At 36.1% G+C, this 288358-nt stretch overlaps 1 protein-coding gene across 5 annotated transcripts; it reads right to left on the bottom strand.

Annotated features, from left to right (window-relative positions):
- Window positions 1-146173: 146173 nt before the first annotated feature.
- On the bottom strand, window positions 146174-263567 carry ZBBX (zinc finger B-box domain containing). 5 transcript variants are annotated; one of them, XM_073232132.1, is made up of 20 exons: window positions 263527-263567; window positions 257894-258010; window positions 253398-253511; window positions 250964-251054; window positions 244327-244375; window positions 243321-243430; window positions 237486-237581; window positions 210371-210526; window positions 205312-205486; window positions 198819-198939; window positions 182004-182113; window positions 181529-181629; window positions 180294-180376; window positions 178513-178652; window positions 173352-173656; window positions 169788-169941; window positions 168912-169028; window positions 160253-160510; window positions 150575-150713; window positions 146177-148793 (listed from the first exon to the last, which is right to left on the bottom strand). In XM_073232132.1, the coding sequence occupies exons 2-20, from the start codon at window positions 257968-257970 to the stop codon at window positions 148667-148669; spliced, it is 2523 nt and encodes an 840-aa protein (XP_073088233.1). In that variant the 5' UTR covers window positions 257971-258010; window positions 263527-263567; the 3' UTR covers window positions 146177-148666. The 5 variants fall into 5 exon arrangements, with proteins under 5 accessions (XP_073088234.1, XP_073088233.1, XP_017512633.3 ...); XM_017657144.3 differs by having other exon boundaries at window positions 146181-148793; window positions 173352-173659; XM_073232131.1 differs by lacking the exon at window positions 263527-263567 and adding an exon at window positions 258488-258545 and having other exon boundaries at window positions 146181-148793; window positions 173352-173659.
- Window positions 263568-288358: the final 24791 nt, after the last annotated feature.

Genomic DNA, 288358 nt, shown 5'->3' with positions numbered 1-288358 from the left:
ATATGGCCCCAAATCCCTGAAGTTTTGAAGGGGTAATTTATGGCCAACTGAAGCAAATGTCATAGAGAGGTCAAAAAAACTTGCTCCTATCATACAGTCTTCACTTATTGCACTGGGGACACTGTGGGCACCTCATCCTGGGAGGTTGCCTGGCTGTGAAGCCTGACAAGAGAGGAGGCAGCATACCTTCTGGCTGCAGGTCGGCTGGAATGTATAAGGAATACTTTTTCTTTTGCAAACAGAACCAAAATAGGTCTTTGCTGAATCAAGCCTCTTCATTTCCTTTCTGTGGAGGTGAACATCCCCAAGCTGAGTGAGGGAAGTCCTCAGAACAGAGGTATCCACAGCAGCCATTAAAGGAAATGCCAAGTAGAGAAATGTGGACTTTTCACTGAGCTTGTATCTCAAGTCAGTGTTCACCAGGAAATAATCCCAAACCTTGTAATGAGCAAATTAATCTCTTTATACCAAATTCCACAGGAATTATTCCTGCATATATTTATGAGAATGAGTACCTCACCCCCGTCCAAAGGCACTGGTGAATGCAATCACAATAATAAGCTGGGGTTGGTCATCAGTTTTACTGCTTTAACTGTTTACAGTTAAGTGTTTAAAAAGACTTTTTGTATATACAGATAAAATTATGTCCACCCACATTGGTGAGGGTGGATCTTCTTTACTCAGTCTACCTAGTCCTCCTAGTGCAAAAAGACAATACAAGAAAATAAAGATAGGCATATTGGAGGAAAAATGTTTATGTTCACAAGAAACGTGATTCTCTATAGAAAATCTGAGAGAATAAGAATAATAAATAAAACTTCCTGCAACTAACAGAGAAGTATAGCAAGGTCCCAGAACACAAGGAGAATATTTAAAAAATCGATTGTTTTCTTATAAGCCAGACATGAAAAATTGTCATTTGAACTGTAATAAGCAATGCTATTTACAACAGCATCCCACCCACCCAGCAAATCAAATGCTTAGGTATAAACATAAAGAAAAATTCAGTATTTGTATGTGACAAATTACAAAAATTTGAGGAAGATTTTTTAAGTATTTAAATAAAGAGATAATCCATGTTCTAGGATTACAAACGTCAGCATTGTTGCATATTGTTATAGTTCTTACCAAATTGATCTACAGATTCAATGAAATCCTGATCAAAATTAACTCAAACTGGGGAGGTGGAGCCAGGATGGTGGCGTGAGTAGAGCAGCGGAAATCTCTCCCAAAACCACATATGTATATGAAAATATAACAAAGACAACTCTTCCTAGAATAAAGACTAGAGGACACAGGACAACATCCAGACCACATCAACACCTGCGAGAACCCAGTGCTTCGCAAAGGGGGTAAGATACAAACCCCGGTCCAGCGGGTCCCGAGCGCCCCTCTCCCCAGCTCCTGGTGGGAGGAGAGAAGTCTGAGCAGGAGGAAGAGGGAGACCAGGACTGCTGAACTCCCAGACCCAGCCATCAGGACCAGAGCGCAGACACAGTGCATATGCGGGGCCCTGGACACTAGGGAAACAGGGCAGCAAGAACAGTGAGTGGGTACTGGAGGCCAGTGCTGGAGGACAGAAGAAAAGTGAGCGGCCATCTTTTTTTTTTTTTGTAGTTGCTTTGTTTTGGGGAGCGTTTTTGGAAGGCTTAAAGGGATAGGGACGACAATACTAGGGAAACAGGGCAGCAAGTCCGGTGAGCCGGTGCCCGAGGCTGGCGCCGGAGAATAAAGAAAAATGAGCGACCATTTTTGTTTGTTTGTTTATGGTCATTGTTTTGTTTTGGCGGGTGCTTTTTGGAAGTTTTAAAGGGGCAGGGTGGGACACTTAGTCCAGAGGTAGGGAATCCGGAGATCTCTGGGTACTCTAATCCCCTGGGCTGCAGGGAGCACGGAGGCCCTTTTGGAGATAAATAGCCTCCCAGCCGCTCCCCCTCCAATGCAACTCCACCACTTTGGAGTAGCAGCCCGAGCCAGGACACACCCACAGCAACAGCGGAGATAAACTCCATAGCAGCTGGGCAGGAAGCAGAAGCCCTGTCTGCGTGCAGCTACCCAGCACAAGCCATTAGAGGTCACTATTCACCCAGGAGAAGAAGGCCACAAACCAACAAGAAGGGAAGTTCTTCCAGCTGTCACTAGTCCCAGCTCTGCAAACTATTCCTATCACCATGAAAAGACAAAATTACAGGCAAACCAAGATCACAGAGACACCAGAGAAGGAGACAGACCTAACCAGTCTTCCTGACAAAGAATTCAAAATAAAAATCATAAACATGCTGACAGAGATGTAGAGAAATACACAAGAGAAATGGGATGAATTCCGGAAGGAGATCACAGATGCCAGAAAGGAGATCACAGAAATGAAACAAACTCTGGAAGGATTTATAAGCAGAATGGATAAGATGCAAGAGGCCATTGATGGAATTGAAACCAGAGAACAAGAACGCATAGAAGCTGACATAGGGAGAGATAAAAGGATCTCCAGGAATGAAACAATATCAAGAGAACTGTGTGACTGATCCAAAAGGAACAACATCTACATTATAAGGGGACCAAAAGAAGAAGAGAGAGGAAAAAGGACGGAAAGTATCTTGGAAGAAATAGTTGCTGAAAACTTCCCCAAACTGGGGGAGGAAATAATCAAACAGACCATGGAAATACACAGAACCCCCAACAGAAAGGATCCAAGGAGGAAAACACCAAGACACATAATAAGTAAAATGGCAAAGATCAAGGACAAGGAAAGAGTTTTAAAGACAGCTAGAGAGAAAAAGGTCACCTATAAAGGAAAACCCATCAGGCTAACATCAGAATTCTCGAAAGAAACCCTACAGTCCAGAAGAGAATGGCATGATATATTTAATGCAATGAAACAGAAGGGCCTTAAATCAAGGATACTGTATCCAGCATGACTATCATTTAAATATGATAGCAGGATTAGACAGTTCCCAGACAAGCAAAAGCTGAGGGAATTTGCTTCTCACAAACCACTTCTACAGGGCATCTTACAGGGACTGCTCTAGATGGGAGCATCCTAGAATGAGCACAGAACAAAACACCCAACATATAAAGAATGGAGGAGGAGGAATATGAAGGGAGAGAAGAAAAGAATCTTCAGACAGTGTATATAACCGCTCAATAAGCGAGCTAAGTTAGGAGGTAAGATACTAAAGAGGCTAAACTTGAACCTTTGGTAATCACAAATTTAAAGCCTGCAATGGCAATAAATACATATCTTTCAATAGTCACCCTAAATATAAATGGACTGAATGCACCAATAAAAAGACACCGAGTAATAGAATGGATAAAAAAGCAAGACCCATCTATATGCTGCTTACAAGAAACTCACCTCAAACCCAAAGACATGCACAGACTAAAAGTCAAGGGATGGAAAAACATATTTCAGGCAAACAACAGAGAGAAGAAAGCAGGGGTTGCAGTACGAATATAACACAAAATAGACTTCAAAACAAAGAAAGTAACAAGAGATAAAGAAGGACACTACATAATGATAAAGGGCTCAGTCCAACAAGAGGACATAACAATTCTAAACATATATGCACCCAACACAGGAGCACCAGCATATGTGAAACAAATACTAACAGAACTAAAGGGGGAAATAGACTGCAGTGCATTCATTTTGGGAGACTTCAACACACCACTCACCCCAAAGGATAGATCCACTGGAAAGAAAATAAGTAAGGACACAGAAGCACTGAACAACACAGTAGAGCAGACGGACCTAATAGATGTCTATAGAACTCTACATCCAAAAGCAATAGGATATACATTCTTCTCAAGAGCACATGGAACATACTCCAGAATAGACCACATAGTAGGCCGCAAAAAGAGCCTCAGCAAAATTCAAAATATTGAAATTATACCAACCAATTTTTCAGATCACAAAGGCAAAGGCATAAAAGTAGATATCAATTCTACAAAGAAAACAAAAAGGCTCACAAACACATGGAGGCTTAACAACATGCTCCTAAATAATCAATGGATCAACGAACAAATTAAAATAGAGATCAAGGAATATACAGAAAAAAATGACAACAACAACACAAAGCCCCAACTTCTGGGGGATGCAGTGAAAGCAGTCCTAAGAGGAAAGTATATAGCAATCCAGGCACACTTGAAGAAGGAAGAACAATCCCAAATGAATAGTCTAACATCACAATTATTGAAATTGGAAAAAGAAGAACAAATGAGGCCTAAAGTCAGCAGAAGGAGGGACATAATAAAGATCAGAGAAGAAATAAACAAAATTGAGAAGAATAAAACAATAACAAAAATCAACGAAACCAAGAGCTGGTTCTTTGAGAAAATAAACAAAATAGATAAGCCTCTAGCCAAACTTATTAAGAGAAAAAGAGAATCAACACAAATCAACAGAGTCAGAAATGAAAATGGAAAAATCATGACAGACTCCACAGAAATACAAAGAATTATTAAAGACTACTATGAAAACCTATATGCCAACAAGCTGGAAAACCTAGAAGAAATGGACAACTTCCTAGAAAAATACAACCTTCCAAGACTAACCAAGGAAGAAACACAAAAGTTAAACAAACCAATTATGAGAAAAGAAATTGAAACGGTAATCAAAAAATTACCCAAGAACAAAGAACCCTGGCCTGACGATTTACCTCAGAATTTTATCAGCCACACAGAGAAGACATAATACCCATTCTCCTTAAAGTTTTCCAAAAAATAAAAGAGGAGGGAATACTCCCAGACTCATTCTATGAAGCCAACATCACCCTAATACCAAAACCAGGCAAAGACCCCACCAAAAAAGAAAATTATAGACCAATATCCCCGATAAATGCAGATGCAAAAATACTTAATAAAATATTAGCAAACCGAATTCAAAAGTATATCAAAAGGATCATACACCATGACCAAGTAAGATCCATCCCAGGGATGCAAGGATGGTACAACATTCGAAAATCCATCAACATCATCCACCACATCAACAAAAAGAAAGACAAAAAACACATGATCATCTCCATAGATGCTGAAAAAGCATTTGACAAAATTCAACATCCATTCATGATAAAAACTCTCAGCAAAATGGGTATAGAGGGCAAGTACCTCAACATAATAAAGGCCTTATTTGAAAAACCCACAGCCAACATCATACTGAACAGCGAGAAGCTGAAAGCTTTTCCTCTGACATCGGGAACAAGACAGGGATGACCGCTCTCTCCACTGTTATTTAACATAGTACTGGAGGTCCTAGCCACAGCAATCAGACAAAATAAAGAAATACAAGGAATCCAGATTGGTAAGGAAGAAGTTAAACTGTCACTATTTGCAGATGACATGATATTGTACATAAAAGACCCTAAAGACTCCACCCCAAAACTACTAGAACTGACATCAGAATACAGCAAAGTTCCAGGATACAAAATTAACACACAGAAATCTGTAGCTTTCCTATACACTAACAATGAACCAATAGAAAGAGAAATCAGGAAAACAATTCCATTCACAATTGCATCAAAAAGAATAAAATACCTAAGAATAAATCTAACCAAAGAAGTGAATGACCTATACTCTGAAAACTACAAGTCACTCTTAAGACAAATTAAAGGGGACACTAATAAATGGAAACCCATCCCATGCTTGTGGCTAGGAAGAATCAATATCATCAAAATGGCCATCCTGCCCAAAGCAATATACAGATTTGTTGTAATCCCTATCAAATTACCAGCAACATTCTTCAATGAACTGGAACAAATAATTGAAAAATTCATATGGAAACACCAAAGACCCCGAATAGCAAAAGCAATCCTGAGAAAGAAGAATAAAGTAGGGGGGATCTCACTCCCCAACTTCAAGCTCTACTATAAAGCCATAGTAATCCAGACAATTTGGTACTGGCACAAGAACAGAGCCACAGACCAGTGGAACAGACTAGAGACTCCAGACATTAACCCAAACATATATGGTCAATTAATATTTGATAAAGGAGCCATGCACTTACAATGGGGAAATGACAGTCTCTTCAACAGATGGTGCTGGCAAAACTGGTCAGCTACATATAGGAGAATGAAACTGGACCATTGTCTAACCCCATATACAAAAGTAAATTCAAAATGGATCAAAGACCTGAATGTAAGTCATGAAACCATAAAACTCTCAGAAAAAAACATAGGCAAAAACCTCCTAGACATAAACATGAGTGACCTCTTCTTGAACATATCTCCCTGGACAAGGAAAACAACAGCAAAAATGAACAAGTGGGTCACCCACCTCAACAAACAAAAATCAAATAATCCAATTAAAAAATGGGCAGAAGAACTGAACAGTTATCCAAAAAAGAAATACAGATGGCCAACAGACACATGAAAAGATGTTCCGCATCGCTAATTATCAGAGAAATGCAAATTAAAACTACAATGAGGTATCACCTCACACCAGTAAGGATAGCTGCATCCAAAAGACAAACAACAACAAATGTTGGCGAGGCTGTGGAGAAAGGGGAACCCTCCTACACTGCTGGTGGGAATGTAAATTAGTTCAACCATTGTGGAAAGCAGTATGGAGGTTCATCAAAATGCTCAAAACAGACTTACCATTTGACCCAGGAATTCCACTCCTAGGAATTTACCCTAAGAACACAGTAATCAAGTTTGAGAAAGACAGATGCACCCCTATGTTTATCGCAGCACTATTTACAATAGCCAAGAATTGGAAGCAACCTAAATGTCCATCGGTAGATGAATGGATAAAGAAGATGTGGTACATATACACAATGGAATACTACTCAGCCATAAGAAGAGGGCAAATCCTACCATTTGCAACAACATGGATGGAGCTGGAGGGTATTATGCTCAGTGAAATAAGCCAAGCAGAGAAAGAGAAATACCAAATGATTTCACTCATCTGTGGAGTATAAGAACAAAGGAAAAACTGAAGGAACAAAACAGCAGTGGAATCACAGAACCCAAGAATGGACTATCAGGTACCAAAGGGAAAGGGACTGGGGAAGATAGGTGGGTAAGGAGGGATAAGAGGGGGGAACAAGAAGGGGAGTATTAAGATTAGCATGCATGGGGGTGTGGGAGAAAGGGGAGGGCTGTACAACACAGAGAAGACAAGTAGTGATTCTACAGCATTTTGCTATGCTGGTGGACAGTGACTGTAAAGGGGTTTATAGGGGGGACCTGGTATAGAGGAGAACCTAGTAAACATAATATTCTTCATGTAAGTGTAGATTAAGATAACAAAAGAAAAAAAAGAAAGAAAGAAAGAAAGAAAAGGGGAATTACTCCCTGATAGGATAAAACTAACTGTAAATCAATGATTAATGCATACTTTAAATATCCTTAATTTTGATCACTTAAAGGGTGTCAGATGATCGGCTATGGATGTACACTTTTCTGATAATATTCCCTTCTCTTTAAAAAAAAAAGCAGTTCCTGTGTGGTGACCTCCAATGAGTTCTACACAATGGTTTAAACGGCATATTAAAGTGTGGGCAAAGGGTCTGTTTTTGTTTATACAGAGGATCAAAGCCTAATTTGGCTACCCAGAAAATGAACTAAGATACAATATGAAGAAAAACTTTCAACATCAGCACTCTCTGGAAGAGACATACCAGAAGATGATCATCAAAAATCCTCAACAAAGATCCAGGCAATGCTGCAGTTGTAGCTGTATTCATCCCACCGGTTCCTGGACTTGCCATTGGAATGAAGAAGGAGATATCTAAGCTGGCTTGTGCATACAGTAAAACAACAAATTTGACCTGATCTATACTGTTGGAACTCAACCAAGAATTAGGAGAAGTGCAAGTTGTAGTGCTCCAAAATCTTACAACTACAGACTATCTACTGTTAAAAGAACATATGGGATGTGAACAGTTCCCAGGAATGGGTTTTTTTAATTTGTCTGATTTCTCTCAGACTGTTCAAGTACAGTTGGACAATATCCATTATATCATAGACAAATTTTCACAAATGCCTAGGGTGCCTAACTGGTTTTCTTGACTTCACTGGAGATGGCTGGTAAGTATAGATCTGCTTTGGTTATGTAACTGTATTCCTATTATGTTAATGTGTGTGCACAATTTAATTATTAGTTTAAAACCTATACATGCTGAAGATACTCTACAAGAAGATTTGTCAAAGAAATAATCAATCTTCCCATGTTTTCTTCCATCTGCTACCTCTATAGCTTTTCTTCTTCCTTCCTAATTACAACCCTTAAATAGAATTCGTGCCTCATATCGAATTCACTGAGTATCATAACTCCTCCAAGTGGTAAAGATACCTCAAGACAAATGCTGGACATAGAAGCCACAGGGCATAAATCTACAAAGAAGTAAAAAGCTAACCTTTTCAAACAATATGGCTTCTTTCTCACTTACCAACTTTACATTTCTCTGTATGGCCCCGGAAGATGACTGGTTAGCCAGAGACGGGTAAGATTCCTCAAGGGAGGAACAACCTAAGACAGGCACAGTTGCAGGGGGGCCATCAGGTGAGAAATTGGGGATCAACAGAGATGAGGCTTAGAACCTCACCCCCCTGTTTTGAGAGGAATCTTCTGCATCCGTGGATGTATTATTGCCCTTGCCTAGGTTGGATTAACACATAGTCTACAGGCACACACCTGATCATCTACATTTGTTCCCTTACAACACTAAACTATGTTTTCTACCTTCATCTTGCATCTACCTACCACTTCAGCATTTTATTAAAAATAATAATAATAATATTAATAAAGGGAGAAATGTGGGATTCACATATAAATCAAGTATAAAAATCAAACAAATATTCATATTTGACCTGATTGTTTATAGTTCATAATGAGTGATCAAAACCAAAAGTTTTTGTTATGACTGCCCTTGTACTGTTCACCATGTAAGAACTTCTTCACTATGCAAGAATTTGGTCACCATGTAAGAACTTGTTCATTATGCTTCAGAAGATTGGAGACTGACGAGAATTAGGCTGGGGGTGGATTAATGATTGTGCATTGAGCATTGACTCCCCTATACAGAATTTTATTGTTGTTAAAAACCATTTGATCAATAAATATGAGAGATGCCCTCTCAAGAAAAAAAAATTATGTCAAGCTATTTGTAAAATATCAGCAAGCTGACACTAAAGTTTATATGGAAAAGCAAAAGACCTAGAATAGCCAACATAATATTAAGAAGGAGAACAAAGTTGGAGGATTCATACTATACGCAATTTCAAGTCTTACTATAAAGCTGCGATAATCACAAGAGAATGATACTGGCAAAAGAATACACATACATCAATGAAAAAGAATGGTAAAACCAGAAATTTTCACATGAATATAGTCACTAATTGTTGACAAGGAAACAAAGATATATTCAATAGGTAAAAGAACTTTTTTAAACAAATGGTGCTGGTTATTAAAAAATGAACTTAGAGATCTTATACCTTTCATAGAAATTGTTAACAATGGATCATATATCTATGTGTAGAACATGTAACAATGAAACATGTAGAATAAGTATATAAGAAAATCTGGGTGACCTGTGGTTTTGATGATGTATCAAAATGATCCATGAAGTAAAATATTGATAAATTAAATTTGATTAGGCTGAAAAGTTCTCCTCTGTGGCAGACATTGCTATGAATGAAACTCCACAAAGTGAAAGAAACTATTTGTAAAATAGATGTATAATAAAGAACTCTTAAAATCCACAATTAAAAAAAGCAACCCAGTATAAGACTGAGCAAAAGATCTAAACAGCATCCTACAAAGAAAGTATATGGATGTCAGATAAGCATATTTAAAGATGCTCAACCTCATGTGTCATTAGGGAATTTCAAATTAAAAATTAGATACCCTACAAACCTATTAGAATGGTTAAAATAAGAAAACAAAACATATACCACAACAATACCAACTGCTGCTGAGAGGCAGAGAAACAGTAACTCTCTCATTCGCTATTGTTGGGAATGCAAAATGGTATAGCCAGTTGGAAGGTATTTTAGCATTTTCTTACAAAGCTAAGCGTAGTCTTTTCATACAGTCATATAGTCACACTACTAGACACTTACCCAACTGATTTGAAAACTGATGTCCACATCATAGTCTAATTGTGAAAGCTTATAGCATTTTTACTCAGAATTGCCCAAAACTGGAAGCAACCAAGATGTCCTTCAACAGATGACTAGATACACATGATTCTGTGATAATGAACACATAACACTATGCATTTGTCAAAAGCCATAGAACTTTACAGTGTGAAGAGTGAACTGTAATCTATAAAAAAAAGTGTAAATTCATTTTTGGAGATTAGGAGAATCACATTAGTAATTCTATCAGTTCAGCAAGGAATCAACAGTCTAACTCCTGTTGCTGCTTCATAATGAACAGAACGCTAGAACAGCAAAAAGATTTTTATAGTTTCACATGACTGGATATTTCAAAGCTAGATTGTTCTTTGGGTATTCCTCTTGGACACTTTGAATACCATCCTTTTCCGGAAGGAAATTTGTTTGTTACAACTAACTGGTATTTTGAATCCCATGATGCCAGAATTCTCAAACTAAAAATTGGAAATTCAAATCTATGCACTGGTACCAACTTTCATTGTAATCCCATAGTGCAGAAAATTTGTTGAAATTGCCTTATAAGGACAATACATTAGGAATCTGAGTGTGATTTTTTCTTTCATTTATTTTATTTTTCAAAGAAATTATGCATTTTATTTTAATAACATCTAAGCACATACATACAAATAATTTCTTAATGTGGTTACAGAAAAAAATTAATTTGAACATGCATTCCTTTCTATCAGCTTAGAGAAGTAAATTATTGGCTCAAATTAATATGTAGATTACTTAGAGCAGAATTTAGTGTATATTTGAGTTATCCACAATGGGCTATACTTCATATTAAATTAAAAAATCAGCTCAGCTAATGGAACTGATGAACTTTAAATCAGTCTATATTTTAAATCACTACCTATCACATTAGATTCAAAATACACCCTCAGAATGAATGATCATAGTGGATGCCCCACTGCTAACATTTGGATAGTGGTTTTGGTTTGGTTTTGTTCTGATATACAGTTTCAAAGTACCTTCCACAAGATTCCCAACCTGTCCTGACTGTCATTTTGAGGCAAGCAATACGTTCATCTAAAAGGACCTCCCTGAAGAAAGTCACCATTTATTACAGCCCTCATTCTCTTCCACCACCAAAACTGGGTTTCAAAAATGCCACGGCGACTTTTTTTTAAATCCGTAATTAATCAGCTCATTTATCTTGACTGATCCCTACTTAACTGTATTTTCTCATGTGGAAAGCAAAATTCACATCTACTCGGGTCCACATGAAGGCAATCAGAGCATCTGGACGTCTGTGGCCCAGGAAGTACACGTTTCAGTTCCAGCCCTCAAAGATGCAGAGGTAAGCCTCTGGAGAGGGTGTTCCAGTACTCGATAGATACTTTAAGGTGCACTGGTGCCCACAGGCAGTAGGGCAAAGTCAGTAAATCATGAAATGAAAAAAGAAAAAAGAAGAAGAACTCTCCTGCTTTTATTTTAAGTGATTTCAGTAAAATTTCAGTATTAAATAATTTTTAAAAATTTCAAAACAAAAACCTAGGGAACATAAACATGTACCAATGCTTACCTAAATAATCATATCTAGATATCAAATGAATTTCACAGGTAAGAAATATAACCAGACAAAACTATGGGGAAGAAACCAGAACAGTGATGGCTAGAGATGGGGAGTGGGATGAGGAGTTGGCTAAAAGGCCATTTGGGGGAAACTGTTCTACATGCCTGTGAAAGAGGATACATGGCTCTACGTATTGGTCAAAACCTATAGACTCACACTCAACACATTGTAAATTTTAGTGTATATAAATGAAAAAGCATAAATATTGACATGAGGTTTCTCAAAAGTAGAAAATTTAACCCATTCTTTGTTCATATCAGATACTACAAGTATGTCAAATAGTTAATTCTATTTTGTTGTGCTTTGTCCATATTTTCACACATGGCCTTAAGATACAACACCTTAATTTAGATAGAAAAGCCTAAATATGAATGGGAGTCAGATTAAAAAAAAAGAAAAATACCCTCTGTAATCAATCTGTTCATGCACCTATATTAAATCTTCCGAATGTAGTGCAAGACATTATAATAAATAAGCAATCTAATATTTATTGTTTCTCTTTGTAAAATGCCGAAAGTTAGTTCACCTTCAGAATAAAATATGATTACATTTTATGTATAAAAACAAAACCATTTCAGAACTCTCCTATATCTGGTCGGAGTGTAAAATGGCACACCATGTTGGGAAATACTTGGATAGTTTTTTATAGTTTAACAAATTCCTATTACATGACCTAGCAACTTCAGTCATAAAATTTACCCAAGAGACAAAAATAATATGTCCACACTAAGACTTGTGTACTAATATTCATAGCATCTTTATTTATGATATAGAATAGTCCAAATATCCAGATAGGTAAATAAATAAGCAAATTGTGGACTGCTCACAGAGTAGTATATTACCAACAATAAAAAGAAAAAAATTACTGATATGTACTTCTAAATGATGAACTTAAAACCATTCAGCTGAATGAGAGAATCCACATGCAAAATAATTCATTCTGCATGATTCTACTTACATGCAAGCCTAGGAAATGCAGACTAACCTAGTGACAGAAAGCAGACAAGTGGATGTCTAGAGACTGGGAGTGGGAAGATTGGCCTTAAAGCAGCAGATGTATTTGGTGGGAGGTAATGGAAATGTTCTAAATATTGCTTTCAGTGGTGGTTACAAAAACTCCTTAACTGCATATTTAAAATGGGATCATCTTAGTGTATACTAAACTATACTTCAATAAGGTTAACTTAAATTAGATATTGCAACTAGATCTTGGTTTCTAAGTGCCTTTTGCCAATAAAGGAATCTGGGCTCATGAAGAACTGGTTAATTTCAGGTCCTGGAAAATCTTGTAGTATCAGAAAATAAGAAAGTTTTAAAAGAAAGAAAAAAGGGCAGGAAGAGGCATAAAAACTAATGTGAAAGAACTCAATACAATGGTCAAAGTATGAACTCAAGCAACAATAAATATGATATTGAATATAACCCAAAAAATATATTTAAGAATAAGCCCACAGTGATATACGTAAGTAATAGGCAAATAAATGGAAGATAAATGATAACCTTCTCTACAGAAGAATATCAATTCCATTTAGTAATATAGAAGGAATGGGGAAATTTTAAATATTCATTAGAATATCATGGTAGTAATTGTCATGGACAATAAACACTGATAAATGTTAAACTGATCAGGCAAGAATGTAAGCAGGAAAAAGCTATGTAGTCCCAAAGTATAAATATGTTTAGTTATTCCAAAGGAAAAAAAATGTAAGGTTATGGCATAGAATTCTGGTAGGCACCTCCTTAGCCAAAGGATGAAGTATAGCATCATGAGTATGAAGACAGGCATATATGCCTTCTGACATAATGCGCTAAGGCACCTCGCCTCTGTGATACCATTCTTAATAACTTAGAACCTCAACCTGAACATGAGAAAACACCAAACAATCCCAAATAGAGGAACAGTCTACAAAAATAACTGACCATTTCTTTTCAAAAGTGTCAAGGTCATGAGAGGCAGAAAAACTGAGGAACTGCCATAGGGTGTGGAAAAGACTATGAGGCATGAACTTGATGCAATGTGGGACCCTAAAGTGGACCCTGGAACAGAGGAGGGACATGAGTGGAAAGACTGGTGAAATCTAAGTCAGTTATATACCGAAGTCAATAAAATTGTGCCAAGGCTAATTTCCTAGTTTAGATAAATCATCTGTGGTTATAAGATGTTACATAAGGGCAAACTGGGTGAAAGTATGTGAAAACTCTATAATTTTTGCAACTCCTCTGAATAACAAAATATTTTCTCAAAATATTTGCCACTAAAAACCTTCAAATATTATTGGTGATATTTCATATTTCCAAAATATTTAGAAAATTAGATACTTAACAGTTTGGTGAACTGACTTTGCATCTTTGAGTTAAATTAATCAATTAAAATTACAGATTGAGTTCTTACTTTGTGCTAAGCACAGAGTTAGTTTCCCATGGAAAGGAAATAAAGCCTGTTAATTAAAAGGAGATTCTACTACTGTCCATTCACTTAAAAGTTATCTAACATCTACTATAAAAAAAATACTATTTGAAAATGTGCAGAGAAAAGCTCATTTAAAATATCAGCAAGTACAATAGTATCTGACATCCCTTGAAGGTCAAACATAGCTACAAAATTTTTTTTCTTAAAATTTTTTTCTGTTGCTGTTAGAAAACTGACTTTAAATTTTATGTAAAATTATGTTATTAAAAACTAATATTTTACTCCAAACAGTGCCTGGCTGTATACATGGTGAAATAATATATAATCATTATTCTCACCAACTATACACTTGAGCCTTTTTACTTGCTAGGATTTAATTTTAAGAAACAACTTGACATTGTACCTACTTTTGTCAGAAAACATCAAATCAACAGCAAAAATAATTACAACTGCAGAAAAAGAAAAAAAAGTAGGACAAAGCTTGTGTATTATTAGCTTTTCTTTAATCAATAAACTTAAAAGAGCACAGAAACTGGATTGGTTGTTTTGAGTGGTTTTTTGTTTTAATTTTTTATTTTGTGTATTTCTTGTATGAATACATAGGTGGGTTTAATTCTCAACCCAATCTGAGAGTCTCTGTGTTTCAATAAGGATTTCAGACCATTTGTATTTAGTATAGCAATTAATGTTTCCTCCAAGTAATAAAATATTTTACACTTTCTTTGTTGCACCTCTTTTTTCCATTTTCCTTATTTTTATAACTGCTCCTTGAGTGTCAAGATCCTTGCCGAGGAAGCATGAATACAAAGAAAAAAGGAGAAAATGAAGAACAATTTCACATCTATGCATCAAATATTGTGAAACTTTGAAAAATAAGAAGCTTACATTGAACAGCTTGGAATTTTACCACTTGATTTGTCCAAACTGAAAGCTTTCTCTTTCAGTGTTCTATTACATTATATATACTATTAATAAGAGAAGTAGAAACTAATGTTACATATCCTAGGAAAGATTGAACACCTTTGTATCTTGAGCAGAGCAAAAAATTTTTAAAAACGCAGCTAAATTGTTGTGTAATGATGTCATCCATTTAAATTACTCTGAAGTTTCTTGTACAACACTGAAGTAAATGAACAAGGGAGTTACTCTCCACTTTCCTGCCCTGGGCAGTAACTTGGAACCACTGATTGTCTCCACCCAGCCATTTCCTGCTTTAGTGCATATGTGTTGCTGATGACATCACAAAATCTTCCCTATTTTAAGAACCCCTTTTTTTAATTTCAAAGATTATCATTCTCCAAAACTGTAAAAATGTTTTGTTTTATCAGTCAAATTTGAGTGAAAAAAATACCCAGTACTCTGCAAAGATAAAGCCCCTGTATCAACATCTACCTTTTCTGCTCTGGTGAGGACAGTTTCTTACTTTATTGTTTCTCTATTTCATTCTCTGGTAACAAAGACTGCCATCATTCCTAACAGAAATTTATCCACTGCTCAGAAAAAAAATCAACTTTATTGAAAGTAGGGAATATACAACTCATCTTTTTAAAGTTTTGTCTAGAAAAATCTTAATATGAAGTTCTTCACCACACAAACCTGTGTCATTAAACTTTGATCACTTATGTTATTGTAAAGATGGATGAGACTATGCACAAATCAATTTGACAAAGAGGAATTGATTCTTTGCCTCCTTTTTTTAGTAGATCTTTTATAAGATTTTAATTCCAAAGTAAATGATTGAATCAAGTCTCCTCTGAAATCACTATAAACTGAAAAATTGTGAGTTTTTTGGCCATATTGCTTCATTGTGTTAGTTGTTGGAGGCAGACAATTATGGGAACTTACCAAGGCTCAAAAAAGTTTCTGACTAGCTAATGTGTAGGGTGACAAAGGTATGCCCATTTGTCCCCAAGTAGAAATCTATACAACTTATAAATGTGAAGAAATTTTGTTTCTGCTCAGAAAAAAAATAAAATTGAAATATGGACTTAGTCATTTACTTTTGATATAGTTAAGCCGTATCAGCAAAAGAAGCCTTTCCAAATGTGATGTCACTGGCTTACAAAGAAAATTGTTCACATGAATTCACAACTAAGAATTGAAGTATGATGTTTCTTAATGTAAGTCTTCATCTAGTGATTCAGCTGCATGAAATTTAGGAGCTACATATTTCCCCATGTGTGTAATGTTTTGCATTAGTACTTGCTGTGATCAAAACACAAACTTAAAATTTACATGATTTCCAAGATGTTAAATAAGAGATTGGTCGATAATTTTTTACTCTCACTTTCTTTATCCCAGGTGTTTCAACTTTCACTGATGCCTGAGGAAAGTGAGTTCCCTGGTCTCATCCATGAATTCATTTTCAGTGATACCATAGGCAAAATATTGCAAATCCTGATTTATTTATATTGAAATGGCAAAGTAGTTAATAGAAGAAATGATGGACTATAGAAACCCAGAGGTGCTCAAATACACAAACTTGAATTTGCTTACTTACACAATTTTTTTAAAAATCTATGTTTTCTCTTTTGATTTAGATGTGCCACATCAGTGAAACCATATTCCCACCATTTCTCTTCACTTGTTAATTCTTTCAGTTGGTATGCCTCTCTTACCCCCCACTCTCCCCGCTGTCTCACCATGCCATCAAAGTCCACATCCAAATGATATTTGTAAGTCTGTATATTTGTTACCACATGATTAAAGAAATAAAGAATGATTAAAGAATGATTTGCCGTATTTGCTTTTTGTTTGACACATGCAGTTTCTAGTAATGATACCCTAAAGTTCTTTGATTTTCTTTCAATTGTGTGAACAGCACATTGTATTTCTTTGAAATACATTAGAATCGAAAGGTTACTTAAAGCTAAATAAATAAAAAAAGAATGCTTTGAGACATACATTTATTTTTATTTTATCTAAAAGACACCAATTAGTGCTAAACTGGGCTACCCATTTTTTTCATTGTCTTATACTTCTTATTCTGTTATTTTGTGCAAACAATGCCTACATTTTGGGGCATATCATATGAACACTTATATACTAATATTTATGCAGTTCAACTATTCTTCTCATAATTTTACTGACCCAGAATCTCAAATACTTTTGATGCTAAATAAAAGCATCTTTATTATTGTCATTTACTTTTGAATAGAATTAAAATTTAGGCTTTGGCTTACTTTCACAGTTTGAATTTCATTTTATTCAACAACTTGCTATTGTATTTTGCTTGAAAATGAGAGAAAAATTTAATCCTTTGTAAGTATTACTTTTGTACTATACATGAAAGAAAATATATTTTTATTTTTATGAAAACTTTATCTTTTAATTTTACATTTACCATGACAGATTTGTCACTGTTTAAAAAATATATAATTTTAATCTAACCAATTATCTTATCCCCCTTAGATAAAGTTGACTTGCAGTTGTGGAATAAACTTTTCAAAATAATTTCACTTATATTATCTCATTTGATATTGACAGTAGGTCTACAAGTGGACCAATCCTTTGCCGGACAACTTTTCCAGCTGCCTCCCTCAATTTCCCAATTTTACAATTGATGGCACAGATTCAGTGAGAATAAAGAACTTTCTGCAGATATGCAGCCACGAAATGAGGAGTTAAGGTTGATGTTTATCCCTCTGGGATCAAATGCTCCTTCCCTCATACCTCTCCTTTTATTGTGTGAAAGAAGAGAAGAAATGGGATTTATTATTCATTAATTGTCCCAGCATATTAAATATCTCTCCAGAGTGAATAATTTAATAACTTTTGATAATTACTTAAAAAATCTATCAATATGACAAGCGAAGGAACTAGAGGAGTCATCAAATACCTTTTACAATTTTATAGAAATCCCCAAGTATTTCATACATGAAATGAAATCAAAACAACTTACTTTCCTTTTACTATCCCTGATGATAAAAACTATTTTGCATTTGTATTATCAAAATTACATCAAAGTCTTTATTTCCCCAGACTACATACGAGTCATTTGGAATAATGTTTCAGCTGGAAACACATTATTATCTTGACGATTTATTTGATTTAAAGCATGCTATTGATTTTTAAACTGCACAGAATCATTGAGGACCAACCCAGAAGACCATTCTAAAAAACATCAGGCGGTATTCAAATTTTGCATTTTAATAATACTTTGCATCAATATATAGCTCATTAACAGAGTTATTTTGTTCAATTGTTGGAAAAGAATTGCTGGTTTGTTTTATTGATTTGCTTAGGTTTGGAGGTGAAATAGACAGTCAAAAGACCTATTTTTGTTACTTACTCTCAAAAAGGCCAAGCAAAGACTTGCAAACTTTCTGTAAAAGTTTTTCTGTAAAGGGTCAATAGTAAATATTTGGGGCTTTGAGAGTGTAAAGGGAATATGGAAGATATCATGCAAATACTTATATAACCATTTAAATGTGATCATTTACAAATGTAAACACCATTCTATATAAGAGCCCCCAGGGAGTTGGATTTGGTCTCAGTCATAGTTTTCAGGCCCCTGATTTAGCAAATTCATTAAACCTTTGATCCCCAGTTTTTTAATATGTAAATTAAAAGGCTGATAACGGTCCTTGGACAGGAAGATGGGAATTTGAAAGGAGCATGAGATTCAGGTTTGAATCCAGCCCCCATAACCTCCTTGCTGCTGAATCCTGTGGTGGTATCCAGTCCTTGTCTGATCTCTAGGCATCCTTTAGTTCCACTGATGAGCTTTTTATCCCTCAAAAGAACTCTTCTTGGCTTCTAAGGCATCATCTTCTCCCAGTGTGATTTCTTCCTACATTTCTAAAAACTCTTTTTGTAAATCCCCCAATTTGCCTCTGTTGCTCCAGGAGGAGAGGGTTCCCCACTCCAGCCAAGTTCACTATGAATTCGAAGAGACCAAATAATGACACCTGAACGTTGGGGTTAAAAAGACGCTCATACCAAGTTTATTCTCACAGCAGTGCTAGACTCCTGACTGCCTGTCTCATTCTGTGGCCCTGGCTCCCGTCTCTGCCCCAGGCACTGTCTCCACCCGTGGCTCCATCTCTGCTCCCTCCTGCTCCTCAGCACTGGACTCCGTGGATCCTCTCTGCCCCTCCTAGCACTGGGCGGAATTCTGTGGGTGAGTCTCTCTGGTGACTTGCAGACACCCGACCAATTATATATAAGTGCTTGTGTGTTTTCTCTCCATCCCTCCCCTCCAGCCGATATTTCCATGACTGGCAGTTGGCTCAGGGCAGAGCTCTGTGGGCTGTAAACAGTTGACTGCCAGTGTGCAATCAAGCAGGCTAAGTATGTATACAATGGGCAATATTAGAATCAGGTGAGAATCCTGGCGGTAAATTTTCCGTTTTCCCTACAACCCGTCTTCCACTATCCTGTAAGTAGTGGTATTTCCCCATTACTTCCATCCCACGTCCCCTGTGTATATTTCATTCTTCCTTGGAGAGCTCATCTAATCCACATGGCATCAGTTATCATCTTGATGTCTGCTGGTGAACCCAAGTTCTGATCTTCAGTCCAGATGCTTCTAGCATCAGACCAAATAGTCCCACAAAAACATCAAGTTCTATCTAGGATTAAATGTTTTTTTATATTCTTGCCTCCCACAATATTTCTCTCTGCTTTATTAAATTAGAAACTTTACTCTTTTATTCCACCATCCCTTAATACTTAAACTCCCTCACTCCTGATAATCCAGTTGATCACCATATCTGGGGATTCTACTTCCTAAATATCACTCTGTCCATCTTGAGGGTCCTAGAACCAGGACACACCTCATCCAGCTTGGATTTTAGCTTAAACATTTTGGGTTTCCAGATTCCTTAGACTTCCCTACAAATTCAACACTGTGATTAAAAGATATCATTAATATCTTCTTCTAGCACCTATGTATTTCTCAGGGGGAGCATTTTGTTTACTTGTTTCTTTTTCACATGATTTCATATGCCAAATTGCCTGAAACAGAATCTCAACATTTATTTCCTAATCATTGAAAAATAGATTTCATTTGTTGCATATGAATTATTGACATAGATCTCCTTTTTCTCATTACCTATGTATGTATGTATGTATGTATGTATGTATTTGGTAGAGTCTTCAAGGAGCCTCAGCCCCAGGGCTCTCCATTCAATCAGTCCTTAAGAAAATTCACAGTCCCTGGCACTGCAACTTTCTCCCACTGTTGCCTTCTGTTCTCAGGCTGCCATTACAGTTCAGCTTCAATCAGCCTGCAGAACTCAGACACAGGAACTCAAGTACACATTCTAAGGTCCTCCAAGAAATCTCTAGTCCTATACTGACAGCAGTTAGGAATGGGTGTGAATCAGATGTTCAGAAGAAAATCTTTTTCTGTCTGAGCTCCACCTCATTTGGGTCTGGATATAAGAAACATAGCCCATCCCATTCCCCAGAGCACCCTCTACTCCTAAAAATTCCCTTCAAAGAAATCTCTGGTCTATGAACTCTAATGCAGGCTGCATATGGGGTTATTGGGATTAGGGGTGCACATTATTATCTTTCACTAAATTATCTTTTACTAAATCTCATGGGGATCCTTGACCTTCAGGATATTGTGTCTCCCTTTTAAAGGAGATGGTAAGAGTATCTTCATTTTCCATAGGGAAGTTACATCTTGGAGGCAGGAGCTTAATGTTACAGTTGAGAAACTGATGATCAGAGAGTTAAATGATTTGCACAAAATCACAAAGCAAGTAAGTGGCAGGATTGCTACTGAAGTCCAGTTCTATCTGATTCCAGGTTATGTTATTCTACCTTCCAAGGAAGCCACCATTAGAAGGACAGACAAAGCACGACTGCCCAGTAACTGATGTCACCTAGCTTAATAGGGATGAAAGCATAAAGCGAAATGTTGATTAAAAGGTTTGCTTCTTTGACAGTAAGTATATATAAAAAGTTTAGAGAAAGCAAGAAATACACCATTTGGAGACTGTGAAAATAGAGATCTGAAGATGCAAGGAACACACTTAAGCTCAAAAGGACATGGCCTATTTGAAGACAGTTATTTGAGTCAATTTGAAGACATAATTTTATTTTAATACTGATTACCTCAGGCAAGTTCATTTCAAGTCACATACTCACATTCTGCTATAAGCGATTATAGAGTGGAAAGAATTAATCTAATTTTAGGGGATTTCTCCAACTTCTTAGAGGCCAGATTCTCTGAAGTTGGGCAAAAGAGCCCAGTTAGTTAAGGGAGGGATGAAGTTCCAAATCTGGGATCAGGGCTTGGAACCATGGGGCAGAATCTGGGCTTTAGCTATGGTAACAGTAGGAGGGGAGCCAGCCAGGACGTTAGCTGAGAACAATCATGGCTGTTGAAAAGTCGCTGCAGGACTATTGGGAAGCAAATGGATCAGGGCGTTTTCCCCAACTGTGACTGAGTGGCAGCATTTGTGACATGTAAGTACTTGGTTATTCCAATGGCTGGCATAGATCACAATATATGATATAAAGTGAGTTATTCTAGAGTCTAGATTAAGTCTATTTTACTGTCACCCTACATCTAGCCATATTTGACCTCTCCCCTGAGTATCCAGTATGTGATGGGCACAACTTTAAGCACTATCTTAATAAAATTCTCCATTTGATACATCTTTACTCATCTTCAATGTCAAATCAAATTGTATCTGTTTAGTGAAACTCTTTTAGGAACTCTCAGGAAAAGTTTATTTTTCTGTGTGCCTCTAGCAAGTTATCAAAATCCTTTAATTCTACTTACCATATTGTACATACTTAATCATTCCTGTCTTCTCCTAATATCCCAGCTGTGGACAGGGCATTTGTTGTCTTCATTTTCTGAACCACCTAAATGGCTGTCTTACAAAAGATAGCTGCAAAATAGCAGAGAATCCCTTCCTCAACAATAAATATTTGTTGAACAAATTAATAGTGAGTTAATACATTAATTAAGTACACAAATATAAGTTAGTTATCTGGTTACAAAGAGCAAACCACTCCACTGCCAATTAAATATAAAGTCAAAAACACAGGGGATGAATAATCACAAGAACCCAGAAACAATTACTCTAAATGCCACAATTTTATAATTTTAAAATATAACCAATTAAAGCAGTGCCATATATTAAAGATTTCTAGTCAATTAGGTAACTTGGGTATTCAACTGTGCTGTTTAATTACCTGTGTCCTTAACTGTTAGCAATTATCTATCTCCTTTGTATGAAGAATATGGCTGTAAGTCAGTAAAGTATCACTCCTGTGCAAGGAGAGTGAGAAGTGAGTGACAATGATAAAACTGCTTACTTTTAGACGTACAAAGTGGCATTCTGCAGCACCTAGAGCAGACTGAAAAATAAGTAATCTTAAGCAAAAAGGTTCTTGAACTAGTGACTTCTATGAATTAACACCAAAAAGCATAGGCTGACATATACTTTGGCAGGTGGACAGTGCAAGAAGCTGAAATATTCAGCAAAATATAGTTTATTTGTATGACTTCTGCTACAACCAAATAGCTCTTCTCCCAAGTTTTCTACAATTTTAGCAATCAAACAGGCATACAAGTGTTCTGATTACTCCAGCTGACTAACCCAGCTGCATTTAAACCATGAGATTTGTTCATATTAACAAATTTTCTCAGTTAATCCTTCAATTTTGAATTATTTGCTTTTCTTCAGTCATCTACCAATATATGCCCCTTCCTTAATAGCTCAAAATGTGCAGTTGATCGAACAAAGTTTTAAAAAATAACCTTTTTTGTTGGAAATTATAAGTTTTATACTACCAGTCCTTTCTTCCTTGTCATCCTCCTGTATCCTAAATCTTTTAGTTCTTGGACTTGTAATCGAGAGAGTTGGGATATTAAATGTGTCCACTTCATGACAATGTATGAGTGAAGAAATAAATATTCTTTCTGAAAGCTAGTTATTTCCTGATGGTAGGCCAGAACTATGAAATTCTCTGGTACAATTAAGCTCTCCCCCCCTCACACTTGACCAATGATTCATTCATTCATCAAGCTTTTGTTGAGCAATTAAAAATTTAAGATCTAGTCCCTTCCAGAAAGAGAACAGCATGATATTGCAAGAGAAGGCATAAAGTAGCAGAAAACTCTGAACATGTGCTGTAAAAAAATGAGTTTTAGAATTATTTGGCTTCTCCACAGATGTTTATTGCATCCTTGAAAAGTGAGAAGTCACATCATCTTTATAGGGAACATCATGAGGGTTAATGACGATAATTTTTATAAAACATTTGGATTGGCAGAGACTGCAACTTACTAGAACAGCCATTTCCTTCTGGGCTGGTGACATTTCCCAGCCTTCTGTGGAGTGAAATGGGGCCAAATGTGTATGTTTTGGCCAGTGATGCTAATCAGAAATATTATATGTGATTTATGGAAAAAAGCCTTTTCCACACACTCTTCTTTTCCTTCTTACTTCCCACTGGCTTAAATGTAACCATGCTGGGTATAGCTCAAGCATCCATGATCTTGGATCATGAGGTGGTTCATGAAATACAGTAGAGCAGCAATATAAAATGAATCTAGTTTTCTGCATTCATGATTTTCTACAACCTACTTCTAGAGTCCTGATATGTGCAAGTAATAAAAACATATCTTTATTTAGCATGCTCTTACTTATTTGATCTTTGTTCCTATACATTCAGCACAACCTATACAATTTACAACTCCTATAATCTCAGGGTGATTTAAAAAAAACAGAAATTGAAGGCAAGGAGACCAGATAAGAGACTCTTACACTTGTTAGGACAAAATATCCTAAATACACACATCAGAACAATGCAATGGGATTGCAGCCTACATGCTAAATGAAAAAATATTGCAGAGGTAGAATAGATAGAGAAGGCATTGATCTTTAAAGAGGACAACAACAATACATGACTGAGACTAGCAGAGTGGCAGAGAATAATATTCTTCAGAACAGGGAGTTAACAATAACAAAGCTGTTGTGGAAGAAAATAGTACATTTGATTTTAGACACTTTGAATTTAGTGTGCTGGCATAGTACTTTGAAGAAAATGTGAAACAATTATCACAGTCTTATATTTCTGCATAGTGTAAACTTAGATTGTAGTCCATTTATTATAATTATTCATTAATTCATTCAAAAGCTTTTCTTAAGCACCTACTGTATGCCAGACACCATCTGGGGCCTTTGGGATACAGCAGGATGTCTGTCCTAAAGAAGGCTCATTCTAATAAAAAGAACATTTAACTCTCTTCTAGGACATGAAGAAGATAACCTCACTTTACAGAACACTTCATTATTCTGGTAGCACAGTAATTGCATTGATACCTTAGCATTATACAAAATCTTAGCCAAAACTTTACTTTTTACTGTAACTTCATTTTTATTGTATAACTAACTACCCTGAAGTAGCTAGTTGCTTAACCTTGAAATTTTCAAAATGAGTCATAGAAACAAGGTGCTGGACAGGAACTAAAGGAAAACAGTCTTACACATCCCATTGATTCTAAGCAATAATTTTCCTGAGTAAAATCTGGAGCAGCACTTTGAAATGGTAGGCATTAATAAAGCCCATTTCTTCCCCTTGCTAGCAATTTGGAGAGTGTACCTGTATTATTGCAAGCATAAATTCAGCTACAGAACCATGTAAACAGCTCTATTAATATTTATTACCTTCTTTCTTTGTTTCATGAGGTTCCAGCAAAGGTTCCTATTTTGGTGATGGGAAAAAATACTTAAAAGCATATAATTTTGATATTTCTGAAAAGTACATGATTATTCTTCAGCAAAAATGCACATGTTTATGTTGGTTTTATTGCTTCATATTGGTTTTATTAATCACCTTCAAAATTTTTCATATTCTTCAACTATTCTATCTGTACAGAATTTTTCAAACTAAGAATCAGTAATACTTCATTGCTGCAATTGTGTAACAAAAATATTAGACTATAGTTTAGAACTAGTTTCTGACGAGATAAATGGTTTTGAACCAAGTCATAAACTTCAGATGACTGAGCAGCTCAGTTCACTAAAATATTTATGTCTGGCTTTAAACATTCCATAAAAATACCAACTTTGGTTCCCTGAACTCTTCAAACATTTTAAAGGTTTACATACTAGTTGCTTTAGGAGACTTTCAGTTAACGTTTATATAACTACCTAAATTGCTTATTTTACACACAAACCATAGATCACTTGTAATGATATAACACTGTTAGTGCCCTACTAAGTGGCCTGTTGTGAATTTAAATAATTAGGGAGAAAGCTTTAGTTCAAACATTAAGATCAATAGACTATATTCACTGATTCAGGTTGGCTGCCAATCTCATCATTTTTAGAAGGACGTCAAATGTGCTTAAGGATGAATATTTATTTCAATATTAATATGTGTCCTTTAGAGGACAAACGCATGTTCTTCAAAGTGCTTCATCATTTTTCAACCCTGTAACATTCTGTGAGGCAACACTTAAAGATAGCCAACAGTCACACAGAAAATTGAGAACTTCATCTCTACAAATCATTCACCACTCAATATTTTACATTACTTACAGAAATAAGGGTGTGTGATCTATTATTTTGTACTTAAAATATGTTTTCTTGAATACATTATTCATGTTACAATGTTCAGTGATGCCTACCTGATCTTTCCATTCAGCAGTTAAGGCTGTAAAACAAATGTATAAAGTATTCATAGGTAATATTAATTTTTTAAAAAAACTTCAAGACAACAGGATTGCAAGTTATAAATTATTAATTTATACATATATTGGTTTAAGATTGATTGGATTTTTAATGATTAACTGAATATGAGTTAATTATTATTAACTTGTGATAGACCAGATTCTATGTGTTATGAAGCCTAGAAACATCTCAGCACCCTCAGTCAGGCCTAGGTCCATGGAAGTTACCAGAGAAGGTATGAGGCAAAGAACTGGGCATTTACTTCAAGTCCCACCTCTGTCATTTGGTAGCTGATGACCTTGAGCAATCTTTCTGATTAGGAGTATCAGTTTCCTTTGAAAATATATTCCTGCCCACATCACAGGAAAAATACATGACTCAAATATGATCGTTCATATCAGAGCACTTTACATTTCAAACACACAAGAAAATAATGCAAGCTGTCAATACTAGAGCTGTGTCAGTACCACACTTTTGTGGCTACCGGGGATCATCAAATGCCTTATATTCCAGAAAGGACAGTCAAGCTCTTCTCATTGTTCTGCGAACTTAATTTCTTCAACCATGACATCTGACCCTATTTATCTTCTGTCCACACACTGCTGGTCTGTCTGTATAGTAACTTGTCAGGAAAATGATAAGTTCATTGACTTAGATGGCTTCGATGATTCTACCGCAAAATTTCAGTTCTGAGAACTTGGGTGGTAATCCCTAATCTGTTCCCTAAAATATATTCTTTAGCATCCTATCAAAGAAATGACAAATATACTTAAAAACTGAGGTGGGATTTACAATGCAGCCATGATTTGCCATCACCAGTTGTTTTTTCCTACCCTCCTATTCTACTGCTGATAGAAGCTCCTTTTCTTTTGCCAGCATTCTTTGAAAAAGGTCTGTGCTTGAGTCAATCCTGAAGGAAAAGTTAAAACATTTATAAATTCTGAAGACATTCATTATTCCTCTCACTACTTCTGTTTAAAAGAAAAGAAATTTCAAGGAAATTGACCAACAGTATTAAATGGCATTTGGTTAATGTTATATTTATTAGGAATGTGGCTTTAACCAATTTTCTTTTTCCTCATTTCTATGGTTGAGAAAATATTAGAATTTGAGGTCCCACTCAAACTTTAAGATCTAAAACTTTTCAAGATATCCCTGTCAAGCTTGTCTGAAAGATTGGTTCATCAGTTAATTACATAAAAGAAAAATTAGAATTAATCCATTAAGAAATTATATCAATTACACATTGATATTAATAATCAAATAATCTTTTCAGTTATATTTTATTGCTCCTTAACAGTGTGTTTCCTTTAACATGTAATATTTTTTTTCTGCCTCAGTTTTTTTCTTAATCAACTCTTTTCCTGAATTTTTAAATTAATTCCAGTGCCTCCATAAGTATATTTTTCTCAGGCCTTTATTCAAAATGGCAATAACCATTGACAAATCAACAAAAATTCATAGTATATAAATCATTTTTCCTTATTAGCACTAAAATAATTTGGGAATGCCGACAGATGATGAAAGGCTGATTTGCAAATTATCAAGGACATTTCTTCCTAAACATATGACCATATAAGAATGTAAGCATTTTGTATTTACTACATATCCATTTCAAGAGAGCTCCAAAACCCATTCATTCTTTTCATAACATAGTCACAGGATACTTAGTAGTCTTATAGGACTGTTCTACACAGGGACTAAATGGGATATGATACAACTGTGACCTTTGCCATTTGAGAATGTTCAATGTAACTGGAGAGACTATACAGACACACTCACTCATGTCAGCTACAAGAACTGTGACTTTTTGTCTACTACTTCCTTACATGGTGTCTGACACAAAGTAAATACTCAGTAAGGATCTTGAATGAGTAAATAAGCAAACAATATAACCAAAAGACTGGGGTTAGTTGCATGTGTCCTAGAAAGAAAAAAAAAGGGAGATAGTTATGTGAGTTGGAGCCAAAAAACACCACATGAAGAAGATGAAATACACTATATATTGCAAAATACACTGCAAGTGGAAATTATTTCAGAATATTGGGAAATGGTGAAGTGCTTCTATCATGGTTTCTGTCAGCCAGTGAAGTTTTCACCTGTCTCTTACCCAAGAAAATTCTGAATATTCTTCTTTCTGACACCAATTGTCCCTACTTTTTATCCCCTGAACTTTCCAGTGTCACTCTCTGGAATTCACAGCCAAATCCCGATGTCAGCTTCTCTGGATATTCCTTTCACATTCTTGCTTTTAACCTAATTGACTCTACCCTGAAGATACTCTTACCCAGAAACCCTCTCAGGTATTTCTCAGTTTTCTCCCCTTGTCACTCATAGCACTGAGCTAAGAGATAGGATAAAATCATCCTTGCTCCTCATTGCTACTTCCAGATCTTCTAGGATTAAAGAAAAAGAAGGCTCAATCCAATGTCGTTATGTCATATTTCTATAGCCTCTTCTTATTGCAATCACCTACAGACACCCTGGTTACCTTTATGAAGATTTTTAGCCTTGATATCACAGTCACTTTATCTGACATAGCTCTCACACTATTTTAGTGATTCTAATATTCATATAGATTATATATGCAATGTGCTGTGTACTCAGCTCAATGATTTCATTTCTTCTAATAAAATGGATCTTCGCTTTTTTCAAAGCTGCTCACTCCCATTTATCATACCCTAAACTTTGTCATTAAGAACAAAAAAATTAAAAATTAAACAACCATATGATCAAACAATTCCAATTCCGGGAATTTATCCAAAGGAAATGAACACACTCACTTGAAATGCTATCCATCCCCCGATGTTCATAGCAGCATTACATACAATAGCCAAGACGTGGAAGCAACCTAAGTATCCACTGATGGATGAACAGTTAAAGAAAATGTGCTATATATATGCAAAGGAATACCATTCCACCATAAAAAAAATGAGGAAGCATAGCTACTGTGACAACATGGATGGACACTGAAAGGCTTTAGGCTAACTGAAATTAGTCAGAGAAAGACAAATGCTGTATGATCTCACTTATATGTGGAATCTAAAAGGAAAATGAACTCATAAAAGAGATCAGATTTGTGGTTACCTGAAGCAGAAGGTGGGATTAGGGGGAATAAAAGAAAGATGGTCAAAAGGTACAAACTTCCAGTTGTGAGATAAATAAGTACCAGGGAAATAATGCACAGCATGATGACTACAGCGAACACTGTAGTAGGATCTCAGGAAAGTTACTGAGAGAGTAAATTCCAAGTGTTCTCATCACAAGAAGGAATTTTTATTTTCTTAAGATGTCTAAATGAGAAGACAGATGCTTGCTGAACCTACTCTGGCAATCATCTCATAATACATGTAAGTTAACCCCTCATGCTGTATACCTTGAACTATACAGTGATGTATGTCGACTATTTCTCAATAAAACTAGAAAATGGTCACGAAAGAACACATTTTATATTATTTCATCTACTGAATGTTCAAATAAGTGAAATAGATCATAGGGTTTAGGAATCCAATAAAAGAAATAGTAACTATAAAAGTCAAAATAGTGTTACTGTTATGGGTGGGAATTGGGGATAGAGACTGAAAGGTTGCATGAGAAACACTTCTGACATGCAGATTAATTTTTAGTTTCTGAACTGATAATGGTGACAAGGGTGTTTGTCTTGTAATAACATTTTGTTTTGTGAACTCATATATGTTTTATCCCTCACCTCAAATATTACTTATGAAAAAGAAGTTGAGTAGCCATTGGAATACTTTATTAAAGGAAGTTTATAATATACTGTAGGGACCAAGAATAGCGGCCTATTTAAAAGACTGTTAGCAATGTCTACGACATGATGAAAGATCCTTGTTTTCTTGGACTTTATTCTTTTCAAAGCATTATGGCGATGAAAGTGCTATTCTCCCTTAAGAATAGAATACTTCAAGGAAATGATTTGTGTTCTGTGCCTAAACTCCTTACACTGACCCACACCTGCCCCACAACTATTTTTATAAACACTATGCCTATATGATAAATATAGATCAGTTTCCTTAAAATGACCTGCATGACCTTTTGGTATAATACAAGTGCTTAAATTCATACGAAAGTCTGTCAGAGCCAAGCAGGAAAATTACCTGTGTTGCTAAATACTCCTTCCTGAAGCAGGAAGTGTAATTGGCACATAGGCTCTGAAACGTATATTTATTCCTGCAGAGACCATATGTTCACCAATAGCTAAACATTTTAAGAAAATATTGCAGATATTATTTAACAGGCCCTTTCCTTGAGCCAAACTCCTGAGTATGGCTTCTTAAAAGTGAGTAGTTTTATATGTATTTAAAACCAGTATCATCAGAGAATAAAACATAGTGCTCAGAAAATCTCAGTGATTATTATCTCAATTACCTTCTGAAGTTGTGAAAAATAACGTTGTTTTAGGTAATCCATGTGACAATCGCCACAGGATATCTAAGTCCTTAATTTTCACTTCTGTCATAGCAGAACATTAATAATATGTGATAAATAACAATTTTTAAATTTCTGGACTCTAGTGTAAGTCCAGTATAGATTAAACTTATTCTCTCCTCATTCACAACGAAAGCACTTCAAACCCTCCATGCAGCAAAATGACAGATAATTTCTGCAAGTACTCCATCCTTAAAGAGGGGGGATTTAACTCCTTACTTTAAGTGTGGGCTATGTGAGTGACTTTCTTCCAAAAAGTATGAAAAGAGAGGGGAAAAAAGAGTCACTTTGCAGTAGAGAAACTGGCAAGTGGCACCCCAGCCAGGTGATCAAGGTCAACATCAAGGGTCATGTTGACAGTATTCACATCAAGGGTCATGTTGACAGTGTAGTGAGAATGGCACTTGACCTCTGTGGGCTTACTTCCAAAAACATATACTCTAGCCTGAGAAAAGCATTAGAAAATTCCCAATTGAGTGATATATTCTACAAAATTCCTGACTAGTGGTATTCAAATCTACTAATGAAGAACATCTGAGAAACTGTCCCACTAAGGCGAGCCCAAACAGACATGATTCATACATGTAATGTGGTGTCTAGGATCTTCAAATAGAAAAGAGGTATTAGGGAGAAACTGAGGAAATCTGAATAAAGTTTAGAATTCAATTAATAATGATGTATTAGTATTTGCCCATTAATTGTGACAAATACACTATATTAATATAAAATGCTAATAATAGAGGAAACTGAGTTTAGGGTTTCCTAGTTTGTGAGGGCAACAATCTTGTTTCTTTCAGTCCATAGCAAGTGGTAAGACTTACATAGAACATAATGTGAATTTTTCCTCTCAAAATGTACCAGGCCCAGCTGCACCATCATCACCCAGGAGCCAATTAGAAATGTGAACATTCAGGCCCTCCTAGACCTTCTAATCAGCATGTGCAGTTTAGAAAGGTGCCCTGGTCATCCCAGTGCACTTTAAAGCTTGAGAAACACTGGGTTCTACCATTATTTCAAGGTGTTTAACAACAACAAGATAGAGAAAAAATATAAGAGTTTAAGTGAGAAAATATTTTAGGATTTTTCTTAATTAGAAGAGAGGACACATAAGCATATTTGTTGGTAAAAGGAAAAAACAAGCAGGGAGGGAAAGACATAAAAGAAATAAAGATGGGGCATAAAATACTGCCTGTAAAAACCATCGCAGCTATTGTTACCATGTTTATTCAACATTCCTGGCTGTTTCCCTTGGGGCTTTGCCTTTTTAAGTAGAAGTGGGGATTCTGAAGGAAAAAGGGATCCACCAAATCCTTTGGTCTCAGTCAGCTGAGGTCCTCTGTAAATACTCTTTAATTTTGACTTCCATTTCACGCTCCTGAAAATGAGGCCATGGAATAAGTGTCTCTGTAAGGAATTAAAAGTTCAATAAAAAATGTTTTCTAACTTTGAAGGCACCTAGTTAGCATTAAGCAGAGGAGCATAAAAACGGCAGCTATTCCATGTGAAGTATCCACAGAGAATCTAGTTTACTACCTGACTTTCCCAGCTAATTGTAATCTTCTGTGAATCTCCAGAGAGATGCACAGACCTGTCCTAATCTGCTAATTAGGAGGCCAGCTAAGTGCACTAGGTTTTTTGGAGTGCTCTCCCTGAGGAAGTGTTTAGCACTGTTTCCCTTGGAATGGTCCGCAAATACATTTTAATGAATAAGATATTATTCATAAAGCTCCTATGGAGACCTGATAAGAACTAAGATAGTTTAAGAACAAATACATTTTTATTGATATCCATTGGCTTGATGTAAGAAAGGAGCAAGAATCTGTACAATGGGAACTAGGGAATCAAATTCGTCCACTTAGTTCTGTGACAGTGCCTTTCTTATTTTCTTCTCAGATATTCAGTGTTTTTATCCATAAAATGGGGAGATTGAACAAAATATGAATTAGCAAACAGGGAACCCTGAGATCATATGCATATGACATAGGTTTTTTTTTAATTGTAGTATTTTATTTTTGAGTAGAGACTTAAAATAGGTAAATTTAACTCAAACATTGAGATTATCGGATTTTCTTGACACATTGAAAAATATAGTACTATCGGCTTGAGTTTTCCACATGAAAATAATCAGCTGAAATTGATTAGCACCATCGAAGGGCTGTGATGATGCCCTGTTCAGATCCCCTCTCCAGAGCCAAAATAACCCTCCCTACACACCACGTCCATTTACCTTGCACCCAGACTCTACTGGGAACATCAACTGCTGACAGCTCTTGTCTGTGACCAGATGTAGGCGACTGTCTTAACTCAGCACTGTACCCCTCTGAGTAAAGGTCCTTAGCAACTGACAGGCCTGGCTCCTTTCCTACAATTGAGGACGACTCTGAAGAGCAATCCCAACTCTGAAGCTCCAAATGGAATCAAATAAAACTTTTACTCAACCCTGCCTTCCTCATTTTCTTATATATGCATCTACTGAGAGCACATCCCAGTAAGCCTAAGTCATTCTCTTCCCCAGAGTCTGCTCCTAGGAACCCAAAGTAAAGCAGGGGTCTCCAATTTGCCCAAATTGATAAAGTTCCATTTCTATTTATCAACACTTTTCCCCATAGTGAAGAAATTGATCTGTATTCATATTTCTGTCAAAATGGAGAAATTAAAGCCGCAGGATTCTATATTCATCATTCTTCACTCATACCTCCCTAGAAACTTAAATTTATGGTCAGGACTGGATGTTTTCTAAGATCTTTCCAGAGCCAATATTCTGTGGCAAAAGGTCCCATGAAAATTCTCTTGCAAGTAAAAGCAATTTTAGTACAAAGAAGTGCCTATAGCTGTGGAATTCTAAGATGCAGAAAGAAGCAATTGCCTACTCCAGCTAAAAGCAACCGAGGATGAGAAGCAGCATCTAGAACCATAAAGAATAAGCACAGGGAGTATTCTACATGGCAATTGTTTCAGGACTAATAATCTCACATGGCTGGCACACACATTTCCCTTTCTTTTAAACTATATAATGATCAGTAAAAAAGAACAGACAACCTAGGAGTATATTCCAAGAAAAGAGACCCTTGCTATATCCATAAACATGTCTGTAGCCCATGAGCACATACCAATATTTTTACAAATAGCTTTCAAATAGGAGTGTTGATCATGTTGACAACAGCCCATGTCAAGAGGTAATTTTAGCCTTATTTATGGATGAAAAAATCAAAAGTTGGGAGAAGTCAAATCTTTTGTACAGTTGGAAAAGAGCAGAGCAGAGGCTGTGTGTTCAGATTCCAAGCTTAGACTATTTGACTCCTTCTCAGTCATTGAAAATATTGTCAGGGAGATGTTACTGTTTATCAGACTCTCTCTGGAGTTGTGAGAATTGCTCAGACTCGATGGCAATATCTAAATGGTCAATTCTTCATCACAGAAAATCTTATCCTTTGTGCTTGCATTTCTCTTCTACATGTCTAGTCTAATACATAGGGAGGTTTGGTTGGCCATAGAAGATTTGCTTTGTAAGCTCCACAGTACTGTTCAAATATAAGGCATTATAATCACCACTGTTTTTCTAATATGCTCAAAATAAATAATAGCCAGCTCCAAAAATAATTTATTCTAGGAGTGAATTCATTGCCCATCTATAATTATTTGGAAATTTTCCATTTGAATATATATGTATATATTATGTGTATATACACACATATGTACATATCTGAATGCCCAAATCAGCTTAGATAGTGCTACCCCCCCAAATACATTTATCACAGTTTTTCATTCAGAGTACTGGAAAACATAAAATGATTCAAATGCTTAATATAAAGAGAATCAGTTTGGTAAATTATGTCACACCCACAAAAAAGGATTCTCATGGAGCCCTTAAAATTATATATATGAAGAAACTTCATAATATGAACAAAGAGAAAATGATAGGAAAAAAGCAAGCTGTGATTTGTACATACTATGTGGTTTCAACTTGTTTAAAGAACTGTTCATAAAAAGCTGGAAAGAAATATACTAACCTCTTACAACCTCAGTATCCTTACCTTTATAGGATTAGAATAGCTTATTTCATAGGGCTGCTGAGAGAACCAGGTGAGCTGGGGGGGGGGCAATAGAGCGCTGTGGATGTATCTTCAGAGTCCTAACAGGAAACAGATGGTACTCTCAAATTGGGTAATTGAAGATAATTTGATAACAGAACTGTACACCAAAGTGTAACAAGGGCATAAGAAAACACAGAGGAATGTGGACTAATACGGGACTAGTAAAAATCAGAGTTCAAGCATCTCTCCTGGATATGAGGGGCAGTTTCCAAATCCAAGAAGCAGAGACATCTGTCAAGGTGACGATACGGCTGTGACGGTCTGTTAAGGATAGCAGCTAGCCGACAGCAACCTGACAGAAAGGAGGGCAGGATGTAAGTACCCCAACGTCTCTCTCCTCCTTCCCTCATGTAGCCATGTAGCTCTGCCTCCCAGGGTAGAGAGTAGGATGGAGAGAGGATGAAGGGGGCCTGTGGAAATGAATGCTGGTTATTCTCACAGTTCATCTTTTTTGCCCTTTTGCATCCACTTTTATCTTTCAACCTTTGAAAATGAGTGTCCCCAACAGAGGTATCATACAAAGGTGTCACCAACTACTTTTTCCATGTGAAATTTGTTGTTTGAGATTCCAGGTGAAGGATATGTTCCTCTGAAAGTTCATAAATGTTTATACGGAAAGAAAGCCCATGGACAGAAAAACTAATTTCATACCTGAAATGATAGGAGGCACTGAGTCAACATGCCTTCAGTTCTCCTTAAAAAAATGAAAAGGCTTGGGAAAAAAGTCATCAGGGGGTCTGAGGGAAGGGGAGAAGCACCAGCCTGCCCCTCCCAGCATGACTGGCTAGCATGGGGGGCTCAGCCCCATGACCTAAGGCCCTGGGTCCCACCACGCAGCCCCATCTGCTCAGCACTCTCAGTTTGTGGGGCCCGGCAACCACTCACCACTATCTCATCAGCCCCAGTGATGAGATTCATTACCTTCTGTGGGTTTCCAAACACCATGCTCAGATGACAATATATAATCCTTTTATTAAACTCTCCTCAAATTACCCAATTTGAGTTTAACATCTGATATATTTTCTAGTAGTAACTAATAGAATAATTGGAACCAGCAGTGGCCTCAGGAAAGATAATGTTAAAATGAAACTCTGGGATTGAGTTGCTCATATATTTGAGAAATGCAGGGATAATATCTTTGGCAGAAGGAAATGAATAATGGGTAATCCATGGCAGGTGGTAATATTGTAATACCGTCATTCAAAGTACCACTGCTGGTGGTTTGGTAGCTTGGTCTGCTCAGCTGCCAAGACAAAACAGTACAGGCTGAATGTTAACGTTTAAACAACAGAAGTTGGTCTGCTCACAATTCTGGAAACTGCGAGTCCAAGACCGAGGTGCCAGCAGGGTCCGTTTCTGGTGAGAGCTCTCTTCCTGGCTGTTACGTAGTCACCTTCTCTCTGTGGGTTCATATGGCTTTTCCCTGGTGCGTGCATGTGTTGCTGGAGTGCTGGACTGTTTTCTTCTTCTTACAAGGGCATCAGCCTTATTGGGTTAGGGTTTTTTAACTCTTTTAACTTTATCACCTCCTCACACGCCCTATCTCCAAATATAGTCACATTAGGGGTTTGGACTTCACTGTATCAATTTTGGGGTGACACTAATTCTTAGATAATAGAAAAAGAAAGTATATGTAGGCCTCTGCCCCTTTTCCTAGCACAGAGCTAAAACCTTTGTCATTTCCTAAGTGACAATAGTACTAGGAGCATCTTTTGTTCTATTGAGGCAACTCTGGGTGGGCTCCTGGTTGGCTCCTGGATGGGGCAGGTCACCCAAAGGTGCAAGCCATGATGAGAAGATTGGAGTAGTCAGTTCCATACCTCATCCTCTAGAAAGGGCAGAGGGGATTGAAATGGAGTTAATAAGTGAGCGTGTCCATATGAGAAACCTCCATGAAATCCTGGGGTTTGGAAAGCTTCCAGGGGTGCAAACTCACCCAACCCAGGAGGCTGATGTACCCCAACTTCAAAGGACAGGAGTTCCTGAGGTCTGGACCTTCCCAATCTTCATCATATCTATCTCTTCATCTGGCTGTTTTTCTGTATCCTGTATCACATTCTTCAAAAACCTGGTAAATGTAAGAAAGTGTTTTCCTGAGCACTGTGAGCTGTTCTAGAAAACTAAATGAGCCCTAGGAGGGAGTCGTTGGAACCTCTGATCTGTAGCCAGTTGAAGCCCGGGTGATAATCTGGGTCTGCAATGGCACCTGAGGCGTGCTGGGGGTGGGGAAGCAGTCTTGTGGGACTGACCCATTAACTGGGGGGATGTGGCACTATCTCCAGGTAGATAATATCAGAGTTTAATTAAATTGTAAGACACCCAGCTAGTGTAGCAGAGAACTGCTTGTGGGGAAACACTCCACACATTTGGTGATCAGAGCTCAGTGTTTTATATAGTGGTTAAGGAGACTCACAGGGAAGAACTGGGCTTCTCCACACAGAAGGAGGAAAGCCAAGGTTTTTCCCTTTTTATAAACATTCAGCCCATAACACTTAGAATGAAGAGTAAAGGCAAGAAGAGATCAAACAGCTGTGGCATTTATATAATCATTGCAATAATAACAACCAAATATTGATTACAACAGATGGTGGCATCATCTAAATTTTGAAGTCCTAGAGAGTATAAAGGAGTAAATGAGAAGTTGTGTCATGTGACTGTTCAACTGGGAATACAGGTAGACATCTAGAAAGCTTCTTTGGAAATTTGAAGGTCATTTCGTCTTTTATAGCTAGAAGCACTCATGGCTGAGAACTGGGCCCAAGACTTAATAGTTAGAGTTGCAATGCCAATTAAATGCTCAGTCCAGCCTGCTAAGGGCACTGGTAGGGAATGAATGGGAAGCTGGGCATGGATAGAAACATGTGGGCAGTCATAGGCAAAGCTGAAAAATTTGCAATTTTAGTCATCAAGAAGCTCCCTTGCCAGCTGAGGTATAACCAACTACCCTCCCTTTAGGATGGATTCAGCATTTTCTGAAATAAAAATCTTCCAATGTTTGTAATTGGGACAGCTGACTCATTGCCTCCAGATGCATAATGGGAATCAGATTCCTCAATAGCCCAGATACAGAAGTACAAAACCTGACCCAAAAAGACATAGCCTATATTAAGACCTGCAGGAATTCATGAATCTGTATGGACAGTAGTATATAGGGTATGTGTGGGAGTGGATGCTGAGAGTGGTAGACAAAGAAATATTAAATAAAAGTCTAAACTGATACGATTTAACTGACAACAGTGGATTCATCCAAGACTCAGGATTCAATGTGCTCACTGGAATAGTCTACTAGGTTGGCTTATTAAAGCAGACTCACTGGTGGCCTATAGTTAATGAGAGTGAAATTCCAGAACTTTGGTGCATACTGTAGTTTATTTAAAGTGTACACAAACTAGTAACATAAACATCTCCTGATAGCTTTTTAAAAATGCAGAATTTTTGGCCCCAAACTCCATCTATTGAATCAGAATCTGCATACTAACAAGATCTCTGTGTGATTTCTCAGCACCTTCAAATTCAAGAAGCCCTTCAAGTAAAGAAAAGAATCTAAAGGCTCAACCTAAGAAAACTCAGCTAACAATAACCCTGTTAGGAGATGATTTTCCATCATTCTTTTGCATTTCTTCATGTCTTGTGAGCAGACACACTGACTGGCTTTGTTCAGGACTATTTTTTAAAAGGACGTTTGTATGCTGATGCTCTGATTATTGCTATTGTCATGAATTATAAAGCCCTTTGTGTCTGGTACAGGAATCTTAAGTCTTCTGCCATCACCCATGGGCAGGCTAATTTATTAGCTTGCAAGCAGGGTTGAAACCTAAGACCTTTCCCTGTTATAGATAGTTATTTCAGCAAGGATGAGATGCTGATAGAGGCATGATTTTCTAGAGGAAAAATGAGGGCCTTTTAAGTCAATACATGGGATTTGAAGGAAGCCATTGGAATTGTTGGTATGTTGACACAAATCGTATGGTCCACAGACAGTAAGTGGTCTTCCAGGTTACCATAAGTCAAATACAAATAAATGAGTTCAAAGACAACTGATGTTGTTGTAACTCACCTCTTCCAGGCATCAGTATTCCCTCACCAATATAGTGGTCAGTCTCAGGGTCACCCATTTTAACAACTAGTACTGAGATTTGTTATTGGTGGCAGAAGTTTCTGACAGCCTTCAGGAAACATTTACAGAGAAACAGACCTCAATCAAGAGTGAAAGGAGTATATTTGACCATTATTGGTTGATACCAGGTGAATTATTAGAACTTAGGTTGGTTTGCTTGGGAGATGAAGGAGTGAAACAGGTGATCTTTCTGTTAAGAATGTAGGCAACAGCTAGGCTATCTTAGTATTCAACCCCTCTTGCGGTATCTCGTGGTGATCTTCCATCCACTCCAAGAGTTTTGCAATAGATACTGCCTGTTTTAAGGAAGTTCTGGCCTTCAGATTTCCTTGAGACAAACCCCATGGTAAACCATGGATGGGGCACTAAATAGTATTTGAGCTCTTACTGCTCTGGATTGAGTTTAACTGCATGCAAAGATGACCCATGAGAGGAAGAGACACTGAGTTAAAGAAATCTAGATAAATTTGTGCTGTCATTCTCATCACCCTGAAAAATGTCCCTTGCCCTTATATTAAAACCAGACAATAACTTAAGACATGTTCTCATGACAACAGAAAAGACAATGCCTCAGATTTTAAGGTCCACTGCTTTAAAAAAAGTAACCACTGTGCAAATCAAGATCAAAACATCCAAACAAAGCAAAGCCCTAGGAGCCCTAGCCAGAAAGCAGTGTGGCTCTGGCTGCAGAGTCACAGGGTCCCCAAAGTAATAATAACCTTGTTGCCCTGTATAGAGCTGCGATTGGACTGAAAATACTGGCAACTTGTTTTATTGAGCTGCAAGAAGCAACACTGCTGGAAATCAAATGTAAATGTGCTTCCCTTACTGGCAAGAGCCCCTTTCTCTCTCCCCTCTTGTCTCCCAAGCTCAGTTAATTTAAGAAGAAAGGTAATTATGGGGTTGTGGGGCAGGACTGAGAAAGTAACTCTATCATGAGAGAAACCCAGAGGCTCGCCATGCTCGGGAACCTTGGTGAACTTTTACTGGTTGTTTGATCGTGTGTAAGATACCAACCCCTTTTGTCTCACTTTTCCTCACTACAAACTGAAAACACTAATAGAACCTATTATATAGAATCATTGTGTAAATCAAATGTGTACAAAGCTTTTAGCATATTGTCTGGCACACAATCTAGCCTGTTCTCAATCATTATTAGCTACTATTGTCATGTATATAAAATTTATTATGAATATGATATCAAAATGATTTTGTTATTGATAACATATGATAGACAAATTATCCCACCACGTCTGTAGTAAAAATGCTGTCTGTGCTACAAATTATAATCATGTTATGTGTATTATAAAATTTGTATGAATATAAACTCCAAAGAACTAGTGCATTTTATTTACTTAAGTTCACACATGAATATAAATTTGGAATACCTGAGAATTAAAAATTACCACATAGATCAATTTATATTGACATCAAAAGATAACTATGAAGTATTGTTTAGGAGGAGAAAAGCAAGTTTCAAATTTGCAGTGATATGATCATAGTTATGTACATACAGAGAAAGAGATGGTGTATATCTGTATATCTGTACAGAAAGTAGTCTAGAAAAGGTATACTGTAGATTTGAACTATGGCTATCTGTGGGGATGGAATTAAGAAATATTTGTACTCTTTTTATTCTTACAACTATTAAAATACTTTACAATGAGCATGGTTTATAGACAAAAATAGTGTAATGCATTTTTCATGGTAGAAAAGGTAAATTTTTATTTAGTATACATCACTCTGAAAATCAGACTAAGATGATATGTGAACAAGATGTAATATTTCTATGCTTTCTATTATTTTTCATATATTTCTCATATGTAACTCCCCAAATCCTTCTGACTACACATAACAAGCATAATCTGAATTTAACAGATAAAGAAATGACTCAGAAATATTTAGATTTCAATATCACTATTGTGTACAATTTTCAAAGAATCTGAAAGCTTTTTAGTAACATGCACAAGGTCAAGGCAAGCACAAGGATTCCTGTTCCTGAATGTTTGTCCAAGGTACTTTCCATTATTTCACAAGAATCAGCTTACATTTACATGAAGGTGCTGTGAGAAGAAAAGGAGGAAACAGTCATGTCTATATATCACTTACTGTGTTAAGCTTTTGTTAAGTAGAGAGAAGCCATGGATAAAAAGGAGTAAGTGGCTGTGATCCATTCTTTCCCTTTCCTGGTGAGATGCTTCTGCTGGAAATAAAAGAAGGCAGGGCATCAAGTCTAATATTTTGTCCTTTCAATAATTTTCCAGACCTCTAGGTTAATAGCATAATGATATTTACTAAGAGGAAGATCTTTACCCATGGAATGTTCTTTACAGGATGCCCATGCTTGTAGTTAATAAAACTGGAATCTGTAGATTTATGAAGTGTGGCTCCATATGGATAGTATTAAATAAGCTATGGTATAAAATGGAGAGAATTGAAACCCTTCTGCTGTGTGAAGGGATAATCTCTCACTTGGACACTACATGGACTCTTGTCCAGAGAGCACATGACCTTTGTAGGAAGAACAAAAGAAGCTGGCCTCTGTGCCCTGGACTTCTCCTCACTTTGTCTGGGCTTCCGAATTGCCCTTAAGATTAATAACAGGCAACACCTTCAATTTGTGTGACTCAGATTTGAAAATAAAATCTTTCGTGTTAGCTCAAAAAGAGCAAAACAAATATACATATTTGGCAATACATGTCTCCAAATAACAGGTATGATTTAAAAAACAAGGGGAAATACATATTTATATAGAACTTACCATGTGCCAGAAGTTTTCCATGTTACTTCCCCATTCTACCTACCATATGAGAAAACTAGGATGATTCCCATCTTCATATAAAATTAAGGCATAAACAGTTTTTTTAAATACGCAATCTTACTTAGCTATTAAGTCATGGATCTGGCATTCTTGTCTAGACCCAACTTTCCACTACATACTGAGGCCTCTTTAAACCTTTTCCCTGGGATGAATTTAAGAACCAGTTCTCTACATCAGAACCTGATGTGAAGTCCAAAATGTATTAGAAAGCAGTACTTTCTAGAATTTGCAGCCTGTAGTTATTCCCTTCTAGACCTGCATATGTCCAGCAACTAATTTATTGCCTTTGGTTAGATGTCCAGCAGGAATATGAAATGATTCTCCATCTAATAAAAATTACTTTGATAGCACTCAACACCTACTCTTGAAAAAGCAACTTTAAACTGTACTTTAACATTTATTTTACATTAAAAAAATAAATAAAGCCCATGACTTTAATGAAATGGATATGGGTTTTGCCCTTGTAGTAGGTCAAAATTGATAGAAGCCATCTATAAAGCTTTAAAAAGAGTTTGAATGAAATTATTTCATGTTTCTTCATCTAAAAATAAAGTGATCCTTCTGTGCTCCATAGGTAGAAATTTTTCTTCTGTTTTGACATATGATCCAGGGGGATTTATAATGCTTCTATAGAAAAAATTAATTCTAGAGAGGCTAAGATGATGAATAATTACAAGTAACAGAGTTCTTTCTCTTTATGTTATTCCCAGTTACCTCTAATTCTGAATAAATAAATATTTCTGGGACCAGAAGGGCAGTTGAGGAGTAAGAGCAGGTAGCAGGATGTCATGTTTTACAGCTCCAGGATTCATCTGCAAGTGGGCATTGTGCCATAAACAGAAATCCACAGGTGAACAGATGGCATCAGTCCATAAGCAAGGTCATTTGGGCCACATTTTAATAATTACACTTACAATATATGACTCATAGGAGAATAAAGATGGTTCTTTTTTCACTCCATGACTTTCATTACTTTTTCATCATTCACACAACCTATTTGTTTTTAAAGAAAAAAAAAAATGCCTCACAGTCAGCCTATCACAAATGGCAAAAAGTCTAAGATGAAGTGATCAAAATATTAATTTCTGGATAATCTGGTCAAAGGCCTTGGAGAAGAAATACTTCTAAAGTGGTAAACTTTATTATTTTTGTTGCTATTAGTGTTTTTACATAAACTAATAGTGATGTGTCTGTTAATCCATCCAAAAGAAGCTGACTTGAATTTATTGCTTTACTGTAAAAGTGATAAGGGAAGAAGTTGCTGTTTCCACAGCTTCTGCCCCAGTTAAGGGGTACATTCACATGCTGACAATTCTTTTAGAAATAGCAGAGTACTTGACTCAGTTCATTGTCATGGAATGTATGACTTGCCTTCATGAGTTGAGGAAGAAAGTCCCTCTGAGTTTCAAAATTTTGCATTATTAGGTCAGATACACAAGTCCTTGCTCATAATAATCCATTTTCTATAGATTTTTTTCCTTATATAGACCCTTCAATTGTGATATTTGCCCCAAAATGTTTTTCTTGTAATCCATTCTGAGTGTTTATATGCTAACTTATAAAATAATGGAGAAGAGAAATGATACATTGCCCACATTTTTCAGATAGATGTAAAGGAAATGTATGCGTGTGGGTGGCGGGGGGTGTTTGTGTGTGGGTGAGAGAGAGAAAGAATATTGTTCAGTACTTCTTTTTGGTAAAGAAGAGAGAATTTAAGCCATGCTTGAATGATGTTTTCTTTGAGGCAGTACAGTCAATATTTCAACATGCCAGTTTCCTTATTCTCTTTCTTGCTGCCTCAGCCTCTATTTTGACCTGAATATAGTTATCTGGTTGAATGTGGCTCTCAGCAATCAGATAATCAGTGCTTTTCCGAGGACCTATCTTAGACCAGAACGATTTTTGCTGTGGAAAATTGACACATGTGCTCAAATAAAGTTCCCATCTGAGTTGTCTGGTTTGAAGAGAACAAGCTCAGAGACCACAGAAGTGGAGATATAGAAAGAGAATGATGGGAGAGGTATTTTATTATATCAAGTCTAAGTAACACTACTCACTTTTTTACAAAAGAAAAAGCATAAAACCTTCATATTTCTAATATACTAGTCAAAGTAACCTCATCTCTCTCACCTAATATCACTCCATTCTCTCTAAGTAATTTTGTTGAAATTTAGTTAGTCTAAAACTGATATATGTCCTCCATAACCTATTTCCTCTCCAGTTATCTGAAGCCAGTGAAGAACATAACCATTGACTTAGACAGCCAACAGACCTGGAAATCTCCACTCTTTTCTCTGACCCCTCTCTCGCCCTCACATGCAACATCCAATCAAAACTTTGCACTATTAAGTCAGATACACAAGTCAGTGATTTGTGCTCCTGCATGTCTTTTATATTTCTCCTTTTGGCCCCCAGTGAATCAACCATCTTTCAACTTCCATTATTTCTTAGCTGGACAAAAGCAGCTTCTGACCAGATACTTCATTATCTCCCAATCCAACTGCCCCTTAGTTGCCAGCATGCTTTTTCTACATTAATCATATTCTGATACTCTTTATTTAAAGTCATTTAGAAGGATTGGGCTCTCTCTGTCTGAGATGTAAGGTTTGATATGGTGTACATTGTCTACTGGGCTCTTCCTATGCCATAGGCTTGGGAGGAAATACTACTCTTTATTGGCTTAACTTATTAACAAGTAAACTTGTAAAAATAAAGTTGATTCAATATATTTGAATATTATCTCTTCTATCACAGGTCATATGAAACATATTTTTGGACTCTCAAGATTTTTTCTTGCATTTTCAAGATTTTTTTTTTTTGGATGTTCAAGATTCTTTCAAGATTTCCATGCAGGAAGTACCGTGGATGGGACAACACTTGAGGAGGACAGACTGGGCCAAGGGAGAGGCTGAACTGTGAAGCTGTTGCAGTAAAGCCTTGGTGAATCCTACAGTGAGTTTTGAAGCCCTGATTGCCTTCAAAGATTTTCATATTGGAAGTTAGGGGAAAAGTATTTGGCCCCCACATGCACCATCACTGAATATTGACTACCCCTAGGAGAAGCATGATCTGGGTGAACCAGCTTCCTTCCAGTGAGGGCCATTACTAGGAAAGGATTTAGCTTTGAATCATCAGCTGTCAATATTAAAAATGGCTGGAAGCATGAGGACATAAGTCCCTCTTGGTAGAGCATCCCAGGGGCCACTACCTCTTACCAGAACTTTATTTCAGCAGTTATTGTCATTTAAAATTGTTCCTAGCATGACATTTAATGAGATTCAAATTCTAAACTTAAAATGGAGGTAAATGCTAATGATGATCATTCTGAGGCACTGTGCAGCTTGGTCATGATTTCCAACACAAGTATTAAGAAAATCAAAGTGGGCTTGGAAAGAAGATGGTGGTGTGAGAAGTGTGGCAGAAATCTCCCAAAACCACATCTATTTTGAAAATACATAAAATACAACTATTCCTAGAAGAGTGACCAGAAGTAAGAGGGCACCAGCCATTCTACATCTGGGAGAGGTCAACATCTCATGGAAAAGGGTAAAGAAAAAAGCTGCCATCTGATGGGACCCAAGCACTGCCCCCACCCCAGCTCAGGGTGGGGTGAACAGAATCAGAATGAGGAGGGAGTGGAGGCACAGGACTGATAAATACCCAGCCCTAGAAGTCTACCCAGGGAGCACAGACCCACATTGCATGGTACTCTGGAGGTTAGGGGCTGAAAACCAAAGTCAGAGACTAAGACTGCAAGCAGATTCCCACAACCTGCTGCCCTGAGACAAAAGAAAAGCAAGTGCTGTGAAAGAGTTCTCAACAGTCAGAGGCTGCTAAAGGGGCAAGGGTTTAGGAGAAGGAAAAGGTGGGCAAAATTGGCCCAGGACACTCAGCCCAGCAAGTTGGGAATTTTCAGGAGCTCCAGGCACTCCATCCCCCTGATTGGCAATGCAGCCCCAAGGTCCCTCACCACAATAAGCAGCCTGCCACTCCTTCCTCCCTTATGGCACCTGCGGGTAAACCCGCTGTCTGCACCAATCCTGCAGACCAGCTGGAGGCCAGCCTTGCCTATAGCAACTACACAGCTTAGCACACCAACTTCTCCATGCATGCTGTTAACTGGCCCAGACAGCGGAAACAGGCACAGTGCCTGGGAAGCACGAAAGAGCTTTGTCCTCAGAGCAGATTCCCATGCTGCTCTCCTGTAACTCCCGCCATCACCCTAGGCTATCCTGAGGGCCGCCCCACCCATGGAAGTTTAGGATAAACTCAGAGGCTGTTCCCTCTGTGTGGTTAACTGGCACAGGCAGTGGAGACAGGCACTGAGACTGCAAAACAGGAGGGGACTTTGTCCTCCCAGCCGATACCCACACCACTCGCCTGTAAGCACTCCCAATGCTCCAGGACTATGAAAAGGCAGAAGAACATTGTTCAATCCAAAATCCCTCAAACACCAGAAAGAGGGCTTGGTGAGTCTGAAATCACCAATCTTCCTGAAAAAGAATTCAAAATAAAAATCATAAGCATGTTAATGGAGCTACAGAAAAATATTCAAGAGCTAAGGGACAAATTTGGGAAGGAGATAACTGGAATGAAACAAACAGTGGAGAATTTAAAAGCAGATTAGATGTGGTACAGGAGACAGTAAATGGAATAGAAATTAGAGAAGAGAATACAGAGAAGCTGACACAGAGAGAGAAAAAAGGATCCCTAGGAATGAAAGAATATTAAGATACCTGTGTGACCAGTCAGAACAAAACAATACTCGCATTGTAGTGGTACCAAAAGAAGAAGAGAAAAAAGGACAGAAATTGTCTTTGAAGAAATAATTACTGAAAACTTCCCCAATGTGAGGAAAGAAATAGTCTCTCAGGCCAGGAAAGTACACAGATCTTCCAACACAAGGGACCCAAGGAAGATTACATGAAGACATATAATAATTAATATGGCAAAGATCAAGGACAAGGACAGAGTATTAAAAGCAGCCAGAGAGAGGAAAAAGATGACCTACAAAGGAAAACCCATAATGCTATCATCGGACTGCTCAGCAGAATGCAATGAAGCCGAAGGGCCTTGCACCAAGAATACTTCACCCAGCAAGATTATCATTTAAATGTGAAGGAGGGATTAAACAATTCTCAGATAAGCAAAAGTTGAGGCAACTTACCTCCCACTAAAGTTCTCAACAGTATATTTTAAAGGGACTGCTCTAGATGGATGTGTGCCAAAGGCTAGCTGTCACTACAGAAAATAAAACTACAGCAAAGGAAGCAGACCAATCAAATTCTCATCAAATGCTAAACTAAATCATCTACCCACAAAGTAAGTCAAGGGATACCCAAACAGCACAGAATATGACACCTAACATATAAAGAGAGGAGGAGGAAGAAAAAGAAGGATGTGTGGGAGAATCTTCAGATTGTGTTTATAACAGTATAATAAGTGTTAAGGTAGACTGTTAGATAGTAAAGAAGCTACCCTTGAACCTTTGGTAACCATGAATCCAAAACCTACAATGGTAATAAGTCATATCTATTGATAATCACACTAAATGTAAATAGACTGAATATACCAATCAAAAGACACAGAGTTACAGAATGGATAAAAAAGCAAGACCCGTCTATGTAATGCCTACAAGAGACTCATTTCAAAACCAAAGACATACACAGACTAAAAGTGAAGGGATAGAAAAAGATATTGCATGTGAACAATAGGGAGAAAAAAAGCAGGAGTTGCAATACATATATGAGATAAAATAGACTTCAAAACAAAGGAAGTAACAAGAGAAAAAGAAAGACATTATATAATGATAAAGGGGTCAGTTCAACAAGAGGATATAACCATTATAAATATCTATGCACCAACATAGGAGCACACAAATATGCACAACAAATAGTAAAAGAATTAAAAGGTGGAAATAGAATGCAATGCATTCATTTTAGGATATTTTAACACACCACTCACTCCAAAGGACATATCAACCAGACAGAAAATAAGTAAGGACACAGAGGCACTGAACAACACACTAGAACAGATGGACCTAATAGACATCTACAGAACTCTACATCCAAAAGCAACAGGGTACACATACTTCTCAAGTGCACATGGAACAATCTCCAGAATAGACCACATACTAGGTCACAAAAAGAGCCTCAGTAAATTCCAAAAGATTGAAATCCTACAAACCAACTTTTCAGACCACAAAGGCATAAAACTAGAAATAAAATGTACAAAGAAAGCAAAAAGGCTCACAAACACATAGAGGCTTAACAACATGCTCCTAAATAATCAATGGATCAATGACCAAATTAAAATGGAGATCCAGAAATATATGGAAACAAACGACAACAACAACACAAAGCCCCAACTACTGTGGGATACAGCAAAAGCAGTCTTAAGAGGAAAGCATATAGCAATACAGGCATATTTAAAGAAGGAAAAACAATCCCAAATTAATGGTCTAATGTCAAAATTATCAAAATTGGAAAAATAAGAATAAATGAGGCCTAAGGTCACCAGAATGAGGGATATAATAAAGATTAGAGAACAAATAAACAAAATTGAGAAGAATAAAACAATAGCAAAAAGCAATGAAACCAAGAGCTGGTTCTTCGAAAAAATAAACAAAATAGATAAGCCTCTAGCCAAACTTATTAAGAGGAAAAGAGAGTCAACACAAATCAACGGAATCAGAAATGAGAAAGGAAAAATTATGACGGACCCCACAGAAATGCAAAGAATAATTAGAGAGTACTATGAAAACCTATATGCTAGCAAGCTGGGAAACCTAGGAGAAATGGACAACTTCCTAGAAAAATACAACCTTCCAAGACTGTCCCAGAAAGAAACAGAAAATCTAAACAGTCCAATTACCAGCAACGAAATTGAAGTGGTAATCAAAAAACTCCCCAAGAACAAAACCCCACGACCAGATGGATTTACCTCAGAATTTTATCAGACATACAGAGAAGACATAATACCCATTCTCCTTAAAGTTTTCCAAAAAATAGAAGAGGAGGGAATACTCCCAAACTCATTCTATGAAGCCAACATCACCCTAATAGCAAAACCAGGCAAAGACCCCACCAAAAAAAAAACTACAGACCAATATCCCTGATGAATATAGATGCAGAAATACTCAACAAAATATTAGCAAACCGAATTCAAAAATACATCAAAAGGATCATACAGCATGACGAAGTGGGATTCATCCCAAGGATGCAAGGATGGTACAACATTCGAAAATCCATCAACATCATCAAAAAGAAAGACAAAAACCACATGATCATCTCCATAGATGCTGAAAAAGCATTCGACAAAGTTCAACATCCATTCATGATAAAAACTCTCAACAAAATGTGTATAGAGGGCAAGTACCTCAACATAATAAAAGCCATATCTGAGAAACCCACAGCCAACATCATACTTAACAGAGAGAAGCTGAAAGCTTTTCCTCTGTGATCAGGAACAAGACAGGGATGCCCAAACTCCCCACTGTTATTCAACATAGTACTGGAGGTCCTAGCCATGGCAATTAGACAAAACAAAGAAATACAAGCAATCCAGATTGGTAAAGAAGAAGTTAAACTGTCACTATTTGCAGATGACATGATACTCTACGTAAAAAACCCTAAAGACTCCACTCCAAAACTACTAGAGCTAATATCGGAATTCAGCAAAGTTGCACGATACAAAATCAACATACAGAAATCTGTGGCTTTCCTGTGCACTAAGAATAGAAAGAGAAATCAGGAAGACAATTCCATGTACAATAGCATCAAAAAGAATAAAATACCTAGGAATAAACCTAACCTATTCCCTGAAAACTATAAGACACTCTTAAGAGAAATTAAAGAGGTCACTAACAAATGGAAACTCATCGCATGCTCGTGGCTAGGAAGAATTAATATTGTCAAAATGGCCATCCTGCCCAAAGCAATATACAGATTCAATGCAATCCCTATCAAATTACCAACAGCATTCTTCAATGAACTGGAACAAATAGTTCAAAAATTCATATGGAAACACCAAAGACCCCGAATAGCTAAAGCAATCTTGAGAAGGAAGAAGAAAGTGGGGGGAATCTCACTCCCCAACTTCAAGCCACAGTAATCAAGAGAATTTGGTACTGGCACAAGAACAGAGCCACAGACCAACGGAGCAGAATAGAGATTCCAAACATTAACCCAAACATATATGGTCAACTAATATTCGATAAAGGGGCCATGGACATACAATGGGGAAGTGAAAGTCTCTTCAACAGATAGTGCTGGCAAAACTGGACAGCTACATGTAAGAGAATGAAACTGGATCACTGTCTAACCCCATACACAAAAGTAAATTCAAAATGGATCAAAGACCTGAATATAAGTCATGAAACCATAAAACTCTTAAAAAAAAACATAGGCAAAAATTTCTTAGACATAAACTTGAGTGACCTCTTCTTGAACATATCTCCCCAGGCAAGGGAAAGAAAAGCAAAAATGAACAAATGGGTCTATATCAAGCTGAAAAGCTTCTGTACAGCAAAGGACACCATCAATAGAACAAAAAGGTATCCTACAGTATGGGAGAATATTTTCATAAATGACAGATCCGATAAAGGGTTGACATCCAAAATATATAAAGAGCTCACCCACCTCAACAAACAAAAAGCAAATAATTTAATTAAAAAATGGGCAGAGGAGCTGAATAGACGGTTCTCTAAAGAAGAAATTCAGATGGCCAACAGACACATGAAAAGATGCTCCACATCGCTTGTCATCAGAGAAATGCAAATTAAAACCACAATGAGATATCACCTCACATCAGTAAGGATGGCTACCATCCAAAAGACAAACAACAACAAATGTTGGAGAGGTTGTGGAGAAAGGGGAACCCTCCTACACTGCTGGTGTGAATGTAAATTAGTTCAACCATTGTGGATAGAAGTAAGGAGGTTCCTCAAAATGCTCAAAATAGAATACCATTTGATGCAGGAATTCCACTTCTAGGAATTTACCCTAAGAATGCAGCATTCCAGTTTGAAAAAGACAGATGCACCCCTATGTTTATCACTGTACTATTTACAATAGCTAAGATATGGGAGCAACCTAAATGTCCATCAGTAGATGAATGGATAAAGAAGATGTGATACATATATACAATGGAATATTACTCAGCTATAAGAAAAAAACAGATCCAGCATTTGCAACAACATGGATGGAGCTAGAGGGTATTATGCTCAGTAAAATTCCCAGGCGGAGAAAGACAAGTATCAAATGATTTCACTCATATGTGCAGTATAAGAACAAAAGAAAACTGAAGGAACAAAACAGCAGCAGAAGCACAGAACCCAAGAATGGACTAACAGTTACCAAAGGGAAAGGGACTGGGGAGGACAGGTGGGAAGGGAGGGATAAGGGCAGGAAAAAAGAAAGGGGGCATTATGATTAACATGTATAGTATGTGTGGGGGTACGGGGAGGGCTTTGCAACACAGAGAAGACAAATAGTGATTTTATAGCATCTTACTATGTTGATGGACAGTGACTATGAACAGGTATGTGGGGGGGACTTGGTGAAGGGGGGAGCCTAGCAAACATAATGTCCTTCATGTAATTGTAGATTAATGATACCAAAATAAAATAAATAAATAAATAAAATAAGGAAGTACAACCCCAAATGAATAGTCTAAATTCACAATTATTGAAACTGGAAAAAGAAGAACAAATGAGACCCAAAATCAGTAGAAGGAGGGACATAATAAAGATCAGAGAAGAGATAAATAAAATTGAGAAGAATAAAACAATAGAAAGAATCAATGAAATCAAGGGCTGGCTCTTTGAGAAAATGAACAAAATAGATAAACCCCTAGCCAGACTTACAAGAAGAAAAGAGAATCTACACACATAAACAGATTCAGAAATGCAGAAGGAAAAATCACTATGGACACCACTGAAATACAAATAATTATTAGAGAATACTATGAAAAATTATATGCTAACAAACTGGATAACCTAGAAGAAATGGATAGCTTTCTAGAAAAATACAACCTTTCAAGACTGACCCAGTAAGAAACAGAAAATTTGAACAGACCAATTACCATCAATGAAATTGAATCAGTAATCAAAAAACTACCCAAGAACAAAATCCTTGGGCCAGATGGCTTCATCACTGAATTTTATCAGGCATTTAGAGAAGATATAATACCCATTCTCCTTAAAGTTTTCCAAAAAATAGAAGAACAAATACTACCAAACTCATTCAATGAAGCCAACATCACTCTAATACCAAACCCAGGCAAAGACACCTCAAAAAAGAAGAAAATTAAAGACCAATATCCCTGATGAACATAGATGCAGTGGAATATTATTCAGCCATAAGAAGAAAACAAATCCTACCATTTGCAACAACATGGATAGAGCTAGAGGGTATTATGCTCAGTGAAATAAGCCAGATAGAGAAAGACAAGTATCAAATGATTTCACACTTCTGTGGAGTATAACAACAAAGAAAAATCTGAATGAACAAAACAGCAGCAGACTCACAGAACCCAAGAATGGACTAACAGTTACCAAAAGGAAAGGGAGGGATAAGAGGATTAAGGGACATTATGATTAGCACACATAATATACGGGAGGCACAGGGAAGGAAGTATAGCCCAGAGAAGCTTAGTATGCTGATGGGAAGTGACTATAATACTGTATGTGGTAGGGACTTGATAATAGGGGGAATTTAATAACCACAATGTTGCTCATGTGAAATCTGAGCATAAGATTGTGTATCAATGATACCTTAATTTAAGAAAAAAAGAAAGTCAAAGGGAACATTAAAGTAACCATTCATGCCTTCACGTCCAGCTATGTTGACTTCAAGAGGTAGACTGTTAATCAAGTGGATTTCCAGATTTCTCTTTTCCCAGGATTTCTATAAACATCAGATGAGAACTTGGACTTCCAAAGAGCACTTGAAAAACTGAAACATGCTTGTCCTTTGGTCAATCCCATTAAATATCACATATCCCAGTATTGTTGCAGGGGTTTTCTGACATAGTTGATGTTACATTTGAATGCAGAAATAAATAAAAATTTTAAAGTTTATTTTGAATTTATTTTCTGTGCTGACATATTGGTTGAAAATGTTTAAATATGATATATTGATCATTATTATTATGGTAATTAATATATGCCCCATTTAATACAATACAATTGAGATTTAGGTAGAATTACCTACTACCACTCACATACCTTAAGTCAAGCATACCTACAAACAAAGAATAGAGAGAACGGTCTCTAATTGATTGTGTGAAAAATAATGGGAATGAGGGAAGCCTCTCCTCCTGACACACACATTCCTCCACAAAGAGGAAGTGAGCAGTCAGCTGACCTGTACTGTTAAGTCCTGTAGGAGAAAGAGACACTCCTTAGTTTACATTTAAAGACAGCTACTAATGAAAATAAGAGCAATAAAACTGTAGCAAGACAATTTCAGGAAGCAGAATGAATATGTAATTTTTTGAAGTACTGAGATCACAGCTGACATGATGTTCTCAAATTTTAAATAAGGACAAGAAAATACTTCTTTTATTTTTTTATCTTTTCTAAGGATAACAACCCACAGTAAACATAGCAATATATAGCTTATTTCTTGGTTCCTCTCTGGCCTGTCCAGGCAAAGCTCAGTAAAGCTGTTCAAAGATCACTGATGACCTAACTTGCAAATTCAATAAACTTTTCTCTATCCTCATCTTATTTTAGCTTTATACTGAATTCAGCACAGTGAATGTACATGTAAACACACACACACATATTGGCATATGGATATACATGTATTTAGTTGGTGCCTTTATTTCATCATACATGGTAAAAATGACAAAGTAACATAATTAAAATCAATTGTAGTACAATATCTACATAGATTTTTGGAAGAACAAATAGCAATGGAAGTTTTTAATTTAATTGTGAAGCTTGAGTATGTTTTACTTCTGTAATTTAAAACAGTTAAAAAGCAACCTAAACAGATTTCAAGCCCTGGAAAAATCTGATGAACTCATGGTGTTTTCTGAGGGCTGAACTGGTTTATGACTCTATTTAGTTTGAGCTGACCCCCACATCTTTCATGATTGCATCAAACTTTCAGAGAAGCCTGTACCACAGTCAGTAATAGAAAAAGAGAAAGCCACTAGATTTGATGTTATATACTCAGAAGTTCTTATTCACTATATGGATCACTGACCAAAGGCCACAAAATCTCCAAATTGAAGCCATGAATGAGAAGGAAAAGTTCGCTGCTGCCGGGGGCACCTTTGTCCTGATCCACAGCAGCACAGTCCTCTCGGGTTTGATGTGCCTCAGCGATGTTATTTTGGGTTAGTTACTAGGCAACTCTGCCTGTGAGTCACGGGGGAGCTCTCGGCAGCACCATCATCTGTGTCATCTTTCAACAGACTTAACACAATAGCTAAACACCAGTCACCTTTCTCCACAAAGGCCCATGTCAGAAATCAGGAAGCTGGGTCGTGTAGGATGATTTTATATTGTAGGGTTCATAGTTGGCTTTCATGTAACTTCAGAAATAAATATCATTAAGATTATTATGGAAGTAAATGGCTTACTAAAAGTAGTACAGAGGACAAAGAAACAGAAATCCCTAAGATGGAACGGTCAACAAAGGACATCTTTGGAAGATTATTGTATCTTTCAGGTCTCCAGTTACTGTCTGCAGTGTGCTGAAATATCAGCTTGACTCTCCCCTTCCCCGTGTTGAGGACAACACATACGCCATAGACTCAAAGCCTTCTCTCTGTTACTTTTAGCAGTATCCATTAATTCTTTGACTTAACATTTTGTCTATCCTAACATATAAAAGTTACTAGAGATTGTGGATTTGCCGCTGGAGTAGGAACACATGGGTAATGAAGAAAATAAAGGCAGATAGTCAACTGCCCACAGGACTCTGCCTGGCCAATGTGCCACAAGTAAATGACTTTCAATATTTCACTCTGCTCCTCTCTCTAGATCAATTTTCTCTACTCTGGGTACCTACGACCATCTAACAACTCACACTGAAAAGAATCTGCATCCCCTCCCTCTCTTTATCAAGATCAGTTGTACGTGTGTAGGACTGGAGCAGTGCATGGGGTCCCATTCACAGAAAGGCCCCACACCTGGTCAAGGTTTCAGTGTCACCATCTGAAATTGCAAATAATTTATAATAATGTGCCCTATGCTTTCCTTTTTCACTGGGCCCCCCAAATTATTTAGCCAGCCTTGCTTTTCACTCCTTAGTTGAAATCAGTCACCACTCCTGACCATTCTTCCTCCTAAACTAACCTAAAAGCCCAGTTGTTTATCCCACTTTGATGGTTTAAGCCTTTGGCATCCCAACGCAGGAACCTGATAGTGACAAGGATTTTAGAGAGTATCTCCTTGACAGGAGGAGGAGTTAGCCGTGAAGAAGGGGAAGAACATTCCAGGCAGGACATGCAGCAGTTAAGAGTTCTGAGGGGGAACAAGGCTGGCAGCTGGCAGGAGAGAGGCTCAGAAATCCCGGGTGCTCTCTCCTTATTCCCTTTTCTCCCAGTCTCCCACTGAATGTCAGCCAGATCTAGGACTTCTAGTTAGAATTCCTCACTCCTGGCCCCATGTATATCTGGATCTAACATGAAACTTTATTAGCATATTTTTTTAATCTGTGGCACTATCTCTTACAATTTAGAATTTACCCTTGGATTCTCTATACACTCAAGTGTTCTACTGTTAGGCCTGTCCTAACCGCTATAATTGGGGGAGGAAGTCAGATAGAGTTTCATCTTTAAGCACTTTTAAACATATTACCTGTCATCCAACCACAACAAATTATGTGTCTCTATGATTTTGCCCAGGCTGCTCTCCTGATCTGTTAACTCCCTACCCACACAGACCCCCAGGAAGTTTAGCCAACAATTTCCCTCCAACCACTATCTTCTCAGAAAGGCTGAATTTCTAGGTAAGAATTTCACCCCCTTCCTTCTCTACATTCATGCAGCTGGTTTGCATATGTCTGCTGTAGATTCAGCCACATTTGTTGGATGGGTAGAGGAAAGAAACAAGAGTTCTGGCACCCTAAGGAGTTCAGCAAATCAGCAAGTGAAGGCATTTGAAATGGAAATATTACAACCACCAAAGAAAACTCACTTATTTCTCAATTTTCCCAATTTCTTTTCCTCACCAGAAATCGCCAGAGCTCTGCTGAATGGGCTGGCAGCAGTCTGAATTGGGCCAACACCTCTCAGGAGAAAAGCCTGAGTGCCCTCTCTCCAGCCCTGATAGAGAAATTAACCGTAAGTCAGCTACATCAGCCAGCCCAGCTTCCGGCATGCCTCTGTGCTCCCCACATGGACAAGGGAAGATCTCAGTTAGTCCTGCCTTTCCCACTGCAAGCAACATATTGGCATTTATGCTGGTTCACTGATTCTAAGGGGTCAGCAGGAGAGAGCCACAACTCCCTCCAATTACCCAGAATAGCTGAACTCCGCAGACACTGGGAGAGTACTTCACACACGTCTGTGCGAGCAGCCAGCTATAAACCAGTCTCTATGTATGTACAAAAGACTGAAAGACTAAGTCATTTTCAAAGAAAAAGAAAAAAGATGGCACATGAAAAATCTCTCAATCCCTCCTCCTCCCCAAGCAAAATAATTCCAACTAAATTAGCTGTTCTCGAATTAGGAATTCAGTGTACAATTAAAAAAATACCTCAAAATAAAATGCTATAAATGTACTTAATACAATGTATTAGTACTTTTATTTATAATCAAATTGAAATAATAGAGAAAAATAATTTTATATTATTTTTGCATTTTAGTGTTCCCAGCTTAACACAATGAGAAATGTTCAGAATATCCTGAGGAACAATATAAGAAAAGAATCATCACTCTCCTCCATTACCTACTCAATATTTACTCTGAATTATTAAATATATAATGTTAATAAATGTGACAAATTAACATTTAATGCCAGTAATACCACTCCCTGTTTTCTGTTATTTTGATATTTACCTTTTTACTTCTACTGTAGTTTCAAATTTTTTATCTCTTTTGAGTTTATATTGCTGATTCTCATTTCCTAGTTCCAATTTGTCCCCTTTGTCAGACTTCTTTAATTTTTCAACCACGGCATTCTGTAAAGATTAAGAATGTGCAGCCATAAGCTAGCTTTATCTTTCAGACATGAAGAAATATGTTTATAATCACACACACACACACAACCCCAATCATATTTTCCTGTGTCTTTACAGTCACACTCTCTTTGACAATGCAAAGTGCATTAAAATGCAACTGCATTATGCTACACCATGAATGACTTAATGTTAGAAATGTCTTCGAAGGAAAGAGGAATACATTACTCAAGTGCAACTGCTTTTGAAATTCCCTTGACATTGAACATGTACTAGTAACATTTGTGGGAAAATGTATGCACTATATTTAATAGCATCACTTTTTAAGGATAATTAAAATGAACTCCCCTGTGCCATTCCATGCTCAGCACCCAATAGTGTGTGCCTTGTACTATCTTCCACCTTGTCTATGTTGGAGAGTAAAATATCTATATTTTCTAAATTTACCTCAAAGGAGTAACCTAATTATAGTTTAAAATTTTTATGGAAAGCTGAACATTCATACAGATAACGTGAAAAGTTAGGTTTTAAAAAATTAGGTTTAAAATATATATCCTTATGTTCCACTTTATACTTCCATGCAGAAAAATGACTTCAGCATCACTTCTCTGCACTGTCCTTATTACTAGTGGACATTCAAGCCTTCCACAGTGCCCTAAACCCCAAAGCTTATTAATTTTGCCTTTAGTTTACTTAGAAGCAGAATGCTAAACATTCTTCTAACATATAGAGAAATAAGATGATAATACTACTAGAAATCTAACAATAGCAATAGCAATAGTAATAATAACAACATAACAACTAATAATTATATAGCATTTACTATATGCCAGGCATTTATATAAGACCTTTGCATATATTAACTCATTTACCTCTGTAATGGTAAGGATCTAGATAGAGTCTTTATATAGTCTCTATATATTTATAGAGTATACTGTTCAGATTTCAGTCTTTGTGAAACAACTGAGAGTTCACAACAATGTATGGTCTGCTGTGATCTAACTATTTGAAGCAATGCCTACAACAGAGATTTCAAATGGTTCTGCAAATGGTATCTCCTTAGATGCCTCTATCCTTGGCCCAAGCAGTGCTGCTTCCTACTAGACAACCACTAACTCCTCTGGGTACTGCTCTTGCCCACTATACACCACCTGCTTGGCAAGAACTGCTTCTCCGGCGTAGTTACTTCTGCTAAGACTGTGGCCTTGGCGGGCCGCACTGCCGCGGTACTCACATTGCCTGCCACAAGAGAACATTAGCAGGGGTATGTTACAGGGGACGATATGCACCACTGCAATTCAGATGCTGAATGTGTGCCTAATTATATCTGCAAGTGTGTTACTCTGGGCATAGGGCTTATTACTTTTACCAAAGCTTAAGAATGATTGCAGTTATGTGTCAAAGTAGAATTTCCTTCTGCTATTCTGCATTATACTCCTTAGCAGTAATGGAAAGCACTGTTACAATATTTTATAGGGTGTTGATACAAAATAGCTTTTATTGGTGTAAGATTTCTTTCCCCTTCCTACAAATCATATCTCAGGCAGGGCTGAGATGACAGTTACACCGGAGGAACAAACCCCGTGTTTTTCCTCAAAAACTTCACCTTTGGAAATTAAAGAGTTATTTGGCATAATTTGTAAATTTATTTCCTCTCCCTGTAAGATAAGTTCTTTCTCACAAGTCCTTTGGAAATATTTCAATGGAGCTTTCTCATTAGTTCAAAGTATATGACAAGCCATGTCAAAGTATATGACAACAAGAAGCTATGAATTAAGTCTCAGGTAATTTCAGTACATCAGGATAATCATGACTGATTATTAGCTAAATGGGTTTCTTAAAAGCAATAGAATGTATAACTAGAAATTAAGGGTTATTTAACATTTAATCACTACCAATGGCATACATTGTGGTGCTCCCAAAACATGTTTTCTGCCCATCATCATTCCCTTGCTCTCTTGCAGTTAAGCTCAGCCATTTATTTAATTCTGGAAAACAGCTATGAGTGGAAGCCAACGCATAGAAAAATAATGCATAACCTCCCTGAGAAAGCCATTCTTTGCCATGACTGCAGTCATGTATGAAATGGTAGAACTCTCATAAGCCTAAAATCTGATCTGTAGCATCTGATGATGTACCTGGTGTGAATATTCCCAAGATGGCCAATTTTAAGCTGTTAAGGTACAGTTATTGAATGAGGGCTTGGGAAGATATGAGCAGAATTGGTTCTCAACCAATATACACCATGCCTAAAACACCAGTATAAGCTCCAAGAGGAGACACACTTATAATTTAGCAACATCATCCCATAACATTGAAGTAAATAATATTCAGTATAGATTTGGTTAATCTTAGACCTCTACATTGATAACACTGTTTAAGGAATTGAGAAGATATAAAAGTGTAAATCTATTAAGGGGAGAAAGTTTCATAAATACATTAACAATATGTCTCCTACACCCTGTAAAAGTTTTCAGCATGAATTCATAACGTAGCATAAACATTTTACTGAGTGTTTATTATGTGCCAGGATTAATGCTCATTGTTTTTACACGTGTTATCCCATGTCAATGCAAACCCCTTTATCTTATCTCTATTTTGCAGATGAGAAAAAAATGGAGCAAAGAAATACAGGGGGATTTTAATCCAAGCATTCTGATTGCAAGCTCAGCATGCTGCTGAGATCATACCATCTCTATAGTATGAAACAAAACAAAACAGAAACAGAAACAACAGCGTAATAAACAGTGACTAGGACGTAACTGAAGGAAGTAAGGTTTTGTTGGGCTAACGTGTATCCTAACATTCTGAAACAATCGGTGACCACACTCAAGGAAGTGAGACACTGAAAATAGGAAATAAAAAGTTTGGAACTTTTCATTTTTCTCCCTACCTTCAGTGCAATCAATACACATTTAAAAAGTTCTTACATATTATTTTCTCCATGTGAATGAGGGATTGACTCTAAAGAGCCAGTATTTGTTAACAATTATAAATATCTCTAGCATGAAGAATGATTTTTCCAACCACTGTAGTTTGATAGAAACATCCCTTTTTAAAAATCTCAATTTATTCTTCACCCATTATAAACTCACAGATTTATGAAGTCCTGAGTATACTGCTCTGACAAAGGGAGATGGCTTAGCAAATGTCAACATTAGGGACCTTATAAAATGTTTCTCCCATTATTCTAATAATTTGACACTCTACAATAAAAAGTATCTTTAGGATACTTTTATTGTGTAAGTTCTTCAGAATTGATACTATCCTAGAATACCTAAATAAAATAGGTTTTCTTATCCTGGAAATTCATGAATCAATTTCTGGACCCCCAATAGCCCACCAAAGGTCTCTGACTCTTTGTTTATACAGCTTATTGGCAATAACTATTGTTTAACCATATTTAACTGAAAAGACATGCTAAAAGTTTGTTTAAATTTACTTTAACTGATCTCCTTATTTTTAAGTTTAAAAAGCTAATAGAATTGAATTAACAACTGAATTAAATTTTCTAGGAGAATAGTCGATATTATTCTTTCAGGTTATTAGAAACATTTTACACAATGCCTCCCAAGAACATCATTTTACAGTTTGCAGAAGTGCCCTGAATTAGTTTCATTTTCAAATGCAAATAGAAGAAATTTTCTTATTCCCAAAACTCTTTTAACTTCAGCACACCAAATAGCAAATTAGTCTCACCTGTGGGTAAGAAGACTGGATGAGCAGTGGAAAGTTCATTAAATTGTTCTTTTTGAAGTTCTTCAAGGTGACGTTTACATAAGGCTGCCTGAAGATGGTATGACTTGGCATAAGGTTGAAAATACCTTAACAAATGGATATAAAAATCTCTCTTCTGTCTATTCAGAGTTTAAATCATATGTTGCTTTCCTGAGTTCTGTTTCCCAGATTTTTTTCAGACTTAGCATGTCAACCTGCAACACCTCTCAGAAGGTTCCTGTCCTAACCAAATATTTTATTTTTGGAAGGTCACTTACCCTCTGTCTATATATTTCCCTCCACAACTTCTCAGACTGATTAACAACTGGCCTAGAACAAGACTGATATTCAGCTCCTTCATTCTCTTGTCAAATACATCTTATCATCTCCCTGTCTTACACAGGTTTTGCTCCTTAAATAACTTTTAATAAAACTTAATGCCAGCAGAGCAACAATTCTGCTATTATCAAACTGTCCTAGAAAGTTATGCATGAATGAGAACATTATATGCTTTCCAGATGGAAAAGTCTTGAGATAATTGGAAATACTCGGATTTACAAACAGAAGTTCTTGACTTTCAAACTCAGCTTTGTCACCATTTGTTCTCTAAGCTGATGTAATTCATGCATTTCTCTAGGACTTCAATTTCTTGACATGTAAAATAACAAGGTTGAACTGAAGTTCCTTTCATACCTGAAATACTAGCAGATAAAAGAAAATAGTGAAGCAGGAACGGATGATATGTCTAGGAGCAAATGAGACAAGGGACTCTAGCTCATCTGACAACTTGAGAAAGAGCACCAGCTACCAGTCTGCTCCTCACCCTTTGAAAAATCCACCTGCTGGTATAATCCAGTTACTCACGCCAAGCCCAGACGCCTTCACATTTAGTGGAAAAGCCCAACAGAGGCACAAATCATCGTGCTGTACAGGAAAATCTCACACACACCGATCAACCTAGTTCATCATAATCATCAATACAATGGACAAAAAAAACAGATCACTGGACATTTGAAGAAAATCTGTATCATGTTAGTGAAAGACCAAGATGAACAAACACAACTCTTGATACTGAAGGAAACTATTCTAATTTAGGGAGAAAGAGATTTTTCCAAATTTTAGCTTAAAGACCTTACAGAAATTATAAATAGTATTCTACTCACAAAAGCATAAAAGTAAATCACATAAAAGGAGCAATTCATTTAAAAGAGAATTACCCCATCTTTCCCCTAAAATAATTATTTTCTGACTATTTTGAATATATGACAAATTCAATCTATAGTGGGAAATATGTAAATATTCAGTGAGCGATAATTATCATTTAAAAAACATCTTTACAGCCAAAATCACAGATCAATGTTTATATTGATTAAGCCCATTCAGTACCAGACAGAACAAATAAAGGAGAGAGCAAAACAAAAACAATAACAAAATTATGCCGGCAAATATTCTGGTAAAATTTCCTAATTCAAAGTGCAAAAAAGTTTATTTTTAATAATTAACTGACCCTGTTGGATACCCCATTAACAACATTCTAAATGATAAATACAAGCAATTTTGTCACAACAGTTTTATGCCAGGGAAACTCAAGTATACATGAGGACTCAGGTGTGCAAAATAGTCTTAAAATTCCCTGTAACATTAAATTGCTCAAAGATTGTTCTAGAATAATAAACAGGGAATCCAAAAATAAGTATGGCATGAGATACAAGAAGCAGTGGCAATATGACACTGAAGAAATACAGAGAGTTTCATTTCTTTGGAAATTTTTTTCTGATCACAGATTCTAGAGCAATACTTAGGATATCATTTTGAAATAAAAGAACTAACAGCACAAGAAGTCATCTTATATATGTGTCTAATGATTCTACTAGAATTAATAGTATTTGTATGATCATAACATTACAAATGATATATTGGAGTTTTCTGTTTTTTATAATCTGCCTATTGACAAAGGACAGGATAATTAGAGTTACAGAACAGAATGCAATGTCTCCAAGTTTGACCATGTAAAAATAATAATGTAACAAAAAACAGAATGGGAAGCAAGAAATGTAGAAAGGAAAGTAGATGTGCTAATTTCCTTATGTTTCAGAACAGGAGTCAATAAAGACAGGCTTAATTTAATAAGTCAAGAAGACAATTTATTAAAGATCAGGTAAACAACCACAAAAAAATTAAAATGAGAAAGATAATTATCAAAAGTCATGTAAAGGAGTCAGGATTTAATATAAAGATAGTAAATTTCTCAAACCTATGGTGAGGAGTCAAAAGATATATTTAAAGGTGATCAATCTAGGTATACATATATTATCAAATTGGTAATAACCACTAGACAAATCAAATTCAGAAAGTCTTAGTGGTTGCCTATAGGCATTGGGGAAAAGGAATTATGAGTGCAAAATACATAGAGAGATCACATTAATTTACATACATTTATACCACTTCATATATCTTTAACATATCTTATTTCACAGTACTTTTGAATGAATACCTGTGATAGGAGAATAAGTCTAAAATGATATGGATAATTTTAATAGCTTATACTGGTGAATTACTTAGCTTATAAAAATATATTCACATGAATTATCTTACTTATGCCTAACAATTCTTAAGAAAGTGAGACTCTGGTCACCAATTTGTGTGTGTGCATTTTTTCCACAATACCAAGCAAATCTCTAACAGCAGCTGGGCACCCTAAAATTCAACTCAGTTCTGACACTATCTACCCATAGATGACACCAGATTCCTCCATTCTACAAGACTGTCCCCATTTCAGCTTCAAATTACAAGTCCAAGCTGTCACCTGTGCTTCTATCCAACTGGCCATAGATTGGAGGTCCCAAACCCCCTCGTTGAGTTCAATTAATTTACTAGAGTGGCTCAAAGCACTCAAGAAACCAGTTTACTTACTGAATTATTGGTTTGTTACAAAGGTTATCAAAAGATAGGAATCAAAGATCAGATAAAGAGATACCTAGGGCAAGGTACTGAACGAAGGAGCTTCTGTCCTCTGGGAGTTTGGGCCACAGCATGGTGGTACGTAGAATTGTTCCAGATTACCAACCTGAAATCTCTATGAAGGCCTTCCTTTGGGATTTTCCAAAGTCTTCATTACATAGACATGGCTGATTAAATCATAGGCCATCGGTGTTTTAGTTAACCTCCAGCCCTGAAATCAGGGAATTCCAACCTTCTATTAACTAGTTGGTCCCCTGACAACCAGTTCTCACCCTGGGGTGCTTGCCTAGTCACCTTATTAACATAAAAAAATATACCTTTATTGCACTCATCCAGGAAATTCCAAGGGTTTTAGGAACTCTGTGACAGAAACAGGGTCAAAGACTAAATATATATGTATGTCTTTTTATAAATCACAGTATCATGAAAGGATTATATTATTCTTATATACAATTGAAGAAGAAAAAAAATAACGAATGTTGATGACAATGTGGAGAAATTAGAACACTCGCACATTATCAGAAGAAATGTAAAATGATATAACTGCTATGGAAAAAGTACAAAGTTTCCTCAAAGAATTAAAAATAGAAATACCATATAATCCAGCAGTCTCACTTCTAGGTATATATTTGAAGAATTGAAATCAAGATCTCAAAGATACATGTATGTATATACTCTTATGTTCATTACACAATAACCAAGGCATGGAAACAATTTAAGAGTCCATAGACAGATGAATGGATAAAGAAAATGAGGCATATATATGCAGTGGAATATTATTCAGTGTTAAAAAAGAAGGGAAACCTGCTATACACAACAACATGGATAATCTGTAGGACATTATGCTAAGTGAAATAAGTCAGATACAGAAGAATAAATATTGCAAGATTCCACTTACATGAGGTATCTAAAACAGCCAGCTTTAGAGAGCAGAATGGTGGTTACCAAGGGCTGAAAGGAGGAGGAAACAAGGAATTGCCATTCAAAAGATATAGTTTCAGTTACACAAGATGAATAAATTCTACAGATCTGCTATACAGCATTGTGCCTATAGTTGTCAATACAGTATTATATACTTACAAATTTGCTAAGAGGGTAAATCTTGTGTTCTTACCACAAGGGAGAAAAAAATTTAAAACAGAAAGAAAAAAAAAAAGGTTAAGAGAAAGAAACCAGACTTACCCAGAGCCACAGAGCTAGTTAGATGACAATGTTGAAGCATAAACCTAGGTCTCCTGTTGTTGCTTTATTTTTTGCAATTTTAATTTTAATCAAACTAAGCACCATTTAAATGATTGTTTTGTTGTTTTGTTTCAAGTTTACAACACAATTTGTAATGACTCTATCTTGCATTTCCCCAAAACCAGATTCTGAGACAGGACTCAAGTACTGGTAATTTCTTCGGGAGGAGGTTCTAGAAAAGAGAGCTACTGGGGAGCAGTGCTGAGACTGGAAAAAATAATTTAAAAAAAAATAAAAGATACATTGTTAAGCAAGTTACCAATGCAGAAAACCGGAGTAGATTTCTTAGGGAACCCAGTAAAAAAAGCATGAAATACACACTCTAGAATAATTCCACCAATGAGCAAAGGAGCTTGAGAATTTATTTACTAAATGCTCCTAATGAGAGGAGATTAGGTTGGGGACATTTATTACCTGTTATTTCCTGCCACCTCTGCAAACAGGGCAGGTATCAGTGGCTTCAATTTGAAGTTAGGCCTGCAAGCACAGAAATGGTGGTGTGAAGGATATATAGGTGGAAATTTGCTAAAAACTGCCAACTAAATTCTAACAATCCTTGTGAGCAGAATTCCTATCTTGCTCTTTATTTCTACCACCAAGCATGGGACTGACATTGAATAAATATGTTATAATTCAACTGGGTTCAGAAAATCCAAGTATTCTGGACACATCACTGGCTTAGTAGACAGTCTTATTTTACCAAAGTGAGAAGACTTTTGTATAATTCTGCCACTGAATGCAAAGGTTCTTTGTATGGCATCAGTCCTCAAATGCTGTTTACAGACCAAATGCTGATTTAGAAGTAAGTTTTTACCAATCTGTACCAAAATAAGAAAAAAATCAATAATTTCATAATTTTGTGAGATTTACATAATTTGGATTATAGAACTGTGGTTTGAAATTATCTCTGTCCTGTATTTTTAATATTGAGATACCATTTTTCTTGAAATTACAGTGAAAGTAAATGATTTTCTATTTTTCCTATTCTCTATAGGTTCCTTTTATCTTCCTTTTATATCCTTGGGCAAATTTTTTTATGTGAGCATATGTTGTATAAGTCAATTTGTAATTAAAATCATGTACTTTATAATATAAAGAATCTAGAAACTATTGATATATAAATGCTATTCTTTTAAATAAGATTTTGTGGACTCACATTATCCTGTGAGTTTTTTTCCAAACCTAAAATAGCCTTAAAATCACTGATGTGATTTCATAAGGTAAATATGATAGCACACTTAAAAATGATAGATATAAAATTTGTTTACTCATAAAGAAACAGAAAAATGAACATCTGCTTGGCTATTTTAAGATTACATGGTTAAAAATTACTGCTGAGTTTAATTTGTGATTGATTGCTTTTACTTCTATAGTATGTAAATAAAATGTTTCATTTTGAATATGTTATATGAGGACTTATTGATTAGACCATTTACAAAGTAAAATATACGTGCCTCTGAAGAAAAATGATCTTCCTCACACAGCCTTATGTAAACTCTGGTGTATGCAAGATTAAAACGTCCATACTTTCCCAGTTTAACAACCACAAATATGTTTCTGAGATCACATCCTTCTCAGATCCTTAAAACAATAGCTCTTTGGAGCCAAAAAATGTAGTTTTGTCCAATTTCTCAATCTACCAATATGGATAGCTGAATTCCTACAAAGTTCTTTTCTGTATATGGAATGTTGAGTTTGATGTAAATACTTAGGTTGAAAAACTTGGAAAAATTATTAGCAACAATCTGTGATATTTGGGAATCTGATTGGTCTCTCTGAGAGACAAGTAGATCACACTATGAGGCTCTAGCCAAACACACATAGGCAGAAATTGATTAAAGTGAACAAACACACATAAACATAAATAAACATTGAAGGAATAAGAGTTACTATAGGACAATTTATAGCTTGGTATTATGTCTTCAAAAGCGGCTCCAACTTTGCATTTTAAAGGGACATATTTAAAATCTTTCCATTCATGGTTAATATTGTTGATTGACTACTTAACATACATTCCAGGTTTTCTTATTTTTAGAAGCTCTGTTTTGGAACTTACCAGATATGCCTTTATTAAATTTCTGCTGCATCTCTGTAACTTAACTCTCTCACAAGGCAGCAAACAGAGACTTTTATCAGGCAGAGCTGTAACAGTATATGATCACAGGACATCACCTCTGTTCATCTTTCTTAGACACATGGCATTCCTTTTCTTCACTACTAGTATTGTTTATGAACCCACTAGAATATGTCAGAGGCTAAGAAAAAATTCACTAAACTTTTTTTCTAAGCCACTTCCACATATTAATATGAATGTAGTAATCCATGTATGGCACTGTTTGTGTGGGGGAAGGGTGTAGAGATCACCATTGTTATTATTATTTTATCAATTGGCAAAATCACCTAAAAGATTTAATTATCTTCCAATACATAACATACTTTCAAAGATTAAGAATTTAGAACCCATTTAGTTTGAAATAATGGATTTTTAAACCCACAAAAGGCAATTGAACAGATATTTCTTATGAATATTCTAAGAAGAAATTATGCTAGTAGCAATTACTAAAGCTAAAAATGGTTGAGAGGGAGATTAATTACTTATAATATGCCATGAGTGACATGGAACAAAAATAGATGATTCTTCAATCTTTAATGCTCAAATGTTTTATTGGTATATTCTTGAAGAGAAAGGAAATATTATCCTATGGAAGAGTATTTTTAAAAGAATTTTTCAGTATCTCTATATTATTATGGTTTATCTTTCAAGTGCTATACGATTCTATGAGAAGCTTTTATGAAAAACAATGACTTAGTTTTAAGCCGTTAATGTTAAGAAGAAACATAGGACTTACTCCACCAGATATCAGGATTTATGATCAAGCTAAAGTAATATGTATGGCCTCATTGCAAAGACAGATAAATATATTAGTGGAACAGAAAAGAAGGTCTGGGAAGAGAAGCACTCATATATGAATACTTGATTGATGACAAAGACAATTTTTCATTAACTAGGCAATGGCAAAAAATTACGTTTTCGGAGGATAGCGTTTGGTCAGTGGCGTATCTGCATGTAAAAGAAAATATAAAACTAACCTCTACTTTCAAACATGCTCAAAAATTAAATCCAGGTGAGTTGTCATTCTAAATGTTATGTATAAAACATTAAATGTCCCAGAAGGTAGAAGAGAATACTTTCATGAACTTGGTGTATGTATGAAACTCTTTTTTCATTATGACTCATCAAAGGGAAAAAAGATTGATAATTGGATTACACTAAGTCAGAACTTCTCTTCACCTAAAGAAAGAGAAAATTCAGTGTGGAAACAACACATAAGTAAAAAAGTAAAAAAGGTCTTGTATATAGTACATATATTGGAAAAAAGAAAAACTTCTACATGTCAATAGGGCAGATGATCCAATAAATGAGTAGGAGACTTTACAGGTATTTCACAGAAGATACTCAAATGGCCAATAAGTATTAAAAAATGATTGATATCATTACCTATCATAGATATGCAACTTAAAATCACAGCTATATACCATTATATATACACCAAAATTGCTAAAATTTAAAACTGACAGTAATGTACAAGATTTGGGACAGCTAGGACACTGTTATGCTCTGAATTGTTATACAATGCTTGTGAATGGAAAAGGAAAACGAAGGTATCTTCTTAAAACTACTCTACACAATTATTTAGTAATGTTGGCTAAAATTTAACATATACAAAACCTCAGAACCAGAAAGTCCAATCCAAATTAAATACTCAAAATTGTATACATGTGTGTGTGTGTGTTTATGTGTATGTGAGCAAAATCATATACCAATATTCATAGTGTCATTATTTGTAATAGTCAAAAACAGGAAACAACCCAAACGTACTTCAGCTGAAAAATAAAAAAAAATTATAGCATTTTCATATAATGAAATACAATAAAGTGTTGAAAATACACAGTGCTATACACAGGGACATGGCTGAATGCCACAGCCATAATGCTTATCAAGGAAGGCAGACAAAAAAGAACATATACATAAGGTTGCCATTTGTATAGTTACAGAATTAAAACTCGGGATATTTTTTGTTTTGTTTTGTTTATAGAGGATTAGTAAGGTAATTTATTAAATACTGATAATGTTCTTTATTTTGACCTGAATAGTGGTTATATGTACATGATTATATGATAACTTATTAAGCCATATGCTTTCATTTTACATGTTTATGAATGCATGTTATATTTTAACTCATTAAGTTACTGCCTGGAAATAAATATAGCAACATGGATTGTATTAACCCTTCCACCTGAAGCAAACACAAAGAGGTAAAATAAATGAAGCAGCAATTTTCAAGGCACTGCACATCAGGCAATGAGGGACAGTGATCCCTTAAAGACAGAAAACAAGTGAGGGGAGCCCTATACTTGTCCCAGCCTACAAACTAAAGAGAATTTCCAGGAAGAGGAGACACAGGAGATGCTCTGAGTTGAAGAGAAAAACCTGAGAGTATGGGGAAACCAACCTGGCTAGAATTTGCACCTGTAATACTAGAGAAGAAAGAGGTATAGAGAAACAGAATCATGGATATCTGCAGAGGATCCCACTCGAGTATTCAACAGAATATGGATTGGTGCATGTTTTTAAATCAACCTTATAAGTCTGTCATGTTTACAGAATCACCCATAAATATTAATGTCAACAGTACCTGATGCTCATAAAGGGCCAGGAATATTATCAATTCCAACCAGTGAGAATGGAAAAAGTTACAATGTATTAGATATTGTACAGTTTTCAGAAGGGTCTTGCCTCAGTAGTGGGAAATAATTATCTCTACTGTAAATGCTGTTTTGGTCCTGCCTAACAAGTCTTAAAAGTAAGATCCAAAAGAATCAAACTGTTTCTAAGTAACTTAACTACATCCCAGAACAAATACCAAGAAAATTTTTAGGAATTCAATAATGCTCAGTAGTAAATCAGGTTAAATGCAAAAAGCATGGAATTCAAAGGTTACCAGCCATGTGAACAAGCAATAAGGTAACTCATAATGGGGAGGATATATTATCAATTAAGACCATTCAGAACTGACCCAGATGTTAGAATTAGCAGACAAGGTCATTTAAGTAGTCCTAAAGGAATTCCATGTGTTCAAACAGTTAAGGAAAACATGGAAATATGGACTAGACCCATACTGAACTTCAACATATGAAAATTATAATATCTGAGATGAAAAATACACTGAATGGGATGGGATTAAGATTAGTTTAGATGGGAAAGAAAATACTAGTAAACATGAAGACACAGGGACAAAAATTACCAAAAATGAAACAGATAAAAAAAATAATGTTAAAAGAAAGAAAAGAGCACCAATGGCCCATGGGACAACTTCAAACCTCATAGGACATATAATTGGAGTAGCCAAAGAAATCTTAGATACAGAAAAAATCTGTATATAAAGAAATAATGACCATTTTTCCAAATGTGATAAAACTTACAAACCCACAGATACAAAAAGCTCAATGACCCTCTAACATAAGAAATATGAAGAAAACCAAAACAAGGCATAGCACACTGATATTGTTCAAAATCAGAGAAAGGAACTATCATAAAAGCAGCATAAAAATAAGACACGTATATACAGAACAAAGATAAAAATGACAGTGTATTTGTTAGAACCAGTGCAACAAAAAGATAGTGGAGCAATATCTTTAAACTACCAGAGGAAAAAAAATGTCCAATTTAGAATTATATAACTGACAAAAATATCTTCCAGAAAAGAGGGCAGAATCAACACATTCAGACAAGCAAACTTTGGAAGATTTAATCACAGGCAGATGTGCACTATAGGAAATGTTAAAGAAAGTTCTTAGGCCAGACGAAAAATGGTACAAGAGGAAATAGGGACCTTCACAAAGGAATTATAAAAAACAGAAATGGTAAGTAACCAAACTAGTAAATGTCTAAATTTTCTTTTTCTTATTAAAATGTAAAAGTTAAAATAAGCCTTTTCTTTTTGTTTAAAACTCTTTAAAACATCATTGATACCCAGTAGATTTGAAAGCATATACCCATACAAAATTTGCATACAAGTGTTCCTAAAATAACTAAAAATTAGAATCCCCAATTTCCATCAGCTGATGAACAAGAAAAATATAGTATATTCATTCATTGTACTTTGATTCAGCCATAAAAAGAATAAAACACTGATTCATACTAGAATACAGATGAATCTTAAAAAATATTATGCTAAGTAGAAGACAGAAACAGAAAAAACACATATTGTATGGTTATATTTATACAAAATATTCAAAATAGGAAAATCCTTAGAGACAGAATGTAGCCTAGTGGTTGCCAGAGTCTGGGCTTTGGGGAAACAATGAATGGCTGCTAATGAATTTATGGTTTCCATTTAGGGTGATGGAAATGTTCTGAATTAGATAATGTTATTGGTAGCACAACTTGGTGACCATTCTAAAGACCACTGAATTATATATTTTAAAATGGTGAAATTTATGGCATGTAATTTCAATGGGTCAATAATAGCTGCCCCCAAATATATTCAAGTGTCAATCCTTGGTACCTGCCAATGTGTCTCTAATTGGAAGTAGGATCTTTGCAGATGTAATTGAGTTAAGGATTTCAAGATGATCATCTTTGATCTAGTAGGGACCTCAACCAATGACTGGTGTCCATATGTGAAAAAAGAGAGGGAGACATATAATGTAAAAAATTAACTCAAAATTGAGCATAGTCTTAAGTAAAAAATAAAATCATAAACTTATAAAAGAAAATAGAACACACTTGTGAACTTGGGCTAAATACCACAAGCATAATTTATAAAAGAAAATAAATGCTAATTAGTACTAAAACAAAATTTAAAACTCTGCTCCTCAAAGATACTTTTAAGAGACTGAAATGACAAATGACTGACAGAAGAATTATTTTCAAGGTATAGGTTTAAAAAATAACTTTTTTCTACAGTATATCAGGAACTTTAAGAACTCTGTTCTGAGAAAAGACAACCCAATCTTTCAGGAAGACAAAAAAAAAATTGAACAGATACCTCACCAAAGAGGATATGTTGATGCTGAATAAGTACAGGAAAAGATGCTTAAAATCATTAGTTATTAGGGAAATACAAGTTAGAACCATAATAAGATTTCACTACATACCTATTATGTATGCCATTGCATATCGATAATGTTAGAATGACTAACATTAGAAACACTGGCAAGTACATGGAGTAAATGAAACTCATACACTGTTCATAAGAATGTAAATTGACACAGCTGCTTTCAAATACAATTTGGCACTTTTCTTAAAAAGTTAAAGATAGACCTATTCGATGATCCCTCATTTCTCTCCTCGTCATTTCTTTACTCGAGAAAAATGAAATTATATATCCATGTCAAGACTTAACATGAGTGTTTATAGAAACTTTATCAGTAAAAACTCCAAACTGGAAACAAACCAAATGTGCATGTACAGATGATTGGATAAATAATAGTATATCCATGTAATGGACTGCTACTCAATAATAAAAAGGATGAACAATAGTGCATACAACATGAATCTCAAATAATTATGCTGCTTTTGTTTTTAAAAAGGCAAAAAAAGAGTATTATTATATTTATATGCTATTCAAGGAAATGCAAATAATTGTCAATGACAGAAAGCAGGTCACAGCTGGTGCCTGCTGGGGAGAGCGAAAGAGGAGGAATTACAAAGGAGCGCGAGGAAGCTTTTGGTAGTGATCAGTATGTTTACTATACTTACTGTGGCAATGGTTTTACAGTTGTAAACATTAAGTCAAAACAGTAAGTTATATAATTTAAACATGTACAATTTGGTATACAACAATTCTACCTTATTAAGTTATGTCTATAAAATATCTTCATATATATTTTCTAGGGATGATTTGTTTACTGGGACCATATCTTCAGGGACTATCTATTCAGTTGCAAAAGATGAAGTTCTGAGAGGGAGCCAAGATGGCGGCGTGAGTAGAGCAGTGGAAATCTCCTCCCAAAAACACATAGAGCTATGAAAATATAACAAAGAAAAATCTTCCTAAAATAGAGACCACAGGACACAGGACAACATCCAGACCACATCCACACCTGCAAGAACCCAGCGCCTTGTGAAGGGGGTAAGATACAAGCCCCAGCCCGGCGGGACCCGAGCGCCCCTCCCCCCGGCTCCCGGCGGGTGGAGAGAAACCGGAGCAGTTTTTGTTTTTTTTTTTTTGGCGAGCGCTTTTTGGAAGCCTTAGAGGGACGGGCCCCCGTTGCTGGGGAGGCAGGGTGGCGGGACCGGTGAGGAGGTGCCTGGGAACGGCGCCGGAGGACAAAGAATATCCCGCGTTTCTTCCTGCGAGACCTGGGGGCGGGTGCCTGAGACCGGTGCCTGAGGACGGAGGAGGTCGCGCGTTTTTCCCCTTTTTTTTTTTTTCTCTTTTTGGCGAGCGCTTTTTGGAAGCCTTGAAGGGACGGGGACCCCAGTGCTAGGGAGGCACGGTGGCGGGACTGGTGAGTGGGTGGCTGGGACCGGCGCCTGAGGACAAAGAATATCCCCCGTTTTTCCCTGCAGGACCGGTGGGCGGGTGCCTGAGACCGGCACTTGAGGACAGAGGAAATCGCGCGTTTTTCCCCTTTTTTTTTTCTCTTTTCTGCGAGTGCTTTTTGGAAGCCTAAAAGGGACAGGGACCCCGGTGCTAGGGAGGCAGGGCGGCGGGACTGGTGAGCGGGTGCCTGGGACCGGCACCTGAGGACAAAGAATATCCCGCATTTTTCCCTGTGGGACCGGTGGGTGGGTGCCTGAGACCAGCACCTGAGGACAGAAGAAATCGCGCGTTTTTCCCCTTTTTTTTTCTCTCTTTTTGCCGAGTGCTTTTTGGAAGCCTTGAAGGGACAGGGATCCCGGTGCTAGGGAGGCAGGGCGGCGGGACTGGTGAGCGGGTGCGTGGGACCAGTGCCTGAGGACCAAGAATATTGAGCGTTCCTTCCCTGCGGGACCGGTGGGTGGGTGCTTTTTGGAAGCCTTGAAAGGACAGGGACCCTGGTGCTAGGGAGACAGGGCAGCAGGACCAGTGCGCGGGTGCCTGGGACCGGCACCTGAGGAAAAAAAAAAAAAAAATCGCGTGTTTTTTCTTTTTTTTTTTTCCTTTCTGTTCCCTCTCTCATTGTTGCTGTTGTTGTTTTGGTTTGGAGAGTGCTTTTTGGAAATCTTAAAGGGGCAGGACAGGTCACTTAGACCAGAAGCAGGGAATCTGGGGATCTCTGGGCACTCTAACCCCCTGGGCAGCAGGGAGCACAGAGGCCCCATACGGAGATAAATAGTCTCCTGGCTGCTCCCCCTCCAACGGGGCTCCACCATTTTGGAGGAACAGCCCCAGCCAGGCCAAGCCCACAGCAACAGTGGAGATAAACCCCAAAGCAACTGGGCAGGAAGCAGAAGCCCTGTCTGCACACAGCTGCCCAGCACAAGCCACTAGAGGTCGCTATTCTCCCAGGAAAAGGCTACAAACCAACAAGAAGGGAAGCTCTTCCAGCGGTCACTTGTACCAGCTCTGCAGACTATCTCTATCACCATGAAAAGGCAAAACTACAGGCAGACAAAGATCACAGAGACAACACCTGAGAAGGAGACAGACCTAACTAGTCCTCCTGAAAAAGAATTCAAAATAAAAATCATGAACATGCTGACAGAGATGCAGAAAAAAATGCAAGAGCAATGGGATGAGATGCAGAGAAAAATGCAAGAGCAGTGGGATGAGATGCAGAGAAAAATGCAAGAGCAGTGGGATGAAGTCCGGAAGGAGATCACAGATGTCAGGAAAGAGATCACAGAAGTGAAACAATCCCTGGAAGGATTTATAAGCAGAATGGATAAGATGCAAGAGGCCATTGAAGGAATAGAAGCCAGAGAACAGGAACGTATAGAAGCTGACATAGAGAGAGATAAAAGGATCTCCAGGAATGAAACAACACTAAGAGAAATATGTGACCAATACAAAAGGAAAAACATTCGTATTATAGGGATACCAGAAGAGGAAGAAAGAGGAAAAGGGATAGAAAGTGTCTTTGAAGAAATAATTGCTGAAAACTTCCCCAAACTGGGGGAGGAAATAATCGAACAGACCATGGAATTATACAGAACCCCCAACAGAAAGGATCCAAGGAGGACAACACCAAGACACATAATAATTAAAATGGCAAGGATCAAGGACAAGGAAAGAGTTTTAAAGGCAGCTAGAGAGAAAAAGGTCACCTATAAAGGAAAACCAATCAGGCTAACATCAGACTTCTCAACAGAAACCCTACAGGCCAGAAGAGAATGGCATGATATACTTAATGCACTGAAACAGAAGGGCCTTGAACCAAGGATACTGTATCCAGCACGACTATCATTTAAATATGATGGTGGGATCAAACAATTCCCAGACAAGCAAAAGCTGAGGGAATTTGCTTCCCACAAACCACCTCTACAGGGCATCCTACAGGGACTGCTCTAGATGGGAGCACCCCTAAAAAGAGCACAGAACAAAACACACAACATATGAAGAATGGAGGAGGAGGAATAAGAAGGGAGAGAAGAAAAGACTCTCCAGACAGTGTATATAACAGCTCAATAAGCGAGCTAAGTTAGGCAGTAAGATACTAAAGAAGCTAACCTTGAACCTTTGGTAACCACGAATCTAAAGCCTGCAATGGCAATAAGTACATATCTTTCAATAGTCACCCTAAATGTAAATGGACTTAATGCACCAATCAAAAGACATAGAGTAATAGAATGGATAAAAAAGCAAGACCCATCTATATGCTGCTTACAAGAAACTCACCTTAAACCCAAAGATAAGCATAGACTAAAAGTCAAGGGATGGAAAAACATATTTCAGGCAAACAACAGTGAGAAGAAAGCAGGGGTTGCAGTACTAATATCAGACAAAATAGACTTCAAAACAAAGAAAGTAACAAGAGATAAAGAAGGCCACTACATAATGATAAAGGGCTTAGTCCAACAAGAGGATATAACCATTCTAAATATATATGCACCCAATACAGGAGCACCAGCATATGTGAAGCAAATATTAACAGAACTAAAGAGGGAAATAGACTGCAATGCATTCATTGTAGGAGACTTCAACACACCACTCACCACAAAGGATAGATCCACCGGGCAGAAAATAAGTAAAGACACACAGGCACTGAACAACACACTAGAACAGATGGACCTAATAGACATCTATAGAACTTTACATCCAAAAGCAACAGGATATACATTCTTCTCAAGTGCACATGGAACATTCTCCAGAATAGACCACATACTAGCTCACAAAAAGAGCCTCAGTAAATTCCACAATATTGAAATTCTACCAACCAATTTTTCAGACCACAAAGGTATGAAAGTAGAAATAAATTCTACAAAGAAAACAAAAAGGCTCACAAACACATGGAGGCTTAACAACATGCTACTAAATAATCAATGGATCAATGAACAAATCAAAATAGAGATCAAGGAATATATAGAAACAAATGACAACAACAACACTAAGCCCCAACTTCTGTGGGATGCAGCGAAAGCAGTCTTAAGAGGAAAGTATATAGCAATCCAGGCACACTTGAAGAAGGAAGAACAATCCCAAATGAATAGTCTAACATCACAATTATTAAAACTGGAAAAAGAAGAACAAATGAGGCCTAAAGTCAGCAGAAGGAGGGACATAATAAAGATCAGAGAAGAAATAAACAAAATTGAGAAGAATAAAACAATAGCAAAAATCAACGAAACCAAGAGCTGGTTCTTTGAGAAAATAAACAAAATAGATAAGCCTCTAGCCCAACTTATTAAGAGAAAAAGAGAGTCAACACAAATCAACATAATCAGAAATGAGAATGGAAAAATCACGACAGACTCCACAGAAATACAAAGAATTATTAAAGACTACTATGAAAACCTATATGCCAACAAGCTGGAAAACCTAGAAGAAATGGACAACTTCCTAGAAAAATACAACCTCCCAAGACTGACCAAGGAAGAAACACAAAAGTTAAACAAACCAATTACAAGCAAAGAAATTGAAACAGTAATCAAAAAACTACCCAAGAACAAAACCCCGGGGCCGGACGGATTTACCTCGGAATTTTATCAGACACACAGAGAAGACATAATACCCATTCTCCTTAAAGTGTTCCACAAAATAGAAGAAGAGGGAATACTCCCAAACTCATTCTATGAAGCCAACATCACCCTAATACCAAAACCAGGCAAAGACCCCACCAAAAAAGAAAATTACAGACCAATATCCCTGATGAACGTAGATGCAAAAATACTCAATAAAATATTAGCAAACAGAATTCAACAGTATATCAAAAGGATCATACACCATGACCAAGTGGGGTTCATCCCAGGGATGCAAGGATGGTACAACATTCGAAAATCCATCAACATCATCCACCACATCAACAAAAAGAAAGACAAAAACCACATGATCATCTCCATAGATGCTGAAAAAGCATTTGACAAAATTCAACATCCATTCATGATAAAAACTCTCAGCAAAATGGGAATAGAGGGCAAGTACCTCAACATAATAAAGGCCATATATGATAAACCCACAGCCAGCATTATACTGAACAGCGAGAAGCTGAAAGCATTTCCACTGAGATCGGGAACCAGACAGGGATGCCCACTCTCCCCACTGTTATTTAACATAGTACTGGAGGTCCTAGCCACGGCAATCAGACAAAACAAAGAAATACAAGGAATCCAGATTGGTAAAGAAGAAGTTAAACTGTCACTATTTGCAGATGATATGATACTGTACATAAAAAACCCTAAAGACTCCACTCCAAAACTACTAGAACTGATATCGGAATACAGCAAAGTTGCAGGATACAAAATCAACACACAGAAATCTGTAGCTTTCCTATACACTAACAACGAATCAATAGAAAGAGAAATCAGGAAAACAATTCCATTCACCATTGCATCAAAAAGAATAAAATACCTAGGAATAAACCTAACCAAGGAAGTGAAAGACTTATACTCTGAAAACTACAAGTCACTCTTAAGAGAAATTAAAGGGGACACTAATAAATGGAAACTCATCCCATGCTCATGGCTAGGAAGAATTAATATCGTCAAAATGGCCATCCTGCCGAAAGCAATATACAAATTTGATGCAATCCCTCTCAAATTACCAGCAACATTCTTCAATGAATTGGAACAAATAATTCAAAAATTCATATGGAAACACCAAAGACCCCGAATAGCCAAAGCAATCCTGAAAAAGAAGAATAAAGTAGGGGGGATCTCACTCCCCAACTTCAAGCTCTACTACAAAGCCATAGTAATCAAGACAATTTGGTACTGGCACAAGAACAGAGCCACAGACCAGTGGAACAGATTAGAGACCCCAGAAATTAACCCAAACATATATGGTCAATTAATATTTGATAAAGGAGCCATGGACATACAATGGCAAAATGACAGTCTCTTCAACAGATGGTGCTGGCAAAACTGGACAGCTACATGTAGGAGAATGAAACTGGACCATTGTCTAACCCCATATACAAAGGTAAACTCAAAATGGATCAAAGACCTGAATGTAAGTCACGAAACCATTAAACTCTTGGAAAAAAACATAGGCAAAAACCTCTTAGACATAAACATGAGTGATCTCTTCTTGAACATATCTCCCCGGGCAAGGAAAACAACAGCAAAAATGAGCAAGTGGGACTACATTAAGCTGAAAAGCTTCTGTACAGCGAAAGACACCATCAATAGAACAAAAAGGAACCCTACAGTATGGGAGAATATATTTGAAAATGACAGATCTGATAAAGGCTTGACGTCCAGAATATATAAAGAGCTCACACGCCTCAACAAACAAAAAACAAATAACCCAATTAAAAAATGGGCAGAGGAACTGAACAGACAGTTCTCCAAAAAAGAAATACAGATGGCCAAGAGACACATGAAAAGATGCTCCACATCGCTAATTATCAGAGAAATGCAAATTAAAACTACAATGAGGTATCACCTCACACCAGTAAGGATAGCTGCCATCCAAAAGACAAACAACAACAAATGTTGGCGAGGCTGTGGAGAAAGGGGAACCCTCCTACACTGCTGGTGGGAATGTAAATTAGTTCAACCATTGTGGAAAGCAGTATGGAGGTGCATCAAAATGCTCAAAACAGACCTACCATTTGACCCAGGAATTCCACTCCTAGGAATTTACCCTAAGAACGCAGCTATCAAGTTTGAGAAAGACAGATGCACTCCTATGTTTATCGCAGCACTATTTACAATAGCCAAGAATTGGAAGCAACCTAAATGTCCATCTGTAGATGAATGGATAAAGAAGATGTGGTACATATACACAATGGAATACTACTCAGCCATAAGAAGTGGAAAAATCCAACCATTTGCAGCAACATGGATGGAGCTGGAGAGTATTATGCTCAGTGAAATAAGCCAAGCGGAGAAAGAGAAATACCAAATGATTTCACTCATCTGAGGAGTATAGGAACAAAGGAAAAACTGAAGGAACAAAACAGCAGCAGAATTACAGAACCCAAAAATGGACTAACAGGTACCAAAGGGAAAGGAACTGGGGAGGATGGGTGGGCAGGGAGGGATAAGGGGGGGGAAGAAGAAGGGGGGTATTAAGATTAGCATGCATGGGGGGGAGGGAGAAAGGGGAGGGTGGGCTGCACAACACAGAGAGGACAAGTAGTGACTCTACAACATTTTGCTAAGCTGATGGACAGTAACTGTAATGTGGTTGTTAGGGGGGACCTGATATAGGGGAGAGCATAGTAAACATAGTATTCTTCAGGTAAGTGTAGATTAAAAATTTAAAAAAAAAAAAAAAGAAAGAAAGAAAGAAAAGGGGGATTACTCCTTAACAGAATAAAACTATTGGTAAATCAAAGATCAACGCATGCTTTAAATATCCTTAATGTTGATCACTTAAAGGGTGTCAGATGATCAGCTATGGAGGTACTCTTTTCTGATAATATTCCTTTCTCTTAATTAAAAAAAAAAAAAAAAAAGCAGTTACTGTGTGCTGACCTCCAATGAGTTCTGCACAGTGGTATAGAGGGCATGTCAAAGTGTGGGCAAAGGGTCTGTTTGTTTCTACGCAGAAGATCAAGGCCTAGCTTGGATACCCAGAAAATGAACTAAGATACGATATGAGGAGGAGCTTCCGGCATCAGCACTCTCTGGAGGACTCGTGCCGGGGGATGATCATCAAAAAGCCTCCACAGGGATCCGGACGATGCTGCGGTTGTGGCTGCATCCAGCCCACCGTCTCCTGGACTTGCCATAAGAAGGAGGAGGGAGATGTCTAGGCTGGCATGTGCATACAGTGAGACAACGAATTTGACTGGATCTGTACTGTTGGAACTCAACCAGGAGTTGGGAGGGGTGCAAGTTGTAGCACCCCAAAATCTCATGACTATAGACTATCTATGGTTAAAAGAACATATGGGATGTGAACAGATCCCAGAAATGGGCTGCTTTAATTTGTCTGATGGTTCAAGTACAGTTGGAAAATATCCATCATATCATAGATAAATTTTCACAAATGCCTAGGGTGCCTAAATGGTTTTCTTGGCTTCACTGGAGATGGCTGGTAATTATAGATTTGCTTTGTTTATGTCACCGTATTCCTATTATGTTAATATGTGTGTGCAAATTAGTTAGTAGTTTAAAACCTATACATACTTAAGGTACTATACAAGAAGATATGCCAAAGAAATAATCAATCCTCCCAAGTTTCCTTCATATGCTACATCTATAGCTTTTCTTCTTCCTTCCTAATTACAAACCTTAAATAGAATTCGTGCCTCATATCGAATTTACCGAGTATCATAATTCCTCCAGGTGGTAAAGATACCTCGAGACAAGTGCTGGGCATAGAAGCCACAGGGCATAAATCTGCAAAGAAGTAAAAAGCTAACCTTTGCAAACAATATGGCTTCTCTCTCACTTACCAACTTTACATTTCCCTGTATGGCCCCAGAAGATGACTGGTTAGCCAGAGACGGGTAAGATTCCTCAAGGGAGGAACAACCTAAGACAGGCACAGTCGCAGGGGGGCCATCAGGTGAGAATTTGGGGATCAACAGAGGTGAGGCTCAGAACCTCACCCCCCCTGCTTTGAGAGAAATCTTCTGCATCCGTGGATGTCTTGCTGCCCTTGTCTAGCCTGGATTAATACTTAGTCCATAGGCACACACCTGATCATCTGATCATCTACATTTGCCTTCTTACAGCACTAAACTATGTTTTCTACCTTTATCTTGCATCTACCTACCACTTCAGCATTTTATTAAAAATAAAAATAATAATAATAATAGGAGAAATGTGGGATCAACATATAAATCAAGTACAAAAATCAAATGAATATTCATATTTGACCTGATGGTTTATAGGTCATATTGCATGATCAAAACCGAAAGTTTCTGTGATGAATGCCCTTGTACTGTTCACCATGTAAGAATTGATTCACTCTGTAAGAATTCGTTCACCATGTAAGAACTTGTTCGTTATGCTTCAGAAGATTGGAGACTGATGAGAATTAGGCTTGAGATGGATTAATGATTGTACATTGAGCATTGACCCCCCTATACTGAATTTTATTGTTGTTAACAACCATTTGATCAATAAATATGAGAGATGCCCTCTCAAAAAAAAAAAAAAAGATGAAGTTCTTAGTTGTAGCTTCATTCAGTAATGAGTAGCTTCCTCTCCAGAGCTACTGCTTAACCAAATTATGCTCCTGTTCAGTATATGTAACTTGAATATTTGGATTGAGAATGTTAGTATCGGGCCCATCAGTGTCTCAACATTTATATGAACTACCTACTCTTGCCTCAGTGGGAATCAATCACTCACTGTGAGAGACGGTCTGGGTAGCAGAATGAACATCACATCAGGCAGCCGACATGCCCCATTTCCTCACCTTAATTTATTCAGTGACCATTGACAGTCCCTTAACTTCTCTGAGCCTTGGTCACTTCTGAAAATATCAGGACATTAACTCTCATCTGAATTACTGCTTAAAGCAGATGATTTGTTAGGAACACTTCAGTTCAAACATCCATGACACTATGTATATTACCAAAAATTAAAATCAGATGTTTAAAAGGTAAGATAATACAAATGATTATTTTTAGAATAACTTATAGTAGTCATTATAATATTCTAAGGATCCACATGAAGTGTTTTCTATTTGTGAAATCTCTGCTATGTAAGACTAGAGTTCTCTTAATGGTTATTTTTATGCACCTTTCAGTGAAGTTATACGGGAGGGTATGTGCATTCTAAAAATATTGATTTAGAAATTCTTGGTAATATTTATAAAAATTGCCACTCTAACCAGAAAACATACACACATTTAGCTCTCTCAGTGGATAGTCATAGATTTTATAGCATTTGGGGGCATCAAAGGCTTTAGATATTATGCTATTTTAACCTTAGTTTAAAGTAGAAAAAATCCTGAAATCCCAGAGGGGTTAAATGACAAATCAGAGACATTTGCTCAATAGCAGAATTGGGTGTGATGTTCTAATCTACAGAGAATTCATAGAGCAATGAAAAACCCTATTTGTCCTGAGGAAATGTTCAGATAAAGATTTTCACTTCTCACTGCCTTTGCAGAATTCTTTATTTTAGAATGAAGGATTGTCTTATAAAAATTATCAAAAAAGACTTTTTCCTGTCTATTCAATTGAGATTTACATTTGAAATATATGATTCGGTATTATATATGACCAATCATAGCAGGTATGTTCAAAACGCATCTTTTCACTATTGTCATTGTGTGTAAGTCCCATCCATTGTTATCTATGAGAACAGAGAGATAACCCCCATATCAATCCTATATGGGCAGATAATCTTTTAAACTAATACTCTAACTTGTATCTGATAGTATTTCATAGTGTTTCCTGGAAGCTGTTAGTAATTACAGTATTTTATTCTGTCATATTGGGAAAAGGATTTAATACAAAGACTAAATATATTAATGTGCACTAAAATACTAAGATTGATAGCTAGTTCAATTTTTCCAAGAATATACTTATATTTCTGATTAATGACTCTAACCTGACTAATATTTAGTGCCTTGGTGGAATGAACAGAGATAAAGTAATCAAGTATAACCATTTTATTGCTGTTTTTCTCAAGAAATAGAAAAACCAAGTTCCTTGAATTGCTGCTTATCATAAATTTGTTCAGCCAAGAAAAGTCTAGCACAAATTCAATATATAATGCAAGGTCAAATTTTTAACATAAATGTTACTTATTTCTTAACCCCTTAGAAATATTATTGCCCACCAAATGTTAGGTCATCTAGCACATAATGTATCTTTTCATTGTTCTGTGCAAAAATAAGTACTACAAAGATCTGAATATGTGACTTCCTGGAGCCTGATCTATTTTTTCTACCCAAGTTGCACTAGAGGAAAACTTCTCCTCCTGGGTGACTTGAAGATCATCTGCTCTGTCTGGCTTGTGTTAATTTGATATGTCAATGATTCATTATAAAGTCCACTGTAATGAGACAAATGTGCATCCACAGCTGTGTTGTATTACAAGGTTAACATTCCACATGACAACATATGTGAGCCTATAGAAAGCTTAGATCAAAATAAAATCAAAAATAGTTAACACAATGATGTCCATTGACATTTTCATAAAGAGTAAATATATTTTATATTGGCATAGTCTTTCCTAGTTTATTATTCTTTTCTGATAATATTGTCTGCCACTCTGATAAATAGAAAAGCTGAGCTGTTTATAATTTTTCTCTTCCCTTAGTTTATTTTACCATGTCAGGATAAAGAGATTTCTCCAATGCAAGGTTATTTTAATCTTCTATCTACACAAAGATGGATGCACAAATGCATGGTTGTTAAAATGCATATGCTTTTATTCCTAAAACCATGATTCCCTATCAAGCTGAGTTTCTTCAGGTTTTATCACATTTTCCCTTCTATTTCCTTCTGTTTTTTCATATTATGAAATCATTGATAATTACATTCACCTCTTTCCTACTCCCCAATTACTTTGCAAACAAATCAGTTTTAGTTTCCTTGTAATCTGTAAATACCTAGGTTTCTACTGAGGAGTGAGAAAGAAAAAGGAAGTTTGGTGCCAGGAAGGAGCAACCCCATTCAGAAACATTGGTTGGGAAAGAGAAAGAACCTCCTGACATTTAGGGAAAAACAGGAAGCTTTCAGGTAAGAATATATCTGCTTCGTCATGTCTTAATTACTGGGACTTGAATTAGTGATAGCTGCCACTGTTCTCTATAAAAGATATCCACCCACTTCGACAAAGATTCACACTCTCAACCCGAGTGGAAATAACTCCTCTTAGGAAATCATAGCTTCTATGGAGAAAATCATACTGGAATTCTAGCAGAAAAAGGTAGGGATGAAATGGAAAAAAAACAAAACACATATCTACAAATTAATTTCTTATCACTCATCTCTTAGCCAAGATAAGAGTATGCAACAGTTCTTAATGGAATAAAACCTCCATAGGTACCATTTTTAATGTGTTTTATTTAAATTTTTCAAAGTATATGTACTTGCTTTTAATAAAACACACATCATGTGACTGCAGGTTTAGTAATGCTCAAATAATTCTTCTGTATATTCTCTAAATCCTTGACACATTGTCATTGGGAAATATCAAGACTTAATGCATATAATCTAAAAATTTAAGAGTCTGGCACTCAGAGCAGGCAAAAAAGAGGTAAAGGAAACCTCCAAACCAAAAGGCAAATGAAAATGGTATCTAAAGGAGTTTTGTATTTCATGAATTTTGCAAGACTTAAAACTTAAAAACTATTTTGCAAAGGTAATAATCAGCTCTTCTATAAACTGCCTCAGTTACTCAGAGGGTTGGTTGGTCACTGATTTGTGGAATCATAGAACAAAAAATCACCAGAGATAAAATTATGAACATTTCAAGCAAATAATTTTTTCAAATTATGCTTCATGAACCACTTGTAAAAGAATTATCAAGGAGCTTCAAAAAAAAATGAAGAGTCCTAGGCCTCATCCCCAGAGATTTGAAGTTTTCAAAGCAAGATGTTCAGGAATATGCTGTTTTAATCAGCTGACCAGATGATTTTTAAGTATCTTAAAACCTAAGGCTCTATTCCCATCTAGTTCAGAGATATCCCTATGAAAATGTAGGAAGCACCCCCTATTTAACAATGTTTAACCTCAGTGACACTTCTCTTAAAAAAATATCTATATGGATCTCCCAACTCTATCACCACCCCTAGCTCTCTAACCTAGCATTCTGTTTTTCTTTCTCCACAGCATTTATTCATATCAAGTCTTTTCTAATTAAAAGTCAAGGTCCACAAAAGCAGAGATAGGTTTAGTCACCTGTATCACCAGTGCTCTAGTTATTGATTGATCAATGAATAAATCAACAAAAAAGACAAAGGGATCCATTGAGCATAACTGAAATGACACTCTAGTAATATGCATTTTGTTATGAAATTCAACTAGATGTGTGTGTGGGGGGGTGTTTAGCCAATTATAAATGACATCTTCCCTTTGTGGATGAGAAAACTGAAATACAACAAGAGGGTGGTTAATTCTAGTTCATCCTGTGAAGATGACAGCCTTCTGGATGCCCTCTTCATTGAGCATCTATTATGCAACCAGCCACCTAATCATCGCTCCAAACCTCAGGAAGGATGACATTGGTGTCCCTTTCACAGATTCAGGAACAGAAATACCTAAGCCTGTAATTTATGAAAGAACATAATCATCAAACAACAAAGAGACAGAACACACATTTCACATGATGACCAAATGATATGCATTCTCCAAACAATAGCATAACTCCTCACTAATTCATGGAACCAATCTGCAGGGTTCCAGTACTGCTATGCAATCCCATTACACTTTCTTTCTGTAGCACCAATATGACAATCATATACTTTCTATTGCATATTGTTTTTAACATATGTTATTCCCTATAAACAAATGGTAAACTACTTCAGGAGTGAAGCAGTATATTTTGCTAGAAAGGAATGTTACTTTCTCTATTCATTAGAGTTTAACACGGTGTTAAGTCTGTAGTTGGCTTTCCAGAAATATTTACTTATCAAATGAATTAATAAAGGGACTGTACTGGTTGAGCCAAACAAAAAGAAACAGTAAATTGTCCAGAAAAGAAGATATTAAAACTGAGAATGAACTGTATTTCCTTGATGTTATTCAACTAAAGCAGGTTAATTAATTATAATTATACATAAAGTATGATATCTACTCAAAACTATATTTTACTTTCTGTTTTAAATTTTCTAGATTAATACTGTGTAAATAAAACCTCTACTTCTTGACTGCAGCAAATTTACAAGGACATAACGTAATATATCTCATATTCATAAAGCTTGGTAATATTAATAATTAATCCTCTCCACATTTCTAAAATTCACACTTGCACAATTTCCATAGAATTTCCTTACCACCCTCTGTGAGTTAATGCATTTTACTGTAAGTCACTGGGCCTTAATTTTTTGTAGTAACCAACCCTGTTAAGGATCCATTGAAAATTACAGATCTCTCCATGGCAAACCACACCCCTACATACAATTTTTTCTTATACAATTTGGGGACATTTTCTGATCTCTTTGACACTCAAGTTAATACTCCCACTCCACCTTAAGTCATACATTTGTAATTGCAAAATAAAGGTGACCCAATATATTCTGCGGAGGCTAAATGAAACCTATTTTGAAGTATCTCTCTCTGGTTCCCTGTTCCTACTGAGACAGCTTGCTTTAGCATTGCTGCAAGGCTGCCAACTCAACGTGAGCTGCACCCCATTCAGAGCTTTCATCTGTGTGTTTGGTTCCCACTCACCGAAATTCTCATTTTCTTCCTTCATTGCTCATGATCCCACATGATCCACATGCACGACTTTTATTCACTATGAACACCGAATTACTCACCTTGGAAATTCCAATCTGTTATTAACTTGGATCATTAGAATTAAGATTCTGTGTCAGTGACTGGTGAGTGGACATAAATGAACTGTTTCCCTGGGTGCAAAGTCCTAATATATGCCATGCAGCATAAGCAGAATGGAAATCTCTACTTTACCAGAAAAAAAAATTGTCTGCATTGACCAACCATAACATTCTGAAGGTGGTTCACATTGAATGACATGGGAGTAAGGGGACATTTGCCTGACCACAGCAGAAGATACTAGAGATGGGAGAAGGTGGCAACAGCCAATTCTTTTCAGTTCAGAATTTTTTTATTTTCAAAAAGGCATGGTTTCCTTTAAGAAACTGAGAATAGCATTCATGCCTTTAAATTACTGTTTTTTTCTGCCAGCAAAATGAATCATCAAAAAATTAATTGCTGCACCACCAATGTCTTATCCCATCTGTTTTATTGCACTTATTTTACTATTGGAAAGCTCATATTAAAAAAAAAAACTTACATTAAAACACAGCAATGAATTCTTAGTGTTAAAATATACCTGCCTTTGCTATCAAGTACCTTGTGATTACTGGAAGATAAATTTCCTTATTTTTCCCAAACCTCTGTCTCTAAGATTAAAGGAAAATGATAGCTTTGAACTTCAAAAATATTACATTTCAACTCATATGTCAGTTTTGTTGATGAATAAACATGGCAACAAACCTGATGAGGAAAGAATCTTAACCACCAGTACAGCAAAGGGGAAAGGAACTGGTTCCAAGCACAGGAATGTTGGTATCCACCCATCTCTTCATGTAACCCATACAGAAAATGCATATCCTTTCTTGCTTTGCAAGAAGTTCTAGGTTGATTTAGTAATAAAGTGGAAAAACACATTTGGTACATCCATTCAGTATTCTATGGACTTCAGCTTCCTCCCCAGAAAGTTAGATGTTCCAGAGGCTTGGTATACAACATGTGGCCTGCAAGTCACTGTGGGCATCACCTTACAGCTGGTTATAAACAGGGACCTTCAGGCCCTACACCTCCTTCCTCAGTACCTCCAGAATCTAAAACCCTGCAACAAGATCCCTGGGTGATCGGTATGTATATTCATGTCTGACAAGCAGTGGTCAAGATGACCTAAGGGAAAGCATAGTGGGGGGGAAAAAAAGGAAACTCTCCCTCTACATTTTCAAATCTCCCACTTATGGAAACCACATGTGACCACTTAAGAGATCAATTAAGTAATCAAAGACATGATTTTTACAAACAAAATTTTTACGCAAAATTATAAAAAGAAAAAAGATGAGACTGAGTCAGTTTCTTTGAAAATTTGTCCATTTGTTCTCTGTAACATGAGATGATGAAAATAGATTGACTTCTCCAGAATGGTAATAGGAGAAATTTGCCTAAGAGCATGCAACTGAACCTGAGGTCCAGAAGCAGTGAAGGAGAGCATCGGCAGGTGACAGGCAAATAAACATGGTACAGGACCGTGTTTACTGCAATGCTCGGGTATATGTAGCACTGCCATGAATCTCGAAATTGGTTGTCTTTTATTTTGAGGCAGTGGTGACTTGAATAAAAGAAAACAGGAAGAAAACACCCATAGTCTAAAGTTACACTAAAATGCAGAAGGAGCACTGCTTAGCAATGTGCTGCAAGCATAATGACATTAGGACAATGTCATTTGAAGGGAGAAATATTTTCCTTCCATTTGCTGACTCTCTGTAATGTCTGTAGGGGTATAAAAGATGTTTGTCATAATGGCACAGATACATCTGAATTGGTCAGAGAAATGTCCCATCACACATAGCTGGAAAATTATAGCTACATTTTCATTAAAGTTTCAAGTAGGAAGATCCAGTTGAATGCTTTGGTTTACTTAATAGTTTTCAACGTAAGTGTTTTTTCCTGATACTGGGTTTTTGAAAGATATAGTATTTCCAGAAGAAAACAGAGTGAGAGAAAAAGCCATTCTTGACAAAGCAAAAAAAAAAGTGGGTGCTTTCTATAGTCAGTCATCATTTTCTCCATCCGTAAATGTGGCAGATAGATACAAAATAACTCGCCCCAGGACAGTATGGAAGGTTTTTGCTTCACTTGCCTAAACTGAGAGATTTGGTCTATCTTTTTTCAGATCATCAGCAATTTGAACAAACCAAAATCTTGGCGAAAGTTCTTATTAAAAAAGTGGTGTTGGCAACTGGCTCTGTTACATTCAAGTCAGACTTTTCCCAAGATTTAAGCTTCTCAAAAATGGCAATGAAATGTTTAAAGTACACAAGGGTGTTTTGGGAAAATGGGCTGTGAATGTCTACCAAGTCTCTAACATCCCCAGAGCAATTGTATAAAAAAATCAATGCCTCATTTTCTAGTATGTTCAGTAAGTTTTAGGAAGTCTTTTAAGAACAGGCACAGGCTGTTTGCATACGTAGAGGATTCTAAGGTCCTCTGTTTAATAGAATGAGCTCCAGGGTTCTGTGAGGTTATTCTGTGGGTGTTTAAAGGGCAGAGTAGTGAGGGCTGCATATGTTAGCCTCTTTGAAGAGTAAATTTGGAACAAGTTTATTCAAATCATGGTATAGACCCTGGAAACCAATTATTGAAAATATATAAACATGAAACAACAATGCTTCCTTGTAAGCAGCAAATCTTCATTAAGTCTTTTGGCATTGATTACATTCACATGATTCATTTTGAACTCTTCTTAGTAATGTGAATTTAATGCATAATTTCTGTATAATGACTTTTTTTAATTACCACATAATAATGCGTAGAAAAAAAGTGTCTTCTATTTGGTCCATTTTATGAGGCTAAGAAAATAAATCTATAAAATAATTTATTCTGCTTGTTGCTTGGAAACCTTATTGTTGATATGACAACCCTGGCATAATAAATCAAATCACCACTTTCTTTCATTTGCATGTAGAAGTCATATATTTTCAGCAGAAAAGAAGTCCTCTTTCTTTTTGCTATGCTACAGTGACATCTAGAGAAAGGAATGAACAAAGATTGAAAGTAAAGAGCTTTCTCACTTTCTTTTTTTTTTCTATTTTTAATCCTCTAACATAAAGTACACTAAAACTCCCAGCTTCAAGAAATAAGTTTAATGTTTTCAACACAGAATCTTTTATAGCTACACCTAAAAATCTCACAAGGCCTAATTTACAGAAGCTTGTAACTTGTGCTTCCTGAAAATCTAGCTAATAGGATTTTCCAAGCAAACTTAGTCATGATAATTCCAAAAAGAAGTAATTATTTCCTTCATGAGGATCAGTGAATACTTGAGTTTTTAGAAGATCAACATTTGTAGTCAAGTGTAAATAATCACTTATCTTTGCAGCTTCTTTTAAAATGCATCAGCACACATTTTGCAATCCATTACTACAGATGACCATAGATTTAAAAAAAATTTCCAATCCACTTTAAAATAGCTTCAACAAGTAAGCCTTTGTGCTTAAGGGGGTGATGGTACAATATGTACTGATCTTTGAATCAAATACATTATAAGTAAGACCTTTTCTTTTTAATTTACTGAATATCTATCTCCTCTGACTGCACAGATTCATCTGAGAGGAATACTTTTCCTATGTTCTAGTGGTCACAAATTATTCCACCTGCACTTCATTAAAAAGAACATGAACAGAAATAATCCTCCTTTTTTGTCAGGGTCACTACCACAACAGAGACTGTCAGGAGAAAAATGTCAGTTTGAGTAGAACCTACTGAAACATCTCCCTTTCCTGCGGGCTTCAACACAGCCCACAAAGATCATAGTGTGACTTCTGATAGGTAGTAAAGTTATACAAAGCAGTACAGCAAAGTCTTTTGTATTACTGAAAGCAATCTTTCAAAGATTCTGTGTCATCAAGACTTTCTCACTGACTGCATTTCCTTACAAACCAAATCCAGGGGAAAGAGGGTGTAGACATTGTCACCTAGCCTTCATCCTCATCGCCATCATCATTATATTATGTGGCTATGCCTGGGAGACAATACAACTGCATGCCATATTAGTGAGTTATGGGGTAGTGAGGAGGCTGGCAAGTGTGGGAGGCATTGGTTAGAAGGGAAAGAATATCAGTTCAAGTAAACAAATTAATTCAACTGACTCTTACAAAACAGGTGTTATGTATGAGGCTCTGTGTTCACTGGCAAAGGTACAAAGGAAAGTGGAAATGAGATACTCAAAAACATGGAAGTTGTTCCCTGAAATGGTGATGTCCAGTAAAGATTTGTCCTAAAGATAGCTAGAAATAGATCAACACAGATAGATTAAAGAGCTCACACACACACACACACACACACACACACACACACACACACACACACACATTTTTCCTCTATCAAAAAATCAAAAAGCATTATTTCTGTGTTCCATACTGTGCCTTTAGCTTTCCAGGAACAGATTTAATTCTTAGAAACAAGCATGATTCATACTGCTTTATTATTGTAAATGCACAGAATTGGCATTTATTAAGGAGACTATTGCTTTTCCAAAAGTAACAATCTTGCTTTTCTGCCCCTGGCATCACTCATCTCAAAACGACACGATTCAATGTATCACAGGCTCTTTCTTTTGAAGAAAATCCCTTAATCCTGCCTTCACATAAGAGGCAATGTGCTCATTCCAGTAAACCCCTCTGGAGCATTCTATACGATACAGAAAGGAGTTCCCCTTGTACATGGCACCTCTACTCACCATTAACACTGCTCATAGCTAAGATCTCAGTGCAATCCCAAAGGAAATGCTAATGAGATACTAAATGAAGCTGAAATGATGGGGCGTTGATGGGTGCTGAAGTTGGGGACGGATACATGAGAGACCCATTACACTATGGCATACATTTTACTATTAACATTTTTAAAAGGAACATTACACTTCAAAAGAATGACTAAGATTCTGATTTTATTCATCTACTTCACTGCTCCCCGCAAAATTTAAAACCTGTTTACAATGAGTTTGTAATATTTCTTTTTCAGAGATCACCTAGATAATTAACTTAATCTGAGATGCTATGTTGGGTTTATGAAAGAGGAGCTGGTAAATCATGAATATAGGAATTAGGAAATTAGGAATTATCTGTTTCTGAACTTCTCTTTTTTTAGTGGCTATCTGACATAAACCAGAAAATGGGCTCTAGTACATGGCTGGGGTCCTCAGAGCCTGGGTTTGGTGTAGGTGTGTGGAAAGCCGAGACCGTGGGTAAACCAATGGATAAGACCCAGGAGACAAACCAAATAAAAAGTTTGAATTTAAAAATTACAAAACCTGACCATGCCAGCCTTTTTCCCATTGACTGTATTTAGACCCACTATTTTCTTCTTTTCTCCCTTCTTCCTCTTCTGCTCTTCTGGCCCGCCAGTTGATGAGTTAGAATTCTGACTCTTGAACCTCCCATTTCATTTCTTACTTACGGACTGGACCTCCAATCTCATCTCACCTCATGCTTGGGTTTTTACTTCCTCTGGAGTTTCCTGGGATAGAGCGCCTCTGAACTACGCCCTCTTGGATTTCTCCGGAGGGAAGCGCTGGTTTCTGGGCTCTGCTCCAGCCTTGCCTCAGGCCCCTGCGGTAGGGCTCTGAGAGGGAGCCGTCTCTCCGCTGGGGGTCGCTCAGGCGAGCAGTGTGAACCAACACTGGGGACCCGCGTTGTCCTCCCGTCTGGCCCCTGTGCCTTGTTGGTTTATCTAGCGAAGGTAGTGAACGCTTCTGAATATAAGATCTCCAGTTGTAAACCCAAAAATCCATTTTGCTGCTATTTCATAGACATTGGAGGCATAAGACAAGAGCTTTGAAAGCCACAAAAGCAATCCCAAGTCACTAACAAGAGTCACTGTGCGGAAAGCCACTGAAGAACTCCCAGAGTCCCTGTGTGGTTTGCGGTAAGGTCATGATCTCAAAACTCCACTCGTTATTCCTCAGCTTGAGGATGAAAATATGTAAGTACTATGTGACAATGTGCAATTATACACAGCATGAGTATACTAAGGTGTACAAAAATCATAATTTATATGGATTCTCAAATTCATCCGTACAGTTACCCAGCAAATATGTAGTCAGTGACAATGATCCGTTGGGCCCCATGTGCTAGGCATCTTTGGATAACAAGATGAGCAGGACGGATAAGTCCCTGCATTCATGGAGCTTTCTGTGTTGCATAGAGAAATAGAAAATTATGCATACATTAAAATAAGTACTATGAAAGACAATAGTAAGGAGCCATAAGCCGAGAGTAAAGGGACCCAGTCTTCTCTGAGGTCATTTTGAAAATGATTTCTAGGGAAAGTGATGTTTTTGCAGATTTGAAAGGTGAACAGGATTTAATTGTGCAGAGATTATGATTATGATTGTGAATAGGAGAGAGATTTTCCTGGTGGGGAGATGAGCATGTGGAAGGACACTTGAGGAGAAATATAGCTTTGAGGATTTAAATTAAAGAAGCCCAGGGTGGCCCTTTGTCTCTCACCAGAGGTGAAGAGGACACCTCATGAGGGACACAAATTCCCAGCCAGGATGGCTATAAACACAAATGAGTGACTGAAGAAGCACCAGTTGTATACAACTGGTGACCATTTGCATATAGTTACTAATTTTTTTTCTCTCTTCTACTCTAACATTCAGCTATACACCAGGTTAAATAATGTCACTGAATTTAATTTGCCTATGAGTAAAATAACTTTCTCTTGTTCATTTTGTTAGTGATTTTCGAAACCACCTTGAATTGACTGAAGAATATTACGCCCTGGTTGGTTACCAGTTGATGGTGATCTGCAAGTTCTTTAGTTGTCTATACTCAGCACCACTCACCCATCTCCCACAGGTTCCTTGATTTATTATTGACAGGATTTTAGTCACTAAAGTAAAATTGTACATTTCACAGACATGTAAAGTGATACTTACATTGGCTAATGATAATTCATTTCTTGCTTTATGTCAGGAGCTATAATAAGTACGTTAGCTGAATAAACTTCTCACAGCCAGAACTAAAACCTAGGTTTTCTGGTGGTCAGTTCAATGGTTAGTCTTTCTGAATCACACCATACTTGTCTCTCCACCATAAACTGTCCTGAGATATACAATTTGTAAATATTTAAAAGTCAGGAACATGTTCTAGGCCTAGGGATTTGTTTAGCACCCACTCACGTAAATGTCAGGTATAAACAGAGGGCCACAAATACAAGCTCACTGGTGAGAAAGACTTCTTGAGGCAGGGCTGCTGGGTATTGTGTTGTACGGTTAGGACCAATGTAGGGAGAAATTCTAGGAATTAAGGAAATGCATCCTCTGAAGAATAAAACTGAATTTCACCATGGCTGTCAGAATCCCAAGAGCCTTCCTAAGAAATATATTCCTTTTTAAAATGCAGGAAAAAAATCATTATTCAGGACTGAATAATTATTCAGCAAATGTAAGCATCTGTGCCTGCTTCAGACCGGCATGGCTGCAAAGGTTTAGGAGCACACAAGCCAAGGTAAATAATTCCCCCAAATAACTTCTCTCTCTAAGATCAGGTCTTTGGTTACCACTGGTGACATTTTTACTTTGTAATGTAAGGCAAGGGATAGGAAGAAAATTGTAGTATCTGGTCTCTGTAACAAAGGGACACCACATTCCATTTGACCAAAGAAGGGAGGGGTGTATTTATTCAATCACCAAACTCCATCTCCCATTAAGGGAAGGTATTTTATATGTATTGCACAGTTGGCATTTGAATTGTCATGTGTGTTTTAGATACAAGCATCAACAACACAATTCCCACAAGACAAAACACCAAACAGGAGGCATTTTCTATTTCCACTATATGACACAGTCTAAAGAGAAGATGAAAATGGGCTGTAATCTCACCATTACTCCTACACGAAGTATTTGAAGGGAGAGGCAGTTTTCCTAAAGCAGACAATGTGCCCTAAATCTGCCTTTGGATTTTAGCTAAGTAAACAATTTAACTTCCTCTTTTGTGCTAGCTACATAACTGGAAAATAGCATTATTTTTAAAGATCTTGTTCCCAAATCATATATATATATAACTGAATCACTTGTTAATTATTGTTCTATGATCCCATTTGCATTTTACTCACACATACCATGTTACATATGGTTCCATTTGTTCCTTCATTCATTCATTTTTCAACCAAAATTTTTGGTTGACATTGAATAAGCAGTAGAGATACAGTTCTCATAGAGCTTAGAATACAGAAGATGTCATCTTGTGCTGCACAAGAGCAGAGAATGAAGTGTTTCCAGGGAGGAGAGAAGGCTGTGGGAAATTATGAAAGACCAAGGAGTCCAATCTTAGTCAGAAAGGGATGAGGACGAGGCAGGGACAGTCTAGTCACAGATGAGAACAGAGAAGAGGGTAGGAGGAGCCCAGACAGGGCTTTGTAAGCCCTGATAATGGGATTCAGTTTACTGTGGGAAGCAGGGGAATGACATAATCAGATCTGCACTTTCAAAATTGAATTTAACCACATGCAGCATATAAATGGGATGTAGGACAGAATAGATGCGGGGAGAACAACTGTGGCTTCAACTAGCATGGTTCTTCCCATGACAAGAGAATGGAAATTGAAAAGGACTGTGTTTTGATGATTTAGGAATTTCTGTAACATGTTATTCTAAACTCGTATATTGTGATTTCTCAGGAACTCTTGAAATGTTCCCAAGTCATCATCAGGTTCCTATTTCCACGCAAACTTACGCTGGAACTCTCAGCCCAAAAAGGTGGCTTTCCTGAGGACAAAATTCCTTCCCATTTTTTTCCCCAGAGAATTTCTGGTTGGAATCATGGAATTCAAATGGTGGCATTATTATTGCTTTTTGTCCAATCTGGGATCTCACTGTCAGTGGTCTTCTAAGCCTGAACACATGAGATTTGATTTTCTAATGCCATCCAATTCCATTTCTCTCTAATTCCATTTACTAGATATCCTGGTGATTCCAGTGCAGGTATGAGAAAGATCAGAGCTGCTAGATTTCAATGTCACGTGTTCATGACAGATTTTTGTACACTGGAATTGTGTTTGTCCTTGTTATCTCTGTGATATGTAAGTGCAAAATTCTCTCACGTTGTCTGGTAAAAATAACTGGTTTCTTTCTTTCTTCAAGTTTTATTTGTCCCTTTCTTTTTACTTGATAGGAAATATATTTTTAATGATTAAAAGCACATAATTCATTTTAAGTGACTTACCTGTAATTTTTCCTGTGTAAGTCAACATATGCTAAATAATTCTATGAGGGCAATTTCTAGCAGTACTACTTGCCCCTCCCCAGAAAAGTAAAACATTTGTCGTGTTAAGGAGTTCAAGAAAATAAGTCACTTCATTTCTATGAGCTACAATTGCCATTATGTTTAAATTATTGCTATGAAAAGAATTCACAACTTCTGTCTCTATCTTTTGTGTGTGTGTGTGTGTGTGTGTGTGTATGTGTATACACACATATATAATTTAAATTTAATATTTCTAACATGAGACAACACTGCATCTTGCTAGGTTATTTCACCAGCATACTCTCTTCTACAGTGTTTGGTAATTCAGTTACTTAGGAAATCACAGCTCAGAAGCAGCATCTGGTTTTTAGTGAGTTCTGGCTTTTTCCCCATTTTTCCATCTGGACTGACCGAGGTACAAGTCAATCAAGTGTGGAGCCAAAGGTCTCACAACAAGATAGAGTCTGGTCCAGCAATAAAGTCCAACATTCTCCTTGCAAGAAGTATATGTGAAACTTCTTTATATATAGATATTATTTTACTAATTTTATTTTTAAATCATGAATTATTGCAGCCCTGCCACTATTAAAATTGCATATCTGACTAAAGATTGCTGTCATAATAGCCATCATTTTAGAGCATCTGTCACACCACACATCCAAATTAGCAATTTTAATATTCAGCAACAATTTTCTTTGGTAAGCATTCATTCTGTTTGGAAGACCTTACTATCTAATCTACCATGAAAAACACTGACCAGCAAATGTATCCTTCATAAAGAAGTAAGTACAGGATTTTGAGGAATAAGGCCTAAATTTAGAACACATTTCTGGCTCTATGATCTGATCATATTCTTTAATCCCTCTGGATTGGTTTAATTGGCATAAAATGGATGAAAATAATGTGTAATTTCAAGTAGCAGAGTTTATTTTAAAATTTAAATGATAATTTCTTAACAGATACAAAAATGCTTTAAATATTATATACAGATAATGGCAATCATTACAATGGATAAACTTTATGATATTACTAAAAATAGAGGAGATAAAAGATCATTGCTAGTGATTGCATCATGCCCCTACTTAAAGTTGCATATGGAGTTACGATTGGGCCTAGGATGATAGTTACGTCAGCGTATACATGTGCCAAAATTCGTCAGGCTGTACATGAAGATTTGTGCATTTTATTGTATGTACCTCAATTAAAAAGAAAAAGATTGGGCCCAGCATGTACTCATTAAAAAATAAATGTGTGGGGGCCAGATTCTTACTATCTGTGACAGACAGAGCATTGTACACCAGGCATTCTACCGGCTGTCTCAACATTTCCCATCCTTCTTGCAATTAGGTACATCTTTGTGACCAGTTTTGGAAAAGGGCTTTCATTAGACATGTCCTTTGTAATTTCCAAGTGGAAGCATTAAAGTCCTAGAACTCAGTGGTCCAATTTTCTCTTATCTTACTGCATTAGTTATGTATTTCCACATAACAAATCACCCCATAAATAAGTGGCATTAAACAACACACACTTATTTGTCCTCCAGTCTCTGGAGGTCAGGAATTAAGTAGAAACTGAGTCTTCTACTTGAGGGTTTTCACAATAAAGGCTGCAATAAAGATGAAAACTGGGGTTGGGATCTCAACTGAAAGCTTAACTGATGATAGATCCATTGCTAATCCCACTTGCATGGTTTTTGGCAAGATTCAATTTTTTGAGGGTTATTGAAATGAGGCCTCAGGGCCTTGCTTGCACTGCCTAGAGCCACCCTCAGTTCCTTGCTACGTGGATCTCTCAACATGGCAGCTCGCTTCAGATCAACCAGTAAGAAGGGAATCTGCTAGTAAGACAGAAGCCACAACATTTTGTAGCCCAGTAATAAAAGTGCTATGTCTTCCACATTGTTACCCTATTGGTTAGACACAAGTTAATCAAAGGGAGGGTAGTACATAAGGCCACAAATATCAGAAAATGGGTATTTTGGTGTTAGGTAGAAAGGTAGACATGAGCAGCCAGGGAAGGGGAAGATAAAATTCAAGGAAAAAAATGCCCAAACTCTGCCCAGATAGGGAGTCCCAAGTGAGGACAACAAAGGCTTTGTAGGCGGGTAACTTCCTGGCCTATCAGAATCAGGCCAAACTGGTCCCAACCAGATCCCAACTTAGGTGCAATCAAACAAAACTAAGAACCACCCAAACCACCCCTCATCATAATCTCATTAAAATTGCAGTTTTGGTCCCTGCTCCCACCCCCAGCTTTTTTTGTGTGCATTTTTTGGAAAAGTTATGTGCACCAAAAGGAATGGGTATATACCTAGAACTGTCAATCAAATGACCTCACCCTGTCAAACAAACAGGTGCCTCCCAGCTAGGTAGTGATACAGAGACCCTCCCCTGTAAGTTCAGGGCCTTTGTCTACCTGACACTGGCCCCCTTCTCCCTTGGAGTGTATGCAAATAAAACTTCAGCTCTGCTTTGCTATTGTGTCTCTGCTTTTCAATTCTTTGTTTTGGCAGGGACAAAATCTGAGAAGAACAAACTCAACCTGCAACACAGGTAGGCCATCTTAGAAGCCACCTGCCACACCTACCAAAAGCTTTATCTGCAAGATGAAATAGCCACTGACAGTTTGATCCTTCTCTCTGGATCAGAGATCCACACACTGTGCGAATCACAGCCTCCCCTGCAGTAGATATGTGCCACTGAGATTCAGGGCATTTTGATATCCTGACTAATATAACATGTATTAAATTTGAGCCTTATAGCAACAATCTTCAAACTAGGAAATACATTTCTCCAAAACAGCTAAGAGAATAAATTTGTAGAGGTTTGGTAATTTTTTTCAAGGTAATAAAGATATACCAAAACCTTATGTACATTCAGGACATTTGACCTCAGAACTACTGTTTTTTTCTCTTCGACTTTGTAATAATATGGCTCTTAGAACTCCACCTATCCTACATTCACCACTCAGGTTATCTGAAATATTAAAAAAGTAAAACAGCACTTCAATACCTTTCAGAAAACTCTCTCTTGCCTAAAGAATGAAATGCAAACTCCTAGAATGGCACAAAGCAATTACCTTGTAGTTCTGTTCCTGGCTCGTCCATCATTACTTGGTGTATCTTCTGAATGGTAGCCAAGTCCTAGCTCATAACTCCATTTTAGCACTTAGAAATCTCAAGTAGATTTTTTTTATATCTGTCTCTCTCTAGATGATAAACCATTTATGAGCAAAGGACCTAACTTACTCTTTAAATTCCCATAATAAAACATGTGATTGATGTGGAAAACACTGCTTACAAACTAATATAATACAGGGAATACTACAACTTAGATATTTTGCAATCCCATGTCAAGTTCAAACAACGGAGTGTACCTTTTACTAAATTTGAAAATAGCAATGTGGATTATTAGGTCAATCCATATAGGAAATAACAGCTGGTTGAGAAACTAATAATGTTAAAAATGACTCTTGTCACTGAAAGGTTCCTATTGATATTCTCAAATACTTTTGAGGATTTCATATTGTTAAAGAGTTCAGATTTCCTTTCTTCTCAGATAAGTCTCCCAATAAAATTTCATTGCTTCTGTAGGATTTGTGAAATTTTACCCTATAATAAAAGTAATAATAAGACAGGGAACTGACAAGAGGCAGCCCCTGTCAAGTTAGAGTAGGATACAGGCCCAGGGAAAAGGACAAAACCTTGCTAAGGCTTCATGAATTTAAAGGAAAATACAACAGGCATAAGACCTGTAGAACCTGAGCATAAGTGGCAGCCTTGCCCCTCCCAGCATTCTCTGGAAGTTCTGTGCTTTCCTTTCTCTAAAAAAAACCCTCTTCTCCTGCTTGCCTTACCTTGAGCATTTGCAAAGTTCATTCTTTAACTCTGCCAACAAGAACCCCAGTATCAATAATAGAATGATAAAACACTTAGCATTTATTCTGCACCAACCACATTCTAGGCATTGTTATAAGTCTGTAAAATGTTTTCTCATTTAATCCCTACTAAAAACATGAAGTAGCATTATTTGCTCCACTTTACATCTGCAGCTTAGAAAAAGAAAGAAACTTGCCCAAGTTTAGACTTCTGGGACATGGCTGAGCAGAACCTGAGCCCCGTGTGATTGCCACCAAACCTGATCTTCACAGCCCCAGTCGGTTGGCGCTGCCCCCACTACCACATACAGATGCAAACAGCACCTCCACCTCAATGCACCCTCTCCGTCTGGCCTGGCACCTGCATTCAGTCAGCAATTGTACCTAACGCAATTACATTTTCCAAACTTAAACCACATGTTCCAAAACAATGTGGTGGAATATCTGAAATTATGACTCCTCAAAATAATGCAAGACATAAATTTTACACTCTAATCCCTCTCCTATAAAGCCTCTAACCTAAGCAAGCCCTGAAAAAGAAAAATGGTTTCCAACTTTTCTTCTAGGTCTTATTTTAGCCTCTTACCTCTCACCTGTCAAACCCAAATCTAAAAAACAATGCTGTCCTAATTGTCCAAATGGGCATCTGGCAAATCACTACTCTCAAAGAACCCCAAGAAAATAATTCTTAAAAAATAGAAAAGTCCTGGGTTTCTCTAGTGGCTCACTTCTAAATGCAAATACTTTTGGCTAGTAGCATGCACTAGATCTAAACACCATACACTTCATTCTTTGACAAAAAGGGATATACTGTCTCTATACCTTCTCTAAATCCATGAATTGGAATGACAAAATACTATTGCCTAATTTTCTTGACAGTTCCTATAACTCCGGGGGAAAATCCTGGGGCAAAATACCTTTGAAACCGAAATCAGTCAAAGGGAGAAACAAAGTGGGAGAAACCTGTTTATTGCTTACAAGCAGTCATCCACTTCTGTTCTCCCATGTCTCTCACAACCTGGCTGCAGAAGAAAAAAGGGGCCCCACTCAACCTCTCCCCTCCAGATATGCCCTCGCTGGCCCTTGTAATTACCTACTGATATGGAGATGGCTACTTCCCTCCACCTCTTGGAAACACCTATTGATACGGAGATGTGCTAAGGCCAGGCGAGAGATCCTGGAAATACTGCAGTTTTACCCACAGTTTTAGACTTTTAAAATTTTGACTGCATTATTCAGCTGGTCTATTTCTCCTTTCATCTTGCTTAGAAAACAGTATTTGAATCTAAACCTAATTCCTCACGTTATCAAGTTGGAAGGGACCCTGTCATATGTTTAAGCCCTGTTAATAACACAGAAATATTTCTTGCCTAAGCATGTGTTTTTACTCCTGCATCCCCCTGTGGCCTGGTGCAGAGTGCTAAATGAATGAAATCGACATTCTGTGGCACTTGACTCACACTCTCTCAGCAAGGTGAAATGGCTTTGTACTGCTAATCTGGTATGTTAGTCTGTTTTCAAGCAGAATCAGAGTTTTAAGAATGGTAAATGGCCACCAATAGACAGGTAAGAATCTATTATGCTCTTAAAACTTCCAGCCAAGGAGATTCCTTTGTGCCCTCAATATCCTTTAAGGAAAAAGTGCCCTGTTTACATAACTGATGGAAATTGGTTTCCTCTTTCCTCCTCCATGATTTCCTCTTCAATAATCAGCAAAGATGTAGTTTTACGCTCACCATCCCTATGGAATACTTTTTTCATAAACAATATGAACCAAAATAGTAAAAGTAACTAGCAATGTTAATAGACAATATTTAATGAGTGCTTTTTATTCTCAGGCACCATGCAAAGAACTTTATGTCTTATCTCATTTAGTCTCCATAATGTGTTCTTCAAAAGGAAATACTACCAGAGAAATCCAGACCTAGAGAAGTTAGATAATTTGACGAAGATCAAAAATGTAACTTTTATTTGGAATTATGGTTCAGTCACTGGTTTCTGATCCCAAGTCCTAAGTTGTTCTGCTATACATTCCTTTGAATAAAACATAAAAATTTTGTAACATTTCCAAAAATATTAGAGCCATTCTAATTTTGTGACCTCAGAGATGACATGTTGGAGAGCACAGATATCCTAATTGCTCTCCCTGCTCTCACCACTGAAAATCTACAACTTTTACCAGCTCAGCAGCCACAATGATTCTTTTAAACACAACTTTGATCATGTCACTGACTCAAATACTTCCAGAATCTTCTCCTTCAGAATAAAAGCCAAAGTACTTACATGTCCTACAAAGCTCTACCCAAGTTGCTCCCCACTTTCTACCTCTCCCGCTGATATCTTCTACCTGTTCCCTCCTCCACTTCACAGAGCTACACTTGACTCACTGTTGTCCCCTAATACACTTTCTCCTAAGGGCCTTTGAATTTGCTGTTTCCTCTGATAGAAATTCTCCTGGCTTAAACATGGCTTGATCTTTCAACTTTTGAGGTTTTTATTCAAATAAGACTTTCTCAATGAGTGCTTCTCTGACCCCCAGCTTAAAATCACAACTCCTCTCTGACTTTGCTTGGCACTCACAGCATCCCTTCCATGGCACTTAACAACTATTCAACATCCTACATTCAACATCCTACATTTAACACTATCTATCTCTTTCCACAAACACTAAGATCCCTAGGATAAGGGACTCTTTTTGTCTGTTTGCTGTTGAATCCCTAGTCCCTAGAACAGCATATGGCACATCATAGGTGCTAAATGAATACTTGTTGAGTAAACAGAAGACAATAAAAGAGTGAATGGTATTCATAAGACCACAACACACACCCTAATAACATTCTTGACTTTACCCTATTAGCAAACTCAGAAAAATTTGTATTTGAACTATAAACTGGGATGTGATCTACAAATTTATGTAAAAATGATCAAAGACCAACCTCAAGGTAATTTAAATAAAAAAGAAGACAAAGATCTCTCCAAGCCACATTTAAAATTTTTAAGTGGACAAATTTAGAGTTTGCCGAAGTACAAAGATATAAGATGAACCACCCAGATACCTTGAATATAAAGTGCAGCAAATAAGGAAACTAATGAAGCGCCAATGCCAAATGTCATGTTCAGAAAAGAATCAACATTACAGTGTCATGACTTCATTGTTCCTGTCAATTCGAAGTGTGGGAAATGCAATAAAATTTAACCAGTGACACTAGTGAATGGAGTGACAAGAAGACAAGGGAATAATAGCTCCACAGTAATTACTCATGCACACTCTAATTCATGCTTGCTCTTTACCAGTTTCCCATCAAGCTCTGATAGAGACAAGAGCGGAATACAGGCAGGCAAGACCTTTAGGGGCTTTCAATATGAACATCAGAGAGATCAGAAGTCAGAAAAAAAGAGTGATCCTGACATAATTTTTGAAAAGTCACTAATTCCTCACACTGCCAGAAATGGAAAAGGAGGCAAACCAAAAATGTGAGCTGGGGCTGGAAGAATATTCTTGAAGCAACATTATATTCCCAAACACTCATCGACTTGTTCTTTTAACTACCTTTCTTTGGCACCCAAACCAGTCTAATTTTGCAAACCTGGCTCTCTCACCAGATAGAGTGAGAGCTCCTCTCTACTAGCATCTTCTCCAAATATAGTTGAAAATGTCCAAAAAAAAAAAAAGGAAAAAAAATTCCAAAAGCTCGTCAGAGGGAACCATTCTTTTGATTTTGGCAGTGATGTGTGCATTTCCTTGGCAGGCAGCTCTGTAGTTAACATAGTTAGCACTTTGGAATTGTCCCTGACTTTTGTCATGTGTTTAAACTGATTAGCCCCCTGGGTGACTTTGGTTTCCAAGGCAGCATTTCTTTTGACAGCTTGCTTAGGGTACAGATGTCTGGACAACAGATAGAGTTCTTAACCCTTATTTCTCATTTGGTTTCTGCTCAACTATTTCAATAGTATCTGCAGACTTATAAACAGAAAGCAATGGCTTACAGTGTTTTAAGATGTTCACCTCTGGGCTAACCACTATTGGCTATGGCAAATTTGCATCAATAGATGCCAGAATGTGACTCTTTCTTCACATTCTAACCCTTTTCACATACCAAACTCTGTAGGACTACCTATGCCATCTCAGACTGTTTCCAGGCTTTTCACTTCCACTGCTGCTACCCTTTCTCCAGCCCTATTGCTTATCCCTGAAAACAGAACTAACCTACCTCATCCATCATGATGTGAGCTCATGTTCATCTCTATATTCTATTGTTTCCTTCTAAATTATCACAGCTCTATGCAAACTGTAATATTTCTTACTTCCTGGTTATGCCCACTGCATTCCAGGTTCTATTTTTCATTCATGATTAATCCACCTAATATATTTTTATATAATCCATTGTTCAAAATCAGTTTTACCCACAGCTAGCCATTGTGACATTATAATGTAACTGACATATCCTCATAGTTTTACCAATTTTTAACATACCAAGTCCTAGTTTTATTTTTCAAATATCTTAAATTACTTCATATATGTATATGTATATGTATAAATATTCTCTATCACATTAACTCTACACACTGCTAACAAAATTCATCTTCCTGAAGGACAAATCTTGACTGGCTGTAAAATAAAATTCTAACCCACATTCACATAGGATATAATCGCTATAATAAACCCCTTATCTCCATAAGACTAGCAGTGGTTGCATTTTCCTGCCTGAACTATGACTGGTACAATATCCAAAGATGAAAAGCACAAATTCTTTGACCCAAATACTTTCCCTTTTATTTACCTATCATTAAAAAAAAACCTTCTTATGTACACAAAGAAAACGCATAGCATTGCTCAATGTCTCACTGTAGTAGGAAACATTACAAAACATTGAAATATCTATCAATAACAAAGTGGTTAAATGTACTATGAAACATTCTTATATCATGCAATACTATGCAATAATTAAAAATGTCTGATCTATCAGTGGCAGTCATCAATATACAAAATTTGCTTACATATATATTTTGCAAGTGGAAAATGGCAAGTAGCAAAAAAAAAAAAAAACAAAAAAAAAACATACCATGTGATATAACAAATACACTGGAAAAGGCCTGGAAGAATTTGCCGTAAATCATTACTTCTTCTAAAGGTTTTGGTAATGGGGATAAAAGGGGACTCTTTCTTTTTTAGTCAGTTTACCTTTGCATTGTTTGAGTTGTTTAAAAGAGCATGTCTTCAAATGTTATGCACTTATTTTAAACATTATATAGAAATATAAATATCTGGCCTCATAGTGGATTGAGTAATGGAGGCTTCATGTGCTGTAATTTATGTTTGCTGACTTTTTACTGCACAACTGCTGCAGAGCAAACAGTTTATGGGAATTGGCTAGAATGCTAAAGTGATTTTTATAGAGCACTGGCTGTAACAGAAAGATCTTCTCAAGCAGCTCTGGTCAAGTCTCATCTAGGGTATACTCTTCAGTTTTGAATGCCACATTTCCTGAGGAAAATCAATAACCAATAAGACTTTGGAGTAGAATCCTTTTATGTCAACTTGACTGGGCTAAGGGAAACCCAGGTAAAATATTATTTCTGAGTGCATCTGTGTGGGTATTTCTGGAAGAGATTAACATTTGAATCGGTAGACTAACTAAAGAGATCCCCTCACCAATGCAGCTGGGCCTCATCCAATCCATTGAGAGGCTGAATAGAACAAAAAGGCAGAGAAAAAGCAAATTTGCTCTCTGCTTGAACTGGGATACCCACGTTCTCCTGCCCTCGGACACCAGTACTCATAGTTCTTGGCCCTTTGGACTCAGATTGGGTCGTACACCATCGGCTCCCTTGGTTCTCAGCCTTTCGGTTTCGGACTGGAACTACACCACCAACGTTCCTGAAATGCCAGTCTGCGCCTGGCAGATGGTGGGACTTCTTAGCCTCCATAATTGCTAAGTCAACGCCTCATAATAAATCTCTCCCTATGTATCTGTATATACCCTACTGGTTCTCTATAGTCCTCTGACTAATACAGTCAGGATCTAGAATCCATGTGCTATTAAAAACTTTAAACACTGAGAATATTTCCCCTGAATAAGAGGAGACCATATGACTTAAGAAGATGCTGAGTAGAAATCGTCAGACTATTTGCATAAAAAAAATTATCAAAACACAAGACCTCAAAACTTCTCAAAACAAGTGTTGGTGTGTGGTAGACATGTTCAGGTTAGGTTACTTCATCCCTGATTATCTTATATTCCCCTCAGTATCAAAATGAACCCAAAAGCCAAGTGCTTTCATGGAAAAATTAAAGGCCTGGAAGAAGAGGGTCATTTTTCTGCATCACTGGTTAAGTGTCCTGAAGCCAAACCTCAAGCTGCCCACATCAGCCATACAGAGAGAAAATGGCCACACAGTCATACTGTGTGAACTAAAAACCTCAAAGACCTATTTCACTGCACACTCCACAAAGGAGAAGCAACCATGCAGTGCTCTTGGAGAAGCAGAGTACAACTTTATTTTTTTAGAAGAACTGAAATCTAAAACTTGAAGTTGGGTTACTTAGCTAGTAAAAAAAAAGGCATATTACATACAGTCGTAGAATCAAAATATTATATCTTTTTACTAAGCCATCTGTAATAGCAGTGATGTCATATTCAATGTGGAGAAAAAATAATCATTTTGCAAATAGAAAGGTCACTGGGTAATCAGAAAATTGTGAACATGTTCTTATATACATTTTTTGGTAAATTAACCTGAATGTACTATTGTTTCACTCTGAGATATAAAGCACATCCTGATAGGAACATTTTTAATTATTTTAGATTCTCATCTTTAGAATTCAGGGCCATATTCCCAGTTTCTGTTATTCCTCCATGTGCTCAGCCAATTCTTTTCTGTCTCTGTTATCTAGTAAAACTCCTCAATGTGTAGAACTCATCATTATTTCCAATTCACATCCACTAAGATGATGGATTTAGGAGCTAGATAGTGATTATACCATAATAATTTATAAAGGCCTTTTTAGAATTGGTCCATTTTACATGTGCTAATGACCATCCCATTGAGTTTTACATTATCCACTATTACTAAACCTGTAGAGATGCTTCACAGGGTTTCAGCCTTAATAACAGTGGAAAGGCAGGTAGAAGGACTTATTTAAAAAAACCTCAACATCTGCTTTATTTACTAAGTAAGTACTGGACATTACATAGACTCACTCCCTTTTACTTTACCAAACTCTCAAGGCTATTTAATAGCTTCTTCATTATTTGCTTACTAATTTTAAATCTAAGCATCAGATTTATGCTGTACAATCACTACCATTAAATATAAATTTTTTATATTTTTTTATTATTTTTTTATCTACTGACTTATGCCTCATCTATCAGCTGTAAATTGTCAATTTCTATTACATTCTGTATGAAATTTGACCAGCTTTCTGATAAAAAAGTGTCCCCTGACATTAACAGTAGTCAACAGCTAGCCAAAGACAAGGGGCTTGACTTACATGAAGTTTCTGAATGATATAAAAGGCAATATGGTGGGATAAAAACCATTTCCTTTGATATATAATTTAAGGCCTGCTAACAAAATATGATTCATGTCATAATTATATTTTTAAAAATTAAATGAAGTCTACTCTATTTTAGACCTTATCCAAAATCTCTGTATTATTGAATGTATCTATGCTCTTGAGTTTTCATTCTCAAGGCAAGATTGGGTCTAAGGCATGCAATAAATTCTGATACCATGCACCCAGAATGAGGCCAGATTTCACAGGCTAAGGGTACAGTCCTCCACAAGACTATATTTTTATCCTATTATGGAACAGAAGCCTAATTATACTTTTTTAGTTTTAGTTTTCATTGAATGTATTTTCTTTATACTTTATGTAAACATTTGAAGCATGCCTGTCCTAAACAATATGGCCCCTTTCTCCTGACAGAAGTCTGAAAGAAATCCCATTAAGAATAACTATGAAAAATAATTCTCCAAAAACAAAATGTATAAACCTCATGAAAATTACCTATCACCATTTTTTTTTCAGAAACATCAGTTTACATGCAGTGTATGGTTTCCTAAAATTACACACTACATTTTGGAAAGAGCCTTCAATAAACTTAAGACCTAGGTATGGAAAAACCTGGAGATAAGCTTATTTAGCCAGGTACTCTTGATAACTGAGTTGTGTTGATCTAACAAGAATGTTACTCTCTACAAGTTTAGGGATAGAAAAGACAAGGCAGACAAATAACATACTTGCTTTTTCATTAGAATATCCACATTTTGAAATCAACCAAAGACTTGGGAGGTTTATATAACTCTAATATAAAACTACATATGAAAAGGATTGAATGAGATTAAGTTTGTTAAGCTAACTTTGCTATTGAAATATAGCCAATTAAAGGAGGTAATTTATAAATCTGCACTGTTTTCTTAAACACTGAAACCCAAAAAGAGTCAGCAAGACAGACTCCCATCTGAGTAGGTGAAATACACACTGCATACACACACATGCACACATGCACTCACACACACACACTTGTATCAAGCAAATGGAAATGTATTTATATAGTTCCTCAAGTTGCCATCTTATATTCTTCATCAATGACCTATTTATCAGTCATTAGCACTCATAGTGTCATTTTAAAGATGCACAAGGTCATTTCATTTACTAAATTCTTTGAATAAATAAAGTCATGTATTGTTGGATAAAATCCTTAACTGGAAGAATCCTCCAACCTCTCCTTTCTGGGTGATTATTCTCATTATGTACCACAAATAGACCTATTTAGAATAGAATAGATTCTATTTCTATGGGTGGTAGGTAATGACAATAACAATATATTTTTTAATTCAGAATGTTTTTGTTCCATGAACTATTTCACTTTTTTGCTTTTTCATCCTAAAGTACAAGAGACTAATGAATGTTATAGTGATTTGTACATACAAATACCCAGAATACTATGGTTGCTTAATAAATAACAAAAAATCCTCTAAATATGGGTAGCATCATTAAAGTTATAGAGCTAATTATCTTCCAGGTGGGGAAAGCTCATTATTCAAAATGCACAGTGAATAAAGTGATTTTGAATTTCAAAACAGACACGTTTCATTCAAGCATTTAAGTTGGTGGTTCTTGTCTAGCACAGTTAGGAGAATTTTAATTTGTATTCAAAAATGAATTGCACTTGCAAACAAGGTTGTATATTGAAGTCTTGTATATTATAACTGCCTTTTAAATTGTCAGAAATGAACTTCTTGAGAATTACCCAAAGTAATGTACAATTACCTTTATATTAGGTTTTAATCAATCATACAGCATCTTTTCCCAAAATTATCAGTCATAAAGAAAAGCCTTCAGCAAAGATGAAGCCTAAAAATAGTTTATTGCATTCACATTTACTCAGCTTATTTGTGTTTTTCATTCTTCTATATTCAGATGGTTTTCTTGACCTCATTCCTATATTGTCTCTAAAGCAATATACCTGCACATTTCTTGATGTTTTATTTAATTTTTGCAACACAAAACTTTCAATATAGAATAAAAATAGGTAATTACCTAAAAATCATCTTTGCATTTATTTGCCAAAAGTCATTTTTTCAGAAGTGATTTGGTGTTGCAAATGATAGCTGTTGGAAACTATTTCCTTTTAATTAAAGAGCAGTCTGATTCCTGTGAGACTTCATGATAAGCAGAAGCAAAATAAGACTATCTCAAACTTTTCTCAGCCAAACTGGTAGCAAAATACTTAAAAGTCTGAGAGATTAACATTTGTGCCTAGGGATGAAGGAATCAGCTTTGTGGAGTCCAAAATTTATACAAATTTTTTCAGGGGGAAGGACTCTCAAAAAATGTAACAAATCTAAAATGAAGCCAATGAAGGAGTCAATGAAGGACCCTACAGCTTAGTATTCATTAGCTTCATGGCAAATCTACCCTGACTTTTCACTAAAAAAGTATCTACATACTTATTTTTAAACTGGTAAAATGACTGAATCTACATTAAATCTTCTATCACATTTCGACACATTGAAAATGAAGGATTAAAACCAATTCCAATATAGAAAATAGGCCAAGTGCTGCCAGAGGTATATCTGCTGAAAAATAAAGCTTTGCTATGAACAAAAATTTGCTAAGCATTAAGATGAACTTCATCATTATAATACTCTAACCATTACTCCCCCCTTTGGAATCACTATTTGGGAAAGACATGGATTCTGCCTCTTACTGCCTCTGTTACTTGAGAATATAATTTAATCTTTAGACTGAGTTTGCCCATCTGTGGAAAGTAGATCATAACCCCTACCTGAAAGTAATGTAACAATTAGAGCTAATGTATGCAAAATTTTTAACATATAGGAGATTAAGTAAATAGTAGTACCATGTCTGTCAGCAGTAGTATCCTCCAACACTATCTATTTCAAGCATATATTTATGCACAATTGACCAGATTAACTGAAAACACTAAATATGGCTTGATGTTGGCATTATAGGGTTAGAGATAAAGAGTTTGGGCTATGATTCAAACTTGTCAGTTTGGCTACACAGGTTAATCCAAACACCACATTCAAATGAAAGTCGGACTTGGCTCAAGCTGTTTGCTATATTCTAGAAGAAACCAGGGATACAACTTCTGCTTAAGATGCAGAAAGCTGAAAAGAGCATGTCTTCCACAGTTGCAACAAAAACAACCAAAAATTAGGGACAATCAACAAATTCAAAACTGTCTAGAACACATCAGAGAGCTGAGGTCTATGAGCAAACTGACCTGAAACTAAGGAAAAAAGCTGCCTCCAATAAGAAAAAGGACACCAGTGCTTACCAGGGAGCCACCTGTTGCCAAGGAGATAGGAAGAAGAATTCAGGCAAAATTTTTTACCCATTTCTAAAAGCCAAGTGTGGGCAGGAATGAGAATATAAAACCCCTGGGAGCCAAAGACACAAGCTGAATTCACACCTCCTCACAGATTCTTCAAAGACCTCACGTGATGATCACAAGAAAAACAAGGTAGAGTCAGGATGCCTGAGAAAGCCTCCATCACCACACAGGTGTTAGAGAGGAAAACAGCAGTGCTGTGGAAAAGGCACAAAACTGCTCAAACTCTTCTCACTTATCCCTCCAATGGAAAAAAGACAAGTATCTGGGGTTGGGGTAGCAATAGCCTGTTGCCTTTAGAACACTGATGAAGAACACCAGGACTGGGGAAAGGGAACAGAAGAATCATCCTCCATTCCTGGGACTGTGTCTATGGGCCATACCACTATGGTATGCATATTTGCAAAGTGATACTATTAGAAGAAACAAAAGATCTCTCTGTATTATTTCTTACAAATGCATGTGATTAATATTACCTCAATTAACATTTCAATTAAAATACACAAAAGGAAAACTTACATGTAAATGTTTATATAGCAACTTTATTTGTAATTGCTCTAAACTGAATGAACCTAAATACCCCTCCACTGGGAAATGAATAAAATAATGATGATACATTCATATAATGGGGAACCAATCAGTGATAAAGAGGAAATAACTGCCAATACATTCAATCACATTTAAAAATCTCAAATGGGTTTTGCTGAGTGAAACAAACCAGACTCAAAAAGCTACATGGTCTGTAATTCTGCTTATATTAGATCCTTTCAGAAGCAAGACTTAGTTGGGGGAGAGTAAACAAGGCTAGGGATAGGGGTATGTGGTTTACTAATAGGGGCATGGTTGAATTTTAGGAGATGGAATTTCTATATTTTGTTCTTTATATTGATTGCAGTTGTAGTTACATGATTGTATCCTTTTCTTTCAAAATTCTTGGAACTGTACAATAAAAGGCAAACTTTTCAACATGTAAATTTGACATTAGTTAAGGAAAATGGGAAAAAAGAAAGGAAGCCACATTAGTTTGATCCCTGAATACTCAAGATTGGTTAAAATTATAAAAAGTGGGCCCATAAAAGCATTAAAATTGCAATCACAGCATTCTTTAAAATCACCCATAATTCTGCCATCTCAAGATATCACATTCTTTCATGTTTCCGTGTGCCATCTATGTATACTATAATTCTATAACAAAACTCAACATATATTCTATTTCCACTTAAAAATAAGCATTTTAAATAGAAACATTTATAATCATTTTCTATTTGTACATTCTTCTCTCCCGTGAAAGTATAGCTGACTTAATCTTTCCTCAATAATGGATATTTGAGTCACATTAAAATTTTTTATTATTATAAACAAAACTTCATTGAACATCTTGATATACACAACCAATATTTTTCTATTGATTTTTTCCCTTGGGGTAGATTTCAATGCATGGAATTATAACAATGAGCTCTTAATTTTCCTTCATAAGTATTGCCCATTTTTCCTAAAAGATTTGTATTTATTTTCCTACCCAAAACATAAATTTATATTATATTACACATAATTATATGTATGTATGTGTGTGTATAGTGTTTTTAACTTATGTGTGTAAGAGGATATTTTGCTTTAATTTCCATTTTTCTTGTGCATTACTGATTATATTATTTCAACAGTTTGTTTTGCATTTCACAAATTCATCCATTTAGGCATAGTTTATCAATGTCCTTTGTCTATATACACTTTTAATGTGTCGTATAGCAATTTTGCCATGGATAAGTCATCTTTCCTAAATGGTCCCTTCCAGATTATGACAACTTCACTGGAAAACTCTTCTAAGTAAACTGAACCTAAGGACCACATGTTGGTCATTGCTCATCTGTACAGAGGCTACTGTATGCATGCTAGTACTAGATGATCAAAAAATATATGTTGGAAGGAAGAAAAGAAGACAGGGGGGGAACACACTACTCAAGGGAAAAACAATTAGGAATAGTAGTGATCATCTTAACAAGGAGGTCTGAGAGAAGTCTGCCTGAGATAACCCCTAACATTAATAGGTTATGTGGTCCTTATTCTTTCTTGAATCCCCTTGGCCGGAATCCTCTAACATTGCTATTATGTAGCTACAACTACATTGCTGCTTTTCTTTGCTTCAAAAGAACAATTATAAAGAAGCACAGATTAAATATGAATTATGACCTCAGTAAGTTTACATTCTAACAGTCAAATATATACATAAAAGTTTTCTTCAGCCAATAATATTGATAGAATGAAACAGATAATTCTGAGTTGAAGAATTAATCATGAAGACCCTTTCAAATATGTTGCTGATACAGATAGAAGAGAGTCTCATTGAATAGGGTGCCAAACTTTTTCTAGCTTACTATTTTTTTAACTATTTGCTGATTTGAGCTGATGGATTTTTTGTTACAGGAATTAGGATGCTTGCTATATTTTCTCCCTTTCAAATTTTTACCTATTCACCTTTAAGATGTACTTTTATTTCTAAGGTGAAGATGAAGTATTAGGTGTAACTGAAATATTCTACTTAGTAAAAGTGACAACAAGTCTCAATGTATTTGGCTTTTGGGATTTTGATTGTTTATTTTGCAGAGGGGGAAAAAGTGCTAAAATAGGGAGGTTTGCTGCTACAGACCCAAACTACTAGTTTTGTTTTGTTTTGCTTTTTAACTTCCCCTTTCCTGTCATTATACCATAAATGACACCAATCTTATTCAGATGGGGAATTTTTGTTTGTCAATTGAAATGGCAGGTGTAACAAGTACATTTCTGGCAAAATAGTGGGTATAGTGAGAAATCTGTCCTTGACAAGGAGGGGCAAAATCACAGACTGGTGGTTCCATGTGGGAATTATACTGTACAAATCATCTTCCCCCATCCTACCTATATCCAAGGTGGGATATTGGTGGCCCACCTGGAGTGCCCAGAGCCAATTCTTCTAAGACAGGAGGATGGCGTCTACATTAGAGCAATGCTGGAATTGTCCTGGTAAGAAGAGAAATGATAATTGATTACTGACACTGAAGATTTTCAGAGAGGTCAAAACCAAACAACATGTCACTTTTTGTTGTGAATAACAGTCACACTAAAGCCCCACATACTTACATGTGCAGTATCTTAGTAAAATGAAAGCAAGCATTACTTGGAATGTTAGTTACAAGTCATGCAAAATTCGTCAGCTCTAATTTGTATTTGAATAATTGAAATGAGCCCAACAAATACCCAATCTGCAGCAGGCTAATAGTGGAAAAGATATACTTAAGGATATTACTATCCAAGGTGGCAAGGGATACAAATGAATGCTGGAAGTGAGCATAAAACTGCCCAGTATTTCATTCATCAGTGTTTATGAAAATGCCATAACTGGTTTATGCTTTCTACTTCCTGCATTGACTCACCCAGAAGGAATTTATCAGAGAAACCAATTAATACTGAGAATATATTCCACTGTTATAATAACTGATAGAATGGCTCAAAATAGTAAACTAGCACTCCAGAAACCCACAGATCTGCAGACCATACTTTACCTCAAAGACAAAGGAGAAGATCATTTTGAATTGCAGGAAAAAATCATTACAGAGAAAAAAATTTGACTGAGATAGAAGATAATGTGATTACACTCTGTGGAATCAGTGGAACTACCATAAAAGCAATTATTTGGAGGGAAAATATTGGAGAAGGAACCAAGGAATTTTTGAACCTCAGAAAGTAGGGGATATTAGGAAAGATTTAGTTTTGTTCATTCACAGATTCATTTATCAAAGCATATATTCAGTAGCTACTACATTTGAGCACTCTTGTAGCATCTTGAGATAAAAAGATAAATATATTGTAAGATATGCATTTTTAGAAGAACTCACAAGTCAGTGCAGAAGATGACATGTAGAGAGATGGCACAAAACAATGTGAAAGTCCTATAATGGAATGATATACAAGGGAAACATTTATAAGGTTTAAAGAGGGGCACTAAACTCTTCCAATTGGCTGTGATGTCTAAACTAAATCTTAAAGGATGAGGAGATGAATATATGATTTAAATGTGATCAGTTGGTCATTAGCATAAGAAAAAATCTGCAGTATAATGTCCTTTACTATGATACTGAGAGTCAGTCACATATCTAATATTTATGACAAGAGGTATATTGAGAACACAAATGATGATTTCTTCTTCCTTTCTCTGGCTCATAAGACCTAATTACTTTGACCTTTCATCTGTATGATGGCTTCCTTTTTCATTTACAGCCCAGTTCTTTGGACTAGAAGACCCAAATAAGTCTGATTCTTGACCCTGGACCAGGTTAGAACCTCCAGGTAACAAGGGCCTGGTGGGGAAGGCAAAGCAGGTGTACTTGTTGCTCTAAGGCACATTATAAGGTCAGGGCTGCCATTTTTTGGCAAAAGGTCCCAAAGGAGGTTGTTGAGGAGCCACTGGAAATTTTAAAGGACAAAATAAGAATCTTCTGGACAAAAGCTATAGGTGATTTTCGTACTTTATGCTCTCAATCTTATGAAGGTGATTGTTACATTTTTGGGTTGAAAGGTGTATAAAGAAATGAGTGTGAACTTGGAGAAATACTAAAATTTGATAAATTAAGAGATATTTGAGAATGCCTCTTTTTCAGAATTAACTTTGGTATAGGCTATCACTTGATCAAAAAGGGTCATGTTGTGAGTACAAATAAATTGCCAAGAATTCTGACAAGTCAAAGGCTCTGTCTCCTATATTCTCAGATTACATTCTTCCAAAAGACAGAAAGTCATATAAAGGCCTCAGTTTTTGAAGGAGAAAACAGATTACTGTGATCCTAGCACAATGCATCCATTGAGAAAATTTCTCATTGCATATTGGCATCTAGAAAGTTACTTATGCTCATCCCAGTCAATGTGAAAACATATGTCTTCCAAACTGAAGGATATCAACAAGGAGTATGTCATACTCCTCAAAAGTTTAAAATTTAAAAACTTAAGAATTAAAAAAAATTTTAAGTCACCTGTTACTTCATAATTTTGAAGTATACTAATAACTGATATCCAAAACACACACACACACACACACCAAATTCCCCTGAATTCCACATCTCAGAGTAATAATTATAAATAGGTGCTAATTTTCCTAGAATATTGCCTATTTTATATAGCCATATGCTTTTTAAAATATGGACTTTATATTTTAAAGCAGGTTTAGGCTCACAGAAAAATTGAGCAGAAACTAGAGAGAACTCGCCTACTTCCCCCCGCGGAAACACAGTGTCCTCACCAGGGTGGAGCATTTGTTGCTAAAGATTAACTTACATGCATGCATCATTGTCACCCAAATTTCTCGGCTTACTTTAGGGCTTAACGTTGGAGTTGTACAACTGTAATGACATATGTTCATCATTAGCGGACTTTTAACAGATACGTCTTATTTTACATGGTGATCTGTAAAACAGTGATTTCTTTTTTCACTGAATACCAGTTTGGGTCCATATAGACCTAAGCTTACTTTTTTGGTAATGTCATAGAATCTCCTAAACGTATGTTTTCATTTATTTAGAAAGTTTTTATTTAGAAAGAAGATTTAGCTCTTCAGTCTCCTTTCTTATCACAACTGGGGGTAGAATAAGAATCTTGCTCATTATATTGTCATTTCATGTACAAAGTTCTAGAGATCATCTGCATAAAGCCTAAGTAGTAAAAGGAAAGATCATGGTGTTTGAAACTATAAAAAATTTCTTCCAATTATATAATTATGTCATTTACAATATAAACAACTTTGGCCAAGTGGAACCACAGTTTCATTATAAATAAATTGATGCTAATAATAATCTTTCACAGGACTGTGAAAATGTATAAAATTTACTTTAAAAACTGAAAAATAGTGTATATGCTTTTATTGCTAGAGGTTTTGTGCAGTTGTGAGCTTATCAGCTTGCTCAATTGTTACCACTTCTCTGAACTCTGTCCCAACAAAGAGTCGGGGCTGGGGCACAGCACACTGAAAGGAGGATATGCCAGGGAGATGCATAGCCTTTGAAGTGAAATTCCAAGCATCCTGGTGCAAAGATCTATTGGAGGCTCCCTAAATTAGTTATAGTAATTAGAGTTGGTTCTTATTTTCATGAAGGCATGGCTCATTTGAAAAGAGAGAAGGCAACGGAAAGCATCAGACAGCTCCAGCATTGGCTGCCAGTATGAATATACCCATAGTGACAAACCCTGAAGGGGTAGGAGCCTTACAGAGTCCTATCTAGTTTTGTATTTCAACTAAGTCATTAACGAAGGAAATCCATTCTGGAGATCTAGAAGGATCCCTCCTGAAAGTAAGGATTAGGAAAATTTCAAACAGGTTTTCTCACATTCAGTCACTGAAGAATCAATAGATATAGGCTGCCTTTGCTGGCACGGGAACATACATACTATTTCAGGTGATATGCATGGTTCATCGCAGAAGCTACAGAACATTCATAAGTCGGGAACTTCCAAGGTCTTTGCTGCTCTAGGGGGAACCTTTCTCTCTCCATCACGACACTCATACACTTTTCTCCACCTCAGGAATATTAGAAAGAGATCGCTTGATCTTGTGGTGAAGTCCCTCATTTACCTCTTCTCAAGAGAAAAGCAGCAATTTTATGACGGGCAAAACTTACTCATTGAGCAGAGCACCGTCAAAGCCCACTCCACATGCGCCTGCCCCTAGGATCCAGTCTGCTCTCTAGGCACATGTATTGCCCACTCCTCTGTATCCTAAGTATCTTGAGCAGGGGTAGAAGGGAGACCTGAGAACCTTGGTTTCTCTTACTATGACCTGGTGAGACAATCAAGTCATGGTAAAGGAAGCCCATCTGGCTTATCAATCAGAACACCTTCACAGGGCTCTCAATGTGTTCTGGATTCTCACAGGATGGTGTCATAAAGTCCAGACCTGGAACTGACATGGCATCAGTACCCCCCTATTCTGTTAATTAAAACATTCCCAGGCCAGTTCAGAATCAAGGGAAGGAGAAATCAAGTCAACTGCTAAATGGAAGGAGAAAGAAAGTGTAGCCATTTTTAATCCACCATGTAAGGATATCTAGCAGCCAAATCTCAAATATTTACCAGTAATATGTACGATAGTAGTTGCTATGTAAAGTCAATAGCTTTTAGGTGAGTATTTTTCCTCTTTTGTATATTCATCTTTGAATTCTGCCTGAAGCTGTATAATCAGATTAAATCAGTGAATTTCCCTGTGCTAAAAACAATTTGATGACTACCTATCCTCTTAGTTTCCATTTCTCCTGTCTAATACAGCATTATTTTCCTAATGAGAAAAGAAATGTGTTAAGAATAAACTTGATCAATATCATTGAATGTAAATTCATTATTAGCTCTTCAGTTAATCATTCAAATTGACTTGGATTCTGACAATGAGAGATTGATATTGGTCAATCTGTTCTTGTGTAATTATGAACTGAGAAATTTCCTTCCTATCTAGAACAAAATAATATGAAGAGTTCTAAGAAAAACACCTGAATGTTCTTAATAACATGGAAACAAAATACATGCCAAATGAATCCTTTCCCAAACAGTATTTTATGTTGAAACGCAAGATGTGTTACTCTGTAAAAAGCATACATTTAATCAGCATCAATCTTAATCAAACTGAAATTTTAATGAGACAAATTTTCTTCCTGGTAGATATAGAAATTCTTATATCATTGAGTCACCCATCTGTTGTAACAATAACATTTTGATGATTTCTTAAAGAACATATTTACAGAATCACCATATATGCTATTAAAATTGAAGCTACAATGGTAGCCTTTAAATGCATCAAATCTGATGTTTATAATGGCCTAAAGAAAGCACCAAGCTATCTCTACATGCCAAAGAGTATAAAGAAATGGTTTCCAATATAAGCTAATCAAGAGCTGTCACAGCAGTTTACACCATCTGGCATCAAATAAACGCACGTCTTCACTTAACATTATCATTCAGGAGTTTCACCTTCTCTAGATTAACTCATTTTGGGATTCCAGTGTATGCAATCAGTAAAAAATGGTACATGCATACTGTAATATTTGTGGCATGTCTGATATCAATGAAGCCATTCCCAAATATTTTCTCAACCATTTAGTTGTTTAAGTTACTATGTCTACCATACATTCTTCTGTATGGTATCAGTCACATAGTGTTATTGATGAAACCTGTGGTGATGAGTGTTACCTTACCATAGGAAATTTATTTAGTCATTGCAAACACCTCTTTTGTCTGTGGTATGACCAAGAGGAAGGTCCTTAGACCAAACTTGGAATCAGTACACTAAGGTTCTAGACAATAATCTGGAAACTAACCCAGGGACTAAAATACATTTCATCAAGAATCAGACATTACACTGAAAAGCCATGGATGTATTTTCTGAAGCAAGCAGAAAATTTAAAACAAGGCCTCTTACTATGTTAATAGTTCAGCATACCACATCGGTTTGCTGGTATTGGAGACATTGTTTAGGTATGATTCTGCCCTGACTGTATTTGAAATCACCTAGAAAGCTTTTAATAAAATAGATGCTTGGGATTAATATCATCTATATTTCTGATTTAAGCAGGAGATTCAACAGTAAATATATAACGTAAATGGACCTTTAGCCACAACCCAGGTTTATCAATGATTGACAACTACTAAGGTGGAAATACCAAAGGAAAAAAAATTCCCATTCACTAACAATTCAATTTCTGCATCACCCATTGCTAACCCTGTTGATGATAGTAGTTTCTAGGGTACCAGGATTCCAGTTTATGCTAGAATATTTTAATAACCAGCTTAACAGATGGTGAACTTATTTAAAAATTTAAAGAAGTTGTGCTTGGGTACCTGAATTTTTTAAAAAATGGAAAACAGTAGCTTCCAGTATCACTTTCTGAGACTAACATGTCAGTACTAAGGGATTCACTCGTTGAAAAATATTTCTGATGAAACAGCTCCAAAAGGAGAGCAGTCATTCCAAGCCTTCCTAAGGTTACTCAATTTCTATCGTTATTTTCTTCCTTTGAAGATGTCCATAGCAAAGCTATTTCACTGACTATTGACATTATAAGGAGATGCCAAGACATCAGGCAGGTATTGACACACAACAAGCATAAAGGCAGAAACTGCTGGTGTATGAAAATGAATGCAATGCCTTGTTTCTCGCTGGTGATGCGTTCCTTTCAGTGCAAGAGTAGCATTCAACCAAAGATTGCCTGATGAACGCAGTGGTCCACCACTCAAGAAAAGTCGTTTCTACAGAATAGAATTATACAAAGTGGACAGGAGCTCCCTTGCTAAGGATTTAAGAATTTTCCCAGTCAGAGCCACAATTCAGCCTTTAAAATCAGTATAGAATACAAATCTTTTTGTGATTCATTTTCTATCTCTTTTTCTTAATTGAAATACAATTGACATATAATATCCTATTAATTTCAGGTGTACATAATAATGATTCAGTATTTGTATACATTACAAAATGATCCCAAGATTATGTCACATCTATGCACTGCTAGAGTTTTCCGCCCCATATTTACGACCACATGCTTTTCCTCATACTAGGAAGAACAGTCACTGCCTCTTTGATCATCGAGCTGTTTCCAGATTTTGCTCTTGGCAACTTCCTTAGAAGTTCTGATTTGTCACTTTTGGCTTGTTAAATTAACTACATGGAACCCCAGATTGACAGATATTTTTTTTTTTTTGAGAGGGTATCTCTCATATTTATTGATCAAATGGTTGTTAACAACAATAAAATTCTGTATAGGGGAGTCAATGCTCAATGCACAATCATTAATCTATCTCAAGCCTAATTCTTGTCAGTCTCCAATCTTCTGAGGCATAATGAACAAGTTCTTACATGGTGAACAAATTCTTACATAGTGAATAAGTTCTTACATGGTGAACAGTACAAGGGCAGTCATCACAGAAACTTTCGGTTTTGATCACGCATTTTTAACTGTAAACAATCAGGTCAAATATGAATATTTGTTTGATTTTTATACTCGATTTATATGTGGATCCCACATTTCTCCCTTTATTATTATTATTATTTTTATTTTTAATAAAATGCTGAAGTGGTAGGGAGATGCAAGATAAAGGTAGAAAACATAGTTTAGTGTTGTAAGAGAGCAATTGTAGATGATCAGGTGTGTGCCTGTAGACTATGTGTTAATCCTAGCTAGACAAGGGCAATAAAACATCCACGGATGCAGATTTCTCTCAAAACAGGGGGGATGAGTTTCTAAACTTCACCACTGTTGATCCCCAATTTCTCACCTGATGGCCCCCCTGCAACTATGCCTGTCTTAGGTTGTTCCTCCCTTGAGGAATCTTACCCGTCTCTGGCTAACCAGTCATCTTCCGGGGCCATACAGGAAGATGTAAAGTTGGTAAGTGAGAGAGAAGCCATATTGTTTGAAAAGGTTAGCTTTTTACTTCTTTGCAGATTTATGCCCTGTGGCTTCTATGCCCAGCATTTGTCTTGAGGTATCTTTACCACTTGGAGGAATTATGATACTCTGTAAATTTGATATGAGGCACAAATTCTATTTAAGGGTTGTAATTAGGAAGGAAGAAGAAAAGCTATAGAGGTAGCAGATGGAAGAAAACATAGGAGGATTGATTATTTCTTTGACATATCTTCTTGTAGAGTAACTTAAGCATGTATAGGTTTTAAACTACTAACTAAATTGCGCACACATATTAACATAATAGGAATACAGTTGCATAACCAAAGCATACCTGTAATTACCAGCCGTCTCCAGTGAAGCCAAGAAAACCAGTTAGGCACCCTAGGCATTTGTGAAAATTTGTCTATGATATGATGGATATTGTCCAACTGTACTTGAACAGTCTGAGAGAAATCAGACAAATTAAAGCAACCCATTTCTGGGAACTGTTCACATCCCATATGTTCTTTTAATCGTAGATAGTCTGTAGTCGTAAGATTTTGGAGTGCTACAACTTGCACTTCTCCTAATTCTTGATTGAGTTCCAACAGTATAGATCCAGTGAAATTTGTTGTTTTACTGTATGCACAGGCCAGCTTAGATATCTCCTTCTTCATTCCAATGGCAAGTCCAGGAAACGGTGGAATAGATGCAGCTACAACTGCAGCATCGCCTGGATCTTTGTGGAGGTTTTTTGATGATCATCTTTGGTATGAGTCTTCCAGAGAGTGCTGATGTTGGAAGTTCTTCTTTATATCGTATCTTAGTTCATTTTCTAGGTAGCCAAATTAGGCTTTGATCTTCTGTATAAAAACTAACAGACCCTTTGCCCACACTTTGATATGCCCTTTATACCATTGTGTAGAACTCATTGGAGGTCACCACACAGGAACTGCTTTTTTTTTTATTAAGAGATAAGGATATTATCAGAAAAGTGTACCTCCATAGCTGATTATCTGACACCCTTTAAGTGATCAAAATTAAGGATATTTAAAGCATGCATTAATCTTTGATTTACCATTAATTTTATCCTATCAAGGCGTAATCCCCCTTTTCTTTCTTTCTTTCTTTTTTTTTTTCTAATCTTTAATCTACACTTACATGAAGAATACTATGTTTACTAGGCTCTCCCCTATACCAGGTGCCCCCTATAAACCACATTACAGTCACTATCCATCAGCATAGCAAAATGTTGTAGAATCACTACTTGTCCTCTCTGTGTTTGACAGATATTTTTGAGAGTATATGCAATAGAGAAAAGTCCAAAGAATTTTGTGCTATTGATGAGCTGTCCAGATGAATCATATTCAAAAAATAGATTATTTTATTTTTAAAATTAAGTTGCTATTAAATTCATGGTCATCAAATCTTGCTGTACTGTAGGCATTACATTCTCGTATTGTTTGTACAAAAATTACAAGAAATAATACTGACATATAAGGACTACCATATATGTCCAGATATTTGATATAACATGTTATATAGACCCCATCTCTACATAGGAAATAGACAAAAAGCCTTAGTTAAGTATCCATATTGATTTTAGAGGCCATTATCAAAAGAAAAATGTTTTTTAATGCCATTATTTTCTTTGACAGCCACATGTTGAACCAGGGAATTAAGTAATATCACTGGAGTCTTTATATTTTTAATATGACTTGCTACTTTCAAGATTCCCTCAGCCCTATGAAATGATTCAATTTTTTTAATGTATGTACAGGCAAATATATTTAATCACGATTAATTTCAGTTTCTTGGTTTTGGTTCATCATTCCAACTCACAAGTCTGTTTTCCATCTTTTAAAAAAAATTATGTCCCTCTATCTTATTTTTTAATGTTTCCTTTCAATTCAATTGAGATATAATTGGCACACAGCACTGTAGATGCTTAATGATAGCATAATGACTCACATTTATTGTGAAATGATCACCACAATAAGTTTAACTAACATCCATCATTTTATATAGATACAAAGGAAAATAAAGGGAAAGAAAGAAAGTGTTTTTCCTTGTAATGAGAATTGTTAGGATCTACCCTCATAGCAAATTTCAGACATACTATACAGCATCTTTAACTATCGTGATCTTGTTGTACATCACATCATCAGTACACATTTATCTTATAACCAGAAGCATTTACCTGTTGACCACTTTCATCCAATTCTCCTCCCTCTTGTAACCACAGATCTGATATCTTTAAGAACAACTTTTTGAGTCTTGTAAATACTGTATACTTTTCTACACACCACGATTTCTACCAACACTGCTTTTACCACAGTTAAAGTAAGGATATTCTTCATAGAAGAATTCTTAGCTGGCCTATCACCATCAAGAGCCACTTACTTAAAGCAGGTCAACAAAGGAAGAAGAAACATGGAATGAAATAAGTAATAAGAGTTATCTCTCCATCTCCCAACATGTCATTCTTTGTTCGAGTACCCTAATCAGTTCTACTGAATTACTCAAGTGACACCTTAATATTTTCCTCAACAGCTGGCTTTAGAAGATTATGAATAAACATGCATGCATGCACGCACACACACACATAAATGTTTCTGTCTTTACCTCCTTGTCATAGTCATTTTTACCAGAGTTAATCTTTTCTGATGCTTAGGACTGTTGAAGCTGGACCGAGGTAAATGTCTGTGTCCAGGATACAAGCCTTGCAGCCCCATTTGTAAATATCTTATATATCCCATTGTACTTATGGATTATTTTAGAAAAATCTTGTTAATCATCCATGAAGGATTATTCTCAGGATCATTGCAAGGCCATTTGCAATGGTTACATGAGTGTATAACATTTCAAAATTCATCAAGCTGTACACTGAGATTTGTCCACTTTATTGTATGTACCTCACTATAAGAAATGTTTTAAATAAAAAAATAGAAGCTATAGAAGGCTCTCTAGTCAAACAGAACCAAAGGTCATAACAAAGAATTTTTTTAAGTGCATTTAAAGCATCTCTTTCTTCTAGGAGATTGACATCGATTTTTCCATAATTTTCTTTGAGAATTGACCAAGACCCAAAAGGGAAAGAAAAGTTAATAACCCTTTTCCTGGCACCCTAGTTACTTGAAGAGGAGTGTCCTGGTTAGTATCACATCTAACATTATAGAAACTTCCTCAGAATTGATCCTCTGCTTTCCCCTTTTGGTTTTCTGTGTATTTTTACATGCTTCAATGGATGTGACAAAGTTAGTACAAGGGCTTTATTAATCCTAGTGAGGTCTCCTTTTTCTTGTCTATTTTATTTCTTTGTCTATTTTACCTTGCTAAAAACTTATTTATAATATTCTTGAAACATACTTAGTGAAGCAGAAACAAGAAAAACAGCAGCATTTTTACCTCTTAGATTTGAAGATGGAACATCTCTTTTAAAGGTCAATTAAGAATTTGTTAGCATAGATCCTATGACTATTTCAAAAGCACATTTTTAAAACATGAAAGCCATAAAATAGTAGAGGTTACATTTTAGGAATTGGAAGATTAAATGGAAAGGTCTTGTCTAAATGGTCCCATTTAAAATTGTGTCAGATTTCTAGCCAAATAATAGAGATAAAAATACTTATCAGATCTGAGTGGAAACATAAAGCTCTAAAAACCACTGGGCAAAAGCATAACTGGTTTTTGAGGTAGACATTTTGAGCAATTCATTAGAACTTGAGCCAGTGGATTTGTTAATGACATAATGTACCTTCAGAATTGCTCTACACCTGTCAGGCAGTAAGGGGTTATCTTTGTCGGGCAGGATTCAGAAGTTTGGGCAAATCTTTAATTCAGTTAAAAATAGAAAGTAAAGATCATTCAGTAGGAGACCAGGCAGATTTAATCTTTCTGGAAAGCAATTTAACAACCTTTAGTTTGAAATGTAAAGCTTTTAAAAATGTGTGTTCACTTTGTTTCTGTTTGAATTTTTCCAAAGCAGAGAAAGAAAGAAGAAATAAACATTGAGATAAAGTTTTAGACACAAAAAGTTTGGCATGTGATTTCAGGAAGCACATAATAGACTGAGGCAGTAAGGCAGGGAAGCAGGGGAAGCCATTGAAGGATGAGGTGATGGCAGGTTACCTCTGTGGTCACCCATCCCAATCCTGATGGGGACCATCTGAGAGACTGTGGAATGCAGCTGTACCACTATTGTACCACTGAGACTTACCAACTCTCATCCCTTGTTGACCAAAGGTCACTCAGAGGGTACGAACTTTCTGGTTCATCTAGCCCTATGGTGGCAGGTAGGATAGCTATGGAATATGTTGAATTCTGTCCTTTCAGGAAGCAAGACCCACAAAACCATCAGACTGTATGAGAATTGTATGCAGGTGACCACCTAGATAGGCAGAAAGGACATGAATGTGGCCACCTGATGTCAATCTGCTATGCCCTTTGATCCAGGAAAGCACACGTACAAACTTATTTTTCCATTGTGCCTCTCACAGTGAGAGAGGAGTGCTAGCAGGAGAATGTCTGAAAGGTTTCTTTATATGCACATGGTTATGTAACAAACCAACGGATATTTGTTTAATGTTACATTCTATCAAAGAGTTATCACTTACTAGAGTCAATTCAAATTTCTATTGAAATTATGGTTTATTAAATAATGCACTTTGTGAATAGATAGCTGTAGTCACAACACGTAGTGCTATCATGAGATACCTGATAATATGACCAAATGAATATCCTTGAGAAATTGAAGACATCCTACACAGGGTTGTCAAATTGGACAGAGAAAGGACACCAGTGTATTAGTGTCCTAACAAAGTGCCACAAACTGGGTGCCTTAAAACCACAGAAATCTATTCTCTCACAGTTCTGGAGACAAGTGCTGAAAGTGAAGGTGTCAGCAGGGCCATGCTCTCCTTGCAGGCCCTGGGGAAGGATCTTTCCTGGATTCTTCTGGCTTTTAGCAGTCGCCAACAATCCTTGGGGTTACTTAGTTTGTAGATTTATCACTCCAATCTCCCTCCCCATTTCACATGGCCTTCTCCCCTCTGTATCTCTGTGTCTGTGTTTCTCCCTATCAGACACTGGTGATTGGATTTAAGGTCCACTTTCATCCAATATGACATCATCTTAACTTGATTACATCTGCACAGTCCCTATTTCCAAAGAAGGTCACATGCATGGGTGCATGAATTTTGGGGAGACACAGTTCAACCCAGTCCACTCAGTTCAATTTGAATGTCACATGAACATTGCACATTGCCCTCAAATATTACATGGAACATACTTACACTAAAAATTATTTGTTGTTAACTTGAAATTAAAATGTAATTAGATGTCTTGTATTTTTATCTGGAAAACTGATTCCTAGAGAATATTCAGATTCTACAGCATCACCTGATTTCTACATGGCTTTTGAACAGACAGATTTTGAAACTGAAACAGAGCCTGAAATTAAGCAAAAGTATCAATGATTTTCAGGTTGTCCTGTGGCTTGAGTTCTAATCAACTCTCTCTAATAACTGCATAAGTATATACATCAACCTTCTTCTTCCTTTGCCCCATTTTCTCTTGGAATCTGAAATCTTGATGAATTCCACTGAATAAATATTTATTAAGTTATTCACAGTATATGAGAATATATGAAAATAAAGAGTATGGACACTCAGATGGTAGAGAAAGAGAAATAGGATATGCCCCTGATCCAGAGAATCTGTAAGTTAGTTCCAGTGATGATGAAGACATCTCCCACATAACTGCAGCAGAACAGAATATGTGCCACCAAAGAGGGATGAGCAATGTAGAAGGAATCTCAACTAATTGCTACCCCACCCATTCTGGAAGATTCAGGTCAGATTTCATGGAGAGGTAGCTTTGGAATTGGACCTTAGAAGTGGATAGGGATAGAACGGAAATGAGAAGTTGGGTGGGACAGAAGAGCCTAGGCAGAGAGAATAATTTGACCCAAAATAGGAGTCACTAGTCTGTGGAAGAAGACTAATGATGAAGGATTCACCTAATTCAGTACTTCTCAAATTTCATTGCCAAAATCCCCATTATTCTGAATTCCTCTAGTTCATTCCAAAGCAGATTGACTCAGTAGGTCCAGAACAGTTTGACTTTCAAAACTCCCCTGGGGATTGCAAAGTACAATACAGACCAAAATGTACAATAGCTTAAACACAACCTAACTTTATATTTGGTTCACATAACAGTCCAAGGTCAATGTGGTAGGCTAGGGTTGTGTTTGGTAGAAGTAGACAGAGGGGAAATCTATTTTGTATTTCCATGACACAAGTTACTTTTAAAGATGTATTTTTTAAAATTCTCAGTGCTCTGAGAATTTTATAGCCAAGAAGATTTTCATTAACACACATTCCTTCTTTCCCTCCTTTCACAATTGCTAAAATGATTTTCCTGTTACTCATTCCTTATTAAACAATTAAACAGTCAAAGAATTATTCCCATTCCAAACTAATCCATAAAAGCCCCATTACAGATGATTTCCAATTAGAAACATAAAATGAAAAAGACTGAATGTTCTCAGTTCTAAAACACGAACAAAACTATACTAATTGGTTATTTATTTTAGCTTACTGATATAAATGAGTCAGGAGCACATAAGGTAAATTGCTCTAAAATAGAGGCACTGGCTAACGTTTTACATAAACCACCAAAAAAATAAAATCTAAAAATAGCAGTTTATATAACTAAAAATAACAATGTGAGTCATACTCCAGGAAATGCAGACTTGCTTGTTGTGTCTCTGCATTTCAAATAATGTTTGGAAGAAAAAATAACAAAAACGTCCTCAAAACAGACAAAATATTCAACTCTACACATAGGAAGGTGAACTTTCAGGGAAATGTTCCCAGATGATATGGAAAATGCCTAAAGTCTTTAACTAGGAAATTTCTAGTTCTCTGTATTTTAGGAAGGCCTCACAGCATTTTCATGCATCATCTTGAAAGCACCACAGATGTACTGTCTGTTTGAATGGTCAGCACAGTTCTCATCTACACACCAAAGAATGATGATGACTGACATTTGCAGTTTATGAAGCACGTATGCCTACTCTGCTTAATTGGTACCTAACAGTTGTGGTGGGTGGGGAGGGATGGGAGCCTCTGTTAGCATTCACCTTTATCATCCAGTAACTAATCTGAGGCTTAAGAATGTCACTGGAGATATCCAAGGACACGGCTTCCTAGTAAGACAAGTAGCGCTTGAACCTGATTCACAATCCTGATTAACAATTCAGTGATGTTCCTATCATGTTATAAAGTTCCAAATTATCTCACGAAAAGCTTATCCTCATGAAATAGTGTACTGGAACTCTCATGAAATAGAACAGCCAGTTGTTCTCTTTGCCTCGTATTTGTAAGAAGTATTATCAGGATGTGGATCAAATAGCAGAGAAACAGCTCTTGGAGATATATAGCCTTTATTCGGACTTAATATCTCTGTGGGTTTTTAAAATTTATTTTTATTAAGGTATTATTGATATACACTCTTATGAAGGTTTCACATGAAAAAACGATGTGGTTACTACATTTACCCATATAATCAAGCCCCCACCCATACCCCATTGCAGTCACTGTCCATCAGTGTACTAAGATGTCTGTGGTTTGTTTTAAGATAACTTAGTAAGCTGAACAAATCAGTATGATCAAGCAATAGTCTATGAAATATTATTTTAAGGCAAAATTGTTTTAAAGGATCCAAAAACAAAATCTGAAGCTAGTAAGCTCCTGCTAGTAATCTCCTTTATTGTTTTAATGAAATTTGAACCAAGTCTACAATGAAAGTTCAGAACTGAAGGTCTAAAAAAGAAAACATGAAAATTGATTCTGCAGTTTCCTTTTAAATCAAATCTTAATAGCCATGTTTTAAACCCCTGAAAATTGAAGTTGATATGACAGGCCTTTAACCGTCTTAGTAATAATGAGGTACTTCTGCAATCAAACAATACTGTTTGTGGTTGGATGGGTGATGCCTATTTTACCATTCTTAGGTAAAATAAACTGTCAGTATTATTATACCTCAGATAATCAACCTAATAGTTTCCTATTCAGACCACCTTACGGGACCCACAGTTTCATTAATTCTCAACCTTGAAGGTTCTTTAACAAACAGCAACAAAGGCTGAATGTTTAACAATGAGGAACAGTTAATTAAGTTATGATGTTCCCTGTAGTAGCATATTATCTCATGAAGGACTTTTATTGACATGGCAAAATGCTCATGATCTAATATTAATTGTGGAAGAAAACATGATACCAGTTGAAGTAGTTTTCAAGGGCTGTCATAACAAATTACCAGAGAATAGGTTGCTTAAACAACAAAAATCAATTTTCCCACTTCTAGTTGCAGAGGCTAGAAGTCCAAGATCACAGTGTGGGCAGATTTGGTCTCTCCTGAGGCCTGCCTCATGGGCTCATGGACCGCCACCTCCTCACCGTGTCCTCACATGGCTTTTCCTCTGCATGTGCCTGTGCCTGGGGTCTCTTTCTCCACTTATAAGGGCACTCATCATAGTGGATTAGGGCCCCATCCTAGCAACCTCATTTTAACTTTATCACCTTTTTAAAGACTTTATCTTCAAATGAGGTCACATTCTGAGATGGGTTAAATATTGTACCATATGAATTTTGACAGGACACACTTTAGTCCATAACACCAATGATATGTAGGAGAATTTTTCTCTGGCTATATGCATATGTATCTTATGACAAAACCTAAATGGAAATATGACAGAAAGTCAACAGAATAAATGAGTAAGTGAAGTTAATTTTATTTTCATCCTTATATTCTTCTGAATTTTAAAACAAAGATATTTATTTAAAGAGGAATGGATCAAATTACTATTCAAATGAATTACAAAATGAATCATGAAATAACAGCTGATTAAGGAAGAAAGCTGGTGAATGAACAAAAGGACTTCTACACTTATCTATCCATATCAATGATCTTTCTTTTTCTTTTCTCTTTTCCTTTCCTTTTGTTTAGCTATCAACTATTTCTTCAAGAAAAGGCTTCATCAGCAGCCCACGATGTAATATTAGCAAAAGTAGGACTTCTCTAGTTGATGCAAGGTTATTTGTTTTATAATCTATAAAGAAGTCTGCTGCCCATGGTAAATTTTTAAATACTTTGAGGACACAGACTAAATCTGATTCATCTTTGAAACTTTAATCCCTGGCATAGTGCCTTCAGCTGAATGTATACTCAATAAATAAGTCAAAAGACAAGGCATTCCAAGTCACTCATAGCTGTTCCTTAAACAAGAAGACATCCAAAGGTATACTGGATTTGAGTCAAAGAAATTAAGTTCAAGTGCATGTTCTGCTGAAAATCCATGGGTAACTTTCAGCAATCCATATAAGTTCTCTGTGATTTGGTTTCCTCATGTGTTGATAATACAAAAGAAAAATCAGTTTTCTTAATAGCTGATCCAGGTCCAGAGACAGAATTGCCTTTGTTTAAAAAAGGTCTGTGATAGGGCACTGGTGACAGAAGATAAGATCCTGAGAACAGGAGCCAAGAAAAAAAAAAGAAAAAAAAGAATACTTAGTTTCTTTGCACAAGAATATGGATAAATTTGGTTCTTACTATTCTCAAAAATGAGAAGAGAAAGAAAAATCAAAGAAGAAATAGAAGAGGAGAAGGACAGGTGACAATGTGGTATGAGGGCCAATGAGATGTCACAGGAGTTAGAAATCTCTGTGGTAGGGAAGGAGAAGGTTTAACATACAGTTTTAAGTTGTTTTACTGTGTACAGTGTGATTTGATCCATCGTCAAAATTCTCACATTTCAATAGAAGTTCTATTATGCTGACGAGTTTTATAGTGAGAGTTACCATAAATAGTGAGGAATATGGAAGGAGAAGGGATGACTCAGTGAGGAAGGGCAAGCCCTTCTCTGGAGCAGGATGGAGGAACAAGACAGTCATGAGGAAGTAAAAGCCATGAAGAATTTGCTAAAACTTTAAGAAGGGCTTTGGGCTTCCATAACCAACAATCAATCTTACAAAGATCTTAAGTGGTTTTGAGATCTCAAGTGATATGTGGGTCACATGTTAAATGGGATCATTATATACTATTGCTGACTTTATAGGATAGTGTATCAATCAAATGAGATAACAACAGCTAACATTTATACAGGATTTAACTATATGCCAAACACTTTTAGAAGCATTCTAGATAATTTTACTGTTTTGGCCCTCACAAGAATGCTCTAAGATTTCCACTGCATGTTTTGTCTGGATTGTATAAAAGAGAAGAAATAAATGGCTGTAGTTCACATAGGTAATAAGTCATTGGTGAAGCCAGGATTCAAACCCTGTAATAAATACACTATTATAGCTGGGAGTAAAATAATGATTTATGTAAATTAAAGTATATTGTAAGCAATATAAGGTGTAACTCTCTGGCATACAGCATTTTTTACCTCTCTTAAATTAATAACAACCTCACAGGTATAAGGTCATATAGTATTTGCTAGTACAGTCCCTCAGCTTGGAATAGCCTCTGCTTATGTTATGGAGATTGTGCCCAACATGAGAATTCAGGCACAGAAAGTGACTGGGCTGTAGCTACCCAAAGAGGACACCATTTTAAATCTCACACAAAAGTGCTTGTAGTTCAGTAGTGGGTCCTGCTTCCTCTCCTTGACCAGGCAGTCATCTGCTCCCTTTCCACCTACACCTGGCCTGCCCCACAGGCTCCTCTCCCCATGTCCACATTTGATGTTTTGCTTAAGTTCACCACTATGCTATACTATCTGTCTGTAATATTACATACTACATACTATGTATACTATACTATATGTATATATGTATAGTATATAGCATATACATAGTATATATAGTATATACATAGTATATATGCATATTGTATATTATCTGTATATAGCATGTATACTATTTGTACGTAAGCCCTTTGAAGCCAAGAGCTTATTGGTTCCTGAATCCAAAATGCCCAGAAATGTGCTAGGTACACAGTAGGTTCTCAAAATGAAAGTTTTTTTTTCAATAAAGTATAAAGAACCAAATAGAGTTTTATTGAGACTTGCTAGGAAACCATAAGTCACACATCCTGGAAGTAATTTAGTGTGAGAATCCTGAGTCAAAATTTAGTTTTAGCTTTGACTCTAATTAGCTCTATGACTTTAGGCAAGTCATTTAACCTTTCTGACCCTCAAGTTTCTTTCATAAAATCATTAGTTTAGGTTAAATTGATCTTTCAGCTAGCTCTTAACTTTTGATTAACATTCTTTCTCCTCTGTCAGATGTATGATTAATGAACAAATACCCCTTTTAACCCATTGGTCAGCTTGGAAATTTGGGTAACATATCTGCCTTAAAATCATTATTTTATGTTTTTCTTGGTTATCTTTTACTTGGAACATAAAACTAAGTTCAAACATTTACAGTCCTTGAGAATTCATTCAAAAACTTATTTTCTGTGATACTCTTGCTAAATGCATTCTTAGTCAGCCCCATGATCCAGCTTGCATGTTCTTATTACTAATAAACTATGTGGCATTTAAAAAATGATTTCTCTGTGATAGCTAATTTTTCCAACATTTATTTTTAAAATTATTCTTTTTTTTAAATTTAGCAGTAGATGAGAATGAAATGGCTAGAGATTTTCATGCCTTAAGCATGTTAACCTTATCCAACAGCTCAGGTCGATATGCTTGGCAGACATGCCAACAGGAGGGAACATAGCGGGTGGGAAGCAAAATATTAACAGGCTCAAATGCATGGTAATTAGCAGTCCATTATCTCCACATCAGGCTAGATTGGTTTCCCAATAAAGCTTCTGAGTTAACCAGCCATCACATTCCAATGCAAATCAGTTAAAGACATTTTACTGTATTATTTTCAGATTTCTCAAAAGTAAATTGATTTATATTTGTTTAATTCCATTTTTTTAAATGAACTGGCATACTAAAGGTCTTTCAGATATGAAAGATATAATTTCTGAATGATACCTAACCACAGAATAAAACAGTATGAATCTCAAATTAATCTAATGTCATAGCTAATATAAAAAAAATCATTGAATGTTGGGAGTATATAGTTTTAATCCTGACAAAAAGTATATTTGGCAACTATTATGGCAAAAATTAAATATATAATCATATTAAATGTTCCTTTGGAAGTTTGTTACTTGTTATACATTTCTGGAAATGACAGCACTACCTCCCTATTTGACTTAAAACTTGAAAGCCACCTTTGATCTCTGCCTTGTCCATGGCATCCAAGCTTTTGCCAGTCCAGACCAATATTCCCCTCTTTCCACCACCAGAGATAGGACATCCTCCTTCCTGCCCCAAAAATCTCTTTAGGAAAACGGCAGCCTTCAGTTTACATCGAGGCATGAAGACTCTCTGGGGAGGTGGTTCTTCTTCAGCCACAACTGAGCAAATGGAACTGGATGGACATGTGTTGATATAGAATCAATGCAAAGAAGAAGATGAGGCTGTCAGCCCCAGGAATCTGGAGAGACTGAGGACCCCCATAAAGAGGAGGGGCAGAGTTTAAACCAAGTTTAAGGGGATAGCAGAGGAAAAGAGAGCCCCATCTGAAAACTGAGTCCTGTGCTGTGATTCCTGCTACTGCCACTCCTGTTTCTTTCCCTCTGCATTGCTACTACCATCACTTCTAAATGCTTGAGATCTTGCTACATACAAAAAAGGGTAAGAGAATGAGATGGTGCTGACACAATCCCTGCTTCCAGCTCTAACTTAGCCTCTGAAGCCCTGCTAATGAGCTCTCACTTGTTTGGGGACTGTGGAATAAGACAGAAACTAAGTCCTCACTATGTGATAAATAATGGGACATCAGTCTGGCTGGACCATGATCTTATATACCACTGGTCACCAAGACTGATCTATCAGGTCATTCAAAATGTCTCTCATCTCTTTGCACTGCATGCATCTTCCTTCTCTATCACTTCAGTCAAGATCAGTTTCATCAAGACATCAGGCACTCTGCTCAGTCTCAAAACCATGTGAATGGAGTCGTTCTTAGTTCCCTTGTGGTACTTCATCAGCTGAGATCCTCTTATGAGGATTGAGGGTTCAGAAAACACATTGGGAATTCCACAGCACATCAGAGTTTCCAGGTGCTTTATTCCTGAGACCAGGTATTATTCTTGCTGCCTGAATTCAGGTGAGCAGAGTCCCAGCTAACTACAGGACAGTTCCCAGTTATAAAAGATATCCAGGTAGATGTATCCCTCATGAGGGCATGTGGCTTGTCAAACAGAGTGCAAGGTGGGTTTTAACCTATACTTATCCCCTTGATGTGGCACAAATTGTGCAACCATACACAGCAGCCCTGCCAGTGAACTTGGTGAAAAATCCTCTGGAAGGTCCAAGCCTAATAATTAAATAAATTAATTATTTTTTAATAATAAAGGTACAACAGATTTTCTGAGTTTTCAATATGAATTGCCTTCTGTAACACCACTATAACCAGGCCTATATATGTGCATGTCACTAATGTTTAAAATTATAGGTGTTTTGTAATCTCCACATAAACACCCTTTTTTTGTGGGCTAGGATTTTTCTGGACTCCTGAGAATAATCAAGTAAGGACATGATGCTTCTCCCGTGATTAAAAGGGTGTGTTGTATGTCCAGTTCTAAGAAAGCTGATCTCCTAAGACCCTTGTGACCCAAGGAAGGCTGGAACCGGTTACACCTTATTGGTGAAAACCACTGGCACAGACCTAGCTAGCATTTACTGCCCATAATCTCTTGACAAATTCTTTCAAAATATGTTGAGAACAATGAATCTAATCTAGAAATATTTGTCATTATCTGTTTTCTTGCTCCTCTGTCTCACACTAGACTGTAAGATCTTTGAGAAAAGGAAAGTATCTTCTTTATCTTTGATTGTCTGTGTCTCACATAATGCCTCAGACACGCCAGGTATTCAGAACACAGAGGAAAAATGAGTAAATGAGTGACAGAATTAATTAATAAGGGCTATCATTTAATTTAATGTAAAAAAAAAAGCAGAGGCTATAGAATGGTCCATGGACCATGGAACCAGGTCTACCCCAGGTTCCATGAAAGGGACACCTCACCCCCATACTTCTTTTCCATGGGTAAACAACTCACAGTGGAAGGTTAATCCCAGGTATAACTCCTCTGGAAGCTACACAGTGTTCTAAAAAGTAGAATTAAAGATAGGGTTATGTGAGAACAGGAAATTCAGGCCTGCGGGGTTTCAAAATGTTTATCTAGTGAAATTCATTGCAAGCATTCTTGCATTTTACCAAAGGACATAAAGTCTGAAGTAAATAATGTAGCCCAATTATATTTTAGTCTTGACCCAACCAAGCCACCATCACCTTTTCCCTAGACTAGCATAGACCTATAGACTTTAAACCACTCTTCTGCTCACAATCTTGCCCCACAATAATAAATTCTCCATGGAGAACAAAGAATGAACTTTTTGAACTCTAAATTCAAGTGTGGCACTCAATTCCTTAAAACCTTCCAGTGCTCTACCGCTGCCCTTAAAATAAAATGCTAACACCAGCCTATCTTTTGGCCTCATTTTCAGCCATTCTCCTCTACTATCAATTATTTCCAGGTGACGCTAATCTTCCGTATGGCCCTATAAAAATCCCAAGCCCACTCTGCCATGTATGTTGTTCTCTCTAATAGAACCATTTCCCCCTCCTCATCTTATTCTCATGGTAAGCTTTTCCTTATTCTTCAGATCTCAGCTCAAATATCATCTCTTCATAAAGGACTTTCTTAACAACCCAAAATATCACACACACACACACACACACACACACACACACACACACACACACACACACAGTCATTCTTAATCTTTCTTTAAACACGTGTCACTCCAGGTCAGAAGTTTAATGAGGGAGTGTATGATTGCCTCATTCTCTTTCCTTGTTCCATGGTAACTGATAATGTTCCAAGTAGGAGAGATTTCACCCGCGGAATGACAACGATGCAGAGCAGAGCACCAGGGAACCAGCACCAGTGAACCAACCAATAGATGTCATGAATTGTATTCATCGTCTGATTTGAGGGGCATGTTTGTTATTGCCCCCAAATACAGTCTGTCCTAACTAAAGCAATTTCAGGATACTTTTATTTCTTTTGTATCTCTAAGCACAAACTGTAATTACTTAGTACCTAATTTTCCACTGGACTACCCTACTGAGTTGTAAATTTTATGGAAGCTAGAACCAATTGTAAGCCTACACAAAGAGGGATATATTATAGCTGCTAACTAAGCATTTGATGAATATAGGAGTGAATCCTGGTCCTATACTACTGTGCATGACGTTCGCTGGAAATAAAGCGCACAGATCCCCTCTGACAAGGCTGGGAGCAGCGCTTGTTGTTGGTTGTCCTAGCTCTGGCTGGCGCAAGAAGCCTTCAGGAAGATAAGAGTTACACTTCCCTAATTTTCTCTACCTTTCCCAAAAGCAGGGGACAGCTAATCCTGTCATCACTACCTAATGTATAATTTGTAAACTATGCTGCACACATTCTGGGTCCCTTCCTGTCCTTCCTTGGGAAGCAGTTTATTACTCAGTATCAGCCTACTTTGGCCTTAGTTCAATCTAAACTTGGACTTTTTTATATATAGGCAAACTTGAACCTTTTTACATATGCATGGACTTCTCTAAAATTCTGATGAAAGCCATGGGCTCTTTCCACAGTACCAAATCATGAAGTTTATAATTTCATAGGATTTAAAACTCCTTGAGGTTCTTCAGGGACCCCTTACCCCATATTCCAGAGACCTCAAACTAAGAAGTAGACTTTAACCTAATTCTCTGATCAAGCCTCTATGTGTCCCATTGTTCCTGAGCCCTGTTTTGATGTTCAGTGCCTTGACCTTCTCTTGCTGTGGTCCTGCCTTGATCTTACCCCATTTACTGTCCTAACTATCAGGTGGAAGACAAGGGCTCAGCTAACCACTCCTCCTCTTCATTTCCTGTGTGCCTGCTGTAAGGCTGGACCACTTTCCATGCCCGTAGCTGGAGGATGGCCCTTTCCCTGAGCCCCAGGGCTCATCCCACCAGAGGAACATGTCTTTGGTCTAGGTCCTGGACCCTCCTGATCCCTACAGTTCCACTCCCAAAACATCTTTAAATACTCTAAAAGTAGGGGAGAAAATCTGATACTGAGTATTTATTAAGTGAAAAGATTGAAAAAACCTCATATTTGTTCAGCTTCTAATGACTATCAGTAAATGATAATAGACTGTAGAGTCACTTCACACATTAAAAGGCTTTCTCTTGAACTCTCAGCAGAACTAAAGGCTACAGAGGTAAAGTACTTCTTAAATTGATAAAATAAAAGTGTATCATCAGAACAATGGCTCAGCTTCTGAGTCAAGCTCAGTTTTTCCAAAACAAGGTGCTCTGCTGTCCACCTTATGGATCTGTACATTATGCTGCCCTAAGAATGTGCACGGGAGTCTTCCATTCAATTAAAATAAGTCATAAAAAGCATCAATTTCTCACTGTAATGCACTTAGAACTAGAACAGTGCTTATTTAAAGATGAAAATCTCTAATGGAGAAAAATCTTACACAGAAGAGTGATAGGGAAAAGATAAAAATCGTTTCTGTAACTAAAACTTGGGTAGGGGTGGCAACTCCACTCTACAAAGCCCCCCCATCCTGAGGATCTTCTTGGATCTGCCAGTGATCCACGGGGTAAACTTTGAAGCACATTGACATGAAAATGTTTTTCTGTGTGTTGAATCTAAGCTGCATATGACAATTCAGGAGATAAATAGCTCAACAAAAAGTGCCGATAATGCTTCCCATCTTTCACAAAATCAAAAAGGAAGACAGTCTATGATCCCATCACTCATTTTACTAGAAGTTCCTAGAGATGATTCATAGAACATAACTTTAGGCACTAGGGGTTTCTTGGTAAAACATCTGAATATAGCATTACTATAGGTAAGTCACAGTTTAATTCTTAAATTCTGGGAATTTGAGAAGGCACATAAGCACATTGCTGATCTTCAGAATGATACACCCCTGGCTTCAGCTTGTCCTCATGTGACAGGGGAAGTTCCTCTTGCTCTTTTTCCATCCTGTCATTACTACCTAATGTATAATTTGAAAAACAGACTCTATTGCTTCCTGTCCCATTAGGACAGAATGTCAAGTCCCTAGAACTTAGAAGAGTATACTGATCCTTGATGTCTAACCTTGAGATGACTTTAGCACATAGTAATTCAGAATCTTCTATATTTAGGCTACAAATTGCCTAAAAACAGAGGTGAATGATAATTGATGAACTTATTAATGACAAACCCCAAAAGTTAATTTTTTCCTTCTATATGTGGGCTATTTCTGCCTCATAAGTTTTGCCAGGAATGCTTTTCATTCCCCACCCAACTATCCTGGTTGAAATAACAAAATCCAATTCATTCTCCAGACTCAAACTGATTATCAGTTATTTTTTGAAGCCTTCCTTAACACAAATTTCACAGAGGCGAGGTCAGTCTGCATTCATTAGTGCAATTACTTATGTGTCTATCTTCCCTATCAAACCATAAACCTTTGGATTCATATTTTATTCATTTATGCCCCAAAGCCTACCTCAGGGCAAAGCACATAATGGATTGTCAAAAATGTTTATTAGGTGGATAATACTGACTGTTGATATAAATGAGGTGTCTCACAGAATTGTTTTGTGGGCAGACATACTTAGAATATCTGATGATACAAGCATACCTGAGCCTACAGTGAAGGACAGAAAGGACACAGGCTACTTATGGCCGCCCAACTGGCCACTTCCTGTTCATTGACAAAACTATACCTTCGGAAGAAAAATGACCTCTGTAATGTTGAGAGTATCAGTATTACTACCTATCTAGATTTTGTTCTTGATATTTCATTCAACCAAGGCCTATTGAATACCTACTAGGTTCAAGGCATGTAGATTTTTTTTAATTGTATTTTTTTAAGGAAATACATTTTTAAGAATTAAACTGTGACTTACCTATAATAAAGCTTTATTCAGATATTTTACTAAGAAAACCCTAGCACCTAAAGTTATGTTCTATAAGTGAATAGTAAACTATCTTTGAAAAGTTCACTAAACTGGAAAGAAGTAGAAAGAAACTATTGTACCTGTTGGGAAGTATAAACTCTGAAATCGGAAGACCTATGTTTGTAATCCAGCATCCACACTTACTGTGCCTCCATTTCTTATGAGGACATATTTCATATGTAAAATGGGAACTAATAGTAGTCCCTACCATACAGATTTGTTATGAGGCAATGGAAAATGCTTATAATACTTGGCAGATAATCTAATCTATGTTATGAAGTTACTATAGAAAATTTTTCCTATCAACTGTGGTCTCTACAGGCCTTTGCAAAGAAAAAACATCCCTGCATTCAATCAATATTCAGTAATGAATGATATTCGCTAATGAGTGTTCTCAGTACCAAACACTGGTACGTAGTTATGAAGGAGACAGACTATGCTTTCAGGAAGTTTCTATTCTAACGAAGGGCACTAGTAAAAAGATGAACAAATGCTTTCTGTTATAGTATTGAGGAAATTAATATGCAAGGAGAAAAAGTGCATAGTGGCCAGAGAAACTTCTCTGAGAGCTATTTGAGGGGAGACCTGAACCTGAAGTAGGGAGCCATGTAAGGATCCAGGGGAGAGTATTACAAAAGGAGGGTGAGTCTAAAGGTCCTCAAGCTCTAAGCATCGAACTCTAACAGCAGCAAGCAGGCCAGTGTGCTCAGAGCAGGGTGAGCTCAGGAAGAGGGGCAGGAGAGGACGCCCTGGAGCTCCGTGGAGGCCCGATTAAGAGGCCTTGGTGGATACTGGGAAACTCTGGCTCTGGTTCTAACTGTAATGTGAGGCCAGTGGAGGAGTTTGCATGGTGGAGGCATGTTCTAGAATCTTCATTTTTAAAAGTAATTCTGGCTGCTTTGTGAAGTAGAGACATTGAGTCGAGTTGAGAGGAATGAATTGAGTTAGGTTGGAGAGTGGAGGCAGACAGGACGGGCAGTTTTCACAGTACATTTTAAGACAGAGTTAACAGGACTTTCTGCAAAATGGATTTGAGCCTGTTACGAAAAGAAAATTCAAGGTGACTCCCAGTGCTTTTGACCTCAACAATTAGGTGAACAGCACTGTTATTTTAAGAATGGGGAAGACCAAAAAAGGAGCCAGCTTGCAAAGAAAAATCCAGTCTTGTTGGGCATCTCAGCATCCTAATCTGGGGTTACACGATTACAAGGTGAAATTATTTATTTCAGTTTGGATAGGATCACTTAGGGACAGTGTAGGCGACCAGATTGTGCCCTGAGCACACTGGCATGCAGAAGCTGGGGAATGGAGGAGGAATTTCAGACCTCACTGTGAAGGAGCAGGCAGTAAGAGAAGAAGGAATGATGACAGTGTGGTGTTCCCAAACATATGTGAGGGACAGTTTCCAGGGATGAAGTAGTCAAGCACATCAAAAATGCTGAGAGGCTCAGATGAGCTCTGGGAAATATAGGGGTCACTGCCAGCAAGCACTTTATGATGAAGTGGGAGCAAGGGCATCATTTCACGGGTCAAGGAGAACACAGGAGGTGAGGAAATGGAAGTGGTATATAAACATCTCTTCTGAAGGATTTTTCTATGGAAGGAGCAGAAATGATCGTGAGGGGAATGGCTGAAGAGGATATGGGTTCAAATCTATTTTTCAATGGAAGATATAACAGTATGCTGTTCCCTATCTAGGAGGAACTTTTTTGGATTGAGCAGAAGATGTGAATTCTATCTCCTTTAAAAAAAATTTCCCATTAAATCTTGGGAGGCGATGAGTATTCCAAAGGGTACACATTCCAAGAAATTAGATTCCTAACCTGGATTGAACCTTTGTACATTTGGGAGTCCATAAAGAAAATGCAAAAATACTCTTCTTCTGAGGTATCATTTATGTTGGCTGGTGTTAAAGAATTGAGTAGAATAATTTATCTAAATCTAATTTAAAAATGGAAGCATTTCTATTTCTACATTCTCTAATAGGAAATATCACACAATGAAAAATTGGCTATTTGGTATGATTGGAGTCTATCATTCTTGTGCATAGAAAAAGAAAATAAAACTTCATCTATCCAAAGAAGTCTCAGTGAATCAGATACTTTAATTCATGAAAAAATAGGAAATGTATTTTAGAGATATGGAAAATTAAACTGAGATTGTTTTTGACTTGCTTTATGTCAAAATTGTCTTTTACATAACAGTGCAATGAGCTGTGTTTCACTAATACTAACTAAATGTGTTTTTAATGATGTTGTAATAAACCCAAAATCTTGAGAGGAGAGTGATGCAGTCAAAGTATAATTGTTTCAAACTTGGAAAATAAACCATTTACCCCCAGTGCAATGTTTATTTGCAGATAAATAGCTTGTTTTCACCTTGGCATTTGTCTGATAGTAGGAGGAAACATCTTTGGTAGAAGTTCTATTATCATTATCCCCTATTTTAATCACAAGCATCTGGTTGAGGTTTAGTTCCTCCTCTGTAAAGAAGAAAATGGGGCCATTTCAAGAACCAATGAAGGGGAATCTGTATGAGACAGGCCTGAGCTCCCGTCAGATCCATCTGGCCCCATATGCCTGACAAGCCACGGGAGGGCACCTGCCACATTTATAATATTGCTTTCCAAAGTCTGCTGGGACATCTGAAGAATACTCTACCCTCAGGGGAATTTGGTGTGAAATTTCACTTCATAGTTGTCAAATAGATCAGTCCTGGAAATGAAAAAGTGTCTCTGATGAGGGCATTAGAGAACAAAATTAGAAGACACTCCAGATTACTCATTTCCAAGAATGGCTCTTTGAGAGGAGACTGATTTTCACATTGGAGTCACATGTGAGGGCGGCCTTGATGAGGTCTAGGTAGAGCACCTGCACTTCAGGCTGATGTTGTTGGAGACTGGAGGTGTCACCTGCACTGTTCCCAGTCAGGGTGGTCCACATGTGCCACCAGCCCTTAATACCCATTCCTTTACTGTCTCCCTCCTCATACCCACCCCTCTGATATTTACAACTCTGTCCCACAAACCTTCTCTTTGACAGTGAGTTCCTTCCCTGAAAGTCTTTTAGAAAAGGTTACAGCATACCAGACCCACGTCACTTTTTGAAAACTGCCTTAAGTTAGAGTCCTGGGCCTGCTGAGATTCAGAGGCCATGTTTTAGAACAAAGTATCCTTCCTTCTCTTCACTCCCACTCCCACCATGGCCTGGTAACAATTGTTTGAGTCTGACCCAGCCCCAGACCCTCTTTAGGTAGTTGTGTTGCCTGGCTTAAAAATAAAAACTGGTCCAATTCAACTTCTCTCTCTGAATGTAGAATTGAAAATCCAATTCAAGAGACTGAAACAGCTGTCTGAATAGAGCTGAGAGGGAGGCTAATGAGGCTGAGTGAGATGCCTGAATGAACCTTAATAAATTAAATACATATGCCCAAGGATTTAAATCCTTGGGCATAAGAATGAAGTATGAGTGAGCATAAAAATCCAATCCGTAAGGAAACATAGAGCTAATGTGCCCCAAAAAAGCAGGGACCCATGAGTGTCTACAACTATTCTTAAGGAGAGCTGTCTCAGGTCTGGACACCCGAAATTCCTGTGAGGCCACTCTTCTATTATTCCTGTTCCTGAGTTTCCATACAATTTCCACTTCTCACTAAAATAAACCTACTTCATTTTCAGCATCTTAGATGGATTTCTGTGTTTGTAGAAAAAAATATCTCACTAGAAGTCAATTAGCAATATAGATAGCTGACTAAGGTTGAGTAATTTCTGGATAACTTTCAACAAATTGAGGAAGAGAAACTCTCTTCTCTCCATGGTTCTCTGCAGCCTTGTCTTACAGCAAAGTGATGCAAATCCAGTCGCATATCTTAACAACATATAAGATCCTAGAACAACATAAATCCCAGAAGTCCAGCCTGAGAGTGGGCTCAGAGATAACCTAGGACACTAGACCAGTGATTGCTAACATTTGTGGCAGAATTCTTTCTTCAATCTCACAAAGAACCCTTTATATAAAAAATATACAAGCATAGATGCTTTTGTTGACCAACTCAAACCCCTTTCATACTTTTCACCCAAACCAAGAAACCCTGATTCCCCAGAACTCTGTGTAAAAGCAATTAATCTCTCATTTATATGTGAGCAATAAAGGATTTAAGCATTTCTCTATGGCAACATAACCATGAGGCTCTCTCTGAGACCATCTGGAATCTATGGCTCTTCAATACTAACATTCAACATTCCTCTAAGGAGAAAGTATTTTATATTTGTCCTCTGCATATTCTTGTGAAAATTTCCATCAAAGGTTTCCAAATATCTTAATATTGGAACATTCATTTGAGACAAATATTTCATATCACCATATTTTTAACAGAGTGCATGGGAAGTCTTTGCCAAAGCAGAGTAGATTTGGGCATAAGCCCAAAGACTGAACTTTAAAGAGATGTGGAATGTGTTTCAAGAAGTCCTAAGGTGAAAACTTGAAGCTGAATAATGATGAGGTCTCTGTTTGTGTAACTAAAGTTAAGTCTTTCAGACTAAAAAAAAAAAAGTTACGGGTTATATAAGACATAAGTGATTTAAGTATAGTAGTGTCTCAAATTTGACTTTTTTAAATCTCAAAAGGTTGGTTTCACTGCATATTTTAAACCACATTAACAGCAAAATCCACATAAAGTTGTCCCTTGATCAACATGGGTATGAACTGCGTGGGTCCACCTAAACATGGATTTTCTTCATAAATATATGTATTGAAAAAATTTAGGAGAGTTGCAATAATTTGAAAAAGCTTGCAAACCGCATAATCTAGAAATATCAAAAAAATTAAGAAAAAGTTAGGTATGTCATGAACGCATAAAATATATGTAATGTAGGTACTAGTCCATTTTATTCACTGCCCTAAAATCAACAGTCAGCTATTAGTAGTTATGTTTTGAGGACTCAGAAGTTATAAATGGATTTTCAACTGCATTGGGGGTCAGTGCTCCTGACTCCCGAGTTGTTCAAGGGTCTGCTGCATTCTGAAAGCAAGTAGCTGTGGGTCAGTAAGGAGGATAACATTAGAGACTGTGGCACAGACATCAGTTGCCTTCAGTACCCATTCTATTTACCCTAGTAACACAACCCCAGTTTTATTCTGAGGAGCAATGTGCCCACGTAAGCAACTACATTTCCAAATTCCCTTGCATCTAGATGTGCCTTAAGTTCTGACCAATAAGAGGTAAGCAGATGTTTTGTGTGGTTCTTTCAGGGTGACAGTTTTCAAGGAGGCTCCCTCAGCTAAAGGTGCTTATTTCCTTCCCCCCAACTTTCTGCCATCTTGATGCTTCAGACTGAGATTCTGATGGCTGGTAATCTGCAACCATCTTGGATGATGAGGTGACATTGAGGATGGAAATGAAACAGTAAGATGCAATTGCCATAACAGTTCATGAATGCCTATCCCCAGACTTTACATATAAGAGAAAGAAACTTGTATGTTATTCCACTCTTTTTTTGGTGTTTCATGTATTATAAAATGAAAACAAATCCAATTGATTCAATAGCTTAATTTACAAGCTCTTCTTCCGGGCCTATGGCATAGGAGGTGAGAATAGAAAGCATGATGATTACTTCTGAAAAAAAAATCGTGCATCTGTTCATCCCCTGCCTGACTTGCAGCTCTCATTTTTTACATACAGAAGCTGTTTAAGAACTCTGTCACCATTTGAATAAACAACTACAAAATGTTGTTCTACAAAAATATGACAATTATCTTGAAAATGAGAGATTATATCAAAGTTTACCCCAAAACATTTCTTTCATATTTATGTTGCATATGTAAGGTTTGGTTCATTGTTAAATAGGGGTGAAGTACATTTCCCCTCTTGGACATCTTTCTGAGCATTTCTATCTAGAATAATGTGTATTTTCTGAATAGAAAGCAATACATACATTGCTTTCTTCTGGCAGAAATAAGAGCACATGGAGAGCCCTTTCAAAACTATGTTTTCATAACTGTTATTGTATTATATATATTTGAAAAAAAATAAATACAAGATAACCCTGTCAGTTAATTCTTTTAATTCTAAACATAACTGTCACCTCATGGAGAACATTAAGAATCGTCTCTCCTTTTCCTTAACTATGGAAGACATTTGCATTAAAAGAGGAGGATTGTTATTTCCTTGGAGTTCATCTATGCCTTCTGGTTATTCCCCAGCTACAGTCATGATCCTGTTTGCAACATCATAATCATTTACCCAGCATACAATCAGGTTGTCACTAACAAAGAATTACGACTTTAGGTGGGGGATAAACTGCAGGCACAGATGAACTGGGAGGACATAAAAATTGTTTTCATGAAAATGTGGCTAGTAATAAATAACGAGGGATGAAAATTATGATGAAACATAATATCCTATAAAAACAGATTTGAGGAGGTATAAATAATGTTTTAAAATTTTCTCCCCTCTGAAAGTATGATGTACAGAGTGTTTATAAAGAACCAGTACAGTTGTAATATTTAAAATTCTGAATTTACACATAATAGAAACTAGAAATCTAAGGAACAATATTTCAGAAATATTAATAAAACAAATTTAGATGTTTAACTTTCAACATAAACAGCAGCTTTATACATCATTCAATCTAATCGTCCCGCTCACTGAAAGCCATCTCCACTTTTGATACTGAGTGATTTTTGTGGATCATTTATGTCAACTTGGTCCCATATTCACTAATTGATCCATCCATAAATTTTCAGTATATTCAGTGATTGTAGCATACACTCATGAAAAGGGAGAATAAATATGGCACTTTCCAGTTCACAAAGTGTTTTCTCATTCATTACTGCAATTGATTCTAACAATATTTCTTTGAGCTATCTTTTTCTCCATTTCAGGATGAAAAAAACCAAATAAGTGATCTGCCAGCTGGAAATAGTGTAATCTGATAACCTATGTTCCTCCCATTACATACATCATCCTACCTCCTCTTAGGAAAAGTTAGGGACTGAGATATCTTATCAGTTGTATCCTGCACATTCATTCATTCATTCATTACTAATGACCAGCCAGTCTGAGCTAGGCATATGCAGGGGATTAAGTTTATATTGGTACAAAATTGACATAATCCATGCTTCAATGAAATATTAGTCTAGTAGAGAGCCATAATTTAAATAACACAAATAATAAATTAACATGCAATGAAGGTAAAGGTAGAATGCCAGGAGAAGGAATAAAAGGGACAAAGGGAATTCATGTAAATAGAAATTTGAGAAAATCTCATTGAGAAGGCACATTTTGAGACTTTAGAGATGAGAAATAGCATCTGCCCAAAACCAGGATGAGATAAGCGTTGCTTGAGAGCTTTCCAAGAACTGAATCACAGGGACAAAGAGAGCTGTTTTTTTCTGAATCAAGGCATTATTTAAAATATCTGACTGCCCTACTACAGAGGTGGAACCTCTTTGTAACATTCATTTGTTCAAGAAAAGTTTGCTGTGTATCTCATATATAAGGCAGTCAGTCTCCAGGGTAGTAAATCTCACCAGCCTGTGTTGTGTGACACACTCAGAGGGCACTAAATGTGCAAGACTTCAGTGAATATCAAACAATGTATTAAAATGACCAAATCTCATTTAAAGCCAATTTGTTTCCACATGTGTATGTCCAAACTGTGAAATTACAGAATTTCATATGATTATTATACTAATAGGCAGGTCTGAATATAAACTACTAAATCCCAATATGTATATAAAATCATGTGATCATTTGTCTAATAGTTGCTGGAGGTACTAACTCTAGTATTTGGAATATGGTTGTGATTCTTCTGGAATATCTGTAACTCAACTGCACAATCAGAACTAGGTACATGCCTTTACAGCGATTTTAAACTTGAGCTTCAAAATGAGAGAACACATTGAAGCTGCTTCAGGCAAAGGCTCTAATCTTTAGTTTTTATTTCCTCATTAGACTAATGGCAAAGGAATTAAACTTTTCTAAATGTGTAGTTATGGGAAGCAAATAAAGGCAGAAGGGGGTCTACTCTGCTTTGCCACAGAGGACCCTTATGTTTAATTTCAATGTGATATTGGAAGTCAAGTGACAAAGTCAATAGTATACTCCTTATCTCAAATTCTGGCCAGAAATGCACTGATAACAATGAATTACCAGATTAATTTTTATTTCAAGATTCTTGTAAAAGGTAAAGGCGTCATATAAAGTCTCTTTCTGAGCTAGATCATAAAGAGACGCAAGCTGTAAGTGAATACACAGAAGAAATAGAATGGTTTTTCTTCCCTAATAAGAATAGGACAACATCTCTTTCCACTTTGTCTGTGAAAAACACTGGAGTTTTACAAATTGCACACAGAGGAACAATTTGCTTCTTCATCAGAAGTGTAAAGGAAGATGCTGTCTTAGAGCAAAGGAGGTAGGGGGAGTCAAAAGACTTGAAACCTGAACAGACATGCGAAAAAGAAAAATAACACCTTTTCCCATCTTACCAGATGAACAGGAAATCCCAATTTTTGCCATAGATACTAAAATTTTATAAAGCTAGCAGCCTCAGGACACGACTTTAGAAGGGCTTTTGACACAAATGATGAAGATTCAAGAGTGACTCACTGTTGTCTCTATGGGGTTAAGATAGAAGATGTGCTAACAGTAAAAATTACTGTGGGGTTACACTCTTAAGACATTTCTTTTGAAAAATTTTATTCCAATAGTATTATTGGCTTTCCTTATTGCCTACTGTTAACTTATGATAGTCACTTTTAATAAAGGGCATTTTTATATTAAAAGACCTAGAAATTGCTATAGGTCCTTTCATCATCATTTTCTATCCTGTCAGTAGATGATGTGTGTGAATTCCAGTACAACTTATTGATGCCATGGAAAATGTGTAAAAGAAATCTAGACTAAACAGCCATTAGTCTCATATAAGGGGTTACTACCTACAATCACACAGAATAAAAATAAGTTTGAACCCTGAGATATGGCTATGCTGTGGTGATGGTATAAACAACCCGCAGGGATATTTTCTTGAGGTCAACAAATTCCTTAAGGGAAAACTGTCATAAAATGTGACAGAGTGGCAACCATAAGAGTGTTCCCCCATGTCTTTGGCCTTTTCAAGCCCTTAAATTATAAGATCACATAAGACACTGAACATGTACCAACACCAGGATCTAGTACTACCCCAGACTAGCAAAATATTTCCATGGCTATCACAATGGTTTTTCAAACTGACTGTATTTGTTATTAGTCAGGGCTCTTCAGAGCAACAGAACCAACTGTGGTGGCCAGCAAATACAAAATCTACAGGGCAGGGCAGCAGACGGGAGACCCAGGGAAGAACTGATGCTGTAGTTTGAGCCAAAGGCAGGCTTAGTGGGAGGCTGGGGATGGGGAGGAGTCTTTCTGTATTTGACTAGAACAGAGAATGACAAATTTCATGTACACTTTATTTTGGGTACTCTTTTTCTTTTCTAGCACAACTATTGAAGCTGCCAGAACTTCTGTAAATGTCAAAAACACTAAGAAAACAAAAACCAAATATCTGTAATTATCAAGGTAAAAAATGGATTCTAGGTTCAATGAACGATACTGCCAAGTACAACTTGGCTGGCAAGTATACCCTTGCTGACAATGTAATTATCTAAAATATAATGTAACAATTTAAAATTACTTTAAATATAATCATGTTCTATTCTAGGGTAGGCTCTAGAGACACAGCTATCACTGTTATTTATAAATATTCACCAAATTTTACTAATATGATTTGCGATACAGATTAGTGTTTGACATACAATGTATCATTTGGAAGAAAAAGCCCTTAAACTTAAAATTTCACTAACTTCTATTACTTTGCAGACTTTGAAATCTCAGAGACATTAATAATCAAATTTTCCAGCAGATAATCATTTGCTGGACAGATAATCATTTGGTTACATTTTTTCGGTTGTTTGCTTTATTGTGGGTACAAAGTGGAAGAAGTAATGAACGAGTGATCAGGTACTCTTTGACCATGGTAGTCGGGTGACTTTTTGCCTGTCAAGAAAATCCTCTTCCTCCTCATCTGTGCTGCTTTCAGAAAGTGTCAGCAAAGACTGAATTTCAGTATCTTTTTCAGAAGAGCTGGAAATACATTAGAAGATCAATACACAATATACAGAACCAAGTTTCAACTGATCATTTATCTTCTGATCAATACTGCATACATTGAAGTCATTGGAGGCAGGCAGACGTGAGGGGTCTGTTTCAGGCTGGAGCCATAATTTGCAATGTGCCCAATATACCAGGCCTCCTTTTAATGAGAAATTCTCATCATTCTCCTTCTCCCAAGAAATAAAGCCACAATGGAACCAAGGAGGAAAGGTTTTATGGTCTCTGGTTGTGTCTTTCTTTGATGATTCAGAAGTCACTTTAGAAACTTGCAGAGCCGCAGGGTCATCATTAAGAGCATTCATCATTATATTGGCTGTTTAATAGAATCCCAATGAATAGACTGTCAGATAAATCACTTCTTTTGTGTACAGTAAATTAGGACTATGTGGATACCTAGTCAAGATATGTCAAAACCAAAATTAATGACAGCAATTATTTAGCTATTTTATTTTGTTGCATTTTATTGTGGAAAGGAACTAGTGGAAGCTCCAGCATGTAGGTGTCTGAGGTTTAGGGAAAGAGGTAGTGTGGGGAAACAGACAGGAGCCTGTATAATTCAGAGTTTTGGTTCAAGTTACCTATCATTTCTGCCAGTGCATGCCACTAAATAATATAAAATACTTCACTCTGTGATAGGTGCAACTGTTTTTGGATTCTTTTTTGTACCTAACACAGGCTAAATCAACAGCTCCATAACTCTGATCTGCAGACCAGAGCAGATCTTTGAAAAAACTTTCACTGGTCTAAGAAGAGAATAGAATATAAGAACAAGGTAATGACTTTTTAATGACATTTTTAATTTTAAAGAACTATACTTTGTTCTGTTAGTATGTTCCCCTTATATTTTTAGTATTAAATATCCTTTGTGGTAAGATGCTTAGAGCATGGGGCAGTTCTATTTTGTTTTTAATGATTTTTTTAGGAAAAAAAATAGCAACTGTATATTGATCCCTCTTTTTAAAAATTTAAGTGATGTTAAAAATGCAAAAATCTAAGGACCACAGATAAATGATTTTCTCCTTCAGAAAAATAGAGTAATATACTCTTGACCCCTTTACTGCAATATTAGACTTTAAGAAGACTTCAATCAAAGGAATTTACAATTCAAGAGACTTTGCCTCTACATTTATTTTAGTCCTTCTAGAAGGATTCCTCCCCCTTTTTCAAGGAATTCAGGAATGTCAATAGACTGACATGATAGACTACATTTCTGAAGTATTATTAGTATGACCTATGTTCCTTATAAACTGATCACCATCCCTAACTTATGTTCTTACCTTATGTGAGGAAAGAATGAAATGATATAAATTCAAATATTATCATTAACAATCTAGACTTGATTTCAAGAAAGAAACTTCTCAATGTTCTATTCTGAAAACTTTATTTACATTTAGGGAAGATTGTATTAATGCAAAGTATTGAAGTGTATTAAGCTAATTAATACAAGTAAGGCAATTATTTCTTAGTATGAGAAGAAATGCTGAAGGATTATTAAGTTTCAAATGTCTTCTCATTGCACATTGTGTGTCAGAAGAATGAGAAGACATTTGGAACTTCTGTAACAATTCATAAGCCTTTTACTAAATCGTGATAGTAGGTCAGCAAAGGACTGAAACATTTTACAAAGAATAATCATATAAAGTACACACATGAAGACAATCTTACTTCATATAGTAAAGATAACTAGTTGGGACTTGTCAAAAAAATTTTTATGCACCTACCTTTACAAATAAGCTACAGGCTTGACCTACCTCCATTCTTCAACTCCATGAGGGCACTTCACACATGAGGTCTTAAGGAGATCTAGGGTAGTCTGACTTATATTCAGTGAATGGTTGCTGAATGCTGGCAACTCTTCTGAGATTAGGCTGTAAAGTTTTACTGAAGGATCTGAAATATTTTATTTCATGCATTGTCAACACATAAATTCAGGAAACAGATGCACAACCTATGGTGCTGAAAGCAGTACAATGAGGATCAGCACTGATATTTAATCATCTCAATTTTCTAGTTTTTGTGGGTTGGGCAGAGCATGAGGTAAATTTGATCTGAGCTTCCAAATTAGGGCATAAGTATCAAGTCTCTTTAATTATATTGATTTTCTTTTTTAGAAAATCCCTCAATCTTGTTGCAGCTTTTTTGAGATATAATTGACATGCAACACTGTGTAAGTTTAAGGTGTACAACATGTTGATTTAGAAACACTTACATATTGCAAAATGATTATTACCGTGGTGTTAGGTGACACCTCCATCATACCTCATAATTACTTTCTTTTTTCTGGTGAGAACACTGCAGATCTACTCTCTTAGCAACTTCCAAGTATATGTACTATAATCACCATGGTGTACGTTAGATCCCCAGAGCTTACTCACCTTTCAACTGCAAGTTTGTAATCTTTGACCAACATCTCCCAATTCCCTGCAACCCCACCACCCAGCCCCTGGTAACAACTATTCTGTGTGTTTCTGAGTTCAGCTAGATTCCACATGTGGATGATATTATACAGTATTTGTCTTTTTCTCTGATTATTTCACCTAGCCATATTGATTTTTAAGTATATATTATACTTAAGAAATGTGTCAAATGTCCTGAGAACTCACAAAATTCCAAAGAAAACCACATGATCCTCTTTAAAGCTAGGATATTGTACAACTCCACAATTTGCCTGAATGTGAAACTGTTCATCATCTCTTTTCATCTTCTAAGAAATAAAAGCTTTACCCCCACAGAGTTTGAGGCAAGGCAAAGGTTAGTAGTTGGCAAAGTTGCCCTTTCTTTTCCAGCCTCCTTGCTGTGTTTGGGTAGATAATAACCATTTGTGTGTATTAGAGGAGAAGTCTTAAATCTATTCCCTTTTCACGAAGCTGGCCTATGATTCAGCCTAGGTAAGGACAAATAGTGTAAGTCAAAGAGCAAATGGATAAGCAAATACATCTTTATATAAACTACTACAAAGTCAAGTATAGAAATAACTATGATTACTACATTGTCATTGATAAAGTTTTAAGAGCCATCTAACATATACATAAAGTTATACTTGAATGACTTTTAAAACTGTTAAAATTATGGGGTGCTATTCTTCTTTCCACTCTTAAAGTACCAAGTAAATATCCTGCTGATGAAAAGGACCAAACACCAAATTACATGTATTACACACTTGACTGAAGAGATCTTTTCCTTTTCTTGGTGCTTAGTGTTAACTTGAAATTTTTGGGTGGAATTCTCCTGCTCCCACCATCTCAAAGCAATCAGGACAGCTTTACCTGATCTCATTTAATGTGGGGGCTTAACACAGATTAACTTTGAGAAAAAAACAAAAGATTGATCTGCTAAAATTGCTGTTACTTCCCCACCTGTTGGGAATTAGGCAATTGAGGGCCCACAGGGGATTAGGCCAAACTACATGTATTACACACTTGACTGAAGAGGGTTGTTGTGTGATTGTTGTGTATGTGCTTAGTATTAACTTGAAATTTTGGGGCAAGCAGAGATTCCCCTACTAAAAGTAACTTAGGTTATTCCTGCCACAAGAGAGACCTCAGTGCATTACAACTTAAAGTGTACTTAAGATTACATAGTCCAGTGACATACACGTTATGATATATGGAGAAATTCAATAAGCTTAGGGGCAAGGCTCCTGCTCCCACCCCACCCCCCAAAGCAATCAGGACAGCTTTACCTGATCTCATTTAATTTGGGGGCTCTACAGAGATTACCTTTGAGGAAAAAGCAAAAGGTTCCTCAGCTAAAATTACTGTCCCTTCCCCACCTGTTGGAAATTAGGAAATTGAGAGCCCACAGGGCACTGGTAACTAGTGGAAGTCACACAGCTACATAATATAATAGAGCTCTTTCAGCTTCCCAATAAAATAAATCACTATGTTCCAGAAGTTGATCTATTAGCTCTAGGTTTTTATCTTTTCTGTTTTTCCACAGAGGAAAAGAAGCTGGGTATGCAAGGCACCTGTAATGCCCCAATGAAAGGAAATGTTACCTGTGGGAAACCAGTCCACATTCAGGATTTGGAATTGGTAGAACTATAGTACTAAAACCCAATAGTGATGCTTCAATTCAAAGAATACTACCAGGAAAGGTATTCAACATCTGTTAATCATTTGAGTCCTAACTCAAAAAGCAGAAGCACAGATCTAATTCAGATTGTGTAGATAGAATGGGCCTATTTTGTATTATCATTCATGCTTAAAAACATATTTCAGAATACACTGTGAAGTTAACAGGAGCAAAGGTGACATCACTTGATTTTCAAGGCAGAGAAAAACAAAACTGTTTACAAAAACCCTATTTCAGGTTAGTGGTAAACCTAAAAGGTCAATTGTACAAACACCTAAGTCTCCTGGTTTTTCTAATACAAAGCCAGGAAAGACTAGATTGATGCTTATATTGGAAATGTTACTTTATAACCGTCAAATCAGTTGATTTTTAAGGAATGGACTTAGGTTAAACTTTTTCTGTCCCTGGAGTAAGAATGTATCTTCTATGATCATTGAAGAACCTCTTAAGTGCAATAATAAAGACTGACAAAGGAGGAAAATTGACTAGGTATGAAGTTCTAGGATGTGTTTCTAAAACTTAAGTCATTTAAAACACACATAAAACTATCACACAGGAAAATAAACACATATGAATGAAAGAAATGAAGAAAATCAGAAAGGAAGGACTAAAGAAAGATATTAAAAACTTCAAAGAATGCAAACAAAGCGAATGGGCAGGAACCACCACCACCGTCTAAAGGGCCATAGCTGCAAAGACATCCTGCTCGGAGAGTGTGACGACCAGGGCCCTCACCGTCCCCAGCGCTTCAGCCTGCTCTCCTTGCCCTCCGTATTTCCTCTGTCTGCCGTTGCATTGTGCCTTGCTTGTCCCTCCACACCTTCTTCCCCTTACCTTCACTCTGATATACAGTTTCTCTCTTCAGCAGTCACAGCATAGATGTGAAGTAAAGATTTCATGCTATTTAAGTGACACTGCAGGATGGTTGTAAGATGTGTGCAGAGTTGCCTGGGTTTGTGCCAGGGCTCTCCTGCACCCCTGCGGGGACCGTGCACAGTCAGTATATCACCCGGAGCCAGTGACTGTATCCACAAAGGGGAGATAAAAAAATGTGCCTATCCTAGCTACCTCACAGAGGAGCTATGAAGATCAAATGCAGCAATGTCACATATAAAATAGTGATTATTATTAACCACTGAATAGTTTCATATTCTTTATATCAGAAAAGAAAGGAAAGAACACATTTTTAAAAATGTGTTCTCTTTCACTTGTAGGTAGCACTGAATATTTTTCTGAAACTCAAAGGTTCCTCAAAACGAAAAGATTGCCATTGTAGGCCATCTTAACCCAGATGTCTTACGAGGGTTATCTATTAATTTGTTAACTATAAATCCTGATTAGCCCTTTTACAATTTAATACCTTACTTGATGGTCAACCTATGAACAGAGATTCCAATTACTCAGGAGGCCACCACCTCACTATTTCACTTCACACACAGTATGGCTGCATCTATTAGCATCAGGCAGATTTCTATTCTTTCTTGTTTTAAAAAATTATTTTTGTATCTTTAATTGCTTGGCTCAGTTAACTATCTGTGAACTCATACAAACACAGGATTGACATGGGAATTTAAGGACCAAAAATAGTCTTAAGCCACAAATTAGAATGAGTTTGAAACAAATGAATCATTTTTAACTACTGAAAGATGAATGCTTTAAAGTGCATTTTAGTGATATTTTCTTATGATGCATGTCTTCTGATATTTCCCAAATTTCTTCAGTCTATATCGATATCCAAAAACTGACAAAGTACCTTGGTAAGTAACTTATACTGCTGCATTGAGCTCATTAAGGCAGTTACTATAATGTTATCTACAAAGATACTTGTGGAGTGAATAATAATATGGCATGAACTATAGCTGACTATAATCTTCAAAGAAGCCCATAAGAAAACATAATTTTAGAAAAGAACCAGTTTTTCAGAGTTTTTGACTAAAAATCAGACTAACCAAGAGCACTTTATCTTACAGAAAGCACCATCCACTGGTTCCTTATATAATTTAATAGTTTTTTCAGGACTTACTTTGTCCTCAGCTGTTAACTGTTAGGTGTATATTTGTATGTGTGTGTATAGATATAGAAAAATAAATTTTCATAAGTATTGTGTTTAATATATAGAATTGAATTTAATCATTGCACAATTTTATGATAGGACCTATTGTTATGCCCATCCTTCATGCATAGAAGGAGCTAGATGTAATTTGCCCAGGATCATGAAGCTGGTTAAGTGGTGATTTCAAATTTCAAAACCAGAATCCTGGCCCCAGAGCCTGGCTCTCAAGCACCTGGCTTCGCTGCTCCCTCTCTCTTGATTCAGCAGGAAGTTGTGTCTGCAAAGTGTACAAACACATTCCCCGCCCACCCCTCCTACTTCTGAAATGGCTCTGAGTGAAAAAAGAAACAGTTCACTTAATGCAGTTATTTTCTCTCTTTTCTTTAGCCAGCTCCTCCTCAGCTTGGCTGTTTTCCATAGAACTTAGAGGAAATGGATGTATCCTAGAGCTAACAGAAAATAAGTCAGGTTTGCTGCTCACAGAAAAGCAGCTTTCAGGGGGATGCAAACACATTTACATTTGTATAGGAGTTAAACTGTACAGCTGTGTCTGTGTGAGACCAAATGTCATGAAGAGTTTCTCCAGACTGAACTATGAGTAGCAAAATGTGGGTGGAATTTTTCTAGCCACTGATGCTAAACAGAATACAAAAGCCCTGAGCAGGATCAATGAATTTTCGAGAAGAGGTCTGATTCCACTACAGAATCTGTCACCTCACTGATTGCTGGGCTGATTCAGCAGATGTGCCATCCCACTCCTTCCTCAACAAGAGGTGAATGTCTCCAAAGCTGTGCATCAGTCAAAGCCAATCTTTCCAGAGAGAAAGTGAGCCATTCCTGGCTCAAGTGTGTATAAGGGACTGCGTTCTTCTCCAAGACAGTCAGAAAAGCCCTGGAGGTTCATAGGCTTTGCAGTGTGTGCTTGCTTTCATATAGGAAAAGTTACGTATTCTAGTGAAAAAATACGTGTATTGATGTATTGAAAAATGAGTGACAGAGAAAAAGTGGATCATGTAAGAGCAAAAGTGATAAAGGAAATGGAAAAGCTGAGTGATTAGAAACAAAAAAGACTACTGTTTGTACTGTATTTCATTTATAAATATGGAACATCAATTCATCAAAATAAGAAACTCTTCATTTTCTTATTAAAAACTATGGTAATCTTCCGAACTGATGCAGTTTAGACCTGACATGTTTCATTTTAGAATTGGCCTTTCATGTGGGAATTACCTCCAAGGAGAATTACCCTTGATATAGAGTGGGGCGAATGAATGATGAGTAAAGATGGATCATAGACTTTCCTCCCCTACCTCCTAATAAAATGAACAGAAAAAGCAGAAAAATTACAATAAAATCATAAAAGGAATCAAACAAAGAAAGGGATACAAGTTCACATAAAAAGCGTTGATAAGGGGTGAACAAAGAAATAAACAGAAGATTCTGTGAGGTGTTCCAGGGTGCCACTGTCCGTTCCCCTACCTCCCTGCCCTGTATACACACCAAGGGAGTAATAGGAAAGGAGAGTCATGTAAAGTACTGAGAAATCTTACCAGTACCACACCAATTTGGAAAAAAGGAGGTGAAGGGGAAGTAAGGAAAAAACATTTGAAATATTTTAACTCCCCTAATACTCATCATAAGATTTCAGCAGAGGCAATAAAATTGTAAGCCGAACACACTTGAAACAAGGTCCAGTGAAGTTTGTTTGCATTTAATAAATCCAGAAAAAGACAAGAAAGCTCAGATCCTCCAACAAAAGAGGCTGAGCTCCCCAGTCCTCCATCTATCCTTACTCTTTCTTTGAGCAGGCAGGATACAGAAAATAATGCAATACCCCAACCCATAAATAGTAGCTCCAGAGAGAAGACTGACACATCTCAGTACAGGTAGAGAGCATTTCAGGGAGAGTGTGTCTCACCATATCAGAGAAGACAGGATATGAGCAAAGCTACCCACGATAAGTATGAGTCAGTAAGACACAAATAAATGACAGCAACTGGCTATGCAAACAAAAAAGTAGAATCCAAGAATCCACAGTACATGAGGTATGATTAAATAGCAGACCAATCTAATAGAAACCAGATCAAAACCACAAGCATATTCTACAAAGAAATGATGAAAATGACATTTTATAAAAGAGTAAGACTAATCCCCAAAATTAAACAACACATCAAACATCAAAAGGGAAAAAATTAAATAGCCACCTGTTCCTGCATTGGCTTCTCTGTACTAGGAAAAAAAAAATGTTATAATGAACATCACTGAGGTCATTCTTAAAAATGAGACATGAACTGTGAAGTAGAGAATAATATTGTAACAATTTCCTGATTTTGACATTGCCCATGGTTATATAAGAGAATGTTCTTATTCATGGCAAATGCACACTGAAGCATTTTTTTTTGGTAAAGGGTCATGATGTTTTTAACTTCCTCTCAAAGGGTTAAAAACAAAGCTGTACGTGTGTACACATATGCAAATGGAGTAAAAGACAAAGAGGTAGTGAACTGGGTAAAGTATATACAGAAGTTTCTTATACTGTTCTTGCATTTTTGCGGAAGTGAAAAATTACCAAAAAAATCAAAGCAAAACCTTTCAATTATTGTCAGTCAATAGGGAATGGACTGTAGCCAGCTGAAAATTGAAATTCCAACATAGAAGAAGAGCTTGAGATATACTCAAGGGAAAATAAAAATGGACAAAACAGTTGAAGAAGATATAGGTAAATACATTACACAAAGAATATCCAATGAAAACAAAATAGGTTTTTCAGTGGGAGAAAGCCAAATGAAACAGAAAAGCAAATATACAATAGCAGAAAATTCCTTTAAAAATCAGGAGGAAATTATTTTGCAGACATAAAGAAAGCACTGTATTTTAAGTAATGCTGCATTATTTACATTAAAACACAATCCTGGTCCAGTTATGGAATTTCAAAGATCAAGAAGAAAAATTTCTTCAAACACCCAGTCAGGAAAAAAGCTGTCACATGCAAGAGAGATGGTGACATAAAAAACAAAGAGACCTCAGACTACTTTACAGAAGAATTCAGACCCAGAAAACAATGAATCAGTAAGCCCAGGGCTTAAGGGAAATGTGACCCAAGACAATTACTGTCAGATAACTTGCCATTCAAATATAAAGGTAGCAGGCATTCTCAAACATGGAAGAACTTGAGTAATAAATAGAGTTACAATGAGCTCTACCTGGGAGAAAAATATATTTGACAATTAAATTTAACCAAACAAAAGTTAAATGAAAAAACTGTGCTAAAGGACTAACTAGCACCATATTCAGGGATAGAAGACAGTGGAGAAATGTCTGCTAAGTGCAGCGGAAAAATTATGTGAACCACTAAATTACTAGCTAACTTGCCACCAGTCATAAAGGTAAAACAGACGTTCTCAAGAATGCCACAATCAAAACTTCTAGAGATGAATCAAAATAAAAGGTTCAAAATTTGGAAGTCATAGTAAAAATGCTGGTACTGATCATTTAATCTATATGAATTTTCAAAAAGAAAATGAAAATAAAGGGAGACTTTGAAAAAATGAAAAATTAGAACATAACTGTGAGTAAAATTGCAGTATTTCCAGAATCTCTCATCTGGCCTTACTGCATCTCCATATCAATAGCTGATTATAAGAGAGGGTGTAGGGCGAGTGTGCACCTGGACCAGAGGTATTTTTTGGTTTCTTCCAAGCCAGAATGGGGAGAGACATGGGCAAGTGAGAGTAGACAAACGGAGTCAGGATTCTTCTAAGCAATAGACGGGTTTCTCCCATTTTATTTTTCCCTTTGACTGATTTTGGTTTCAAATATTATTTGCTCCAGGCTGGGAACACATTTTCCCCCCAGAGTTACAATAACTATAACAGGATTACTCAATACTATCTAATCACATGTGGTTCCACAAAAAACAAAGAACCAACAAATGAGTCCTCATCTTTTATTACATGGTTTTAATCATTACTGACTAAAACTATATCATATAGCTAGAAACGGCTTCAATGGCTTACTGTTTCTTTTTACCCTTTTCCTTAATTTTTAAAGAGATGTTTGTAAAAATTACAGGGCAGACTATATAAAATTGCCAATATTTCACTGTTTTTTTGTCTACATAACTCATTTCATATAGTTCAACTTATTTTTGTGGTGAAAAAATACTTATCTGAACTGTACAATTTCCTTAACCTCATTTCAATTTTTCTTTCATTAAATTGGGTAAACAAATGTGTAATTAAAAAGATATTAAGTAGAGCATATATCTATTTTTCATAAAATTCTTACCATCTTTCAATCTATTCATCCTTCTAAATATATGTTCTTACATGTATACTTATGATAAAAACATGTTTAAAATGATGCTCATCAAATGTTAATAAATGATTGTTTTCAGAGTGGTAAGATTTGGGCTTCCTTTTTTGTATTTATCATATTGTTTGAATTTGTCAAAACCAAGATGTATTCTTTTTAGGAAAATAGCAAAGTCATTATTCTAAGGTGAATATGGAGGATATCACTAAAAAGCAAATAAGCAAACAAACAAGGGAGGAGCATGAGTGGAATATACAGGTCCAGAGACCAGTATATGATGACCTGCCTCTGGGATCTGCAGCAGTGTTCCACCAAACTGTGTGAACAACTTTCTGATGAAAATTAAGAGGGTTACTTCCCCTGATGTTATGAATCAGACCTTTGTTATGTTGAAGAATATGGTTATGGTTTGCTAGACTGCATCCACTGAGGTTTAGGAAATAGAATGCACAAGTAAAATTTCTCCTTAAACTGGTCTGCTCACTAGCATCATTGACATCAACTGGGTACCCATTAGATGTACAAAATCTGGACCCCACCCAGACTCAACTGAATCAGATCCTGCATTTAAAAATTCCCTAGGAGGTTTGTATATACACTGAAGATTAGGAAATACCACTTTAAAAGACCTAATAGCTCAATTCTCCAACAGGGGTATTGGGCAGTGACTTTCATAAAGCTATAGAGATTAGTAATTCAGTGGGTTTGTACAAAGGAGAAAAATAAATTCTTTCTGCCCACATGAAGTTCCTTATGCCATGATTTAACTGTGTGTTATGTAGGCTAACAGGAGTATCCCTGGTGTGGCTGGGCAGCCACACATCTTATAACATTTTCAGGGTGACAGCAGAGGATATCCAAGAAACAGAAACAAAGGTTGGTGACTAAACGAGGGAAAGGGAAAGGCTTGTTTTCTTGCAGCATGATAAAAAGAATTAGGCAGAAAGCATATGGAACATCGTCTAGAGTGAAAAAAAAATAGCATTACCTGCAAGATTTTTCAGCACATTTAATTCTTTTTCCAAACTGTCTAATGTTTGTTGATCAGCAGTGCCATCTAAGAAGGGTTCATTGTAGTCAGTAGTATCAATATATTCAATTTCCGAAATTTCAGAAGCAGCTCTAGATAATGATCGAGCAACAGCACTTCTTGATCGAGGATGAGAGGAAGTAAGGCAGCTGGGGCTTCTTTCAGCAGTGTTGGAAAGTGGTAAATTTGCTGTTGAAGGTCTCTGTGATGTCTGGCCTAAAATTAAAAATGAAAAATAATTTGAGCCAACTGCTTTTAGAATTCTGAATGAATACTTAAAAATATAAAATAGTCCCCTGAATTTAGAGCAGTTAATTTCATGCATCAGAGTTTATGTGAAAATGAAAAAATGAACTTTAGAATACTATCCATTTTGGCTTACCACAATTTGTTAATCCCAAATTACTCTCCCTCTGCCATACAGAATACTTCTGTGTTATTTCCCCTATTTTTTTACTTTCAGAAAAAGACAAGCTAATTTTAATATTAGCTAAAGCAAATCATCTGTAAACCAAGTCAATTCCAGAACAATTCGACACCCAGTCTTAAAATCTATCCCATAGCCAACCACTGTGCCATTTCTTAAATTCTTGTACAATACCATACTGTGCCTTGTGAGAGAACAAAACCATGGGATCTGTGAATTTTACCTGATAACATGTAACACTCTTCTATTAAAACAAATATGGAGACAAAAAAAGGCTAGTATGCAAAATCTTGTAGAAAAACAGAAGCTTTGAAGAAATTGAGATAACATTCCAAATTTACCTAAATATGAGTTTATCCTCTGCTGCTTTATAGAGTATTTTAGTGGAAAAGTTCCATAAACATAAATCAAGTCAGTTTATCACTTTACTCCACAAGCACAGTCGTCATTTTGTCTTGCCCTATTTCAAAGGTTGACTGAGTTGGTTTCTTGAACATGTGTGTTTCTTTTGCAGTAGAAAAAAGAAATCCCTTCAAATCTTATACTAACACAACATAACTATACATATCATTTACTATTGCTTACAAGGTTCTTAGCCAAGGGAATATTCGAGGTACAAACTTAGAAATCCGTAGTGCAGGTATATTTTTCAATGCACTGAATCATAGTTCTGATTTAGATAAATATATTTATAGCAAATATAAATAATTTATATTACAAGTTAACCTTGCATAATCTTCACACAACTTGGTTTTATGTAAAATATTGGATTATTTAAAGAGGAGCTATTGCTATTATCAGAAAAATCACATTTGACTGAACATATACCATATAACATTATCCCATTATGCCCACTGTATAGACTCAAATGATAATGTAAAATTCAGAAGAGTGGCTACAGGCAGTTATCATATGTTGAACATTTAATGACTATTGAGTCTGCCTTTTTTTAACTTAAAAATTGACTTTGAATGTAGGTAGCACCCTAAGAAGAATCCTAATGCAGCATGTAATTATTTAAGCAATTAAAACTAAGGTAATTCCCAAAGGGCAGCAATTTTAATGAACATTTCAGAAATCAATTTTAAAAACACTTTTTGTTGGAACAAAATTATGAATAAATTAGTATGCTGACCTTTTTGTGTCTATTTGTGCTCAGAGACAATTCTGAAGAAAACTAATTAACAAAAATGTGCCTATGTTTTAAGAAAAAATGTAAATATCCCTAAGAATTATTTTAATGGATAGAATTCGGGAATGATTTTCCCTTTTACCTATAATATGCAAAGAATCAATATTTTGTTGATAGTCATCCAGAAAACAAACTTGCCATTCTTACATAAAGAATCAGTAGTAAAAACAGCAATGGCAAAAGCAGAGGTGAGTGAGGATAACAGTAATTCAACTATATAAATGGAAACATCTAGATCTATGGAGAAAACCATATCTTCCTACTTGAATTGTGCTATGTCCCAGTCAAGTAAAATTTAAGGGAACTTAAATCTCTTATTAAAGTAAAACAAATAGATAATGTTATTAGGAAGAACTGGAGTTCTGCCAACACAGACAAATATGAGGTAACAAAAAACATAATGTAGATGCCCTTCAGAAAATTCAAGGGAGTACAAACACTGGCTGAACTCCTGTAATAACATCTGGTTGCCACACTATTAGAGGTTAATTGATCCCAACAGAAAAAAACAGTAAACCAGGGGTGGGTCAGACTTATGCTTAACACAGAGCAAAAGACGGACCATCTTTCTTTCTGAAAATATGTTCAAAGTGTAATTTCAAGTGCCAAAAACACAGAAAGAGACAGAAGACATTTTAATTTGGTCCTTTGTTTCATTTATTTATTTTGTTCATTTAGGTGAGTATGTCATTCTGTTTCCTATGTAAGCTTATTAATGTTATTGCTAGCCTTAAGAGTCAAGAAATAGTTAAGACTGACAATAATGAAAAATTCCATGATTGAAGGGATCATTCCATAGTTTTTTTTTAAATGTCTAGTTTGCTGATTCTAAATAAAAGAAATTTCTTTTGGAGTAACTTGTGCCATCACTGGCAATGTAATCTTAGGGAATCACAGATTAACACTAATCACAGTTATATCACAAAAGAAATTGCCCTTGATATTAGCTTATGAATAGGTGATGTAGGAGACCATGCCAAATATGGGAAGGTAAGATAGAAAGGTGCTTTGGGCTATATTAACAGCATAAGAATACTGATAAGTATATGAAAAATATGAACCACTTGCTGAATAGTATTCAATATAATTCTTATTATTGCTATTCTAAATTTAAAGATTAGAATTGGGTGAAACAAGCAGAGCAACATGCTTTTGCATAGTGTTTCAGTAATAAATGACATTCCGATCAAAGGACCCAATATTTTATTCCTGAGTAAAGGCTGAAAAACATTGCCTTTTAGAAACAAGTGTTGGCGAAAGTAGAGAAAGAGGAACCTCCTACACTGTTGGTGGAAATGTAAAGTGGTACAGGAACGATGGAAAGCAGTATGGAGTTTCCTCAAAAAACTTAGAATGGAAATACCATTCCACCCAGTAACTGCACTTCTAGGAATTTATCCAAAGGAAACAAAATCCCTGATTTGAAAAGACATACACACCCCTATGTTAGTTACTTCATTTTTTACAATACCCAAGCTATGAAAGCAACTAAAGTGTCTATCAACAGATGAATAGATAAAGATGTGGTACATATACACAATGGAATATTATTTAGCCATAAAAAATAAAGAAATCCTGTCAGTTGCAACATCAATAGACCTAGAAGGTATTACGCTAAATGAAATAGGCCAGGCAGAGAAAGACAAATACCCTATGATTTCACTTATTTGTACCCTATGATTTCACTTATGAAACAAAACCTAACAGAATGAACAAAACAGCAGTAGATTTGGAGACATTGAGAAGTGACTGATGGTTACCATGCGGGAGAGGTTGGGATGGGTGGGTGGAAAGGGTGAGGGGGATAAACGGGCACAAAATTTCTCAATCATAATATAAGTCGGTCTTGGGGATGAAAGTGTAGCATGGAGAATATAGCCAATGGTTCTGTAACATCTTTCTGTTGACAGATAGTAACCACACTAGTTGGAGTGAGGATTTAATAATATGTGTAGCTGTTGAACCACTGTGTTCTAAACTTGAAACCAATATAATATTGTGTATCAACTACACTCCAATAAAAAAAACATATAAAATTACATTGTTGTCTTTCAATATTTTCCTCCACTGTGCAATTTGGATAATTTATATATAAAAAATAAGGATGTATTTCTAAGGGTTCTTGAAACCTATATGGACATTTTATTTAGCAGCATGAATTAGTATAAAGAATGCTAAAGTGGAAAGTAAGAAACTTGTCTGTGTAGTTGCATTAAATAGAAATCAACCTGTGACCTAAGACATGAAAATCATATTTCACCTGTAAAATTAAGGAATTGGACAGAATGATGCCTTAAATCCCCTCCAACTCTGAGAACCTATGCACTAATATTCAATTCAATTCAATTGTAAAATAATTTGTGAAATACTAAAATTGCCAGAAATTGTGTCAGTATCAGGATATCCAAAAGTGAATGAGACATTGCTCCCACCCTCAAGTTGCACTCCAAACTAACACACAGTCCAGCTATCCCACTTCATTATTCAGAAATACATCCTAAGCATTGACAATGTGCCAGGCCATGTTCCATCTCTGAGGATGCACCAATGAACAGGACAGGCTAGGTCCTTGCCTTCTTTCCAATCAAGGGTAGGGTGAGCAGAAAATAAACAAGTAAACAAAATAATTTCAGCTTGAGATAGGTTCTATGAAAAAAATTTTTTAAATAAATGAGATTCAGGATTTAGGAGACTCATTGAATAAGATGGTTTCAGAAGGCTTCTCTAAGGAGGCAGCATTGGATAATAAGAAAGAGCCAATCATATGAAAAAGGGTATGAAGATGGAGAGAAAGGTTGCAGAACATTGTAGATGGGAGGGAAGAATAAATTCTAAAGCTAAGAAGTATGTAAAAGTGTGGCCTGAGAAAAGAAAGTCAATGTAGTTGCAATGTGGGAGAAGTTAGGAAAGATGGGTGGTACCAATTCAGGTGTAATGTATGGTAAGGAATATAATTTTTTTCTATCCTCCATAGGAAGCTATGGAATATTTTTAAGGAGATTGACAAGATATAACTTATGGTTTAAGTTTACAGAAAATATGATGCACTTCCTATCAACTATGAACAATTTTATGACTATAAATATAAACAATTCACTCACTGACTATAAACAGTAGAACTTGATGGACATTAATCATGCCAACTATTTTGGGGAGAGGCAAAAGTGAAAATGAGAGAAAAGTGAGAGATGATGGACAAATGTCTGGGCTCAGCTCGAGCAATAAACATAGAAATGGTTAGATTTGGGATCAATTTTAGAGCAGCAATCAGCAAAATCTAGAGATGAATAGGATGTGGTCAATAAGAGAGAGTCAAGATGACTCCCAGGTTTCTTATTTATCAGTGTTTGTATGCTTGAGCCATATAGACTATAACTCCATGGGAAAATATGTTCCCAGCCCAGGGCAAATAACCTTTGAAGCCACAATCAGTGAGAGGGAGAAATAAAGTGGGAGAAACACATTTATTGTTTACAAGCAGTCATCTACTTCCGCTCGCCCGTGTTTCCTGTGACACAGCTGCAGAAGGATGCCACCACACCTCTCCTGTGCCATACACCCTTGCTCCAGCTCCCCTGTAATCAGCTATTTATATGGAGGTGGACACTTCTCTCCACCCCTTGAAAACACCTACTGATAAGGAGATGCACTAAGGCCAGGTGAGAAAATCTGGAAATACTGCAATTTTACCCTCACAGAGACAGAGGTAGGGAGAAACAATAGACTTACTGCTAAACATGTTTATTTCATAGCTACCATGTTTTTACATTTATGGACTCAAAAATCTTACTGAAATAGATAATCCTTTATTACTCCTTTATATACTGGCATCAATTCAGAATATAAGGTTTCTGCAACTTGTAGCATAGGCAGAGAAACTTCATTTTTATTTTAGGCCACTATCTCTGTCCCTAAGTCATTTCCCTCTGCTCCTGAGTAAATCTGAGTAGGATTTGGCTGAAATGTCATCTAGTATCTAACACCTTGCATATCTACATTCTTTAATGACAAAAAGAATTTTTTTGAATTTTTAAAATTGTAATTAATTAAAAATTATTTTAACATCTCCATTCTTAAAAAACTGAAAATGTACCTACATCTATTTTAAGTAATCACATGTACTTTTAATATTTAACTACCAATCTGCAAGCTATGTTACTAACATTCCTTTTATAAAATGTGTATGTGATATAATTTATGTGTTTACATATCTATATAGCAAGTTTTCTCAAGGTATGATTTTTGAATATCTAATCAGCATAAAATGGAGTTGTTGATAAAATAAATGCAAATTCCTAGACCTTATCTCAGCCTTAATGAATCAGAATCTCTAAGAGTGAGATCAAGAAATCTACATTATAATAAGTTTCCCAGTTGATTATGTACACACTGACTTTTGATAATCTATGCTTTATCTCTAAGCTCTCCAACTACAGGTTCAGGGCTTATTTTGTATCACCAGTGTCTGGCAATGCCTGGCCTAAATAAAGTAGTTGCTCCTACAAATGCTTTCTATAGTAAATTATTGATTTCAACTGATTACTCCAAATTGGTACCTAAAGGCATTTGGCTACTTATTTATAAAGATTTATTTTTAGTAACAAAGTTCTCACAGTATGCATGTTAATTCGTTTTCATCAGTGTACAGTGACTTAAAATGGTTCTTTTGACAGCTTCAGAAGGAAGCAACAATAATACTTAAAGCTGCTCTGAACTTTGATGTGAGAATAGGTACCTAACTGTGGTAAGCAGAGAAGTAAACATGAGTAGGTGGAGGGAGAATAAAGACAGTATAGTTCACTAAAAAGGACTCAAAAGAGTTAACCAGATAAAACCAGAGAGCCAGAAAGGACTCACAGAGTGAATGAGTTAATTAGTTGAAGTTCCAAAGGACAGAAGCAACTTGGAATATATACATAATCTTCAGATAAAGAAAAGCATCTGAGTGCAGTCCATGTCTTCGTTGTGTCAACTAGATTATGCCTTTATAAAATTTACTTAGACTGCTAAAAAGGCCAGCTTACTCTTTAATTTAACTTATATGCCTTTTTTTTTCTCTTTTTCCTGCTCCTTAATCAAGTAACTTTGTAACCAGGGCAGGAGACAGACCTCTGAAATGTAAATAAACCAACGTGGACAAAGAATACTGGGATCCAGACCAACACAGTCATCTGAATAATCTTATTCTCAAAACAAAACTCCAAAGAAATTATAAACTACCGATACACATTATGCCATATGCTGATTCCTACCCAAAAAGCCCTATAAAACGCCAGACCCTAAACCTATAGAGGTGCCTCTTCTCTGAGGTCCCCACACTTCCCTTTTTTTGAGTGTGCATATTTTTGCCTTAAATAGACTTCTCACTGCTCAACTTACTGTTTTGTCTCTGTGCTCTTCCAGTGGGAAATGTCTCTTTACTTTGCTATTTCATTCTATCTCCCAGACTTAAGTACAAATCTTCACTCTGTCTCTGCTCTACCTCAGATAAGTAGGGAGGGGCTGCTGAGAGTTCTGATTTGGGCTTGCAAGCTCTTGTCACTGGGTGACCTAGACGCAACTGTACGATCTGCTCCTTAGTAGCCTGCCTGAAAATCTCCTTTCTTCACCTTTGGGAAGTTCTCAGAACATAATCTCACCCCATCCAGTGCTCTGTAGCTCCCCCAAATCCTGGGGTGGTAGGGACTCAGTTACCTTGCTGTGCAGATCCAAGGAGACACTGGACACCAGGTGAGGCTGGCTTTAGGTGCTGGCAGGGGATGTGCCTTATGCTGAGCAGGAGTTCAATTAACTTCCTTTTCTCTCTGTTCTTCCTTATTCTCTGCAACCTGCAAGGCAGCTGTGATTCCCTGCCATTCCTTCCTTACCTTGAACTCTGACTTCACTGGGTCTCCAAACAGAATTCCTGCCCAACAACTACAGTACCAAAAAACAGTTAACACAACAGGATGGCTTTTCTCTAAGAAAACTTTTAAACCAGACAGATTCTCAATATAAATGTATATGGAATGGATCTGAGCTAGCTGAGAAGTTTTACTCATAGGATTTAGGGTGAGAGAGACATATTAATTGCACATATGTGAACAAATCATATGTAACTAAATTTCTAGCTTGAAGACAACCCTCAGATAAAGGCAATTAGCCACCTTTGTAAAGTGCTCTTCCTAAACTGTGAACTCATGAAGATCATGGAACAGGACTTATGTATCCCTTTTCCTCCTGGTCCCAGAACAGTGTCAACATACTCAACACATGTGTGTTAAACTCTCTTAATTCATCAGTCATTTACTGAAACTCCATAAGAAATCTAGCATAAAAAAAACCTACCTTAGCACTTATTACTGGATGAAAAGAATGACCTAATAACACTACTGATTTAAATGATGTCAAAATTGTCTGCATATACTCACTAGGAAAATATTGCAATGAGAATTCAACATATCAAAAAAGTTATAGACAATATTATAATCATTTGGTTAGAGAATGGAGTTAATGAACTAAAGTCAAGATTCCAAGGTTAACATATTCAGCATTTGATTTAGAACAGAGACATCTTAACCACAATTATAATCAGCATCTTAACATAAACTATTCATTCCACAAATGGCTATATCTGATCATAATATGAACCAAGAGGAAGAGCATGTAAAATTTCATATAAATACACTGTTTTCTAAGTGTAATGAAACCGAATATGTATTTTATAAAGATTGTTCAAAATACATACCATATCCTGAGCTACATTTTAAAATATTATTCCCTAATTCACTGGTAGAGAATATAACAAAGACTGTATGTAACTTATGTTTTTTGAGATGAACGGCTACTCCTGTTTTTTTGGTTTTTGGAAGAAAAGTCCAGGACAGTTAGTTAAAATGAGTAACTTCAAATTATGAAACCACAAAACCTAATTTTCAGGTGCCTAGTAAACTACTAAGAGGCAAATTAATAAACAAAGTGAGTCTTCAATGTCACAGAGGTCTTCCAGCCAATCTTACCTATCTTCTGCTGTGTTCTACTTGATGGTGGAGTCGGGGCACTCTGCACAGCACCCATGGCAACTGCATTATCAGCACTTGTACTTACACTATGGTCTGGGATCCATTCTCTGTTTCCTGAAATGGAAAATGGTAAAATAATAAAAGTTTTAAAAAGGAGAGAAATCTATATTGTTCCTTTATTGGATTTATTGCCTTTCTGGATAATATTTAGCTAAATAAGGAACATTTGTAACAATAGGGTATATATTATGACAGACAAAAATCTCATAATTACATAATAAAAACCATTAGACTTCCTCAACTTAATAAAAAACAAATTCTAAATTGAAAAGATATTACACACACATTTGAATAGAGACAAATATTTGTTAAAATATAAACAATATAACAAACTCTAATAGTTTGTACGTGAAAAAAGACACTTGAATAGATAGGAAATGTAAGAATACAGGTGACACCAAGACCTAGCTAGCTTTCAAAAGTAAATTACAGATATGTCTTAGAAACCTCATAGATACTGAGCCTTTGAGATTGTTTTTAAAATGGCATATAAGAATCATCATACAATACTTAACAGTGATTCAAAGAATTTCTATTTTACGATTTAGTAAGCACTACATTTCTAAATTCTAAAAATAATTTCTCCTCAGTCTGATTATAGTCATGTTGTCTCACATTCTGAGAGTAGCCTTAAATATAAGTATGTGGCAACTCACTCAGGGTTAATAATTTCAGCTAGAGAAGAAGGGAATGATTTTATTTGTTGAACAGAATTGGCCAGTATATCCTTCGATGAGGATGGACTGCTTTAAAAATGTGTGAGGAAATTGTTAGGTTGGTCCACAAGTAATCTGATTTCATGTCTGAATTTACCTGCAGTTGTAATCCTAGTACTGGAATAGCTGCATTCTAAGCTATGAGAAGGAAGTAACTTGAGTCTTTCATTGTTATCAAAAACAAAGAATCTTTCAAGTCCTTGATATTGTTCAGTTATAGGCTTACTTCTGAGGGCTATTTCTTGTAGCAACTAGGAAACAAAATATTCAACAAAATCAGTTTATTGTATTCCATCAACACAAAGCAGCACATTCATTCATTGAGCACCTACTATGGCATGGATTCTGCCCTCTTCAAGTGAGGTTCTAGTTGTGGAGACAATACACAACATTTATATACAGTTCTGTATATATTTACATACAGTTCGGAAAAATGTATAAACCACAATTATGGTAATTTTCTAAAAACTACCATCAATCCAAGGACAGAAGTCCATGAAACAAAATGAAGTTTTCCTTTCTCCTTTCTTTATTTTCTTCCATCAGTATTTTACACATAAATTACTTTGAAAAACAGAATCTCTCTCAGATGCTGTACTTTTGAACTAATGCCTTTGTTTATACATTAAATAATTCCAATGATAAAAGTAAAATACCAACAGGAATAAGTCTGATCTGACCATAATCACAGACAAAAATCCAACTTAACAAAATACATATTGGGAAGCAAAATACAGGTATGAAACTATCAAGAAATGAGCTAAGTAATTTGGCTTATACAGCTAGAAACTAGCAGACCTAAGTATTGAAGACGGATGTGGCTGACTTGAAGCCTAGGCTAATTCTACCATGCTACAAATTCATTTTATGATATGCTTTCATCTAGGGAAGAATATAAATAACATTAAAATATACATGAGTCTCATAAGAAATAGATTAGAAATTTAGAAATGAGAGTTCTAGATGGGCTTAAAATATAATCAGAGGGGGTATAGTATTTAACATTTCCCTAATGGGTTTAATTAATGCCCAAATGCAGTCTGTTTCAAGAGGGGAAAGAATACAAAGAAAATCATTATAACTATTCAAATTTATAAATCATATGATAAAATACTACAAAAAAAGCTCGTTAACCAATAAAGCATCTCCTTCAAAGCTTAGTCCAAGTCTCCTCTACTCATGACATCTTCACTGGCTCTCCCAGACCCTGATCACTGATTTACAGAACCACTTCAACTTGAGTGGAGCTTTTATTTGGATTAGACAATTACAAATCTGGAAGGGTGTTTTAAAGCACTGGTTGACACATAAGAAGAATGTGAGTGGGTTAATTTGTTTATCTGTTTTTTGCCTAAACTCACAAAGTTAACTAATGATAGTTTCAGAACCAGAACCAACAGCCCCTGAGTCATCCATGGTCTTCCCAGCTCCTGCCCCTACCTCACTGCGGCTGCTATACAATTTAGTACTTGATTTCATAGGCACTTCCACCTTTGTGAAGAACTCAGTTTCTGAACACTGTAGTGGAAAATGAATTGTCTTACACATAAACTGGAAGTCAAATAATTTCACTGCTAAAAATTGCCCCTACTTCCCACTCTTGATCTTTTTCTACTGGAAAACAACAGATTCCTAAGCACTTTCTGTTCAGGGAATGGATTCACCTAGGGCAGGAAGGGAATAAAAACAGTTTATGTCTAGTCATCAGAGATGAAAAGAAAGTAGATTCTACCCCTATGTATAAGTACTATGTTCTATAATCACTTACCACTTATATTTTAGTACAGTAGTATAAAGGATTTAAACATGATGTAGCTTTCAACATTTCTATTTAATTGTGAAATAAAGATGAAGAGAGGTACAACAAATAATATAACTTGATCATACAACATAATATTGATGATTTAAAAGATTTGTTTCAGACATGTATATAATGTATATATATATATATAATAGTCTTTATAAATAGTTAACTGTATTACTGAAGTTGACATAATCTATTCCAATGCATGTTTTTAACTATTACTATATCTGAGTGTATCACAAAAAATTTACAATTTGTCTTAAATGTTTCCAAAAATGCAATCAGACTTAAGCTTTATGTATCCTTTTACATTTAAATTTTAATATTTTTAGATGTATCCATGTTAATAAAAGTAGTTCTATTTCATTCATTTTAACTGCTTCATTGCTTTTCATTATATGAATTAACACAGACTATATTCTGTGAATTTTTGCCAAATGCCTCTTGGTAGTTTATAGAAGATAATTTCTCCCCCTAGGACAAAGGACAGGCAGGCTTATGCCCATTATAAAAGAACCGGGTTCCATGTGCTCAGGATCCCTCCCCTATATATAGCACAGCACATTGCACATGCATGGGCTAACCTAGCGCTCTCCACGAGGCCTTGTGGTAACTGGAAAATTAAGTTTTTGGCTCTTCCATCTGCAGAAATTCATTCTACTATCACTGTTTTCTTCACTGGTATAGGGAGCAGAAAAGCTCATCGGCAGTGCAGCTTTATGTTTGGGAATCTATTATGGGCTAAACTGTTGGAATATCTTTATAGAAGGGATTGGGATTTATTTTTGCCAGATACATTAAAGTATCAATAGACATGGATTAACATTAGTGTTTGCTTCTTGGCCTAGAGATTCCAAGCAAGAAATAAATATTAAAACTCTAAACCTATGCTTAATGAAAGCCCAAGATTTCCATGTATCAGGAAGATAGTTTATTGACCTGGCCCAGATCCCACAAAGAAATCAGTTTCATTTCATCTTGTTGCAACTGTATGTCTCCTAGTATATTCCTTTAGTCACTGAGCAGACTTCTGTGGATCTAAGGTTTCTGCAGAGGTCTCTGTTCCAATTTTGCATTTCAAAAAGGAAAAAGACCTGTTACAAAGGTCCCTCAAGCAGAAATAGCAGCTCATACTCTTTTAGTCCCCCTTTCAATTTAGGCGCCATGGAGATTGATTTCAAATGAACTAAAAGGGTTGTCACATGCTTTACTTGCCTAATTTCCAAAGAACTTAACATTTGACTTGCCTAGTTTCTAAAGGATTTATTGTTAATAATCATGATTATTTAAGATTTTTAGTATATAGAACAAAGATTCAAATATAAGTCTAAAATTTGGCAATAATGCAATAATGAACTACTTTACCTTTTTTTCCTCTAAGAAGAAACAGAAACCATACTCTTATTTCTTCATTAGACATGTTCTTGAAGGAATTACCTTTAAAACCTTGTATTCACATTAAGCCACAGAAACTGATTTTACCTACATATCAGCATTTATTTCATTTTAAACAGCACCTATAGAGTAGAAAGCTACAAAGGATTTATTATACTAAGTTATTCATATTAATGAATTTCATGTATAAAAGTAACAGCACTCTAACTGTGGTTCATGAGGTGGGCCTTAAAGTACTTTTTGTCAAGAAAACCATTTGTTATTATGGCATTTACCATATTAGAATTTGTCCTATAAGTCATTAACATTCTTTCACTTAAAAGTCAACTACCTCATGATAACATAAGGGACTACATTTTAACTTCTAAAGGAAGTAACATTTAAGAATATGTTGTGTCAATATAAAATTTTCTTATAACGTTCCTTATAAAATGTTTAATGTATTAAACATTAGAGATTTACCTGTGGTGACTCTATAGTTTTAGAATCTTCAAAGTTTGCCCTTTCGTGCAGATCATTAAATCCCAAGGATTCTTTGGTATCTTGAGAGATGTTCTCCTCAAGGGAAAGTTTTTCTAAGTCTATACTTGGCAAAGAATCATTGTTCTCAAGTGTTATGTAGGAATCATTGCACGTCTGATTACTTCCCATACCTATATTTTTCTCTTTGAAATTTCTTTCAGAAAAGCTGCTTTTCCCTAATTTTTCAATGGCTGGAAAATAAACATCAGGATCCACAATGTTGTCCGATTTTGTATTTGAAGTTCCTGCTGTTGAAAACACACATTTACAAAAGTTAAATAAATTTAAACAAGTATATTGATTAAAATATTCATAAACCAAGAGTTCTGTGGCATGAACTGTTACCAGTAAACACTATTTATTAACATTTCTTTATTGAGTTCTTAGTGTTAAAATATTTTCACTCTGTGTTCATAAATGATAATCATAATTTACTTGTACATTCAAACTTCAAATTGAGTTAGACTAATGGAAGGAAAAAATATTTTATTTTGTAACGAAAGTATTTAAACTGATGAGAATTTTTATTTCAGCCTGTGGTTCAATTTCCACTTTCCTATCTACTGGACTCCCGCTCACGTTTTACAATGGCAATTTAAGAGAAATAATGCAGAGGGAACCTTATTTCCACTATTTTGCCTCTTTTCCTTAGCATGCCTACTGAAGAGGAGAGGGCAAAGAGAAATCTGCGAGATGAAAGAGCAGCAGCCGTTAGGGGCACAGAAAATGTTTTATCTGGGACACCTGCCTCTGGAAAGCTACAAAATGAGCAAGATTGTATTAGTCACCATCTCATTATGTCTACTTTAAATAAATGAGTTGGTTTAGATCACTTTCAACCTGGCTGCACAATGTAATCATCCAAAGGCACTCTTTAAAATTGTCAGAGGATGGGCCTGACCCCAAACTAGTTAAACCAGAAAATGCCTGCAGTGGAACTCAAGCAGTGTTTTTTTTTCCCTCCACTGAGTTCTCCAGGTGACTATTATGGGCAACCAAGGTTGTGAAATATAGGTCTAGATTTCCTAAAGAATGAAAATCCTTTAACAATTTTTGTACCATACTGCTTTAAATTTAAATAAAAATACATATGTCATTATTCAGATTGAATATAGCTTCATCTGTTTATCCCTTATTCTCTTTCCAATATAAATATCTCATCTCTAAACAGACCATGTAAAATAGTAGAGACTATGACTAAAATAGTCTCTAGTGATGTAAATTCTGCCTTGCTGCTCAAAGGACTTTCATACTGCAACCAAATATTTGTATAGCTTGGCAATTACACATAGTATTTAGAAGTTTGTTTCTATTATCACCTCTTAAATTGAACAATAACTATGAGACATGCAATAACTTGTAGGTTAGAAAAATAATTTCTCAATTTAGTGAAACTTCCACAATAATGTTATACTTTCCTCCTAAACTTGAATGGAAATTATCTGGTTTTTGGTAGAAATAGATGCCATTTCCTATATGTAAATGCTACAGCTGACTTTTACAATATTTTTGCAAAGTTGCAAAATTCCACTGTTAGGATCCATTGCTGCTGAAAGGTGACAAACGGCCTCTTAACGACATTTAAAATGTGATGCACTGTTAAATAATGAAAATTAGATGTCTTGGTTCAACATTCAAAAATCAATTAACATAATCCATCAACTCAACAGGCTAAAGAAGAAAAATGAGAGGATTACATTAATAGATGCAGAAAAGCTGACAAAACCCAATACCTATTCATGATAAAAAGCCTTAGCAAACTAGAACTAAAGTGGAACTTCCTCAACTTGATAAAAACTATCTACAGAAGAACCTACAGTTAACATCATACTTAATAATGAGAAACTAGTAGAAGTTCTACCCCTAAGATCAAGAAAAAGATGACCCTTCTTACCACTCCTTTTCAAGATCATACTAGAAGTCCCAGCTAATGGGATAAAACAAGAAAAGGAAACAAAAGGAATACGGATTGGGAAGGAAAAGATATATCTGATTTTGTTTGTAGATAACATGATTGTTTACATAAAAAATTTGAAAGAACCAACAAATAAAAACTCCTGGAACTAGTAAATGATCATTGCAAGATTGCAGGATACAAGGTCAACGTGCAAAAGTCAATCACTTTCCTATATACCAACATGAACATATGGAATTTGAAATTAATAACACAATGCTATTTATATTAGCACACAAAAATGAAACACTTAGTTATATATACAACAAGATATGTATAAGATCTATATGAGGAAAACTAGAAATCTCTGGTGAAAAAAATCAAATAACTAAATAAATGGAGAGATAGTCCATGTTTAGGGACAGGAAGATTCAATATTGTCAAGATGTCAGTTCTTCCCAACTTGATCTATAGGTTCAATGTTCAATGTCCCAATCAAAATACCAGCAAGTCATTTCGATATTGACAAACAGATTCTAAAATTTATGAGAGGAAAAAGACCCAGAATATACAACACAGTATTGAAGGAGATGAACAAATTCAGAGGACTAACACTATACAACTTCAAGAATTACTATACAACAATATTAATCAACACAATGTGCTATTAACAAAGTATGGAAAAACAGAATATGGAATCCATAAATACACCTACATAAATATCGTCAATTGATCTTTGACATAGGAGCAAATGCAAGTCAATTGAGAAAAGACCAGCTTTTCAACAAATGCTGCTTTAAAAACTGGTAATCCACATGCTCCAAAATGAATCTGGGCAGAGACCTTACACCATTCACAAAAATCAGCTCAAAATGAATGACAGACCTAATATAAAATGCAAACTCTAAAACTTCTATAACATAGAAGAAAGCATAGTTGATCTTAGGTATGGTGAAAACTTTTTAAGACATAATACCAAAGGCAGTATCCATGAAAGAAATAATTGTTAAGATGGACTTCATTAACATTAAAAAATTCTGGTCTCTAAAAGACACTGCCAATAAAATGAGAAGACATGACACAGACTTGGAGAAAATATTTGTAAAGCACATGTTTAATAAAGTATTGTTATCTAAAATGTACAGAAGAACTCTTAGATCTTAAGAGTAAGAAAACAGACAACTCAATGAAAAAATGGGTCAAAGACCTTAACAGACACCTCATGAAAGAAGACAAAAATATATATAGCAAATAAGCATAAAAGATGCTCAAAATCACATGTCATTAGGGAATTGAAAATTAAAACAACAATGAAATACCTCTACACAATTATTAGAATAGCAAAAATCCAAAACACTGAAACACCAAATTCTGGCAAGGATGTTGAGAATAGGAACTCTCTTATTCATTGTGGTAGGAATGCAAAATGGTACAGCCAGTTTAGAAGACAGTTTAGTAGTTTCTTACAAAACTAAACAAATTCTTAGCATATTATCCAATAATTATGTTCCTTGGTATTTACCCAAATGAGTTAAAAAGTTATGTTCAAACAAGAATCCACATGTGGATATTTATATCAGTTTTATTCCTAATTGCCAAAACTTAGAAGCAACCAAGATGTCCTTCAATAAGTTGTATGTAAGTAAGTTGTGGTACATAAGAAAATGGGTTATTCTTCAATGCTAAAAAGAAATGTGCTATTAAGCCACAAAAAGACATGGTGGCACCTTTAAATGCATATTACTGACTGAAAGAAGCCAATCTGAAAAGAGTATGTAATGTATGACTCCAGCTACGTGACATTCTGGGAAAACTATAGAAACAGTAAAAAGGTCAATGGTTGCCATGGGCTAAGAGGGAGAGAAGTATGAAAAGGCAGAGAACGGAGTATTTTTAGGGCAGTGAAAATATTTTGTATAACATTATAATGATGGACACATGTCATTATTCATATGTTCAAACCCACAGAATGCACACCACCAAGAGTGAACCCTAATGTCAACTATGGATTTTGCGTGATAACAATGTGCCAGAGTATGTTTGTTGATTAAAACAAATGTACTACTACTCTGGTTTGAGGTATTGACAGTGGGAGAAGCTATGAGTTTATGGAAACAGAGGGTACATGGGAACTCTGTACTTCCTGATTAATTTTGCTGTGAACCAAAAACTGTTCTAAAAAATAAAGTCTATTTAAATAAAGTATATTTAAAGTAACACTTAATGACTTTTCATTTATATTAAGCATTTTCCCAAAGGCAGCTAGAACACCATGCTCCAGTTAGGTGAAAAAATACTTTCCAGACTAGATCTGGAGCCCTATAAATTCCTAATTTCCTATGTGGGTATAGTTCATAGTTGGTCATAATGATTTACAGGCTTGGTAGTTGAAGATGTCAAGACCAACAGTATTATCAGAAATCACTGTTCTCTACTATCTGCTCTCCAATCAGAAGGTAATCAGTTTTACAATTAGTTATATTAAATAATGCTCTCTAGTATCTCTCAATCCTTCATATAAGATGCATTTACCGGTTTGTCTGAAAATCCTAAATGGATCAAGTATAAATTTGAAAGTCAGATTGGAAGTAATCTAGTTTCTATATCTGAGCTTGGGAAAATGAGATCTAAGAAAGTAAGCGACATGTTTAAGGTCACACAGTGATTTAAGGTAAAAATAGAATCAAAATCTGACTTTCAGGACAGGATATTTTGCTGTGCCTGTCTTTAAATGATGCTCTCACCATCTGAAAATTGAAACCAGACATGCACACAGCATTCTAATCTATAGATGTTAAGGAACTACTAGTAATAGCAAGATACTTGTTTTGTTTTTATCACATGTGGAACTTTACATCAAATTTTAATATTTTGAGAAAATATGTAATGCAAGGGCAGGCAACAGGGTGCCAATCAAACTTTTGTGACAAAAGTTTATAAATGTAATCTTTTAAATGTTAGCTCAGTCTATAGTAATTTTTAGAGAGATCAATATTGGCTGCTTTTTCTTGTGAATACAAACGACTAAAAAGAGTATTTGCTGGAAAATTACATAGTTTTAAGCACTTTTCTTCTGAATACTAAATTTTCTGGCTTTAAAATGAACAGCATAATAGGCAAAGCTTAATAGGCAAAACCAAAGCTATTGGTTTTATCAAATTACCAACATTCATTATTAATAATATTAAGCAGTAAGAAAAATGTTACCTCTAGAGTTATCTTTAAAATCAGAAGAGCTGTTGCTCAGATGAAGATGTAAGAGGTCTATTTTTCCCTTGGTGAAAGCTTGATGTTGATAGATGTCACTTTCATACAGAAAAGGACTCTCATAATGATGAAATGTGCAACTTTGATGTTTAGGGATGAGCAAAAGAATGCAGTTGAAAGAAATGATATGAAAAAGAAAAGAAAATGTCCCAGGTTATTAAAATAAATATAGTAAAACTTTAAGTGGACAAGATTTTCACATTAATTAAAAATTTGTTTTAAACTACTGCAGATACATTCACTTTAAACTACAAGTAACCAAATTGTTTTATGGATTTAAAAGAAATAGCCAATTAGACCAAATATGATATAACTGCAAAATTTCAATTGACAGTTTCTTTTTAAAATTATTCTGATTTGGTTCTGAGTGATCTTTGAAGTTTATTAAAATCTAATGAATCAAGGTATTATTAGTTATTATTACTTAAAATTTATTTATTCATCAAAAACTGTGTCAAAAATCCATATGTGGTATTTGTTTCAATTTTTAATGATGATTACTATATACAATCATAGTTACAATTTAAACAACATCCTCTATGAATGAAATAATATATTTAATAATACCTGATAATTATGTAAGTTCTTCATAGTGCTATTATAAAAATTCATGGATTATAGTGATATCAAAAAGATCCTCTTATATCACTTACTATCCTTTATGATTATTCTTAGAAAAAAGAAGCTCTATAGGCACCTGCAAACCCAAGGTGCAAAACTACTGCCAGAACAATCATCAATGACTTTCTCTACCTTCTCTAGAAACATACATGGATGTCAAAGAAAAGATTTGCAGTAAGATATGTAAAAGGGTCAAATTAGGGAGCAGAAATGCCATTCATTTCCTTAGCATTAGTGTAGTGTATGTAAACCTCTTATCTGCTGACCAGACAGTTATCTCCTGCCAAAAGCACATTTGCTGTTGGGTATCTGAGTCTATGTGTCCAAACGTGGGACTTTTCAGGTCTGAGGGCATCACTTAGGCCCACTGCTTCCAAAATGCTGACAGGGGCCTAAATTGATTGAACATATAAACAAAGAATCCATATAGGGGCTACTTAATAGGAATTTCATTCTGATGCTTACCAAATATAACACTTTGTAGTTGTAACACCTGAAATCCTAGCTAAAGTTCCAACAGCAAAGGTAGCTTGGAGTAATTTTTAACATTACTAACAAATACAACTAGATACTATTTTACATTTGGAAATGACAACATATAGAAAACATATAGAAAAAAGTTACAAAATAAGCCATGATACTTCATTTATTGAATTTATCACATGGTAAAATCTACCTAGGAAGTAATCTACAGTTTGGCAGCTCTTTTTATCTTTCAAGCTAATCAATAACATACCTGTTTTTATTTAGGGCTCATAACAAAATGAAATAAGAAAAATCCAAAGAGTATATTAGGAGAAAAGAAGAAAGCTCATGTGAAATATATCAGCCTTGATCAGACTTTTCAAATAATAATTCCACAATTCAGAAACCCCCATTAATCTAGATATCAAGTAAAAGTATAAATGCATCACTATAGACAATTTTCTAATTATTGAATGTTGACAAATATTAGCAATATTGTACACGAATTTAAACATGGCTTTGGTAAAATACACTTTAACACTAAAGTCACTTCTTTACATCATGAATTTCTCAGTTAAAGAGAGTTGACTTTTTGTGTCGATTTTTAAAAAGTATCAACATTAGAAAGATCTTACCTTTGTTGATCATCTGCATCCACATCAGCTAACTCAACTTTATAAGGCACAACATCTGGTTCTTCAAATTCCTCTTCAAAAGTCTTATTAAATACATGTTGTATAATATTAGCATGTTTATCAAACATGTTATACATTAACCAGCTAACTTGTGGGTAACATTTAGAGAATTTCTTCCTACAAATAATGTCATGAGCTCTCTAACTATATGCCATAGAACATGAGTTATAAAAGAAGTAAACAAATTCAACTGATATTTGTTGAGGATATTTGTATGTCAGACAGTTTATCACTACAATCACACCCAAAACTAGTAATAACTTACGTTTTATTATGTAACTACTAAGTTCCAAGTAGATTGGTGACTAAGATGGTTTTATGCATCAACCATTTAATGACAAGCACACACCCACATATATTCCTGCATGTGTGTATTTATTTGTTCAATATCTTAACTTTTTCCAGAGGAATAACAGAAAGTATATCTAGGCAAACACACATACACACACCCTAAAAGAGAAAGTAGTATTTAAAGAGGCACTTTCTCCATTCTAGTTTTTTCCTGTGATAACCACAGTAAAAGAAATACCTATGATTAGTGGTATACTCACCTACTAGATGACAAAAAAGTCAGAAAGATACTGAGTTTTCACAACATAAGCCTTCAGGCCCTGGAGCTCTGACTCTGTCTCTAGTTCTAGCTTACTCTACTTGGTGTCTTCTAGAGGTCTGTATTAAATATATTATTATACTAAGTCCCTTAAATCTTAGTACCAATTTTCCCTTTAAATAGAAAATAGCCTACGGCCATACCACCCTGAATGTGCCCCATCTCGTCTAAATAGAAAATAATGCTAAATGACATTCAAGAAACTAAATGTATACAAATGTTTTAAGTAGGTACCATATATGTGATTAATCTGCTAAAAAATCTGAAAACATAAAGAAAGAAAACAAACACCGAGCTACATCTCTGTAAGTTCAAAAAGTGAAATGTCTTTTCATCTCCCAACCTACATGCTTCCAAAAAAATGCCACAATATCAATTCAGCTCACACATTTACTGTCTACCTTAAAACTAATACTTTTTTATTCCTGTAAGCATATTTAAATTCAAACACTTGCAAATTTCCATTAAACTTTGTTGAATTACAAAAGTAACCTTGATGAAAATATTATGTAAGTATATGAATTTCCTGTTTGTTAAGTAATATGAATGGTCATTAAGCACTTACATCATCCAGTTCGACTATTGTTAGAGATGGCTCAAGTCTTTCTATGTTTAATTCTTCTACTGGCAGAAAAAGAGCTGGGTGTTCTACTTTAGTCTCTTCAGCTAGGAAATAAGATTAGAAAATAATGTCATCAAAGAATATATCTTACCTGATCATTTCCTATCTTCAAATAACATAGCCAACAATAAAAGAATAAATTCTCCTATGCATCCACACAAATACATAAATACTGTCAATTTTACCAGTTCAAATGAAACACACTTTTTCTTAACATTCAATTTTTAAATGAAACTCTTTAAGGCAAAGTAAATCGAGAGAATGGGAGGAAGAGGGTACATGACTTTGGAGATAAAGGGAACATAGTTCAGTTGATAATAATAGAGTAAAAATTTTTAAAAAGCAGATGCTGATTAATACCTAGTATATACAATTTGAAATAATGAATTCTAAAATAGCTTATCAAAACTGAACTAACCATCAATATCTTCATCATTTTCATTCCGAGAACAATGTGCCTCACAAGTGGTTTGACATTGAGATATGAATGTATCTGGTAGCATATTTTGAAGTTGTTCCTGTGGAGTTCTACAAAACAAGAAAGAAGCAATTAAAACACTAAAACACATTTACTTGAAACGTTCCCAGAAAAGATCTTAATTTATTTCACATACAGTGAGCCTACAAAATTAATGATGAAACCATAATTGTAACTCTAATTCACAGAAGAAAATCATGCTGGTATAACAGAATCCTAATCTATTAAAATAATTTTATGAATCAAATTAGCATCACACAATATTTTTTACTGCATATCCTACTGTTTTTCATTTAGGATAGAAATCAAAGTTATGGAAGTTACTGTTCTCACAAAAGCCACACGGATTTCATGAAACATGCAATGCCGATTTAAAAAGCTAATTTATGAATGTGTTATATCTCACAGCCTTGGCATTATATTCATAAGTTACAAGGGACCTAAAGACAGTTTTTGAAAATTCTACCAAACCAGCAGGATGATAAAATAGGCTCCCACAATATGAGTATGAGGTATTTTGGCTGTGGCATCCGTCAACCAATTAATAATGAAGGCTGGAGTGGCCCATCTCATATGGAGGCCACAAAACACAAGAATTCTCAGAGGTCAGGAGTGTGCATTTGGTCGCAGACAATATTCCAAAACTATTGGGAAGACAGTCACCTTTTAAGAATGTAAGTAGCTACAGCCCTTCTAGACTATACAGGTGCATAGAGCCCCATGTAAAAGTCAGGGCCTTCTTAATGGTATTAGTAGATAACAACCCAAAGCTTACAATGTACCAGGCTTTGTTCTAAAAAATTTGGGGAACTAAATCTTAATAGGTATATTAAATAAGCGTTTGTATTATGTTAATTTTACAGAAGAGGAAGCAAGGTACAAAGTAAACCAACTTGTTCAAAGTCATTCAGGTAGTAAATGAAGAAGAGGAATTTAAACTCAAGGAGTCTGCCTCCCCAAGTCCATGTTCTCTACCATGATATATTGCCTATTGTAATTTGCAAAGGCATTAAAATTTTATAATCTGGAAATATACAACTATGTGCATTTTCCAAACATGCATAATGTATGTATAAGAACACACCAAAATATTTATATATTATTCAGTTTGTATCTTAACAAATTTGAGGAGCATAACATCTTACATCCAAAATTTAATCAAATTGTGGGAATATTGAAGAATAAAGGTGAAAGACAAATTGGCACCCACCCATGAGATTGACATGGATACACACTACTAAAAATTCAGTTCATAGATACACATAAATGTATTATTATTCAGACATTCCTTCATTAAGTAAAAACTTATATAATTTTATGGGCAAAGCCCTAAACCAGAGACTATTTATAGGGTCTAGTTATTACAGAATTGGAGCTGAAGGAGCCCTATAGATCATTTATTCTAAACTCAATATTTTGCAGATGAGAAAAGAAGGGAGGATGGTACAACATTCAAAAATCCATCAATGTCATCCACTACATCAATAAGAAGGAGGACAAAAATCACATGATCATCACCACAGATGCTGAAAAAGCATTTGACAAAATTCAACATCCATTCATGATGAAAACTCTCAACAAAATGGGTATAGAGGGCAAGTACCTCAATATAATAAAGGCCATATATGACAAACCCACAGCCAACAACATACTTAACAGTGAAAAGCTGAAAGCTTTTCCTCTAAGATCAGGAACAAGACAAGGATGCTGACCTTCCCCACTTTTATTCAACATAGTACTGGAGGTTCTAGCCATGGCAATCAGACAACACAATGAAATAAAAGGAATCCAGATTGATAAGAAAGAAGTCAAACTGTCACTGTTTGCAGATGACATGATATTGTACATAAAAAAAAACCCACCCTAAAGAATCCACTCCAAAACTACTAGAACTAATATCTGAATTCAGCAAAGTTGCAGGATACAAAATTAATACACAGAAATCTGTTGCATTCCTATAGACTAATGATGAACTAGCAGGAGAAATCAGGAAAACAATTTCATTCATAATTGCATCAAAAAGAATAAAATACCTAGGAATAAACCTAACCAAGGAAGTGAAAGATCTATACCCTGAAAACTATAAGACATTCTTGAGAAAAATTAAAGAGGACACTAATAAATGGAAATTCATCCCATGCTCATGGATAAGAAGAATTAATATTGTCAAAATGGCCATCCTGCCTAAAGCAATCTACAGATTCAATGCAATCCCTATCAAAATACCAACAGCATTCTTTAACAAACTGGAATAAATAGTTCTAAAATTCATATGGAACCACAAAGGGCCTGAATAGCCAAAGCAATTCTGAGAAGGAAGAGTAAAGCAGGGGATATTATGCTCCCCAACTTCTAGTTCTATTACAAAGCCACAGCAAACAAGACTATTTGGAACTGGCACAAGAACAGACCCAAAGATCAATAGAACAAAATAGAGAGCCCAGATATAAACCCACACATATATGGCTAATTAATATATGATAAAAGAGCCATGGACATACAATGGGGAAATGACAGCCTCTTCAACAGCTGGTGTTGGTAAAACTGGACAACTACATGTAAGAATGAAACTGAATTCTGTCTAACTCCATACACAAAAGTAAACTTGAAATGGATCAAAGACCTGAATGTAAGTCATGAAACCATAAAACTCTTAGAGGAAAACATAGGCAAAACTCTCTTGAATATAAACATGAGCAACTTTTTCATGAACATATCTCCTCGGGTGAGGGAAACAAAAGCAAAAATGAACAAATGGACTACAACAAACTAAAAATCTTCTGTACAGCAAAGGATACCATCAGTAGAACAAAAAGTCATCCTACAGTATGTGAGAATATATTCATAAATGACATATCCGATAAGGGGTTAATATCCAAAATACACAAAGAGCTCACATACCTCGACAACCAAAAAGCAAATAACCTGATTAAAAAATGGACAGATGATGTGAACAGGCACTTCTCCAAAGAAATTCAGATGGCCAGCAGGCACATGAAAAGATGCTCCACATCGCTAATCATCAGAGAAATGCAAATTAAAACCACAATGAGATATCACCTTACACCAGTTAGGATGGCCAACATCCAAAAGAGAAACAACAAATGCTAGAGAGGATGTGAAGAAAGGGGAACCCTCCTATACTGCTGGTGGGAATGTAAATTAGTTCAACCATTGTGGAAAGCAGCATGGAGTTTCCTCAAAAAGCTCAAAATAGAGATACCATTTGTCCCAGGAATTCCACTCCCAGGAATTTACCCAAAGAAAACAGGATCCCAGATTCAAAAAGACACATGCACCCCTGTGTTTATCACAGTACTATTTACAATAGCCAAGAAATGGAAGCAGCCCAAGTGTCCATTGGTAAATGAATGGATAAAGAAGATATGGTACATATACACAATAGAATATTATTCAGCCATAATTAAAAACAAATCCTACCATTTACAACAACATGGATGGAGCTAGAGGGTATTATGGTCAGCGAAATAAGCCAGGGGGAAAAAGACAAGTAGCAAATGATTTCACTCATCTGTGGAGTGTAACAACAAAGCAAAAAGGAACAAAACAGCAGCATACCCACAGAACCCAAGAATGCACTAATAGTTACCATGGGAAAAGGAACTGGGGAGAGTGGGTGGGAAGGGAAGGATAAAAGGACTAAGGGGTATTATGATTAGCACACATAATATAGGGGGGGCACAGGGAAGGAAGTATAGCATAAGAAGACAAGTAGTGATTCTATAGTACCTTACTATGCTGATGGACAGTGACTGTAATGGGGTATATGGTGCGGACTTGATAATAGGGGGAATGTAGTAACCACAATGTTGCTTATATGAAATCTGCACCTAAGATTGCATATCAATGATACCTTAATAAACAAGTAAAGAAGGAGAAAGAAAAAGAAAAGATGGGCCAAGAGAATTTAAGTGATTTATTTGCCCATGAACAAACAAGTAATTAGTCTAAGTACTAAGTCTGCACTCTGGATATTGGGATTCTAGCACCAATGCTTTAATAAAAGATCATGACACATAAATAAAGGATGGACTCTCTTAGAATACGATTTCACCAGATGCGCCTCAAAATTTAAACAAATATTTATTGATCACTGAACAATTCATTTGGGGAAGCAAGATACGTGATTCTAAATTTATTCTTTGAATCACTGTGAGGCTGTTTGCATCAGAATCACTAAGGATGATTTTTAAATGCAAAGTCTCAAAGCCATCCTTAAAAAGCACTGATTTTTAGATCTTTCTGGAGTTGGGTCCATGAATAAGTTTTTTAAGAACTTGTCCCAGGTGCTTTTGATAATCAGCTAGAACTGAGAATTACATGAAATGAAAAAGTAGGGGAACTGAAGTCAATATCAGCTAACTCTTAATATCCATCTTTAAAATACTCTAAATCCTACCATTTAAATGATCCACTGGAGCTATTAAGATAGCTATTAATATCTATCAACACTTATGTATTGGTTGTAGGTAAAAATGCAATAAATGTTACTATCTAAATCAGAAAAGAAATACAAAAATAAATGCAATTTAATGCATATTTATAAGATTATTATAAAACATGACAATTACAGGCAAACATAAAGTATAAACCATGATCATGGCTGTCAACTTGGGAAACTTTTTGCCACACAGATTCAAAAATACACCACAAACTTCTGAACTGAAAATGGATTGCCCTATCCTAGCAGCCATAATTAAGATACAAAACATTAATGCAAAAAATTATTACTCTTAAAAATTATGTTGAAATGAATAGTGAATATGTTCACTAACCATTCCTCCTTAAAAAGGAAATTTACCAACATGCAGTATTCAGCATAACTCAGGATCTCATGTTCTCATTTATTAAAGCTTCTTGTATGTGTCAAAGCACATATGATGGTGGCCATTTAATAAGAAAACTGTGCTTCTTTTACTGCATAAGAAACTGTGAAAAGCAGCCACCAAAAAAAGATATGTGACTTTGGAATTACTTTGATATATTAATTCCTAAACTAGAATGAGACAGTTGACAGGCACATATTATTGAGTTTCACACCTGAAGGATAGTTAGGGGCATCATTCTTCAAAAGACATACAGACAACTTTGACAGTAAGTACAAAGAAATAACCAGACTACGAATGAGCTTAAACCCTGCTACATAAACCACAATGAATATACTGTGCACCTATTAAAATGATCACCAAAAGAAAAAAAAATCCTGAAAATGCCATGTGCTGGCAAGGATGGAGTGCAACTAGAAGTCTCATACTTTGGAAGAAGGAACACAAAACTGCAGTCACTTTGAAAACAATTTGGCAGTTTCTCATAAAAATAAACATATACTTGCCATACAGTGTAGCCATCCAGTCCCAGGTATTTACCCAGGGAATTAAAAACTTATATTCAAACAAAAATCTATATGCAAATGTTTATAACAGATTTAGTCATATAATTGCCAAAACCTAGAAGTCAGCAGGATTCCCTGCAACAGATGAATGGATAAACTGTACATCACATTGATGAAATACTACTCCACAATAAAAAGCAATGGATTTGATTCACTCAGGAACGTGGATGAATCTTATATGCATTTTGCTAAATGTAGGACACAAAAGACTACATATTGTATGATTTCATTTACATGACCTTCAGAAAAAGGTAAATATATAAGGATGGAAATAGACCAATAGTTGCCACAGTTGGAGAAGAGAGGTTGACTATAAAGGGGAAGCATCATGGGATTTCAGGATGGCAGAACTCTGCTGTTTGGCACTACGGTGAATTAATGACCCTAGGCATAGGTAAAACTCATACAACTATGCACAAGTTTATGCTATTAAAACCTTTAGAAGTTCTAAGGATATGGGCATAATCCAATGAATGGTAGATCCACTCTAGAGGAAGTGGGAAAGAAATGAGTACTGTGGCCCAGGCACTGGTGAAAACAACGTTCTGACTGGATACTGTGGGCTCAAGATAAAAAGCACTGTATGCAATGTACTTTGGTTGGTACATTTGTTCCAAACTTAGGGTTGGTAAATTTATCGCTATATCAAGGATAAGGAAAGCCAGGATTCTCACTGTAGGTGAAAGAAGCTACAAAGAAGCAAAGGGAGCATGTAAATAAACCATGTCATGTTGGTTTGGAGTCAAAGGTATGAGTGTGAACTCATGTTTACTTTAACAGATATCCAGGCAGACAGACACAGAAATATTTAGAAATGTGTGTATAGCAGGATAAGAAAATATATATGTATTTCCTAGAAGGTCTCTAAGAAGGCCTAGGATCTATAAACACTTGAGAAGCAATGAGCACACCAAGAGTCTAGCTCTTCATTTCTGCATACCATTCACCAACAGAATGGATCAGGATTCTTTGGAGAAAATATTCTTAGGCTAGAATAGGAAAATGCATCTTGTGTGCCAGAAAAATGAAGAAATGTTCAAAGCAAACCAAACACCAAACAAAATGAGATGAGAACACATTGAAAAGGAGAGGCATCAATCTGAAAGGAGTCTCAATGGTCAGAGCAGGAACTATTTGAGTCACAAAATAAATAGTGGTTTTGAATATAAATACAGAAAACAAAATAAATATACATGAATCTACATAAACGGCTTAATAAATAGTTAAAGTAGAAGAAGGGCTATTCTTCCTTGAAGAATCGCAGTTAATAAATACAGAAAATTAGAAAGAATGAAGGAAGTAGAAAACTACCAATAGAGCAGCAGAGTAATAACTGCTGCAGGCAAAATCTACTTATAAATGCTAAAATTCACAGAGGAAAGTTTAAGGCAAAACAGGATTTTGTGTCATCTCACAGAATCTCCCCTAAAATACTTAATTATTACTATGATGTAAATATTTTTGTCCCACCAAAACTTGTGTAGATATCCTAACACCCAATGTGATGGTATTAAGAAGTGGAGCCTTTGGGAGCATTTAGGTCATGTAAGCAGAGTTCCCATGCTAGATGAGGGCCCTTAGGGAGGAGACCCTGAGAAAGCCATGTAAGGACACAGCAAAAGATGGCCACCTATGAGCCACCCTGGAACCAGGCCATCACCAGGCTCTGAGTTTCCTGGCATCTTGATCTTGGACTTCCTAACCTCCATAATTCTGAGAAATAAGTGCTTGTTGTACATAAGCCCACCAGTCTGGGGTATCCTGTTACAATGTTCCAAATGGACAAAGACAGAAATTGGCACCAGAAGTGGGTGTTCCTGTAACAAATACCTAAAAGTGTGGAAGCAGCTTTGGAACTGGGTAATGGGTAGAGGCTGGAAGAATTTTGAAGTTCGTGCCAGAAAAAAGCTACATTGCTATAAACAGACCTTAACAGATATTCTGGTGAGGGCTCAGAAGGAAAAGAGAATACCTATGTAATTCTTCTTACAGAATACCTGAGTTCTAAACAAAACATCAGTAGAGATATGGATGGTAAATGCCATTCTGATGAGGTATCAGATGGCACTAACACATTATTGGACAATGGAGGAAAGGCAATTCTTGTTAATAAAGTGGAAAAGAACTTAGCGAAATTGTATTCATGTCCTAGTGTTCTATGGAAGACACCATTCACCGTATGAGTGAAGATACCATTCATCACATGAGTGATGAAATTAGATACATGTCTGAGGTAATTTCTAAGCAAAGTATTGAAGGAGAGCCTGGTTTCTCTTGACTGCTCATAGTTAAATGCAAGAAGAGAGAAATGACTTAAAGACAGAATTATTAGTCAAAAGTGAAGCAAAACTTAAATATTTGGAACATTCTCAGCATATCCATAACGAAAATAATGAGAGACTATTCAGGAGAGAATACAGTAGGTATATGGCCAAAGGATCCTCTGACAGGGAGATTAGTCAGCCATCTATGCAGAAGCCAGGACTTATGTCCAAGAAATTGAAAGGATGACCCCAAAGGCAATTCAGAAATCATCAGGGCTAGCACTCCTATCACAGGCCCAGAGTGAGCTTACTGCAAAGAGCCCCTGGGTAATGTCCAGCAAAACTGTGAGGGGAAGGCTGTTCCTATGACTCCAGAGGAGAAAAGTCACAGGATTCCAGTCCAGGCAAGTTGCAGGCATGTGACCCAACACAGAGCCACCAGAGGGCCATCCAAAGTCATGGGGGCAGAATCACCCAGAGCCTTGGGGCCCTACCTCTGCCCGGCAAAGCTACAGGGGTAGAACGGCTGCCTCAGAGTGTCCAGAAGGTGGGGACCCTGCTCTAGTGTGTCTGGAAGGTGGGGCCTCCATCCCAGCGAACTTGGATGGCAGAACATTGACAAAGAGGACAGTTCTCAGGGCTTGAGATCTAACAGAGCTTGTCCTGTTGGGTTTCAGATTTGCTCAGAAACTGTTAATCCTTTCTTCTTTCCTATTTCTCCCTTTTGGAATGGGAATATCTATCATATGCCTGTGCCACCATTGTATAAAGCATAAAACATGTTTGATTTCATAGGTTCACAGTTAGCAATCTGCCTCAGAATGAATCATATATTAAACCTCATCCATATCTGATTTAGATGGTATTTATATAAGACTTTGGACTTTAGACTTGAGATGATGCTGGAGTGAGTTAAGATTTGGGGCTTTTGGGATGGAATGAGTATATTTTGACTGTGTAGACATGAACTTTGGGAGGCCAGAGCATAAAACTCTGTTCTAAATGTTTGTGTCCCCACAAAATATATGCACTAAAATCTAACCTCCAGCGTGATAGTATTAGGAGATGGGCCTTTGGGAGGTACTTAAGTTGTGAGGCTAAAGCCCCTGTAAATGGAATTAGTACCCTTGTAAGAGAGAGACACCTTGCCCCTTGTGTGATGTGAGGACACAGTGAGAAGACAGCCATCCCTGAACCAGGAACTGGCTCTCTACAGAAACAGAATCTGCTGGCACCTTTACCTGGACTTCCCAGGCTTGAGAACTGAAAAATCAATGTTTATTGCTTACAAGGTACCCAGTCTATGGTACTCTGTTACCATTTGATAACATCCCAAAGAGACCAAGACAGTAATTATAAAGGGTAAAGGAATGACTTTACAGTGGAGAAAAACTTGGTGAGTACCATGTTAACCATGTGTTCAAAGTTAACTTTCTGGTAATGATATTACTGACAGCAGGACCCTGTGATACCATGCACTGAGAAGGGCACATTCTCTCTGTAGTATTGTAGTATTCTTCTTCAAAATGTATGACCTCCATCTAATTATGAAAAAACATCATGAAGGCCCTAATTGAATATATTTCATGAAACAGATGGCATGTACTCTTTAAAAATGTCAAGATCATGAAAGACAAGGAAAGACTGAGGAATTGTAGTACATGAGGAGGTATTACAAAAAAGGCATTGTGAGATCCCGGATTGGCTCCTGAAGCAGATGTTAGTGGAAAAAAGGTGAAATCCAAATAGAGACTGTAGTTTAGTTAGTAATATTGTACCAAAGTTAGTTTCTTGGTTTTGATACACACACTATGGTTATGTGAGATGTTAGCATTAGGAAAAGATGAAAGAATAATATTTGGGAATTCTTTATACTGTTTTTCAATTCTTCTGTACATCTTATTTCAAAATAAGAAAATTTAAAGAAAAGAATCTGCTATATGAAAAACAGTTGAAGGGGCATGGAAAAAGATGTCATAAAAGAAGCTTCAAGAAAGACAAGAAAGGTTGATTTTAAAAATCTGAAGAGTTGCCATGGAGAGGAGAAATTCAGTTTCCTCTCTATTGGCTTCATTTGTAGAACTGGAGACAACTTTAGAAACAAGACAGGAACAAATTATAGCCCATTACGAGATATGATAGCAGGCAGAATGTTCCAAGATGGAAGAGGCCATCTCAGAAGATGGTTTTTTAAGACTGAAGGTGAAGCAAAGGCTTGTGGACCAGCCCTCACCCACATTCCAGACAGGTCCTCCAACACCCTGTTCTTCCAAATGTAGTTCAGAGATGGGGTACCCAGACCAGTAGCTGAGAGCTATCAGAAATTCAGAGATACAGAATTTCAGGCCTCACCCACACTTACTGAAGAAGAATCTGTATTTTGCCACAGTCTCCAGGCAACTCAGGCACCATGAAGCGTGACCAGCACTGCCACAGGGCCAACAGGGCTGGTGGCTCTTAAAGGTTACCTCTCAATATGGTTCTTAAATGATGGTAAAATTATGAATGACTACAACATGTACTCACTCAGTTTTGGTTTAATATTTAATAGTTAAACTTTCAAACAATATATGAAATGGCATATCTAATGATATTGCCTTTGAACAGAAATATTTGAATACTATTAACAAAACTGAAAAATTGAAGGTCCAATTAATTTAAAAGGAGATTCTGAAATGTATAGCCTCAAAAGTTTATACTATTGTGAGTGGGAGCCAAGATGGCGGCATGAGTAGGACAGTAGGAATCTCCTCCCAAAAACATATATATTTTTGAAAATACAACAAATACAACTATCCCTAAAAGAGAGACCAGAAGACACAGGACAACAGCCAGACTACATACACACCTGCGAGAACCCAGCGCCTGGTGAAAGGGGTAAGATACAAGCCGCAGCCCAGCAGAACCCGAGGTTCCTCACCCCAGATCCCGGCGGGAGGAGAGGAGTCGGAGCAGGGAGGGAGAGAGAGCCCAGGACTGCTGAACACCCAGCCCCAGCCATCCGCACCGGAGCGCAGACACAGTGCATGCATGGAGGGCTGGAAACTAGGGAAGCAGGACAGTAGGACCTGTGAGTGGGTCCTGAAGCTGGCACCCCTGTGACAAAGAAAAGCGAGTGCTTTTTGAAAGTCTTAAAGGGACAGGGATCCACAGCTGGATGGAAGCATCCCGGGTCACAGTCCAGCAGCTGGAAATTCCAGGGAACACTGGGCACACTAACCCCCTGAGCAACAGCTCTGAGACCCCTCACGGAGGTAAACAGCCAAACAGCCCCCTGTCCATTACCCCACCGAGGCCCCGCCATAGAAGAGCAGAAGCCTGAGGCTGGCGACGCTCACAGCAAGGGAGCTTCCTCCATACCAGCAGGCAAGATACAGACACAATGTACATGCAATTGCCCAAGACAAGCCACAAGGGGTCGCAGTTTTCCCAATAAAGAAAGGCCAGGAGCCAAGTGGAAAGTGTCTTGACTCTCCCAGCGGACAGACAAGTTAATAGCACTCCACTGCACCTATTAACATGAAAGGGCAAAAAAATTTGATCCAGACAAGATTCATCCAGACAGCTTCGACATCTGCTACATCTTCCCCTGAGAAGGAACCTGGGGAGATAGATTCAACCAGTCTTCCTGAAAAAGAATTCTAAACAAAAGTCATAATCATGCTGATGAACTTGCAGAGAAATATGCAAGAACTAAGGAGGGAGAATACAGAAATAAAACAATCTCTGGAAGGACTTCAAAACAGAATTGATGACATGCAAGAGACCATTAATGGACTAGAAAACAGAGAACAGGAATGCAGAGAAGCTGATGCAGAGAGAGATAAAAGGATCTCCAGGAATGAAAGAACATTAAGAGAACTGTGTGACCAATTGAAATGGAACAATATCCACATTATAGGGGTACCAGAGAAGAAGAGAGAGAAAAAGGGATAGAAAGTGTCTTTGAAGAAATAATTGCTGAAAACTTCCCCAAACTAGGGGAGGAAATGGCCTCTCAGACCACAGAGGTACACAGAACTCCCATGATAAGGGATCCAAGAAGGGCAACACCAAGACACATAATAATTAAAATGGCAAATATCAAAGACAAGGACAAAGTATTAAAGGCAGCCAGAGAGAAAAAAAGGTTACCTACAAAGGAAAACTCATCAGGCTATCATCAGACTTCTCAACAGAAACCCTACAGGCCAGAAGAGAATGGCATGATATACTTAATGCAATGAAACAGAAGGGCCTTAAACCAAGACTACTGTAACCAGCACGAATATCATTTAAATATGAAGGAGGGATTAAACAATTCCCAGACAAGCAAAAGTTGAGGGAATTTGCCTCCCACAAACCACCTCTACAGGGCATCTTACAGTGACTGCTCTAGATGGGAGCACTCCTAAAAAGAGCACAGAAAAAAACACCCAACATATGAAGAAGGGAGGAGAAGGAATAAGAAGGGAGAGAAATAAAGAATCATCAGAACATGTTTATAATAGCTCAATAAACGAGTTAAGTTAGACAGTAAGATAGTAAAGAATCTAACCTTGAACTTTTGGTAACCACAAACGTAAAGCTTGCGATGGCAATAACTACATACCTTTCAATAATCACCCTAAAGGTAAATGGACAGAATGCACCAATCAAAAGACACAGAGTAATAGAATGGATAAACAAGCAAGACCCATCCATATGCTGCTTACCAGAGACTCACCTCAAACCCAAAGACATGCACAGACTTAAAGTCAAGGGATGGAAAAAGATATTTCATGCAAACAACAGAGAGAAAAGAGCAGGTGTTGCAATACTAGTATCAGACAAATTAGAGTTCAAAATAAAGAAAGTAACAAAAGATAAAGCAGGACATTACATAATGATAAAGGGCTCAGTCCAAAAAGAGGATATAACCATTATAAAAATATATGCACCCAATACAGGAGCACCAACATATGTGAAACAAATACTAACAGAATTGAAGGAGGAAATAGAATGCAATGCATTCATTTTGGGAGACTTCAACACACCACTCACTCCAAAGGACAGATCCACCAGACAGAAAATAAGTAAGGACACAGAAGCACTGAACAATACACTAGAACAGATGGACCTAATAGACATCTACAGAACTCTACATCCAAAAGCAACAGGGTACACATACTTCTCAAGTGCACATGGAACATTCTCCAGAATAGACAACACACTAGGCCACAAAAAGACCCTCAGTAAATTCCAAAAGATTGAAATCCTACCAACCAACTTTTCAGACCACAAAGGCATAAAACTAGAAATTAATTGTACAAAGAAAGCAAAAAGGCTCACAAACACATGGAGGCTTAACAACACGCTCCTAATAATCAATGGATCAATGACCAAATCAAAATGGAGATCCAGCAATATATGGAAACAAACGACAACAACACAAAGCCCCAACTACTGTGGGATACAGCAAAAGCAGTCTTAAGAGGAAAGTATGTGGCAATCCAGGCATATTTAAAGAAGGAAGAACAATCCCAAATGAATGGTCTAATGTCACAATTATTGAAACTGGAAAAAGAAGAACAAATGAGGCCTAAGGTCAGCAGAAGGAGGGACATAATAAAAATCAGAGAAGAAATAAATAAAATTGAGAAGAATAAAACAATAGCAAAAATCAATGAAACCAAGAGCTGGTTCTTTGAGAAATAAACAAAACAGATAAGCCTCTAGCCAGACTTATAAAGAGGAAAAGAGAGTCACACACATCAACAGAATCAGAAACAAGAAAGGAAAAATCATGACGGACCCCACAGAAATACAAAGAATTATTAGAGATTACTATGAAAACCTATATACTAACAAGCTGGGAAACCTAGGAGAAATGGACAACTTCCTAGAAAAATACAACCTTCCAAGACTGACCCAGAAAGAAATAGAAAATTTAAACAGACCAATTACCAGCAACGAAATTGAACTGGTAATCAAAAAACTACCAAAGAACAAAACCCCCGGGCCAGATGGATTTACCTCAGAATTTTATCAGACATACAGAGAAGACATAATACCCATTTTCCTTAAAGTTTTCCAAAAAATAGAAGAGGAGGGAATACTCCCAAACTCATTCTATGAAGCCAACATCACCCTAACACCAAAAAGAGGCAAAGACCCCATCAAAAAAGAAAACTACAGACCAATATCCCTGATGAACATAGATGTAAAAATACTCAACAAAATATTAGCAAACCGAATTCAAAAATACATCAAAAGGATCATACACCATGACCAAGTGAGATTCATCCCAGGGAAGCAAGGATGGTGCAACATTCAAAAATCCATCATCATCCACCACATGAACAAAAAGAAAGACAAAAACCACATGATCATCTCCACAGATGCTGAAAAAGCATTTGACAAAATTCAACATACATTCATGATAAAAATTCTCAACAAAATGGGTATAAAGGGCAAGTACCTCAACATAATATAGGCCATATATGATAAACCCACAGCCAACATCATACTGAACAGTGAGAAGCTGAAAGCCTTTCCTCTGCGATCGGGAACAAGACAGGGATGCCACTCTACTCACTTTCATTCAACACAGTACTCGAGGTCCTAGTCACTGCAATTAGACAAAACAAAGAAATACAAGGAATCCAGATTGGTAAAGAAGAAGTTAAACTGTCACTATTTGCAGATGACATGATACTGTACATAAAAAACCCTAAAGACTCCACTCCAAAACTACTAGAGCTAATATCGGAATTCAGCAAAGTTGCACGATACAAAATTAACACACAGAAATCTGTGGCTTTCCTATACACTAACAATGAGCCAATAGAAAGAGAAATCAGGAAGACAATTCCATGCACAATAGCATCAAAAAGAATAAAATACCTAGGAATAAACCTAACCAAGGAAGTGAAAGACCTATACCCTGAAAACTATAAGACACTCTTAAGAGAAGTTAAAGAGGTCACTAACAAATGGAAACTCATCCCATGCTCCTGGCTAGGAAGAATTAATATCGTCAAAATGGCCATCCTGCCCAAAGCAATATACAGATTTGATGCAATCCCTATCAAATTACCAACAGCATTCTTCAATGAACTGGAACAAATAGTTCAAAAATTCATATGGAAACACCAAAGACCCCGAACAGCTATAGCAATCCTGAGAAGGAAGAATAAAGTGGAGGGAATATCACTCCCCAACTTCAAGCTCTACTACAACACCACAGTAATCAAGACAATTTGGGATTGGCACAAGAACAGAGCCAATGGAACAGAATAGAGACTCCAAACATTAACCCAAACATATATGGTCAACTAATATTCGATAAAGGGGCCATGGACATACAATGGGGAAATGACAGTCTCTTCAACAGATGGTCCTGGCAAAACTGGACAGCTACATGTAAGAGAATGAAACTGAATCACTGTCTAACCCCATACACAAAAGTAAATTCGAAATGGATCAAAGACTTGAATGTAAGTCATAAAACTCTTAGGAAAAACCATAAAACTCTTAGGAAAAAACATAGGCAAAAATCTCTTAGACATAAACATGAGTGACCTTTTCTTGAACATATCTCCCCAGGCAAGGGGAACAAAAGCAAAAATGAACAGATGGGACTATATCAAGCTGAAAAGCTTCTGTACAGCAAAGGACACCATCAATAGAACAAAAAGGTATCCTACAGTATGGGAGAATATATTCATAAATGACAGATTCGATAAAGGGTTGACATCCAAAATATATAAAGAGCTCGCACACCTCAACAAACAAAAAGCAAATAATCCAACTAAAAAATGGGCAGAGGAGCTGAATAGACAGTTCTCTAAAGAAGAAATTCAGATGGCCAACAGACACATGAAAAGATGCTCCACATCGCTTGTCATCAGAGAAATGCAAATTAAAACCACAATGAGATATCATCTCACACCAGTAAGGATGGCTACCATCCAAAAGACAAGCAACAACAAATGTTGGCAAGGTTGTGAAGAAAGGGGGACCCTCCTACACTGCTGGTGGGAATGTAAATTAGTTCACCCATTGTGGAAAGCAGTATGGAGGTTCCTCAAAATGCTCAAAATAGAAATACCATTTGACCCAGGAATTCCACTTCTAGGAATTTACCCTAAGAATGCAGCACTCCAGTTTGAAAAAGACAGATGCACCCCTATGTTTATCGCAGCACTATTTACACTAGCCAAGATATGGAACCAACCTAAATGTCCATCAGTAGATGAATGGATAAAGAAGATGTGGTACTCAGCTATAAGAAAAAAACAGATCCTACCATTTGCTACAACATGGATGGAGCTAGAGGGTATTATGCTCAGTGAAATAAGCCAGGCAGAGAAAGACAAGTACCAAATGATTTCACTCATATGTGGAGTATAAGAACAAAAGAAAACTGAAGGAACAAAACAGCAGCAGAATCACAGAACCCAAGAATGGACTAACAGTTACCAAAGGGAAAGGGACTGGGGAGAACGCGTGGGAAGGGAGGGATAAGGGCGGGAAAAAAGAAAGGGGGCATTACGATTAACATGTTTAGTGTGGGGGCGGGGCACGGGGAGGGCTGTGCAACACAGAGAAGACAAGTAGTGATTTTACAGCATCATCATATGTTGATGGACAGTGACTGTGAACGGGTATGTGGGGGGGACTTGGTGAAGGGGGCAGCCTAGTAAACATAATGTCCCTCATGTAATTGTAGATTAATGATACCAAAATAAAACTAAAAAAAAAAAAAGTTTATACTATTGTAAAAAAACCTGAGAGCGGTCCCTTTTCAAAGTAATCTTTCATTGATTGCATTATTTTTGCTCTTTTTCTTAAATTCTATAATCTATTTGTGCCTTTTTCCCACAAATACAGTTTAATTTCTCAAGGCAATCCCTAAATTAGTGATGTACCATATACATAAATAGAATTAAAATTCTCATTAGAACAGTAGAAGCTTCACAGGGATTAATATTGCTTTAAGATTATTTATGCAAACATGCAACACGTATAAAATTGCTACAAAAAGCATGTCACATAAGCAAGAGACATAAATAGCTTTTATACTTTTTATTAATATTGCAAAATTTCAAGAAGTACCTTCTGTGTTTTTTAAGCCATAATTTTTCCATATAGGATAGACTGTCTTCCTTAAATTCAATTGTAAGTGGCTCTCTCCAAATTTTCAGGTTAGTTTGTACTTCACATTCTTCCAATGAGTCTATAAAAAGTATAATGTGCATAATTAATGTAACTTAGTCTATAAACTGCTACATCTTCTCTTGAGATACAGAACTTACCATTTTTGAGGCAAATGTGCTTTGATATTCATCTATATAATCAATAGTTTTAGGCTTCAATAATGCAAAAGAGTTAAATATTGGTGATTTATTAAGTGTATAGACAGTTTTCTTCAACAATGCTTTGAAGTGAAAGAAATCTTAGGAATCACAAGTTTTTAAAAGCACCTAATTCTTTTAGATAATAAAGATAAATATAGATTCATTATATATTCTATGAATGCACAGACACTTAAAGGTATGCATGATAGCCACTGACAATAATATTTACACATTATGGGAAACAGCAAATAAATAACTCATAACGGCACCTGAAGGAGACAACTGTCCTTATGAATTTATATCTAAATGGCAATTCACTTCCAGATGCTTAAGGTGTTTCTGAAGTACTATTAAATTAAAACCACTATTCTGAGATATTTAAAACTGATGGAGATTTCTAGGAAAGAAAGCAGTATAAATCCAGGATTACTAGTCCCTTAGATATGATCCTTATCTGCATACTGACCATCAGAGGAAGAAAAATGTTGGAGGGGAAGAAGTAGTAGTAAAGATGGGAAAAATTATTTTTATAGACTCTGAACCTAAGGAACAATCTCAACCTTGTACTGTAGTAGCCCTTAATGAATACCTTCCAGAAACAATCAAAAGCCAATAATAGAAATAAACCAAAAGAATGTTAAGTCACCCAACTCCTATTGTGGTTTGCTCCCTTGTTTCATGGTTCACTGGCTACTTATGTGAGAATCTGGGTGTGATACCTAGTTATTCATATTGATGGGATGGTGGGTACTTTCATTAATAGACAGTATAAAAGTCTTAAGGTGAAAATATGCCTGAGGTGTTTGAAGAATAGCCAGGAGGCCAGTGTGGCTGAAAGAGAACAAGTCAGGACAGGAGTAGCAGGAGATGAGATCACAAAGATAATGGACTTCAGATTACATTGAAGTTTCTAGGCCATTGTACTTCCCAGGCCATTGTACTTGCCTTTTACACACTAAAAAATACAAGCTTTTAGAATATGTTAAAATGAAAGTTAGAAATCAATAACAGAAATAACTAAAAAAATTCAAAGTATATTACTAAGCTAAATGGCTAGGAAACATATGAAAAGATATTTAACGTCATTTGTAATGAAGTACACAAATTAAATATACCATTCCATCTCTATCAGACCAGAAGAAAATTAAAAATCAGACAATTTAAGTGTTGGTGATAATGGAAACCAACCAAACCTCTTATACACTGCAGGTGGAAATGTAACTGATAGAAATACTTTGCTAAATAATTCAGCTTTATCTAGTATAGTTGAAAACATGCATACCCTATGACCCAACTATTCTACTCCCAGGAATAGACTTCTTAGAAATGTGCATGTATGAGCTGTGTAAGGGTATTCATAATAGCATTGTTTGTAATGGCAGAATGGGAAGTAACCCAAACAACCTCAATATTTAAACAGGTAAAGAGTAGTATATTCACATAATAGACTATTAAGCACTGAAAATGAGTGAAACAAACTATGCACATCTTCACATATAAACCTCAGTAAATAATATGAGTGAAATAAACAAATTACAAAAGAATACATATAATAGATTTCCATTTACATAATGTTTAAATACATGCAAATCTAACAACATCTTGTTTGTAGAGATACATACATGCTGTGAACTGCAGGGAAATCAATGAGATTTTTAAAAACACAAAAACCAAGCTAATGATAATCTCTTACAGAGGAGGGAGAAGGCAAGAGAGCAGGTGTTCACTGTTTTTTTTTCACCATAAACTATATAAATTTTACAGATTTTTTTGTATCTATTTATTATCTTAGGGAAAGGAAAATATTTACAAACAGACATAATACACACAATCATATACAGAATACTCAAGAGCAAAAAAAAAGTCACATGTTATATCAACAAAAGTCTTTATCTTAATGATTTCTCCACAGCAACCATACTGTTGACCTCACTTGTTTATTTAAAAACACTATTCTCCTTTAGTTTTTATAATACACTTTACCAACTTTCTACATGTTAATTTGCTGGTTTTGAAGCCTTAAACTGATTTGATTGCATGGCTTCCTTCTTTCTACATGTATCTATGACAGCCTTTATCTTCTCTGCAGACTTGTCTTTCCAGGCCAAGAATGTAATGTAATTCCTAATGTAATATAATTCCTAAATGTAATTTCTCTCTAGCTTTGTAATAGACTATAATAGCCTCCTTAGGTCTCTCAGGTCCAGCCACACACACCTACCTTCAGTTCCATTAACACAATATTATCTCTCCGTCATAGAACTTTTGCACATGCTGTTTTCTGACCCCACTCTTCAACTCATTTTCTAGACCTCAACTCAGATCTTGGTTTCTTAGAAATCTTTTTTCTGATCGTCTGTATCAGAGTCCTGATAGGAAAAAAAACTCAAAAAAATAATTTGAAGAAAGTCAAAGGAAAGAACAAACTTATAATTACGTAGTAGGGTTAAGGGAACAAGTGAAATTGAAGCACTCAGAGATTAAAAATAGTGAAAGCTGTTACCAACCCTAACGGTAAGAGACAAAGCAAGAGACCTGCTCTAAGAAGTCACTGAAAGCAACGGCTATGGATGGAAAGTCATCTGAACAGTGCTAATGACACAGGCAGAAAATACAGTCACGACAAAATCTCAGCTCATCAAGAAGGAGACGGAGAGTAAACACCTTCACCTCTTTCTTATCACCCTTCAGTGTCCTGTTACTGTCTCCAAATGGCCAATTCCGACCAGAAGCCGGAGAACAAGAGAACAAGGGAGCTCAGGTGATACAGTCCTCTAGAGACCAACTTGTAAGGACACAGAGTAGGGTAGAAATGGAAGACAATGGGTCTGAGGAGACACAGTCTACTTATTTTGCATCTAATAATCCATTTCCCTTTGTCTTCTCTGGGAAAAAAAAGAAGGAACTCATGTCTGAAGCACAGGGAAACCACAGAGGTCTATAGTTACTGTGTATCACCATGTACTTAATGTAATGATCCTCCCAAATGAACCCTAAGTTAAAGTGTTAGATACCAGTAGTACACAGCAAATAAGGTAGTAGAAAAAAAAAGAATTAGTCAACATAAAACACAGCTGCTGTGGTCTCCATTTTTGTAGCTGGTTTTGAAGCCTTAAACTGATTTGATTACATGGCTTCCTTCTTTCACCACCCATCCCACATCCACCTTACCATCCGCCAACACCATTTTACCTGGTGGGGTGAGTCAAATCTTCATTCCCAAAATATTCAAATTTATAGAAGCCTTTTCATTGGGTTGCCATTTTCCCAATGATCATTGTTACTAGACACAGAAAGAATAGTAAGTGGACCATTCAGTGGTTTCTAGATGAAATCTATCTTTTCTTCACTGTGTGATAACAAGCCAATTGTTCTTTGATACTTGTGCTCAACCAACATCGCTAGTACAGTGACCCTTCCTGATCATTAATTCAGTGCTGATGATCCACAAAATGTGTGGCCAGTCTCAGTTTCCTGTTTAACTGAAGCATAACTGGAGTCATGTTATTTTGAAGGTAAAGCACTCCAACTTCACAAGATGTTGTTTCTTAGCTGGATCTAATGCTGAACCTTAAGCAGGCCATTCCATAAAACTATCAAGCCAGCTGTTTCTGGGTAATGCTACACATGGTAAGATCAGAAATTCCCTGGGTATAAGCCTACTGTCATAACTCTGTCATAATAAAATGTGTCTTCATCTAAGACAATGTTTTGTGTGAAATACTTTGGTGATAAACAAGGCTTCTCCTGGCACACACATGGCAGGCAGAGAAGGCAAACCATACCTGAACTTTTACCAGGAGGACGAATAATAGCCCTGTCCATGATGGAAAGGGTCCAGTATAATCACCCTGTCCACCAAAATCACTTAGCATCACGCCATCAATGTAATGGGCAAGCATTATTTTCTGCATAATATTGTGACAATCAAAGTCCTTTTAGACTATGTAATGCTAGAAAGCAGGAGAGTTCATATAGGCCTGGAGTGAGATCATGAAGGTAAACTGTTAGCCCTGCTGCATGAAATCAAACTATTTCTGGTTATCTTTATGATGAATAGAAAAGAATGCATTTGATTGGTCAAGGATCAGGAAACTACAGCCCTCAGGTGAAATTTTGTTACTAATAGTTTTTTTATGCCATTCAAGCTAAGAGTCCTTTTAAACATATTTTAATGGTTGAAAAGAATTGAAATGATAATATATCATATAAAGTGCAAAATTATATGAAATTCAAGTTTCAGTGTCCATAAATAAAATTTTATTGGAACAAAACCACACTCATTTATTCATGATTGTCTATGACTACTTTCACACTACCATGGCAGAGCTGAGTACTTCAGAATGGCCCTGAAAGTTTAAAATATTTATTACATGGCCCTTTTCAGAAAAAGTTTACCAACCCCTGTGCTAAGTTAATAGCTGCCTGCCCGGCCACAAAGAATGTGTTGGTTTTCTCTAGTAAAGGTACTATGTGCAGAAAAGCTACTGTGATTAGCATCATCATCATCATCTGATAAAGGTAGTCATTCTCCAAGACCACTGACTTTTGCAGCAAATAGTCAGGCTAAGTGGAAATATAAGAAAAAGTAGTATTCTGCAACTTTCAAGTCTTTGAGGTTGGCATGAATCTCTGCAGTCTCCAGAAATGTAGTTACTGCTTCTGGAATGCTATTTTAGTGTGAAAGTTGGTAGGGGAGTTAGACAGTTCTAGGGCCATCTTCTTATGTATTACCATTAACTTCTTTTATGATAGTGAGAATTAGAAACAAAGTATCCATCAGTAAAGTTCTGATTAAGTAAATCATGGCATATAGAATACTATACAACAGTTACCAATGATTATATATTTTATATGGAAAGCTATTATTGACAGAATCTACACAAAAAGCTTAAAAAATAGCATATACACTATTACCCAATTGATGCTTGTGTGTATGTAAGTGTATGTAACTGTATCTATTGAAAAATACATTCCAACATGTTAACATTGGTTATCTCTAGATGGTAAATAGGGTTATTTTCATTTTCTTCTTGGTAATGTTTTGTTATAACCAAATTATTTAAAAAATCATATTATTCTTATTATGTAGCTATTTCCACTACAAAAACAGAATTTTTAAATGGTTTTGGGCTTCTCTGATGTAATCTGATATACTTTATCTAATAAGTTCTATTATTTTAAATATTATGTCTTTCAAAGTGGACAAAGTACTTCGATAATCACTTTCAGAGTAGAAAAATAAAAATTACATCAAAATATGAAAATGAAAATAAAAAGCACATAAAAAGACATAATCAGTGAGAGTTATATTGAGGTACATACAAAAAAGAGATAAAGTCTTGGGAGTATTAATGAAATTGATGTATCAGGAGCAAATGGAGGAATAAATATTTGAAAAAGAGAACACTGTTTAGTAAAAAATCCAATTCTCCTTGGGAAGACACTGTATAATACCTTAACATTAGAAATTATACTATGTTATAAAGGATAATAATCAAGAGAGTTCCTGTGCTGGAAAATAATGAAATAAAAATAATAAAATTAGATTCTGTCAAATAAGATTTATGATTGAAATTTATTATCTAACATTTTACTTCAAATGAAAAGTGATTGGAAGCCTCTACAAGAATCTGAGTAATAAAACTAATGAATACTTTTAAAAAGTATGATTTTCCTTAAGAGACACTAGAAAACTTAAACCGAAGATACTATATACTTCAGTCATCTAGATATTTAATGTCTAGAAAAAGGGTATAAAAATCAAGGGAAAATAAAAACCAGAAATATTTATTCAGAAAGAGAGACAAAGGACAAATCAATTCTCCCCATGAACTTCACATTGGTCCTTGAAATATATTTTTCAAGACACATACAAATTCTTTACTTCTTTATATCACAGATTCTCCTGTCATGTGTAATTACAGTTCAATAAAGGAATAGTTGTCCTGACAAAAACTTTCTTCTAGGATAGGGGGAGCTGACAGAATCCAATTCTCCATTTATTTGACAACCTGAATTTAGATAGGAAAAAAAAAAAAAACACATATTCCCAATGCCCAATACAGGGCTCTATAAATATTAAATCACAAACCAATGGTTATACAGTGAATACTCCTTTGAGGAGTTATACCAAACTGCTACTCTAGTGTTAATAGTTTTTGAACACTGCATTTATATTTACAGAGAATGGAGATAAATAAAATAAATTCAGTTTTATTTTATGACAGATTTTATAAAAATAGCTGTACCTGGTTTTGATGCGTGTAACTTCAGTTTCTCATTGTCATTATTATGTCCGGTTCTCCATTGACTTAAAACTTCCTGAAAGGACTGGGCAGAAGCTTCCTCATCAAATGTCCCCTCACACAAGGGCCTATCTCTTGGATTGGTACATTCTGCTTTTTTTGTGGTTGAAACTTCTACCTAAACCAATTCAAAATATATCTAAGCATACTTTCATAAATTTTATGTATCTTAAAGCACAGACAGCATTACTTATTAGGCATTAGGAATCACACATTATTTTTTAACCTAGAATAGAATGTTTTAAGTTGTATTTATATGCTTTTTAAAACTGTATTGGCAATTATAAATGATCTTTTCAGAAATTATTAATACTCAGCCTACAGGACTGCAGATGCATCATGTTATTCACCAATGTTCTCCCAGCACATGGAGTCAAATGATACAGCCTTGTATCTAATCCTGCTACTCCTCCAGCCTTCTGCTCCCTGTAACCACCCCACAGCAGAAAGAGCAGTTTTTCAACCTGTAAATCTAATGAGGTCACTCCTCTGTCCTCCAAGGTCACTCCTCTGTCCAAAGTCCTCCAGTGACTTTCTATGAACATCCCAGTTATTATTGGGACTTACAGAGCCCTACTTCCCTGCTTTGTCCTTCACTCCCTTCAATTTTCCCCTTCATTCATCCTACTCAAGCCGAATTTATATTCTCAGAGTTCTGAGAACCAATCAATCACATTCCCATTTGAGGGCCTTGCACTAGTTTTACCCAGTGCCTGGAATAAGGTCCTTCTCCATATCTTCACATAGCCATTCCACTCATTTCATTTGTTCTTTGCTCATCACTACTGATGAGCCATAAAAGTAGAGTCCTTTTCTTCCCCTCTAAGTCCTTATCTGCTTTCTTTTTCTGCCAATAATTTATCTCCATGTGAGTTTACTCTACATGTTTGTTTATTGCCTGTCTCTCACCATCACAATGTAATAAGATCAGAGATTTTGTCTTTTTCCTCAGTGCCAAGAGCACTGCGTGGCACAAAGTAGATGCTCATTAAAAGTTTGTTGAATGAATAAACCAATTACTTAATGTGTATGAAACATTTCATGCTTCTCAGTGTAATCATGGGAGGAAAGGATGGATTTACTACAAAATACTGATACACTGTGAACACACAGTAAAAAAATAAAGGTGAATCAGAGAAAACAGCCAAATTAGAAAACTAAGGTAAAATAAATTCCACACCAGTGCTGAATTATCAGATGAGGACTGCATACACTGATCAGATCAGACTGTCAAACTCCATTGTGTGTCTTCTGGATACAAGCATAAAATCCTATGTGTTCAGCTCTTAATTATAAATAAAGAAGCAGATTGTTAAGAGTACAGCTGACAGAAGATCATTAAGTATGTGTAAAAAAAATTTAGTGTAAACAAAATGCATCAGGGAACCTGCAGACACTGTGCCAGCTGGAGGCCAGAGAGACGCAGGTTAGTAAGTCTATGATAGAAAGGGGGTACGGAGCAGGTTACTTCACACAGATTAATAAGAATCCTAAGGGCACAGACTGGTAGAGAAAGTATTCCACAGAGAGGAAATTCTATGTGCTAAGACATGGAGTCAAATGAAACAGCACAGTGTCATGGAACTGTAAGTAGTTTGTGTGCTTTAGCAAAAAGAGAGGTGAGAAACTATAAAGGGTAGAAAGACACACAGGGGTAGATCACGAAGGATCCTGCCTGCCATATGGAGGAAATTAGATTTAAACATACTGGAAATACAAAGTCATTGAAGTGCCCTATATAGTAGTAGGGGAGAGAGAGAGAAATTAGAAAATACAGTGAAGGTAGATGCAAGGAAATCAATTAAAATGTTACAGCCAATTGTTGATATCAACATTACAAATGCATGATCCTCTTCACTAGGAATTTTAGGATTTTATCATATGGCTATACTTACATATATGCAAAACCAAATTATCAGAATTACTCTTTATACTATAATATGTAGTCGCAAAGAGCAGAACAGTGTAAATGTTGATGAGTGGGAAATAATTTTAAAAAATCACTTTATATCTAATAAATGTAATATTTTATAGCTGTTATACAGAATGAGAAGGTTGTAGAATGTATTTATATGGATATTAAAACTGTATTGTTAAGTGTAAAAACATGTCTTCATATTAGAGAAAAGTATGCAACATATTAGAGAAATATATACATATAACACTGGAATTATTATTCATTTCTGCAAGGGGAATGAAATGTGCTTTCTACTTTATAAATCTTTTGCACTTAGAGAAAAAGTTAATTTAAATATTTGGAATAGCAATAAGGACAGAAGTGGCCAAATATTCAAGAGAGTTTTTAGACAGTAAACTACAGGAGATATAGTAACCGATTGGATATGCAGAGGAGGAAGAGGAAGGACTATAGAAAATAACTGTTTTGGCTAACTTGGAAGGTCAGAAGATAGGATGCCACCAATGGTAACACCTATAGATTCTGGAGAGATGAATTTAGTTTGAAAATATTGAGTTTTAGAAGTATGTGGGAAGGTATTTAAAGCATCTAGTAAATAATCTGTGAGAGTGTATGTGTGTGTGTGTGTGTGTGTGTGTGTGTGTGTGTGTGTGTGTGTGTGTGTGTTGCACTAATGAAGGAGCACTGAAAATTCACTGCTTAACAGAAAGTGGTTTTAGTATGCAGTGATTCTAGCAGCTCTCCAGGGCAGCTCCCTTCCAAGTAATGAATCAGAAATATAAGACATTTGCATTTTATAGCTATGCCTTTGGAGTACTTGGCTTCTACAGCAGTGGCAAGATAGGCAGAAGGAAGAGGATTGTACATCAGCTCTTCAATGTTACAACCCAGAACTGTTAGATGTCACTTCCACCCAGGGCCTAACATGGCCCTGTCCAATTCCAATAAGGCTAGGAAATTTGAAGGAACACATGGAGTTAAGGGCTGTACATCCATTACTCTCTATGCCTTGTGATATCCTTGCAAAATATGTCTTAATAGTTCCACTTTCCAGAAATGGAAACAGAGTGTCAAGAATGCAAAATTAATTGCTTGATGTTACAAAGTTGAAAGAAAACCAGGATCAGTATTTCAAACCCACATTTTTGTCTCTAAAATCAAAGCTCTTTCATGAACTGCACCCCTTTCTAAGAATATCCATTGGCTTATCTCAAGGAATCCATGAGAAAAGCCCTAAGACAGATATCAGGCTTTAGCACTATTTATAATCTTCCAGGCATTCTAATTGCTTGGTATGCTAATTAAAAATCAGATTCCTAGAACCTAACCTAGATGTCAAAAACAAAATTCAGTAGCAGACCAGGAATGTACATTTTTAACAAACTCACCCACTGCTTCTGATGTTTATTACAACTGGAGAGCCACTGCTCTTAGGCACAAAGGAGAACCCAGTGTATGGGCTGGCTGGCTCTCCAGCATGTGCACTGCACACAGGTGCACACCTGAGGGCGACAGCAGTGACGGCCAGCTGGGAACATTCACGAGACTCACTGAGCAGTTGTTAAAACCACACTTGTCTGTACCTACCCACAGAGCTGCTGAACTAGGTTATAAGTGTTTCTTTATCATTTCTCCAATTGATTCTAATGTTTACTCCTGGATGACACCACTAAATTAATGGTTTTCCAGTTAAGACAAAAGATGGAGAATCTATACAGCATGCACAGTTACTTTTGGGGACAAGAAGCAGCATTTACCATAGGGATTTCAGAGCACAGGTGAAGGAGTAAGCTCTACAGCCTACTAGTGGAGCTAGTTCCCTCTCTTTCTCACCCATTAAATGGCATAATAACAACGCAAAACATGTATGTTTTTTGTGATTATGGGATAAGGTAAGGCAATTAAAGGATTAGACACAATGCCTAGAATAGGTGTTTAATAAATGTTAGGTATTATCACTATTTTTCTTGATAGAATAAATCAGATAAAATCACAGGCAGAAAGTAGAAACCCCTAAAACCACAGCCTCTGTGTAGTGGTTAAAAGCAAGCAGTTTGGAGTCCTAAGGTCTGGGTTCAAATCTAAGTTCCACTATCAATTTTATTTTGGGCAGTTTATAAAAACTGTTCTTCATCATTATCTTCTGATCTGAAAAAAAAGAATTAAGAAAGGATGAAAAGAGGTAATACATGTACAATATGTAGGACAGTGTCTGGCACATTATTATTATAATGATGAGGCCATAACTCATTCAGTGATTCCTCACAAACACCCTTGGTAAGTCTATTAGAAAGTGAAATCCAGTGAATATCCTGCCTTCCCTGGACAATTAAAGCACAGTTCCTTGTTGCAAAGAGGTCCTACTAGCATAGAGTATATTTCATGTCCTGTGAGTATGGGTTTGGGGTGCAACAAACTGAAGTTCAGGGTTGACTCTGTCTCCAAGGAATAAGCTATGTGACTCTGGCCAATTACTATTTCTGAACTACAGTGAAATAGTAAGTGGTGTCTGAAAGAATGAGGACTATTACAAGGATCAGAATTAAAGGAAATTATTTCCTGCAAAAGGATCAAAACTGCAAATCTATTGTAAAAATATAGATAAGCTGGTGAAAGCATTACCTAGCACATCATGGGATAAGTAGTCAATCTGAACAACTACCAGAATTTGGTATAAATCCAATTTTAAAAAACTGTGAAATTGCCCGTCACCTAAAACACTTGGCAAGGTTTTGTATTTTTAGCTTATCTGAAATCCTTCTTCATAAGTTGTTATACTGCATTGTGGTTTGTTTTTTTTTTAAATGGTTCTCCCAAATATTCATTCCTTGACAGGGTAGAAAATGTCCAGAAAGCAACATAGTCAAGAGATTATTCATCAAATAAAATTAGTACTTAGTGGAATTAAAGCAATCCCTTTAAAACAATTTTTAAGTCAAAATGTTTTTTATTAATAAAAATTCATATTAAACAACAATGTGGTAAAATAATCTGCAAAACTAGATAGCTCTAGTTAAGTATATAGATAACAGTCTCCATGATCCTGTGTGGCAGAAAATGCCTACTATATTTTCCTCAGCTTACCTCAGATCTACGCCCCTGCAGAAGAGATTTGGGTTTATGCTGACTTTTACTAATTTCTTTTGTAGAATGAATCTCCTCTTTGAGTTCATCCGGAGTAACTTCCTTTATAAACCGATGGGCAACATCCAACACATTGGATGATATTTGAAGTTTTGTCTATATAAAAGGAACAAAATATGAGTGAAAAGCCTAACATTCAGCCTAAGTAATTTGGACACATTAAATCTACTTTCATTTTTCTATGACTACTGAAATTCAGTATTTTATTTGATATTTAAAAACACAAATTGACATTTACATTAACCAATATAATAATGACAGCTGCCATTTATGCAGGGGCTAGTTTGGGCTCATACCATCCTAAATATCACAAGAACACATCATTGAATCCTCAAGTCACTCTAAAGCATAACTATTTTTATCACTGTTTTAGGGATGAAGGAAAGAAAGCTCTGAGAATTTAGGTAACTTGTCTTTGGTCACATGGTGAGTGGGTGGCAGAGCTGGGAAATGACCCCAGGTGTGCAGAATTCTAATGACTCATAGACTTTCCACTATGCCAACCCCAGATAGATAGATGTGTTATTTTTTGCACATGATGGCTAAAGAACTAAATAGAGCTAATCCAGAAGGAGTCTGAATAAGCAGTAATGAGTATTTCTGAGTGATAAGACTTCTTTAGAAAGTATTAACTATTCAAAGTGTAAATAAGGAAGTGCCTCTACTTGTAGTTCTAATAAACTCAAGTTGTTTCTCACGTTGTGCTTCGCTCCTAAGTTTCACTTACCTGGAAGTCCTCTCTCTCCTCTACTGTTTTCTTTGCCTGGCAGACTTGTACTTCTAGATTCATCCCATGTTACTCCCACAGGTTTAGGAACCTTTCCCTGCCTTCCTCCCCAGCTGAGTGAAATGCCCATCCTCTCTACCCTCTCTGAACCCTATATATTTCTCCAGCCCATACAATACTGATACTACATCACCCTTTGGCATCTTCCCATCCCATCATTCCATACAAGCTCACAGAAGAAAAAATCATGTCTTTTAACATTTTTTATGTGGCTACCCCAATGCCTGGCAAATAGCATATGGTAAAAATATGGGGAGAGGAGAGGAAGAACTGTAGAATTAAAATTAATGATTGAAAAAAGGAATTCAAAAAACCTTTCCATTTGTAGAGTGGCTGAAAAGGAACAGGCAATTCTTGAAAGGCTCTGTTCTCTGAGGGGTCTCCAGTTGGTCACTACCCTGTCTGCCCAAGGACTCAGCAGGATTCTGGATCCCATCTGAGCTCGAACCAAACAACCTCCAGGAAGATGCAGGCCCCTCAAAGACTCTCTGAGAACCTGGCATTAGGGAGACAAGCAATAGGTCTCACTTCTTAACCAATATCCTCAAAACAGAAAAACTTCAGCAAAGATCAGAAATAATAATAATTATTTGTGTCCTATGAAAATATCCTTATATTTAAGTTTTCATCTAGTTACCTATTTAAGTACCTAAGATTACACTGAAACTTTCCATTTATGACCTTTTGTAAATCTGTTAAGATTCATTGCAATTTCATTATGGAATAAATCAGTGAACATCAAATTAACTAGTGCTATTTCACAATGAATTAATAAATTATCTATAAAAAAATTAATAATGTGACTAGGCACATACATTGCTGTCTGTAAACAAACCTCTAGTTTCTTTTCCTAATTTTCCCAATTACCATCAACCTATGTTGTCCTTATTTGTAAAGAAAATTCAAGCCAATGGTAATGTTTCATTCTTCCAGAAATATCTGTACTTTAAACAAACACTTTTTAAACAGATTAGTCCAATCTAAGCCTGATTTTAAATTCCCTAAAATAAAAGTCTGTTTATTTCAAAGGAGTTAAAATATCTAGTTTTCATTTTTCATCTTAAAATATACCAAAAGCAATAGTATTAATTTTATATTAAATTATCAAGATAGAATTATTATTCAAATATATATGTTTATTTAAGTAACACACAACAAAGACTATTCCTGTCAAAAAAGGAATCTTGCTATCAGTGTTCCAGTAATTGTTAAAACATTTTTAGGTGGCATATTAGGAGACTTTGAAATGATCAAAGAAAGAAAAAGAAATGGTTTTATTCTTAAATTTATTGCCAAAAAAATAAACATCAGGGATAACTAACAAAATGGGATGCTATATGTGAATATCTTAAAGTTTTATTAATTTGGTATAAAAAATGTCAATAAATGGGAGTTTTCTTTCATAGAACATATTACATTTAAATATTACTTTTCTCTGTTGTAAGAGTGTATATGTGTATAGTTGACCCTTTGAACAACATGGCTTTGAACTGTGCAGGTCCACTTATACACAGATATTTTTCAATAAATATATTAGAAAAATTTTTGGAGATTTGCAACAATTTAGAAAACATTTCCTTTTCTCTAACTTACTTTATTATAAGAATATAATATATAAGATACAAAATATGTTAATTGACTGTTCATATTATCCAAAAGTTGTCCAGTCAATAGTAGACTAATAGTAGTTAAGGTTTTTGTAGGGTCAAATTTATATGTGGATTTTTGACTGCAGGTAAGGTCAGTACCCCTAACCCTCTTGTTGTTCAAGGTTCAGCTCTACTTTATTTTTCTTATTCTTAAAACAATCATGCAAACAAAGTAAGCAGATATTACGATCCCCATTATGTAGGTAAGGAAACCCAAGTTTATAAAGATTAAGTCAAAGCCAACAGATGCAAAATGTTGGGGTCGGAATTAGAACCAAACTCTTCCTTCTTCTAGCCTAATATCTTTTCCTTACTTAATTACAGTAACACAGAAAAAGTGTTTTACTTTTGATTTCCTGAAACTTAAAATACATTAAATTTTATCTCTAATAGATATGAATATTGTTTCTGCCTTTAAAAAATCCATAATTCCATATATATTTGCCTACACAGGAATTTGGTTGTTTAGTTTTTGGTTTTATTTACTTTGCTTGTTTATTTTCATGTTTGGCCAAGCACTAGAAGTTGCAGGGAGGAACAGAAATCCTCCTTTAACTCACTTCCTCTTCCATTTATATGGGGTTGGGGGGTAAACAAAAAGAAAGTATTCTAGAAGAGTACAATTATAGAACACACTTCAGCCATCTATCTTTTTAAATTAAGAGGTGCAAAAGGTATCAAATCATTAAGATTATAAATTAATTACAGTACTAAACATGCTTTTTACAATACTTAAAAGTTCCTAGGTATGTGAAAAATATGTCACATACATTTTAATGATTCACTACTTCCTGTTTTCCAGACCAAATCTCCCATACTCACTTCAGAGAAGAATTGACAACTAATTGCTACACACATCTCTTCACCTAGGTAGTCACTCTCCTTGCATCTGGGTGGAGCTCTGTGACAGCTGAATAGAATGCGAGACTTAGTAATGAGTTTTACCTCTAGTGGTGAGGTGGTAAGAACTTTCTACTCCTTTTGCTGTTCAGCAAGCTTGGTAAGAAGATGTACAGTGACCTTGGAAGTAACATATCAAAGATAGTGGTGCATAGACACAAGTCCCCACATCATTGTGTAAGAAAGGCATCTGAAGAACATCCATGTTGAACTCTTAGGTGAGTAAAAAATAAACTTTAATTGTTTTTTTTGCTTTTTTTATTTAAAAATTTTTATTTTATTGAGGTATAGTTGATATGCAATATAGTATTAGTTTCAAGTATACAACATAGTGATTTGACAGTTATCTACATGATTAAATCCTCATCCCAACTAGTGCAGTTACTATCTATCAACACAGGAAGATGTTACAGAACCATTGACTATCTTCTCTATGCTGTACTTCCATCCTTGTGACTAATTTATATTATGATTGAGATTTTGTGCCTCTTCATCTCCTTCACCTATGTCTCCCACCACCCCAGCTCCTCCCCAATGGAAACCACCAGTCTCAGTATCTAAGTCTGTTGCTAACATTCTCCCAATTCTTTTGCAACATCCCCAAGATGTTCTCCCTTTCTGGGTGATGGGCAGAATGAAACAAGATTGCAGGAGGCTATTCTTGTGTACTTTAGTCATATCTTCGAGTCTTCCTCTCCCCTTAGCATACATGGTGATTTTCTTCTTTACTAAGCATTTTTTAGAAAATTCTGTGAACTTGCCCAAAGCATCTGGCTGCTTTTTGTGGAACAACATTCTGTAGGAATGTCATGAGGCTTCCATGCAGGACTATTCAGTGGCAGCCTGGGTGCAGGTGGGGAGGGATGGCAGGGATCCACAGCTCCCCCAGGATATCAGCTGGGTCTTTTAGGGGAATCCATGACCACAGATTCACTCACGAAACCAGCCAGCCTGCTGGTAAACACTCAACATATGTATTTTAAGTTACATTTTACCTTTCAGATATCCCATTGGACTCTACTGCTCAAGTGCGTCATGCTCTCTCTTCTTGCCTGGTGAGGTGTTTTTATCTCAGTTAGGATGGATGGTTTGTAGTCATGACTTAGATGAGGGCCTCCGAATTTAAAACTCGAACGCAATGAATGACTCTCTTTCTGTGATCTGCTGTGGCATGCATTATTTCCATGTCTTTAAGAGGGCCACTGAACCAAACTTATCATGTCTTCATTTTTGTCAATTTGATGAGTAAAAATGATGTTCTGTTTAAATTTGCTGCTTGTGAGTTTTAACATGTTCTTATTTATTAGCTGTTTTTGTTAGTTTTTGCTGCATAATGAACCATGCCTAAAAGCAACAGCTATTTATTTAGCTTACGATTCCAGCGGTCAACAATTTGGGCTGGCTTCAACTGGGCAGTTCTATCACCAGTCTTGGCTCAGCTCCCTCGTGGGTTCCTGGTTAGCTACTGGTCAGTTAAGTGGCTCTTGGTGCTTGGCAGCTGTCTGGCTGTTGGCTAGGATGAGGGCCATGAGTGGGCCATGTGTCCTTCATCCCCCTCAGGGCTGGCCTGGGCCTTGCACGGAGTTGCTGTGGCAGGGTTCCTCAGAGCAGCAAAACAGGGCAAGCCCTAGTTCCAGTTACTTTTCTTTGCATTATGGTTGTGTGAAACTTTTATTGTTTTAAACCACTGAGATTTGGGGGCTCTTCTTTTACTGCAGCAAACATTGCCCTAACATATGCCCTCATATTTGGAAACTACCTCTAACTGGGTGTACTGTTTCAGCAGGGAAAAAAAGAAAAAAGTCATAAAAAGTTGTTTCTTATTAATAGCATGTATAAATACATTATTTCTATGTCTTGCCAAAGTTTTCTTCTCTCTACTTAAAAAGGCTAGCTTTCTTATTACAAATCTATTATATCACTTTAGGCCCACGTCAAATTTTCCAGTTCCAGTATATATTCAATGGCATTATAAAATAATAGTTCATGAGGGCAAATTGTTTAATGTCTCTGAGAAGCTGTTTTTGTCCTCAACTAACAACAGCTTTTTGAGCTTCTCTTTTCTAGAAAAGATAAATCTATAATGACAGAAGGCAGACCAGTGGTTGCCTGGGGCTGGAAGAGCAAGCAAGAGTTGATTTTTAAAAAGCACTGGGAAATTTTTGTTGTGATGGCCAATGTTGTAAAACTCAATTGTGGTGATTGTTGCAGAAGTCTATAAATTTACTTTAAAAAGTCATTGAATTATAGTTACAATGAGAATTTCATAGTATGTAAATTAAACCTCAGTAAAATTAGTTTGGACTAAAAAATAAATCAATAGAAAAGTAGTTTCCCACATCACTATGGCTGACCACAGTAGAAACTTATTTTAGGGTGAATAGTTAGTACCCAGCAATGTTCCCTTCTAGGGTAATTTCTCCCTGACCCATAGCAGTGTTCATCCCCACAAGCCCTACCATGGGAGACACAATGATTCAACATATGTCTGCCCTCTAGGCCATGATTCATTGGACAAGTGAACACCTAGTCAAGGATGAGTTCATGAGAATTTAGATGTGAACTCAATTTTATTCTATCACTGATCCTCTAGCATGTAAATTCATAATTTGCTAATTACAAGAAAGGAATAAAGTAGATACATAGAATAAAAACAAAGTTGAAAATGCAAGGAGTGTGCCTGGGCTCTCAACAACTTTCCAATTTCCAATCCTTAGGAATCAGCTTTATCATCCCTGCTTCCATACAGTTAGACATCTGTGAGGCCTTTAGCAACAAGAAAAAATCTTTTTTGCTCAAGCTAGCATAAAGAGTCTTAACTAATACAAGGATCAGAGCTTCCCAGTCAGGGCAAGGCAGTTTGAAAATGTGGGGAGGTGTTTTGGATTTTCACAATCGTTGGAGAGAATTATTACTATTTAAAGGTTGATAAACAGGTTTAATGGATATTCTGAAATGTGAGGAATGGTACATCTCAAAAAGAAAAATACCTACCCAAAATATTCAAGAGCATTGCCACTGAGAAATAGTAACATGGGCCTACCCTTAAATTAGCAGCATTTTTATTAATTTCAGAAACCCAGTAAAAATAAATCATAATGCCAATATATTTATAAGAAATAGAATGTCCTTCCAATTCATGAACAGTAATTCACAGGGGTTATCACTATTAAGAGTTTGTTTTATATCCCTGCAGTCTTTTTATTTCTGCTTAGAAGCACACATCTAGGTTTGCAATCACAAAACACATTATCTTTCACTAAATAAGAGAACAATCATATTAAGTAATAATAATGAACAAGAATGTGAAAGTTGTTATAGAATATTTAAAGCTGATAGTAAGTATCATAACACTATACCACATCGTTTAATATTTAAAAATTTTTAAACTCAAAGAAAATTTTATTTTCATCTTCTAAATATGAAAACTCACATATAATAGTACTGATAGATAGCAATAGGATGTAGAGGGGACAGAAAATGAATAAAATTATCTGTGCAACTTCTCAACATACTAAAAAGTTTAAAAATCAAAACCAAACAGCCTTCAGAGCACATAGTAAATCATATGTCTCACTGTAGGATAGAATTTTAAACTAAAGCCAAAGAATGTGATTTACTGTCAGCATTTCTAGATTCCCCCACATCCTTCACTACACTGTGTGATAGTCGGATTTCATCTAGTAACTACTCTAAATTCTCACCTGAACTTTTTTCTTCCTAGAATGATATTATCTTTCAAATTACACTCTAGAAGAATTCATCACTCTGACAATGTATCATTAATCAAAGTAAAGAGGGTTGATATTTTATAGTATTGTGGAATGGATGGCACCTTGTAGAAGTTAAGGTCCAAGAGTAAGTTTTAGTTTAGTTGGAAAAAGGAAATGCTTTATGGTAGTGTTAGTGCTTCAGAAGTCTAACTACTGTGATCATCCCAAACCCTGGCTATACAGCAATAAATATTAATGATCAGGTTGGCATAGCCATGCCTTCTTATGTATCCTGAACTTCCAGATCAAAGGCATTCACACATAATTTAGACCTATGTTACTTCCTAAGTTTAGAAAAAAAGAAAAAATGCTGGAATGTCTGCATATGGTGTTAACTTTCATTGACTGTCCAGCTGCAACATTGTACAAGGTATTTATTGCAACCACAGCCTGGCATTACAAACTGAAAACTAATTTCTGAACAAGAGTTTTCTTATTTCACTTGTATTTGCTAGGCAAATAAATATAGAGGTAGAAATACACACACACACACACACACACACACACACGAACACACAATAATTGTGTTACAGTAGAACACAAGAAACATTAGGAATTCTAAATTCATTGGTTGCACTGATTTTTTAATATGGCTGGGACTTGGATAGCTTTCAACTATAAAATCATTTCAGGATGATCAAATGATATGCTAATGGAACTTTAAATTATACATACTATATAATTATATAGTTTTACATATAAATTATGTTACATAATTGTGTGTAAATTTTATATTTTGCATATTTTATATATAATATATAATCATATATCTTACATGTAATTATAATATATATTCATATGTAACATATGTAATTTATACATACTAATAATTATATATGTTTATATATGCATTTACATATATATGTGTATGTATAATTCTTTTTTTTTTGGTCCTGCTTTTGAGAACACAATTCCCTCCCAAACTGGGAATATTTTCCCAAGTATGGTTTGTTCTGGTTTATTTGATGTGAATTACCTCATATTCAATTGGTAAATAGGGGAATGATGTCAGTATAACTGTGGGTTTTTATTGATTTTTAGTTTTTCTTTTACTGTTTTGAGGCAACTAGAGGCAAGCTGTGTCACAATTAAAGCCAAAAACCTTAGCAATATAGGAACATCTTAAGAAAAAAGCTGAAAATCTATAGAAATGCCTCCCCTTAGTGCAAGTACTGACTGTTTTAAAGGCCTTAACAACTATGCATTCCATTAAGTTAAGCTATCTGGAAAAAGTGAGTGCAGTTAAAGATGCTGTAGACACTCCTCCTGATTCAAAACAATGCATTTGTAAAGGAGGAAACAGTTTGATTCAGTTTTTTCATTTTGATGAGACTTTTCTCTGTTAGAAATAATTTGCTACCAGGACCTACATCACAGAGAAGTAGGCATACCTTCCAGGTATCTGTGCTAGAGGATTATTAGCTAATTTTATTAGGGTTCTGGATACAAAATGCTATAGGATATGAGTGACCCTTCCCTAACCCTAATTTTTCCTCAAGACTCGTTAGGTGGGTGATTTTTCAGAATGGGAGGTTTTTCAGAAATCATGTATCATGTTATAGCAGAAACATGTACACTGAAAAATTATGCTTTATAGTAAAATAAACTTTTTAAATTAAAATCATCAAAACATGTGCTCAAAATTTATTTACCCAAACAAAATTCTACAGATTATTTTGCCAGCATGTTTCTGCATATACATTACCTTGAACATACTGCATGATTCCATATCTAAAATCAATAACAGGTCAGATTACCTCCCTTGAGTTGGGAGCTACATAAAAAAGAAGGAATACTAACTACACCAAGCAGATAAATTCCTCAAATTATCATGGATGTATGAGAAGATCCTATAGCCCATTAAACATCCACTTAGTAAAAATCTTCACAAATAAAAATAATTTACTTATAAACAATACATAACTTTGAACACCCTAATCCATTAAACAAGAATGGAAAAGGTAAGCTCTATCTCTCAATTTTTCCACATTATTCAAATATATCTTCCATTCTTAAAACAAATTTTTTTTCTGATGAATCTATCTTTACAAATAGTGTTAGCTATACATTTGTTTCCTAAAAATAGGCTTTACCATAGAATCAACATTGAATTTTATAGGCAAATTGAAGAAAGATGTATCTGTAAATGATTTAGCCAAAGGTTTCAACTACTGTTAGAATCAAGGTAAGTTTTTTTTTTTAATTTAACTTCACACCACCTGGAAAGGTAGAGAAGCAAAAGGACAGCAATTTTACATAGCAGACACTGGAAAAGAAAACAGAATTTGAGTAAAAGTCTACACTTAATACATGAAGAAACAGGATAAACTAAATATTTACAGGGTGAAAGAAAATCTCAACAGGGGAATTCACAGCAGAATCTTGTTTTAAATCCAGTTCTGTTCATAACATGTCTAAAAAAGAGCTATAGAATTTGCATAATTAGTACAAAAATATCAATGGTATAAAAAACTACTCTTGCAAGCCAGATAGGAATCAAATCCTGGAAGTGTGAAATTCATGTGACTGAAGTTTATCACTTCTTCCTGAATTATTTAAGTATAACTTCAAGTAGAACTTGAAGAAACCTTAGATTTAACTTGTCTCTAAAGATCTAATGGAAACAGCAGGTTTTATTAATCAAACATTTACATATTATTATCCCCCCTTGACACATAAAGAGATACTAAAAATAAACAAGGATCTGGATATGTGTCCATGATTATTAAAAAAATAAATAAAAAGCTTATTGGAAGAACATTTATAGGTGTCAGTATAGTAGGAAGATCCTGAACTTACTTCTTCCCACAAGACACAACAAATTTACAGCTACATATGTAGAAATTCCCTCTAAAAAGAACCTGGAAACTTACTGAAGAGTTCCTCCAAAACAAAGGATAAAGGCCACATAGAGACAGGTAGAAGAAGTAGAGACAGCCTTGTCAAAAACCCCAACCCTAGAGTGGTGACCCAAAATCAGGAGGTATCTCATAAATAGGGAGTTTTTCTATGAAGAGTGAGGGTTTCATACCCTGAACAGGCACCCCCAACCTTTAGGATCTACACCACACAAAGGAGCCTCCAAAACGTCTGGCTGTGAAAACCAATGGGACTTACATCCAGGAGACCCAAAAGGCTGTGGGGAACAGAAAGTCTCCTCTTAAAAGCCTTGTACACAGACTCACTCATTTGAGGACCTAGCACAAAGGCAGCAGTTTGAACAGCGTCTAAGACCATACTGAAAGGGGATTCCTTAGCTAATCTTCAAGTATCTGCCAGTGATGCTGAGAATTGTGGGGAAGGTGCTGGTGGGTACCATTTTTTGTGCCCATTCCACCTTGCTAGCACTGGCACTGGCAGAGGCCATTTTTGGGCTCCTATACCTTATAAGTAGGAGTGGGTTTGTCCCATCCCCACATTCTCCTATGGTCCCAGTGAAGAAGCTATTGAACTTGTCCTAACCCAGTGCACTGTGGGGATCCTGCAGCAGTAAGCAAGCTTGCCAACTCCCAGACTCCCATGCAGTCCTACTGCAGCTGGTGGGCTAACCACACCTATAGACTTCACTACAGCCCCGCTGAAGCTGGTGGGTGCACAGTTCACACAGGGACAGCTTTTGAATGTCTAGCTCTGATGGCCAGTGGGGCCTGTGTTACTGGGCCACCTGGACTGAAACAATTGGAAAGATAGTTTTTGACAGGGTACCAAGCCCAGGGCATAGCAGAGAGCAGAATAAAACAGCCCTCAGTCTTCCTGTGATAAAGGCCTATTTACTTGTCCCAGAGCTTCAGCCTGAAATACAGATTTCAGGTTTACCACACTTCTAGAGGCTAATGGGGAGCTTTCATGGAACATAGGCTGGGGGACACCAGCTTTGTGCTTTCCCTTGGCCTCACCACAGTTCACCAGTATCTCCCAGAAAAGAGTTTATACACCCATCTGGAGCCTCAATTTTTGCAACTCTGGCCAAGGGGACACCCCCAAATCATCTGGAATGGAGGCCAGCAGGGGTTATGACTGTGGTGCCACAGACCTGCATATATTTGTATACTTTAAAATCTGCTGCCTGAGGGCACGGCTTCAAATCTACCTGAAACTGAATGCTGACTGAGATCCCTCCCTTTGGAACACTAACAGGGCTTGGCCCAACCTCAAAGCTGGGACCTGCTACCAATAAATTTTGCTGCTTAAACAATCACAAAGGTTTGAAAGACAATGAAGAACTAGGACAAGGTTGAACAATAAGCTTCATTGCCTACACAAGGCCACTCCAAGACTGGGAGGGTAGTTTCACCCAATACATAGAAACAGAGAGGAAAGCAAATGAGGAAACTGAGAAATATGTTCCAAACAAAAGATAAGGTAAAAACTCCAGAAAAACCCTTAATGAATTGAGAGAGTAATTTTCCAGATAAACACTTCAAAGTAACAGTCACAAAGATGCTCACTGAACTTGGGAGAACAGATGAACACAATGAGAACTTGAACAAGGAGATAGAAAATAAAAGCACCAAACAGATGTCACTGAACTGAAGAATACAATAACAACTGAAAAATACATTAGAGGGGATCAGCAGCAGACAATATGAAGCAGAAGAATAGATCAGTGACCTGGAAAACAAAACAATGGAACCCACCCAAAACAGAAAAGTGAAAAGAAAACATAATTTTAAAAAGTAAAGATTGCTTAAAGGACATATGGGACAATAAATATCAAGCTGAATAACATTTGCATTACAGAAGGAGGAAAGAGTGTGAAAGGGTATAAAACTTTTTGAACAAATAATAGCTGAAAACTTCCCTAACTTGGGTAAGGAAACACAGGTCTAGGAAGCAAAGAAAGTTTCCAATTATAATGAACTGAAAGAGATCCACAACAAGACATATTAAAATTAAAATGTCAAAAACAAACAATAAAGAGAATCTTAAAATCAGCAAGAGAAAAATAACTCATGACAAGAGAACTCCCATAAGACTATTACCTGATTTTCAGGACAAACTTTGCAGACCAGAAGGGAATGGCAGATATATTCAAAGTGTTGAAAGGAAAATAAAACAAACTTCCAACCAAAAATACTTTACCCAGCAAGACTCTCATTCAGAACTGAAGGAGAGAAAAGGAGCGCTCCAGACAAGCAAAAGCTAAAGCAGCTCACGACCACTGAACCAGTCTTACAAGAAATGTTAGACGGACAACTTTACACTGAAAAGGCACTAGTAGGAAGAAAACATACAAAAGTAAAAATCTCACTGGACAAGGAAAATGCATAGTAAATGTAGTAGATTAACAACTTAAAATCTAGTAGTATGGTTAAAAGAAAGAAGTAGTAAAACCAATGTACCTACAATTAGTTAAGGGATACACAAGATAAAAAAAAAGACATCAATATGACATCAAAAATATAAAACGCAGTGGGGAGTAAAAATGTAGAGTCTTTAGAATTCATTCAAACTAAAGTTGCTATCATTTTAAAAAACACTGCTGTATATGTAGGCTGTTATATGAGAACTTCATGGTTACTTCAAAGCAAAAACCTATATTGGATGTACAAATTATAATAATAAAGGAATCTCAAATTATGCTAAAAAAAAGGTCATCAAAACACAAGAGAAACAGCAAGAGACGATGAGGGGAAAATAGAAGAACTACAAAAACAGCCAGAAAACAATTAACAGAATGGCAATAAGCACATACCTACCAATAATCACTTTAAATGTATATAGATGAAATTCTCCAATCAAAGATACAGACTGACTAAATGGATAAGAAAAACAAAAATAAGACCCATCTATATGTTGCCTATAAGATACTCACTTCAGATCTACTGACATACACAGACTTAAAATGAAAAGATGTAAAAAGATATTCCATGCAGATGGATATGAAAAGAAAACTGATGTGGTGAAACTTATATCAGACAAAATAGACTTCAAATCAAAGACTGTAATAAAACACAAAGAAAGGCATTACATAAGGATAAACGGTAAATCCAAGGAGAGTACATAAAATTGTAAATATTTATACATCAACATAGGAGCACATAAATATATAAAGTATATATTAATATATAACACAATATATAATTTAAAATTATGTATTAATATGTTAAACAAATAATAAGCAAAATATATAAAGCAAATAATGCTTAAAAATTAATAAAGCAAATATTAATAGTTTTTAAAGAAACTGACAGAAATATAATAATAAGGGGTTATAATACCCCCACTTACACCAAGCATAGATTATCCAGACAGAAAATCAATAAAGAACAATCTGCCTTTAATGACACATTAGACCAGATGTGCTTAACAGATGTGTACAGAACATTTCATATAGAAGCAACAGAATACACACTCTTCTCAAGTGCACATGGAACATTCTCCAAGACAGATAATACATTAGGTCACAAAATAAGTCTCAATAAATTTAAGGGGATTGAAATCAAACCAGGAATCTTTCCCAACCACAGTGGTATGAAACTAGAAATCAATTGCAAGAAAACTGGAAAATCAGAAATACATGGAGATTAAGGAACATACTCCTGAGCAACCAGTGGATCAATGGAGAAATAACAGAAAATAAAAAATACTTTGAGACAAATAAAAATGGAAATAAACATTCCGAAATCTATGGCACAAAACCAAAGCAGTTCTAAAAGGGGGGTGGGGGGGCCTAGCTATAAAGACCTACTTCGAGAAAACAAAAAAAACTCAAATAAACAATATAACTTTATACCTAAATCAAGTAGAAAAGGAAGAGGAAATAAAACCAAAGTGAGTAGAAAGGAGGAAATAACACAGATCACAAAGGAAATAAATAAGAGACTAAAAAGCAATTGAAAACATCAGTGAAAGTAAGAGCTGGTTTCTTGGAAAAATAGACAACATTGACAAACCTCTAGCTAAACTCACCAACAAAAGAAGAAGGCTCAAATAAAGTAAAAAATGAAAGATAAAGTACAACCAATACCACAAAAACACAAAAGATCATAACAGACTTATGAAGAATTACATGCCAACATACTGGACAACCTAAAAGAACTAGGTAAGTTCCAAGAAATACATAATCTTCTAGGACTGAACCATGAAGAAATGGAAAATATGAATAAACTGATTACTAGTAAGGAGAGTGAACCAGTAATCAAAAAATTCCCAACAAAAAAAAGTAAGGACCAGATGGTTTCACTGATGAATTTTACCAACCAGTCAAAGATTTATACCTATCCCTCTCAAAGTATTCCAAAAAATTGAGGAGAAGGGAGCACTTCCAAAGTTTTACAAGATAAGATTAACCCTAAAACCAAAACTAGACAAAAACACTATTAAGTAATAACAACAAAAATTACAGGTCAGTATTACTAATAAACATAGATGCAAATACCTTCAACAAAATACTAACAAATCGAATGCAACAATACATTATAGGGATAATACAGCATGATCAGGTGGGATATATTGCAGAGATGCAAGGAGGCTCAACATCAATCAGTGCGATACCTCATTAACAAAATGGAGGATAAATATCATATGATAACCTTAAAGATACAGAAAAAATTTGATAAAATTTAAAATCCATTTATGATAAAGACTCTGAACAGAGAGAGTATTAGATGGAAAGTACTTCAACATAACAAAAGTCACATAAAAGAAACCTACAGCTAACATTATATTCAATGCTGGAAAACTGAAAGCTTTTTTTCTAGGATCAGGAATAAGACTAGGATGCGCCTCTCACCACTACTATTCAAAATAGTATTGGTACTTCTAGCCCAGCAATTAGGAAGAAAAATAAATAAAAAGCATCTAAACTTAATAGGAAGAAGTAAAACTGTGACTACTTGCAGACTACATGACACTATATATACAGAAAACCTTACTCTACCAACAAACTGTCATAACAAATGAACTCAGTAAAGTCTCAGGATATAAAATTAACTTACAGAAATAAGTTGTGTTTCTATACACTAATAACAAGCTATCAGAAAGAGAAATTATAATCCCATTTATAACTACACCAAAAAAATGTCTAGGAATAAATTTAACAAACAAGGTGAAAGACCTGCATACTCTGAAACTATAACACATTGATGAAAGAAACTGAAGATCACACACACACACAATGAAGATAACTGGAAAGATATACTATGCTTATGAATTGCAAGAATAAATATTGATAAAAATATTGTTAAATATCCACACACTTTGAACAGAACTAGTACTGAGAACCCTAAAATTTGTATGCAACCACAAAAGACCCCAAATAGCCAAGCAACCTTGAAAAAGAACAACAAAGCTGGAAGTATCATACTCATGGTTAGTTAATTTACAACAAAGAGGAAAGAAATCCAATGGAAAAAATATGTTCTCTTTAGTAAAATGCAAAAGAATGAAACTAGACTACTATCTTCCACTATACACAAAAATTAACCAAATTGGATTAAAGACATGAATGTCAGACCTAAAACCATAAAACTCCTAGAAGAAAACATAGGTGGTAAGCTCCTTGATATTAGTTTTAGTGTTGAATTTTTAGATCTGACTCAAAAAGCAAAGGTAACAAAAGCTAAAATAAACAAGTAGGACATCAAACCAGAAAGTTTCTGCATAGCAAAGGAAAGTATCAACAAAATGAAAAGGCAATCTTCTAAATTGGAGAAATTATTTGCAAATCAAATATTCAATAAAGAGTTAATATTCAAAATACATAAAGAACTCAAAAAACTCATTAGCAAAAAAAAATCTGATTAAAAAATGAACAGAGTATCTGAACAGGCATTCTTCCAAAGAAGACATACAGATGGCCAACAGGCACATGAAAAGATGTTCTACATCACTAATTATTAAGAAAATGCAAATTAAACCGCAATGAGATATCACCTCACACCTATTACAATGGCTATTATCAAAAAGACAAGAAATAGCAAGTGTTGGCAAGAATGTGGAGAAAAGGGAACCTTCACACACTGTTGGTGGTAATGTAAATTGTAGCAGCCACTATGGAAAACAGTATGGAGTTCCTTAAAAATTTTAAAATAGAACTAACATATCATCCAGCTATTTTACTTCTAGGTATTTGTTTGAATAAAATGAACACACTAATTTGAAAAGATACATGCACAGAACTAGTACTAAAAACTCTAACATTTGTATGTAACCACAAAAGACCTATATTCATTTCAGCATTGTTTACAATAGCCAAGATACAGAAACAACCTACGTGTCTGTCAATGAATGAAGATAAAGAAGATCCAGCGTATATATGTCAAACACTACTCAGTGTTAGAAGAAGGAAATCTTATCATTTGTGACAACATGATGAACCCGAGGGTATAATGCTAAATGAAATAAGTCAGACCAGACAAATGCCATATGATGTCATTTATATGTGGAATCTAAAAAACAAAATAAAACTCATAAAAACAGAGAACAGATGGGTGGTCATCAGGGGGAAGGAAGTTGGGGAGTGGGTGAAATAGTTGAAGGTTAATTGTGTGGTAACAGATGGTAATTAGACTTATAGTTGTGATCACTTTGTTCTATGGACAAAAATTATGTTTATGCCTAAAAATAATATAATAGTATGTACCACTCTTGCATCAATAAAAGAAATAGAAATGCAGTTTACTGTTCAATAGACAATTTAAATAAAAATTATAAATGTCAAAAGTCCAATAATGGGCTCAATATTTAGTGTTATAATAATGTGAAAATAAAGAAATAAGGCACACTTGATGTAGTTAAAATATTTTAATGTAAGACAATATAGCATATAAATGTAATAATTCACAAGGTAACACATTGTCAAAGATTTTAACTCACTTCATATCAAGAAAAATAACAAAATGGGATTACTCTAAATAACTGTGCCTTTCAAATTTTATTACACTAAAAAATTATATTTAAAGAGCAATCTTAAAAGTGAGCCAGAATAGCAACAAGAAAATAACTCAAGAAATTCACACCTGCAATATGCTTTCTATTTGCAGTTCTGTTGCCATATAATTATGCACTATATTAATTATCTTAGCAAGTACTTACTATTGTTTTCAACTAACATTAAATATATAACACATCCAGACAAGTTAGCTGCTTTCTGTGATTACTCATATTTGAGCCACATTAGGAAGAAATGATTTTATATGCAATGCTTTGAATAACAGATTTTTAGGCATAGCAGAATAAATCCCCCCATCAAATAACTAAGCTGGATGATTTTTACCCCATAAAGACTAATGAGCATAAAATACAGTAAACAAAACTACTGTAAAATTTGTCCATGGAAAAACTGTGTGATACCATAAGTAGCACCTGCAAATTATAAAGGCCCCTCAAATATCCAGCATCAATGTGATTAAATAAAGTTTCAGACTGTGGTTAGACTAATGGTCTTTATGGTTCCCCCTAAAATAAAGGTTCTATGATTATCTTGTTTGGAGAGCAGAAGTGTGTATTTCTGTACAACTTTACTGTCTTGTTTACAAATGCCTTCCAAAATATATATTACTATAATATTTTTGAAAACAGCCATAGATCCAAAGTAATCATTTCATTAATGCTTTATACTTATTATCATTGATATACTTTATTTTCTAGGTTCTAAATTTAAATGGTGTAGATATTGGGTTGAAGTTCTATGATACTATACCCTGAATAATAAAACTTAATGTATGGAGCACCTGCCATGAGCAGAATACTTTTATATTTGTTGTCATTTAATCTGATCCTCCCAACAACCCTGCAAGTTTCTGAGCTTGCATATATGAGTTTTATCTTAAAGCTTCAATTAGCACAAATATTACAGAAATACCCTTCTTCCCTTTGAGACTGATTTGAGCCATCACCTCATTAAGCCCTTGCTCTGCATCTGCCCACTCCATTCTACCTGTTACTCTGTCACTGATTCTGTAATTTACTCCCCACACCACTTATTTTCTGCCAACTCTGCACTGATTTTAACAGAAGCCCTAGTCTCCCTTTTCCAAAACCCTTTCAAATGTCACCTTTTCCCTTTCCCTAGCTTTTCTTGGTACTGGCACGTACAAGTTCGTCATTACAGACGTAGCTTCACTGAAGAGCAGTTTATTAAACTCTCTCTCATACAGGTCTTCTCAAAAATTCTTGTTAACATTTGTCCAAGGAAGACATACAAATGGCCAAATAAGCACATGAAAATATGTTCAACATCATTAGTAATCAGGGAAATGCAAATCAAAATCACAATGTGATACTACTTCAGGCCTACTAGGATACCAAAATCAAATAACAAATGTTGGCTCGGAAAGTGAAATCAGAACTCTCCTATTCTGCTGATGGGGTTATGAAATGGAGCAGCCACTTTGAAAAACACTCTGGCAATTCCTCAAGCAATTAAAGAAAGAGTTACAATATGACCCATCAATTTCCCTACTAGAGATACAGCTAAGAGAAATAAAAACATATATATAATTTGGGGGATGGGGGGACAACAAAAAACTCAATTCCAAGAAGTATCAGGAAGCAGAATTTGTCAGAACATCCAGTGCCACAACCACCGACTCTGATTGTATCAATAATAAAATTAGTATTTTGATTTCTACCTTCTGAGTCTAATGTCTATTTCTTACTTGGTTCAGAATCTGGAAAGTGAAGAAAGAGACATTACATACTGACCTTCAAAAAGTACAGCACACTCTAAAATTAGGCCAATAATTATCTATAATTTTACTCTGAATGACATATTGCCATGGGTCGGGTTCCCCAGGAAACAAACTCTAAGATCTGCCCGCATGACTTTTAGCGGGGAGTGCTCTGAGAACACCGTGGATGAGAGGGGAAAGCAGAGTGGGACAAAGAGGAGAGCTGGATTCGATGCAATACAATCTCAAGGGAGCAGCTGTGATGGCCCATCAGAGTCATCCCTGAGACCAGGGGAGTATAAGCTCTGAAGTGGCAGTTCTCTTTGGGCAAGGGCAAATCCTGCAGAGAAATTATGATCCATCTGCAGGTAACACCACAGGCAGCTAGGGAAATGAGTGTCTCAGTCCTAAAGAAGAGGGTCTGGGTGGTACACCACAGCATCTACAATATGTCTATGCATAGCATTTAAAACAGGTCCATTAACATTAGCCAAGTAACCATCCACAATATTACCCAAATGACTAGCTGTGACCTAAAAATACTGTATTATTCTGAACATTAACAGAATAATGATAGCATGAGCCTAAAAGCTGAAATTGGTCATTGTCCACTAAATTAAAAAAATCTACCATAAAGTCAGTAAGCGTAATAGTATTGTGACAATAACCAGATCTGCTTACTAATTATTTTCCTGTAAGTACATGCAAGCAAGCACATATTCCCATTTATATCCATATTTATATAGTCATACCTTTCTTTGAATATAAACAAGTTAAGAGGCTGCATATAAATACTTCATAGCAGAAAACATTGAAATTCTACCTTTATCTCTTCTGTCATTACTAACCACCCTCCCTTTCCAAAGTCTCTCCTTTCAGTCAAAAAAATCTCTTTCAATTAAGAAAATATACATACCAAAATCTATTAATAATTTATTTAATCCAACTTCCCTTTGTGCATGTCACACTTCACAATAGAATGTCTTTTGTTTGTTTTTCCCACTCTTCTATTATCACTGATTAACCTTGTCTTTTCTGTCTGACCATATGTTGTTAAAAAGAAATAGGAATGTTTCATATATTAAGATCTTATTTTTCATCAATATGAGGCTTAACTAATGAAAACTTTGTTTCAATCCTTTGCACGAAATCATTCTAAATATAGAAGTAGAATTGTCATTCTCATGAATTTACACTTGATTTTGCAGATAAGAAACTGTTTAACAGTTTGGAGAAGGTAAAAAACAAACTTGTGTTGGAATTACTGCCAAGTATAAATCAATCATAAATCAAAAGAAGGGCCGTTTGAAATTCTAATGTAAGTCAACATGGAACTGGTAATAGTTAGCCTTCAATTTATCTCTGAACTAAAACAGATATGCCCATACAAAATGGTCCCTATTGACTGTGAACTTTGCAAAGACTTGCTGAGCTGTTGGATGGAAGATGAAATGGTTTGCAACAATCAAATTTGACTGTGCTTATACCAGAAACATCACATAGGTTAAGAATGGACAGTACAGCAGCCATCAACCTAGAATGCTTGATTTTTACACAGTATTGCTTAATATTCAGATATCTGCTCTATCCTCTCAGATTAGGTATGAATTCAGCAGTCAACAAAAAAAACAAAATCTCACAACTTCGACATTTATCAAAATTGTGGAAAACTAGAATCACCGTATGACAGGTTAATAAGAGCTAAACAGAAAGAGACATCCACTCATTGCTGACCATCAGGCTAAGGCACAAGAGTATCAAGAACCTTTATGCACAGGAAAAGGCAGGGGAGAATCGTGGAAACAAGGAGGAAGAAAAAGCAAGACAACTAAAAAAATTGAAGGGCTAAACGAAGGACAGAACTGGAAAGAAAACAGCAAATAGCTAATGGGAAAACTGATCAAAATCAAGAAGTGAAGATAGAGAGTGGGCAAGACCATGATCCAGAAGCACAGTGAGGTGCTAACCAAAAGAGCAAGTCTTTTAGGAGGAATGCATAGCTATCCATACTAGATCAGCTAAGTCAGGCCTCTTAGTAACTGTTACAATAGCCAGTGGTCAAAATAATGAGCAGGAGACACCAGCATAGAATACTGTGTTCACTGGACTCTTTACTAAGATGGGAGGGAGTAAGCTATACATTTTAAAACAGTTTCCTTTAAAATAAAAATAACATTTTAATTTACATTTTTCTTGAATGGATAAATGGTCAAATTTACTTGAATGATCTGAAAAACAAATTATCTCCCTCCAAGTATTTCATTACATAGCAATCTGGGTAAGTGAAATGATACACTATAAAGAGAGTAACAGCAATGTCTGTTTAGCTCCAGCATATGTGATCTCTGCATGCTCCTTTCTAAGGGTCAGTCTCACAATCTGACTCTCCTAGTAGGCAATAAACTTCCCATAACTATCCTCAAGATAACAACAAGTTGCAACTTCAGTCCACAAACAAGAGGGCAATGCAGACATAACATGAATGTGGAAGATACACATGTCTTTATCATTATTTATTTACCTTTAAAAAATATACATAAAAGAACCTCTATATTTGAAGAAACCTCTCCAGGATTCACTATTACTTGCTATGTTCTTTAGTTTATATACATATTATGAAATTTATTTATGCTAATTTTTAGAAATAAATGTATCTTCTATAATTTGAGATTTACTACAAACCTAAGTACCATTCTACTATTTCTGGTATACCAACCTTTCCTCTCCTACAACCAAAATTAGAAAATGTGATGCTGGTGGTACAAAACAAGAGTGTATGATGTGAAGTGTATATTCAGTAAATATTTATTATCTCAAATATAATTTCCTCAATTCTACATTTAGAATGTTATAAGAATCTACCAAGATCACTTTTCTTCCTCTTTAAAATATAAAATACATTTATCTTAATGACATTAATATTGAATAAGAAATAGACATTACATAATGATAAAGGGGTCAGTCCAACAAGAGGATATAACCATTATAAATATCTATGCACCTGACACAGGAGCACCAACCTGTGAAACCAATACTAACAGAATTAAAAGGGGAAATAGAATGCAATGCATTCATTTTAGGAGACTTCAACACACCACTCACTCCAAAGGACAGATCCACCAGACAGAAAATAAGTAAGGACACAGAGGCACTGAACAACACATTAGAACAGATGGACCTAACGGACATCTACAGAACATTCCACCCAAAAGCAGCAGGATACACATTCCTCTCAAGTGCACATGGAACATTTTCCAGAATGGATCACATACTAGGCCAAAAAGGAGACTCAGTAAATTCAGAAGGATTGAAATTGTACCAACCAGCCCAGACCAAAAGGGTATGAAACTAGAAATAAATTATGCAAAGAAAACAAAAAGGCTCACAAACACATGGAGGCTTACCAACAAACTCCTAAATAATCAATGGATCAATGACCAAATAAAAACAGAAATCAGGCAATAAAAGAAGACAAATGAAAGCAACAACTCAACACCCCAAAATCTGTGGGATGCAGTGAAGGCAGTTCTAAAAGGAAAGTTTATAGCAATATAGGCTTACCTCAAGAAAGAAGAACAATCCCAAGTGGACAATCTAAACTCACAATTAATGAAACTCAAAAAAGAAGAAAAAATGAGACCCATAGTCAGTAGAAGGAGGGACATAATAAAGATGAGAGCAGAAGTAAATAAAATTGAAAAGAATAAAACAATAGAAAGAATCAATGGAACCAGTTTCTTCAAGAAAATAAACAAAATAGATAAACCTCTAGCCAGAATTATCAAGAAAAAAAGAGAGTCTACACACATAAACAGAATCAGAAATGAGAAAGGAAAAATCACTGCAGATATGACAGACATACAAAGAATTCATAATATAATGAAAGATTATATGTTACCAAACTGGATAACCTAGAAGGAATGGACAACTTTCTAGAAAAATACAACCATCCAAACTGACCCAGGAAGAAACAGAAAATATGAATAGGTCAATTACCAGCAATGAAATTGAATTGGTAATAAAAAAAACTACCTAAGAACAAAACCCCTGGACCATATGGCTTTATGAAACATTTAGAGAAGACCTACTACCCATCCCCCTTAAAGTTTTCTAAAAAGTAGAAGAGGGAGGAGTACTTCCAAACTCATTCTATGAAGCCAACATCACCCTAATACCAAAACCAGGCAAAGACCTGACAAAAAAAGAAAATTACAGACCAATATCCCTGATGAACATAGATGCAAAAATACTCAACAAAATATTAGCAAACCAAATTCAAAAATACATCAAAAAGATCATCCATCATGATCAAGTGGGATTTATTCCAAGAATGCGAGGCTGGTACAATTTTTGAAAATCCATCAACATCACATACCACATCAACAAAAAGAAGGACAAAAACCACATGATCATCTCCACAGATACTGAAAATGCATTTGACAACATTCAACATCCATTCATGATAAAAACTCTCAACAAAATGTGTATAGAGGGTAAGTACCTCAACATAATAAAGGCGATATATGAAAAATCCACAGCCAACATCATACTAACAGCAAAAAGCTGAAAACTTTTCCTCTAAGATCAGAAACAAGACAAGGATATCCACTCTCCCCACCTTTATTGAATATAGTACTGGAGGTCCTAGCCATGGCAATCAGACAACACAAAGAAATAAAAGGCATCCAGATTGGTAAGGAAGATTGTAAACTCTCACTATTTGCAGATGACATGATATTGTCCATAAAAATTCCTAAAGAATATACTCTAAAACTACAAGAACTAATAATTGAATTAAGCAAAGTTGCAGGATACAAAATTAATACACAGAAATCTGCTGCGTTCCTATACAGTAACGATGAACTAGCAGAAAGAGAAATCAGGAAAACAATTCCATTCACAATTGCATCAAAATGAATAAAATACCTAGGAATAAACCTAACCAAGGAGGTAAAAGACCTGTACCCTTAAAACTACAAGAAACTCATTAGAGAAAAAAGGAAGACACCAATACTTAGAAATATATCCCTTGCACATGGATAGGAAGAACTAATATTGTCAAAATGGCCATCCTGCCTTAAGCAATCTACAGATTCAATGCAATCACTATGAGAATACCAACAGCATCTTCAACAAACTGGAACAAATAGTTCTAAAATTCACATGGAAGCACAAAAGACCCTGAAAAGCCAAAGCAATCCTGAGAAGGAAGAATAAAGCTGGGGTGATTATGCTCCCCAACTTCAAGCTCTACTACAAAGCCACATTAATCAATACAATTTGGAACTGGCACAAGAAAAGACCCATAGACCAATGAAATAGAGCCCAGGTACAAACCCAAGCATATTTGACCAATTAATATACAATAAAGGAGCCATGGATATACAATGGGGAAATGACAGCCTCTTCAACAGCTGGTGTTGGCAAAACTGGACAGCTACGTGTAAGAGAATGAAACTGGATTATTTTCTAACCCCATATACAAAAGTAAACTCGAAATGGATCAAAGACCTGCATTTAAGTCATGAAACCATAAAACTCTTAGAAGAAAACATAGGCAAAACTCTCTTGAATATAAACATGAGCAAGTTTTTCCTAAAGACATCTCCTCAGGTGAGGAAAACAAAAGCAAAAATGAACAAATGGGACTATCTCAAGCTGAAAAGCTTCTGTACGGCAAAGGACACCATCAGTAGAACAAAAAGTCATCCTACAGTATGGGAGAATATATTCATAAATGACACATCCGATAAGGGGTTAAAATCCAAAATATATAAAGAGCTCACATACCTCAACAACCAAAAAGCAAATAACCCGATTAAAAAATGGGCAGAGGAGCTGAAAAGACAGTTCTCCAAAGAAGCAATTCAGATGGCCAACAGGCACATGAAAAGATGCTCCACAGCAATAATTATCAGGGAAATACAAATGAAAACCACAATGACATATCACTTCACACTAGTTAGGATGGCCAGTATCAAAAAGACTAAGAACAATAAATATTGGTGAGGATGCAGAGAAAGGGAAACCCTCCTACACTGTTGGTGGGAATGTAAAGTAGTTCAACCATTGTGGACAGCAATATGGACGTTCCTCAAGAAAGTTAAAATAGAAATACCATTTGACCCAGGCATTCTACTCCTAGGAATTTACCAGAAGAAAACAAGACCCCTGATTCAAAAAGACACATGCAACCCTATGTTTATTGCAGCACTATTTATAATAGCCAAGATATGGAAGCAAACTAAGTGTCCATCAGTAGATGAATGGATAAAAAAGATGTGCTACATATACACAATGGAATATTATTCAGACATAAGAAGAAAACAAATCCTACCATTTGCAACAACATGGATGGAGCTGGATGGTATCATGTTCAGTGAAATAAGCCAGGCGGAGAAAGACAAGTACCAAATGATTTCACTCTTTTGTGGAGTATAACAATGAAGTAAAACTGAAGGAACAAAACAGCAGCAGACTCACAAACACCAGCAAAGGACTAGTGGTTACCAAAAGGTAGGGGTTCGAGAGGGTGGGTGGGAGGGAGAAGGAGATTAAGGGGCACTATAATTTAGCACACATAATATATGTAGGCAGTACCGCATGGAGAAGACAAGTAATGACTATGGCATCTTGCTATGCTGATGGACAGTGACTGCAGCGGGGTGGGGTAGGAGGACTTTATAATATGGGTCAATGTTGAAACCACAGTATTGCTCATTGGAAACCTTCCTAAGATTGTATATCAATGATACCTTAATAAAATAAAATACAGAATAGGAAAACACTAAATGTTTAGAAAGGATATACTATGCCATGATGCTTTTAATAAGCATGGTTTGACTCATATCATACCTGCCTCTGGATAACAATTAGCCACATCACAAAAAAATTTGACTTCTTTTGTAATTTTGTGTGTGTATATGTGAGAGAGCAAGAAAAAGAAAAGAGGAGAGTAAGAAAAAAAGAGAAGAGAGTGAAGGAGAAAAGATAATCAGGATAAATATTTAATATTGAATACTAAAGTTAAAGGAAGGAGCCATGTCTCATTTTCCTTTGTAGTTCTCACACCAGTTAGCGCAGCATGTAAATTCACTAAATCAGAAAACATGCCAAATAAGTCACTTGAATGGAAAATTCCTAATATGAACTCAATAGTGGGGTAATTATTATTTTTATGTTAACAATTACACTCAATTTTATATACAGTAATTTTCACTTCTTATGTGTCTAAGTTGTGCAATCCTACCTGAGGCAGGGGAATAGCAGGTGGTGGGTTGGGTTTTTTTCCCTCAAGCATTTCAGCCGGGAGGCTCTCTGTAAACGCTGAGTAGCTACTCAGAAGCATCCAACTTAGGTAAATAACTGATAGGAGGGAGGCCTATTTTATGTTTTGTGGTTATCATGACTTGGGTTGTCAACATCCTTGAGAGTTAAATATTAAAAAATATTTATATTGAAGCAACAAGTAAAGATGGAAATGTTTCTGAATATGGATCTGATCATCTCCTTCCCTTTGCCTACAAGATATTAAAATGTTAACCTGTTACACAAGGTTCTTGGTTTTCACTTTCATCTCCAGGTCCTTAAGAACAAGATCCTAGTATTATTCATCTGTTTAAGGCCATTGACTAGTACAGACACTGCCTCCTAAAAAGTATTCAATAAATATTTGTTGAATGACTTATGTACAATGAATGAAATCTACAACAAATCAGTGCATCATTAAATGTACCTGGGACAATGTCATATCTTTATTTAACCATACTTACTGAAAAAGTATTAGAATTTTAAACCATCTGACAGAGTTTGAGTTTGGTCGCTTTAAAAAACAATGACTATATGAAGATAAATATGTTTTGGATATATAGGAAGAAAAGTTGAAACTGGAGAGATAAGCTTATTTAAGGGATAATGGGTAAGGACAAATAAAAGACTAATTTTTTTTAAATAAACATGAAAAGAAAACACAAGATTTCTATTTCCAAACAGAAAAAAATACTTAAACCATGTGTTCATTTGAAACCACAATAGATAAAACTATTGTCTAGTTTTTAAATGTCAAGTTCACAGACAGAATGCATAATCTAACAACTCTAATCAAGCTAAGTGTTTCAGGAATTACATTAAAACACAGTTTAAATAGCAAAATAGGATCCAGAAAAAGCATTCAGTAAAATAATTTTAAGATATATGTAAAGACTGTACGTAATAGGATTTTAGAAATTAATATAAATCACCCTAAGTTCTAGATAATTTAACATGTTTTAAATGTATTTGTGTTGAAACATTTCATATACACACTACAAGTAAACCATTTTAAAGTCCTACCTGCAAAAGAGTTGTTCTATGGAGCTTTAGTGCCCCCTTCTGGTGAATTTTGGCAAAGCATCCTGAACAGTAATCTTCTCCACATTCAAGGCATACCTTCAAAGATATTAAAAATTATAGTCTTATAATAATACGACTTTGAGAAAACATTTACATGAAGAAGTTATTGCTCTCATCTTTATTTCTCCAATTACATACATAGATTGAATCATCAGAATCGAGATGCCCAAAGAAACTGGTACAACCAGTTAAGATGTAACTGAGAAAAACTAACCTGAATACTCTAATTACCCTCACATCAAAATAAGCATAATAGCTACAATAGGCTTTAGATATATGTGTTAGATGCAGATATGAATTTAAAAAATCCAGCAACCTCAGGTCAAACTGCTCGATCAGGTCAGAACTAAACACCCTCACCTCTGGCTCAAATCTACTTCATTTTTATGAGTTCTTTCAACCTTTCTGTATGGATCTACATGACACAATTAGTTTCAAAAGATGTGTATACTATTTGTTTCCAAAAATTCCTATATGCTTTTGAATGACACTACTTCACTGGTGATTCTCGAAATTGGAAAGTACTCTTAAAAGACAGCTTAAAGAAAGTATAAGGAAAAAAAAACTGGATGGAACTGCATCAATGTCAGCAAGTTTATGAGAGTTGAAATGATTATGGACAAGTTTGTATTTATCTTTCAAATTCTCTACAGTTGTAAGTATAACTTTTTAATTTATAGATATATTGAATAATGTAATATACCTGTACCTATGATGGTGCTGAGCAAGACTAATAGTAAAGAGAAAAGAAAATGGACTTTTTACTACAAGTAAATTACTACTATGAAGTTGTACAGTCACTTCAATATTGTTTACAATATACTCAAAGTAGTGCAAATGGCTAAGATCCCTCACTTTCTTGAGTTTGGCCTACCTAGGTTGAAAATTACCAGCAGCACAAATAAGAAAGCATGAAGGCTTGGAGAGATGGTGTCAGAAAATCTATGTCAAGGAGCTCACATTCCCTGTGGACCCTCTTTCATTTCCTCTCTCCTTAGGTGGCCACTGCCAGTCTTCCCCTCCTTCCTCTTACTTTGTGTCAGGGAATGATAAGCATAAAATAGCTGGGGCAGACTGGGAAAGGTTGACCAAGCTCTTCTACCTTGTACTGGTCAGTGGCAGGCTGTAATGTGCGACACAGTGATGTTTCTCAAATTGTACCATGCATGGGAAGTATCTGGGCTTTTGCAACAGTACAGACTCTGGTTCAGGAAGTCTGAAATTGCTCTGAGATTCTGCATTCTAGCAAGCTCCCAGGTAATGCCCATGTAGCTGCTAGAGGGCAGACCACACAGTGAATAATAACATGGCACTAGGATGCATAGGACATGAAAAAGTAGACTAAACGTTTAGTAAAAACCCAGTAGGAGTCCATTAATTTTTAAAAATTGTATTACAAGTCCTCATACAAGACATGGTTATATACAATGTAGCCAGGTTTACAAAATATAAAATGATTAGGACAACACTAAAAAGGTTAAAAGAATAAGAAATTTTACATAAATTTATATAACTAAAATGAAAATAAAAAGGAAGGCTACAAAATCAAATAATAATATCCACAACATTAGTGAGCACTTACTGTTCTAGGGCTCCATATATTTCATCTCACTTAATCCTCAGAACAACCTTTTAAAGTTAGCATGATTATTATTCCTCCATTATGAAAATAAGGTAACAAAGGAATATAATAATTGAGAATCTGCCCAGTTGTACAGTTAATGGAGCTAGAATTTCAGCCCCCCAGTCTGGCTCAAAGCTCAAATTCTTTCCCATGACCCATATTACTAATAATTAGTCATTGACCATTAACTGCAGTACTAAACATCTTTTGAAAAACCTTGATAAAATCTCCAATTAAATAAAATCCAGTATGTCAAGTGATTGCACAGTCTAGAATTTATCAAAATCCAAATATATCTTTTTCAACTGTGATTAGCTATGCATAACCATATTTTTATTTAAGTGGAAGAAAAATAAACAGTAACTCTAGTACAGAAACTGGTCCTGCCCTTTCAATTCTTGTTCCAAGAGCTGCATTCTCTTAGAGAACTGATGATAAAAACTATCTAAATCAATAATTTTTAAGTTCAAAAATCATACAAAAAGCTATAATTTCACATAAATATATGCTAGTATTATTGTATTAATGTAGATTTCAAAATGTACTCTGCATAATTTTTATTTAACACATCTGCTAATGTTTCAATGAATTACTCATGTAATGATTTGGCATTGTTTTTACAATATAATATAGAGGACTGAAAATCAGTATCAGCATATAATTCTAAGCCAGCATTTGCTAACAACCGACTTTTAATGAAAGTAACCAAACGCATGTTGAAGACTAGAAGATCAAAGCTGGAGTTGCAGAGTAAGCTTACATATTTTGTTATACAAGCATATGTGGATTTAAATTGGTTTAAAATGACTGCCAACTGGAAAATCTTTTTAGGCAGTCTGTATAACTGACAGGAACATACTAAAAATATAGATAAGGACTCCAATGCACCACAGATACTTCTTCAATGATGGAATACCTAAGTGCAGTTTTAGCAAATATTTTTAATTTGATCAAGGCTAGATTAAGCCTTCAAGATCCATTTGAGTTTAACTAAATTATTCCCATTTTCCAAAATTAATATATAATTTTTAACTTTCTATTTCAATTTTCCATGTATAAACAACCTAAAGCTACTGGAATTTCTTTAAAAAAATAATAAATTTGGAAGTTGAGGGATTTTTTTTTTTTACCATCAATGTATGTGAATGCATCAATATGTAAGAAAATGTGCCCGCAAAAAACACATCCAATTTATTGTCTCCTACCAATGTTCCAGGCACAATGTTAACAAATTGATATGCATTAATCACTATTCTCAATAACTTTGAGGTATGGTCTACTGTTATCCATATTATCCCATTTTACAAATGAGAAAACAGAAATATAGAAGAATTAAGTCACTTGCAGAAGGTCACATAGCTAATAACAGATAAAGTTGAGATGCAAACCCCCAGAACACAAACTCTTAACCCCTATTTCCCATGTATGATTTTCCTTGATGAAAACCCTATCACCAGATACAGGAAGGTTTACTCTAATAATCTAATAAGCATTACCATCTAGAATGATGGAAACTAAGAACAGAAGATCACCTCAGAGTTAAACACTACCACCGTCTACTTCATTAGAACTGCATAGCTTGAGCTTTTAAATAACTTATGTTGAACCTTGACAAGTATCACGGGGTACTTTTCATTTCAAATCAAAGACATCCTTTCTCAAAATCTTTGCAAAATTCTTTAAGAATGTGCATGGCCTAAATCCTGGCTTCCGATCACAACAGTCTGCAGCACGTCAGCTTCTTGATCATTGCACGTGTCCTCACTCTCATCTGCTTCCCAGCCAAGGCGCCTGCCATTTACCCTGTATGTGGTGTCCTTTTCTCATTTTTCCTTCTCTTTGGAAAAACAGATCCTTTACTTCCAGGTCAAGTCTTATCTACATATGCCATATTGCTCAAATCCCATGGCTTTAAACAGTGCTTAACACAGATAGAATTCACAAGAAATACTGACTCATAGCTCCTACATAAATGCTTCCTCAGACCATGACAGTGGAGCCCAACAATTCAACTCAGCCAATAAGTCCCTTTTAATTTTCATACTCCCAACTTCAGGAATATTATCATTTGTTTGAATTTTTAAACATTTATAAATAGGTACAACCTGTTAAAATTTTTTTAATTACTGTCCACCACTATATCAAGCAAGATAAGAAAACAGTATAATGTAATAGTAAGAGCATTATACTAAGACCCAGGGCTTTACATTAGGTGTTTATTAGACTTAACAGCATTCCAATTCTTTAAGCATGGCTAAAACTGCCATAAGATAATGCTAGCAACATAGTCATAAATCAGAAGTTATTATGGCTAAATTTTCTGGAACTATAATAATATTAGTTGCAATAATCTACAAATATTAGTTATAACCATTAAATTGGGGAGGGGGACCTGCTTCCTAAGCATATATGATATTTTAAATTGCAAAAGATACTGGAGTACTTTCAATACTAACTGAAAGGAATATAATATCTAAAGTCTGTGTTACAGAAAATTTTAAAGAAAGATTCATTCAACAAACACTGAGTACAAGTACCTGCTAAATTGCAGGCATAATTTTAGATGGTGGCCACAGACCAACGAACAAAACTAAATCCCTATTCCCATGAAGTTAACACTGTAGGTGGGTAGAAAATAAACAAAAAGTGTATATAAAAAAGGGTTATAAATGCTTTCTTTGTAAGTGGATGAAGCAGCTTCACAAAACTGGAGAATGCAACTTAGCAGCAGCAGTTTTATAAAGGGCTGTCAGTGTAGGAAACATTCTAGTTGACTTTCACTGATAGGAAGAGACTGCAGGGGGAGCAAATCTGTTGGAGAGATATTAGGGGTTCAATTCCGAACAAGTTGTGACTCCTATTAGACATCCGAGAAGAACTGTTGACTAGGCAGTTTGAGTTGAGAATTCAGGAGAGAGGTGTAAGTTAGAGATATAAATTTGGGAACAATCAATGTAGAAATTGTCTTTAAAGCCAAGAGAATAGATTAAATTACCTAAAGAATAAGTATAGAATATAGAGAAGAGGTCTAAGGATTGAGCCCTGTGGCACTCCAACATTAAGGGGTCAGAATACAGAAAAGCAACAAAGGAGATGGAGAAGAGACAGCTAGGCAAGCAAAATGAAACCAAGAGAGAATCGTACCCCAGAGAGAGCCAAGAGAAGAGTCATAGAAGAGGAAAGGAGTGCTGTATCAGATAATACCGATAGATTAAGATAAGAACTAAGACTTGACCACTGTATTTAAGAATGGGGAAGTCACTGGTAACGTTGATAGGAGACGTGGCTGGACAGTAGTGGAGACCCCATACTGAATGGAGACTATTTAAGAAAGAATGAGAATTCAGTAATTCCACTACTGGGTATATACTGAAAAGAACTGAAAGTAGGAACTTGTGCAGATATTTGTATATCCAATGTTCATAACAGCATTATTCAATAGCCAAAGGTGGAAACAAACAAGAGTCCATCAATAAGTGATTAGATAAACAAAACATGGAAAATACACACAACGGTATAGTATTCAGTCTTAAAAAGGAAATAAATTCTGTATGCTACAACATGGATGAACTCTAAAGACATTACTGAGTGAAATAACTGAGTGACAAAAGGACAAATACTGTACAGTTCCACATATATGTGGCACCTAGAATAGCCAAATTCGTAGACACAGAAAATGGATGGATGGTTGCCAGGGGCTAAGGGGATAGGGGAACAGGGAGTTATTGTTTAATGAGCACAGAGTTTCAGTTCTGCAGGGTGAAGAGAGATCTGTGGATGGATGGCAGTGATGACAGCACAATGTGGATGTACTTAATGCCTCTGAACAATATTCTTAAAATGGCTAAGATAGTAACTTTTAAATTATAGCATATTTCACCATGAATTGTTTTAAAGTTCATGAAATTAGCACTGAAAGAAAAAGCTAGAGTGCTGTCAGAAAGCATGTTTTTCTACTTTTTTTTAAATTTCAAAACAATGACTGTCAACTAAGGGAAAAAATACATGGAAAAGAAAAAGACTTGCAATGTAAATGTCCAGATTTAAATGTAATAGTAAAAATTACTGAAGCAACAAAAATTGCATTCAACATGTCAATGAATAAGCACATTTTGGTGTATCTGTACAATGGAATACTACTCAGTACATACTAGCAGAGCAGCTTTGTTCTCACACTGCCCACAAACCTTCCCTTTTATCTTGGGTTTTCCATGTTCAGAACAATTTGCCATTTTAAAATTGAGTGGTTGTTTCACTGGCTCTGGAAGAAAACAAAATGTCAGATCAATCATATTAAAATACAATATTCAGTTTTCTTATTGTTAAAGTAATAAAAGTATGCATATTGCTAAATTCTCAAACAGTATTTGAATATTAATTGACCAATAAGAATGTCATGTAGCCAAGTCAAAACTATTCAGTAGACTGGGGAGCCCGCAGTCCCCTTCCCGTCCCCTGTGACCACAGGGCCATACACATCCACCCATATACATTCTGCTTTAAACTCACATGAAATAGACATGTAATATTATGTTAGAAACTATGCTCTTGATAGAATTCTTATGCCATTCTATGGATCAAACCAAAGCCCAAGCAGAACTACTTTTATAATAAATGTTATATATATTTCTAGAATTTGTTCTACTAAATTATCTTAGTCATCAAACTGCATGCATTTATCCTCTATAAAAAACAAATTCCTTTTGGAATTAGTGTGAATTCAAAAATGAGTTTTGATTTTTGGATATTGCCAATTAATTTACTTAAATATAAAGCAATTTTTAATATTCCTTTGATTTCCCAGAGTGAAGTTTCAATTTAAAATTCTTAATTTAAAATAATACTAAGTTATGTTCTGGTTAAAAGATTTTATTAATAAAGTTTAAGGAACAGAGTTATGAAAGTCCACACTTTTTTAAAGTGTTATTACTATAATCATATTCTAAGTTGACATTTTTCACTTAAAATAAGCCTTCCCCATAAAAAAACATAAATAAAATGTATTTTGAATATCAAAGATAAAGACTTATCATTTGGGGACCTCTAATTTTTATACTGCATGAACAATTGCGGCACTTTAATTTTCTATGTAATTCATGTGTAAGAGAAAATAAACTATATCTTCAGCATCTAATAATACATTGGTAAACTATTTACCTTCAAGCTGCTCCTTCAGTAATTTTAATTTCACTTTCCCAGAAGAAAGCTGTATTAATGAAATAGATACTACTTGTCAGGTATACATTGTCTTATTTAAAGAATATTTAAATTATTAACAAAAATATTAGGAAGCCATAACATTTTGATGCGTCTTGAACAAAACAAACACTTTTAAAGAATATTGTACAATGAATAGAAGATCATTATTAAAGCATATGAGACTTTTTAATTAAATTCAGAGAAAATTCATAAAAAAATAAATTTTGGAAATACATATAAACCAGTTTTTTTAAAACATGCCATAAATTACTTTTAAACAAAAAAAATCATTATATATCATCATGAAATGATTTTAGGAAATGATAAATATTTAATGTCTAAAACTGTAAGGGCTCAGTAAGCCTTCTCTCTCATTTTTCTGAAATACTAATACTTGTGAAGACTTAATCTAAGTTGAATTCGACTGTGCTACTCATCTCACATAACTGTAGAAGTCAATATTATTATGTTATTTGCCTAATTTAGAGAACCACATTTAAGTATCATAGATTTAACCTCCAAATGTATTATTTGTGATCCCTATCTTTCCCAAGTTGTAGTCAAAAAAAATTGGGGGGAAAATAAGATTCGCTGCTAGGTATTTCAAATAATCACCTAAAATCCTTGGGGCTTTCATATTTTAAGAAAGCAAGCGGACTTGCGTATTGCACATACTTGCCTTGGTCTTACTAAAACCAACTCTCAGACAGAGTACACAAACAAGCAGGGAGGGAGGTGCCCATTTATACAGACGCTGTGAATTCATGCCTAGTTTTCAGTTTGCAATTTGCATGCTCAATTGCCCAATTTGTACATGAGAATATGAGAACAATGGTTGCCTCTATGTCTATGGCTGTACCAACTGCACTCATCTTTGAAAATTTAGGCCTAATTATTCTCAGTGAAGCTAGTGGTTTTCCTTCAAAAAGGCATTTGTTGTTCATATTCTTTAAGTAGCTGCTCAGATGCTATGTAGCAAACACAGCAGAAAAGAAAATAGGATTGAAATAATCAGTTTTTGTGTGAATCACACTTTTATTTTTAAACTGGCAATGTTATACAAGTTACAGATAATTTCACATCCTTTTTCATGAACAAATTATGTGATATTATTGCCTTAATGATACACCTGAATACAGCATGATCAATGCAGTTAAAAGCTATCTGATAGGAATGGATATGCCAAAGCAAACTAAGCCCATTATTAGGAAAATTTTGCAATTCACTTTTATTATTGTGAATAATATTTCCCTGCTCTATGAATATAGTCATATTGACTTCCAATAATTTAAATTCAATAAAAATATTTCAAGAACAAACTGGTAGCTGCTTTTTGGGCAAACAGAATTTTCTCCTAAGTCTGATTTTTATCTCTTGGGGAAAGAGTTTAGGTGAGGGTAGGGACCAAGGATACACACATAACACATATACATACCTACACACACACACACACACACACACACACACACACATATACATATATACACATATTCATAGACATATATATTAATAAATATATATATGTAATATATATATATGAATATCCAAACATCAGAAATTCAATATACTGAAGCCTTTGCCTTACTAACCCACTTACGCCTCGACCAGCAGATGCTGGCAGAGTGCCATGAGGAATCAGCGCAGCTTAACAGCTCCACCACATGGACATAGCGTCCGGGCCACTGGACTCAGACATGCTGTCATCTTCGGCCTCCTTGGCTTTCATTTCACAAATGCCTCCAAACTCATGCCAACATCCTAACCTGCCATGTCAGGCCCACCCTCCTTCCATGAGCCACCATTTCAAATTTTCTCATTCTTAATCCAATTAACTACTTAACACTTGCCATTCCCTGCTGCTTGTCCTTTCACCAAGTCTCCCCTGCCATTTCATAGAGCCCTTATTAAATAATCGTTTACCTCATGCCTTAAATCTTTCCTAAAATTATCTCTTCAAAAGTTCACATTGACTGGACCCACCTTCCCCCAGACACAACCTTCTCCACAGAACTCTTCAGAGGAACTCACTCCATTTTTACTCCATTTCACTCACTGGGAGAGAAGAAAATTTTTCTTACTGTCTGCTCCTCTGTTCCTCTTCCAGAATATAGCTCTACTCTCATCATTCAACATAGTTGCCTCTAGTGAAGGTCCTTACCATCCACTATTGCCTTTACCAATATTCCAAATCCTCTTCTATTTCAGCTTCAGTAATATGCTAGGCATTTCCCTCCATCAGATTTCTGCATGATGATCATGGAGACTTCAAAGGCCCTATTGACCTGACATGCTTACACTGAACACCCTCCAACATGCTGACTACTATGAACATCTGAGTGCCTCTGCAGTCACCTGCCCATCATGACCAAACCTTGAATTTAAGCAACAATCTGAATGGCCACACCTTCAAAATCCCAACCTAGAGTTTCTCAGTACTAACCACTTACCACCTCACCTCCTTCCCCTTAGACCTCTCATATCTACCTACCTACCATTGTGATGAAATAATCCTGACTGGGTCCCCTACAAATCCCAGCTGAATAACTCCAGTAGGTTTTCATGGCTCTTCAGCAACCCATTTATTCATTTGCTGTTAAACTTCAGTTATGATTCCCACAGTGACTACTCCCAACCTTCTCTATTCCAAAAAACTCAAAATCACCCCATTTCCCTTTCTTAATCTGAACAGCTGATCTTGTCTTCAAATTCACTAAGAACGCCGAGGTCGTCCCATGAAAATTTCTCCACGGCTTCCTGCTCATGCCATTAAATGCAACTTCTAAACATTTACCTTTACTACCACTTATTTCCTCTTCCAACTTTCTTGTCTCAGAGAAAATGTGTCTTCCATCCCATGGTTAGGGCATTTTGAATGAACCACCTCTTCAAAGTTTACACCCCAGCAACAGCACCTCTCTCATTTGCATCTTCTCTGTCCTCCACCAATGAGTCCATTCCCTCAATACAAATTGGCTCAAGTATTCTTCCTCATTCTAAAAAACAATATAATAAAGTGTTTCCTTGATCCTGTTAAACCCTTGGGAGATCACCCTCTGTCCTCATGTTCATTGTAATATTAGTCTTTACTCATTACCATCTGTCTTTCTTTTTCAACCACTTGAAATTTATTTTTACATCTAATGACCCAATTATCAAATCAAATTCAGTATTTTAAAAAATTCTCATTCTCCGTAAATAGACATTACAATGTGATTTTCAGTTAATGTTACAATTGGTTTCACACATTATCTCACACATTGCTCAAAACTCTTAAGCAGTTAGAAAATATTACTATGCATGGTTACAAATATGGTAACAGAAACTCAGAAAGGTTAAGTGACTGGTCTAAAATCACCGAGCTAGTGCACTGAGTTAGGATTTTAATCTTTACAGTCTAATGCAGGGTTTCTTGACCTTAGTACCATTGATATTTTAGGTCAAATAATTCTTCACTGTGGGGCCTCTCCAGGGCACTGTCGGATATGTTGCAGCACACCTGGCCTGCAGCCACTACATATCATTGGCACAAAAAAAAAAAACAACTAAGTGGTTATAACTAAAAATGTCTCCAGACATTGCTAAATGCCTCCTGGGGGGCAAACTGCCCCCTGTTGAGAAACATTGGTCTTAAACTGTATTCACAACATTTTTCCTCACACAGTGTATCAGTCAGTGTTCCCTTCCCCCTATTTTCTAAAAACACCATTCTTTTTTTTCGTCTTCTATGAAATTACATTATTTTGATTCTATTCCTACCATTCTTTGTCTTCTCAGGCTCCCTTTACTGGAGAGCTCTTAGAATCAGCCTGAAAGCCTGCCTTCCAAATCTTGGCCCTGACAGTTGACCTTGAGCAAGTTATCTAACTTCTTTGATGTTAAATTACTTCATCTGTTGAACTGGAAAAATAACAACTAGCTCTTAAGAGTGATATAAGCACTTAATGAGATAAAATAGGAAAAGCAGCTAAACTGTTGACTGGTATAAAAGGTAGTAAATATTAAAGTTCTCTTGCCTCCATATTCCTTGAACTTCATCCTTCATACCTGCCCTTCCTGAGCTTTATCCTTTATACCTTTCTTCTCCTTTTTATAAACTCTTAGAGAGCACATTTATTCTCTTGGATTCAACTAACACATGAGAATTCCAACAACACTCTAAATCCTTGAAATTTGCTAAAAGGGTAGAACTTAAATGTTCTCACCACCCCCCTCATAAGAAGGTAAATAAAGTGAGGGGATGGATGTGTGAATTACCTGGATGGGGGAAGTCCTTTCACAGTATATATGTATATCAAATCATTGTGTTGTACCCTAGGTATCTTTCAACTTAATTTGTCAATTATACCTCAACAAAGCTGGGAAAAAAGGGAAGGGAAAGAAAGGGAAGAAGGAAAGAAAGGAAAAAGAAGAGAAGAGAAAGGAAAGGAAGAGGAGAGGAGAAAAAAGAGGAGGGAGGGTGGGAGGAAGAAAGGACTAAATCTACACTCAGGAATGTTTTGTTCCAACTTTTTTTTTTGTATCATTAATCTACAATTACTTGAAGAACATTATGTTTACTAGGCTCCCCCCTTCACCAAGTCCCCCCCACATACCCCTTTCACAGTCACTGTCCATCAGCATAGTAAGATGCTGTAGAATCACTACTTGTCTTCTCTGTGTTGCACAGCCCTCCCCGTGCCCCCCACACACCATACATGCTAATCGTAATGCCAACTTTTTTATTTTATCACTTAGTCAGTCCAGCCTGGAATATCGTTAAATACTTGACTTTCTCCTTTCCCTTATTGCTGTTTCTTGGCTCCATGTATTCCTTTGTACTTCTTTGGTTACATTCCAATTCAGACTCTTCCCATCTGACTTTTAGACATTTTTAGTACTCCACTAAATAGTCACTCTGCCCATATGCCAAGAGCCTCCAACATAGCGTGTACACATCCCTGAGGGAGCTCAGGAAAAGACCAACGAGTATAATTTCTATTTATGTTTATATTATTCTTGACTAATTTCCATATTTTGTTTTATAATGAAAATATAGTACATACATAAATAATTTCTATTTATGAATAAATAAAATGTTCATGAGTAGAAAGCCCATGCTCAAAATATACTATTTATTGCTGCGATGCCTGATCAAAACAGTTTGGATAAAATTTGTTCTATACTCCATTATACTCCAAATGCATTGGATATTTGAACAAGATAAACCAGCATAAATCATCACTTTAAACTTGCTACCATCCTGATCAAAAGCTGGCAGGGATTACCATTCACCCAACAAAAAAGTCAAGACTCCTGAGTGTAGAATTCAAGGCTATCCCTTTTACCCAATCTAACATTCCATACCCACCATCTACATCTCCCCAAGTTCCATACTTTCATCCTCCTAATCAATTATGAGGTTTGTAGAGACTGGAATTATGATTTACTCATCACTTCTTCTTAATAAAGACATAGAGTAGGCTCAGATTTATTTTGTAGAACTAAATATTTGTAGAACTACACTATTACTTCCAAGCACATATAGTTCATACACTAAATGGTTATGGCAAAAATCACATATTGACTTTTACTATAAATGATCATTTTCATACATGCATCATCTCTCACACTGGATGAGGATCTCCTCAAGAACTAGGGTAACTCACTACATGACAAAGAAGGCACGAATAAATGTTCTTAAATAAATAAGTGTATAATCAGTCAGCATTTTTAATGTATTTTACAATAACGTCTGAAACATGAAACACTATCTCAGAAAGAAAATGAAAAATGGAAAGTGAATTAGATAACTTTTCATCTAAAACTTAAAGAAACATATCTCAGGAAGAGAATGACATTAAAGAATAAAATGCTTTTTCAAATCCAAAAATGTTAGAAGCTCCAAGTAAGATGTTTGTAGATGTCAACTGACCCAATGAAAGTTTAATGATAGGTATATAAGAAGAGAAAAAGCTATATAAGTTAAAACTTACAAAGTCACGGATCTTATACTAACGAATCCAGAAGCATAATGGTTTTCTTTAGGTAAAAACACTCATTTGGTTTTAATCTTAAATGTAAGGTAATGTTTTATTTTACAATACATAGTAAAGGTAAAGCAATTCTGTAACTGGAAACCTGAGAGCATTTTTTTCCTTGGGTATCTTCATACATGGAATCAACAGCATATAAATAATAGTTATTATTCAAGCAGAACATAAACACATTAAACAAATGTGATACAATAAAAAGGCAGAAAAGAGTCTGTCTTTTATTATGTTAAGTAACTCATCTTTCAAGTTAATACAGAACTACGTAATTCTATTTCACATACTTGAAACCAGAACTGAATTAAAAGGCAAAATTTGGTTTAGAGAAATTCAACTCAAAGTGAACTTTTAAAAATCAACTTTCAGATGAACGACAAAAACATATCTGAATAATGAAAGCTGCATGTTAACCCATACAAAATTAACCCATACAAAATCCAATAACATGCAAAACTGTAAAACAAGAATAGTAGGTTCTTAAGTATGGAAGGGAACACATGATCTGAAAATCGAATTTATGACTTTTGCTTAGCCAATTGCCTGAGAACCAAATGGTATTTTCTTACCTTAATAACATTTCCTTTATTTTGTGACATCACCTGTGATCGATTACCCAATTTTCCCATTTGTCCAGATTTCCAGTGATATCCATTTGACCTTCAATATATATAAACAGAAGACAAAATGTAATTACTAAATACAGTTCTCCTTTTAATGAATATAAATATATTTTTCCTTTTTCAGGAAATGGAAATTCAGTTGTTAACATGTAACAAATTACTACAAAATGAAAATGAAATATCAATAATGCCACAATTTTCTCAATAATTCTAAAATATAGTTCTACCATATTTGGAACTTCTGAGGAGACATGAATAAAAGTGAAATGTCCAAATGCAAATGAAGAATTTCATTTTTTAGACATTTGCAATGACTAAAGATAGACATATTGATCTATTGGTAATTTTACAGATTGTCAGGCAGTTTTAAAAGCTAAGAGTTCACAAATGTAAAGAGGAAAAGGAGGCAAAATCAACAGATCTTCTAAGTGATGATTCCTTATTAAGACTTCAAATTAGCCATATTGAAAAGTAACAGAGATTGCTAAAAAGGCAAACTGTTTACAGTTTAAAGCACTTTTATTTGAGCCTCATAATATTTTTTGAAGTCAAGAGGGGAAGGGTTCAATTCCCATTTAAAAACTGTGACAAAAACTTGCCCAAGGTCACACAGATAATAAATAATGAAGCCAAGATTAGAATACTAGACTTCTTTCTAGTAGAAAGTTCAGTAAGTAGCAAGTTCTCATTCTGGCTATGACATTTATTAACTATGTGACCTTAGAAAAGCATTCAACTATTCTACAAACTAAATCAGACTTTAGAACATCTTTTAAAATATCTAGAAGAGGTTTCTTGCTAATGAAAACTAACTTCTTGGGTTGATTCCAGGAACTCTGATTCCCACGACCCACTGAGAAGTCCAAACTAAGTCCAAAGCAGTGAAGGATAAAAAAAAGAACTGAACATTGTATCAGTAAGACCATAGCATCAAGATACACAGTAAGCTTTGTCACCTGGGATGATGTACAACATTAAGATACCTGTTTAAACCAATGCGCTGTTTATTAGAAATATGTGTCATAAATATTTTTCAAAGAATTTAGATTCTAGAGATAAGTACTACTGAAACTATAATAAACATTTGAATTTTCTCTAGTGGTTCAGAAAGTACCTCATAAATATTTGATTATTACCACTTTGAGCATAAGACAAAACCAAATTTAATAAAAAAAGAGTCTCATAATATTTAGTACCAGATAAAGCACATGAAACATGCACTCTCATACTCTGCAGGAGAATGTTATACAGTCTTAATGCCTATTTGAAAGATGATTTCTCCAATGTCTACCTAAATATAAACTGTACATGTATGCTGACCTAAAATAACACAGGTATTTATCCCATAGATAATCTTGCATATGTAAATAAAATATATGTAGAAGCAGATTCATGGCAGCACATATAATCACAAAATACTGAAAACTTAATAAAGATCTGAAAAATAAATGTATTATGGTCAAAGAAAGAAATACTGTGTAGCCATTAAAAGAATGAGATTAATGTGTTCTGATGCGGCAAGAACACTAACATATCTTAAGTAGAAAAATGGGGTGCAAGTGAATGCATATTATTTTTATAGATGATATGATTTGTTAAAAAAGTAGACTTATCAGACACACACACACGTGCGCACGCACGCACACACACACACACATTCATACACAATACATACCAAAGGTTGTATAAAGAAAGATAAGACATATGTGAGAAAAATTTTTTAACTGTTTAAAGTGGTACTACAAAATGGGCTGGGAGTCAGCCAATCACTATGAAGAGACAGTAGTTCTATTTGATTTTATTGTATTTATTATTGTTTTTATAATAAAGCAAATTTCTCAGTAAAATTAGTACATATATAGAAGCAGAATATTAGAGAGTTCTCATTAATAAAATTTCAGCTAAAGCATATTCGCTAAAATTATTTCAAACATACTTGAGGGTTTGAATGATTCTTATATATGTACATGTAAACTCCTGCCCCCGAAGGTCTTTAATTAAATAAAAATGACCCTAAACATAAATTGACAATTTCCTATTGATGGCAATTTCATGAAAGCAAAGGAAAAATTCTGCCCTACTGCAGTAAACATTCCAGACCATAAATGGTTTCAAAGGGTAACGTTAGAAGAGAAATAAGAAAATGTAAGGCCAGAAACGGTTCAGAAAAAATGATAATAATAATGGTAATTTTAAAAAGCAACGTGCCTTACACAAAGGACAGAAACAGAAAAAGGGCAAATTTAATTTTGTTTGCTCAATGGGAAAAGCCAGAAATTATTCATTCAGGTCAGATCTTTATTGGAATGACAATAATATATAAAACATTTCTTTACATAATTCTGTTTATTCCTCTAAATTCTCTAAAAATGTCACCCACTCTCTTTCTTCCTTTGAGTTGCTCCTTTTTGATTGGAATTCTTGTAGTTTCTTTTCCATCTCTTGATTCTCCAGTTCTAACTGTACTTTCTCCATCCTCAGTTCTCGAGCATTTCTGAGTAAGATTTAAATACAGAATGTTCATTTGAGATAAATAAACAAAAACAAGGCAAAATAATTTTATATCATGTTTTCCTTTAATTAAAACTATGAGTAATAGACAAAGCAAGGAAGTACTTTAATGACTTCCTTTGTATTCTCTGAAATATGGTTTCTAAAATTGGCATTTGCCTTCCTTTGATAGTCTCCTTAAGCAAGGTTATTTCATCAAATTTTAGACTTTTGTTTTTCCTGTTACATTGCTAGAGGTTTCAAATCACAATTATATAATTTCATATAATTTTATATATGAGCTATGTCTTTATGGATGCACAAATATCTCTGACACAGATAGAACACAAAAGAAAAATTATTCCTTGTTTTCATACTGTCTTCTAAAGGAGTTGGAAGCATAGTGCTTAAAATAATTTTTCTTCTACATAAGTAGAAAACACATTTATCTTGGAAACCTTTAATAAATTTCTACCTTTATGTCATGTATGTATAATACCAAAAAAAAAAAAATGAGCAGAGCCTGCTTGGGGCCAATTAAGGATAAAGCACCGATGAATTGTTTTGACACAGGCATCATCAAAAAGGATTAAATGGGCCAATGAGCCAAGCACAACTTATTGTTTCCTCTGAAGGAAAGCAGTAAGAAAAGAACTTTCTGAGGACAGAGCAAAGCCCTCTTATAGATTCTTGTGCCAGAGACTTTGATAATAATATCAGTCTCATCAAGCTATTGACACAAGCCATTTCCTCTATTTTATAATATTTGTCTCTTATTAGCATTAGTCACTGATTCTCTCTTTCATAGGTCTAATCCAACCTAGTTCTCTAGCTTTTCTTATCCATCATGAGTCTAAATCTCTTCCTTCATTATTACATTAGTGTTTTACATAATCAAGTAGCATGGGCACCCATACTTGCTATGGCAAACAGCCAAAATAAGAATAATGGATATCAGAAAAGGGAACTAAATTTTAGAGGTGGTGAGCAGTTACCAAAGAACAAGTGGGCCAAAGATATGTCCCCAAGCAGATGCAATCTAGGGGAGATATACAGAAAGTGATGGGAGGCAAAGGCAGTCCAGAAGGTTAAGAAGAGCTGGCAAAGATATTTAGGGAGAAGCATTACTTTCAGTATCTCTTCCACAAGGAGAGACTCGGCCCCATTACAGGCAAGCATGGTAGTATGTGAGAGAGTATGAGAGCCAATGGGCTTCCAGCGTGGAGAGGGGGGCCACAGACAAGCAGGAAGGTGGCAAAATACACTACAATGATGTCGCCCATGGAGAAGTACAGGGAGGTACCTGAGCACCCAGGAACAGCACATACCCAGCCCCTGGGACTACAGGAAAAGTTCCCAGAGAGAGTGACATCTTGGATGAGCTCTAGGGGTGGAAGAACAGTCAAAGGGAGGAGGTGAGAGCAGCATTCCAGGAAGAAAGTGTGGCACAAGTAGAAAAGAGTGATATTTGGGTCAAGAAACTGGAAGTTCCATGTGACCAAGCATTATGTGCAAGAAGAGAAAAGTGCAAGGAACGAAACTGCAGAGGGAGAGAGTGGCCAGCTCGGGTAGTGCTGAGGGGAGGCCATGATGAGGAACTGGGATTTATACTATACGAGCAATAAGAATCATTAAAAGGTTTTAAGAGAATTGATCAGACTTACATTTTAGAAAGATCACTCTGGAAAGTTAATTACAGGGTATAAGGCTGAAAGCAAGGCAGCAGGTTAAGAGTCTATTTCTGTGATCCTATCAGAGAGAGATGATGCTGGTGTTATTGAATAGACACAGTGGAGTGAAAAATGGGAGCATTTCAGAAACATAAAAAAATGGAATAACTGGACTTAGAGATGCACCAGAAGTAGTGACTGACCAGGGAAGTGACAAGGAAGCTTTCTCACTTAGCAACCAAGAGGACAATGATGCCATTTCCTGAACCAGATCACTTTGAAATGGGCTGTAGACACTCCCCAAGCTGGCCTCCTGGCCCAAAGTTTCAACAGCTTAGAACACTTTCCATATGCCTTCCAGGAAGAGTTTACAAGTGCAGATGTGACTGTGTCACTTGCTGGCTTACCAAACTTTTAATGCTTCTGATGTTTCCACTGTGACACAGGAGTGAGACTAAAAACAAGGATTGGCCTACCGACCGGGTGGTCAAGCTAATGGTGGAATTCTACTGGTCTGAAACAAGACAAAGGTTCCTTGTGGAAGCAGCCCTGGACACAGAGACAAAAGGGTAGGCACGTCCACTGAGGAAACTAAAGTTGATCCTGCAGAGACCATATCAATAAATGCAAGGGCCAGAAATGACTCACTGACATGCCCTGGGGGCTGGGAAAGAGGTAGAGAAGGGTTGAAGAACACCAAAGTGTCAGACAATGTTAAGATATTGTTAAGACAGTATCAAATGAAAACAGGCTTGAAATAAGGAAAGGACAAGAAAGGGAACTCCACTGCGATCGCCATAGAGAGGTGGTCCCCATCCTAGCTTTTACGGGTTTGGATCATGGATAGATCAGGGAGACATACAGGCCAGAGAAAGTGATTCCCCCTCATTTCTAAGATAAATTCCAAACTTCTTATTGTGACATGCAAGTTAATTTGTTATCTATATGACCCTGACCTTTCTCCACTTTGTTCTATAAATCTTAGCCAACTGAATATGTCTGAAAGTCCCCAAATGATGTGATCTCTGTGCCTCTGCACAAGTTTCACTCAACTAACTGCATTTTCAGGCAAAGCTTGGCCACCTCCTCACCACTGTTCCAGCAATTTGGGCCACGTTCTCATAGAACATGTTTTATGTTTCCAACACCACACCATGTTTCACACTGTATTATAAGTGTAATTTTACTTATTCACATCCTCTACAAGCTACCTGAGGTCAAAGATCATGGCTTCCTACTTTTGTATCAACCATTCCTTAGCACAGTGTATAGAGCTTGTATTCCTAGTACTTGTTCATTGGATGAATGTATAAGTATACACACATAGATGTAAAACATATAACCAAACTCAAATGGATGTCCCCTTCTCTTTTCGCATAAAGAAAGGAAAATTGGTAATATTAACAATTGGATAGCTCCCCTTCCCACCAAAAATGGTAAACCTAATCATGATAATGCCATATATTTATATTATACTTTACAGTTTACACATTGCTTTTACACACAGTATCTCAAAAGTAAAGGGAGAATTAGGAAAGCTCTGAAGACATTGAATAACCACAGGTCTATTGGTCCAGATCAGGGAACCTAGAAACTAAAATTAAAAATTGACAGTCTGTCCCCAACCCATGCTAGCTGGCCCTCTGAAACTTTTTATTGAAATACAGTTTATATACAATATTATATAGGTTTCAGATGAACAATTTAGTGGTTCATCAGTTATGTGTATTACTAAATGCTCACCGTAAGAGTAGTTACCATCTGCCACCATGCAGAGAAACTACAATCTTATAGGCTATATTCCCTATGCTACACTACACTGTGACTAAATTATTTTATAATTTGAAGGTTGTGCCTTTTTATTCCCTTCACCTCACTCATCTATCCCCCTCATTCCATGGTAATCAACTGCCCATTCTCTGTGTTTAGGAGCCTGTTTCTCTTTTGTTTGGTTGGTTAGTTGGTTTTTCAGATCTCCACATACAAGTGAAACCATATGATATTTATCTTTCTCTGACTTACTTCATTTAGCATAATACCCTCTAGGCCCATCACTGCTGTCCCAAATGGCATTCCCTTACTGATACTTGAGAGGAAGACATTAGGACTTTCCAGTGACTCTGGATGGTCTCTAAGGGGAACATAGATTGAACCTCCCAGTACCCCTGCCTTGTCATGAAACTGCTGGGATCCTGGAATTGCTTGGCTACAGCTAAATGTATCTACCAGGCAATCTAGGACAGATGGTATCATTCTTGAGAAAGGTAAATTCAACATTATATCCTTTATGCAAAGCATTAGGGAGGTAGTACTTTCTATTCCCTGTTTAAAGTATTTTACCCTAATAGTTTCCCTAAATTTTACTTTCTTTCAATTTTTTCAGGATGACTCTTTTTTAATTTTGAGTGTCACAAAAGAATTTGTAACTTTCTGTTATACTGCTTCAATAGTTAATGAGTTCAACCTTCATTTAGAACTTTTCACTTTGATTCTGGGGCATAAATATTTTTAATCCTCATTTTTAAACTATTATGTATTTATAATATTTCAAACCTACTTTCTTATAAATACAGCAATATGAAGAAAATGGAGATGATAATTCACAAATTTGAGTTGAACTCTTAACAACCTCAAATAAAAAGAATACTTTAAATTACATTATAGAGAAACTTCAGCAAATTGTTTCTATTTAAGTAATAAAGATACATGCACTTACTTATATTTTAACTTTACAGAATTTCCAGGTTTTCCCCATGGAAGAACTACAAAATCTTTCATGTTCATGATTGCCATCTTAATATTGTCTCAAACTTATTGTGATTTGTGAAAACTTCTGAAAAAGTAAAAAATGCAAAAGAATGATTTTAACAGTAAAGGAGTTAAAATGTAAATTCAAAACTACATAAAATTCAGGAAACTGTTAAAAACAAAAATGAGAGAAGGACTAAATCAAAGATTAAACAACAAAAAGTTATTTCAGATGCTAAATATCATTTATACAAATATTTATATATGAATACAGTTATAAATACTGTATGGAACTAATATTTTATCAATAATTATATAGTAAAGAATGTGGAAATATTCAACTGAAAGTAAAGAATGTATTCAATAAAATAAATGGAGCACATATTCTATCTCTTTGTATTGTTAGGATTATAAAAATATATATCAGGTATTTGTTCTCATCCAAAAATAATATCCAAGACTAAATATAGTGAAAAGAACCTTAGAGATACAATTCAAATTCAAAAACCTTTTTTTAACATATCTGTTAAAGTAAAATGAGAATTAAGATAGTAATATTTACCCAAAGGCATTCTAATATCCTCATTTATCAAAGAAAATTCTAATGATGCTCTTTGCCTAAGACAGAAAATTAGCATATTTAGGAAAAATTTTTCAACAAGAAATGAAACAAAAAAGATTCTCTGCCTAACTCCAAGTTAACCAGAAAATTAAATTATTCAGAATACCCTATTTCCTGAGTATCCAAATTATTCATGCTTCTATAATAATTTACTCTGTAATGCTGAATTACTAAATCACATGCACAACTATTAGACTTCTATATGACTAAAAATTTCCAAATTTCAAATGCTCTTAAAAGAAATATAAGAGGCCATATCATAGAATCCATAGTCTTAAATGCCCAAACCATTTGATACTGTCAGTTTAGGTTTATATATATATGTCCTTATGTGCTCATAACCCCTATAAATATTTATTAAGGCTCTGCTATATGCAAGGAACTGTGCTAGGAGGCTTTAAAGAGTCAAGGCCCAAGGAGATTCGTTTTCTGGGTTCAAATGGCACAAAGTCAAATAGGGCATATAAGACCAGATATAAAAGCCATAAAACAAGGCAAAAATTATAAGGACCATAAAACTTACAGAAGTAATAAGAAGTGAGAAAAAGATAATTGAAGTCAGTTAGCATTTAAAGTGGGACTTTAAGGATAAGGGGGCTCATATATGAAGTTGCTGACTGGATGAATATTCTACATTGTGAGAAAGAACAGCTCTTGAATAGGGACCAATGACTGGTTCCATCAGGTCGACAGGCAGGCTACATGGAGGGGGAGTAGTAGCTGTAAGTTTGGAAATGTAAACTGAGGCCCAATAATAGGTGCTTTTAGATGCCAAGTTAAAGAATTTGGAATTTATTCTGTAGCTAATGAGAGTCACTGACAGTTTTAGAGGGAAAAACAGAAAAAAGTTTAGAAACTTTGCTCGAAGACTTCAAGAAAGAAGGCATCAGAATAGGAATAACCAAATGGAAGGCTCTTGTGACATCAAGATTTGTGTAATCAAATGCATAGTACTTCAGTGCTGTTCCTTTGGGAGACTCATATTTCAATGGCCCAACCACTGAACGCTTTGGGAGTGTGTCTTTTGAAAATTTTCAAGTCCATCATAAACACAAAAGTCACACAAATCCACTTTGTTGTGCCACATGTGAAACTAAAATGATATTGTCCAGCACGAGCAACTATTTCACACACTCAAATCTTCTTCCAAATTACTCTACCTTCAAAATTCAAATTCAGCCTGAAAGGGTAGGTTTTTTACTACATTGGGGAATTTTTTACTACAGGGAATTTTGAAGGAATTTATTCTCTGAAAATAATTCCAGAATGGAAGTATACAAAATAATTTTACATTGTCAACAATGTAGGGGTCATGTCATAGAACTAAGTATATTTGTGCCCTCAACCAACAAACATGTATTTAGCTGCTCCTTTGTAAAGCCAAATACAGGTATTGAAGTCACAATGGTAAATGAGACATGCAGTCTTCCATCAAAGAACTCACAAAGGGAAGGCCTCACAATGACAATACTGTGGGCTATTCTGACAGAGGTACTTAGGAGGGACATCTAACTTAGATTCATTTCTCAACCACCCAGTTCTGTCTCTCAAAGCTAAAATGCTAAAATTGGTCTCAAAGCAAACTAAAAATACCACAAGAATGGAAAAGCAAGATTTGGTTTGCTTTTGCACAGGGAGGATGCACCTTCTACCCCTTCTTTGTAGGTAGAACCTGTGTCTCACTTTTATCAAACAGAGGCTACAAAAGCTACCTTTGAAAAACTACCTCCAGAAGTAATTCTGCTCATATAACATACAGTCTATACCCCTTTTTGATCATAAAATCCAGCTGATGGTAAAATCAGGAAATTCAACTGCTGGATCCAAATCCACTGTGAATAAGTTTTTCGTGAAAAGTTCCATGATGTTATCATTACCATTATCATTAAAAATTTTTTTGAATCATCCCTAGAGTTAATGTCTGATTAAGTAAAATAATTTACATTGCTCTAATTTCATTTACACATCGAGACATACAATTTTACATGTGCATATATACATGCATAAAGCTGAACTGACACACAAAGACCGAAATGAAAGAAAGAAAAGTATACATTTCATTAGGATGAGATGATTCAGATTTATAGCTCTGCTAATAATGTGATTTAACTAATAAACGGTCTTATGTAGGGGTATTTCACTTCACTGAATGCAATTAGTAAGACTTCTTCTTAATTAAATGTTCTGTCAAGTCACACACAGAAGCCAATTTTTTTGTGTAAAGAAAAAAGGAAGATCATAATTGTGACTCATGCTGTTCTGCCTATTTCCTTTTGTAAAACCAACAGGTCACCTTTCTTGGAACAACCAGGATATAACAATGTCAACAGGAAGAATAGCAAAGCACAAAGCTTTGTCACCTAATAGAACCAGGGAAATAGATAAACTCCCTACTATGCAAACCTCACAGTTCCATCTGTCATTCGGTCACTCAGGTTTTTTCTTATAATTAAACACCAAAAGTTTAGTTGTTATGTGGAAAATTTCCTAGTTCCCTGATTTATTAGACTGCATCATTTTTCTGTTCCTAATCTTGTTCCTCCTCACACATATACATACAATACGACTCTGAATTGTCTATGATATATTGATGATCTTCCTACACAAGTTCTCATTCTGGGAATGGAACCCGTGCACCCAGGCCTGCCACCGCAGAGAATGCGCCATCACACCACTGGCAGAACAGGAGGTCTGAGAAACCACTCTTCTCAAGATGGGCCACTTACTGTAACTGAAAACTAGTCTAAAGTTAGTTGATTCTCCTAATGACCCAGATCATTCTAGCCTGAAAACTTAGAAGCCAATAAATAAGGATTTTTAATTACTTTAGCACATATTTTAAGTGCATCTGATGATCTCTTGTAGAGATTAACATGTTTATCACAGTATTTAAAAATCAAACATCCAAGCAAGAAATGTTAAATAAAAATGAATTTAAATTAACATAGTTTAAACTCTTAAAAGAATTGTTCTTTTAGTATTTTCTCTGATATTAACTTTATTCTAAATTCATATATTTTTAAATCTTGTTTTAAAAATGTAAGGAAAAGACTGATTATACATGATCCCTAACATAATAGCTTGTTCTTCAGTGGCCTACAAAATTAATATATGCCCTTTCCTCCTCACAGAGGCCCTGAAAGTTAATCAGGTATTGAGTTCCAAGCTGCACTCAATTTTTCACCCAAACAGCTTATCTGATAATTAAACACTGTTTCAGGGCACTCAATACTAGCCAAGTCACCCATTTTTTAACTTCTTTGTGTAGGTTCCCTTGAGAACAGCTGAGAAAATTTGCCCTTAGATACCAAAGGGCAAGAAAGATATCCTTTTAAAACATTTTCCAAATGATTACATTGAAAGATACTGAGTTTAAGTTCAGAAGACCTACTGTATCAGAGTGAAATCTGAACTTCAGTTTATTCAAGTATAAAATGGTAAGGATCCCCGCACCCCAACCTTATTTGCAGGATATCACGCAAGGGGTCTGATCTGTGGCTTGTAAAGCAGTGGTTTCCTGAAGGGCCTTCAAAGAACTTGGATTTAAGGAAGGGGGCAGTCTCAGAAACCACCTTGAGAAGGAAATAGGGGAGCATCAATGCTCTCTGCTTTACCCACAAGCTTCTCTGATTTCCTCTATTTTACAAAATGAACCTCTGAGTCAGACTTAATATAAACTCTTCTGTAGCCTAAAAAAATCTTGAAAGGCACTCAATACTAGCCAAGTCATCCATTTTGTAAACCAATATACAATTATCAGTAATTCTTTATCAACTAAAAATTTATATATGATTACAAATAGCAAAGAAAGTATTAAAGTCATAAATCATAACTTTCAAAAACCTAAGCTCTTTTATATTTTTATATAAAAAAGCAAATAAAATAATTTCAGCAAGTATTAATGTTGTGAAGGAAATAAAGAACCAAGGTACTTTCAAATAATTAATTTGTAATACAACTGGCAATATTATGGGAGATCAGGACAGGCTTCTATCCAGGCTATAAGTTGTTAGAGGAAGGTGGAGTGTTTCTTTTTGCTTGTTTGCTTCATTTTTCATAAGCATACAGTCTACACAGTTTTAATCTAGGTGTTACAACTTTTTTTTTTAATGAGCCTAACTCTGTAGTCACAAAATAAAAATTACATAACTGAATCTGTATATCTGAGCACCTCTTAGGCTGATATGAGGAAGAAGAAAAAACTTCCACAGCTTCAGATTTCTCAGGAATTTGGATCCCCTCACTTGGCGAGAAGTGGGCTTCTACAATGAAGTACAATGAAGCGTGTGTGCGTGGCCACACAGGCAGAGAGGAGCCCACAGAAGGGATGTGAAAATGGTTTGCCAGGGCGCCAAATTTTTTTCTAATTAAGGTATCACTGATATACAATCTTATGAAGGTTTATACATGAACACTGTGGTTTCAACATTCACCCACATGATCAAGTCCCAGCCTCAGCCCCATTGCCATCACTGCCCATCAGCGCAGTAAGATGCTGAGGAGTCATTATTTGTCCTCTCTGTGCTGTACTGCCCTCCCCCTGACCTACCCATATTGTGATTGCTAATTACAGTAGGGCGCCAAATTTTTCATAAGTCGTAAATGACTTCAAAGGCTAAAAGAGGGTAGCATCTGAGAAAGTCGGGTTGTAGATGGGCTTTAAGGCCCCAGTTACACTGTCTGGGGTTTGAGCTCGGTTCATGTCAACATTAGTACCGTGGGCTGGGAAGTCTTGCTTACAGAAACTAATACTTTCAACCCCTGAGGCAAGGCCGCGTCTTGCCGCCGGCGGCGCTGGCACGAGTGGGGAAACCGTCAGGAGCTGAGCAAACACCTGCTGAGCCACCGTCCCAGCTGCACGGAGCCCAGTCTCCTTTCCCGCCGAGCCGACCCGCTCCCCGCACAGCCCAGAGCCGGCGCGCTGCCCCACTAGCGACGCCGCAGCCTCCGCCCCCCGCCGCCTGCCGCCGCCGACCCACCTGGAGACCCCCGCCGCCGGCCGCAGCGGGCGGCTCGGAGCTTCCGCCTTGGTCTCCGTGGTTACCGCGTTACCTCGGTACCCATAGCAACCATAGCGCCGGATCCTGCCGCGGTTGGCCAGCAGAGGGGGCAGGGGAGCCCTGCGGGGAAGGGAAGGGAAGGAAAGGAAAGGAATTAGGGAAGGGTAAACTCTTTCTCAGGATTAAAAGGTTGGTAAACTCAGCAGGCCCTGGAGGCTCTCTGCTGAGGGGATAACACGTGACTAACACTTACAGAGCCCCTACCATATTCCACTATTCTGAGAGTTTTATTTGTAATATTTAATTCATCCTCATAACAGCCCAATTTATATCTAGGAAAATTAAGACCCAGAAAGTTTAAATAACAACACCAAATTACAAAGCTAGCAAATTGCTGACCCAAGAAGAATTAACCCAAGCAATTAAGAACTCCCATATATATGCTCTGTTAATTGCTTTTCAAAGTTCACAATAGACAAAATCAAGACTACCGTCCAGGTTTCTTGGCAGGCCTAGAGCTACCTTTTCTTTACACCAAATATATGAATTCATGGGGGTGAGGGTTATATAGAGAAAGAGAGATAAACATAGACTTATAATCAACCCACACTTCTCAAAATTTCTGTCCTAGACACTTACCTATAGCAAACTTATTATTGGCTTCCTAAATATGCTGTAGTTTTTGTTTTTGTTTTTAATCTCTGTTTTTACATGCTGCCAATAGGATGTGTGGTTGGTCCTGCAGTCAGTTGGTCTAAAATACTTCTAGGCTTACGCACAGTGTATCTACCTTATTACTGGACTAATGATTTCCACTATTATAGTTAAGATTGTAAACTTTGCACCATTTCTTTCCACATTAATGTGCCTGCCAAACTCAGTTAAGAAAACATGCAAATGCTTTCCCTTGGCAGATTCAGTTGTATAAGATTATAATCAGCATAGATAAGAAAAAACAGTGAATGTCTGTGGCTATGACTCGGGGCTTTGAAAATACAGTGGGCCTTGGTTTGAATCCTGATCCTACCACAACTCATGTGTTGTGCAACTTTAAGTTATAAAACCCAGTTTAATTAGTTAAATGAGATAACAATACACTTAGTCAGATATACTTATCTGGTATAGCAGGAAGAATAAATGAAACAATGTATATTAAATCTTTAGCACTAACCCAGGCCCAAACTGGGCACTTAATAAATGATTAAAAATGGTAGTGGTGGTGTGACTACGGTGTTTGTTATCTTAGCACTCATGGTATAAATTCACCAAGTTCTTTCTTTAAAGCTAATATAATATCAAGTTTCAAATAGATGTAATACTAGCAGAATTTTCTTGTGCAGTACTGTATTCCCCAGACAGGTATGCTCTCTGAATTACCAGGAAAGGTATTTTCAGCATGCATCCATTCATTCATCTATTTATTTACTTCTTCAAGAAATACATATTGAAATTCTACTCTTCTAGGTCCTGAAAATACTGCAGTGAGGAAAATATAGCCCATCATGTTGTGTTATTCTGGGGAATAATTATGTTCCCAGCCTGGGGCAAATTATCTTTGAAGTTGAAATCAGTCAAAGGGAGAAATAAAGTGGGAGAAACGCATTTATTGCTTACAAGTGGTCATTCACATCTCTTGTGCTCCTGTGGCAAAAAGGGACTCCACCCAACCTCTCCAGTCCAGATATGCCCCTGCTCCCCCTTGTAATCACCTTCTCTCCACCCCTTGGAAACACCTATTGATATGGAGATGAGCTAAGGCCAGGTGAGAGATTCTGTAAATATTGCAATTTTACCCACAGCCCACCCATCCAGAAATCTTGCCTCACAATCTACTTGCTCCCCATCTTCTGCAATAGCCCCTGTGTGAAAAAACTGGAGCACTGTCACCAGACTAATAACAATAACAACAGCAATAAAATCATGATAATCCTCAAACCATAGGATTCAGCTAGGTTCAAAGTCCTATGCAGATTAAGTCCATAGCCTGTCTATTCCACAGGTGCCAGTAGCTGAACAGGTAGGGAGTTCAGAGCAATAATCATGCAGCAGCTGGAGATAGGGGATGGGTCCAGGCCACAAGGACTGTAGAAGAAAATAACCTTAAGGGCGATAAGATACATGTTTTAATGACACCAGCATAGGCAAATCTTGTCCATCAGATAGGATACATGCAAGAGAGTGGTCCTGTAATGGGACAGTGGCAGGAATGGGATCTTGTCTCGGTCTATTATACCAGACCTTCACCCCCTTCCCTGTGGGAGTTACAGATGGGTCAATTTATATGGCTATGGGAGGTACATGCAATGGCCATAAAGATAAAATTAAACTTCCCTGTAAGATGCTCTTACCTCCTAGCCATTTTGGGTATACTAAAATTATCTTTGGGGACCATTCTGCTGTTATTCCAGGAACACACAGGAGGCCAGCTTCCAGGCCTTTTCCCCAAGATGCCAGAAAGGCCAGCCATTGCTGGTCCATGTGTTGAAATGTCCAAAGCCACATTCACTCAACAGAGTCTCCAGAGTTTGGGGTTGGCAGCAGGATGTTGATCTGCTGGCCATATCCTGGCTTTAATGACTACTCTTTGGTTTGCACATACAGTTGTATAGGAGGGGCAGCAATGTGTGTTAGCATGTCCACAGGGCTCCTTTTTCCGGGATCCTCATTCAAACAATGAAGAACTCCTCATCAGGGTCCTGGGGGTCCATATTATAGATGATGTTTTTCATGCCCAACTCCTCTAACACCTGCTGGAGCTCTGCATACATTTTCCAGCTAGTGGGTAAGTATGATAAATCACCCTAATTAGGTTAAACTGCCCTGATGGCTGCTGTCAGCCAATCCAGAAGCACCTGAATCCCTGAGGTGTAACGGACACCTTGCAACCACTGCCAGAGGAAAGGGTGAGTCATCAGGGGAACCAGTCTACTCATTTCAGAACCTGACATAACAATGTTTCCCACCCCCATATCCCAAAGATGCAAAAGCCGTGTAGGCAGAGGTTCCAAAGGCTTCTGCCAAAACCAGATGCTCATGTCCACCAGCTCATCCTGGGTATAGGGACAGAGCATGGAGTGCTCCACAACCTGAGGAGGAGTTGCTTCTCCCCATGAGGAGCCCAAGGTTATTGCATTTTTAATTTCTTAAATACAACCATGTGAGCCTTTAACGTGGGAGGGGCTGGTGCCTTGGGAGGTGGCTTCAGCAACAGTTTGGCCCTCAGCCCCACACCCTCACCCTGCCATGACATCCCCTCTACCATGTCGTGGGCTGAAGGCATGGCTCCTTCTTTCCCCTCCCCCATGGCCTCCTGCAACACAGATTCTCTGGCTGCCTCCTCCCTCGCTGCTAATGTATCTTTGAGGAGTGTGACCTGTGTTCTCAATAACTGTCTCTCTTTCTTAAGGGCATCCTATAGGTTATCTCCCAGCTCCTCCAAGCAATGCTGAAGTGTGTCTCTCTCCTGCCAAAGTGTGTCTCTCTCCTCGATAACCCTTTCCATTATCTCAAGAAACAAACATTCTACAATTCCAGCTGCTTTATGACCACTCAGGGTCTCTGAGCAGTCTTCTGTCTCACAAAGGGCTAATTCCACAGCTTCCAGTGTCTAAACCTTCCCCCAGTTCTGGGAAAGAGCCCACCCATCTAGGAGGTGCTTTACCTTAGAACAATTTTCCACCAGGGTCTCCCCAAGTGGAAGCTACACAGATAGGGGGCTCCCAGGTGAAGCCACACCATCTATTGCTGCAAACACTGGGGCCTCCCCATCATCCACAGAGGTTTTTTTTGGTATCTCCCCACCATCCCTAGGGTCAGGCTGCCCAGGCATCACATCCATGAAGACAGATTTTGGGTTCAGAGGTCCTACTGTCTACCACCAGATGTAACTCCACAGGGAAATACATTCCCAGCTCAGGGCAAATTACCTTTGAAGATGAAATCAGTCAAAGGGAGATATAAAGTAGGAGAAACCCATTTATTGCTTACAAACAATTGTCTACTTCTGCAACCTCGCTGCAAAAGGGACCCCATCCAATCTCTCCCATCCAGATATGCCCTTGCTCCCCCTTATAATCACCTATTGATATGGAGATGGAGTACTTCTCTCCACCACTTGGAAACACCTACTGATATGGAGATGCACTAAGGCCAGGTGAGAGAGTCTGAAAATATTGTAATTTTACCCACATGTTGTCAAAGTTATATTTTAATGGTGGCGAAAAGACAATAAATAGACATATGTATGTCATGTGATATGAAGCATATAAAGTAGAATAAAGAAACAAAAAATAAGAGGTCAAACTTAGGTTAGATGGTCAAGGAAGTATCTGAACACAGGGAGAGAGGAAGGTAAGGGGCAATAAGTGCAAAGAATGATTCAGACAAAACATCAAACCAACTTCAATGCTGACCCAATTAAAACCAGTATTTTGCATAAAACCTCTGATCACTTTTGTGCAGCACTTTTTTACTTCAACAAACAATTCTTACAATTCATTTACTGGTGCAGTCATAAGATTAAACTCATAAAAATAATGCATAAAATATTCTAACACTTTTAAAAAGCATCAGAAGGACATTATCTTATTTTTAGGAAAACAGATTATGCACAGTTATGCAAAAGCAATGCCAAAAAATAAGCCTATGTCAAGTGACATAGTAAAATGGAAAATAAGAACAGCTTGTCTTTCAGAACCATGGTTAGTGACAAAATGAAATGAAACATGCAAAAACAATGACACCTCTAGAAACAGGATATCTTCTTTGCTGGAGAAGAGTGCATTTAACTGACACACTGGCAGTTCTGCAAATAGTTTACCACATCTATATCAGGAGCAATATTCTGGAGTTTTTTGCAAATTCCTGCTTCATTGTGCCAGTATGAAGAAAAGATTTGAACCCAAGTTTTCTGACCTAAGGATACTCAATATAGGGATAAAAATTGCCCACGATGTAGACATTGAGAGCACAGACTTACTAAATTGAAAGGATAGCTGTAAGGTCATGCTTAAAAGACACATTTTCTCATGCACACACACACTTCTACTAGGCATGCCCACTTATTAAGTAACCTTATTTTGTACTTGGTAGACTGCTGCCTGGAGGAAAATTGCGGCTAGCCTCAGGACTTTCTGGTCACTCACAGATAATAAAAGTTCTTAGATGGTTAATAAAAATGCCCAATCCCACATAATAGTAAAAACTGTGCATGTGATTTAGCATTAAAGTTTTTCCCTTTTGAAGTGGTTGGGCTGGCTGAATGCAAGGAAGCCTGAAGTCAAGGACCTGTTAAGAAAGGCGTGTGTTTCTATTCCTCATTATCCATTCTTGCTTCAATCTTATTAATTGCCTATATTAGAATCACAGGAAAGGATAAGGATTCAAGCGGAAAAGTCCTAACGTAACAAGTAGTGAGCCTGCCAGGGGGTTAGAGCCTTCAGTTTTCCAGGGACCGCCCTGCCTCCATCCTCTGGGACCTCTTACATACATTCCTCTAGATGCAGATGATGCATTCTCCTTCTCAGACCTTTGCTCACTGCTCCCTTAGGCATCAAGTGATTGTTCTCACTTCTCTCTTCAGAGTCTCAGTAATCCTCCTGAACAGAAGTTTAAATGTCCCACCTGCTTGACTTTTTTGCATGTTCCATGTCTGACCTACAGAAAATCCTCTTGCATACTTTGCCCTGCCATCCGTGGGTGCGCAAGACAGCCAACATAGTCCCTTTCTTTGGCTCGTGGACGGGCAACCACCCAGCCTAACAACTGCACTTCTGACTCCTCAGATGGGAGTCAAAAACCAGCACACTGGCCCCAGCTGCAGGGGCCACTAGGTATGTCTTCACAGGCTTGAAATGATGGTCAGAGGCTGTTAAGAGACATTGTCCAAACTCGGAAGTAAGGTAAGAGAATAATTCCATGTCATTTCCATGCCCACTCAAAGATAATCTTATTCTTTAAGAAAATGTACCTTTGTGTGATAACCATTTATATTCATAAGACTCCGATTCTAAAGTTAAATGTTAATTGATATGTTTTTTCAGCCATATTTTTCATATCATTTGCATCCAGACATGCAAATCAGTTCTATCCTTTAGATAAAATAATTCCAGAGGTTATAGTTTTATTGCCTTGTAGCACATTAACCAGTTCTGTATCTAACCTAAAAATCTTATAGTAGTATTTTTTTAGTCAGTGTCTATATATAGTCGCCTATCAAATTTTTTTGAACCAGCTTTACCATTCTGGTGGTTTTTCTTTAATGAATTAAATAAACTGAGTAAATGAACAAAATAAACTGTGGAACGTGTACATTTTATGTTTATAGAACCTCATGTTCTTAACTATTGAACTCCATCATCCATTCTTGCTTCAATCTTATAAATCGCCTACATCAGGATCATAGAAAAGGATTAAAGCAGAAAAATACTAACTTGACTGACAGTGAGTCCGCCAGGTGCTTAGAACAGCTGAAGCCTAAACACTTGTTGGTAGGGCTAAGCTTTCCTGAGGGGACCCGCAGCATAGCGGAGGTTTCCAGAAGTACTCTTTCAGTCTCCGTTCTACTCCTTGGCCCCTCAGACTCTTTAATAGGCAAGAGTTGGTAGTCAGCTCAAGCGAGCTTTCTACCATCTTCTTTTCTCAAGTCCTGCAGTGTAGCTCTACTTTGCAATGGAGCCTCTACTTTCAACATGCCTTGGCAGTCACTGAATATAACGTCCTATTACCTACGTATGGGATTTTTCAAATTGTGAAGGATACTGAGTTTTAGAGACAACATAAAATTACACACATAAAGAACCCTAAAGTAGTGTGATGTAAGTATATTGAAATGCATCTGAAGGACTGAACTTAAAGAAGGAAAAAGAAGAAACTTGTAGTTTGGAGGTGACATTGTCCTTTTGTAAATATTCTCAGCATTGTAATTTCTGGTGGCTGTCACTCATGACACAGAATTCTCTTGCAAATAAATTTCCATAACACAATGTGATTATTCCTGATGTTTTGCAAGTGGAGGAAAATCATAAGGGCATATAGAGCTTTCTGCTTCCTACAATGCTCAGTTCTTTCTCAGTTGCAAAATAATGTATAGGCTTGTTGGATGGCATAGCCTCACTTAATCAGCATTTACTCAACCTGCTCTATCAGGCAGGTACTGCCCTAAGATGGATACAAAGGGGGGAAAAGAGTGCATCTCTGCCCTTCAGGAACCCACTATATATTAAGGGAAATGAGAGTTTACAAATAACCCATACCTAATGTAGGAAGTACTGTGTTCAGAAAGCACAGGAGCATGACATGTTTGTGCATGGCCCGAATTTCTGGATGATTCAAACATAGAATATGTGCCAGGGAGATAAGGATGAAAAGCTGTGCTGGGGTCAGATTTAATAGCACCACGGATATTACTCTGTTTACAATGGAAACTCCAAAATTGCTTTTAAAACAGAACATAATCATGTCAGTGTGCTTACAGCAGCATCTTTCAAAGATACTTCTGGCAACAGTGATGATAGAGCAAAAGGAGAAGATGGAAGCAAAGGGACAAATTTAAAATATGGTCCTGTTAGCCCAAGATAAAAGTGATGAGCCTGGAATAAATCACTGCAGAGGGACAGGCCAAGTGAAATAGATTCAAGGGGATTTGTTAAACTTCAACAGGACATGGAGACTGAAGAAATTGAGTTTTCAAGGAATAGGGAACTGTTCACAGAGAGTGGGAACCAAGAAGGTGGTTCAGAATGAGTTCAGTTTCGAAGTTTTTACTTTTGAGAAAGCAATAGAAAATAAAAAAATAAAACAGAGGCCTGGTTATTGGGAAAGTGATGCGGGCAGATGATATAATATCAGGATGTCAGCAGCACAGAGGGAGTCACCACATCTAAAGGAATAGTTGGAAATATCCTAGAAAACTTCAAAATGTTATGGATGAGATGGTTTGGGGAGCAACAGTCATCCAGCATTCCTAAAATAGACCAGTTTGAAACCCATACTTAGCCTTTTTTATCCATCAGTATTTATTACTGCATCCTCATGAATGAGACTGACAAACCTGAATGAAATTATTACTGCAATTCTCAGTTATTCTCTGTGCCATTCATCCATTTGTCACTGAGAAGCCTGTACTGCAGCCAATGGTAGAAAAAGAACTGGGCACTGGCCCCTGAAACATGTGTTGCTGATATGGATTTACCTACATGCAATTCATGGAAACAAGTCCAGAGTGGATGAAGATGGAACTCTCATGAGGAGAGCTTCAGAAAGATACTTTATTCAAACACAACATCATTTTCTTTCATTTTTTAATTGCACTCTAATTTAATATGAGGTTAGTATTTCTTGGTCCCATCCAGCGATTGATAAACTATAGTGGGCTCTATAATCTGCCCTCAACCTCTCCCTTAACCTGGCAACAAATCTGTGAGCCTTGACAGACGCGTTTTCCTGCATGACTTTCCATCCCACCCTTGTCATGGTTTATTGGACAGGAGTCCAGCCTAGACCAGTAAGATTCTCACTTGTGAGAATGTGGAATTTAGACTGAGAGAGATGTTTGGGGCAGCAATATTCTGCCAGGTGGACCACTGATTTAAAAAAAAAAAAGAAAGAAAGAAAGAAATTAAGGGCAAAAGAAAGAAAAGAAAAAAGACATAGTGAGGGAGGGAATTTTCTGGAGCCTTCCTTTTCCTTAGGACTAACTACATCTTAGCCCTTGGGTTCCTTGATACATCCCTATATCCTTAAAATCAATTTCCTTTTGTTACTTAAACTACCTTGGCTTGGTTTCCGTTGTGCAGAACAAAGAATCTTGACTAAGATGAATGCCAAAAGAATTGTAATGTAACTTTCTTTATAAGGCAAGCCCAAAATGTAGATTCCCAGAGAATTCTTTCCAACAACAGTAGAACATTAATCTATGTCACCCATAATTTTAAATTAATATTCCTGTATATACAAAGTTAGGAAATTAGCATTCTTTTGAAGCTATTCCCTCAAGAAAGGCTAAAACCTCTTGTTTATTTTTTAATCAGTTTAATTTCTTGGTTTATTTGCTTTAAGTTTAGCTGTGCCAGTTTTGCTTGCAGACAATTATTTATAATTGATGTAGCTTAAGAAAAAAAACTAATCTTAAAAAGAAAAAAGCTGGCATTTCAGAGAAAAAGTCATTCATTTCTGATCCTTGCCAAGTTTTAATAAGTGTATCTTACTGTCTTCTTGAGATTTATGCACTGTTAGCTGTACTTCATTTGGAAAATTTGCATTTTTCTCTTATGCACTCAAGCTGGGAGGCACAAAACAAGAGTTACAAGATTTGTTTGACATGAGATGTCTAACAGTAATTTTCTTTCATCAACTTTATTCTCCTACAGTTTTGATTCCCAAGGGCAGATTTCTCATCAGATTTTGTGAAACATTTTATAACAAGTCTTACCTTTGCAGAGGTTGCTCCCAAAACATTCTAAAGGATCTGTCACAACTCCCTCCACTATAGAACAAGCTAGATTTACCATTCTTATGCCCACTGTGAGCTAACATGACCTACCTATGTACACATCTTCACATTAACTCAGAAAATTATATACATTTTCTCACGTAGCTAGTTTTTGTTAAGAGTATAGACATTTACCAAATACTTATTGTGGACCTACTATGAACCAGGTACTTTGATAAATAATGGCTATGACCATGAATAAGACAGATTTGTACTCTGTCCTTGCAGAAGCAACAAAAAACAGTCTAGATGGGAGATACAGAAAAGAATTCAGAATAACAACTGCTAAAACTATATGAGACTATGATTCCGTAAAAGCACAGAGGAAGGACACTAACCCAACAGTTGATGCTCTTAATAAACAATGTCCTATCTAGGTTTGGCCCAGATGGCTGAGTAGGAGCTCCAAACTGGTTTGGTGAGAATGAAATTAAGGAGTGTTCTCAGTAGAAAAAAGCATATGCAGACTTTTCCTACAGTGAGTTAAAATATGGTAAATTTAAAGAATCTAAAAATTTCCAGCATTACTGAAACATGAAAGGGACTTAAGAAAAGTGGGGAAGAAGGGAAAAACAGGTGGGGTCATACAGGTCTGGCGAAGGGGAGACTAATTAAGTGGTCATCGCTACAGTCTCATTGATATTCGTGGCCTAGGCCAAGATAGAGGAAAAAAGATTAAAGGGTAGTGAACAGATCCAATATGTATATTGAAAATTTCATCAGTGAACTTGGATTTTATTAGATGAAGGGCTGAGTAATGAAGGATGATTCCCATATTTATGGGACTGAAAGTAAGATTTTACATCTATGTTCAAGAAAGACATTGGTCTGCAGTTTTCTTATAATGTGTTTGTCTGGTTTTGGTATTAGGGTAATGCTGGCCTCATAGAAGGAATTAGGAAGTTTTCCCTCTGGTTCTAAATATTGTGCAGGATTAGAATAAATTCCTCCTTAAATGTTTTGTGGAATTCATCAGTGAATCCATCTGGTTCTAGAACTTTCAATTTAGAAGGTTATTAATTATTAATTCAATTTATTTAATAGACATAGGACTATTCAGAGAGTCTATTTCTTCTTGTTTTGGCAAGTTGTCTTTTGGGAGCTGGTCAATTTCATCAAGGTTATCAAATTTGTGGGTCTAGAATTGTTCATAGTATTCCTTGATTTTTCTTTCAATGATCAATAGATCTCTAGCAATCCTCCTCTTCCATTTATGAGATTAGTAACTTGCATCCTCTCTTTTTTCCTTAGGTAACCTGGGTAGAGGCTTTTTGATTTTATTGATCATATCAAAAAAGCAACTGTTGGTTTTATTAATTTTCTCTGTTGATTTCATGTTTTTAATTTCATTGATTTCTGCTCTCTTATTATTTATTTTCTTCTTATTATGTTGGATTTATTTTTATCCTATTTTTCTAGTTTCCTATGATGGAAACTTAGATGATATGTATATATTTTCCCAAAAAAGTCCCGGCTTGCCTCTGCAGTGAATACCCCCAGACAACTACTGACCTACTTTATGCCACTCTGCAGTAATTTTTCCTGCTGTAGAATTCATTACAAATGTAAATATGCAGGTTGTACTTTTTGTACAATGCTAACCTCACTCAGCATAATGTTCCTGAAATTTTTCTGTCAATGTGTGTGTCTGAAGTTGGTTCCCGTTTGTTGCTGAGAACTTTTTCATTAGTTTTACCAAAATTTACTTATACATTCACCTTTTAATCAACATTTGTGTCTAGTTTTTGTCTGTTATGAAGAACCCTGCTACAAATATTTGTGTACAAGTGTTAGAGTCCAATTTGCCACCCCCTTTTTTTATAAACATGACCTGGAAATTGCATGTATGAATTCAATTTATTACCATTAAACAGGGGTTAGTCATGTGACCACACCTGACTACAAGGGGAGCTGGAAATATACTCTGTAGCTGGGATGCCTGGTATCCATCTAAAAATGTGGGGTTTCTATGACAAATGGAAGAAAGGAAAAATAGAAATGCCAGGGACTGTCTCCTTGTGAAGGGGAGAAATCAAATCTGGCTTCTACGTTTTGGGTGAATGGCAGTGCCCTTAATTGATTGGACATGTTAAATTTGAGATGTTAGACATCCAAGTAGCTGAAATGAGTAAACTGTTCATTATACCATTCTGTGTGTTTCCAGCAGAGATCAAAGCTGGATATATAAACTTGGGAATCATCCACATATGGATGGAATTTATATCAATGGGATAAGATAAGATCAACTAGGGACTAATAGGGTATGGTTTCCATCCAATAATGTGATGATTTTACAAACTGTTTTCAGAGACCAAGCTAAGTATAAATATAACTAGCAGAATGCTACTTAGCCTAAAGGAAAACAAAACAAAAAACCTTTACCCCTTTTCTAATGTAATACAGTAGGCAACTCAGGGATTACACATCTCAGAGCCTCTATAAAATTAGGTATAGCTATATAGCTAAATTTCTGCCAACGAAATGTGATACAGTCTCCCCACCAGCCTGGATGCCCATCTCCCGACGGACTTCTAAATAAGTGGGAAATTTAACTTCTATCTTATTTAAGCCACTATATTTGAAACTTTTTAGCAGCTTAAACCTTACTTTAACAGACTCATGAATCATATAGAATTATTTCTTATGCTCAGCTAAACAAATCTACATTGCCACTTACATTATTCATTTTTATTGTTTTTATCACAATCTTTATTTTCTTAGAATTACTTAATTGGTTTTAGTTTTCAGAAAGGGTTAGGCTGCTAGTATTTCTAAACTGCCCCAAGAAAGGAAGTAATGATATTATCTTGCAGAATATTAATGAATATTTTCCTCATGTACTTATTTTTTTCCAGCCATTGCCTCAATTAATTCTTGATGCTAAAGTTTAAAAAAAGCTAATATGGTTGTCCTTAATTTACTGAGGAACCCAAAGTAGAGATATTAAGTTATTTTCCCATAATTGTAAACCAAGTCAATGGAAAAGATGAAAGTAAAATGCAATTATCTCACTTCTGTTTTTATTGAACTATTGGATTACAAACCACAACCAATTAAAAACATGATACAAGAGCCTAACAAAATAACCTTTTATCATGCGGACAGCCCCAAAAACTTGGCCATCAGCACTTTGTAAAATGTTCCTTATCTTTAAAAGTGAATTTTATTTACCTTTATTCACTATTAAACTTACATATATATAAAGAACATGGATATAGACAGATAGATGAGATATGAAAAATATTTTTAAATAGAAAATATATTCATTCCAAGTTTTTCACATATATCAAAAGCTGGTTATATCTGGATGTATTTTCTTCCAGCCCTTTTTCTATTCACATCACTAATCATTTAATTTTCACATAACAACTGTGATCAAATATTTGTGATCAAATAAAATCAGTATATATTTATATAGCTATAAAGATGCTATATATAGCATCAAATATATATAGTGTTTCTTACCACAAGTGAAATTCAATAGAAATCCATTGGGTGGAGTTGTACTATAACTTAACATTTCAAAATGTTCTCTCAACTTTTTCCTTTTAACGTTTTCTCCAGTCTTTATATAGCTTATGGCTAAGCAATATTTGCACTATATGAAGACTTTAAAACTAGTTTATTCTCACTGGAAATTGTTTGGAAATTGCTGGCTTAGACATTCTTTTCTTTTCTGATTGCATCATTTACAAGCCACATGCACAAGGACATAATTTGGGATTTAATAATCCTGTCAAAGAATATAGTTGCTTATTTTTCCAAAAATATGCAGGTTAATGAAATTAAACAGAGTAACAATAGAGTTATTTAAAAAATGCTGCTTTTTTAAAAATTTCTCAAACTCCTGTTTTTTCCTGCCATTAATAAGAAAATTAAGTACCTGATATTTCAACTCCTCTGAGACAAAATACCTCTCATTGATGTTGACAGAAAGCTGCTGAAAGTTCAACATATACTTGAGGAACTAGCATCTCAAAAAAAGTTTTATATCTGCTTACAGTCAAGGTAATCTCTCACTGGCAATATTTGTGGGGTAAGTGTGCATAAATATCAAGGACCCAATCCTAGATACTCTGATTTGGTTGATCTGAGGTGGACCTCAAGAATCTGCACATTTTCTAAGCACCTGTAGTGGTCTAAGGATCATATATGGTAGCACCACCCTGAGGAAAGGACAAAGAAGATGAGACACTTGGTATCAGTTAATTCTGTCTCAAGTCACGCAAGGAAATAAAGGCATATTAAAACTGGTCTCTGGTTCAGTTACCCCACTAATTTCCATTCACCTTCTGAAGGCTGACCTAAAGTTTTCTTGCCTACTCCCCAAGGCTCATTTCCCAACCCTCTCAAAAGGCATCAGTTACTCTAATCATTCAGAAGAATGAAAGCCAAGATTGCGGTGGGGAAATGATGACACACAGAGATTTATAGATTGGATGAGGGTTTTTCTTCAGCTCATCAGGAATACTAAAATTCTTGCTTGGGAAAAGATAATATTCTTGAATATTGGCCTCACGTTGTGCATCTAACAGTTACCAATTTTGGTACTAGTTGGTTTCACTGTTCTCTTCATTCAGGAATAAGGTAGTGAATTTTTTTGCTGGGTGTGCAAAAAGAATAAGCAGGATTGCCATTGTTAGGAAAACAGCCTGGTACCACGAAAGAGCACAGGGAAAACAATCCTGAGATCTGAATTTAAATCTTAATTCCACATTAACTAGCTGAGTACAAAAAAGGGGCAGGTTCTTAAAAGCCATGAGGTCCACATTTGTAAAATATCAATAACAGTGCTTTTAGCAACTTTAACAGGTTGTGATGAGTTTTCACAAGAGAACACATAAAAATACTTTGTAAACTACGAAGTGTTTTGAAAATCACATTAGCCTTGTATCTAATGATACATTCTCACTTCCAAGTCATATGCAAAATACCTCTGGCTGTAAATGGTGCATACAAATTAAAGGCTACGAATCTGTCAAAATATCAATGACTAATTAAATTAATAATGAACACCTTCTCTGCTCTCAGGGCAATACTGATTCTGATACAGCCAGTAAAGATGTGTTCCTTGTGGTCCAGGCGATTACATAGAATATACTCAAATATAGAATATAAGCAATGAAAGGCCCTTCCAAGTGTGTTTCTGAAGGGCTAAAACCTCAACCCTGTTTAGTGTGGTCCCACCTTCTCCCTTCTCTTCCACTCAGTACCAGCCGGGCAGAGGGGAGCAGCAGCGCCTGCTCCCTTACCATGGTCCTGTCATCCTCCTCATCTTTCCTTTCCCACATGATTGCTTAGTCTAGATATAGTAGCCTGGCCTAAGGCTCACCCAGGAGGCAGCTTAAGGCAGCTCTGCCCTATGAGCACACTCTTTCCTTACTTTTCTTTATATTTCTCACTGATTCTGGCCCCTTTTGCCTTTTAGACCATACCTCTCATAAGTAACTAATTTGGAAGAGCTAACACAAGAGCATGGAATTGAGAGAGAAAGCCCTGTGGCTTTCTTTGGTTTGAAGGCTTGGCTTACATGGTACGTAAGGACCCTTCTCATGGCTCATCCACATTTATTGGAGTTCTACTTTGAGGCTGTGCCCAAACCTCAGTAAAATAAGTTATTCCTTTGTTTTGCTTTTCCCCTTTATGCATTACTCAGGGACTACTCGAAGAGGAAAACAGTTCCTATGGCATGATTTCAGAATTCCTTGCCCTGCTGGGGCAATCTAAACCATTCAAAAGAAAAGAGTTTCTGAATATAAGCAAGTATGATGATCTATAATTGATGAGTTTTGTAACGTTACACAGATGCCATGTGCTGGACACCTTTGTGCAAAGTAATGCTGACAAAGATCTACTTAAAAATTAAAAGTATCCAATTCTTTTAACTGTTTGCCCTCAGATCCATCATTGCTCTGTCTTCCTTCTACAACGTCTTTCCTGCAGTGGAGCTGACAGCGGCCACATTTATTTCCCTGGCCCTTTATCAGCTGCTCCCAAATGACTTCTGTTGTTGAGTGTATAAATGAGTGATGATGGAGACGAAATCTGTCTGCATGGTGGTGAGCCTGGGTGATTGAGAGAATCAGAACTACTGTGCTGCACAGCTTCGGGTGACAACATGCACCTTCAAGTATACCTGAATCCCATGTAACAGACATTGACAGAATGTAGCTTCTGTGGCCATTTTAAATGCATGAGGCCAGCTGTTGACATTGGCAGAAATAGAAATGAAAGGAAGAAAAGAGTTTTAAGAACGGTAATCTTACAGACAGGGTGTAGTAGTAGAAAGAATATACTGGATTAAAATTGGAAAAACTGGAATTGTTAATATAGAAGTGATGAAGAGAAGTCATCAAAATGAATACAATCACTGAGGGAAAAAGTATGTATCAGAATGTGACAAAGATAGGTTGAACTTAAAGTTGGTGGTCAACAGCCAGAGGTAGTGGCCAGAATTAGCAGCAAAAAAAAAGTCAAAGAAATGTTGAAGTGCGGGAGAGAAATTATTGACGCAAAGCTTGGAAGCTGAAGAAGAAAACAAACATGTGCTTAATGGACAGAGAGAACAGGAATCTTCAGATGATGAAAGATGAATGCATTGTCTGGACAGGGATGATGAGAGAGAATTAAAGAGAGTGTAGGAAAATGACCATATGCTTAGCTGTGAAGCAAATTGCCTGCTGTAAGTCTTTTTGCTCTATAAAGTGTAATAATTGATACCAGATTCCACAGGCTTGTGATTGAAAGCAATGACAATATTTGAATTTATGTGATGGCAATAGTACTTAAACTTTAGGGTGCATAAATATCACCTGGGGGCTTGTTAAAGTGCCAATCCCTAAGACCCAGCTCACAAGAGTTTGATTATTTAGGACTTTCACCAGCCTGCTAATTCAAAGCTACCCGAAGTGTGCTTTGAGGACCATTAAGAGTTTGCAAACCTTTTCTTACCAGCCCTGAAAGAAAGAAGTACAGATAATGAAAGAAAAGGACTAAAGCTTTCTGACCAGCCTGACATTACAGCAACACCCAAGGCCCATGATTAATGGGCTTATCTCCTTGTACAGAGCATGGTACAAAAATTTCAGTCCAGATTAAGGAAAAAAGAAAAATACCTTCATCACACATCATTTAAGAAGCCCTGTTCTAGGTAATTCTGCAGAGAGTCCAAGAACCAAATTTTGAAGACGTTTGCTATTAAGAAGTTCCATGACTTAATTTGGTAACATTTGAAACATATCTTATTTGCATAGCAAAGGAATATCATTTTATATATGTTTATTTTTATATCAAAGTGATATCCAATGGACTCTTATACAATTTCAAATAAGTGGGTAAAAATGGGGTTCACAAACCTACAAATGTCAATATATCTTCTACCCAGATTTGATTTATTTTTAAGAAGTAGCAGCTCATTTTGTTTTGCTTAGTTTTGTTCAAACTAGTCTTGAATGCCTCAGCATGTTATAAATATTTACGATTTACACATAAGAGTGTACAAATGACAAGGTCCTTTCAGAATAGACACAGTGATGATGATACACTAAAATGTTTAAGGTTTTGTCAGTGAGTGGTTTAACTGGAAAAAAATAGATTAGCAATTTTTCTGGCTGTTTTCTTCCTAAGAGCAAAGGATGAAGAAGATTGAGATATAGCAAAATTACTTCATGGAACTTATACCATCACCATTTATTTGTCTCTGCTTTTCAAAGAAGTAGAATAAAATACCATAATAATGTCAAATCTGGTTGTTTTTATTGGAGAGGAAAGAGCAAGGAGAGAGGCACTGGGCCTGGTTTCATATGGAAAGCATGATGCTGCATACCTTTTTTTTTCTTTTTTCCTTTCCCAATCATTAAATCCTTGTAATATCATTTATAAACATGAAGAACTTGGCTATTCACCTGCAGAACTGTGGAGGTATTAGTTAAGCACAAATTCTCTGTGACAGAAATCTGTCTTCTTTCAACAAATGCCTTCTCCTTGTCTTCCCTGCTTCCAATTCCTTTTAATTTCTCAGGTATTTAATTCAACCACCAATTAAATTGCTGTTTTATTTGAATAAGGAAAAGCATTGCCCTAGGTTTGCAAATATACACAACTGCACCTCATATAAGCCATACAGATGACCTATGGTGCTCTTTCAAGAATAACTTCCTAACCTATTTTAACATGTAAGTGTACATGCATGCACACACACACAAACACAGTTTTCTTGTGTTCCACAAGAGATTTATCAGATATGTGTGTTTCTGACTTTATTTTTGTTGGAGCACTGCCTAGTCTCATATATTAATATTTCATTCCAAAATGTAACATGTCAAAGGGGAGAGTTGTGTTGACCAGCAAGAAGCCAGAAGGTAAGAAATTTCCCTGCTTCCAGGAAAACTATTGTTAGTACAGCAGCTAATAAATAAAAGGGAAAGGCAGGAGGGAGCCTTTTATGCTGAGAGAAATGCAGGTGATGACAAAACTTATAATGCTAAGAAAAAACAAATCATCTTTAGGAGGACTTTCATGTGAAATGGTTTTGCCTTTCAAGAGGAAAAATGCCCTGCTGAATCAGCAGCATTTGGGTGGAGGTGGTTTTTGAAATAATAAAGTCAAACTCACCAGCAAAAAACAAAAAATAGGTTGTTTGGCATGTAAAGTGAGAATGAGTTTAAACTCAGCAAATTGCAGATGAGGAAAATCAAGCAGAGGGTTTGGGAAAACAAGAAACAAAGCACATTTGGGCTGGTATCATCCCGATGTACAAGGGGAAATCCCACCAATTTGGTGGTATGCCCATTTCACCCTGACGCTTTCCTTCATGACTGTGCTGCAGGAAAGGGAAAAATATGAATATGTTCTAATTCCTGTTCAGTCATAGAGCTGCTCAGTCAAGCAAGATAACAGATAATGAATCTCTACAATGGAAAATTGATTCGTGGACTCTCAAATTCTTTATTTTGCTTATGTTTCAGAAATGCATAGATGTGTCAGATGCAGATGTCTCAATGTTTTTTTTTCTTTTGCCTTTTCAATATTTTTATCACAGCAAAAAAGATGACTTGATTATAAGTGTAAAATGCAGATTTATTTTATCTTGAAATGCCAGATATACTATTGTCAGTCTACAACAAACATAAAAAGCAATCAGATTCTCTGAAGGACCAGACACCATAGTCAATAATACACTTTCACTATGGAAAATTTTTTAAATCCCCAATCCTTCAGGAAGGTAGTCTAGATTTTTATGGACTTTGAAATTATAGGCCATAAACTGTGATATTATGCTGCATTAGCTAGATAATATTTTGTATATTTAGTGAATTTTATGTAATAGGGATAAATCAAATATATAAAGATGTAATGAGTATTTATTATCATACTAGTTGGTATTTATTACAAACCCTTCTCTTTTTTGTCTAAAGAATTATGATAACACATGAAAGAAAGTTTAGTTTTAGATATGTAATATTTGCAAACTTTTAGCAAAATTTGAGGACCTGTGAAACATCAAAAATAAATTGTTCCTAACTAGGCAGGGTATTATTATAGGCCAAATTGACTTCATTCAAAACCTTGAACAAAAGCAGTTCATTAAGAACCATTTTCAAACTGATAAGAATGAGTAAATATCAGATGTAAGAGAAAGTAGTTCACAGAAATAGTCCAAGTAAAAGCTAAGCCTGCGAAAGTTTCATTGACTCACTATAGCTATTGTTTATTCACTCATTCACTCATTCAATAAATACTTTGTAATTATTTGTAATTACAAATACAATTTTGTAATAAGAAATATTTTGTTAATTCCTCACAATGATCATAACTGCCATTTATAGAGTTCCAATTATGTGTCAGGCATTGTAAATATGCACTTTCAGAAAAATTAAGAAGCTTGCTGAAGATTCCAGAACTATTAAGTACAAACCCAATCTATTTAAACCCAGTCCATCTGAAACTGAAGCCAGTGTTTTTCAAACACACTAAGCTGTCTCTTCTACTATTTTCTATAACTTGCACTCTGGTACTGGAAGTGGGGACATAATTAAAATTTCCATACAATGTGGTAAGTGTTTTGAAAGAGGATCTGACTGAAAAGACTGACTGAGCTGGATTTTGAAGTATAAGCTGGATTTGAAGTATAAGCTTTCCTTTCCCAGGTAAAGAAAAGGAAGGGAATTTCATGCAATGGGGAGGAAAAAACCCAAACATGTTCAAGGTCATGGAGGCAATAGAAAACATGATATAGTCAATAAGCATGTATTATGTATCTATTTTGAGGCAGAATCTGCACTATTTATTGGTGCTAATGGATTAACAAAATGTGGCTCTAGACTCAAACATTACGTTAGAATAAACCTATAAACATATAGGTCCTCTAAACCATCAGTTGATATCATGGTATTACAGGAGCCGCGCAGAAGAATGTTTCAAATGAGAAGTTCAGTAAAGACTTCTAAGAGGTAAAGTTTGAACAGAGTCTCAGAAAATTCTTTAAAATTCTATAAGCACATTCTGCTTTCAAGTTAGACACAGACTACCTTAGAACACCAAAAAAATATGAATAATATAAAAATCATAAATACATGTAGAACTACTAATGTATAATAGAGACAAGAAAGTCTTATGAACTGATTTCTAGAAAACAGCCCTTCAGTCTTGGATGGTCTAGATGCAGGGAAAGCAGAGGGCTGCTCGAGACCCAGAGCTTAACTGGGTGGAGATAAATCCAGCTGAGCTACCAGCAGTGGTGGAGAGAGGTGGGAAATAATGGAATCTGAAAGGCTGTCAGGTTTGATAGTGATTTGCTCTACAGAATAAACCTGCCCATCCCATTCCTAAATTTGCTGAGAAAAATGAAAGTGAAGGCAAACCTGATAAGCAGAAATAAATCATTCCATCTGTTCCATCTCCCACATTCTCCTTATGCCTGAAACTGAGGAATCCAGAGGAGTTACACAGGGATCCCAAATCAAATCCTGATAGGAACAAAGAGATTAGCCCTTCTTAGGAAGATGGATATTGGGTGCTGCGCTGACCAGAGGTGAGCCATAGCTCAGTCCCAGTCAAATGAACACTTGCTGAAATCTGAATAATCATCTCCTCACTTTAGCCAATAGGTATAAGAGGAACTTGAAATATCTGGAGGAAAAAAATAGCATTATTTTTCATTGATCACTTTTCCTCTGTATATGTAATTTCTGAAATGCAATAATAAACTGTAAAACCTGTGCAGAAGCAAGAATAGGACTCATAACCAAGGGAAAACATCAACAGAAGTAGACCACTGATGATCTAGATATAAGAACTAACAGAAAAGAATTTAAAACATCTACCTTAGGTAGAGAAAGATGGGAAGAATAGGTGAACAGATGGGTAATTTCTTCAGAACAATGGGAAATATTTTAAAGAAACAAAGAAATTATATATCTGAAAAGCCACAATATATGAAAAAATAGATGGGTTACACAGGACAGTCAACAAAATAATTAAATTGGTGACCTTGAAGATAGATCAAGAGATCTTATCCAAAATAAAGTATAGGAAAAAAGATAAAAAGTACACCAAGCATGGCATTAGTTGACCTATGAAACAATATAAAACAGTCAAATATACATGTAATTGAAATTCCACAAGGATAGGAAAGAGAAAATGGGGTAGGGAAAAAAAAACACTTAAGAAAGTATGACTATGCTTTTTCCTTATATGTTTAAAAATGTATGAAGCTACAAACCCAATAAGTTCAGTGAATCTCAAGTAAAGTAAATTCATAGAAAGTGTACTTCGCATTGTCAAACTACTGAAATCCAAATGTAAAGAGAAAATCCTAAAAGAAGCCAAAGTAAAAAGCACATCATATGTGGGGGAGTAACAATCTTATTAAAGGGAATGCAAGCCAGAACACAATGAACTGACATCTTTCAGGTGCTAAAAGAAAACAATTGAAAAATAATGTCAACTTAGATTCTTATATCCAGCATAAATAACTTTATAAAATGAAGGTGAGTTAGATATATTTTTAGATAAATTAATAAATAATAAATGAAAGCTGAGAGAACTTGTTGCCATCAGACCTGCACTACAAGAATTGCCGAAAGAAGCTCTTTAGTTTATTCAACTTGGAAATTCAGGTATGTAGGAAGAATTGAAGAATGCTGAAATGGTAAATAAAGAGGTAAATATGACTTTCTCCCCCTCAAACTTCCCTGAAACACATTTGCTTAAAGTGAAAACAACAGTTATATTGTGGGGTTTATAATATATAATAGTGATATAAATATATAAGAATAGTAAAAACAACTTAGGAAAGTAAGATGAAAGGAAAAAAATGGAAATTAAAAATAAGGTGTTAAACTCAATACTTACATTAAATATAAATGGAATAAACATGCCAAAGAAAATGTGATATTGTCAAATAGATTAAAAATAATTACTAGTAGTGATTAGTAATAGTTTAAAAATCAATTGTTAAGCTAATAATATGCTCTCTATAAGAAAGTCATTTTAAGTGCAACGTGGATAGGTTGAAAGTTAAGAGGTAAAAAACACACCATGAAAACCCAATCAGAAGAGACCTGATGCGGCTAAATTAATATCTGACAATGTAGACTCCAAAACAATGAGTATGACCAGAAATGAAGAGAGATTTTTATAATAATCAACATTGGTCAACTCACTAAAGAAACATACTTTTTCTAAATGTGCATGTTTTCAATAACGGAACTTAAAAGTAGGTGAAGCAAAACTTTACAGAAACAAACAAAACATACATAAATCCACAAGAGGCTTTAACACTCTTGTAAGAAGAAATAGACAAGACTTACAATTGCAATAGGAGACTTCCATAACCTTCTGTCAATAATTAACAGAACTAATATGATCAGATTTACATTTTTTACTCTGGTAGAATTGTCAGGGAAGTTTTGAAGCACAGAGAAAGAGAGATTGACTATTAATTAGCATTATTACAGTAATTGAGAGATGATGATGGCCCTGAATTAATGAAGAAATTATAGGAATAGAAAGAAGGTAGTAAAAAAAGTATATTTAATTTCTAAAATTAATAGAATCTTGTCACTTCTTGAATGATCGGTGCAGGTGGGAGATGGCAAGGGTTCTTTCATGTTAGGTGACTGGATGGATGCTTTTCATCAAAATAGTACGAAGTAAGAGAATCATATCTGAGAAGTGATTTTGATTTTGGACACTTTTAGATGTCTGTGAGGCATTGCTGGACATGGCCAGTAGGCAGTTGAATATGTGTGTCTGGAGCACAGGAAAGAGGTCAGGTTAGAGATAGTCACAGCGGCAAAGGACTTCAGAATGGTTGAAATAACCCAGTGATACAGGTAGAAGGCCAAATACAGAACCTTGAACTCTGTCATAGAAAGGGTAGATAAAGAAAGAAAAACCTCTGATGGAGACAAAGCAGGAAAGGATGAATAATAACTAGAAAAAGTGAGTCACAAAAATCAGGACAAATGAATTCAAGAGGAGGAGAGTGTCCAAGGGAACTAAATGCTGCAGGAGAGTAAAGCCTGAAGCACATCCATTGCATTTGGAGAACAGATTTCTCCTGACTCTAACAGATTAGCTTTAATGAAGAGATGGGATGGAAACCTGATTGTATTGAACTAAAGGATAAATGAGAGATAAAGGGCAAAGAAACAGTTAATATAGGTTATTCCTTCAGGGACCTGCAACTTTAAGCTGAGTAACTCCTGAGCTGAAATTAGGAATGAAAGATGGCATTCCTGATGAGCTGGTGTCACCAATAATTAAAAGGCTAGAAGAAACTAAAAACTTATAAGAAAGCTATAAAGTATAAAAAATACAAGAAACGTAAGAAAGCTATAAATTAGAAAGCTATAAGAAAGATACAGTAGGCACCTTCTTCCATTTAAGCAAACAATAAACTCTTCTTAACTGGAGAGATTATCATAGCTTCTTTTATGTTATGTTGATTTTCAGACTAAGTGACATCTTCAGAGATAATCTGCCCTTAATACCATGTTTTTATTAGCAGCACTGTCTGTGTAAAGGGTCTAGGAGGGATATACATTTATATACAGAAGAATACAATAAATACTTAAAGGCAATTTGGGAAAAAGCCTACTTACATCTTTTACAATAAACAGTGAAAAGTTTAACATACCTTTCTTAGCAATTTACACAAGCAGACACTCCCCAGGGAAGTCATGAAATTGAAAGGCTGTGTGGTAAAAAATGTAAATGTTAGGAAAATCTAAATTATAGTCCCAGAAATAAAATGTTCCTCTTTAGGATAAACCATGGATACATCTAGAAAAGTATCCTTCGAGTCAGATTTATTGTGGATTAGTGAGCACTCTCAGTTCTGTACAGTGACCTGTAGGAATGGCCATAAAGGGAGCAGGAAGGACTATGAGGAGCGGCAAGAGCCAAACCCTAACTTTATTCCTAAAAAGAGAAGAAGGAATGGAAAGTGTGCAAGGTGGAAACATTTTGTGGGTAGGACTTGACATTTGAAAAATAAGACTCTAAGTCGAAAGATCAGATTTCCCCTAGCAGTTCCTGAATGGCCTGCCTGCCTTCTGACACAGGAACGCGAGGACAGGTTGTCCCGGGAAGCGTTGTGCAGCCCTCCGCTAGGAATGCCTTCCGGTCGGCTTGCTCCACCCCAGGGCCTGTGTGTTACAAATGGCCACGTCAGTGTTCTCTTGGTCTGCTGGGTGGCGCTAGATCATCACGTAACTACTGAAGCCCAGAAACGTCAAGCATTTCAAAAAAAGTATAAATGTATGCTTATGCCCCTCACTGTGTATTTTTAATTTCTCTAACAAAATCCACATAGGAATGCCGGAAAGAAAAAAAAAGTTGAACTTTCTCAAGTGTAAATACATTAATTTAAAGTGAATTTTTCTGATATTAATACTAAAATAATTTCTATATGCAGAAATGACCAAAGGTAGTATCCCTACCTGCATGACTTTTCCAATCACAGAGGCAAATATAGGTGTTATATGGCTTGTTGAAAGTAAATATATGAGTATTATTATTCCTGATGTGCTAGCAGACCGCTCTGGGAAGATCTTGACCTTTTCCTACTTCCAACTCAATGTAACATCTCCACTGTGCCGCAAGGTGATCCCTCATTGTGCCTCCAACTTTATCTTTGGCGTTCGCATTCTCCAAGCTTATTCCAGGTAAGTATAGTCTCGTCTCTACACCCAACTCACAATCAGGGGTCAAACAGCCTGCAGAGCGCTTTGCCACTCCCCATCAAAAATATTCCTATGTTATATCTCAGAACTTCAAGATTTTACTAAAGTGATAGCTACTTTACTGAATGGA

This window comes from Manis javanica, chromosome 3 (genome assembly GCF_040802235.1).
Source record: "Manis javanica isolate MJ-LG chromosome 3, MJ_LKY, whole genome shotgun sequence".
NCBI classification, from domain to species: domain Eukaryota; kingdom Metazoa; phylum Chordata; class Mammalia; order Pholidota; family Manidae; genus Manis; species Manis javanica.
This window is presented reverse-complemented; position numbering and strand designations above follow the sequence as displayed.

What these genes read in the sequence shown, in the direction of transcription:
- ZBBX (XM_017657144.3), bottom strand. Translation starts at nt 257,970, where the DNA reads ATGGCAATCATGAACATGAAAGATTTTGTAGTTCTTCCATGGGGAAAA. An exon ending in AACTCAAAGGAAGAAAGAGA is followed by an intron (nt 251,055 to 253,397) that starts GTGGGTGACATT and finishes TATATATTGAAG; the next exon opens with GTCAAATGGATATCACTGGA. An exon ending in AGAACAAAGCTGCTCTGCTA is followed by an intron (nt 237,582 to 243,320) that starts GTATGTACTGAG and finishes ATATCTTTGAAG; the next exon opens with GTATGCCTTGAATGTGGAGA.